At 40.8% G+C, this 288,358-nt stretch overlaps 1 protein-coding gene across 5 annotated transcripts; it reads right to left on the bottom strand.

Moving 5' to 3' along the window:
• Window positions 1-59,033: 59,033 nt before the first annotated feature.
• Window positions 59,034-274,879, bottom strand: PCDH17 (protocadherin 17). Of its 5 annotated transcripts, none has more exons than XM_063952901.1 (6): window positions 274,422-274,879; window positions 270,738-273,276; window positions 202,983-203,041; window positions 202,686-202,855; window positions 173,046-173,108; window positions 59,034-65,782 (listed from the first exon to the last, which is right to left on the bottom strand). In XM_063952901.1, the coding sequence occupies exons 2-6, from the start codon at window positions 273,213-273,215 to the stop codon at window positions 65,100-65,102; spliced, it is 3,453 nt and encodes a 1,150-aa protein (XP_063808971.1). In that variant the 5' UTR covers window positions 273,216-273,276; window positions 274,422-274,879; the 3' UTR covers window positions 59,034-65,099. The 5 variants fall into 5 exon arrangements, with proteins under 5 accessions (XP_063808971.1, XP_063808969.1, XP_063808966.1 ...); XM_063952899.1 differs by having other exon boundaries at window positions 202,686-202,858; window positions 274,422-274,878; XM_063952896.1 differs by lacking the exons at window positions 270,738-273,276; window positions 274,422-274,879 and adding exons at window positions 260,331-263,534; window positions 264,161-264,667 and having other exon boundaries at window positions 202,686-202,858.
• Window positions 274,880-288,358: the final 13,479 nt, after the last annotated feature.

Here is a 288,358-nt window from a genome sequence, read left to right as displayed (position 1 = left end):
ATGCACTCTGCGAACCTTGCGCATGCGTAGTAAGCGACTAATCGCAGTATAGCGAAAATCGGCAACGAGCGGACAACTCGGAATGACCACCAAGGAGTCACATCTTCCCAAAGTTGAGTTTGCATTGCACATGGCCTTACTGCCAATCCTGAAAAATATGCATTGGTCATACCAGAAGCAAAATACTGTGCCCGGTCTATGTAACTAGACGGTGGGAGAGGGTATACCCTACTGTGGACATTTCTTGGCTTGGTATGATCAGGGGCATAGGGAGGGCAGTTCCAGTGGAGCATGAGCTCCAGGTGCCGAAAATGTTAGTGGGCACTGCACTGTCAACATGCTGTGATCTGGAGCTACTTGCAGTCTCTTAGTTTGTAGAGGGAACCAGGAACTTCTCCTCAGCTAGAGACTACAGCTGCCAGTGCCCTCACTAACACAAACATTGGTGTGTGTGTTTGTTTGTGTGTGTGTGTGTGTGTGTGTGTGTGTGTGTGTGATCTGGGAGAGGGAAATGTGCATTTAATGTATGCTGCAGTCAAAGAGTGTGTGTGTGTGTGTGTGTGTATGTGTGTGTGTGTGTGTGTTTGACACTCTGCAGTCCCAGTATGTGTGTGTGGAGGGGTGGACAGTCTACAGTCCCTTTGTATATGTGTGTGCATTTGTGTCTGTGTGTGCGTATTCTGGGGGAGAACAGTCTGCAGTCCCATTGTGTGTGTCTGAGGGGGAGAAGGAGGCAGTCTGCAGTCCAATGCGTGTGTTTGTAATCTACAGTCCCAGTATGTGTGTGGGGCAGTATATAGTCCCAGGGGTTGTGTGTGTGCATTTGCAGTCTGAGTGGGAGCATGTGCATGTGTATGTAGAGTGGGGGCAGGGCAGTTTGCAGTCAGAGTGTGTGTGGTCTTGAGACAGTCCACGTGAGTATGCATATGTAGGGAAGGGAGAAGCCATAGTCCATTTTGGGAATACACCTAAATTGTCTAACACTATACATTGTAAAAATGTATGAGAGGTATGTGGGTAGTTTTGGGTAGCTGGAGAGACAGGAGACTGGAGTGACAGGTCTGCTAGCAGGAAAGAGGTGGCTGGAGTGATGGGGCAGGAGGCTGAAAATATAGGGAAGGATGGTGGAGAGGCATGGCTCAGAAGGCTGGAGGGGATACGGTGCAGGAAGTGACACAGTCTGGTTGGACCTCTGTTGTAAGATGATGAAATTGATTATATTCATACACAAACAGGCATTTTTCGGACCATGTGATCTACATGAATAATGTATACCGACTGAAGATACTGTCTGCTCAGGATGTATCACTTTCTTCAGAGGTTCCACATTGTAAAGAAACCACCACATGGGTAAGGTGTATTTTAACTTAGTACACACAAAACTGTGGATTTTATTTGTGAGATCACTTTAGCAAGTTGAAATATGCAATATCAAGCCCTCAATGCCCCAGTTGATACTGACCCTAATGTTTATTTTTATTTGCCTTCAATTTCATCTATATGCTGGCACACTTGGGATGGGGGAAGGTGGCCTATACACAAGCTCTAGGCACCATGGATACATGCTACACCTCTGGATAGGATACTACCACCGGTTTGTGGATAACTTTGCCACTCAGGTTAATCCACTCAAGGAGCTTTTAAAAAAGCCAGAGAAGACAAACTAAACTGCTTTATTTACAGCACCAGTGCTACAAGCACCTGATTTCAGTAAGAGTTTTTTCTCTCCAAACTGATGCCTTGGGAGCAGGCCTGGGCATAGTGCTTTCACAAAAGGTGGATGTGGAAAAGAAACCCATATTGTATCTCAGTCACAAGCTCTTGCCTGGAGAGAAATAGTATGTGACTGTTGAACAGCAGTGCCTCACCATCAAATGGGCTGTGGAAGACCTCCAATATTATCTCTTGGATAGGGAGTTTTCCCTGGTGACAGATCATGCACCATTAAAATGGATACAAGAGAACAAAGAGTTCAGTGTCAGAGTGACATGGCTCTTGGCATTGCAGCCTTTCAACTTCAGCATGGAAGACATGCCGGAAGCCATGCATAAGAATGTGGATGCTCTTTCCTGTAATAATGCACTCCCAGCAATATTCACTTCATCTATGTTCGTAAAACTAAGAGGAGAGGTACAGATGTAGCCACACTCATCGTGGCTACATTTTACTGTGATCGCGCTTGTTAGGCGCATCCATGGGTCTGCAGACTTTTGCTGTAGGCAGGGTTAATAAATTCCACAACCTTGCTGCCTTGACATGATACACAGTTTTTGTTCAGTATTTCCTGTAGTCTACCATGTTTAATAGGGCTGGCTCTAGGGCCATTCGACCAGCGCAGTTGAATGGGGAACCACACCATAAGGGCACAGGGAGGAGGAGCCGTCACAATGGATTGATTATTTTAGTGCCGCTACAGTGGCAGTAGGAGCAGCAGCATTTCATGCTTCCAAAATCCACAAGGTAGCAAGACAGCCAGGAAGAGGGGGTGGGTGGCATGATGAAGAGAGGAGGGAAGAGTGTACAGCATGGCCAGCGAGGTGGAATAAAGAATACTACAGAGCAGTGGCTGTCCTTTAGTCATTCCACACAGACCACCCTTTAAGGCAGGAATGCGACCACAGAGAGGTAATGGGAGACACTGTATGGCATACTGTATAATGTGTTTGGCAGGCACTGTTTGCATATAATATGTTTCGGCAACACTGTGTGGCATATAATGAATTTGGGAAGCACTGTGTGGCATATAACGGGTTTGGGGCACTGTGTTCCATATATTGTGAATTGGAGGTGCCTTGTGGCATATAATGTGCTTGGGGGACCTGTATGACATATAATGTGTTGGGGGCACTTTGTGACATATATTGTGAATTGGGGGCACCATGTGGCATACAATGTGTTTGAGGGGCACTGTAGCATACTTTGTGAATTGGCAGCACTGTATGGCATATATTGTGTAAGGGGCACTATTACTCACAGTCCAGCGGTAGGTGAACTGTTGCTTGCTGCAGCACAAGCTAAGTAGTACAAGCTGTTCTGTCCCCTATTGCAGGTGTTAGCAGGGCTTCTAGGACAGAGACAATTAACTCTGCAGCAGCAGTAATAGCAGGTGCACTGCAGAGCTCCGCTGGAAGAGCAGTTGTCACACCTTAATCCCACTTTAAACCAAACAGGTACTGCTGTACATGCAGGTGCCCCTTTAGGGTTTGGAGATTGGGGAAAGGCATCTGTCCCCATTGCCTCTGGGAGTTCTGCCCCTGCCTCCCATAAGGCTGCACTTTGAATTGTTGCAAAGCCAAAAAGCTACTATGAATTACAAAATCACCCACAATAGCAATTGCTGAATTCATAAATAATAATAAAATAATAATAATAATAATAATAATAATAAAAAATATAATAATAATAATACAAAAAACAGAGACATTTCTTTGGCAAATATTAGTTTTACAGATATAATAATAGTGATATCAACTATTGTTTCCTCCAGATTTTAAGATTGTCCAGGTGCATTTTTCTTTTAGATGCCAAGATACCTGTGCTAGAAACAATTGTTTGAAATATTACTATTAGCATATTTGGTAACAAGGACAAATGTCAAATACATATATTTATTTTTTAAAGCTAAAGCTTTTGTAGCAAGAGTTACTGACTCAATCCCAGTTCCTTTTTAATTAAACTCCAATTTAATTGGGGCCTGCAGCTTTGATGCATCATTTTAAGAGATTTAGTATGGAATCAGCTGTTTCACAGCTTTCAATGTTTGCTGATGTCCTGTTATTATTAGTTTTAGACACAGAATCTTATTTTAGGTATATTTGCAAACATTTTGAAATTATTTGTTTTCAGGAAAAAAAAAGAAACCACTCAATAATGGAGATTATGACAATTATGGTACTGTGTGTGTACGTTAAGAAAAACACCAAACTTCTTAAAGATGTAGTAATTCAGATTTTTTTTCCTGCCAATTTACTAAATACTTTTTTACCAGTGATTCATAAACTTGGTTCATACAGGTGGTAGTTAAGTACCCTACTCATTATTATCATGATGAGAAACCCTCTATTTAAATTGATTTTGTTTCTTCATCTTGCTTCTCCAGTTTATATACTGTATCTTATTCCAAACCTACCACTTTCATTTTAGTTAAAAACCATAAAACACCCACACACTCAGCTGTCTATATTTAACACCCTACAATTTACTTAACCAAGATGCAAACAGGGAACTCTGAAAGACTTGTAAGTTTCCCTCATTAGATAATCTCTCATAGAGCAATTCTATTACGTGCAATTTAATACATGCAGGGGGTGATTCTGTAGCTCAATGATGAAGTATTGCAGAGTGTATAAATAAATAGCCCAAAATTTTAAATTGGAAGCCCTAAAGCAAGTACATGACCAAATTACAATTGAGTCTTTTTCCAGTACAGAATCCCTTAATTTTACCCCATTTAGTATGTAGGTGTTATTTTTGTTCATGTTACAAAGTGACCTTACACCTGTCTGTATTGAAGCTCATTCTCCATTTTGCTGCCCATGCCTCCAGTATAACTAAGTCGTTCTGAAGAGACTCAGCATCTCTGTCCATATTTCTAACCTTACACAATTTGGTATCGTCTGCAAAAATTGACACCATGCTCTCTAGATCTACTGCTAGATTGTTAATGAAAATGTTGAACAATAGTGGTCCAAGTACAAACCCTTGTGGCACACCACTTAGTACTTCAGTCCAATTTGAAAAAGCTCAATTTACCACAATGTGCTGCTCCCTACTATCTAACCAATTTCTGACCCAAGTACATATTGTCCTCCCTAGCCCTAGTTCTTGTAACTTATAGATAAGTATCATGTGTGGTACTATGTCAAAAGCTTTAGCAAAGTCTAAAAAGACTACATCCACCTTCTTACCCTAATCAAGGTTTGCACTAACCATTTCATAAAACCCTAGTAAGTTTGTTTGGCATGATCTATCCTTCACAAATCCATATTGGTTCTTATTAATAACCTTATTGGCTTTAATTAACTTCTGTATACTATCCCTTAGAATACCATCCAGTAATTTGTCCACTATAGATGTAAGACTAACTGGTATATAATTACCTGGTTCAGCTTTACTTCCCTTTTTGAATATCGGCACTACTTCTGCTATACGCCAGTCTTTGGGAACCATGCCTGATGTAAGTGACATGTACTACTCATTCTGAAATTATAGATAAAAACATATAATATTTTGATTAACTTGAATGTAACTCGAATTCTGAATTCAGTAATCTTTTACGTTCCTTTAAAAAAATCATGGCATTGATTAAATACCACCTTATTAGTATATGTGCCTTGCTACAGAAATAAAAAATCTGGACTTCAAAGAATTTCCAATATATTGGCCTTATTAAAAAAGCAATGTTTTCATAGATATGAACAAATAAAAAAATGGACCCAACTTATATAACACCACCATAATCATGTAAAAGTGCTTTCAATTGACTGTAGCCACATTAACAAAGCAGCTCCTCACAGATCAGGTCACACACTGACACCTACACATGACATCAGCAATAGCTATGTCACGCCCATAGCAACTGCTGCCACATTGACTGCTTAGCAGGGAATCCATCTTAACCAGTGAATAACAGCAAAGTAATGGCCCTGGCAACTGCTGCTACTCTGGGTGGTGCTTTGGAGACCATGTCAATGCTAGGGATCCCTATACAGCAGGTGCACAACATACCGGTAACAAGATACACAATAGTAGTCACTGAGCACAGTTGCAGTGAGTAAATAAAAATAAGTACAGTATTTAGATGTTGCTAAAATCTCATCTAGTATTTTATCTCCCCTATTCTGTTTAATAATTTTAAGGCATTGCCATTCGCAGCAGTGTAATTCTATATATTGCTCCTAAAATGGCTGCCTTACCTGGTTCCGCCATGGGTTGGATGAAAAAAAACTTGCAACTGTCCACCCAAAATGGCAGCTATACCCTTTTTTATTATTTATTATCTCTATGGTCTCTGTATTTAATGCAAAGATAAATATTGTTATTGTTGTTATTGTTTTTGTATTTTATTATGCTACTTCTATCTGCAAAGTGCCTTGAGCCCTTTTAGAGAAAGAGAGCTACTGTATATAAATAAAAATAATTCTTCATCTTTTTCTTATGATTATTCTTTTTCCTTTTTCTTTTTCCTTAAGTAACGCTGTATAGTCAAATAAAACCCTACACCCAGTACACTGTGACTGCAGCAATATATTACTTATGTACTGTATATAGACAGAGTATTTTATATAAATAAATATATATGTATATATATACATAAGTATGTAGCCAAATGTCAGGTTAAAAGCTATAAATATGTAAATATAGATGTGGAGATTAAAAATTGGTATATATTCTGATAATATGTACATATAATAATGAAATGTATATAGGTGAAGTAGTTTGTATAATATTGCAGAATAGTATATGTTCTGGTAATATGTGTATATAATAATGAAATGTATATAGGTGAAGTAGTATGTATATTATTGTAGAACACTAGGAGGGCAACATGTGTAATTAATTATTTATGTATATATTATATATATATATATATATATATGAGAGCTGTGTATATAGATTAGAAGGGAGGACCTTGGAAGACTTTACTAGCGCTGCAGCTACTGCTGATGCAGGGGACCCATGTGCCAGTAAATTAGTGCTGAGTGCAGAGGAGGGGGTCCGCACGCTGGTAACAAGAGGGAACATATAAAAAGGGGCTCCCACTGGCAGAGGTCAGTATGCTGTTCCACCGGATAGGTGGCGCACTCGGTTCTCCAGCACCACAAAAGGAGCTGTATGCTGTAGACAGACTGGCTTGAAAATAGGGTGACAGTTAATATATACCCAATACAGCTATGCTAATCATTGCAGTAAAGGAGGAACTGTAGTCGTTATGCAATGTCCATAGAGTGCTTTGTGAAACTGTATAAGAGAGCCATCTTACAACAGCTTTACTGATTCAAGTTTAACCTAATAGTTCACACTGAAGAGACTATAAAATAAAGTGAGTGCACAGTAAAATAGACATTTGGAAGGCAGTTATCATACTGGTTTATAAATATATTGCTGGACAGCAATTTATACTAGTGGGACAAGTGTTATAACTGTACTACCTTTGCTGCGATATTGCAAGTTGGTAAAGGTATAAAGCACATAAGGCTATAAAGTAAAGGACTGTATTACCTTGGTCTTCATAAATTCAACCAATTCAACTGGAGGAAACATAGATATTGTAAAGCATCCTTTTTATATACCAGCATCACTAAAATTTAGTTGATTTACAAAGGAAGTTTACCAAGTCTAGAGGTTATACAGTGTCAACTAATTGAAACAGTTACAGAGTACAATTTAAATGTTGCCAGGTAAATTAGCCTGTCTGCATTGGAAAAGAAACAGATGTAGCAAAGTACTGAGTCTCATACAGATGCTGATATACAGAAAGGAAACTGCCTTTAGAACTGTATGCTCCAATATATTGTGAGAAAAACAACAATATCAGGACAGAGGATAATCCTTTCTTTGTAGAGACAGCTTGATAGTGACTAAACACGTGGAGCTGATATAGTCAGTTATTTGTAATATTAGACATAAAGGTGAGTTTCTTTTCCAATATTAAAGAGGACATAACAATAGGAGACTTTTCAGTCTGTTTTAAGTTTGGATGCAGGATAAAAACTAATTGCTATCAATACATACAATATTCTCATGGGCCCCAACATGCGCACTTCAGATTTAAGAGTACCCGAGTCACTCATTCTCATTTAAGAAAAGAAGAGTTTTTTTGTATTGCATGCAATAATTACATGTATAGGTATTAGGGGAAATATATTGAATGTATTGTATTTATTTGTTTGCCAGAGTATATTAGTATGTAACACTAAAGTAATATTGTGACATTAAAATATTATACTTGCCATTTACCTTGAGACGTGGAATTCGATCCTTGGAACCTGGAAAAAGAGAATAACAGGTATAATATAAATGGTGAATAAGTAAGAAAATTAAATAAGTACATACATATACAATTAGTGAAAGGCTTACCCAGGCAAGCCAATATTTAGCTTTGGTGGAGGCACATTTAAATATACATATACTGTAACTACTTCCTTAAAGTACATAGTAGGGGATAGGAAAGAAAGAGGGTTACATATACAATATATACTGTACATGTATAACTTTGAATGACCAGCGCTCCAAGAACTCAATAGAGTAAAATACCTGCGTGCCCTCCCAGAGGCATAAGCAGCTCCATATTAGTTGGCATATAGGGTGTGGCACTCCACAGAGTTTATAAGACAGCAGCAACAGCCACTAAGTCTTTCATCAATGTTTCTGATGTTTTAATAACATCCATGATAATATATACAAAAGAACCGTACTTATAGACCAGCCAATGCAGCTCAGCCAGCAGCCCCCGCTGTCTTCCGGATGCCAGTGTAGTTAGGTCATGCACAACATTAGTGGCCATGGGCAGACCAGGTTTCTCCATAAATAAGTGACAACCATCACCATAAGCACTAAAAAGGAGCTAAACATTGTGCAATACAATCAAGGAAATATAATTTAAGTATAAAGTTCCAAATTCAATAATGTGTACATATAAAAAAAAAACAATGCAGACAATGCCAGATTATAAAAAAACAGTATTCTAGACATCCAAATTGGTCTACTAGATTGGATCAATAAATAATACACTAGCAGACTACTGGTACAGTACATACATTAAGACTGTGGCTATGTGATACTTCAGCCTCCCTTGCATCTATGAGGCAATTCCCCTAGTTTCCCATCCCTGACAGAAAAACTGATCTGCCAACAGGATACACTGATTGGTGGTCAACGATGCTTGGCGATCTATCAGAGAATTGGGGAAATTAACCATGTTAAAAATTCCGATGTGTCGATTCCAACCATTTTCAATCAGGTTCGAGGAATCTGGATTTTTAAACATGTTTAAAAATCCTGATCCATCAATGTGATCATCAAGTGATCAGGCCATTGCCCCAATCCATCACTGATATATGGGGGCCTTTAGCCACTGCATTCTGAAATAGGAAAGCCCATGCTGCCATGCTATAAAGAAATTAGTTATGATGGATGTTATCTACATATCTATATTCCTTAGTGTTTCGCCACAGGATGTTTATACTCCTTGCCATTGATGGACAAACTGTATAAGGCCATCCTCTCTTTAAATTGTCTAGTAGTTTGGCTCACATACAATAAGACAGATAGGCAACATAAACCAAAATAAACAATAAAGTTGCTGGTACAAGACAGGACATATTAGATAGAGAATCTTTTTCGTAAATTAGGGTCTCAAATTAGTTCCCAGTCTCCCAGTACTGTATCTGCAGTTTTTTTCTTTAAAATTTTACCAAGTCCCTCCTCAATTTATGTCAATTTGTTATTGGAATTTTTCAATCCAATAAGTTACCTGGTCTGCTTACTCAAGGTACAGTGTCTCAAATGCAGATATTTTTTTACTTGACTGCATAAATTCCTGTGAGGACACTTCATTTACCCCCAGTATTAAATCAAAACTGCACTTGTTCAATACTGCTACTCATCTGTGACAGAAGACCTGGTTGTATCTACCAATAGTGGGGGTGCTTTTAATTCTAAACCCCCTATGGTATGTATTTTATCCCTAAAGAATGCAGATAGGGTAACCCTGTGTAAGAAAAGTCTGTTTCACTCTATTTCAATTTTAGAAACTGGGATATTCGACTGTTCTGATGATTTCTCACCTCCTTAAGTAAGTTCTCTTTATGTCTGAGAAAGTTAATGTGTCACCTAGTGGTAGGACAACATTGAGGAATCCATGATTGTCATACACGCAAATGGATACTAATATTACACAATACAAATGCAAGTAAATAGCAATTAACCCTGAAAAGTGACTGCTATTGTGTATTAATGCACCATAATGATACACCGCTGAGTCTCCAATGTGTGGGGATCACCATAGTGGTAATCACACCCATATTGTATTGGTGTAATATGTAATTTTATTTTTTACTTACAATTTTAATATTGTTGGATAAATCTACATTTCTTCCATGGATGAATGTTCTGGATCATTTTGAAGGCAATGTCCAATAAAATAGGCTCCTTTACCTCTTCAATAGGCATCCCAATCTGGATTATAATGTTAAGGAAAATAGCACACATAGGAATGATGTAGTAAATATTTTTTTTTGCATAAATGAGGCCAGACCAATTATGGCACTGAAAAACAGCTTTATGCAAACCAAAGTTTAATTTTGGTCATAGGCAAATGCCAGGAAACCCCCCTTCACTTGGCCAGAAGCTCATGTTTAAGTACAATAACTTTAGTATATAATACAGTTCCTAGAGCTGCCACCACTACATGCAGTGTTAGGGACAGAGCAGAGCTGATGTACATAACCAGTGTAGCGGCTTCTTCTACCAAGTTTAATGTGTGTGTGTGGATCTAAGTACTCAGTCAGTGCACTGGCCCAGAGAGTAGCTGTCAGGAAGAAGAGACAGGTAGCTTACAATCAGGCATGAGACTGGGGTATATTAATTAAGTCTCAGACAAAGATAAAACAGAAGGAGATAAAGTACCAGCCAATCAGCTCCTGCCATGACACAGGATTTGTTTGAAAAATGACAGTTAGGAGCTGGTTGGCTGGTACTTTATGTCCGTTCACTTTAAGCCCATCCAAAGTTCTGTCTCCCGCTGGTTCTCTAATGTTTGTGTATTTATTTTTTTAATTAATTATTATGTTATTTTTTAATCTATTATTATTATTATTATGATATTTAACCTTTTGCTGACCACTTTGGTTATGTATAATAGATTATTATGTATGCTACATCCTATATTATACATTATATATATATATATATATATATATATATATATATATATATATATATATATATATATATATATATATATGCACAGGTGCGGCACCCAAACTGAATAACTGACACTTCAGGCTTTGTGGAAAAGTAATCAACGTTCAATATTTTAAATATTGTCATCAGGATACAAAAGAAAATACAAGCATACCTTATATAAGAGAACACCACAAGTGAAAAGCTGGCGTCAGGGCCGGGACCGCTCACCCACCCCGCAGCCGCGCTGGAAAATGACGTCATCCACTAAGGGTCTGACACCTGTGTAAAACTTAACAATTCACCAACTAAACAAAACAACCGCAGCTGCATAGATACAGAATATCCATTAAAAATGTTTTAAGCCATACTGAGTAACGGAAAAATATGATACAAGTTATATTCCATATCAACATTCAGTTGATACAGATGCTATCCATCTAGCTTCCATCGCCTGAATGTTGTCCATCCGAAGGGGCTTAATGATTCTATATCATTTGCCTCTTTAAGATGATTCAGTCTCTCACTATTGCTGTCATAACATGTTTCCACAGTATGTTTTCACTAGGCATTCATAACCAGTATTTTATTATTAATTATCATCTGTATCAACTGAATGTTGATATGGAATATAACTTGTATCATATTTTTCAGTTACTCAGTATGGCTTAAAACATTTTTAATGGATATTCTGTATCTATGCAGCTGCGGTTGTTTTGTTTAGTTGGTGAATGGTTAAGTTTTACACAGGTGTCAGACCCTTAGTGGATGACATCATTTTCCAGCGCGGCGGCGGGGAGGGTGAGCGGTCCCGGCCCTGACGCCAGCATTTCACTTGTGGTGTTCTCTTATATAAGGTATGTTTGTATTTTCTTTTGTATCCTGATGACAATATTTAAAATATTGAAACGTTGATTACTTTTCCACAAAGCCTGAAGTGTCAGTTATTCAGTTTGAGTGCCGCACCTGTGCATCTATATCTTACACCTGTTTGTGAGGGCACCGACGCAGTTGCTATAGTACAAGGAGTGCCGGACCCAAGATGAATATATATATATATATATATATATATATATATATATATATATATAGTTAATTATTCAAAATTATTTCTTACACCATTCAGTATATGAAAAGACCAATGGGTAATATGTATGTTCAGGGTTGGTACTAGGTTATTCTACAGCTCCCCCAGACACCTGCACTTGCTCCAATGTTTCACAGAGCTGGAGATTGTGGGTTATATTTGGAAACCCCCCTCTAAAAATCTTGCATTTGCCACTGCTGGTGGAGGCATGGACCAACTTGTATGCATTTTAATCTCTGTGTCTAGGTGTAAGAGAGGAGAAAGTAGAAATTGCTTTGCATGGTAAGTGCTGTCTCCTGCAAGAAGATCAAAACCAGTTTTGGGCCAATGAGCAAGTTGTAAAAACTGTATCTCTGCAAGTGTCACACAATTTATTGGATCATTGTCTGGCAGATTTTGCAATTAGCCAAACAATAAGGGTTGACAAAATTCCATACATATCTATATTTTTAAGTTAGAAATCTTTAAATTGGTTAAATATAAAAAGACGTTTAAGAATAAATTCATAATATAAAAATGACCATATGTCCATGTGTCATCATCTTTGTTCCCTGATAAACTTTGCTATTTTCAGGATTTGCTCATTATGAATAAAAGCCTGTACATATTAGGCAATATAGTAAACAATATCACTAATTCTTACCCTCCTGAGCGATATAATTTACTATATTGCCCATTGTGTATGATGCTGACGATAGCCGATGCCCGGACCCGCAGCTCAATTTGGACCTACCGCCCAAATCTGTATGCGCAGCACAACATGGCCATTATATGGCGTCACTGTGCGATGTTGCTAGCAATATTGCACAGTGTGTATGCCCAAGTCAATCGGCCCGGAACAGGAGGAGGAAGCCAGGGCGGTAACTAGGTGAGTGCTGATGGTGCCTTGCCCACAGCACAACTGCACTGAAGGCACACCATCTGGCAGCACACCCTCATGGTGGGACGTTTTATTCATTGAGGAAGGAGTGAGATTTCCTCTGTCTGCCGACGCCTGTCTCCAGCCGCTGCCAGTTCCTCTATCAGGGATGGGGAGCAGTACCGCAGGTGCAATCTGACAATACACTGCCTGTCGTGTAGTAAACTGCCTGTGAGGTGAGCCAAGCTGCCGCCTCTGAAATGGAGAGGGAGTGGGAACGCTCCTTCAGCTGCTTGCACCCGTGAATGAGCAGCCGCTGCCTGTAATAATGCCACCAGTGAGACCCTCCTCAGCACTGGAGAGGGAGCGCTGCTTCAGCTGCCTGCAGCCGTGCATGAGCCGCTGCTGCCTGTAATGATGCCGCCAGTGAGACCTGCCTACTGGAGAGTGAGCGCCTGAAACGGAGTGTCTGCTCCTGGTTGGATGCTGCATCACCCCAACAGGTGACACACACACACTCCTAATGTGAAAAAAGGGGGACTCTGCTGCCTAATGTGTAAAAAAAAGAGGGGGACTCTGCCTGCCTTATGTGTAAAAAGGGACTCTATCTGCTCTACCTTGTAAAAGGGGGACTCTGCCTGCTGTAATGTGTAAAATGGGACTCTACCTACCATTCTGTATAAAAGGGAGACTCTACGTGCCATACTGTGTAAAATGGGACTCTATCTACCTAGTGTGTAAAAGGGGCCTCTACCTGCCGTACTGTGTAAAAGGGAGCTCTGCCTGTCGTACTGTGTAAAAGGGAGTCGTGTGGCCACACCCCTTCCCCATGATGTCACGCCCCTATATTTTTTGTGCGCACCTAAGGCACGCCATGGCCCTGTTCTATATTTTTCTTTTTTGGGGGGGTGGGGGGGCGGCGATGCTGTTTTTTGCACACAGCACTAAAATGTCTAGTTACGGCACTGGAGGAACCAATAGGCGATATAGCTCATTGAGCACATGGCCTAGTGTGTACGCATCTTAACTTAGGGGAGGAACTTGGAAGTCAGATAAGAAATACATTACATACCACCTGTACATTTGTAGAATGGTAACATTTTCTATTCCCATACCTTATTTCCCTTTATAGAGTGCAGATTCATGTGTTACATAAAGTGCCCCTAAGATATTTGGAAAATATTGGTATTAGAGGGGAAACAGGTCTATTTGCTAATAAAAAAATAAATAAAAAAAATTATCAATTTATTGTTTGGACTGTTGCTGAGGAAACATGCACATGCTGTTAATTTAATGTTGGGCTGCTTGAAGGGCTGTTCATATAATTAATTTCAGGCATATTGGGGGAAGAAGATATAATTGTTAAATATGAGTGCTGTTAAATTAACATCAGGGCTGGTTGGGTAAAGTAGGCATAACTATGAAATGTATTCTTTTATTGAATTATTAGTGTCAGGCTGCTTTTGGGAAGGAGGCTTTCAGTGTTAAGCTCCTGCTCGGTTCCTAAGATTTTGAACAGTACATATCTCTTTTCAAAACAAGGCCCAAACATTCCAGGAACCAGCCATGCTGCAAATGAGCTTAAATAACTACAAGAAGCACTAGGTAATCTTACAGAACTGTCCTAGAGGGTTCAGTATGGATTACCGGCAGGCGGGATGCCAGCTGTCAAAATCCCAACAGCGGCATCCCATCCGCCAGAATGCCAGCAGCGGGGTGAGAGCTGAGAGCCCCCGTGCAGGTGCGGGGGCTCACTGTGCTTGATAGAGGATCTATTCCCACTCTACGAGTGTTGTGGATACCCACGAGTGATAATAGCTCTGTAGTACCAGGATTCCGGCATCAGTAACGTGATTGCCGGGACGCCGACAGCCGGTAAATTAAATGCATGCGATCCTAGACTGTCAGAACTTTATGTACATTCATGCGTCCATGCTCAGGAATGTGGAGTTGTATTCTTGAAACAATGGTGTGCACTGCATTTATTTTGTGCTTGATAGAGATTGGTCTACCATAGATATAGCTATGGCCCTTAATGCTTACAAAGATCAATTCGAGGCCACAATGGAAGGGGATGGAAGCTAGCATGGCACTGTAAAAGGATGGCAAAACCACAAACTACAGTAGGTTTGCAACTTCTTCTTTATTAGTGCACTGAAATATAGAGACCGCATCTGTTATCGTTATCGTATAGTTGTGAGAAGGTACTAGTGTTCTCACTTGCCCAGAGCACTAACAATTTTTATATACTGCTGTAAACTATCTTTCTCTCTGATCAATGTCTATTTAATCTATCTTTTATATGTAATTTAACCTAAGAAATAAATGTTCCCCCACAGTGACTGTGCAATGTCTTACTGCCAATATTGCAAGTTCATAGTAGGAGATCAGATGTGTAAAATAGTTTCTTTATTGACTTTCATTATTAATTATCATAGTAATGCCAGAAACAGTAGTGATTTCATTTGTTGTTTTCTCCAGGATACATTTAAATGATCACTCGTGCCTACTGTACAGTACAAGCTTAACCTTTGAAATCTCTTTGCTTGTCCCTGCATGTCTAACCCAGATCTTGCTTTCTGATGTTTCTCCTTCCTTGATAATTACTTCCCACTCCTGTTCCAAAAACCTCTTCTGTGCCATCTGTGCTTTCATTCTTCACATTGACTAATTAGACTAAACCAGTGGTTCCCAAACTGTGCGCTGTTGCATCCTGGGGTGCCTCAGGGAAGTTGCAGGGGTGCCTTGGGTTTATGGTCCAGGACCAATTCAAGTTAATTATGGTCAATGTAATAGGCAAACTAGTGCTGGTGGCTTCTTATCATAAAATTTGTAGATAAGTAGAAGTTAATCCTGTCCCTTGCAACATACTGTAACTGAATCTAAGGATGGCATATAAACACAATTTACTTAATTTAATATTTTATTTCAGAATTTATCAATAAGAAACTTTTGGTTTTGGGGTGACAGGAAAAAAAATTCTGAGACTTTAGGGAGTATTAAAAAAATGATAACAAAAGGATTAGATTAAAAAATATTTTGGAACCACTGAAGTAATCTATTACAAAAATTGTAAGTTTCTATTCAACAAACACAGTCCCTATTTAAACAGGCACCTTTACTCATTTTCCAATTTAACATTTCAGAATCACATGGAGAATTACCAACAATATATTGTGAAAGAAAATACAGTAATACAAAAAAGAGAAGCTTTACAGTGTAAGTTATGAAACAATGGCAACTACAGTACTATCACCCAGTGTAATATCTTAAGTATACTAAGTCTGTAAATAGTTGTTCTAATGCAACACCCCTTCCCAATATACCCATTTCCTTCATGGCATGTGATGTCTTTCCCAAAAGAGAACCGTTGTACCAGTTAACCACAGACATCTGTGCTACACCTGTCTTTAAAATTCTACTCATACCCTATGGCTTTTCTCCTTACTGACAGATCATTGAATGTCCAGGTTTGGTTGTCATGTATCAGGTTTATTTATTTTTATTTACTTCTGTCCATCAGTTGGCTTCCTTCCTGAAAAATTAGATATGTCTTCCATGATGTGAATACTAATTTGTACTTGCTTTGTATGAGAGGAATACAGGTGGTTCTTATTTTTTCTTACTTAATTATTAGCTTCCTTTTCTTTTTTAGGAATTGTGCTCTCATCAATGGTGCCTGACCCTACACTGAACTCAATCATTTGTGCAGAAAATGAATTGGTAGCTATTTTGGATTTCTCCTCTTTAGCTGCTGTATTCTTGAGAGGCCATTGTACAGTATAATTCTTTAGTTCTACAACAAACATCATACTGTTACTGATAATCATTTTGTCTATTCTTGGATCTATGATTCTGTATGCTTAGGTATTGTAATTGTACACAAAAATCCTCACTTCCACTGCTCAGTTATTTACCTTACCATTTGTTCTTCAGAAACAAACAAAAAAAATTATCTCAATGTAAACACATGATTTGCACACTAAAACTGTGAAGTTTTTTATGCTATGTTCCTCACCATTTTAACATTCATATGGCATTTTCACCATTATTTTGAAGAATAATCTGATTTGAAAGTTAATATATTTGTTAGTGCTGCTTCACTGCAGCATTTTTCGGATGATCTGTTAGCATGCATCTGATTATTTTAATCAGGGTTCTATTTTTCCTTTCAGCTACCCCATTTTGCTTGTGAAATTGTTTTTTATCCTCTATGCCATGTTGTCTCAAAAAGTTTTTATGTCCTATAAATTTAACCCTACTTATACTTTGAAATATGTGACATGTGGCAGATATATGAAGCAGTAAAAGGAGTGGAGAAGTGTGCCAGTGGAGACGTTGCCCTTGGCAACCAATCAGCATTGAAGTAACATTTATCACGTACATTTCTATAAAATTATATGTAGCAGTTGATTGGTTGCCATGGGCAACTTCTCCACTAGTACACTGCTTTACTCTTCACTGCTTCATACATCTCATCTTCATCTTCATACAATGTCCCTGAAAACTGATTCTAGTTATTGTTACATACACTAGTCATAAAATTGTCTATTGATTCATCTATGTTCTTCATTAGATAAAGGACTGTCTATCTTAAATAGATTTCTGAAATAGTCACAATATACTTGTCACCTACTAATAAATTCATAGGTTAACAGACAGGCCTGTGTATAAGAAAGAGAGGTCTTGAGGCTCTGTTCTTTCTTATTTTAGGAATTGTTGCTGCAATGGCTTTAACTTTAATGCAGACATCACACCTCATATTTGCTGGACAAGCTGATAATATAAGATATTTTGTCAGGTCTCAATTTTCCTATATGCTTTCCATGTATCTGTGCCTTAAGCATCTGTGCCACATTTGAATGCAGGTGTGTGTGTGTGTGTGTGTGTGTGTGTGTGTGTGTGTGTGTGCTTAGTCTCACACGTTCCTTTACAATGTTGGGACAATATTCAGATGTTCAAGAACTTTATCTCTGGCTATCAACTTTCTTTTACGATAATCACATGGGGGGGTCATTCCGACCCGTTCGCATGCAGTGTTTTATTGCTGCGGTGCGAATGGGTCTGGAATGCACATGCACGGCTTCCACAATGCACGTGCGCAACGTTGCCCGGCGACAAGGGTTGTCGGGTTACGTCGCAACCTACGCAGGAAGTGGTCGCAGAGCAGACCGCAAAGAAGATTGACAGAAAGAAGGTGTACCTGGGCGGATGTGGAGCTTTGGAGACCATTTTCGGGGAGTGGAGTAGAAAATGCAGTCATGTCCATCAGAGTGGAGGGCGGATGTCTGACATCAAAGCCGGCCCCAGCATCGCACAGATCGTCGGACAAGGTACGTCCAGGGCTAGTCTAGTTTTGCTTGAAATTTTTTTAGCTTAGCAGGGCTGCACAAGCGATAGCAGCCCTTGCTAAGCTAAAATATACTGCCCCATAGGCGTGTACTAGTTGATCGCAGCAGCAAAAAGTTGCTGGCTGCGATCAACTCGGAATGACCACCATTGTCATCTAGGATTTTATAGTACTTTTGCCACCAGAAACCTTGCAGACAACAGTGTAACACAAGTCTGCCTTTTAAGCTATGTACATACAGCACATGATTTACTGCCAAGATGTTTTCATTTGTTTTTAAAAAAATAGGTAGACAATGTCCCATTCCTTCAGTGGTCATACTATGTCCATCTGCAGGAAAGAGTATCTCTTTGTGTTGCAGATCAAGTTATTCAGAACACTGTATTTGTCGGTTAAACATAATCAAACTACTACTATATGTGATTATGGGGGTAATTCCAAGTTGATCGCAGCAGGAATTTTGTTAGCAGTTGGGAAAACCATGTGCACTGCAGGGGAGGCAGATATAACATGGCAGAAAGAGTTAGATTTGGGTGGGTTATTTTATTTCTGTGCAGGGTAAATACTGGCTGCTTTATTTCTACACTGCAAATTAGATTGCAGATTGAACACACCACACCCAAATCTAACTCTCTCTGCACATGTTAAATCTGCCTCCCCTGCAGTGCACATGGGGGGTAATTCCAAGTTGATCGCAGCAGGATTTTTGATAGCAATTGGGCAAAACCATGTGCACTGCAGGGGTGGCAGATATAACATGTGCAGAGAGAGAGAGATAGATTTGGGTTTGGTGAGTTCAATCTGCAATCTAAATTGCAGTGTAAAAGTAAAGCAGCCAGTATTTACCCTGAACAGAAACAAAATAACCCACCCAAATCTAACTCTCTCTGCAAATGTTATATCTGCCTCCCCTGCAATGCACATGGTTTTGGCCAACTGCTAAAAAATTTCCTGCTGCGATCAACTTGGAATTACCCCCATGGTTTTGCCCAACTGCTAACAAAATTCCTGCTGCGATCAACTTGGAATTACCCCCTATATGTCCTCACCAACTGCCCATACATTAGTTGTGCTACTCAATGTGGCATCCATTTATTTGTTTTTATATGTCCTTTTCTTTGCAAAATTTTATTTATTATAGTTTCCCCATCAGAAATATCTTTCTGTTTATATTAGGATCATTCATTCAGTTTATGTAATGGAAAGCACATGACTTTGCGATAGTCTCATATGTTAAAGAAATGAGATGCTAATTATTCATCCTAATATATTTATAGTAGTTAGTCCCTGTTTGTCCTTCATATCCTATTCTTAAGTATTAGCCTCTGATTTGTATGACATAATAACAACCTCAATTAGTCTTCTCCGAATAGCAGCATATCAACCTTTACTTACCACATCTGATAATAATCCTTATTCAGTTTAGCCACTGCTAATTTCAGCTGTGAGTTGAAGCCATTTCATTATCTTTTAGTTTACTACCTCTGAAATACAGTGTTAAGTTCCTCGCACACTAGACATACTGTGTCTGGTTCACAAACATGTTACATCATATGCTTTTATGTTCAAGTACAAAACATTTAATGAATACAGTAAAATAAATTTTACTGTGACCAGTACCGATAACTTCATAACATAACATGGTGATTACCAAAAAGAGAGTATAGAAAGAGAGTATATTAACACAACAGAGAGAACGCACAACAATGATTATAAGGCTAATTAACTTTTTTCAAAAAGGAGAAAAAAATCTACTGTATTTTCTGTTTTTCCACATATGCACAGGTTGGAACATTAATTGATTCTGTCTTTCTTCGTAGCAGGTGGGCATGTTCATAACTACTGTAGCCTAATTTTTTTTCTTTTGGCTATGACTCCCAGCAATTAATCCTGCTTGGTTCAGTTATATAACACATTTCTTATCTGATGTCTCTCACTATATAATCTTATGCAGTCTTCTCATGAAAATCTTCTGAGTGAGGCATGGACTTTTTGCTTGACTCAACTCTCTGGGGTAAATTTACTAAGATGGGAGTTCTATTTAAGATGGGATGTTGCCGATAGCAACCAATCAGATTCTATTTCTCATTTATCTAGCACCTTCTATAAGACACTACCTGGAATCTGATCTGTTACTATGAGCAACATCTCATCTTAAATAGAACTCCCATCTTAGTAAACTTACTCTTTAGTATAGAGAAGATGTGCACATTTAAAGTTTCAAAAATAACTTTCAATAAAAATTAATGCTTACAGTATTTTCTCATAGCAATATGTGCTTTAAGAGCAGTTATTATACAGTACACAATTGAAATGTACTGTATGCGGTATATTCAATTAGGGTGGGATCCATTCCGACATGCATTTGTCGGAATGGATCCGACAACCCCTATTCAATCCCATCTGAATTCGACTTTAAAAAAAGTCGAATTGAGAGGAGACCTTTGAGAGGAGGAGAGGGAGGAGACCAGCGGAAAGAGCCGCGGGCAGATGGAGGAGATCAGTGCTACAGCAGCACTGCAGAAGGATGTCTCACAGCAGCCAGACCTCACGGCAATGTCCACCCAGTTCCTGCATGCTTGACCTCACTTGCTGGATCCGGGTGGACACTGCCGTGAGCAGCATGGCTGTGACACATCCTCCTGCAGCGCTGTGCTGCAGTGCTGCTCTCCCCTGTCTGCCCGCGGCTCTCTCCCGTCTCCTCGTGGCTCTCCCCCCTCTCCTCCTCTAAGGTCCCTCATCTCAGTCTGACTTTTTTTTATGTCAGACTGAGATGGTCGGAAACAGGGCCAAATCCTGTCGAATTTAGCCCCGTTTCCCTCAAAAGTACGTGAATCGGCAGCTATACCGCCGATTCACGTACTATTCGACAAGTCGAATTCCCCCTACTTGTCAAATAAAAATAGCTATGTCTTTTCATGATACACCTTGCTAATCGCGCCTTTCAGTGCAGCTGCCTGTAACAGAATGTTGTAAGGTAACGTACTGATGCGCAGGAACTTTGTTAGCAGTTGGGCAAAACCATGTGCACTGCAGGGGAGGCAGATATAACATGTGCAGAGAGAGTTAGATTTGGGTGTGGTGTGTTCAATCTGCAATCTAAATTGCAGTGTAAAAATAAAGCAGCCAATATTTACCCTGCACAGAAACAAAATAACCCACCCATATCTAACTCTCTCTGCACATGTTATATCTGCCTCCCCTGCATGCACATGGTTTTACCCATCTGCTAACAAAGTTCCTGCTGCGATCAACTCAGAATTACCCCCATAATGTTTGTCTACTGTAGGTGTAATTTATAGAAATAAATATTGAGGGGTTAATAGTAATAATAATAATAATAATAATAATAATATTAGAAGCATGAAGTGAGAATTCCATTATGTACATTTAATTTGAAAGTAGTTTATAGCTAGTACCCTAAATACAGATGTGTGTATGTAAGTAGAAGAATCTGCTCCCCAATTACCAAACAGTAGTTATCTATTCAAAACGATATACTCTGTTAGGTGCTGTAGAACTCTTAAGCCACATAAACAATAATAATACCGTAGTAGTAATAGTAGTAATAATAATAATAATAATAATAGTAATAATAATAATTAATAAAACAAAAGCAATCCCAAATTGTAGAATACAGATTTATTATTTATCCAATGGCTCCTATAATAATGGCGGTACCATATACAGAAGAGCTTCAGTCTCTGCCCTGATGGTAGTCATGCATTTTTTAATAACCAAAATGCCAGCCTGGTACACAAAACAGATTTAAAAATAAATAAAAATATTATTATGATAATGTATATCTGTTGTTTTTGTTTTATTTTTGACAATTGTAGATTTACCTCATATGCTAATGACACTTTTACTATATTTACATATTTAATTGATAGTGTTAAAGTTCAAATTAGGAAAGTAATAATAATAACAATAATAATTGAGAGTTCTCCGTTGTGATAATATTCAGCATATAGAATTTATTATAAAAGATGGAACTACACCCAATATTCTCTGCAGAGTAGTGTGGACCAGGACAGAATTCACCATGAGCCTGTGTCTTTAGAACACTGACTTTACATATTTATAACATTATACAATCATTCATAGCTTATTTACAAACAAGGCGTATATATAGATTAAATCATAGGAATACATTGGTCTATGAACTAGAAAGGGGAAATCCCAAATATGGTCAGATTAGCTTATTGTAGGTGGCAGACTTGTCCATAAATCTTGAATCTCCTATACATAACAATTAGGTTCTCTAATAGGCTTCGCAGTCGTAAAGGTCATTCTTGTTCATAACGTGTTATTGTCCAAAGTGAAGGTTCATCAGATTCCAGAACATGTCCTTCTTGTGATACCACCAAGTCTCGAACAATATCATTGAGCACTCGTTATCTACACAAAAGGCCTTGCTACTAGTCACATAAACATCTTAATTAAATGATGCACAAGTGTTGAAATAAGACACTGTTTAAAGGGAACGTAGTACAGTATTAAGAATCATAGCATAATTAATGAGACAATACAGATATATTTGATTTAACTTCAACAATAGCAAAGTTGTAACTACCAAAGTAGCAGGAGGTGCAGTGTCTGCAACGCCTTAAATGGAGTCAAAGATCTGTGTATTTTTTCATCCTTGGGTGAAACATGGGTTTCCAAACAAAATATTGCCATGGGGTCCACAGGAGCAAAGTTATGCCACGTGTAATATACATACAGTACTTTATCTACATGCTATTTAATAATGTGTGATGTGTTGGCCAAAAAATAAATAAATAAAAATAAAGCAACAATAACATATGGGTGCATTTATTTATTTTTTATGTTAATTAATATTCTCATTACCCTTGAGTTATACCCACCAGTAATAACATTTAAACCATTGACAGTTGAAATGAATAGCATTGACTATCTTGTTACAATACCATCTGTTAAGAGGTGGGATGTATTAGGCAGCAAGTGAACAGTCAGTTATTGAAGTTGATGTGTTGGAAGCAGGAAAAATGGAGTGTAGTAGGGTATGCCGGCGGCCGGCAACCAGCATACCGGTGCTGGAATCCCAACCGTCGTCACACCGACAGCTGGGCGAGCACAAATGAGCCCCTTGCAGGGTCGCTGTGCTCGCCACGCTGCGGGCATGGTGGTGCACTATGCACGCCATGCTATCTATTCTCCCTCCAGGGGGGTCGTGGACTCCCAAGAGGGAGAAAAGATGTCGGTACTCGGCGGTCGGGATTCCGGCGCCGGTATGCTGGTCTTTGGGAGCCCGGCCGCTGGCAAACAGAAGACCACCCGGAAAAATGGGCATGCATAAGGATCGGAGCGATTTTGACAAGGGCCAAACTGTGATGGATAGAGGACTGGATCAGAGTATCTCCATAATCGCAGGTCTTGTGTTCCCATTATTTAGTTGTCCAAGGAAAGAAAATCGGTGAACCCATGACTGGGTCATGGGCACCTAAGGCTCATTTAGGAGCAAAGGTTAACCCATCTGGTTTATCCACTGTAGAACTATTATAGCGCAAATTGATATAAAAATGAATGTTGGCTGTGATACAAAGGTGTCAGAGCACACAGTGCATCACCGTATAGAGAGTTGAGTGTGCATACTGACCCCTTTCCATGACCAAAAGTACCTATAATGAGCACATGAAAGTCATAACTGGCCCATAGAGCAATAGCCTGGTTAATCACTTTTTTTTAACTTCGTCTGAACAGCTGAATGCATGTTAATCATTGGCGTATCTATAATGCGTGCAGGGTGTGCAGTGCTCATGGGCCCCTGGGTCCAGGAGGACCCACACCACACACACTCCACCCATATAATTATACTTACTCCTCTGTATTCCCCTCGCTGGTGACATGAATCACTAGAAAAATGGCTCAGCATATGCAGTAGAGCAAGGTGCAGGCACAGTAGACTCTGTAGTAGACTCTGTCACAAAGTTCTGTGGCCACTGACAGAGAGGAGGGTGGCCACAAGGACCCTGCAAATGGGCCCCCTCCTCTCTTAATCCACCCCTGATGGCGTCATCATTTACCTGGGAAATAGATGACACCAGGATGCATTACAGCAGCCTGTCCCAGCCTTGGTCTTCAAGGTACATTAGCAGTCCAGGTTTTAAGGGTAGCCATAATGTACTTGAGCCCAGGTGTCTTAATTGGTGCCTCAGTTATTGTAATTTTACCATTTGTGATCAAGCATTGCTATCCTGAAAACCTGGACAGTTAGTGTGCCTTGAGTACATAGGTTGAGAAAAACTGCAATATGGGATGAAAGTAAGCCGGCCAAAGCAGTGTGATGCCATGGCCAATGTTCTGCGGGAAAACTTTGGGTCCTGCCATTCATGTGGATATTACTTTGACACGTAACACATACCTAAACATTGTTGCAGACTAAGGGGGCGACTCTGAGTTGTTCGCTGCCCTGCCAAGTTTTGCAGGGCTATGATCATGACCATAGACATGCGGGGGGACGCCCAGCACAGGGCTATCCCACCCCGTATGTCAGTGCCACTCCACCCCCCCCCCCCAAAAAAAAAAGCATCACACAGCAGCAATGCTTTTGCACTTTAAGAGTAGCTCCCGGCCAGCACAGCTTTAGCGTGCTGTCCGGGAGCTACTCATCGCTACCTGGCCCACAGTGGCTGCGTGTGACGTTATGCAGCCGCTGCGGCCCACCCCCCACACGGTCCAGCCACACCTGCGTTGGCCAGACCGCGCCCACAAAACGGCGGCCAAACAACGCCGTTCCACCCCCCCACCCAGCGACTGCCTCTGCCTGTCAATCAGGCAGAGGCGATCGTAGCACAGCAATGGCCTTAAGGCTGGCTAGCATGCGCCAGCACACTGTGGCACCAGCGCATGCGCAGTTCTGACCCGATCGCACCACTGTGATAAACTGCAGCGTGCGATCAGGCCAGAATGACCCCCTAAGTTCAGTGTACACCCCTTCATGGCAATGGTATTTTTTAATGGCAGAGGCCTCTCTCAGAAGTATAAACACTGAAAAAAATTGCTCAGGAAGGGTTTGAGGAACATAACATAGAATTCAAGGTTTGATTTGTCCTCCAAATTCCCTCATATCTCAATCCAGTTGAACATCTGTGGGATGTGTGAGCCACGGAAGCCCAGTTTTGCAATTTACAGAACTTAAAGGCTGCTGCTAATGTAGTGTGCCACATATCACAGGACACCTGCAGAGGTCTTGTGGAGTCCATTCCTCTATTGGTAAGAGCTGTTTTGGTGGCATTACATAATATTAGGTGGATGGTTTTAATGTTTCGGCTGAAGGGTGTATATTGATGTTATAAACATTGGTATAGTTCATTCCCACTCTTCAATTTTTTTACTACAAATATAATATTAACTCCTATATATGATAACATTTGTATAAAATCATGACAATGAAAATTGCTGCTGATTCAATGTAGACAAAATATGCCACTTTAAATACATTTTTTTTACTTTGCTTACGACACTGAATCTTATAAGCAGGTTACATTCTATATGTATATATTACAAAGGGGCAGGAAGATTCACTTCCTGGGCCATAATAGAATTTTGTTTTAGATGGCCTGCAGTTGGTGATTGTGAGACAGGTATTATCTTCCCAGTTGTTGAAGTTGTATATCCTCTACCTGCCTTACAGCTATATGCCACATCCATAAATTGTCTGGCCACATGGTTCCTGGTTATACTGTCATACTCAGTAGAAATCTTCTAGTAAGTTGATTGGCGGGAGGTGCTGGCTTTTCACCAAATTAGTTGTCTGACTGGAGTGGGTTGACACTGAAGAGCTTAAGATCTGAATTCAAAATTTGTCACCAATAATGCCAAAATAAGTCTTTATAGTAAAACAAACAAAAAACACACACAAATGCAGTGGGTGTATAACAAAGTCATTATAGATCTAAGGTTTTTATAGTTAAGCTACCATTGGACTGTGACCTATACAGTTAAACCTTTAGAGTTTGTGGATCGGTGCTTTTAAAATTCACTCACTCTAGGGGTCTATATAGTAATGCCAGCATATGATTGGGGACTTTATAGTAAGTCCACCAGTAATTTGGAGTCTTTGTTATAAAGCCATAAGAGATTTTAGAAGCATGCATTGCAAAGTAACCAGTGGTCTGGGGGCTTGCATTTTATAGTTTCCTCCAGAACAAGGTTTGAGTTAAAAGTATAAAATATATGTTTTCACTAATGGTCATAGAAATAATATAATTATTGTATAGAGGTCAATCCAATTCTTTTCCATTTCAATTTGTATTAGTTATTAGTTAATTTTAACAGTTTGTATTTTAGCATTAATTTATTTTTGTATGGCTTCACTATGATAAGATGAACTATGGATGTACACTTACTGTATCTGTATAGCTACATTGCTGCAATCCTCTGTTCAATTTTGTCTTTTAGAAAACACCATTGGTGCTCTCCATTGAGAACTTGCAATTTCAAAGGGGCATCAACAGTACTTCTGCCTGTTTTAGGCAAGTGGTAGAGATATGAATGTAGCATTCGATGACTGAAGCCTCCAAGAGATACCATCTTGATTTTAGTAATGCTAATAAGAACTGTGAGGGTTATTGAGAGTCCATAGCCGTTTTTGCTACAGTATTTTAGAAAAAACTGCTCTGCATAAAATTGCATGCTGGTGGCCGCCCAGCATGTATAGCACTGCCCAGTGACGCAATCACATTTCAATTGCAATCGTATTGCAGAATTAGAAATTAGAGGTAGAACCCCTGCATATGCAGCCAGCACCATTTTTCCTATTACAGGAAATGTAGGGGACATCATCAGGCAGCCCAGAAAACAGCCATGACATGCCTGCCTTTCTTGCTTCACTACACCCAATGCCGCAACCCTTTCCCCCACCGAAGCCCACCTCCTATTAATCATGATGCAATGGCATCCTTCCAGGATGTAATTGCACAGTGAAAGTCCACTTATGCGCACTGTGCCTACAATGCATGCGCAGACGGATCAAAATTTGCCACTTACGAAGTGATCAACACTGTGTCCACCACTGAATACCTTCTATATGCATTATTTTATCTTGCTGTACTCCATGGAAAACATTTTTTTTTCAAATACTTTATTGACAGGAGATAACAGCAAGGTATGCAATACACGTATATAGTACAGACATACAGAACAAATGCAGGGTGGACCTGGACTACATAACATTAGCAACAGAAATCATGGTGATCACATGAAAGAATAGAGCGCGTACAAGGTAATATGTAGTAAACGGAAAATACAGACACAATACACAAAATCACAGCTTGGGCAGGAAAGAATGTACCCCTCATTTGGGCTGGGATAAAACGGAGCACCAGAGTCTAACACTTCTAAATTGTACCATTTAGTAGATTGGAAGTATTTCCATAAGGCTCTCTAACCAATGGGGATAGAGTATGAACGTATGGGAGCCAAGTGTTTCCCAGTCAACTTTTCTCTTTCAAATGTGGTGTTGGTCCAATCTAAATAAAACAAATATGAAATTCTGGAGTGCAACAGTGAAATGGGAACAGGGTCCGAGGATATCCATTGGGAGAGTATAGTTTATTTGCGGCTGCAGACAGTTTAATAGGTAGTAAACTGAAAATACAGACACAATACACAAAAATCATAGCTTGGGCAGGAAAGAATGTACCCCTCATTTGGGCTGGGATAAAACGGAGCACCAGAGTCTAATACTTCTAAGTTGTACCATTTAGTAGATAAGAAGTATTTCCATAATGCTCTCTAACCAATGGGGATAAAGTATGAACGTATGGGAGATAAGTGTTTCCCCGTCAACTTTTCTCTTTCAAATGTGGTGTTGGTCCAATCTAAATAAAACAAATATGAAATTCTGGAGTGCAACAGTGAAATGGAAACAGGGTCCGAGGATATCCATTGGGAGAGTATAATTTTTTTGCGGCTGCAGCCTGTTTAACAAGTTCCTTTTAGACAATGTATTGGGGGCAGTTAGGATAAATTCCCCAAAATGCCCAGGTTTTATCAATAGTGAATTGAATTTTTAGGTCATTTGTAATATATATTTGAAGTGCTTGCCACAAGGCTTGCAACTTCGGGCAGGACCACAAGCAATTAACAATATCTGCTTCCAGAGAACCACATTTAAAACAGGCAGAGGTATTAGGAATTTCAGTTTAGGTGTAAAGTAGGCCCTATGTAGGATTTTTTGGTGCATCTCTGTATATGAGGTCAAGACCAGTATTTTATCTAAAGTCTTAGTAGCATCTAGAATGGACTTCAGTGTAAGGCCAGGAAACTCCAGTTCCCATTGTAACAAACTGACAGTACCAGATTCCGGTTGAGTAAGGGTCATGAATAGGTGTGTATGAAAGCGGAGGAGAAATGGCCACCCGGGTCATGGCGTAGTGCCCCATCTAAGGTATTGATCTTATACATTTCAGTCAGGGTGAACACAACTCTTTGTACATAACTACTCGCTTGCAAATAGGGGAATAGGGGAATCACCAAATATGGAAGTCTTTCCATTACCTGGGAATGCGTGAGCAGGACTAAATCTTCCTTGCATAACAATTGATAAACATATTTAAGGCCTCCCTTATGCCAAGTGTAAAATATCTGAGAAGTGTTGTGTGGTTCAAAGTTGTAATTACCCCATAGAGGTAAAAATAGATGGGAATGCCGTGACAATTTCAATTTAGAGTGTACCATCCTTCACACCATACAAGTAGACAATAATAAGACATTATCTTTTATAGTGTCAGGCATGGAGTGCTCTGCAGTGTGTTATAGAGATACTAGGTCCTAATTTGGTGTAAAGGTTTGTTCTAGGTGTCGACTAGTATAGACATTACGTCCTTTAATCCAATCCAAAACTATTCTATAGTGTGCTGCTAGTGTATAAGCGCGCAGACATGGTAAATTTAGACCCCCAGGGTTCTTGGTTTTTGCACTTTAGTTAGTGAAATCCTTGTCCATTTGCTTGCCCAAATAAATTTAGTCAATGCTTTATTTGGTAAAGGTACCTTTGGGTGGGATTAATGGGGCATTTACAACACACACAGTATAAGAAGCGAGGGAAGCTAATCATTTTGTATAAATGGCAACAGTCAGTGCACGTCAAAGGAAGATGAGCCCATTTAGAGAAGTCTGCATAGGTCCTGGTAAGAAGCAAAGAGATATTTGAGGTATATAGTTTTGAAGGATGATTAGGGATTTTTATACCTAGATAGGTGATACAATCACCAGTTGCCCAGTGGAATGGAAATGAGGTACCCCAGCAAGACTTGGCATAAGAGAAGAAGGCCAAGGCTTCAGTTTGTGAATGATTAATTTTAAACCCAGACATCAATTTGAATGAGTTCAAAATGGAGAGTAAGTATGGGGCTTACTAAAATAAAGCAGGATGTCATCTGCAAATGCTGTAAACTTAACTTCCAAATGGGCTAATTTAATTCCACACCATCTATCTTCTTTCAGAAAATGTCTAATAAGGGGGTGTAATGCCATGTTGAACAAAAGCAGGGATAGGTGGCATCCCTGTCTAGTGCCACGATGTATTGTTGGCATTAATTGTCAAAAAGCTAATGGTTGCTGATATAGGGTATAAAACACATGCAAACATTCAGGACCAAATTCTTGGTACAGTAGAATCCTATCTAGATGAGCCCAGGAGACCCTATCAAAGGCCTTCTCGGCATCGCAGCTAAGGACTATGTTTCCCATCTCCAGAGAGCTGTGTGCTTTGATCATGGCCACCAATAGTGAGCCAACATCGTGAACTGAATGTCTGTTACACAGAAAACCAATTTGAGCAGGGTGCAGCAGTTAAGGCAGAACTAACTGAAGATGAGAAGCAATCAATTTTGCAAAAATCTTGAAGTCCTGGTTCAACAGGGAAATTGGTCTATAACAGGAAACTAGGGTGGGGTCTTTATTTGGTTTGAGTAGGACAAATACTCTGGCAGTGTTAAAATGAAGTGGGGCCAGGTGACCAGTTAGAATTGAATTGTAGAATTTGGAGAGATGCTCTCTTATCTGTAGGAAAAGGAGTTTATAATACATGGCAGATATACCATCTGGACCTGGAGTTTTCCCATTGGATTAAGATTTAATTACAGTCTCTAGCTCGGCATCAGTGATGGGGGAACTGAGAATTTCTCTATCATCAGTAGTAAGGGTAGGAAGGCCTGCGTGAGTCAAAAATTCAAGACCCTTGGTGGGTTGGTCAGGGGGCGCAGTATAAAGAGTTTAAAAAAATTTGAGAAAGGCGTCACTAATTTTATCCTGAGCTAGTGTTAATATACCCTGACTAGTCCGAATGGAGGAGATATGTTTAGGATTAGATGAAGCTTTCACTAAGTTTGCTAATAATTTACTGGGACGATTACCACATTGAAAAAATTTATTAGATTGAAAGGATAGGAATAATTTAGTCTGCTCAGCGCAAAAGATGTCATGGACTGATTTGGCATCTTTTTATAGTAGTCTATTAGATTCAGAATGGTCAGCTAACAAATGAGAATATGACAAAGTCACTTTTTGGGAGTCATGGGATAGTCTCTCCTGATATTGTTTTTTCTTAGTAGTGACATAAGATAGTATGTGACCCTGGAGATCCAGTTTTGAAGCCTACCAAAAAAGATTTATATCTTCAGAATGTACACTATTGTCATGGGCATAATTAGAAAAGGACTGTGTTAAATGAAGTTTAAAATTTTCCGAGGAAGCTAGGTAATCTGGGAACCATGACTTATGGGAGTAAAGACGGGGTGCTGTCAAGGTGAGTGTAAGGGTGTTGGGGGCGTGGTCAGATAAGAGAATGTTAGCTATGGTTGAGTCTTCAACTATGTATTAGTGACCCTGAGATCAACCAATAGTCTAGGCGGGAGAGTATTTTATGTGGATGAGAAAAAGGAGTACTCTTTAGATTCAGGATGTAAGAATCGCCAGGGATTGCCATGCAGTATTGTGGTCTTTCAGTCACAAATGTGTCTCTTGTAGAAACACCACATCTGGATGAAACTTTTTAAGATGGCTTAGAATTTTTTTCCACTTAATGGGGGTGTTCAACCTTTCCACATTCCAAGAGACCAGTTTAAGAGAATTTTTAGTTTTGTCTGTAGAGACGTCAGTATCAGAAGCCCCCGACATTATCCAATACTTAGTCTGGTGGAACGCGGAAGGGGAAGCCATAATAACATTTCCATCCAACTGTCCCTGCGAGCAGGGGAGGGACTAAAGAAAATCACCAAAGCAAAATACATATAACAATCAAGAAAAACAAACTACCACAATATGTGTAGATGCTACAATAACATATAACAGTCACCGATTGTCTACATTTTAAAACATTTTGGGAACCCAGAATGACAGTCCTAAAATCTGTTGTAAGACAAGTAAACTATTAGCAAGCTCAGAAAAAGAAAAAAAATCAAGAAAAAACAGGAAAGATGGGTGAATGTTTCCTCTCCACCCTGGCATCCAGGGTAAAACAGGGGCAGCCCCCTGCAACAATAGCAACAGTGAAAACTGAAAAATCAAACATATCAAGTCACACACTAGAAAAAGAGAAGTGAGGCATATCTTGGCAATACTTATCAATCCACGGACAGTCAATTGGTGCCATCCATATGTGAGCAAGATAAGGGCAAAGACAAAGAGCTAAGAAAGTTCAGGGCAGCTCCAGGGGTCTCAAAGTGCGTTTTGCCAGAATGGAAAATCTGCAGCTTTGCGGGATAAAGGAGTGCAAATTGGATGTCCTTAGATAAAAGTTCCTTGAAAACCGGGGAGAACTTCTGTTGTCATGAAGAACCTGAAAGGAAAAGTCCTGGAAGAGGAGTACAGTAATTTGGAACCTTCAAAGCAAAGGTTGTTGGCCTTTTGGTAAGCCTACATAATTTTCACCTTGTCCAGATAATTCAGAATCTTGAAGATTACCAGACTAAGGCAGTGTTGAGAAGATTGTTTTTCAGGACCGATGCAATGTGCCCTTTCCACCGTGTAGGATGTGGGCGTCGAAGAGAGACCCAGAGTTTCAGGAAACCAGCAAGAAATCAGATTCAGAAGATCTTTGGGTCAAACCATCTCTGGAATGCCAATAAGGCGCAGATTATTGCGCTGGATTGCTATTTTCCAAGTCTTCAGTTTTATTGTTAGAGCTGCAAGATTGGCTTCATGTGTCTGCAGTTGTGATATAGCCTCAAGCTGGTCACCCTCCAGAGTGGAGATGCGGTCCTCCGCTTCCACGAGACATTTTGTGTGTTGTGTTATTTGAGCAGCAGTCGAGTTGATGGCCTACATTAATGGAGCCAGCTTTGTATCCAAAAGAGGCAAAATAATGTCCGAGATTTCTTTGGCTCTCTGAACAGATGAAGGACTGAATTTTTGAGCTATGGACAGGGTATCCATGGAGTCTCTCTGGTCAGGTAAGGCAGGGGAAAGTGAGTGATCCGAATAGGCATTTTTGTCTTTAGATGCTGTTTTATTTTTATTCTGAGAACGTTTAGTTGCCCTGGGCGTTTTAGCTACATACACTTTAGTATAGTAATAATGTGACATGAAGCAGGAGAAAAATGTTGGAAAGCGTTTTCACTGAAGAAGGAACCACTGCTGTTGCAAGGTGTGCAGATGGATTGTATAGAAGTGCTTCACTCGTAAAGAGAGGAGCAGAGCCAGGTAGGGACACACACACAGCTAATGTAATGCTGCACATAAAGACACAGAGGGTGCTGTGTGGAGTGCTTATTTAAATTTAAAAGGGGAGGCTGTGTGGAGCTGGGGAGGAAGACAGGAAGTCTTCAGACCCCTGAAACAGCTGCTGTGAGAAGTGGGTAGTGGCCAGCACTATACCCACTAAGGCAGAGTGATACACACCCCCACTGCTGGAACTCAGGTAAGGTCAGGATCCAAGATGTCCGCCACCTATTAATGTTCAGCAATATCTCCTGACCCGGCCAGTGGAAGCGCTGGGGTCCCGGTCCTGGTGCAGCCGGTGGTAAGGGGACTAATTGCACTGCCGGGATAGAAAGGTCAGGTAAGAAGCAGCCAGTCAGATCGGCCAGCCCACCCGAAGTCACAACATTTTATTTTAAGTCAGGATGATTCTTTAAACACAGGATACTATAACTAACACACATATCACATGTTGAGATGTATAGTTCTGTATTTGTCCAGAATCAGAAGCCATGAGTAAATCCAATACGTCAAGAGCATAAGCGGAAAACCATATAACAAGCAAAGTTCATTAAAGTCAGGTCAGATGGGACCAGGATTTCAGACAGTCAGGAACAGACAATGAGCAGGCAAGGAAAGTGAAAGGCTTGGTTTAAGTAAAAAAGTGACTGATTAGACTGGTTACAGTTATAACATTTGCCACCATGTATGATCTCTCACCTTAGCATTAAGCTGACCAATAGCAAGGAAGGGGAAAAATTAATTTGTGTCTAAAGTTTAACCGTTAAATGAATGAATCTCTATAGAATAGGTGTCTGAATCATAGCAGGTACCCAATAGGTGAAATTAGTAATGGAAAGGAATTTATTAGTATCATTTGGGGCTCTATCCTTTGTCTATTGAATGTGACATTTATTTATTTTTGCACCAAAAAAAGAAAATAATTTTATGGAGGAAAAACATAAATATAATTGATTTAATATAATACATTTTTAGGTTGTGGTCATAAACTGGTATCCAAGTGTGGTCATATGGGGTATCCAATTAGCTTCAATCATTTTTCAGCCAATAAAAACAGTACCCGCTATTGGCCCTCATTCCGAGTTGTTCGCTCGCAAGGCGAATGTAGCAGAGTTACACACGCTAAGCCGCCGCCTACTGGGAGTGAATCTTAGCTTCTTAAAATTGCGACCGACGTACGCGCAATATTGCGATTACAAACGAGTTAGCAGTTTCTGAGTAGCTTCAGACTTACTCTGCCTGTGCGATCAGTTCAGTGCTTTTCGTTCCTGGCTGACGTCATAAACACACCCAGCGTTCGCCCAGGCACTCCCACCGTTTCTCCGGCCACTCCTGCGTTTTTTCCGGAAACGGTAGCGTTTCCAGCCACACGCCCCTAAAACGCCATGCATCCGCCCAGTAACACCCATTTCCTGTCAATCACAATGCGAACGTCGGAGCGATGAAAATGCCGTGAGTAAACTTACTTTCATCATAGTAAAGTTACTTGGCGCAGTCGCAGTGCGAACATTGCGCATGCGCACTAAGAGAATTCTCACTGCGATGCGATGAAAATCTCCGAGCGAACAACTCGGAATGAGGGCCATTGTACGATAACACATGGGATCCGGGATAAATTCTCAATCCCATGTGCTATCATGGCTATGAGGACAGTTTATTGCAGATTATGCTTTGGGTGTCTGAGGCACCACAAAGCGTAATCCCCAATAAGTGTCAGTTATGGACTAAGGGCCTAATTCAGACTTGATTGCTCGCTAGGTTTTTTTTTGCACTGCTGCGAGCAGATAGTCGCCGCCGATAGGGGAGTGTATTTTTGCTTTGCAAGTGTGCGATCGCATGTGCAGCCGAGCGCTACAAAAAAGTTTTGTGCAGTTTCTGAGTTGCCCAGAACTTACTCAGCCACTGCGATCCCTTCAGCCTGTCCGGTTCCGGAATTGATGTCAGACACCCGCCCTGCAAAAGCTTGGACACGCCTGCGTTTTTCCAACCACTCCCTGAAAACAGTCAGTTGACACCCACAAATGCCTTATTCCTGTCAATCTGCTTGAGATCGCCAGTGCAAATGGATTCTTCATACAATCCATCGCACAGCAACGATCCGCTTTGTACCCGTGCAACGCACCTGTGCATAGCAGTGCATACACATGCGCAGTTCTGACCTGATTACAGCAAAGGGGAAAAAAATAGCATCCGATCAGGTCTGAATGACCTCCTAAATGGATAGCCCCCAGCAAACCGGTTAGCAGTTCCCATAGAATACTATATACAGCATACAGAGTGATATCACACTAGTACACTTATCAACCATTCAGAATTTCTTGAGGCCTTCTAGTTTTATATTTATATTTTATATTTACTTGATATTTTGCTTCCCACTACTGAGATATCTTCTTGTGCACTTGTGTTCTTGAACAAATATTTTATTATTATTATTATTATTATTATTATTATTATATCTCTAACAAATCAACAAAAAAAGTAAATGTTAGTCTATATTTAAATTTTACCACTTTCAAATATAGCTAACTCTGCAAAAAATATCTAAAAAGCATATGCTTAGTAAATAATTATGCATTAACCACTTTAAGTCTGGTCAATAGTATTTTCTTTTTGACTTTGAGCAGAAGTCATAGGCTGAGTACATGCTATGCTGACGGATCCGCCAACAATGAATATACTAACATAGCTGATTTGGTAAGCAAAAGCAATTACCAACCGGTAATTCCATATGTTTATGCAGACATCACAATATGCTGGTATTTGAATTTGAATGTAGAGTATCACATGTATTTCATAATAAACAATAAAGAACATTTTATATATATATATATATATATATAAATCCATATATTGCCGGCACTCACTTGACCTGAACAGCATGCCCTGGTGCAGCATAATCCAATTTACAGCTCCATGTAAGAAATGGCACTCAGAGTCGGCGTTATCAGCAAAGAACAAAACTGTATTGAAGTTGAGTACTTTCGGGGACAGCACCCCGTCCTCAGAACCTTACAGCAGATGAGACAGATACAAAAATGACACACTTACCCACAATTTAAACCCCCTGGCTCCAATCCGCTCCGTTCAAGCCTCCCGCGCTACAGCTGGCGTCCGCGGCTGGGACCCGGCAAGCGTGACGTCCACTCGGCGGAAGTGGTCACGTCGTCATGGACACCCACAGGCTTGCGTGCCACCCAGGGCAAGCAGCCTGCGTTCCAAAACGTCCGGCCTCTCTCGCGCCTGTCACTGCACAGCCGGTCACATTACTGCAGCAATCACAGCGCTGATCACGGGGGTTTCGGACAGGAGATAGATAGAGCACCGCACACACCTTGACAAAGGGGCTACGGGCCCTGAAACGTTGGCTTTTGTGATGTTTATTTGAAATACACCACTACTATTTTAAAGACCGGGAGTGACGCCGTCTTTTTTCTGTATATATACATATACACACACACACACACACACACACACACACACACACACACACACACACACACACACACACAGTATATACTGAATATATATATATATACAGGTTGAGTATCCTTTATCCAAAATTCTAAATCACACATTTTTGGTTCCCCTACTGAGATAATGACCCTTATATATACATATTATACTATATATTTATATAATACATTGCTCAAAAAAATAAAAGGAACACTTAAACAACACAATGTAACTCCAAGTCAATCACACTTCTGTGAAATTAAACTGTCCACTTAGGAAGCAACACTGATTGACAATCAATTTCACATGCTGTTGTGCAAATGGAATAGACAACAGGTGGAAATTATAGGCAAATAGCAAGACACCCCCAATTTTTCTGTTGTTGTTCTGCAGGTGGTGACAACAGACCACTTCTCAGCTCCTATGCTTTCTGGCTGATGTTTTGGTCACTTTTGAAAGCTGGCAGTGCTTTCACTCTTGTGGTAGCATGAGACGGAGTCTACAACCCACACAAGTGGCTTAGGTAGTGCAGCTCATCCAGGATGGCACATCAATGCGAGCTGTGGCAAGAAGGTTTGCTGCAGGGATGTGCAGTCAGGGGAGGCAGGGGAGGCAGTGCCTCCCCTGTGATTAATTATTAAAATAATAAAAAGAAGATACTTATGACACATATTCTGTGTCATAAGTATCTTCTTTATTGAATCCTAATCATTTTACTGCTTTAAAGCAGTTTGGGAGGCACTAACAGCAGGTGCCTCCCGTGGATAATGGGAACGGGACAGTGCGGGTGGCGGAGCCTAGCACTGGGCTATAAAAGCCCATGAAAAAGCGAAAGCGGCACTGTTCCAAGTGCCTCGCTGACAGGGACGCCACCCCCATGTCAGCAAGGCACCTGTCATTGGACAGCGGATCCAGGGCTGGATCCGCTTGTCCAATCACCCACATGCGGCGCTGGAGGCGGAGGGTCCCGGCGTTAATGATAGCCGGGAGTAGCGGTGGGTAGTGTGTCTGCGGCTCCCCCCCCCTTCCCGTCCTCCTGCTCCGGCTCCCGCTCACCTTACCAGTGGCGGCGGCGGCCCTGCGGAGTGTGCAGCTCTTCCCCCCCGCCCTCCCCCTCTGGCTCCATCCCCCCGGCTCCCGATCACCTGACAGGCAGCAGCGGTGGCTTGTGCGGCTGTCCTCCTCCCGCCGGCTCCAGCAGCAGCAGCAGCAGGTTAGTTCTGTGTCTCTCTTCTCTTCTGCTCCTTTCTCTCTTTTTCTTTTCTCTCTCTCTCTCTTCTTTCCCCCTCCTGTGGATCATATGTAAGTATAATGTTAATTTTTACAGGTACCCCTTTGGATTCTACTGGACAAGTGGACGTGATCGGCGTGGGATGTAGGTAAATAATCTCTCTCATTTTTACAGGTACCCTATTGGATTCTAGTGGACGTGACCGGCGTGGGATGTAGGTAAGCATGTGTGAGTGTGTCAGCGTGTTTTAATAAAATTTTACTGTCACGGTGTGTGTGTTTGTGTTTTTATTTGGGTATTTTTTGTTGTTGTAGAACTACAGGTACCAGCGAGCCCGTTATTTCCCCGCCTGCTGGTACTTGAGGTTCTCCAAGTACCAGCAAGCGGGGAGGCTTGCTGGGTCTTGTAGTTCCACAACAAAAAACAATATTCTTTTTTTACACACATGGCTATCAGCCCGGCACCCACCGCCCAGGGGTGCTGGGGACAGCCTCGGGCTTCACCCCTGGCCCTTGGGTGCCTGGAGGGGGAATACCTTGATTTAAGGGGTTCCCACTCCTCCAGGGTACCCCGGCCAGAGGTGACTAGTTGGGGGGGTAATGCCACGGCCGCAGGGACCAATATAAAAGTGTCCCCCGGCTGTGGCATTATCTCTCTGGCTAGTGGAGCCCGGTGCTGGTTGTAAAAATACGGGGGACCCCTACATCTTTTGTCCCCCATATTTTTTGGAACCAGGACCGGACTAAGAGCCTGGTGCTGGTTGTTAAAATACGGGGAACCCATGTCCAATTTTTTCCCCAGTATTTAAACAACCAGGACTGGCTCAAAGAGCCCGAGGCTGGTTATAATTAGGAGGGGGGACCCCACACATTTTTTTTAACCCATTCAGACCCTTCTCCATTAAGTTAATGGAAGCCCTGGACAACAAAATTGCATTCATGTCCTCCTCCCACTCCCTTCCCAGTCCCAAACACTAATTTATTTATTTTTCTATAAAAATTTACACTGTATCACAAGTATGATGAGCAGGCAGCGGGCATTGGCGGCATCGGACTGAGATAGAAATTAGTGGCGGAGGGCTAGGTCAGTTGATTGTGGGCGAGTTTGTAAGCCATTGGCGGTGGCAGCGGGTACCGGCTCAGAGGCAGTAGCGGGCATTGGCTCGGCGGTGGTAGGGGTCATCGGCAGGATTTGGCAGACATTACGGCTGCAGTGCCTCACTAGCCACTGACCTCACCGCACGCCACTGGTTTGCTGTGTCTGTCAGCATAGTGTCCAGAGCATGGAGGCGCTACCAGGAGACAGGCCAGTACATTAGGAGACATGGAGGAGGCTGTAGGAGGGCAACAACCCAGCAGCAGGACCGCTACCTCTGCCTTTGTGCAAGGAGGAACAGGAGGAGCACTGCCAGAGCCCTGCAAAATTACCTCCAGCAAGCCACAAATGTGCATGTGTCTACTCAAATGATCAGAAACAGACTCCATGAGGGTGGTATGAGGGCCTGACGTCCACAGGTGGGGGTTGTGCTTACAGCCCAACACCGTGCAGGACGTTTGGCATTTGCCAGAGAACACCAAGATTGGCAAATTCGCCACTGGCGCCCTGTGCTCTTCACAGATGAAAGCAGGTTCTCACAGAGCACATGTGACAGATGTGACAGAGTCTGGATATGCCAAGGAGAACGTTCTGCTGCCTGCAACATCCTCCAGCATGACCGGTTTGGTAGTGGGTCAGTAATGGTGTGGGGTGGCATTTCTTTGGGGGGCCACACAGCCCTCCATGTGCTCGTCAGAGGTAGCCTGACTGCCATTAGGTACTGAGATGAGGTCCTCAGACCCCTTGTGAGACCATATGCTGGTGCGGTTGGCCCTGGGTTCCTCCTAATGCAAGACAATGCTAGACCTCATCTGGCTGGAGTGTGTCAGCAGTTCCTGCAAGACGAAGGCATTGATGCTATGGACTGGCCCGCCTGTTCCCCAGACCTGAATCCATTTGAGCACATCTGGGACATCATGTCTCGCTCCATCCACCAACGCCACGTTGCACCACAGACTGTCCAGGAGTTGGCTGATGCTTTAGTCCAGGTCTGGGATGAGATCCCTCAGGAGACCATCCGCCACCTCATCAGGAGCATTCCCAGGCGTTGTAGGGAGGTCATACAGGCACGTGGAGGCCACACACACTACTGAGCCTCATTTTGACTTGTTTTAAGAACATTACATCAAAGTTGGATCAGCCTGTAGTGTGTTTTTCCCCTTTAATTTTGAGTGTGACTCCAAATCCAGACCTCCATGGGTTAATAAATTTGATTTCCATTGATAATTTTTGTGTGATTTTGTTGTCAGCACATTCAACTATGTAAAGAACAAAATATTTAATAAGAATATTTAATTCTTTCAGATCTAGGATGTGTTATTTTAGTGTTCCCTTTATTTTTTTGAGCATTGTGTATATATATATATATATATATATATATATATATATATATATAGTCCAAAATTAGTGCTGGATGCTCAAGTGAAGGCCTCCAGTATACTGTTGTATACACTTGCATATACCCGTTTTTGCTAGTAGGAAAATACCCCGGGATTCACCACTGGTATTATGGGTGTAGTATGTTATGCCGGCAGCCAGGCTCCCGGCGACCAGCATACCGGGGCCGGAATCCCGACCGCTGGCATACCGACAGCATGGTGAGTGCAAATGAGCCCCTTGCAGGCTCGCTGCGCTCACCATGTTGCGGGCATGGTGGTGCGCTATGCGCGCACGGTGGTGCTAAAGAATCACTGAAAGACCTAGTCCTGTCTAGGATCCTGTCTGCCTTAGCATCAGGTGCAGTGTGGATACTTCCACACAATATTTGTATATTTGTCTTGTCTATGTCTTTCCGGAAGCAGAAGACAAAAGCTGACGGCGCAGCATGGTAATGTCAACGTTTCATTTAATTACTTAAATTTCGTCAGGACAGTAATTAAATGAAACGTTGACATTACCATGCTGCGCCGTCAGCTTTTGTCTTCTGCTGCCTGAGGGTATGTTATACCAGTCTTGGAGTGCCGTATCTTTCTTTTTGGACTGTTTCATCATTTATTGGCACCTGGGCATCATATACCGGATGGATTATAGGAGTGCCAGTCCTTGCTTTGTTCTATATATATATATATATATATACACACAGAATATATTATATATATGTCATTATCTGAGTAGGGGACCCAAAAATGTGGGATTTTGAATTTTGGATGAGGGTTACTCAACCTGTGTGTGTGTGTATATATATATATATATATATATATATATATATATATATATATGTGTATAGTGTGTGTATGTGTGTGCGCGCGCGTGTGTGTGTGTATGTGTTTTAGAGTTGGCATATATTGTGCAATGATGAAATATGAGAGGTGTGCATTAAATTAGAAGATAAAAACCTGCATATTTTGGTGAGACAAGTGAGTAGGGGAGGCTTTGTTATCCTAGCCCTCTATATGATTGGAAAATGACAGCCATAGACATGGTTAGTGGCATGGTTAGCACAAATATTGGGGGTCCTATTACATATGGCATACTCTATAATTCTGGCTGTCGGGATCCCGGCGCACAGTATACCAGCACCGGAATCCCGACAGCTGGCATACCTACACTTTTTCTCTCTCTTGGGGGTCCACGACCCCCCTGGTGGGAGAATAATTAGCGTGGCGCGCATAGCGCACCACCGTGCGCGCATAGCGCACCACCATGCCCGCAACATGGTGAGCGCAGCGAGCCTGCAAGGGGCTCATTTGCACTCACCATGCTGTCGGTATGCCAGCGGTCGGGATTTCGGCGCCGGTATGCTGGTCGCCGGGAGCCTGGCTGCCGGCATAACATACTACACCCATAATACCAGTGGTGAATCCCGGGGTATTTTCCTACTAGCAAAAACGGGTATATGCAAGTGTATACAACAGTATACTGGAGGCCTTCACTTGAGCATCCAGCACTAATTTTGTAGAAAAATCATAACATTTTTAACATATCCTAAAGGGCATGTATAATCTGGTTTATAATTGTCATACTTTTCTTTGGGGGAACCACAATTTTTGAATCACAGGGCAAATACTATTTGTACTTTTTCTCTGTAGGAGACTACAAGACAATATGACAATTTGTTGGGGAAGTAACCCAGTACTATGTGGACTTGTCATAAGAGATATCATTTAGGATTGGTGTTACCAGAATGCATGCAACATTCATAAACTGATAAGGCACTGTTAGCAGATGTGATGTTGCTAAGGGAGGATGCAAGTCCCGTCCGTTGCCATGCGACCGGGATGCTGTCCCTCCTCCAGCTGCCAGAGCTTCCGGGTCCCGCAAGCACCCCCAATCCGCGGGGGTGCTTGGGAGCCATCAGGCGCTTGGCAACGGGGATGCCGGAGGCAGACAAGTAATTAGTTGTTTGTCTGTGGACGTGCAGCAGGGCAGCTGCATAGGGTTTTCTCCTTGGTGCAGGCACCTGTTATATTCCTTTCCTGTGCACTCCACAAATGCTGGTTATAGTTCTTGCATCTTGTGAGAAACTTCCAATCCTGTGAGCTCTCGTGCTAAAGAATCACTGAAAGACCTAGTCCTGTCTAGGATCCTGTCTGCCTTAGCATCAGGTGCAGTGTGGATACTTCCACACAATATTTGTTTATTTGTCTTGTCTATGTCTTTCCGCTTGCTATCCAATTCATTGTTATTTCCATAAAGCTTCTTCACATATAACCACCAAATTTGCCTCTATCACCACAGTCCCAATCCATTTCAGTCTCTCTTCCTTGCCTCTTTTAACCATTCACATTGTCACAGCCCTATTAGTCAGTCCTAATACCAGTTCCTGATCTCAGTCTTTCTCTTTCTGTCCTTGTCTTTTCTACCGACAGATAACTGTGGTCATCCCTTGGGTAAGCTCATACTGTCGCCAGTGGCGTAAGTCCTGATGGGTATCCCTGTACTAGTAGGTACATCTAGCCTTATGGGAAAAGCATCTCTTATAGCCGAGAAGACCTGCTGGCACACTCTACGAGGCTTACTGTCAGGTGCCCGGTATTATTGTCCAGAAGATCATCGTTCCAAGTTCATCCAACTCATCATTTCCAACCACTCAGGTCTCCACGCCAGTCTGCCCAGGTACATCTCTCAGGCCCTTACTATATAACCTGACCACAAAACTGTGGCTTCAGGAGTTGCTCTTGTCTAGATGGGTCTGACACAACAAAACACAGCCCAGATTCTGGCTAATCAGATCAAGGATATGACCCAGCAGCTACAGGATCTTTACTTTTGCATGGAAGAAAGGCAAAGGTCCCAGTCCTCCTTGCCATCAACCCCAAGGGATCCAAAACTCAATCTCTCTGACAGGTTCACTGGGGATTGCAAGCATTTTGTGAATTTCTGTGAGACCTGCAAGCTCTGCTTCCAGCTTAGGTCTCACTCAATGGGGTCAGAAAGCCAGCTGGTGGGTATTGTCATTTCCCTCCTGCAGGGTGATCCTCAATTCTGGGCTTTTGGTCTTCCAGCGTATCATCCTAGTTTGCATTCTGTGGATGCACTCTTCAAGGCCCGGAGGTGCTCTATGACGACCCTGATCGGGCAGCATCTGCAGAAGCAAATCTTCATTCTCTAAAGCAGGGGAGAAATTCAGCTGAAATATATTGCACTGAATATCGCCATTGGGCCAATAATTGCGACTGGAATGATATGGCCCTTTGGAGTCAGTTTCGCTTGTGCCTTATGGAGCAAAAAAAGGATTATCTGGTCCACTATCCAACACGGTCAACCCTTAATGCTCTCATGGAATTAGCTATCAAATTCTGGGAATGGAATGCAACTATGGTGGTACGGCGTACTGGTAAGAAATTCCAAGCTGGTACGCTGTACTGCCGGGCCGTCCACTGTACTGAATCCCGCTGGCTTTGTTCTGTGTGAGGGGAGACGAGAGCAGCGACTCTCCTGCCCCTCAATTCTTTGTGATGCCTGGTCTCACCGTCTCATTCTCCAGCGGTGTCGGCAGGGTCAATCTGAATAAGGCACCAGTTTGCTAGCCAATCAGAGCTTGCGGACCAGCAGCCGCGGTTCCTGATTGGCTGCCGGTCTGCAAGCTCTGATTGGCTAACGAACCAGCGCCTCATATGGGATACCCGCCGCCTGCGATCTCACCGGATTTCTAGAGCATTGAGGGGCAAGAGAGGTGCTGCACTCTCCTCCCCTCACATAGAAGACACAGAGCCAGCGGTGAGGAGGAGGCAATGTATATCTGGCACTGTGGTGGCAATGTATATCTGGCACTGTGGGGGCATTGTATACCTGGCACTGTGGGCGCATTGTATATCTGGCACTGTGGGGCAATGTATATCTGGCACTGTGGGAGCAATGTGTATCTGGCACTGTGGGGGCATTGTATATCTGGCACTGTGGGGCATTGTATATCTGGCACGGGGGGGCAATATATATCTGGCACTGTGGGGGCAATGTATATCTTGCACTGTGGGGGCAATGTATATCTGGCACTGTGGGGGCATTGTATATCTGGCACTGTGTGGCATTGTATATCTGGCACGGGGGGACAATATATATCTGGCACTGTGGGGGCAATGTATATCTGACACTCTGGGGGCATTGTATATCTGAATCTGTGAGGCAATGTGTATCTGGCACAGTGGGGTATTTGTGTATCTGGCACTTTGGGGACTTTTTTGTATCTGGCACAGTGGGGGCATTTGTGTATCTGGCACATTGGGGGCATTTGTGTATCTGGCACAGTGGATACATTTGTGTATCTGGCATGCTGGGGGCATTTGTGTAGCTGGCACTGTGGGAACATTTGTGTATCTAGCACTTTGGGGCAACGTGTATCTGGCACTATTGGGGTCATGTGTATCTGCCCCCCATATGTGTACAATGCCCTTATTTTAATTGGACACTCCCCATGTGGCATTTGGCCACACCCATTTTTTGGCATGCACCTTGGGCGCACGTACACAGCACCTATAAGAATTTTTTTTCTACTTGCACCACTGCACTGGAGGTTTCCGATGATACAGTGGAGCCCATGCAGATTGGAACTTTCTGCTTGACCCCCCCAGTGGAAAGGCTAGGCGACACTATCTTGGGTTGTGCCTGTATTGTGGGGCAAAGGAGCACTTGGCAACCGTCTGCCCTAAAAAGGTGGGAAACTAGTAGTCCCGAGTAAAAAATGGGAATTTTCTCAGGTCTTTCTTCCATCTCCCTGAATTTGCTCTTTCGAAGTTCTGTTCTCCTTGGATTCTGGGGCCACCAGAAATTTGATGGATTTGGAATTAGCTGGTGCTCGGAGTATTCCTATGGAAAACCTAAACTTATCCATATCAATCTGTAGCTTGGATGGGAATCCTTCCTCAATGGCCAGGTGAATGCCTGGACACCAGGGGGTTTATTTACTAATATTCGTGTTTTTGCCGTTTTTAAGGGTGTTTGAACTCGAATGGTATCGGGTGCATTTTACTGCAACTTTTTGAATCCTGATACGATCATTCACTAAACTGCCGAGTTTTGCACATTCGTTTTTTCAGATGTCGATGTGATTCGTAATGTCAGGCAGTGTTTTACGGGAGTGATGAGTAAAACACTGCCTGACAAAACACAAGGAATCCCGGCCGGATCTGTGAGATCCGTGCTGGGCTTCATTGTGTACCTTAAAAAGGTGTTTCAATTGTTTTTAATTCTGAAAAAAATTGCGTGGGGTCCCCCCTCCTAAACCAAACCAGCCTCGGGCTCTTTGAGCCGGTCCTGGTTGAAAAAATATGGGGGGGAAATTGACAGGGGTTCCCCCATATTTGACTAACCAGCACCGGGATCTGCGCCTGGTCCTGGTGCAAAAAATATTGGGGACAAAAAGCGTAGGGGTCCCCCGTATTTTTTGAACCAGTTTTGACCGAAAGTAACCTCACCGCTGACCGCAAAGTTCCCACCATTGGATACAATGGAGCGCATAGGCGCGACATTGTATCTCTGCCGTGTGCTGCCTGACAGACACTACAGGAGCACACAGCCAATCAGGAGAGTGCCACGACGTGGCGTTCCCTGATTGGCTGAAAGGACCCTCTTTGACAGGAGTCAGGAGGGGGTCCTGGCAGTCGGGGAAAGGGGTCCCATGTGTAAACATGGGACCCCTTTCAGTGCGTGGTTGGGTTTCCGTTTTATTATTTTGCCAAGTACGTGGATTATACAAAGGTCTGATTCTACACTGGATTATGTGAGTATAATTTTTTTCACAGGTACCCCAAGGATTCTACAGGGACAAGAGCACAGAGCCTTGTGTGAACATAGGTAAGTATGTATGTTTGGAGGTGTGCATGTATGTAATAAAATTATACTTTCACGGTGTGTGTGTCCTGTTTTTTGGGGGGTATTTTTTTAGTAGTAGTACTACAGGTACCAGCGGGCCCAGTTTTCCACCGCATGCTGGTACTTGTGGTTCTCCAAGTACCAGCTTGCGGGGGAGGCTTGCTGGGACTTGTAGTACTGCTACTAAAAACTAGTGATGAGCGGATTCAGTTTTACTCGGTTTTACTCGGTTCTCAAAACCGAATCTTATTGGCTATCCAAAACACGTGACATCAGTGAGCCAATAAGATTCGGTTTTGAGAACCGAGTAAAACCGAGTAAAACCGAATCCGCTCATCACTACTAAAAACAATATTCACATTTTTTTCACAAGGCTATCAGCCCCCCATCCGCCGCCCTTGGATGGGTGGACAGCCTCAGGCTTCACCCCAGGGCCTTGGGTGGCTGGAGGGGGGGACCCCTTGATTTAAGGGGTTCACACTCCTCCAGGGTACCCCGGCCAGGGGTGACTAGTTGGGTATGTAATGCCAGGGTCGCAGGGACCACTATAAAAGTGTCCCCCGCTGTGGCATTATGTACCTGGCTAGTGGAGCCCGGTGCTGGTTTAAAAAATACAGGGGACCCCTACGCTTTTTGTCCCCCGTATTTTTGGAACCAGGACCAGGCGCAGAGCCCGGTGCTGGTTGATTAAATATGGGGGAACCCCTGTCATTTCCCCCCCCATATTTTTTCAACCAGGACCGGCTCCAAGAGCCCGAGGCTGGTTATGCTTAGGAGGGGGGACCCCACGCAATTTTTTTAACAGTTTTTACACTAAACAGACACTTTCCCATAGATAACCATGCACAGATCTCACTGATCCGTGCATAGTTATCCAAACTTGACTGGAAAAAGCAGGTCTATTTTTTTGCAGCTTTTTTTAACGAATCGAAAAAAAATAGACCCGCACTTAAGCACTCGGAGACTAACACCCAAATACGAATGAATAGTGAATGCCCGTATTGTATGAAATAACAGCCGCGTTTGACCGATGGTCTATTCATTCGTATTTCGGAATGTTGTCATTCAAACCATTACGAATAGACCAGACACTGCCGAGATTGGTGCTTAGTGAATTCCCGGATTGGGACTTAGAAAAAAACACACAAATCGTCCAAACTCGGATTTTTAGTAAATACTGGCCCAGGTCTTCATTTTTCTGTTGCAGTCTTACATTCTGAGGAGTTATCCTTCTTCCTTTTCCATTGTCCTCTAACTCCCGTTGTACTGAGCCTGCTTTGGCTCAAAGCACATAACTCAGTGTTCAACTGAAGTACCACAGATCTTGTTTCTTGGGGCTCAGAATGTTCTGTAAAATGTTTGGCTGTACCAGTCCGGTCAGCACTTCCGGCTCCTGTGGGGTTGCCAACCCTATACCTGGCCTTCGCTGATGTCATCTCAAAGCAGCAAGCTGAGTCACTGCCTCACCATCGCTCCTTTACTGCGCTATCAATTTAAGGGTTCTATGCACAAATACTTTTGCCTGATAATCTTCCAGTCTGCAAGCTCTGATTGGCTAATGAATCGGTGCCTCATTTGGGATACCTGCCACATGAGACCTCACCAGATTTCTGGAGCATTGAGTGGCAGGAGAGGCGCTGCACTCTCCTCCCCTCACATAGAAGAAACAGAGCTAGCGGTGAGGAGGGGGCAATGTATATCTGGCACTGTGGCAGCAATGAGCACAAAGTGGGGCAATGTATATCTGGCACTGTTGGGGCATTGTATATCTGGCACATGGGGGCAATGTATATATGGCACTGTGGGGGCGTTGTATATCTGGCACTGTGGGGGGCATTGTAAATCTGGCACTGTGGGGCAATGTATATCTGGCACTGTGGGGGCAATGTGTATCTGGCACTGTGGGGGCATTGTTTATCTGACACTGTGGGGGCATTTTATATCTGGCACGGGGTGGGCAATGTATATCTGGCACTGTGGGGGCAATGTATATCTTGCACTGTGGGGGCATTGTATATCTGGCACTGTGGGGGCATTGTATATCTGGCACTGTGGGGGCAATGTATATCTGGCACTTTGGGGGCATTGTATATCTGGCACAGGGGGTATTGTATAGCTGGCACAGGGGGGCAATGTATATCTGACACTCTGGGGGGCATTGTATATCTGACACTGTGGGTCATTTGTGTATCTGGCACTGTGCGTGCATTTCTGTATCTGGCACTGTGGGGCAATGTGTATCTGGCACTATTGGGATCATATGTGTATCTGGCCTACATATGTGTACAACGCCCCTATTTCCTTCTTGGATTCTGGGGCCACCAGAAATTTGATGGATTTAGAATTTGCTGGTGCCTGGGGTATTCCTATGGAAAACCTAAACTTATCCATATCAATCTGTGGCTTGAATGGGAATCCCTCCTCAATGGCCGGGTGAGTGCCTGGATACCAAGTCATTATTTTTCTGTTGCAGTCTTACATTCTGAGGAGTTATCCTTCTTCCTTGTCTATTGTCCTCTAACTCCCGTTGTACTGAGCCTGCCTTGGCTCAAAGCACATAATTCAGTGTTCAACTGAAGTACCACAGATCTTGTTTTTTGGTTTCACAGAATGTTCTGTTAAATGTTTGGCTGTACCAGTCCGGTCCACACTTCCGGCTCCTGTGGTGTTGCCAACCCTATATCTGGCCTTCGCTGATGTCTTCTCAAAGCAGCAATCTGAGTCACTGCCTCCCCATCGCTCCTATACTGCACTATCAATTTAATGCCTGGAGCTAAGCTTTTTAAGGGTTCTATGCACAAATACTTGTGCCTGATAATCTCTAAAAAAGAGCGTATGATACTTAGGGGTTCAAACTTGCCAGGAAATTTCACAGAAAACTCTCAAAATCGACCATCCGGTAGAATTAACAATTTATCCCAGTATCACATGTATCATACGCTCTTTACGCTCTTAGTATCATACCCTCTTTTTTTAGAGTTTATTAGGCACACAGCACCTATAAGACATTTTTTTCTACTTGCACCACTGCACTGGAGGTTTCCAAAGATACAGTGGAGCCCATGCAGATTGGGACATTCTGCTTGAGCCCCCCAGTGGAAAGGCTAGGCGACGCAATCTTGGGTTGTGCCTGCATTGCGGGGCAAAGGAGCACTTGGCAACTATCTGCCCGCAAAAGGTGGGAAACTAGTAGTCCTGAGTAAAAAAGGGGGATTTTCTCAGGTCTTTCTTCCATCTCCCTGAATTTGCTCTTGCTTCCTGCTAAGATCCCCACCCCAACTGCCCAGATCGAAGTTCTGTCCTTCTTGGATTCTGGGGCCACCAGAAATTTGATGGATTTGGAATTTGCTGGTGCCCGGGGTATTCCTATGGAAAACCTAAACTTATCCATATCAATCTGTAGCTTGGATGGGAATCCTTCCTCAATGGCCGGGTGAATGCCTGTACACCAGGTCTTCATTTTGTTGTTGCAGTCTTACATTCTGAGGAGTTATCCTTCTTCCTTGTCCATTGTCCTCTAACTCCCGTTGTACTGAGCCTGCTTTGGCTCAAAGCACATAATTCAGTGTTCAACTGAAGTACCACAGATCTTGTTTCTTGGGGCTCAGAATGTTCTGTAAAATGTTTGGCTCTACCAGTCCGGTCAGCACTTCCGGCTCCTGTGGGGTTACCAACCCTATACCTGGCCTTCGCTGATGTCATCTCAAAGCAGCAAGCTGAGTCACTGCCTCACCATCGCTCCTATACTGCGCTATCAATTTAATGCCCAGAGCTAAGCTTCCTAAGGGTTCTATGCACAAATACTTGTGCCTGATAATCTGCCAGTCTGCAAGCTCTGATTGGCTAACGAATCGGTGCCTCATTTGGGATACCTGCCGCATGAGACCTCACCAGATTTCCGGAGCATTGAGTGGCAGGAGAGGCGCTGCACTCTCCTCCCCTCACATAGAAAAAACAGAGCCAGCGGTGAGGAGGGGGCAATGTATATCTGGCACTGTGGCAGCAATGAGCACACAGTGGGGCAATGTATATCTGGCACTGTTGGGGCATTGTATATCTAGCACAGGGGGGCAATGTATATCTGGCACTGTGGGGGCATTGCATATCTGGCACCACTGTGGGGGGCATTGTATATCTGGCACTGTGGGGCAATGTATATCTGGCACTGTGGGAGAAATGTGTATCTGGCACTGTGGGGGCATTGCATATATGACACTGTGGGGGCATTTTATATCTGGCACAGGGTGGGCAATGTATATCTGGCACTGTGGGGGCAATGTATATCTTGCACTGTGGGGGCATTGTATATCTGGCACTGTGGGGGCAATGTATATCTGACACTGTGGGGGCAATGTATATCTGGCACTGTGGGAGAAATGTGTATCTGGCACTGTGGGGGCATTGTATATATGACACTGTGGGGGCATTTTATATCTGGCACGGGGTGGGCAATGTATATCTGGCACTGTGGGGGCAATGTATATCTTGCACTGTGGGGGCATTGTATATCTGGCACTGTGGGGGCAATGTATATCTGACACTGTGGGGGCAATGTATATCTGGCACTTTGGGGGCATTGTATGGGCAATGTATATCTGACACTCTGGGGGCATTGTATATCTGGCACTGTGGGTCATTTGTGTATCTGGCACTGTGGGTGCATTTGTGTATCTGGCACTGTGTGGCAATGTGTATCTGGCACTATTGGGGTCATATGCGTATCTGGCCCCCAAATGTGTACAACGCCCCTATTTTCATTGGACACTCCCCATGTGGCATTTGGCTACACCCATTTTTTGGCATGCACCTTAGGCGCATGCACACAGCACCTATAAGACATTTTTTTCTACTTGCACCACTGCACTGGAGGTTTCCAAAGATACAGTGGAGCCCATGCAGATTGGGACATTCTGCTTGACCCCCCAAGTGGAAAGGCTAGGCGACGCAATCTTGGGTTGTGCCTGTATTGCGGGGCAAAGGAGCACTTGGCAACCATCTACCCACAAAAGGTGGGAAACTAGTAGTCCTGAGTAAAAAAGGGGGATTTTCTCAGGTCTTTCTTCTATCTCCCTGAATTTGCTCTTGCTTCCTGCTAAGATCTCCACCCCATCTGCCCAGATCGAAGTTCTGTCCTTCTTGGATTCTGGGGCCACCAGAAATTTGATGGATTTAGAATTTGCTGGTGGCCGGGGTGTTTCTCTGGAAAACCTAAACTTATCCATATCAATCTGTGGCTTGGATGGGAATCCCTCCTCAATGGCCGGGTGAATGCCTAGATACCAGGTCATTATTTTTTTGTTGCAGTCTTACATTCTGAGGAGTTATCCTTCTTCCTTGTCCATTATCCTCTAACTCCCGTTGTACTGAGCCTGCCTTGGCTCAAAGCACATAACTCAGTGTTCAATTGAAGTACCACAGATCTTGTTTTTTGGTTTCACAGTATGTTCTGTAAAATGTTTGGCTGTACCAGTCCGGTCCGCACTTCCGGCTCCTGTGGGGTTGCCAACCCTATACCTGGCCTTCGCTGATGTCTTCTCAAAGCAGCAAGCTGAGTTAGTGCCTCCCCATCGCTCCTATACTGCACTATCAATTTAATGCCTGGAGCTAAGCTTTCTAAGGGTTCTATGCACAAATACTTGTGCCTGATAATCTCTAAAAAAGAGCGTATGATACTTAGGGGTTCAAACTTGCCAGGAAACTTCACAGAAAACTCTCAAAATCGACCATCCGGTAGAATTAACAATTTATCCCAGTATCATATGTATCATATGCTCTTTATGCTCTTAGTATCATACGCTCTTTTTTTAGAGTTTATCAGGTACACAGCACCTATAAGACATTTTTTTCTACTTGCACCACTGTACTGGAGGTTTCCAAAGATACAGTGGAGCCCATGCAGATTGGGACATTCTGCTTGAACCCCCCAGTGGAAAGGCTAGGCGACGCAATCTTGGGTTGTGCCTGTATTGCGGGACAAAGGAGCACTTGGAAACCATCTGCCCGCAAAAGGTGGGAAACTAGTAGTCCTGAGTAAAAAAAGGGGATTTTCTCAGGTCTTTCTTCCATCTCCCTGAATTTGCTCTTTCTTCCTGCTAAGATCCCCACCCCAACTGCCCAGATCGAAGTTCTGTCCTTCTTGGATTCTGGGGCCACCAGAAATTTGATGGATTTGGAATTTGCTGGTGCCCGGGGTATTCCTATGGAAAACCTAAACTTATCCATATCAATCTGTGGCTTGGATGGGAATCCCTCCTCAATGGCTGGGTGAATGCCTGGACACCAGGTCATTATTTTTCTGTTGCAGTCTTACATTCTGAGGAGTTATCCTTCTTCCTTGTCCATTGTCCTCTAACTCCCATTGTACTGAGCCTGCCTTGGCTCAAAGCACATATTTCAGTGTTCAACTGAAGTACCACAGATCTTGTTTTTTTGTTTCACACAATGTTCTGTAAAATGTTTGGCTGTACCAGTCCGGTCAGCACTTCTGGCTCCTGTGGGGTTGCCAACCCTATACCTGGCCTTCGCTGATGTCTTCTCAAAGCAGCAAGATGAGTCACTGCCTCCCCATCGCTCCTATATTACACTATCAATTTAATGCCTGGAGCTAAGCTTTCTAAGGGTTCTATGCACAAATTCTTGTGCCTGATAATCTCTAAAAAAGAGCGTATGATACTTAGGGGTTCAAACTTGCCAGGAAATTTCACAGGAAACTCTCAAAATCAACCATCCGGTAGAATAAACAATGTATCCCAGTATCACATGTATCATACGCTCTTTACGCTCTTAGTATCATACAATCTTTTTTTTAGAGTTTATCAGGCACAAGTATTTACTTGTACAGCAGCTTGAAGCCTGTTTGGAGAGATAAAGTGTTTAAGAATACTGCCTAATGCTATAGTTTTTCAATGATACACTTCTGCATTGAGATACACCCCTGATGAAGTCTCCATGTGAGACGAAACACGTTGGGTATTCTATCTTGTTTTGATGTGACCTCCAATTTGCAATACTGAAAGGCGGAAATTACGAAAGAAGCTTTTTGTACCAATGTGAAGATAGACCCCCAATGTATGTTATAGGGGGCTACTATTATGTTTGTGAATATTGTTATTTGATAGATTTGAAATAAAATGTAAGTATTAGAACTTATCACTTATTTTATGATGCATGTTATGATATGCTGAATGACAATATTGATATCAGCTAAATAAGGCTTCAATTATAGTTTCTTAGGACACCAATTACACTATTGCATTATTTATATATATATATATATATATATATATATATATATATAAACAGTTGTGCTCATAAGTTTACATACCCTAGCAGAATTTGTGATTTTCTGGCCATTTGTCAGAGAATATGAATGATAACTCACAAACTTTTCTTTCACTCATGGTTAGTAGTTGGGTGAAGCCATTTATTGTCAAACAACTGTTTACTCTTTTTAAATCATAATGACAACAGAAACTACCCAAATGACCCTGATCCAAATTTGACATACCCCAGTTCTTAATACTGTGTATTTCCCCCTTTAACATCAATGACAGCTTGAAGTCTTTTGTGGTAGTTGTGGATGAGGCTCTTTATTTTCTCAGATGGTAAAGCTGCCCTTTCTTCTTGGCAAAAAGCCCCAGTTCCTGTAAATTCTTGGGCTGTCTTGCATGAACTGAACGTTTGAGATCTCACCAGAGTGGCTCAATGATATTGAGGTCAGGAGACTGAGATGTCCACTCCAGAGCCTTGGCTCAAACTGAAATCTAAATTGCAGTGTAAAAATAAAGCAGCCAGTATGTACCCTGCACAGAAACAAACTAACCCATCCACATTTAACTCTCTCTGCAAATGTTATATCTGCTACACCTGCAGTGCACATGGGCCCTCATTCCGAGTTGTTCGCTCGTTAGTGGTTTTCGCAACGGAGCGATTTGTCGCAAACTGCGCATGTGTAATGTTCGCAGTGCGTCTGCGCCAAGTAAATTTGCCAAAAAGTTAGGTATTTTACTCACGGCTTAACGAAGAAATTACTTCGTTCTGGTGATCGGAGTGTGATTGACAGGAAGTGGGTGTTTCTGGGCGGAAACTGTCCGTTTTATGGGTGTGTGCGGAAAAACGCTGCCGTTTCTGGGAAAAACGCGGGAGTGGCTGGAGAAACGGGGGAGTGTCTGGGCGAACGCTGGGTGTGTTTGTGACGTCAAACCAGGAATGAAACTGACTGAACTGATCGCAGTGGCAGAGTAAGTCCCGAGCTACTCAGAAACTGCAAAGAAATTTCTATTCGCAATTATGCGAATCTTTCGTTCGCAATTCTGCAAAGCTAAGATTCACTCCCAGTAGGCGGCGGCTTAGCGTGTGCAAAGCTGCTAAAAGCAGCTAGCGAGCGAACAACTCGGAATGAGGGCCATGGTTTTGCCCAACTGCTAACAAATCTGCTGCTGCGATCAAGTCTGAATTACCACCCTTGTGTAGTCTCTGAGTAGCCCAGGACTTACTCAGCCACTGCGAACACTTCAGCCTGTCCGGGACGGAATTAACATCAGAAACCCTCCCTGCAAAAACATGGACATGCCTACATTTTTCTAACCACTCCAAGAAAACAGTCAGTTACCACCCACAATGGCTTCTTCCTGTCAATCTCCTTACGAACGCCCATGCGAATGGATTCTTCACACAAACCCATCGCTAAGTGGTGATCCGCTTTGTACCGGTGTGACGTGCCTGCGCATTGTGATGCATACGCATGTGCAGCTCTGACCTGATCACAGTGCTGCAAAAACAGCTAGCGATCGATCAGGTCTGAATTACCCCCATTATTTAGTAAGTGTCGATCATCAATTTCTTCAGTGTGTTCACATGCCTTACAAATGAATGCTGGGCCCCATGATCACTGTATACAGTCATCACACACTGTATCTAAGATTGACAACACAGAGAAAGATCTGCTTGCATTGAATTGATTGTGCGTCTCCGACACACACAACCAGCAATATCTTATATGAATCACTATACTATTAGGGTGCACAAGCAGCTTCTACTGATTAAAATGATACTATACTGTATGTGGCATGCCTATGGGGGTCATTACGACCCGATCGCACTCTGCAGTTGTTCACAGCAGTGCAATTGAGTCTGAACTGCGTATGCACCGAGACCGCAATGCGCAGGCGCATTGTTGCCCGGCAACAGTTGTCTCCGGTCAGCGATGAGAATACCAAAGATCGTGTTTGCAGCAATGAACGCAAGAAAATTGACAGGAAGAGGCCATCTGGGGGTGTCAACTGACTGTTTTCTGGGAGTGCCGAAGAAAAAGCAGGCATGTTCTGATGTCAGCAAAGAGGGATCCTGGCGTCAGCTTCAAGACGATCCATCGCAGTGGCTGAGTAAGTTTTGAGCTGTGCAGAGACTGCACAAACTTTTTGTTTGTTCAGCTCTCTGCACAAGCGATTACTCCCTTGCACACCCTTGCACTCCCCTGTAGGCAGCGAATACCTGGTTGCAGCAGTGTTAAAATAGCCTGCATGCGACCAGGTCGGAATGACCCCCTATGTTCTGTGTGCAAGTGCGGCTTTATCTGCATACAAAATGCTATGTTACAGTGATTTTCAGGTAATCACTGTAACATGGCATTTCCTATGCAGATACATCCGCAGCCGTACACTGAATATAGGCATGCCACATTTTTTAATCAGCAGAGTCTGCGTGTGCATTCTATTTGCACAGTGTTGTGTATAATATGCATTTACGGCAAAACAAGAGATGTTAGCAGAGCTGCTCAAGAACTCACTCACTCACAAATGAACTTGCCTTCTGGTATCCCTTCCTTTAACCAAAGCCAGCATGAGCCATTCATTTTCATAGTGTACTGGCCCCTGCTGTGCTTCTAATTTACTAAGCAGTACACCCAGTGCATGAAATCAAAAGTCTCACAGGGCTGGGATTGGGAGTAAGGGACACTGCCTATTAAAGTAAAGCAAGTCTCATGGGTTGTGGGAGAGGCTGCCTATTATAGCAATGGATAGGCCAAGGAAGAAAAACAGTAAACACAGGAACCTGATGATAGTGATGATGGCAACATCTTGCCTATGCAGAGCCAGTTTGCGTAAATAGAGACCATTGGCAGCTTGTATTGTGGGGACCCAAACAACAAATTAATTTAGCCACAAGTGGCAGTCCCTGTTGCCGAAGTGATTGGTTTGTTAAACTGTGCATGTCTGTTTAATATATACAACATAAGGGTGGGAGGGATGGACAATTCCAACTGGCACCTCTTTTCTTTGCATTATACACTGCTTGGAGCATTGCTGACTGTCTTCTTGTGTAGACGACAAACATTTTCATTGTTTATTAAACTGCCACCCTGTCTGCTCCTGCAGTGCCACTCTGTTTCCTAAATGTTTCCTAGATGTTGGAAGTTTAAGTGCCACATGTTTGTGCCACCTACTGCTGTCACTTAGCTTAGTCATCCAGCTATTTTACCTTGGTGAAACCTTTTGACCCAAAGTGGAGGTAAGCAATATTGTAAGCTGTGAGACGGTCAAATTGACTGGAAATAAGGAGAAATGAATGTAATTGGAATTAATAACTCTAGGAACAAAAACAGGCTAAAATTCTGTGATTTTAGCTATTTATGATAAACTGTACCATGTGTAATAATTCCATCAGAGGCAGAACTACCATTGGTGTAGCAGGTAGCATTGCACCAGAGCCCCTAGGGACTAAGGGGCCCACTGCTGCCCAGACCATTATTTAGTTTTCCCCTAAGCCACCGCACAAGCATTTTAAACAGTCAGACATCTGGCTCAGTGAATGGAGCAGTGTGGGCCCCACTACCTGAGAAACCTGTCCCATACCTCACGGAGGCAGAGTTGACCTTGTGTGTGTGCAGTTGCATCAGTTTGCCATCTAAGTCAGACTTATAAGGGAGTCCTGCTGCCTGTCAGCATTGATATTCACAGGTGCGTACTGCCTCTAATTTGCAGAGCTGTGAATCCTTCCTGATTAAAGGTAGCCCATAGATGGTGTAATTGGTGTTGTCATAGCCTGCATGACTGAGCTCCAAACTGAGGAAAGAATAGGGAGTGTGGGCACAGACAGGGAAGTGGTCGCTGTGTTCCCACTGCTGGAAATGATGTGTGTGCAGGTGTTGATATTATATAGGCACACACCACTGGATGACTCAAGCTATGAACAACCCAATTACTTAACCAGTTGTGTTGGCTTAGTGATAGAAGGGACAGCTATAACCACTGTTACATGTACACTGGTGATGAAGCAGAGCTGGAGAGGATCATGATTTCATACAGTACAACAGCTTTATGGCAGTTGTTAAACAGGTCTCTTATAGGAGCTAACTAGGAGACTTTTGTGTCCCACCATGTCACTACACAGTCTTCCACAGTAAAGAAATAAGAAGGCCCTGGTACATTATCAATAATGATCTTGGTGGCCATCTTGGGATAGGGCATGAGGCTTCTCTGGAGGACAGAAAGACTAGAGTCTGGGCAGTATCACACTCTTCTTTCAACACCCACCATTAGTGGCGGTGAGAGGGGGAAAAGTGGGTACTCTTTATTCAGGCCTGATGGAGGAGCCTGGAGGGGGCCTGGGTCCCACTGCTTCCATCCCCCTTCCCCATTGCATAGAGCCAGCAGCAAGAGGGAGACATGACTGTTGCTGCAACAGCCGCTCTCCCCAGCTCAGCACATGCTGCTCAGTGCTGTGTGCTGAGCTGGGGAGAGAGGCAGCTGCAGCCTGTCCTCTCTCTCCCTGCATGGTCCACCCCACCACCCTGGACCATGGCTGTCTTTTCATATGGGCTCAATGGTCCCCAGGAGTCTAAGGGCCCTAGTCATTTAGCTGAGGGTTCCCTTTTTCCAGGGGTACCATATTTTTGAAAATCATCCCTGGGGAACCGGAGATACCTGACTTCAAAGCAGTGGTTCTCATCCAAGCCTGTGAATTGCTCTTCCCAGCCAGATACAGTATTTTGGGTTCTGTCTTAGCATTTTTCTGAGGATATAATCCAAAAACTTGGACACTCTCCTTTTGGTGGACACTGGCAGCTTATATCTACTATGCCCAGACCCAGAGATATCATCCTTCCAGCAGCTGGTCCCTGCTCTAGCTCCACACGCCAGGTATGGTTTTATAGTTTTGTCGTTGGATTGCTCTGGCTCCTGAACTCTGATCCCCAAGACCCAAGTACCTTCTGGGGCTCTCTATATTTTTACTCATTTAAAAGTTAATAAATCTATTTCTGGGAACTGGAGATATCTGCAGTCAAGCAAGCTGCCCTCCCACTGGAAAATTAATTCAGCCCAATGCCATTTTCTACAGTTTAGGTTTCTCCCTCTCATCCCATGTCCCACCCTCTGTACAGTAAAGGAGTAATTAGCAGAAATAACTGCTCCAGGTCCTACATGATAAGCAGAAGATAGAATACCCCATACTGCCTGCAGAACATCACAGCCCCCACCGATAGTAACCCCCACACCTACTGCTGGAGAATGGGTAGGGGCCTCAGTGAATTGCTTTGCCCAGGTGCCTAAACTATTATTAGAATGGCCCTGCCCTGGACACTAGTGTCCCCCGCACTTGACACAGCCCCCCTGGTCGGCACATGCGCCCACTTCATGGTGGCACAGAACACATAGTTATTATTTTTTTCAAGTTGGTGGTCTGGTGATGCCCCCTCCATTTGGCCACGCCCCCTACTTTGAACTGGGCCCACCAGATCTATCTGCGGCCCTGCCTACCATCACCAAGGTACTTGCTCCTTGGTCTCCACACAGCACTGGATTGTGTGCAGAACTGTGTAATTGTACTCTTGTCACCCACTGCCTCTCCCTGTTACCTCTCTCTACCTCCCTGTGCTTCTCACTGAACTTGGGGTGGGTCAGAGGAGGGGGCCCAAAGTATAGTTTTGTACCTGGGCCCACCACTGACATATTCCGCCACTGAACCACATATACAGTACAGTGAACCTTTGTGGTACTCTGAGCCACTGCTTCACATCTTGTTGTACAATGTTGTTGGTTATTGACAGCACCTTTAATAGTTTGGTAGTTCTTCAAATTTGTGTTTGGAATGACTGCACCAGACCCGGAAATACTTTATACAGTAGTCTCATGACCAAAAGCTTCATTGAAAAAATAAACATGGAACATTACATTTATACAAATTTTTATGAAGTGTCAGCAAGATGTAAATGTAACACTGGTAAGATACTTATATAAGATAAATATATAGTACAGTGTTTTCTATCTAGATTCATTGCCTTCCTTTTTTCCTTTATTTTTACACAAATTCTCTGTCCATTACCCGCCTTCTGATAATTGTAAAATAGTATAACCAGTATTATGTAAACTTCCTTTAAATGTTGTATTATTTTATAAATACCAAGAACAGGCTAATGGAAAGGATTTCAGGGAATCATTAAGATGTAAATTGTAAACCAGTCATTTGTTGCAAAAGAGCATATCATTGAAACTGATGTGCTTACACATAATTGTAACAAAGCAAAGATTTCATAATTATCATTTTATACAGAGTGCTCTCAAACAAATAAAACAAATGTATAATTACCTATACTATGAGGGTTACATGTGATACAAGGTACTGTATGTAAACAGATTTCCGGCTAACTGATATTCAAGGCTTTTTTCAAAATGTCTACAAGGGGGTATTGTCATATTTTATTGTTGCTTAAAAGTAGAAAGTCTTCCTGGAAGCCATTTACAATATATTCATAACACTTCTGTTTTTTTATTTAACATACTTGGGGGCGAATTCAATCAGGTGTGATTTACTCATGGCTGCGAGTAAGTGCAGGTATTATGCTGCGATTTACAGTATATATTTACAGTTCTGTAGGGGCAAAAATCCATGAGTCCAGGGAGAGATTGAGCTGAAAGGGGGATGAGCTCAGCTGCAGTTGCCGGTGTTTCTATACTGTTGCAATGGCAAATCGCCCTAATCGTGTCTAATGGAATTGACCCCTTAAACTAAAATTACTGTATCCTGCAGGTTTTATATTTTACAGTGTGAATAAAAGATAAATATGAACTCTACCCTCTCTGTCATTACTGGTTTCTATTGAGACATTATTACAGTACTTTGGCATTTCATTATTTGCTGCTGTGACATTGAGATACATAGCTTTGTTATACTCTCTTATCAATTGCTACTAGACAGGAAGGGGTGAGTTAATATGGAACTGCATTTTTTGATCAGGTATGAGGCAGTCGTGGATAAAATGCTTATTTTGGCCAAATAGGGAAGGTAGTAAGTTTAAAATGTTTAGTTTCTTTCAGTTTGAGAAGTGTTTTAGTTCCTAGCATTTAAGTCTGAACTAGATCATGTATAATATTACATAAAGGTAGCATGCAAAAGATTATGGCCTATCATTTTAAGACATGATGCCCAAGATTGGCGGCTGTGCAGATGCCGACCGAACTCAGATGTTTTTTAAAGAGGCAATAACTTACAAGGCAAAACCATGCCATGTAAGTGATTGTCCCTTTAAAAAAAGTTTGAGTTCGGCTGGCATCCCGCACGGCCACCGAACTTGGGCGTCATTACATCCGACATATGGCATAATGCAAAGGAATATGGCAGCCTGTTGTAAAGTAGTTGAATTAAATTGACAAAGTAATCACAATTTTAAAATGTTTGCAAATAAATACAAAGATTTAAAACAATATACCAGTCTAGATTTTCCATGAGATCAAAGAATATTATTAAAAAAAAATACTTTATTTAAGTGATAATATTGTAAAATATAAATATGTTTGAATCAAACTTTAAGCATAAACTAATGATATGTGTATTTTCACTGTTCTGTGTATATTGACTGCACAGCACACTGGAAACTGTGTTGCTCCTGGGGGATGAGGAGGGGGCGGCGATGGCCTCCATTTGTGAAAATGGAGGTGTGTTGCCATCATTTGGGGGGGAGGACAGGGATCTCTGTCGTAGGATAGAGATTTCCTGGCCTCTGCAACGGGCGGCTTGCTTGGCACCCACAGTGAAAGAGAAATCTGTTGGATGTGGGTTGGATCACTACTGTAGCAGGAGGCTTCTGCTTGTTATAGAAGCTTCCTGCTGCATTACCATACTGCGCTATAGTCACACCATCCACATCTGAATCAGGCCCATAATTAATTTGATTTAAACAATTTGTGCCATTTGTGTTTGGGCTGAGAAGCAGTTTTATTAATTCAGTAAAAAAATGAGCATACTGTACACAGAGGCTGATACAATAGCTGTCATCTTCCAAATCAAGATGTCATCAATTTGATCAGAATAATATTACGTATTGCACCCCTTTTGGGTTACATGTCTGGTAACATTAGGTCAGCTAGTCAACAAGAATTAAATAATTATAAGTGGTAGAACAAAAATCCCTTTTTTTAACTTTCCAAAACATTTTACCAATAAAGCCCATTTGTATGGGTTATTTAGCCTGGTGCCCCCCATTGTGCCAAAGATGCCTGTATCATGCCTCAATAGCTCCACCAAGAATATGCCTGTATGTTACTGCTGTATGATAATGGCTGAGTGTAAAAGCTAAGACTAACAGTGCTAATGCTACATTTATATATTATCACAATATAAAAACAAGTGAAATTCAATAGTTATATTCAGAAGTTTAGAGATTCCATTTCTGCAATGGGGTCTTCCGCAAGGGAGTCTTATTAGAAATGGACAGAGAATCCAAGAGGGTGAAAGTGGGTGCTAATTACCCTGGCTGGGCCTGTTGGAGGGTCCCAGTGAAGGCCCAGGCAGCTGTTGACCCCCATTAAATGCCGCCACCACATGTGACATTGTTCTTTAGGGGGGATGGGAGGCCTCATGCATTTGGTCATGCCTCCTTTGTACCCAGCCCCTATGGAAGCAATGGCGCTACAGGTGGAGTAGTATTATTGCAGCATTTGGCACACACTATTTAACAAGTAGATCAATATCTAATTTTCTACTGAAGTGAGTGAGTAATATGCACAATGGTGATATGTTTAACCTTGCTATTGTAATACAAATGTCAAAATTACCAAACCAACATAAATTAATAGTACTTTTAAAATAAAGTCATAATATATTAATATATATATATATATATATATATATATATATTAATATATTTAAACAAATGCCAGTGATGAACTGAATGTTAACAAAAAATCACTAACCTTTCAGGTAAACTTTGTTTTTAATAGATTGTTTATGTAAGACTCTGTTATTAGAATTATCTGATCCAATTTGCTTTAGCCATGTATAAGTAAAGCAGTGTTATACCCATTTGAAGCAAACCACAAACAATTTCCAAAATACCATTACATTTTAGTTTCCAGTCAGATAAAATATAAACATACAATGTCAAAAAATACAAATATGACTTGTAAACATGACATGTTCTTTCTTTAGTGTGTCTAACTGATCAGTGTAATTGTGTTGAAAAGCTAGACAACTGATTATTTTTATAGCTCAGTAGAGACACAGTTCAGCGTATGAAATCCATTGACTTTTATAATTTCTCAAATCAGCTTATTAAGCATTAAAAAAAATACTGTAGCTTATTCCATTAACTACTATTGCCTACTGAAAGAATTATGTAGAGGCAAGAAATGAATTTGATTTTACTGTGGAGTTTCAGCTATCAAACAAAATCAAGCTTTACCCTCCTAGCGCACAGGGACATTGCAGAACACAGAGACAAAACATTTAGGTACATAAATTGTCCAAAATATGTAGAGCAGTGCAGCATTTGTACACAGTCAGTTGTTTACGGCACTCTTTGTAGCACAAAAATGAGATACAATTAACAATGCGATGCAGCCTGTAGGCAACTGACAATGAACCGCTGTCACAAGACATTTCCTGGAGGAATGAAAAGACATGGTATTCTCAACCACAGACCCACAAGTACATGTTTTGACTTTTAATTAGTACAAAGAAATGGTTTGACATGAAATTGTGGTAATGCCAGGTTGAACCTGTCAGCAAGTTTGTATTGTCGTTGTGACATTTTCTTGTTCAAATTTCACATTCTGTTTTCCTGCAGTGGAGTGATGTTTTATACAGTGTAAATAAATCTATGCAGGGGACAACAATGTTTGCTGAGCTCAACATGTATCTGTGCATATCAAATGTATGCATTTTTCTATATTTTTATGCCGTGGTTTTTTATTATTTTATAAAGATGTATTAAAAAGACAAACATGCAATTAATAAAATAATACCTTTTAAAAATGTTTCTGGACACAAGCATATCAAGTTAGTTTAACAATATATCTTTGAAGAGCATCCAGTATTTGCTCAATGTGTTTTGTTACCATAAGGCAGCCCAAAATGCCAACGGAGTTTTATGGCAAGGACTTTTACAAGTTGCCATGTAGAATGTGCACTGCTTAATAAACATGACACCTTTAGAGTTTATTCACGATGTGTGTTTGTGACAAATATTGAGCAGCATTACAGATGCTGATGGTTTGCTTTAGTAAAGTATAAAAGATGGGGTACTTTCTAATTCAATGACTAGAAATGTAGGTGATTTAGAAGTCTTGTGACATCATATTAAGAAAAAAAACTATTTAACGCAAAATAGTTAAGCATTAATTTTGCATCAAAGACTCTTTATTAGATAAGACTTCGCTTTTTCATATGTGAACACAGTTGAAAACTTGTTATCTAGAATTTATTTGTATGTTTGTTAAAATTATTCAAAATTGATGCTATTAAATATGATCCACAATTGGTGCCGGTTTGAGAGGATACAATGATTACTAAGGCTTTAAATATTTTTGTTTATATATATATATATATATATATATATATATTGTTTTTTTTTTCTTTTTTGGTTTCCTCATATGGATTTACAGTATATGTAAATTTTTACAATGGCACTGTTAAAGAAGGCGGTTGTTTCTTGTCCTTTGCTCCGACAGTCCACTTGAATGCATTTTGAACAGATTATGTACTACTACAATTTTAAGACTATACATGTAACAAGAGACTGAGCTCTGAGCCGCTGATTCCCATACTCCACTAGAGAAGAGGGAACAAGAAAACAAAAACTCATAGAGTTCGACAACTACTGAGGCAACACTTGCCATTTACAATATAAGCCCAAATTATTATTCTTTTTTTCTTTTTCTTTTTTTGCAACACAACTATATATTAATTTAATAAAAAACACAATATAGCTCTTATACACTCAACAATTTGGCTCATATGCACTAAAAATTGCAAATAAATCATAAAAATATGTCATTTTGATGTAAACACATTTCAATTTTCTTACATTTGCACATTTAAATGGCGATGTGATATTTTCTTCAATGAGTAGGACATTTTACTTTCCTGAGCAAATTTTAGTGTCCACAAATTAATAAAAAAACTTTTCAATGGTGTTGTTAACTAAGTATTTTACCATTAATGGCAAATTATTCATTTTAAAACCTCTTAAATAGAGGTTTAAAAACATAATTATCTAGATATGTAAATATCTGTGTGTATATATTTTTTTGTAGGACACTAAAATTCTTATTTTTCAACACTTTTCATTTTACATAAAGTGAATTAAGTTATGCTAGTGCAGGACACAATAATTTGACTATATAATTTATGATATAATACTATGTGTGGTATGGAATACACTACATGACATTGACATGTTGTACTGAAAATGTTTTGGAATGTTGTTCATTTATATAGAAATGGTTACCACAAATGGGTGTTGATGTTTGGTGCAACTAGGACTACAGCAAAATTAGTTAGGACTTTAATTAGAAGCTAGTGATGGTTGTTTAAAATCCACAATTAGTTAACCCTGTTAATCAATGGGTTTTTTCCTCAGCAAATGAAAAGTCACATCAACTACAGTAGGAAGTTGCACAACTTCACAAGTAGTTCCAGTTCTGTCTCTTTATATAACAGATTGTCAAATTTCACTAAAACATTTTTTTCTTGAGTGTGTCCAAGATAATTTTTGTCAAAATAAATCCAGTGTAATCTGAGTAACATAAAAAGAAAAAAAATACAAGATTTTGGGGGCACTTTAAAAGTTCACTTATAGCCACAAAGCAACATCCATCTCATATTTCCCCTGCAAATGTGCTGTACCAAGGGAAAACTGTATTTTACTTTGAAAAAAGGCAAAATATAGCCTCTGTCCTTTTCACTTTCTTACAGCCACAGGTTCACTTCCTCGACAGTCTTGTAAAAGCTTATCAATTTCTCTCACAACTTCCTCAGCATCTACTGACTCTCGACCCATATCACGATTCGAATGCTCCAGGTGGTCTAAGACAGCGTCCATTTCACTTGAGTCTCGGCTAACTCTGGAGTGCACGTCGGCAAACACATGAGCCATTAGGTCTGATGCAATATACTGTGGGTCCTTTGTCTGCTTACTAGGTGATATGTACTGACTATCAGAGGACAGGTATTGATTGGTTGTTTCTGCCAACATTCCTGATTTTATTTCACAGCCATTCAATGGTCCCTTAGTTGAGGCACAAGGCTCAATGCATGTCTTGGTTGGACTGCTAGATGCAGAGGGACCCTCTTGCAGCAGAGGACTCAGGGCACGCTTGGCTTTTAAATATGGTTTAACATTGGCAATGAGAATGGTGTGCTCTCTTTTGTCTTTCCCAAATGTACAAAAAGTCTTTTTTCCAGTCGGGTTCACAGTTTCATAAGTCTCAGTTTCAACGTGAGCTTCAACAGTTGGAACAAAAAGATTTGTGCGATAATCAGCATTTTCAACTTGGTTTGCTGCAGTAAATTGTGGCATCCAACACCTGTCAGAATGACCAAGTACTCTGCATTCATCTGTACAATTAACACACTCCTCTTGCTCTGTAAAAGAAAACAAAAAATGTACATGTATTTAAAGTGTCAAGATATTTACCTGCACATTTCAAATTGAGGGAAAAAGCATTAAATAGACTAGAACAATATTTGAAATTAAAAGACATTAATAAATATTATCCAACTTAGTCCATTTTTATTAATTGTGTATGTTATTAAATATGTATAATAGACAGAATTTCTATTTTTCAAATATAACTAATTTTCTAGTTCAAACTTGATGGTGTTACAGTGGCGTAGGATTTTTAGAAGGACAGCATCATATTTAAATTAGATAAAGCAGAAAAGTCCTGCATACACTGCCCCCTCCCCCCCCCCCCAATAAAAAAAATCATTTATAATGTACTTGCAAAATTTATTCTTATAGAGTTTTTTTTTCCAAGTGAGAGATGGGTCTTTTCAAAGCAGTCTGCAAAGCGTTAAACAGAGCAGTGGTGAAATTATTCTATTAAATAATAAATAGTATCATTTAACACTGATTCTTGATCCTCAGTAAGGTTTAACATTACTTTTCTTAATTATATTATTTCATGTTAAAAAATGCTTAATGCTTTTAAACATAAATGTATGCCATTTTAAACACAACAGAATTAAATAAAGAGATTATTTTTATGGGTTTTAGAGAGATTGTAAATACTGTTGTTTAGTACCGAAATGCACGAGAAAAAAGTACCCACTAAATTCTCCCTCCAGTAAATGAAGCTTAATTTATAAAATATTTGTTAAATGGCCCCTCAACCATTTTTCTCACAGTCTTTGCTGAAATGTTTTAGAGAACGCTAATGATGTGGAATTAATAAATAAGTTCATGGATGGAAAGTTGAAAGGTAAAGAACATTTATTAAAACAATCTATAAAAACATAGCATAACTTTCAATCTTACTGGTCACCACCAATACAATCTGCAATAACATGTGCTGGCTGTTAAATGTTTGAAAATAAACTGTTTTGGGAACTAAGAACACAGATAATGGACAGATTTTTACCACATTTTCACCGCTGGAGGTATAGTTCCAATGAAAGATGTCCTTTTGTAGATTATTGAAAGTCCTCACCATTCATGCAGTGCCTTTAGATGGAAGTGGAGGTCCGCCCTAGTGTCAAGTTGTGAAGTCCCAAATGGTTTGATGATTTCTTTGGTCCAGACACAACAAGCCAGGTGAAGCAGTTGTTCGTGTTCATTTAGGTGACACAGCAGATCCCACCAATGCGTTTCACTGCTGAAAAAGCTGCTTATCAGCAGCGAAACATGTTGGTGGGATCTGCTGTGTCACCTAAATCAACACGAACAACTTCTTCACCTGGCTTGCTGTGTCCGGTCCAAAGAAGTCCTCAAAATGTTTGGGACTTTACAATGTGACACTAGGACGGAACTCAACTTCCATCTAAAGGCACCACATGAATGGTGAGGACTTCCAATAATCTATGAAAGGACATCTTTCATTTGGATCTATGCCTCCAGCAGTGAAAGTGTGGTAAAAATCTGCCCGTTATAAACTGTGTTCTTAGTTCCCAAAACAGATTATTTTCAAACATTTAATGGCAAACATATGTTGTTGCAGATTGTATTGGTGGTGACCAGTTAGATTGAAAGTTATGCTATGTTTTCAAAAATAGTTTTAATAAATGTTCTTTACCTTTCAACTTTCCATCCATTAACTTGTTTATTGATTCCACATCATTAGTGCTCCTACCTTTCACTATTGCATATATTGTCCAGTAGGTTTGACTAAACCTACATTTTAGCAGTAGCTTTAGAAAACCCCACTCATAAGCGCTTGGTTCTACCTTTTGGTAATTTCTACATTAGCTGAAATGTTGCCTATCCCAGGAAAAATGCCAAACTTATAGAAAATGCAAATTAATAAAAAAAATTACACAGGTTTCATATAAGCTTCTTTTAAAATATAATGTAAAATGTAAGGGATTTGAAAGAGGTTTTTTATATGCAATCTTTATTAGTACTTTCACAAGATCAGTCCAGTAGCCACTGATTTAGTGCATAAGCACATTAATGCGATGGTAGGCAGGGGTGTTGCATCTTGTGTTAGTTTTGTGATCCTGCATCCATCTATTCAGTTTTTGTTTTTTTAATTAGAGTTTGCACCCTGGGGTGCTTTCCCTGCCAGTGTGAGAGTTAGGCTGGTATTGTCTTAATGGGTCAGTGGCACCACTGGTCCAGGTGGACCTCTCTGCTCATTGTTTAGGGATGTTGGATACCTCAAGTTGATGATGGAAGGGTAAGCAATTGGCCACCATCCTGATGAATATTCCAAAAAAGTCTGGCAGCTGGCCCACCCTTTTGAGATGCTTTCTGAGGATAACCTGGCAGTTAGTCCCATCCTCATTTTGCTTTAGTTGTTGTTGGAAGGGCAGTTGGATCACAGTTAGTTTAGATTTTAATCTTTCTGTTGCTATTCATTCTTTTCCTTTGTCACCAAACAGTACCTCTGTTATTAGAAATAAAAGCTGACCATTTTCCTAGCAATACACGTGTCCGTGTCATTATTTTAGTTAAGAATTAATACCTATGTGTTTAGGTGTGAACAGATATCAGCTGATAAAGAGATTAATCAATTCATTTGTATAATCCTACTATAGAAGGCAACCTCAAAAAAGGATGCAACATTCATTAGCATTTTGTACATTATGATGTTTTTGTTGTAAACAGAAAGAAGGCCTTGCTGAGTCATACTGCAAGTGCTGGCATCTAGTTTGGCAACTCAATTATTTTATGTACAAAAAAATCTGTTCCCATGAAATTAGCCATCACAAATAATATGCAGTGTCTATTACAAATATGCAGTGTCTATTATGGCAGCTTTAGAATATAATAGATGTCAAGATATTGTTGAACAGTGTTGATCCTTAGCTATTTGTTTGACTATGTCTGGAATGTTTAGCTAATAATGAGGATTAGGTCAAACTAATGGAAAAAAAGTTTAATTTATAAAATAAAGGGAATTATACCTGTACATAACGTCATTTCAATATACATGCACTAGTTTACATAATGACAATAGTAGTGACTGCAGGGTTATGGAACACTAGGCTAAATACATTTCTTTAAAACTGAATTAAAATTGGACTATGACTCAGAAAACACTATTAATTTTTTACAATCTGTGCTGCATCAAACTACATTTTTCGTAATGTCACAGTTAAAACACATTTATTTCAATAGAAAAGGTGTAATAAAAAAGAAATGTCTAAATGGTGACAACTGATGAGCAGGTGAACTACATGTTTCAATAAAGACAGCTTTTTTTGTACAATGATTTAATGAATTTGGCACATTTAAATAAACAGTGTACTGTGACCTGGATTCCTTATCTCCATGAGCAAACAAGATTAGTCAATAATCCTTTTATAAATAAGTAAATAGTTTATTATATCCCCCATTCTGCAAATAGACAATAATAAACCTGTATTTATTTTATAAACAAAATAGAGGACTGTTTTACGCATATCGCAGGTTTATACAAAATAAACAATATATGAACAGTTGCATTTTTAATATAAACCTTAATAAATGATATACTGCTATATGCAGTACAGTAGGTTAATTTTTTCAATAATTTCTGTCTTCTATGTGAAAATGACTGTAGAATATACTGTACCATGTTTAGTAAAAAATAAATGAATAATATGTTATGGTCTAGATTCTTGAGCTTTAGGGGAATACTTGGTATGCTTTGCAGTTTCCCAATCTGCCTTGTTAACATTTTTTACAGTTTAAATCACATTGCACACTCTACGGAGTCACCATTTTTTTCACAATTAAATAAATAGCTGGAGTTAGCTTTTGTTAAAGCTCTCACGGAAAATCTAAGATTTGCTTCATTATGTATATGTGATAATCATTCAAGTCAAGATGTTCAACTCTTTTTTTCATTCATAATAATGTACTAGTAATTGTGAAGGTGTCCATAACCACACCTAGTGCCACATTATTAATTAGAACATATGTTTTGAAGAACATCATCGATAGCGCTAAAAGCTTTGCTCCATCTAAATTGGTTTTTGAAAGCCAGCTAGATATGCCATAAATCAAAAAACTAATTATGTTATCATTTGAAAAGCATTGTCCAAATCTATTTTACATTTACTGAAAGGTGAAACACCTAAATCATTAGAGGAGTCTGCGACTGTAAAATGCCCAGGCTTATAATTTGGACTATAAACTGTAAACTTTCCACAAAGGCAAGTAAAAGTCTTATTTAAAAAGCAATCCTTGCAAGTTTTGGGTAATTATTTACTTATGTTAGACATTTTCCTAGGGAATTTTATTTTTAAAAACTTTTACTCTATAGAAATACACAGTAAAAGACAGTTATATGATGTGCAAGAACACAGAAAATCTATAAACATCATCACCAGATTACTCTTTGTTGCCTTCAAACAAGGAAGATGTTTTCTTTATCAAGCTTATTGGATACCTGATATTTGTCCTTATCCTGATCGATGATGTGTTAATGTTGACAGGTATAGCAATTACATTCACTTTACAAATATCTTCCTCTCTTTAAAATAAAGTCAGTAAAATACAATATTTTATCTTATTGCATGTTTATTTATCTGTGTCTTGGAAGTAATGTTACAGTATACTGGCAGTAAAAATACTCCTGAAGTATGGAGAATAATATTTTTTGAAACATCACTGTGCTCTCCTTGGTTTTCCCTGACCTACATAAAACACTTGGACATATGTGTAAAAAGATGTGCAGCACTCCAACATTTGTAGAAAAACACTAATGTGTTAAAGAATAGCCAAATATATCTGCAACATTTCAGGAACAGCTCAGCTCATTTTCAAACATGTTGGGGTTTTTCCACAATCGTTGGAGTGCCATACATCTTCATAGCATACTCATACCTCCCAAAATTTCTGAGCAGGACTGTTGCATGCTGAAACGCATCAGATTTTGAAAAGGGGGCATGGTCTATTGAGAAATGGGTGTGGCTTTGTGGGAGCCTGCTGTAAGAAAGATATCTTCAAAAGCATTTTAATACCATATGTATGCCTATGTGATTGATATTTTTATATATATATTTTTGTGTGTGTTATATTTATATATGTATGATTGAATGTATCAAGTAAAAGGAATATTTTTATATAACAAGTCCCATGTTGTTTATATTGTGGAAAGATTAGAGCACCTGACTATAATTGGGAGTATTTAAGCGGAGTGAAATAATTTCTATTTGTGTGTACACATATACTGTGTATGTATGTATATATATATATATATATATATATATATATATACATACTGTACCAGTCAAAAGTTTGTACAAACATTTTTATATATGTATACATACATACATATATATACAGTATATATAAATATGGTTCGCTTGTGTGAGAAAAACTTCACAGTGACAAATTACAAGAAATGTTTTCTTTTTTTGCTCATTTGTATGTTAATTGATGAGAAATGTTCTAAAGAAAATCACTGTTGTATAGTAACTCCATGGGAACAGTAAACTATGCAAGTATAATGGAATTTATGCATAACAAGCATACAGGTTATCACTAGGTCACAGATGGCAGCAAAACTTGAAAATGAAAATGACACGTTAAGCATTACTGATTCATATTACACCTCCTGTCTACTTTGTTATTCCATCACAAATAACAGAACACACCTTAATTTTATAGAGGGCACATTTCATTAGTGTGGAGACATGCAGTGTTACTGGTGGAAGCCTTACACATGACCTTATTATGCATATAATGTCACCTTTTAACCCCTAAGCCACACAACCTAGTGGGTGATATAAGTAAACAAAAGGGATATGAGTTAGTTTCCTAAGAGGCTAAAGTAACCAACTGCTTCAGTGTATGAGTTTGTGAGTAACTCTTTTTGTCTACAATCCTCTTAATGCAAGTTAATTGTAATTGATTAAACTTTGCAGTTGAAATACTGTTTTTCAATACATAAGAAATTATCAAGATTATACAGTAGAATTCATTGTTAGAATTACATTCATCATCAGGAAAAAGTGAAGTTGGTAAATATTTAAAAATAGAGACATTTCCAAGGACAAATCTTGAAAACTTGAAACTGTCTTTGAAAGTTAACAGGTGAGCAGGGCGGAGAGTTCTATAGGTCAATCTTTGAGGGAAAAGATAGCATATAGGCTACATTGGCTAGCACCATCTAAAGATGATGCTAGCTATTGGGTGGCAACTTTGAAAATCTAAGATTTTGCCCACTTAGTTGTGCCTGGTCCAGAGTGAGCTTACTAACACTGAGCATCTTTTCATAGTGACTCATAACATACGGAGGCTAGTCCAGGGAGCACGTATCTTTAGTCCACTTTCACAGTCCCCAAAGAAAGTTCTAGGGACTGCTTATGCTCTTTAATATAGACATAACTAGTCTATTTCTGATATTGGAAGTGTTATTTAGTATCAGGACTATTTGATTTAAAGCTACCACTACAGATATTAGATGGTTTATATAACTGATGGTGTTAAACAAAAGGCACAAAACAATGCATATGACAAAATGTACCGATCTTTACACTTATCTTTACAATGTACATGTGACAAAAATATTTCAAAGGCTCTACATGGAAAATGTGTTGAAGATCTGATGAAGGCTGTTCACCTTTGAAGGGCAGGCAATCAAAAGACCGCCTATCGGGATCCCGGCAGTCACAATGCCGACTCCGGAATCCCGACAGGTGGTGAAATACCACCACTTGAATACCGGTGCCACAGGCTTTTCTCCCTCTGTGGGTATCCATGGCACCCATAGAGATAGAACATAACCTGTGATGAGCGCAGCGAGACACCATGCCCACAGCGAGGTGAGCACAGCGAGCCCACAAAGGGCTCTCTAGTGCTCACTCAGCTACCAGCATACTGGTGGATGGGATCCCGCTGTCGGGATCATGACAGCTGGGACCCCAGCCACCGGTAAAAAGTATGTATTACCTCTGAAGTATAGTAATGTTCCTTCATTGCCACAGCTAGTAGAATCTTCGTGCTGGGGCTGATTAAGGGTTCAGTACATTCTAAGTGAAAATATGCAATGTTTGCATTCAGATTTACAACAACAGAATGCATTTTAGGTATCCATATACAATACAAGGAACATCCCAGCAATTAATATACAATGCAGAGAACATACAATCTGGAGAGCATCTCAATAACTGATATACATTACTGAGAGCATCTTAGTGAACAACCACTAATGGTCGACATGCATTATATCAACATAGACATGTAAATAAAAGGTTGACAGTGCTTATTATCAACAGGTACAAAAGGTCAAGAGGTTTTAGAGACATCCTATATTTTAGTGTTCAGTGGCCTCAGAAGCACCACCCAAATCCCAGTGCCCTAGGCTACAATTTGATTAATCTATTGGTTGATCAGGCACAGGCAATGTAGCCTTCCCCCATTCCATTTTTAGCAGCTAGGTGATGACATCTTCTACACCCATCATACTGAATAAGTTGCACTGGGTAGTTTATGCACAAATATGTCAACATATTAAAATATTAAATAACAAATATTATCTAAAATATATACAATTGTAAACATATATAGATATAGTTATAGCATCTTACATGGTTGCTTAAGGAAAATAAAAGTACAGCTTTACATAGCCAAAATGCTATAAGTCTGTATATAGTGTTTTTGCTGATAGCAAACCTTTTATTAATATCTGATGTATGCTACAAAAACATATTACTATTTTGTCAGGATAACTTTACCAGGGTTGCCAATTAATTCATTTAATTATTGACACATGCAAAATATACAAGTTTTTTTTTATTAAATTTAAGCAGCATGTGGAGTGAATTAAATTACTTCAAGAACTTTCTGTGTCAGTAATAACTGACAGTGTTGGGACAATAATTTTTATTCCGACCAGGACACTAACTGGAGATGGTGCAGAGCTGGATTTATGTCTATTTGCCTAGTGTAAAATTACACAAATTTGTTCTACATCTGCCCAGAATATAGTCCCCAAACATATGAAAATTTGCTTGAATCTGATACTAGTGCCTAATTGCGACTGGAGTGATGGGGTGAGAGAGGACAGGCTTTCTAGCATAGGCCATGTACAATAAGGGTGTGTTCATATAATTACCATCAGATGTAGACCTATACACTGTAATAGTCAAACTGCAAACACTCAATATAAGAAAAACTGTATATGTAAAGGATAATAATAAGGATAATAATAATGTTAAGCAACTGTAGCATTTACTCTTAACACTTTGAATCAACTTCTCTAATCTGTTGCTATGCTTTCTCTATGCTTTTTCTATGCTATTGTGGTGGGATAAGTAGTACACATGCTAATTTTTTGACTGAACATATGGGTTTAAATATGCTTTCTTCATGTATGCATATTACTTAAAAGTGCAAAAATTAATATACCTACAGTCCAGTATTTATAATTTCTGACTATGGTATAACTTGAAAAATGTATTGCACCATTTCTGTCTATGACTAATTTAAAATGCATTGGCATATGTACATGATTGAGACCATAATCTACTTTTCAAACCCAAACCATTTAGCAGGATTTTTTAGTTGTCCCATATTATTATGCCGTAAACACAGAATGGATGGACTACTGGGGGTAATTTTACTAAAGCTACTAAAACAGAGGATTAAATATGTTGCCCAGAGCAACCAGTCACCAATCCATTATTGATGAACAGCTATAACATATATGGGGGGTAATTCCAAGTTGATCGCAACAGGATTTTTTTTAGCAGTTGGGCAAAACCATGTGCACTGCAGGGGAGGCAGATATAACATGTGCAGAGAGAGTTAGATTTGGGTGGGTTATTTTTTCTGTGCAGGGTAAATACTGGCTGCTTTATTTTTACACTGCAAATTAGATTGCAGATTGAACACACCCCACCCAAATCTAACTCTCGCTGCACATGTTAAATCTGCCTCCCCTGCAGTGCACATGGTTTTACCCAACTGCTAAAAAATTTCCTGCTGCGATCAACTTAGAACTACCCCCATTGTCTCTATGAAGGGAACACACTTAAATGCGCTATTGAATAGTGCACAGAATAAGTGATATACAATTAGCTGCATCATGTCTGGCATTTAAGTTGGAAGATGCTGGATACTGGGGGTAATTCTGAGTTGATCACAGCTGGAACTTTGTTAGCAGTTGGGCAAAACCATGTGCCCTGCAAAGGGGGCAGATATAACATGTGCAGAGAGAGTTAGATTTGGGTGGGTTATTTTGTTTCTGTGCAGGGTAAATACTGGCTGCTTTATTTTTACACTGCAATTTAGATTGCAAATTGAACACACCACACCCAAATCTAATTCTCTCTGCACATGTTATATCTGCCTCCCCTGCAGTGCACATGGTTTTGCCCAACTGCTAACAAAGTTCCTGCTGCGATCAACTCAGAATTACCCCCACTGTGCCAAAAGAATGCTGTTTGGTCACGGTAAAGAACATTCTACTACTTATATGCTGGGTGCAATGCTTTAAGCATGGCCGGTAAGCTTATAACTCACATAAGAGCACTATTTTTTTCAGATTTATTCGCACACCTCAGGAGGGTGCAATTAGAAATCGACGACTAATTGAATAGCTCTGGGCACTCATTCTGGAGCGATTCAAACGCACATTTAATTGAATTCCCTTGTTTATGTTGCTTTAGTAAAAACTATGATTATTTCTATTTTGATTACTTTTAGTACTGTCATCAAATCCTGTTATGTACTTCTCTGCCACAATATGTATTTTACCCAAGCCACCACACAAATCCATGTCTACAGTGTATCTGGAAAGTATTCACAGCTCTTCACTTTTCCACATTTTGTTATGATACAGCCTTATTCCAAAATGGAATAAATTCATATTTTCCCTTGAAATGCTACACACAATACCTCATAATGACAACATGAAAAAAGTGTTTTTGAAATTTTTGCTAATTTATTAAAAGTAAAAAACTAAGAAATCACATGTACATAAGTATTCACAGCCTTTGCACAATACTTCGTTTATGCACCTTTGGCAGCAATTACAGCCTCAAGTCTTTTTGAATATGATGCCACAAGCTTGGCACACCTATCTTTGGGCAGTTTTACCCATTCCTCTTTGCAGCACTCTCAAGCTCCATCAGGTTGGATTTGAAGTGTCAGTGCACAGCCATTTTCAAATGTTTCCAGAGATGTTCAATCGGATTTAAATCTGGGCTCTGGCTGGGCTACTTAAGGACAATGACACAGTTGTCCTGAAGCCACTCCTTTGATATCTTGGCTGTGTGCTTAGGGTCGTTGTCCTGCTGAAAGATGAACTGTCGCCCCAGTCTGAGGTCAAGAGCGCTCTGGAGCGGGTTTCCATCCAGGATGTCTCTTTCCAACTCTATCCTGACTATTCTCCCAGTTCCTGCCACTGAAAAACATCCCATCAGCATGATTCTGCCACCACCATGCTTCACTGTAGGGATAGTATTGGCCTTGTAATGAGCAGTGCCGGGTTTCCTCCAAACATAATGCCTGGCATTCACACCAAAGAGTTCAATATTTGTCTCATCAGACCAGATAATTTTGTTTCTCATGGTCTGAGAGTCCTTCAGGTGAATTTTGGCAAACTCTAGGCAGGCTGCCATGTGCTTTTTACTAAGGAGTGGCTTCTGTCTGGCCACTCTACCATACAGGCCTGATTCGTGGATTGCTGCAGAGATTGTTGTCCTTCTGGAAGGTTCACCTTTCTCCACAGAAGAATGCTGCAGCTCTGACAGAGTGACCATTGGGTTCTTGGTCACCTCCCTGACTAGGGCCCTTCTCCCCTGATCACTCAGTTTAAACGACCGGACAGCTATAGGAAAAGTCCTGGTGGTTCCGAACTTCTTCCAAATGATTACAAATTACAAATGATGGAGGCCACTGTGCTCATTGAGACCTTCAAAGCAGCAGATATTTTTCTTAACCCTTCCCGAGATTTGTGCCTCAAGACAATCCTGTCTTGGAGGGCTACATAACAATCCCTTTGACTTCATGCTTGGTTTAGGCTCAGACATGCACTGTCAAGTGTGGGACATTATATAGACAGGTGTGTGCCTTTCCAAATCATGTCCAATCAACTAAATTTACCACAGGTGGACACCAATTAAGCTGTAGGAACATCTCAACGATGATCAGAGGAAACAGGATGCACCTGAACTCAATTTTAAGCTTCATGGCAAAGGCTGTAAATACTTATGTACATGTGATTTCTTAGTTTTTTATTTTTAATAAATTTGCAAAAATCTCAAAAACTTTTTTCATGTTGTTATTATGGGGTATTGTGTTCAGAATTTGGAGGGAAAAACATGAGTTTATTCCATTTAGGAATAAGGCTGTAACATAACAAAATGTGGAAAAAGTGACGGGCTGTGAATACTTTCTGGATGCACTGTACTGTATGCCATCGTCATTTTGAAACCCTTCACTATAGCAATCTGTTCTGTTCTAGGTTCTCTACCACTAACCATGCTAATATTAAAGTACTTATCAGTGCCATTGAAGCAATCCATTTAGCTACACCATCCAGTGTCTCAGAACTCATGTTTTCAGAGGACCTATGGCACTTCCTTCTCTCCTCATACTTTCAATATTCCTCTCTAACTTATCTATAGCTCTACAATTCTGTTTCTACAATAAAATTCAACTTTTAACAACTGTCTCAAAGCTAAAGTGAAATGTTCACTATGTATTTCTAGCATTGTTACAGTGCCTACATCATGACGGCACACACTATACATTTACCTGATATCAGCAATTGTAAATGATCTGCAGCTTTATAAATCTGCTTTTAAGGTTATTTCTCCACCTACTTAATCAGAATGTAATCTTCTATTCAAGGATCAGAATTTTCTTTTATCAATATATTTTATATATGTTGTAGAACCTGTGCACATTTAGGGGTTAATCCTATTAAATATGATGTTCTCACCCTATTTTGGCCATATTACAGTATTGCTGTATTTGGAAATGTAAATTCACAGCCCAATAGGACTTCATACAAAAATCCACAAATCTGGGACAAAGATGGGGCTGCGAGGGGAAAGAGTACTGCTACCGTTGCCAGCGTTTGTATGCTGTTGCAACGACAACTCGCCCCCCTCACATGCGGGTGCGAGTTAATTTGATTGACACCTTTGAGTAGGGACATAAAAATAAACTTACAAATGTACTTGAATGATAACCAGATCAAGCTACAGAGTTTTCCTCTATGTAGGCCATTTCTCATTTACGTTGACTGTTTTTTATGTTTCTTTAATGTGAGTTGCAGAAGAATTCCTATTTCCTCCATCTGATGCATCCCTCTAAGCCTATACACTTTTCCATCAGAGATCTCTTAAACTAACTTAAACCACACATCAATGAACACAAATAAAAGATCATAGATCAGGCTCAACAGTACTGCATGATAAAATCCTAGCCTCTGTTCCCTCTAACCTTTTATGAGCTGAACAAGTAAGTTTTGCAAACAAATCCTTTTCTTCTTTACATCTATATATTATAGTATTTCTATAAACATCCTTTTGTATCAATCTAAAATATATGTTGCTTGATTTATTTGAATAAAATTCAATAACAGAAATAAAGTATAAAGAGATGACACCTTTTAACGTTTTTTTTATAATGCTACAACTGCCGTCTGTTAGATATGGCTAGTTTAACAAAGCATGTGGAGACTTCTTATGACTGGTATTGTAACGTAAAACATCAGCATACATCTAACAGTCACAGATGGTATGTGTAAAGAAAATAGTACAACTTTAAAATGTTTGTCACAACAATATCTTTTCATGTAGGCGAACAAAGTACAAATGCTTAATTGGGTTTTGATGACAGGATGTGAAGTCTTCCTGCAAAACAGATTTTTCTCCTATATCTTCTTACAGATTGTAAACAATATAGTAACTTTAGCTACGATACAGTAGAATGCAATTCTCAGGAGCTAAAATTGCAGCAACAATTGCTTTATCCAGATGGTATCACTGATAGAGCCATTATATTATTATGTCTCTTGCAGACTTGGGAAGTCACAATTTTCATAATGAATTACTGTACATCTTGTACATCCGTTTCCAGTTACAATTTAAGCGAGTTTATCTCTATACTGAATACATTACATTTTAGTTGATGCTGATATTATGTGTATTGATAGCTTTGCTGATTTTATTTTGTCTTAGTCATATACGGCTTATGCTATCTACCTCTGAATCCACATATCCCAAGTATACGGCAACATTTTAAGAGGAATTCTTTTTTGTCTGCATAAGGAGACATGTCTTACTACTGTATTCAAATGACATGCACAACTTGGTAATGCCTGTAAATTTTCATCTTACACAGATTTAAAGTAAAAAAAAAAATAACATATTTGGGTTTTTAGTTAAAATACTAACTAATGTGATTAAAGATAAATATTAATTGTGAAGAGGGGCTCTGCTGTATAGTTTTACAGGTTTTGCTGGGTGCTCGCATTATAACTACTTTCACTCCAGTCTGAAAATCATTACATTACTGTAAGTCAGAGATTCCCAAGCTTGGACCTCAAGCACCCCATTAGTCCAGGAAATCCATGCTTGTGCACAGATGGTATAATCAAACTGACTGAGGTACTACTTAAGTCACCTCTGCTTAAGGATGGGTATCCTTAAACTTTGGATTGTTAGAGTGCCTTGAGGAATGAGTTTGGGCATCACTCCATTGGGTTATTCACGCCATTCACCTCATAAAAACTCAGTGTAGGGAATATATAATTCCCTAATTCATACTGAACTCCTCAGACTACTCCAGAAAGAATTGCATTTATTTTACGGTTAATTTGAATAGGGTCTGAAAATGTTGATCTGTCACTTTCCCCAAGTTTGAAGTGGTTGGAAATCAAACAACCTGTACAGCAGTACAGAGTATTTAGTTCAGCTGGGCTGAATATGAGAAGATGCTGTAGGGACAGAAATAGTAGAAATAGTTGCTTCCCAAAAGGACAGAGTAAAGATATTTACCTGGGTACCCACTGGCAGATAAATTCTGCAGATTCAACAAACTCTCTGACCCAACAGAGCGATGATCAGATCAGTGTGCACCTGCACACACTGAATAGTTTTTAGCTCAGCGCGTGATGTCTTCAACAGGATCAGGGAATGAGTCTTGAATGAGGATCATGGAATGAGTCAAGCATGACATCATATCCCGACCTACCTATCCGTAAAATAAAGGCGCATTTGTAGCCATTTATCAGCTAATTCTCCTGCATACGCAGTATACAATTGTTGGGCTGATCATACAGGTGTCAGCTGATCAGCCCGATAACTATATAGTGTGAACCCAGCTTAAGACATAAAGTAACTATTTTAATTATTGTTAATAATGAAATATAAACAGTTAATAAATAATACATTTAACATTTAAGATTTTTTTTCTTTAAATCCATGATTATTAACATGATTATTAACATTTGTGTATTTTAAAGGAAATTAAATAATAGATCAAATATATAAAAGTAAAGATTTTACATTTCATGTAAAATGGCAAAAAATGGGAATTAGGCTTGCAATATTGCATATAATAATAAGTATAACTCATAATAAGTTAACAGCAGTACAAAAAAAAAACATTTTTCCTAAAAGCAGAAATAATAAAAAAGAAACCAGTTATTAACGTCTCCAGACAAGGAAGTGTGAAATGTGAATCAATGTAAAAATAAGTCTACACTCTGGGTGCAGAAAATGATAAGGTGATGGCAGGATATACTCTATTAGATTTTATGACTGCTCTGCCCAAAATTATCTTCCAGTTTAGCACTTACAACCAAACATCGAGATTCATAAGGCCAAATAAAAGATAGAACAGTGTTATTGACAATTACCCTTCAGCCTTTGGTATTGTATACCACTACAGTATCCCTGCATCTCCACAAGAAAAACAATTTCCATTAATTTTATAGTCAGCTTCAATATTTTACATAACAATGATCAAATTAGCAACTACAACATGATATTATTAGAGAAAAATAGCATCCGTCTGGTCTGACTACCACAATCCTCCACCTAAAACGTGTGTGTGTGTGTGTGTGTGTGTGTGTGTGTGTGTGTGTGTGTGTGTGTGTATATATATATATATACATATATATATATATATACATACATACAGATACTGTATGTGCATGTCGGCATCAGTACAAGTGATATGCATATTAATTATTTATTCTTTGTTTTTTAGTTATTATGAGAATACATGAAAGGATTTCCATATTATTCAAATTAATATGACCATCCTTCACCTCAATAGTTTGTTTTAAACACGTTTACTTAATTGTAAGAAGTTGCTTTTTTATTGGTCTTCTTTCATTTCTAACTTTTAGAAAATTAAACAGCACTGCTGAATAATAACCAACAGCCGCTACATCTCTTTGTAAATCATTGCTTGTTTTATCTGGGACATACCACTTTTACTGATCAATAGTTTGTCAGTTCAAGATGTAGTTTATGTTTCTGTTTGATTTGTTCCTTCTATTTTGTGACAAAGATCGGCTTTCCATTTCAGTCTTGAAACACTTGATTTACTGACTTCTACTGAGTCAACAATACCACATCATTAATTTGTGTTTCTAACCAGCTCCCACTTTTAAAAACCACAAAATGTACTTTTTACCCTAAGCATAGATTGCATAGGCCCAAGTTTTTAAACCCTTTCTTTTGTTGCAAATAACACATTCACTATTGGACCTCAGTGATCTGTCAAATGCTTATCTGATGTATCAATAACAACTCCCTGGGGTTTATATATGAAGCACTTCTGATCATATCAATACAAGATAATTTAAAAGACAATGCATCTTCCATACATGATGCTTTCATTTCCACATGCCTTCCATTTCCACACCCCAAAAAATGTTTCAAAGTTTGTTTGCCAATGTGAGTCTACAACATCCCCCCTGTCAGGCTCCGGAGCCTTACCTATGGTGAGTGCTCCCACTGGTTGCCATCCCGCTGGTTGGCGCGACTGCGGTGGCAGGGAGCTGCTGGCGGCAGGTCCTCCTGCATGGATGTGCGGCTGCCAAGGGCCGGAGGTTCTGGAAAGCTGGGCGCTGCGGGGGATCGCTGTGGTAAGGTCCTCTAGTGGTGACACAGTATAGTGTGTCAGAGACAGAAGCTGGCTAAAGCTGTGTGCTAACAGCTAAGTATGTCTCCTGTGCTTCATTGGTAATACCAGAGTATTACCAATGAAGTTCCCAATCTGTGTCCAGCCAATCCTGTGTGTTCTCCCTTTACAAAAGGGGGCTGGCTCAGAGGGAGAGTGCCAGTGCTCCAAGTTACCTCCTTGTGAAAGGTTCTCCAGCTCTGTGCTCCCAGGTTACTTCTGGTTCCCTGGTCCTGGTTGCACTCATCTATTGGTTACCTAAACGTTGCTGCAGTCCTGCTGTCTAAGTCCATTGCCACTCATGGAAGCACTCATGGGATCCAAGGTCGTAGAGGAGCTCCAGGTGCTAATGGCGGTTCCCGCCGACATCTTCATTTCTTTGACGTCCAAGTTCTTCAGCCTCATCTTTTAATCACAAACCACAGTCTTCATTTCTTCAGAGTCCAAGTTCTTCAGCCTCATCTTTCTATCACAAACCACAGTCGTCATTTCTTCAAAGTCCAAGTTCTTCAGCCTTGTCTTTTAATCATAAAACACAGTCTTCAGTTCTTTACTGGAGTTCTTCAGCTTCACTCTTCAAGTCATTTAACCATAGACTCTGATTCTTCCAGTTTCTTCTATTTCTCCAATATTTGTGTACAGCCTGATTATTCATTAAAACTAAAATTATCTTCCTACAGAGTCCTCCTTTTCTTTACGCCCTCCGGCCAATGTTAACACTTAGTTTGGCTTTGATCCCATGAGGAGGAATTACATTCAGCCACCTCATTTACTCTCCTCACAGGTAGCTGTCCCTTCAGCCAAAACTTGGTTGTCGGAACCCCAACTTACGCCGAGCGTGACACCCCCACCATTAATTAGCTTGCTGAACAAATTGTTCAAACACTCCCTCCCCCAGTATCAGCTGATCCAGTAATATTCTACACAAGTGCATCATCTGAAAGACCGGCACACACAGGCTTGACGTGCCATCTTGTGTTCCTGCTAGGAAGCAGGGAAGGCAGGGCACAGGGGTGAGTGGGTAGCATGTGCGCGCACTTGAAAAGGGTGCACAGATGGTCAGGGAGAGGGGCACGGCCTGCAGGTGAAAATATTGGGGATGGTGCGGCCCCCATCAGCGTAAAAAATGGCCATTGACGTCACTAATGAGGGTGTGCCCAGCACTTACAGAGTGCTGTGTTTCCTCCAACCTCTCCTCTAAATGTAAATAAATGTTGTGCTCATGTGGTTGCAGTGGCACTGCAATGGCAGGCTGTTTTAGCAGGGTGCCGGTAAAAGTGCAGGGTGCATTTTTCCCTTAAAAAATTGGGCAGGGTGCGGTGTCCTGCTAAAACAGCCTAGCGTGAAGAGTAGCCATTTAAAGCATAAATTAAAAACAGAATTTAAAAACCATTTCTCATTTCTTCTTAGGTACACTAATTCCATCTTCCATACCTGATGCTTTCATGTCTGACAGCATGCACTTTCCACACCTCAAGAAGAGTCTGTTTTTAAAGTTTGTTTGCAAATGTGAGCCTGCAACATCCCCCACCATTAAATATTTTGCTGAACAAATTGTTTAAATACTCATTCCTCTTATACCAGCTGATTCGGTATTCTCATACATACGTCATCTGAAAGGCATGCACACAAAGGCTTACCCAGCCATCTAAAGCATGGAATCCACCTTAACTTATATTAACCTTTTCTCAGTTATTTTCCCACTGCATGTTACACTTTTGTTAATTGCTCATTCTGCCCAATGTAACCTATGTAGTGCCACCTAGATAACTGCCTCACCTGGTACTGCCAATGGTATACTGAATTATTTAACCACTTGCCTGGCATGGTCGCATCAGATGCGACCATGTCTGCAAATGCTCTATCTGACCTGGTCACACAGGATGCGACCAGTCAGACAGAGAGTGAAGGCAGCGTCAGGGAAGATAAAATTCCCTCCGCTGCTGCTGTCAGAGAGACCGGAAGGTCCCTCTGCCTCCCTGCACTCTCCCCCTGGGTCTGCCATGCTGCCGATCACTGCTGATCGGTCAGCAAGGAGGATCCCCCCTCCAGCGGCTGCAGACAATGGCAGCAGCTGGGGAGAGTAAATGAACCCTCCCAAACCACCCTCAGACCCCCCCCTGTATACCTGCAGGCTGTCCCGGATTTCAAAATGAAAGCCACGATGGTCACAATGTTACCGATGGTCGCGATGTTCCCGGTTGATGTTTCGATGTTTGGGGGTATTGTTTCCCATTTTTTTAACTAAAATCATTTGGGATAGGGTTAAAGTCATGTTCTTCACCTAATTCACTCATAAAAAACCCTGACACTTTCGGAGCGGTTTTCAGCAATATAAATCGTCAGTTAAGTGGTTAAGAAGTGGGTATCCTGTTACTTCACTGTTTATTTTATCTTTATATATCTTTTCTTCATACAGTACTTATTTGCACATTATAACCAATATATTGCACCCAACATGGCTGCCTTACCTGGTGCTCTATGTAGAATAAAAAATACATAGCTCTGATGAACTTGCAAGGGCATCTCCTATTATTTCTTTCTCTATCCATAAGTGTCATCCGTTCCAAGCATTGCCAATCCTGCTCAGTGTAATTCCTTGTAGTGCACCTAAAATGGTTTACCTAAATACTTCATGGGTAGGTTGAATAATCCTTGCAATTGATGGCCCAAAATGGCTGCCACACCCATTGCATTATCTCCATGATCAATGTGCATCATGGAAAGCTAAACCTCTTTATTATGTCCCCAGTTTTCTTACTGTATTATGTTCACACTATCACTTAAAAGTGCCTTCCTTGAGCTCTATTGGAGATAATGTATAGTGTTATATAAATAAAATAGTAATAATAATAATAATAATAATAATAAATATCATGCATAAACACTATGCATAAACCTGATGCTTCAAAAGTAAAAAAAAAAACCTCCTACATACAAGGAAAAGCACCAGTCACCTTTAGCTGTACATGTACACGCAGCAAATCACAGTCAGTTAACACAGTCCTAGAGACCATCTTCTATATCATCATCATCATCATCATCATCATCATCATCATCATTTTCTCTTTACATCAGCCCTTGACCAACATGGTGTAATGGATAGCATTACTGCCTCACAGCAGTGAGGTCATGGGTTCAGTTTCCACCATGGCTGTGTGGAGTTTGTATATTCTCCCTGTACTTGAATGGGTTTCCACCGGGAACTCTGGTTTACTCCCACAATCAAAAAATATACTGGTAGGTTAATGGCTACAGATAAAAAATAATACTAGTGTGTAAGTATGTGCATGTATGTGGGCAAACTAGATGGGCCAAGTAGTTCTTATCTGCCAGCAAATTATGTTTCTATGTAACAGCAAATAATAAGGCTTCTATTGAATATGTTCTGTTCACTTTATTTTCTCTATTGCTTTCAAGTTTTTATTATAAATTAAAAAACGTATAAATGTTACACTTAATGTTGAAATCTGATTTAATTTCTGAAGGAATACAGGGCCTGATTCAAAGATGAACGTGGGTTCAATGCTGCATACAAGCTGCATTTAATTTCCATTGATCTCTAGGAGGGGCATACAGTAGAAGAGATGCCTCCTGCATGTAGCTGCGATCCCAGCACTGCAACCTACATTACATTGCAAGCTGGGAACCAACATTGGGACTATTCTTGCAGAAGGCCAGCTGAGTAAGCCTCCACTTGAGCAGCTGGACAACAGAGGCGGGGGCTGCAAGGTCAGGAAGTCTGTGTGGTGACATGTAGACCCTTGACTCTCTCCTCCTAGAAAATGGGGGCAAAATGCTCCCATTTCTAGGAATGCAGCCCTCCCTCCACCCCCTTCCTACAGTACCTCCTCAATGCCACTGCTTGTCAATCAGGAAGCAGAAGAGGGAAACTATGGGTGACAACACAAGGGCCATTCGCAAGATTGAGCAGCCACAAATTCCTAATAATCAGGAATCTGTATGCCTCACCTGCACGTAACTCCGTATCAGGCCCACAGTTTGCAGTAGTACATACAGCATTCTCGTATGATGTGGGAATATGCTTATGGATGCTAAAATATGATCTTTCTTATTGGGTTTACATTTGTTTTTTGTATAATTCCATGCCATGCACTACAAACATCTTGGTCAGTCACAAATGGCAATAAGAAATGCAAGTAAAGTTTTTAAGGCCAAATCAATATGTTAACCTTCACATTTATGTATTATTTTGAAATGAAACAAATTTTCCAATATTACAAATAAAAATCTGAAGTCAAGGTTATTATATACAACATACTTTCACAGCAGCGTGAAGTCAAACAGCCAGCAAATCTACTCTGAAAAATTATTTGGCAGATGGGGTTGGATAACGGACAAGGCTTTCTGTCATAATGAGCACACTTATGGCTAAATGCATTACAAATAAAATTAGATGGATATATCTAATTTATCAACCACACAAGAATAAAATTTAAATAAAACATTTACAATAGAGCAGATGCCCCTTAAAAATACATTTGCATTAATATTTTAGGAAATAAATAAATTCAAGTACATATAACAAGCATACAATATATATATAAATATGTTATATATATATATATATATATGGACCACAGGCGGTGCGGCACTCCAAGCGACAGGGACAAACGATCAGTCACTCCAAGTTAGATGTCATCTAACTTGAAATGACTGATCGTTTGTCCCCATCGCTTGGAGTGCTGCACCGCCTGTGGTCTGTATCTAGTTTCTGTGGAGGCACCCAGCGCAGCAATGTACTTCATGGGGAGCCGGTCTGCTTGTTGTGTATATATATATATATATATATATATATATATATTGACAAGATCACTCAAAAGTGGTAGAGGGTAGGTATATTGGCCCCTGGTTTTTTACCTATGTGTTTTAAACCCCAGGATTATTGTGTTGGTTCTGCTGAGAGCTTTTGGTAAGAACCGGATAAGGGGTCCGAGGGTTGGATGTGAGAAGAGAGGGCGGGTCTCCATCCAGGTGTGGTTCGAGTCTTTGGTCTAATCAGGGCTTTCAGTTGAGATGAGTGTTTTAAAAAGGCTGTCAGCCTAATCATCTCTCTACATGGGGAAAGAAGAGAGACTATAGAGTCTCTGAGAGAGAGAAACCTGCAGTTGAAAACCAATAAGCCTGGTAAACTTCTCCTTGTATCTTTGCTTAATGAGATAGAACTATATATACACATATATAGACATATATATATATAGACATATATATATACACATATATATACACACATATATATATATATATATATATATATATGCACACATTATATGTACAAAATGATACATTTATGTGACCACATTGCTCAAATAAAAAATACAGAGTTCAGCACTCACCAGAATAAACTCACCATAAAATAACAATGGGGCATTGGTTCAATACACTTAACATTTAAGCAGATCTTGTCAAGAGACCGCATTTTTCTGCAAGTTTATCACTCAGAATTAGAAAACTGGGTAAATGTTATCACATAAGAATTAAACTTAAGGTATACTAACTGTTTTAAATCTCACCTGCCAACTGATTTTTAAAAGGTGCCAACTGATTTTTAAAAGGTGAGACAGTCACCAAACATAAATGCTGAAAAACTATCAGAGAAATAGCTGACACAAAGTGTCATTAAATGAGTTTGCACCGGGGTGCATGAGAAGATGTGATCACAAACAGATTAATTCAAAAATGAATTAATCAAATAAACAAAAGGCATTAAAACACTGCACTCACCAGTCACCACTCCTAGGTTTGTGGTGCAAATCCACTGCACTTGCCACTCTCAGGTCTGTGGTGCAAAATGGTATTTGGTATTACCTAAATAAAAAACTACAGAGCACTCACCATAATAAACTCACTATAATAAACAATTAAACATTTAAGTTTGAGTGAGTTTATTATGGTGAGTGCTGAGCTCTGTACAGATGTGTCCTTATTAGGGTTGCCACCTCATCCCATTAATTTTGGACACATATTAATTACATGGGTTCTGTGGCTGATTAAAACCAAGTGAAATGGAGTCTTGAAGTCAGCCAGCCACAGAAACTGTGTAATTAATATGTATCCAGAATTAAAGGGATGAGGTGGCAACCCTAGTCCTTATACATCTAGTCTCAGTGAGCCATGCAGCGTAAGATGCCTGGAAGGCGTAAGACAGAGTGTCCCGAGCAACTCTGCTAGCATTGGGTGTCTTTTTTGCCTGTAAATTAGAGATGAGCGGGTTCGGTTTTACTCAGATTTACCCGAATCTCCTTTTTGGCTCACGGACGTCACGTGTTTTGGTTAGCCAATAAGAAAAATACAGAAAAAAAGAACTTGCAATAATTCTGGCGTTAAGAACCGAGTAAATCCGAACCCTCTCATCTCTATTGAAAATGCCTCTTAGTTGCAATGTGATGTGTCTAGGATGAACCAGGAGACTGTGCTGAATTATTTGATATGCATAACTTGCATACATGTGTGCGACTGAGTCTATAAATTAATCTCAATGGAACTTGGCATGGAAAAAAAGCCGTTGCATTGTAACACTTCATATACAAACTGAGAGACTCAGTTCACACATATATGCAAGTGTTGCATATAAAATTAATCAGTACACTCTCCTGAAGCACCCTAGTCGCATCTTCAGGTAAAAATAAGGATGCCAAATGCTAGTAGAGTCTCATAGAACATAGAGTACCGAGAAGTGTTATTTGGCACTACTGCAATAACAGTGTATGAGGACACACACACACACACGCATGCACACACATATGTATATATATATATATATATATATATATATATACACTGCTCAAAAAAATAAAGGGGACACTTAAACAACACATCCTAGAATGAATGAAATATTCTTATTAAATACTTTGTTCTTTACATAGTTGAATGTGCTGACAACAAAATCACACAAAAATTATCAATGGAAATCAAATGTATTAACCCATGGAGGTCTGGATTTGGAGTCACACTCAAAATTAAAGTGGAAAAACACACAACAGGCTGATCCAACTTTGATGTAATGTCCTTAAAACAAGTCAAAATGAGGCTCAGTATTGTGTGTGGCCTCCACGTGCCTGTATGACCTCCCTACAATGCTTGGGCATGCTCCTGATGAGGTGGCGGATGGTCTCCCGAGGGATCTTCTCCCAGACCTGGACTAAAACATCTGCCAACTCCTGGACAGTCTGTGGTGCAACGTGGCGTTGGTGGATGGAGCGAGACATGATGTCCCAGATGTGCTCAATTGGATTCAGGTCACGGGAACGGGCAGGCCAGTCCATAGCATCAATGCCTTCATCTTGCAGGAACTGCTGACACACTCCAGCCACATGAGGTCTAGCATTGTCTTGCATTAGGAGGAACCCAGGGCCAACCGCACCAGCATATGGTCTCACAAGGGGTCTGAGGATCTCATCTCGATACCTAATGGCAGTCAGGCTACCTCTGGTGAGCACATGCAGGGCTGTGCGGCCCCCCAAAGAAATGCCACCCCACACCATTACTGACCCACTGCCAAACCGGTTATGTTGGAGGATGTTGCAGGTAGAAGAATGTTCTCCTTGGCATCTCCAGACTCTGTCACGTCTGTCACATGTGCTCAGTGAGAACCTGCTTTCATCTGTGAAGAGCACAGGGCACCAGTGTCGAATTTGATAATCTAGGTGTTCTCTGGCAAATGCCAAACATCCTGCATGGTGTTGGGCTGTAAGCACAACCCCCACCTGTCGACGTTGGTCCCTCATACCACCCTCATGGAGTCTGTTTCTGATCATTTCAGTAGACACATGCACATTTGTGGCTTGCTGGAGGTCATTTTGCAGGGCTCTGGCAGTGCTCCTCCTGTTCCTCCTTGCACAAAGGTGGAGGTAGCGGTCCTGCTGCTAGGTTGTTGCCCTCCTACGGCCTCCTCCACGTCTCCTGATGTACTGGCCTGTCTCCTGGTAGCGCCTCCATGCTCTGGACACTACGCTGACAGACACAGCAAACCTTCTTGCCACAACTCGCATTGATGTGCCATCCTGGATGAGCTGCACTACCTGACCCACTTGTGTGGGTTGTAGACTCCGTCTCATGCTACCACTAGAGTGAAAGCACCGCCAGCTTTCATAAGTGACCAAAACATCAGCCAGAAAGCATAGGAGCTGAGAAGTGGTCTGTGGTCACCACCTGCAGAACAACTCCTTTATTGGGGGTGTCTTGCTAATTGCCTATAATTTCCACATGTTGTCTATTACATTTGCACAACAGCATGTGAAATTGATTGTCAATCAGTGTTGCTTCCTAAGTGGACAGTTTGATTTCACAGAAGTGTGATTGACTTGAAGTTACATTGTGTTGTGTTCCCTTTAATTTTTTGAGCAGTGTATATATATATATATATATATATATATAGTATATATATTTATACACATATATATATATATATACATATAGTAAGTTCGAAGGTGCGGCATTTAGACTTAAAAAACTGCAAGTGGAGCAAAATAGCTTTAAATCAACTTTCAATATTTTGTTTCATATTGTCATCAGGATCCTGATGACAATATGAAACAAGATATTGAAACGTTGATTTAAGGCTATTTGGCTCATCTTGAAGTTTTTGAGTCTGAGTGCTGCACCTTTGAACTTACCTTTTTATTCCATGCTGTGAGGGCACAGACGCAGTAGGGAGCTATAAGCAAGGAGTGCCAAACCCTGGATATGTTATGTATATATATATATATATATATATATATATATCAAATAAAAGTGTCTGTGTGGCAGTCCTCTGATATCAGATATTAGGTAGCTACTGTGTTGATGCAAACTAATCAGTAAATAGGTCCCATATATGTACCCCACAATGTACAGTATGAGGAGATGACCTTATATTTAATATTTGCTGAAGTTATCACACATATGATTCTTATATGGCTGCTAAACTTATTTTTGTAAAGTTAATAAATAGTCCATCATACGAGGGGTGTGCAATAAGTTTCCGGATGTGCAGTGCATAGGTAGAGTAGATACAATCTGACTGGTTGTGAACTGTAATCTCTGACTAAAGGTCTTGTGAAATATAAAGGCACAGGACCTTATACTGCCAGCATGTTTACTTCCTTCACAAACTCATTATGAAGCTCAATAGAGGCCATTGGAGAGCCATAATCTTCTACAACTACAAGAGTGGTCTGCACCTGTAGAATCGTTTTTGCCAACTGCAAGCTGTTTATAGGGAGGAAGCACCATCCTGAACCACTGTGTTTGAGTGGTTTGCAAAATATTGACACATGAGATGGTCCCTTGAAAACAATGAGCACTACAGCTGACCTGTGTCTGCCATCAATGAGAACAATGTTGTGGCTGTGTGGGCCAGTTAGAAAAGGAGATAGGCATCTCCCTGGGATCCATCCATGTGATACCCCATGAAAAAGTTGGTCTAAGTAAGGTTTCTGCATGCTGGGTGCCCCACCAGCTGAATCAAGAGCTAAAGAAGGCTAGGGTGACTTGGTACCGTAATATGCTGGCCAGGTTTGATGGTGATCACTCAAACTCTGAGTAAGAGATCATCAGCAGTGATGAATCCTGGATCTACAGTTTCAACCCTGAGACCAAACAAAAAAACAGTCAGCTCAGTAGACTCCAGGTGGAGGTGCACCGCCAGAGACGTTCCGGCATGAGCGCAGAGTGGCCAAGCAGATGGTAGCTGTTTCTGTGGCCAAGAATGGTCATGTAACTAGCAAACCACTTGTGCAGAAGCACATGTCACTGGGGACTGGGATGTCTACAAATGCCTGTTGCAAGTGCTGAAAGTCACTTCTAGGCACCATCTAAGCATTTGTACTCATGGTGTCCTTCTCCATCATGAAAATGCACCTGACTGCTAGTCCAATAAATTGGTGGCTTTATGGTCCATGAACACATCCAGCAGGTTGGTCATCAACCATACAGCCACACTTGGTTCCCTGTGAATTCTTTGTTGTCCTACTTATCAAGCACAAGATTTGTTTTGAGTACTGGAAGCTGCAGTGGAGACCTTCATCCAGCATGTAGAAAGGGTTGGGTACTGGATACTGGCAATCAGGATGCCAGTAGTCAGAGTACTGACACTGGCATTTGGACTACTATAAGCACAAACAGGTGTGAGCAATTAAACTAACACTATCCTCCCTTCCTGCAACTTAACCCTAGACTTCCCATCTTGCAGCCTAACCATAACTCTCTCCCCCCACAGACTCACCATAACCCTCCTCCTAGTGACCCCTTCTTGCAGCTTAACTAAAACAATCACTCTAGTGCTCAACCCTCCTCCCACAGCATAACCCTAACCCTCTCCAGCATCATTACATTTGAGATTCTGGATGCTGGGATTCTAGCATTGGCCTTCTGACTGGTGGCAGGACTCCAGTGCTGTTCTTCTGATCACCAGTATCCCATCCATCAGGATGCCAACTACATCCCCGTAGAAGACATATCTACATCCCCATAGAAGACTGGTCCAGCTGCTTCACCAAGTAGTTTGAGCACCTGTAACTTTGCATAGACTCCTCTGGTGAATACTCTGATGAAATGTATTATCACTTTGTTTGTAAATATATATTTGTGCATCCAGAAACTTATTGCATAACCCTATCCATTGTGATTTGCATTCCTTCTTGTAAGTTTAAGGCAAAAAACTAAATGTAAGCTGATCAATTATAAATTATTAATCTTGAGAAATTCAGAAACATATTTGTAAAATTGTTTATACTATTGGTGATGATATTGATATAATATTTACAATGCATATTCTGAGCAGGTAAGAGAACCTATTGTCCTCTATTATCAGCAATTTTACACACCGAGATTCTTCATGAGCTGTCTTTCAACAGACTATCCAGGAAGAAAGCCCAGTGGATACAGAAAAATAACTTCTGCCTAATTACAGATTTATCTATGATACTTTCATTTCAAATATGCTACATTTCAAATATGTACACTAATACTTATGTATTAGGATTTTAGTATGGATTGTGTAATGGTTAGCATTACTGCCTCATAGCACTGAGGTCATGCGTTTGATTTCCACCATGGCCTTAACTGTGTGGAATTTGTATAATATCCCCTTGTTTGTGTAGGTTTTATCTGAGAACTCTGGATTCCTCTAACAAAAATGTACTATTAGGTTATTTTACTTTCAACAAAAATTAATCCTAGTAAGTGTGTGCATGTACATGTGTTTAGAACAGAATACATGGCAAACTAGTTCTTTTCTGCCATCAAATTCTTTGATTCTATGTTTCATAGGGGACGCAGTTATGTGACCAGCAGTCAGGAAACCGCTAGTCACTGTACCGACACCGGAATCCCACCTGGTGGGAAACCCAAAAGTCAGCATGTCAACTGACAGGGACTATTCCCACTCGTTGTGCTCACCACCCCTGCTGGCAATCTAAATACAGGGATCCCAGTGTTGATATGGTGACAGGTTCCCAACCGCCGGTTACCCATACCTAACCCTTTCAAAGTTTATGAAACCTTTTGAGACCACCATGATTACTTTAGCAAAAGAAAGTGGAGGAAGTGGTGTGCCTGAAGAAATGTCACTGATTTCTAGTTAGTATTTTATTTCAGTATTACCAGCCTTGGGTATTAATTGGAAATAACAAATACCTTTAAGCTGATGTAATGTGTTAACCATTTAGTTACTGTATGCATTAAAAGGTGGAGACATAAACAAAGTAATTTGGACTCTTGTGCATTCATTGTTATGATTCATACAGAGTATGGTATATAATACCGCATTTATAATTGCTATGTGTAATTACTATTTACAGTACATACTATGCAATTACTAGTTATGGTATGGAGAGATAATAACTCTCACTTATACATGTTGATCTGCAGTGTACATTAGACAAAGCAAACATGTATGGAAACAGATACTGCCATACATAAAAGCAAATAATAATATAGTGGAATTAAATGAAGCATGATCAGTGAAAATGTGGTGGAGAATTACAATAAAAAATGTCCACCATTATCAAATTTAGATTCTTAATTTTCAGAAATAATAGTATGAAAACAATTATTATCATCCTCTTAACTCCACTAAATTTGCCCTCACAAAAGTCTGCAATGACCTCAATGCTGCCAAATACAAGGGCAACTACTCTCTGATTATTCTCCTTGACATCAGTGCTGCATTTGACAGTGGACCACCCTCTCCTTCTCCTGCAAATCCTTCACTCCATTGGATTGTGAGATACTTCCATTTCCTGTCTGTCCTCCTTCCTCTCTAACTACTCCTTTTCTGTCTGCTATCATGACTCTACCTCTCTTGCACTTCCCATAACAGTAGGTGTTACCTAAGGTTCTGTTATTGGACCTCTCGTTTTCTCTCTATACGTCCTCTTTAGGTGAGCCCATTAGCTCTTTCAACTTACAATATCACCTCTATGCTGATGATACTCAAATCTACCTTTCCCCCCTGACCTTGCCACCTCTCTCCTCACTTACATCTTCAACTGTCTCAATGCTATCTCTTCTTAGATGTCTAAGACTAAGCTCATCTTATTCCCATCCTCCCACATAACCTTACCTCCCACAATTTCATTATCTATTGATGGCACAACTATCGCCTCTAGCCCCTAAGTATGCTATCTTGTAGTTATCCTTGATTCCTCCCTCTTTTTCAAACCATACATTCAGTACCTTTGGCAGTCCTGCCACTTTCATCTCAAATTTTTTTGTAGGAGCAGACCCTTTCTCACCCTTGATGATACTAAGAGCCTCATCCTCTCACTATAGATTGGACTACTACTATACTACTATAGATTGGACTACTATAATCTTCTCTTATCTACCCTACCTGACAAATGCCTCTCTCCACTCCAATCTATCCTCAATGTTGCTGCCCAGGTTATCTTCTTCAAGCATACTATGTCTGCCTTCCTTCTCTTACAAGCACTAGACTGGCTCCCCTTCCAAGTCAAATGCAAGCTTCTTACACTTTCAAAGCCCTCAAACATTCCTCTCCCATTTATATCTTCACTCCACAAATGTATGCCATAACTCCTGCCAATGATTACTTTCTCCCATTCCTGCCTCCACGTTTCTGGCTGTGGTGCTACCTATCTCTGGAATTCTCTACCTCTCCCTGTCAGACTGATCTCTCTATCAAACTCTCCACCTCTCAGGCTCTAAAGACCCACTTTTTCTTCAAACCCAACAATCTCTCATCCTAACCCTATGTACATGCTCACTAACGAACCCATCTGTGTCACCCATGTCTGTCTGCTCCTCCCCTTTAAAGTGTAAGCTCTCACAAGCATGGCCCTGTCCCTCATGTGCTTTTCTTTCCCTTACTTCATATTTCCTACAGTGGCATCTAACCCTCTGTTTCTGCCACTCTGATGCTTATTTTAATGTCATGTCTCCTGATGCTTCAAACTTTATATTCCATGAACTTGTCATACATTATCTTGTACTGTAAGTCATTGGTTTCTTATTTTGCTCATTTGTTGATGTACTTTGTTAGGCACTGCGAAACCTCTGTGACCCCATATATTGTAAATAAACAAGAATAATGATATTTAAAAATAGACTTGTAGTTTTATTAATAAAGAGCCTACAGATTAATTGGGACAAAGGGGGTCATTCCGAGTTGATCGCACGGTAGCAGTTTTGTAGCCGTGCAATCAGATAGTCGCCGCCTATGGGGGAGTCTATTTTAGCATAGCAAGTGTGCGTTCGCTTGTTCAGGGGAGCTGTGCAAAAAGTTTTTGTGGAGTTTCTGAGTAGCTCTGAACTTACTCAGCCACTGCGATCACTTCAGCCTGTCAGGTCCCGGAATTGACATCAGACACCCGCCCTGCAAACACCTGGACACACCTACGTTTTCCACGGCACTCCCAGAAAACGGTCAGTTGCCACCCAGAAACGCCTTCTTGCTGTCAATCACCTTGCGATCGCCGCTGTGATCGCTTTCTTCATAAGGTCCCAAACTGCCCAGCATTTCCCGTCGCCAGGCAACGACACACCTGCACATTGTGGTCGTGACGCATGCACAATTCAGACCCGATCGCACTGCTGCGAGAAACTGCAGCATGCGATCGGGTCGGAATGACCCTCAAAGTACAGTAAGCTCTTGTATTGTTTTTGCTTATTATCTTATAACTAGATATTATAAGATAATTCAAAGACTGTAGAGTACATGAGGGATACTAAAGTACTAAGACAGTACAACTGCCTCTCTGACTGTACAATAAGAATCTAAATAAATAGCATAAAAGGTGACAAAGAGTTAGTAAGCAAGAATCTGCCATTACACAATATACAGGTCTCAGTAATAGTAATAATAAAAATGATAACTTGTGGCTTTGGCCAATACTCCAGCACTATTAGATGAAAGAGTACTTTACAGCTTTTCTATCATACTGCAAGACAATTGCAAGTCATTTGTGATTCTTAGCAACAGCATATTGGAACTGTACAATCTGCCCTTTGTCATCGATCAATATTTGTCAGTGGGTAGTTCATCTGGTATCTTGTCAGTGTATATAATGTGTATAATGCCCCTGCAATCCCACACTCCCTCTCCCCCACCTATAAATAGACTGTATAAACATTTATTTGAAGGTGTTCTGTTTCTGATGTGAACAAGAAAATTGTCTCATTGAAAAATGTTCAGGAGTGAACAGCGCATTTATCAGTGGATTTCTAAAACAGATGAAACTAATGGCTTTTCTACCTTGTTGTAAACATTAGGGGTTATGTGACACTTCTGATGGGAACAATAAACTAGAGCAGTGCTTCTGATTGCAGGTACCTATTTAATTACTATTGATTCGACATAAATAAATCGAGAGTAAATAAATAGTTCTCGGCACTTGTTTGCAGTTATTACACTGAGACATCTGAAATATGCACAGTATTGGCTTGTCTATTTATTGTATTTAATTCCGTTTGTCAACACTTTAAATTGCTTGCATTAGCATACTGATTGGCAGTAAAACAAAATGAACGTCTGCACGTTAAGACTTAATATAGGATACATTTCATGTTTGCCTGCCATTGTCATAAAATAAACATACCTACAAAATCTTCTCTCAGATAAAATCATTCTAAATAATTTTCTGCTCCAAAAGTCTGCACTGAATTTAGTCATTACACTGACCTGGCAGCAACACAGGTTCAAGGTTACACAAACTGTTGTTCTTTTTTTTCTCATTTATTTTCTTTGTATATCATCTGTTTTAATATAATAAAATCTCATGGACATTAAATAGAAGTACAAGTTGAGTATCCCATATCCAAATATTCCGAAATACGGAATATTCCGAAATATGGACTTTTTTGAGTGAGAGTGAGATAGTGAAACCTTTGTTTTTTGATGGCTCAATGTACACAAACTTTGTTTAATACACAAAGTTATTAAAAAATATTGTATTAAATGACCTTCAGGCTGTGTGTATAAGGTGTATATGAAACATAAATGAATTGTGTGAATGTACACACACTTTGTTTAATGCACAAAGTTATAACAAATATTGGCAAAAATGACCTTCAAGCTGTGTGAATAAGGTGTATATGTAACATAAATGTATTTTGTGCTTATATTTAGGTCCCATCACCATGATATCTCATTAGGGTATGCAATTATTCCAAAATACGGAAAAATCCCATATCCAAAATACCTCTGGTCCCGAGCATTTTGGATAAGGGAGACTCAACCTGTAATATCACTTTATCTTGGTAAATTTCTATGCATACTCCCATAGTGGGTGGAGTAACTACTACTGATGTTATAACCTTAAGCATAATGAATATATAAACACAGAAAAAGGTTATCATAAGCTCCTAGGAGATATACTTCACTGAATGATTGAAATGTTCTAAAAAATAAAACATTAAGCTAAATAGAGAAATCCAGTAATTTAAGACAGCGCAGTCATGATAATTTAATACATTTTTTTGCAGTTACAAGGCTGTTCCATTATTTTACAATCATTTTCTAACTACCCTGTTAAACTGTTGCACTTGATTCTTTCTATTCAAAATACTGTATCCAATTTGAAAAAAGGATATTCAATAGTCCTCACCACGAGGCTCCAGCAGGGGCTATAGTGAAGTAGGACCAGCACACCATTTAACAGCAATGTCAAGCTGCATTTATTTTCTTATATCCAGTCATGTACAAGCAGTATATAAGCAAAGGAATGACCAATACTTAACTACATGGAGACTCAGTAGAACCTGGGGAACAATTTCCTTCCAGGGATAACTGCCAACGGCCGTTTCGTGCATTACCGTCATCAGGGGAGAATCCTCTCAATAATGTCACATATACAGCTTTATATAACATGCCTAATATGAAACACATTGTGCTCACCTGTCATCCGGCACCCGCGGTTTCCCGCCACGAGCAAACCATTGGTGTCTCCTGGCCGCCTGCAGCAGCGGGGTGCATCATTGTGATGTCACCCAGAAGTGGCGCGCACGATGCTAATCCCCATGCTGCTTGGCAACCAGAGATGAGTCCCCAGCCACCAGCAGCAGCGTAGTGACATCTTGCGCTATCACCTGGAAGTGACGTTGGTGCAGTCAGCACCCACGTCACTAGGCAACTAGCAACCCCATCACACAATGTTGTGTTACACATAGTGTTGACGCAGAGGGTCACGTCCCACCATTGCATAGCAACTGAGAACTGCTTCCCCCCTGCCTATGTTACAAGAAACTATTAGAGCAATTGGATCACATAATGTTACACAACACCAACACACACACATATAATAAAAAACATCACTGTACGCCTCACAACAAAATGGATTACAAACTCCTTTTGCCCCATATGGGTGTTTATAAATATATTATCACTTAAACCATCCATATGGTGGTCTACAGTGTTGTACATACACTATCTGAGTGCACACCGGCTTAAATTTTGTCTCTATTTATAATATCCTACTTTGTTAAATTAATCTGCAGTGCTTACAACTATGTCGCACCTTCACTACACCACTCTAATAAACCACTCAGATAGTGTATTAAAACACAAACCATAACAAATAAATTGTACCACAGTAACATGATGGAATCATGGCTCCTCTAAAGGTAAGGAAACTCACTTGGTCATGATTACAATGGGATACACTAATCACACTAATCACATTAAAAACATTATACTAGGACCGGGTCAACCAAGTCACTCATCAAAATAGAATACTATAAATATGGTGACAACAATAATTCCTCATTAAGTCCATCTGGGGCTAATGAGTTCAAGCGATAAATCCACATCCTCTCTTATCTCAGAAACATCTTGCCTCTATCGCCTCCTCTTCTCAGTGGTGGGACATGATCGAGCGGTATACATTTAAAGTCATTCATGGTATGTCCACTCAAAGCAAAATGTTTTGCTACTGGGGGTGTGCTTGGTTCTATTGATTGTATTGCTTTCTTGATCGAGGACTGGTGCATGGATATTCTCTCTTTCAGCATGCGTATCGTCTTACCGACGTACAATATTTTACAAGGGCACGTGATTGCATATGTGACAAATTTAATCTCACAGGTCATTCTATGCCATAATAGGTATAGATCACCTGTAAGAGGATGAATAAAGTTCTTTCCATCAGCATAAAACAGCAATTTGCACAACTGCCATACTTGTATGCTCTTGCTTGTAGATTTAGCCAACCCATGATAGTTGCTACTCTCGGACTGATGTCAGAGTATGATACTCGTTCTTTAATATTTTTGCTCCACTTGTAGCTGAATAATGGAGTCCTCTCACACAGTCCGCTCAATGTGGGATCATTTTGAAAAATGTGCCAGTGCTTCAATATGGACTTTTTAACCATCCCAGACGTGATGGCATACGTACTGGCAAAGACCAGTAGTTCTGTCTCATCTTCCCTCTTGCGAGGTACAAAAGTTTCTTCCCATTTCAATTCAAGGCATCTCGACATTGCACGATGTACCTCTTGCTGATCATATCCTCGATCAATGAAATTTTGCCCCATTTTAGCTAGAGCCTCAGGTAAATTGGTGACATCAGATGTGATGCATACCACTCTCATTAATAGGGAGTATGGTAACCCCTTTTTGAGAGGTTGTGGATGGAAGCTAGATGCTAAAAAAAGTGTGTTTTTGAGCGATGTTTTTCTAAACACATCTGTGGTGAATTTATCATTGTCCAAATCTATTAGAACATCATTAGAACATTCAATATGCGTACCACTGCATTTGTGAGTGAACTTGATTGACCCAGGTCCAGCATTCAGCTTATCAACAAAATCATTAAGAAAAATTTTCACCACCAGTCCACAACATAAACAGGTCATCTATGAATATAACATAAAAATGTGTGTGTTTGGAAAAAACAGAATCCTGCATAATCCTTCACTGTTCAAAATCATGCATAAAAAGATTAGCGTATGATGGGGCCATGTTCGACCTCATTGCTGTCCCATTTAATTGCAAAAAAATGAATTGTTAAACAAAAAATTATTTTTATGTAAAATTATCTCAATCAACAAAATAAAAAAATCAACAGGTGGACCCATATATTGTGGACTGGTGGTGATTACCTTCCTGACTGCCTCAACACCTTCGCAATGTTTGATGCTTGTATATAAACTGGTGACATCAAGGGTCACCAGTAAGCATCCCACTGGTGGTGGTTCACACATGTTTAATTTGGTAATAAAGTCTGATGTATCCTTTATGAAATTAGGAGTACTTTGTACTACTGGCTGAAGGTAATAATCTACAAATTGGGACAATGGTTGTCCCAGAGACTCAATTGAAGAAATAATAGGTCTACCCAGAGGATCAACTAAACTCTTGTGCACCTTGGGGAGGATATATAAGAGTGGGATCCTCGTGTAGTCCTGAGTCAAGAACTTTACAGTGTGGTCATTGATCCAACCATTGTTGAAGTCCAAATTTATAACAGCATCAATTTCCCTCTTAAATTTATCCGTGGGGTCAAAAGTATGTTTCTTATAAACTGTATCCAATTTGAAAAAAGGGATAAGAATGAACAGCTTTTATTTAAACAATATATTTTTTTTCTTTGCTGCTCGGTAGTAAGATAGATCCAAGACAGTTAATTTGTTGTTTCACAAAGAAAATGTGAAACATAAAAAGATTCACTCCCCAAAGCTTTACATTTTCTACCACCAAGGGAACTAGATGTATTTGTAAAACTAATGCCTTGGGTATGTTTCCAGAGTTACTACTGAATAAATATCTGCCTCGGTTAAACACCCGTAATTGTTCTGGTGCAGTGTTGAATCTCTGTGGTGTGTATATTAAAAACATATTGGGCCAAATGTAATAGAGTGATAGTTTCAGAAAGTGAGAGATTTGGTAAGGTTTTTCATTTTTTTTTAAAGTGGCAATCATTTACACTGCAAAATCAGGTTGATCTTGCTGTGTAAATGATTGCCACTTAAAAAAAACCTGCAAAATCTTACCAAATCTTTCACTTTCTGAAACTCTCACTCTATTACATTTGGCCCAAGATTTTTTTTTATTTAAAAGAAATAATATTCTAAATATGTCAATGGATAATAAAGTTTTATGTAAGTATATTTATTGTTAATATACGTCATGCTCAATAATGTTTGTAAGGCTATCTACAGATGGACAATCATTTTAAGCACTTAACATGCAGTCATTTCTAAAATAAATGTAAGCATATGATACTGCATATCCTTGACAAAGGCACCAGGAGAGTGCAGAATCGCATAGGTGATGACTTCATGAGCTGCATCCACTGTGCTACCAGCATTGCAGTGACTCTCGCTTCCCCAATTCCACTAAAAACCTCTGTAAAGCTTATGTCAGTGCTGCACTGTGCTTAATGCTCTCTCATATACTAACTTAGAGACTTTTCCCGGACACCACTAACACCAGCCATTTCGGAACTAATAGGCAGCGTCTCTGTAGCAGCTGTTACGCACCCAATGGAAGGTAGAGCTGAGACGCTTGACATCCATAGTATTCGGCATACAGTGTGTGCAAGCTGTGAAACATACAGCATGGATAATACTGAATCTCTCCACAGTGCAGGTACTTTGATTCAGTGCCAATATAATTGTGATTATATTCCCCTAACAAGTAGAGAGGATGTCAGCATATACTGTACAACCTTTCTTAAATATATGTGGAATTTTGAATTATATTAAACCAAAAGCATGACTGTGCACATGTTTATTTAGATTTAGTACATTATCTGTACTTATTAATTTGTGCTTTTTGTCCTTGATGAGGACATATACTGAAAAAGTGGATGCTTTCTATTGTCTTTTTAAGTACTACAGGTATTTGTTTTATGATCATGTGATTACTGCATTGGTTGTGTGAGCTGTGGTCATTGCCATTGGTTATGGTGATTCCTCAAAGTCACGAGTCATGACTGTATGCTTTCTGTGAGCCCTAGGTAAACTGTGCTCATGGTACCATGAGTAATAACAAGACCATGACCATGATGTGAATCATTATAGTTCTCTCAAAATGTGTATTTCATGAATTTCTTATAGTATGAGTTGCTAGTTTAAAATTGTATCTACATTGTGTAAGATCCTTGCTGAACCAAGTGGTGAGGTGTTAACTAAGAATCTTTTGAAGGTTAAACTTCCTTGAAAATAGTGTTTGCTTTTAACAGTAGGGGCCCTTGTTCCAGCCATTGGACACAGACAAGCAGGCTGTTAGAGTGTCAGCTTATCAGTCTCTTATGTTCAGCTTTTGTGCCATAAAATACAGTACACATTGGAGATCAAATCCTACAAAAAGGTGTCCCTTTGAGGTCCCATATATTCAACTTCCTGAATAGCCAAATTACATTTCTTAAGCAAGAGATATATATGATGATTAGTGTCCCTGGTGACAACTTAATTTGCATCCTCACAAATCTTGTGAGAACAAAAAAAGCAGGTGGGGGCTGCTGGAAGAAGCTTTGTGCTAGGAGTGATCCAATTTTCTGCCTCATTTGGTCTACCCCACACAGATCACCCAAACCTCAGAGTAAGATAATTTACGGTTCAGACTGTTTATTCCTTTTTATTTGCTTGAAGTCATTCTGGGCATTTCATAACTCTATGTCAGTGGTGGCCAACCCCTGGATCTTTCTTTATTGTGATGTGTCTCCCGCTCCCAACACTGAACATGCGGCTCCCATTACAATATTGACAGCTTGCCTCCTGTGACAGGCGCGTTGCTGTTCAGAGGAGGCTTGGTTGCACATTGCACTGTCCCACTCCTTGGGCAACATGATGTCACACTACATGAGAAGCAGAGGCAAAGCTAAAGCCATGAGGAGGGCATGGACACCAGAAGTCCCCTTCCCTGTATGCCACAGCATTCATTGTTAGAGCTGTTTTGAAAAATGTGGCATCTTGGGTGGCTGTGGCTGTCTTTGTGGGAGTGGGGGTTCCCATCACTGTTTAGCCCAAAATCTGAGAGGTTTTTATGGTGCTGAACACATGAGGGGCTGCTGATATTTTTGTTGTTAGTGCACTGACCCATGAAAGTGGGTTGGAATGACACATGAGGAAGCTGAAGTGTATTATGGGGATCTGGCAAATTTAGATATTTTTATGTGGATCTGGCATGGCCTATCAGGTACAAGTACATGTGCATGCATGATTTCAGCTCTTTGACATACCTAAAAATATTTTTTGGCTCTTTGTCTCTAACTGGTAGGCCACCCCTGCTCTATATCTTGTTTATTTACCTGTTTTACTTTGTAACTTAATTTATCAGCATTATCTGTGTGATCTACTGAATGAATTTCCATGCATGCGGAGGCCCATGCTACATACAGTATGTAATAACCATGGATTGTAAGTGTGCTGTAAGTGTCTGTATTTAACAAGAGCGCTATTTCAATACTCTTCTTGGTGGCAGCTTGAGTGAAACCCATGTCACAACTATCTATCTGCATCAGGTTGGCACATCCAAGCGCAGGCTGGGACATAGTTCTGTAACCTGGTTTTGCCTTATAAATGATTGCTGCTTTAAAAAAAATGGGCAGGCTCACACAAAAGTCCTGCACCTCAAGAAATCAGAGGCTATTACATTTAGCCATAGGTATTTTAGAGGATGTGCTAGGTATTTATAAAAAAATATTAGTTGCAAATTTTGTCATCACCTGATTTAAAATAAATAAATAAACAACACATCCAAAACGCTCATTGTCCAGTAATCATGGAGGCCAAGATGCCTGATTATGAAAGCTGATGTCTCAGTTTCAGACACCTTGGTCACTAGAGCTTAATCCAATTTTTGGATGTGGATTTTTTGAAGAACCAGGTGTCAGATCTGAAAGATAGCATTAGACATTGTGTATCTCTCTCATTTTATAAATATCAACTGTATGTTTTTACCATTAAATTATAATGCTGCAAAGTATGACAAGTAGCTGGACGTTATCTGCTGCTGGGTGTTTTACAGAGTAATTCTAATGTACATCCATTGTGACCTGTCCAAGTAGCTACAAATTGGCATAACAGACCTTCATGCCACAAGTGCTCTGTATCATTTCCGTATTGGGCTCAGGATTACTACAGAGCTCTCTTGCACTTTAATAAGGTATTGGATATAGCCACATTCATCAACTACTTTTCACATTGTTAGAGAAAGCTGTATCAGTGTTAAAAGCAGGCATACAATAAACACATAATTTCACACATTAAAAAAAATAAATATACTTCAATTTCAAATGTAGACATGATATAGTAAGTTTTAACTATGCCTAATTTAATTAATGTAACTTGTGCTGAAGTGATAATTGTCCTTTAACATTGCTACTTTTAAAGTTGTTGGTAGCTGCACATACTCTCCTGGGAATCCCCATTTATATGTTAGATAAGATTCTGCCTGGAGGCTTCTCTGTCAAACTCCATCTCTGCACTGGAGCAGAATATTAACATCTCTAAGTAAAGCATATCAACATTTGTATTATATACTTTTAGAAATAAAAAAAGTTGTTGAGCAGAATACAATGGTTTAGGACAAAAATACAAATAATAACTTAGTGGGAGTGGGAAAAAAATAGCAATTTTGGCATTACCCATATTGGCAATAGAATCTTAGCATAAATATCAGATATATAATATAAACATCATTATATATAATTTAATATACAGCGGCATGCTATTTCAAGCCTTTGGGAGGTATTGATTCTAAAGTGGTATATAACTTTAATTGATCCGTTTGCATTTGAAAAAGCATTCAGACATAATTGGTTAAATATTAAATCTCACTGACCTCCTGATCACACTTGATATCCCTCTAGATAAAAATTACCATCAAACATTAAAGGACCTTAAAATATGAAGCAAAATTGCTATATACTGCAAACCAAGGTTACCAACTATTGATTGTTGTAGAATGTATGCAAAAGATACACTATTTTAAAAGCAATCTAGCTGGTAACTCTTTTGTATGAGGAAACACATTATGGTTATTACTTTACATCTTGTTTACGGTATGTATGGTGTATGATATACTGCAATGTTTATGACAAAAGCAATATTAAAGTAGAACATAAGTGAGCCTACTGATACTGCAAAATTACATACTTTATGACCTTTAAATGCCAGCACATAGTCATGTTTATGTTCATTTATGTTGATAGAATTTATTTTTTTAAGATTTTTGGCACTTAAGGATGGCGTTTTCTATTTTTATGTGTTCAGTCATAACATAATGTTGATATATATGAACCAACAAAAATAGATGCAGTACATGAAATGCGCAGACTTTATGACATAATTTAGAAAGGTCTACATTAAAAGTAAAAGACAGGGTAAACAGACCAGCATAATATAACTGTACATTAGAACATAATAAAACCATACCAATGCTTAATATTAATGGTAATGGGTAATCCGAATGAGTCATTACAACAGTTAGGTACTGTAGTTTGTTCACAGACTGGTTAGAATGATAATTCCTTGCTACATATTTTGTTATTTGTAAAGGATAAAAAAATGAAAACAACTGAAATTACAGTAATTTGTAAAATTATAGTACATGTTGATAAATAAATGCACATAAACTAAAACACTGCTTGTTAGAAGTAGGACTTGCCAGGCAGAAGTAAAAGCTAAAATAACTGGATTATGATATGATCCAGGCAGTAGAATAGTGAAATTAGAATAAATGAGATTACAAGCAGAGTTTGAAGGTCAGACAAAATACAGTAATTATGTAGGCACATACTGAACAGCAGAGGAAAAAGGTGAAGTGGAATTCTCACATCGAGTGTCTTAGTCAAGAAGTAAAGTAAGTAAAGTAAGAGAATTGGAACAACAAGCACTAATGAGCCATAATGTCATAAGCCCATGGAAAATACCCCAAAAAATCTCACTGCAAGCATCGCAATAACAAAACATAAGAATGGACAGCAGTGATTAAGGCCGGTATTCAATCAGCCCTGAAGAGACATAAGGAGTAAAACCCCCCGATGTATCTACGGGTTTTGCAGTCAGGCTATTCAATTTGATCGACCGTTAAAAAGTGCATTTTCACCCAAAAACACACCGGTTCATTGAAACCCGTGTGTTTTCGGGTGAAATAGCCCTGTTTTCAGATAAAAACAGGAATGTTATTGGGGATTTTGCTTAACCTGCTGGAAGCAGGTGAAACAAAATCGCCGATAAGCAGCAACATGTGCCGGCTTATTTGAGAAATTAGATAGCCCCCACCAGGGATACTTTTCTCCTGACAGTATGTGTGGGTAGTTGAATATCCCAGTAAGGATGCCTTGCATGAGGGTGTGGTATGACTTCTCAACAATGACCATGTTGACATTTGTCATATCTTCCTGGATGATATGTCAACATGATGAACTGACATCAAACTCTCCTTGCAGTCTAGTGGTCTCTTGCCTTCTCCCAGAAGTGGCTTCTCCCAGAAACATCTTCTTCTGGGTCCCTACATCATGTGAGTATCATGTTACTGACCATGTGTGTATCAGTTCTGATATAGGCTTCTGATGATTGGTGAACTATGAGTATTTTTACCCCTAACCATAATACCTAGTCTTTACCCTCCCCCTAGTGCCTAACCCTAACCTCCGTCTGAGCTCAATCCCTAACCTCCCCCTAAACCTATTCATTGGCATTCTCAGAATTAGAAATTTGACATGGCAACATTTCAGATGTTGACAATTTGAACCTGTCAACAATGTGAGGATATTAACCTGATGCCTGTGGAAAGTTTGAATAATGTCAACATTCAGGTATTGACATTGTGGTGTCAACATTATTAATGTTGACATTTGACTGGATATCCTTGGCAGAAATGTGGGTGTCTATTATGCTGTATCAAAAAGATCAAAGACTGCAATGATCCCTATGGAAGACCGCATGGTGAGAAATTGCTTCTGGCAGTGGGGCTATTGGGAGAACAAGGAAAAACCCTATGCAGATGAGATTTCATTGCTTTCAGGGATCTTGAATTATTTTCCTATGGAAGACACTGCTCTGAAGGACATGCTTTTACAGGAGTTGTTCTTGAGAAGAAGTAGCCTGACCTACTTGTGCAGGATCCATGTGTGGCAAGAGCAAAATACATTGTTCATCATTACAGAGAGGAGTAGGGCCTGCCAGACACAGGTGGTGAATAAATAAAACAACCTAGAACGGTTTGATGAACAAAGTAGATATTGACTGTAAATTTGTGAATATACTGTACTACCCAAAGTCAGGACAAGAGCATTCAGTAATTGGCATAGATCTCCCCTGTGACACATGATAAATACCTTGCTCAGGCAAGGAGTACTAATAACAGGTGTCTTAAAAACAGTAAGAGAAGTGAGTTATGATAAAATAAACCATGTCAAATCCAAATCTCAGTGTGACTGTTACAACTATAAACATATAAAGCAATAGTGGTGAAACTTTTTTCCGCCAAGGGCCATTTGTATTTTTTTAACATCATTTGCGGGCCATTTCTGAAGCGCTCCCCGCCCACAATGTGCATGCTCACCTGGAAAAGTAGGCGTGGCCTTACATATAATGCCCACATTAGTGCTCCTTACACATAATGGCCATAGTAATAGCTGATTACATATACTGCACCCAATAATGACCACAGTAGTGCCAGTTACTCATAAGGCCCCAGAAGATTGTCAGTTACACATAATGTCCCTAGTAGTTCCAGATACACATTTTCCCCAGTACAGTGCTAGCTACACATAATGTCCCCAGTAGTGATATATACACATACAGTAATGCTCCAGTTTAGTGCCAAGTACATGTAGTGTAGCCAGTACAGACAGATACACATAATGCCCCAGTAAAGTGGCAGTTACACAAAATGTCCCAAATATAGTGCCAGCAGGGCACTCACAACCACTGCAGGACAGGTCCCATCTAGACTCCTGCACACCACCATTCCAGGTCCGAGGTCTGCTCTGCACCACAGCACTGCCATTATTCCCACCTGCAGCAGGCAGAGCATACCTCTGCCGATATCAATCTCCAAAGCTGCCTCACATCACTGCCCAGAGTCGCCTGCCACACGCTGCATCATAGGAGATGTAGTTTTCTCACACTGTACAGTGTATACAGTGCACGTTGCAAGAAAACTACATCTCCCATGATGACGTGCATGGCAGATGGCTTTGTACACTAAGCAGCATCCTTAGCAGGGCCCCAAGCTGAGCCAATTGCTTTTCTGGGCCAGGACACAGAAACAATGGTACTGCTGTAATGAAGATGGTGGCAAACTACCCATAACAAACACTGGAGATTTAGATATTGCTATATAAAGTTTTTTTTTATGGGTACACAAAAAAAAGCATACCCTACTGTGATAGATGCTTTATTTACTACAAGGACTGGTATATTTAAATTTCAATAGCAATTCTGTATTGTCTTCCATGTTCCTTCCTGAAAGAGATTATTAAGACCAAAAGCATGACATTTCAGACACTTAGGAGTCTAATATAATAAAGTCCCTTTATTTATTAATGTCACTCGTCATCTAATGCATTTCAGTTGTTGTTTCTGTATTGCCACTTTTACTTGCTATAATTGTAATCTAAAATCTGTATTTCACATTTCATTTTCACCATCTGTCAATTGACTTTATTTTTGACAATAGACATGACAAGGAAATTGACCATTAATGGCTCATGCACTTAAAGAGAAAAAAAACAAAACAAAAAAACAGTCATTTTAGCTGTGTTAATTCTAAAATTAGACATCAGCAGCAGTTACTTAAACTACTGGAGCAATTTAACATTTTGGATTTGAGGTGCATTCAGTGCAGATATAAATCCAGTACATGACTTTATCACATAGACAATTATCTGTATAAAAATAAAAAAAATTATATGTATTTAATCATGTAGTGTATATAGATAAGGGCACTGCAGAAAAAAAGGCATGACATATATGAGCAATTTGATTTGAAATAATTTTATTTATGAATGTTTAGACCTGGGGTTCCCAACTCTCAAGTACGTACCACCAACCAGTGACAGCACAGGGGTCTGTGACACTCGGTAAGGTAAATAACCCCTTACGGATAGGGGCATGGACTCGTGGGTTACCCCCCATTCACATCAATATGGGGGCTTAGCCTCTTGGGAAGGGGGCATGGCCTCATGGGAAGTCTACATTTACATCACTGCGAGGGCATTCCCAGCATTCCCAGAAAATATAAACTGTCCCCTGAGACTCTGCCTGCACTGCCGACCCCTCTCAGTGACAGTGCAGCACCTGGCTTCCAGTAAGTGCAGAGGGGTCAGCATTTTTGTTTTAACTCCTGGGGGTGGTCTGAACCCACCAAGTGATGCCTCACCAACAACATCTGATCATGTTTTGTGAATTTCTTTAATCATGCACAGGTGAGTTATTCCCACCTGCTCCCATAGACAGAAAGTCTCAAATCAAGACCTGTTTGGAAAATCTGAGAGTTGAGGTTGAGAACCACTGATCTAGACCAACGTCAAAGTTATGGTTGCTTTCAAGTCCACCCAAGTCCACCGCTCGGTTATATCACATGTTGTATAACATCTTTGGGTATCATTTTTAAATCTATATATGTCTGTGAACACCATGGGCAGGGCCAGATAAAATAGGCAGATGAGACTATTGCTTCATGCCTCCACATACATATAGGCTCATTTTCTGGATACCATGGTGGTGACCAGCTGCCCAGTCATCTTTTCTATTTTCCTCACAAAGTGATGCCATTTTTATATTTTTACAGATTTAGGAAGACATTGGGGCTCATGGTGTATTTAGTACACTACCACAAGACACTGCCCACACCCTCACAGCACTGGTCACATTCCCTCAACTCCTTAAAATATGCCCTTTATTATTTTCATCCCCAGCCCTATGTAGTTTGTTTTAATCCAACCTTGCAGGTCGGTTCATTGTTCATCCATGTTGTGCTCCATCATTGAAGTTCTACAGTGTAACATGCTATGAAAACCATAAAGTATAGTATTGACCTTTCCCCATAACTGATTAAAACTGTTCTCACAATCTATTCTGCATGTTTGACCATCATATGTCATAGAGTAACTGTTCAAAAGAAAACAAATATTAGTACTACCCTTATTACATATGACAAATATTTTACTTTCCTTCCGCAAATACATTAAACTCAAATATATTTCTGCACTTTGCCAACTTTTATGGCAAAGAACATCCCTGGAGCAACTTTGAAAGATAGGAATGCCTTCAAGTATGCACAATATTCTCCCCTCTGATCACATATATTTCCTGCCCCCAAAATAAAATCTAATTTTTGCCTATTCCATAGGAACACCAATAGGTCCTAGCTGGTGTAAAATACTCTCAGTTCCCAAAGGACACAATTTGACAAATAAATTCATGAGTTATATAATTGAAGAAGGCACACAGTCAGGAAATATAATTTACATCACAACTGCATTTGTATTTTGATTTGGCAGTGTTACAATAATAATGATTACATAGGAAACAAAAATACAATATACCATGATTCGGCTAGAAAGAATTTTCCCACAATAAGTGAAAATGTCATGTATTAGCTACTAGTGGTTTCAAGCATGTTAAAATCAAATTTGTAATAATGCCTAGAAAGAAAGTTGTACACTTTGCAAGGTGCATTTAAGCTTTTACACTAGTGTATATAGATTTAGAACTTGATTCAGAGTTGAATGCAAAGCAAACTTGCTAACCTTTAGGCTGTCCCCTCCGGGCTGGCACAAAAGAGGGCAGTGCTGGGGTAGTGGCAATACGATTGAGTCATCAGCCCAGAAATGCCAACAATGATTCTATAAGCTTTTATTACACCACACAGGGGCATAAATTCAGGCATCAATGTAAGGAAGTTGCCTCTGGATGCAGCCCTTAAAGGGGCATACGGACCTCCTCCATTGCTCCAGGTTCTGCTTTATGCTCCCCAGAGAAGGAATAAGCAGTGAGCCCAGGGGGCATGTGTCATGGTCCTCCCTCTCTCTGTCTGGGTGCTGCTGGGGTGGTGGAAGTGAATGTGGAGAGTAAATGAGAATGTGATATGCAGGAGGCAGTACCCCTCCCACAGCAGCCGGCATCTATATGAAGAGACTTTCTTTTGAGTGCACACTCCCCCCACCCTAATGTCGCCACCTGCTCACAGATGTACAAGGGGCATAGGCAGCAGGGGGACCTTGTCCTCCTTAGTAGATGACCCACACTCCTCTAACAAAGCCTGGGCACTGGTACTTAGTATAACCCCCTCCATCTCAGTGCCCCTGGAGAGAGTGTGGATCTAGGTGCTCCAGTCCTGGACAAGGTGTGTATGAGAGGGGGGTCACCAATAACTATCTTTCCTCAGGGCTCATAGTATGAACTTATGCTGCTGACACAAAACAGCAGTAAAGTCACTAGAGTAACTCATATTGGGGTCATTCCGAGTTGATCGCTCTCTGCCGATTTTCGCAGCACAGCGATCAGGTAAAAAAATCGGTATTTCTGCGTATGCGTATGGGCCGCAATGTGCACGCATGTCATATGGGTACAAAGCCCATTATGTTTGTGCACAGGTTGTAAGAAAAGTTTTCAGTCGCACTGACGACCGCAAGAAGATTGACAGGAAGGGAGCGTTTCTGGGTGTCAACTGACCATTTTCAGGGAGTGTTTGCAAAAATGCAGGCATGTCTGAAAAAACGCAGGCATGGTTGGACGTTCGCTGGGCGGGTGTATGACGTCAAATCCAGACACGAATAGGCTGAAGTGATCGCAAGCGCTGAGTAGGTTCAGAGCTACTCTGAAACTGCACAAACTGTTTTTGCTGAGCTCGGTTGCACAAGCATTCGCACTTCTGCTAAGCTAAAATACACTCCCCAGTGGGTGGCGGCATAGCGTTTGCATGGCTGCTAAAACTAGCTAGCGAGCTATCAACTCGGAATGACCCCCATTATGCTAAGGAAGCCATGCTAATAAAAACATTGTTTTTCATCTTTGGGACACATCACTATCAAGAACAAAACATGACAGATCATAAAAGGAAAAGTAGCAAGTGCTAAGTGCACCTTGTCAATATGATCATGAAATTATGCAAAATAAAGTTATGATTCATCTTGCTGAAAATCAGATCTGGGTAATATATTATACATTCAAACTGATCTGTAAATGTGTACATAGAAGTGGTGGGAAGTGCAGAATAAAATGTTATATAACACCAGACTACTGTATTACTGCAGCAACTATATGATCAATAAAATAATCACTTATAAATAAACAGATGTGTAATTTTCTACCGTGACTTCATCCGTGCCAAACAGCTCCTCTCAGCGCGCCAGGGCACATTCAACTCGACCGCGCAGCAAGTCTACTTAATTCAAAATGTGCATCTTATTTGCATAAATTAAACTGGAATCATCAGAACTGTATAGCTAACATATATATACTATAATATATATATATATATATATATATATATATATAATATTTGTACATCTGTGTGCAACTGATTCAGAATCTGTGTAAAAAAGGCTCCACAGTGAGTGGCTGTTTCTTACATCAAGTTCCGTTATGCTTCATCTGTGGCTTTGTACATGTGGAAAACCAAATCCTGTGTGGTTAAAGTCTCAGTCTAGCATCTCTAGTACACTCTAAGTGGCTTTTTGCTGCATCTGTGATATGACTAACAAACAGATACTAGATGAGAATAACTTGCGCCCCCTTAGCTGCCACTTAGTTCAGTTTCCAAGAACACCAACTCTTGATCAGCAAATATACAAATAATAGAAGAACGGTCCTCAAGCGCTGCTAGACCTCACAACAATCTTCTGGTCGTGGCAACCTGTATGATACTCGTATACGTAGAAGAATAGTAAGAACAACAGTTAAGTTATAGCATACAACAATCTTGTTGTTGCTATCCCCGGAACTTCTCGACTCACCGTATTTCAGTGAGATGCATTCACATAAAGGTTTCTTTTTAATTGATTGCTGTTCCACTCACAAACATTCAGCAACTCTCATATAGAAAGACACTCACCTAGACTCTAGGCCCTATGTGCAGACAAAGGTTTCTTTAATCTAACTCTCCAATGGCTCTCTCCGGTGGATGTAATAAGTAATTCATGCAATATCTAAGGGTATCTTAAAATAATTTTCCTTTATTCTCCCATAAAAATCATATGGATACCCCGACAGTTAGAAACAAACTGTTAAAAAATATCCTGATCTCATAGAAAGTTGGTTTATTCCACTTTGAGCCCCAGGACTTTGATGGAAAGCTCATAAGGAAAAAGGCTTCTCACCACTCTGCTCCCGGGAAAAACAGTTTGGGACAAAACCATTTGCCAAGATGTTACCAAAAATGATCCATCAAAAAGCCCGAATCCATCAAAAAGCCAATGGGGATAGCAGTGGGTAAAACACCAACCATCAGGAATCCTTGACCACCAACGCATTTCAGAATGTCACTCTGAGGAAGGAAGGCACCTTGAGGAAGGAAGAAATTTTGAAACGCGTTGGTGGTCAAGGATTTATTTTTTAAGGACACTACATCCAGCAATTATATACATCCCTGAAATATTAAACGTAAACATAGATGCAAAGATAATCATTTGAAGTCAATCTCCATGGAAGTGCCTACTTTGTTGTTATACAACTGGTTTTGAGACATGTTGAAAAAAAAAATTAAAACCTGTCATGAGAGGATGCGGTTAAAATCCTGGCAGTTGGAATCACGTTACTCAGAAGACCGGCAGCGGGATCCCAATGGTCAGAATCCCGACACTTCCCATCATGAAGTTCAAACTCATCATGGGTTCTGTGGTCTTTTTCTGTTTGCCAGTTTGCAGAGGCACGTGGCTCTTTCCAGCAACCCATGTAGTGACAGGGGGCTGAGATATAGCATAGATATATGTAAAACCTGACATCCAAAAAAACTGGAACCTCAGTGCACACCTCCAGTACATACTAACAGTATTTCATTGATGCTATTAACATGTGCAGAGTAATATTGTTCGTCATAGCCTATCATACTTTTTATTTTTAGTAAACTGTAAGAGTTGATGTTGTCATGCAATGTGCCATGAGAGCTGCAATGAGAGGCAATTTGTGATAATGACATATACTACTATTTAATAGAAGTGCACATCAAATGGCTTTTGTATAGTCAAAACAATGCAATGGATGTGGTTGTGATGGTAATGTCTTAATTTATATTATCAGATGAATAGGGGATGTGTGGTGAGTATTAAAAATTAAATTCATAAATACAAAATTAGCAAACATTTTACCGACCTGATTAGTCTCTTATCCTATTTAATCAAGGCACATAATGTGTTTGCTGTTGACACATAACAGAGTAAATGACAAAACAATTGGAAAGAAGAACAAAACAGATCCCAGTATGCTTCTCTGTCTACCATCAAATACTGAGCAGTGAAGTCTATGGTTTCATGCATTGTACTGTGCTGTACTTACTCTTTTCTAGGATGAGCAGGGTTAGATAGCTATGTTGTATTTTCTGCTAAATGAAAATAAGACCTGTTTACTTATTTATTTAGCAAGATGCATTTGAATATATTGTTTGCCTGGGATAACCTCTTTTCTGAATAACGACTATAACTACCCTGTAGCCAATCAAATCCTAAAACTGTCCACAAGAAACAAGACTATTTCACAATATTCCACTTATTTATTTAAAATATACAAAATGGATTTTTAATTGCCACTTATTGCAGTAACAGAAATTTTTTTCAATAACATATTTCAGAGTCAGCTAAGCAAAACATAGATACCTCGACAATATGGGTCAGGAGCTGTACATCTTGTCTTAAGCTGGGTGTTCACTATTGTCCAAGATATAGTTCTGGCGCATCGTCCCAGTAGATGTGCTGCACATCACATGGGATAAATACATGGACAACACGGTGTTGTTACATGCAGCATGTAATGATACATTTGCCACCGTACAGCGGATCATTTAATGTGTATGGCAGATGCGATGTATCATTAAATCGCATCACCGTGACACTAGACTGCAACATTGACCGTGACACTAGACTGCAATTTAAATGCTTCAGTGTGACAGTCTTGGGTCATATGCACATGCATTACCTAGCTAGCTGTTTCATGCAACCTATACTTGGGATTTAATTTCCACTATTAAAAAATAAAATAAAATAATAATAATAATAATAATAATTATTATTATTATTATTTCTATAGCAAATTACTAAAAATATATAGATTTTTAAATAACTTCACAATAAAAATAATATTTATTCAAATAATACATCATTTTTTAAAATAATTGTATTATGTTATTGCCATTAACCCCTTTATAGTATTATTTCTATAGCAAATTACTAAAAATATATAGATTTTTAAATAACTTCACAATAAAAATAATATTTATTCAAATAATACATCATTTTTTAAAATAATTGTATTATGTTATTGCCATTAACCCCTTTATAGATAGTGTAAAAAAAATCAATTTGCTAAATACACCCCTACTGTATGTGATGGCCCTGTGAGAGGAAGTGACTTGTCCACTCGGGACTATGCTAGTTTGGACATCGATAGTGTCATGATGTGAGGAGGGAAATAGAGCAAATAGGGAACCAGAGAAGGACAGTTAGGTAGTAGAAGAAGCAGGGTCCCTCAATAATGGTGAGCAGTATTATGAGTATGATTTCATATAGAGGCAGGTAGAGTTTCATTTCAAGCCACCTCTATATACAATATCTTAATATAGAAAAGTGTATACATCTTGCATGTTCATTTATTTAAGCTATTAACTGTAGTTTCTTTGTCATTTGTTAAACCTACCATTATTATGGAAGCGTCTGTTAAAATATAATTTTCATGTGTATTGCATAAAAGGATACAATTATAGCTTTAGCTAAAAGGATCAAAATCACTGACACTGAAAAATAGTTTAGAGCATAGGTATAACCTTGTTCTTTGTCCTCACTTTTAACAGAGCATGCAAAGAGTATTCTTAAAGCCTACTTGCAGAATAGAGTCCTGTGTACTTTACAAAGTACACTCACATTCCTCCCAACTGTCCCAATTTAGACCGGAGAGCAGGGGCAGATTTAGGGGTGAGGGCAAAAGTAATTTTTTTATTTTTAATTATGTATGCATATTTACTAAGTAGGACAGCTTATAGTGACAGTATGTTCATGTCCTACCTGTTTACACGCAATTCAAGATGGCATATGGTACAGTACAGTGGAAATGTTTTGCAGTTACTGGTACTTTTTGTTCTTCTGTTGCCAACACAAGGTTCCAAGTGCCACCACCAAACAAGTGTCATCTACAAAAATGCCCCCTAGGCACGTGCCTCACGTGCCTAATGGGAAATTCACCGCATCAGGAAAGTACTGATAATGAGGGATTGTCCCACCATCACGATTATCAGATCTATCTCCAGACTCCAGAACCACACACAGTTGAGGGTTATGTCCCAGTGGGGCAGATGTATTAACCTGGAGAAGGCATAAGGAAGTGATAAACCAGTGATATGTGCAAGGTGATAAAGGCCCCAGCCAATCAGCTCCATTATGTAAAGTAACAGTTAGGATCTGATTGGCTGGTGCCTTTATCACCTTGCACATATCACTGGTTTATCACTTCCTTATGCATTCTCCAGGTTAAAACATCTGCCCCAGTGTTTGAAATCTTTCAATGTAAAAGTTTTTTTGTATGAGAGAGAAGAGGTTGTTGGGGAACCTTGCAGTTTAGAATTGGTTGTGCCCACTACAATATGGACATGCCCCTGAACATCTATAGCTCTGGACATTTTTCCCCATTCTGGCCATGTCCCAATTAAGAAGTTTCTGATGTTGGGAGGTATGCACCCATAAAATCATTATACGTGCAAAGCTTTACTGTTTGGGAATGCTGAAACCAACATTTAAATGTGTGTGTTTACTGGTCCATTAACTTTATGACTTTTTTTTTTACTACCAGCATTAAATCTAATTTACCAAGTTTTTATGAATACATGCTGAATCTGTAATATTAATAGTATGTTTCAGTGCTTGTATAATGAGAAAGGTTACAAAGCATGATTCTATCTTATTTTTGGGGCCATAGTTAATGGTCTGTGCATGAATACTTAGAATTGTTATTTGGTTTTAAAAATAAATAAACAGTGATAAATTATAAGGTCTAATTAGATGTCAGAATTCACTACAGGGAAGGACTGCATTGCTCAATACCTTCAAACAGTGATTACAGATTTAAGAAAATGACAATTCTTAATTTTTAAATCAAGTTAATATTAATTAAGAAGGTGGAAAATAAACTGAAACTCTCATCTATTATATCTGGATTGAATATGATACAGCTGCATGCAGGCAATAGATCTGACTGGTTTACACCAAATCAAATAAATTCAGAGGCAGCTGGGTGCTTGCATCCTCTTCCAGCAATTCCAGCTATTTAATGCACCTGCACACCTTCAGGGAATGTTTCAGTACCCAGCTGACTCACTGGATAGAATGCTAAGACTAATATTAACAGCATGGTGTGAGGAAAGTATTGGCAGCCAGTAGAATACCCTGTGGGTGAAAAAAACCTAAAGGGAAATTGGACAGAAAACTATAGAAATAGAATTCACTGAAGCAAAATAACAAAGGCAAAATGGAATTATGCTTGGAAAAGACATTAAAATACCAAATAAAACAGTGGCTTATTAAATCACTAGGAGCTCTTTTCAAACAGAATCACATTTTTATCTTTTTAAAACAACTATTAAAAAGCACACATGGGGAATGTTTAAAAAAAAGGCCTAAATGTGATTGACACAGTCATCCACAAATATAGTGAAGCAGCCACTTTGTGTATTTAATAGCAGAAATGTAGAAAAAGTATGTGCTGCAGATGGGTGGTATTACAGCTATACGCACATACGTAAGGGTATCTACTAACATACGAGCTAGACTGAAAGCACTCATGAGCAGGGCAATCTTCCTTATGTACTCTTAATGTAATTACAGTATGTAATCTCAGCACTGCAACTATGTAATTATGTATATATGTAAAGTTATGTTACTGTCTGTACAATTTTGTACTTATACACTATGGGGGTAATTCAGAGTTGATCGCAGCAGCAAATTTGTTAGCAGTTGCAAAACCATGTGCACTGCAGGGGGGGAAGATATAACATGTGCAGAGAGAGTTAGATTTGGTTGGGGTGTGTTCAATCTGAAATCTAAATTGCAATGTAAAAATAAAGCAGACAGTATTTACCCTGTACAGAAACAATATAACCCCCACAAATCTAATTCTCTCTGCAAATGTTATATCTGCCACACATGCAGAGCACATGGTTTTTCCCAACTGCTAACAAATTTGCTGCTTCGATCAACTCTGAATTACCCCCTATGTTGTATGTTTATGCCTTTGTATGATGCTGCATAGTCTGTGTCACACCATATAAATAAATGATGATGATAATTATTATTATTATCATCATCATAATCATCATCATCATCAGATACAAATCATACCTGACTTTGCAAGTTAAGACAAGCAAATATCTGTTAATGGCCATGGCTTAATTGCAAATTTGCACATTTCAGCAACACGCGCAGTTTCTTCGCACCCATATATCTTTGTCAACAATTATTACCTACTGTAGTCTAAATAGTGATGTAGAATATCCGGCATACATTTGTAAACATACATACTGTAATAACATTTCTATGCCTCATATAATATGCAAACAAACCAATGAAATCTATACTTTATAATCCAAAAGAATTCAATTGAAGGGACATTTTAGTCACTTTTTAATGGACATATATATATATATATATATATATATACATATATATATTACTGCATATCTCTATTTAGTACTGTGCTAAATAATGCAGTAATCTACATACTGTAAAAGCTAAATATGAGATATCCATAGAACAACAAAATTCTAAAAATGTCACCAACTATAGTTTAACTATAAAAATAAAGGGGGGTGTGGCCTGACTGGGATAGGGAATAGCTGTTCCTCCAGTGAGCTCTCCACTAAGCAACCTTCTAAAAGCCCCATTTACCTGCTCCACCTACCTCAATCACCCTATTTCCCACCTCAGTAGAGACATTTTAACTTTTCACTGTTATCACCTATAGTGTTTTTTCCCGTTATTCTTTTGCTCTTGTTGCTGCTTATATGGAAAAATACCTTACGCCTTTTGCATCCACGCAACCTCTTCAACCACGCCATGAAAAGAAACGGGCGGATCCCAACATGTCTTCTGATTCTGCTATCGTGGCGCTATCTCCTGCTGCCAAAAATCGGTGGCTCCTCAGGACTCTTATGTTACTTATAACGATGCGGTGGATGCTATTAAGGCGACCATGGGTCCGCTACTCTCACAAGCAGTTTTGGATATAACTTCTCAATTACAGCACCTCACTCACCGTATTGCTGAAACTGAACATAGGGTCGGCACCCTGTTTCAAGACGTCTCGCATCTTACGCAAGTAGTTCCCAAATTGGAAAAGGACAACTACCATCTTTGGAACAAAGTAGACGACCTCGAAAATCGGTCCAGGAGAAATAACATCCTCCTAGTGGGGCTCCCGGAATCGGTCAAGGGCCCAGCTCTGGCCCACTTTGTTCGTAACACTCTCCCGACTCTCTTAGGAATTGAATCTGAATGCCATGATCTCATCATTGAGAGAGTTCACAGAGTGGGTTAACATTCCTCAACTACTTCTACCCGCCCTCGAGTTTCGATGTCTTAATTACTTGCATAAACAGTTACTTTGGTCAGCGTCCCGAAACAAGAAATTAATTCCGTGGGAGTCATCGAAATTATATCTTTTTCAAGATTTCTCAGTGGAGTTGTCTCGAGCCCGCAAGGCTTTTTCTCCAGTGTGCTCCCGCTTAGTTGCGGACCAGTGTAAATTTGCCCTGATCTACCCGGCAAGGCTCAGGCGGTTTGATGGTTCATCTTACAAAGATTTCAACACTCCTGCTGATGCAGAGGCTTTCTTAGCAGAAGAGAGACGCTCTGCACCCCTTGGAGATATTGCGGATCCTCCCCCATCTACTCGCTAACTTCCGCAACATTCATGAGGACACTAATTTGTTCTAATTTGTTGAGGTATTTTCCCAATGATGAAGTCCGCTCTTCGTCAAAATTTCATTACTAAATGTTATGCAACTATGTCATATTTCATGATATTACTGATATACTACTGATAATATGTTTAATGCCTTAGTTCGAGGCCTAGTTATTATTCTTTCTCAATGTTCTGTTTATAGAGGCTTATCTTGCCCATTGTGTTTCGCTGTTAGATTCATTGAATATTTGCCATGCTTTCAATGGCAATGAATTTAACATTGCAGATCTGTATTTGTTTTCGTTATTGTCGTCCTATGTATGTGTTTGTCCCTCTCCTTTTGTCTCCTCTCCCTCCCCTTCTCCCATTTTTTATTTACTTGACAGGTCAAGTTGGGATGTTCGTAACTGATTTCTACACTACTCACCCATCACTTAAATGTCCATTCGCATAGGCACGTGGAATGTAGGAGGAATTAATTCCCCAGCCAAAAGACGTAAGATTCTTACTTATATTTCTAAACTAAAATTAGATATCATATGTCTCCAAGAAACTCATTTGACTCACAGCAAATCTCTGAAACTACAAATACTGGGTTGTAAATTATTGGCTGCCGTACCTTATAACTCTAAATCCCGAGGTATAGTTATCTTAACCAGAAAATCCCTATCCGTTTCTATTTCTAATTCAGTGGCTGACCCGGAAGGGCGTTATCTGATTACTGATATTCTAATAAATAATTCCCCATATATCCTATGCGCGATTTATGCTCCAAATATTTATAAAAGATCCTTCTTCACAGCCTTACTGGCCAAGTTATTACAGTATAGCTCAAAGTCCCTGATTTTATTGGGAGATTTTAATCTTATTTCCTCCCCGATTCTCGATAGGTCCTCCACCTCAAAGACTCCCATTTCCCCCCTAAATTGGGTATACCAGCGCTTTCTAAACAACTTAGCTTAATTGATGTTTGGCGAGCTATGAATCCAACTGAAAAAGAATTCACTTGCCTCTCGGCAGCTCACCAAACCCTTTCCCGCATAGATTTTATTTTACTATCTTGTTCCCCAGAGTGCAAGATGTTGTCATTGAACCCATAGGTTTATCTGACCACGCGTTAGAATGGCTGTCTCTTCAAACTACAGTAAACAAGGGCCATATAGATTATGGAAATTCCCAAATTACTTGTCCCAGTCCGTATCATTTCGTCAAAAACTTGATTCCGCCTGGATGGAATTTAAACATGCTAATTTAGATTGTGAAACTTCGGATCCACTATTGTTCTGGCAAACAGGCAAGGCGGTCCTCCGCGGTGTCATAATCTCCTACCTAGCGGCTGAGAATAAATGCTTAGCTACCATTTATCTTGATTTACAGTCTAAATTGACTGAATCCTATCAATCTTTCAAATCTGCCCCCACCCCTTCTAATAGGTCGGCTTATTGCACTGCAAAGATTCATTTTGATGAATATTTTAAAATGAAAAGTGATCGTTCCCTTTTCTCCACTAATTATAAATTTCATAGATTCGGAAACAAGACTGGACGTCTTCTTTCCAATCTATTGAAAGGTTCACAACCACCTATGTTAGTTCACCCTTTACACCGAGATGATGGTTCTGTGGCGGACTCGAGCGACCAATCCCTGATGTTATGAAAAACTTCTATGAGTCCATCTATTCTGACCCTCAGGGCACTGATTCTCTTTTTAATGATGATGATCTCCCCAGTTCTTGGACGTTTCCTCCCCTTCCCCAATTTCCAGAAGAATTCTCCCAACTACTGGAGGCCCCTGTCTCCATCAAAGAAGTCACAAGGGTTATTCAGCAATCAAACCCATTGAAAGCCCCGGGTCCAGGTGGTCTGTCGGCAGAATTTTACAAGATTTTATTGCCTAGGTTTGGTGAGAACTTGGTTGCATTTTATAATGGTATTATATCTACCAGTTCTGTTCCACTTTATTTTAATTCAGTGATTATTAAGTTACTCCCTAAGCCAGGCAAAGATTTATCTTTACCTGGATCCTATAGACCTATTTCTTTATTAAACTTTGATTATAAATTGTTTACTAAAATTCTTGCTGACAGACTAAAATTATATCTACCCCAGATTATTCATCCGGATCAGACCGGTTTCATTTTAGGTAGACATTCAGTCGTTAATGTTCGGAAAATCTTGGCAGCAATTCACAACTCGAGCTCTTCTACTCCTCCTAGTTTGATAGTTTCTTTTGATGCCAAAAAGGCTTTTGATTTAACAAGTTGGAAATACCTCTTCACTTATTTACGCCGGTTTGGTTCCCCCCCCCTGCTTTTATTTCTACATTACAAACACTGTATCACTCCCCCCTGTCACAAATTTCCTGTAATGGTTCCATATCGTCTGCCTTTTCTATATCACGCGGGACACGCCAGGGTTGCCCCTTGTCCCCCCTTCTATATGCCATTGCCATAGAGCCATTGGTGATTGATATACGGCTTTCGGTTTTGATTGAAGGTATTGCTATTCGTTCCAAATTACTCAAAATTTCCCTATATGCAGATGATATGGTACTTTTTCTCTCCAACCCGGCATCCTCTCTTCCAGCTGTCCTGAAACTTATCTCCTCTTTTGGCTCCATTTCAGGCTACAAAGTTAACTTAGACAAATCAGCGATTCTCCCCATTAGTGGCTCACCCTCTTATTTCCAATCACTGCCTATTCTCCGTGCTTTCCACATTTCCCATTCTTCCATTAAATACTTAGGTATTCATGTATCGACTAAACTATTGGACCTTTATGCTCTTAACTTTATCCCTATTATTGCCAAGCTGAAATCGTACCTAGACAATTGGAAATCCCTACCTATATCCCTCTTAGGCAGAATAGCAGCTATAAAAAGCGTACTGTTTCCCAAAAATTTTTACGTTATGCAAATGCTCACAATTCGGCTTCTCTCTGAAGATATCAAACATCTAAACACTCTCTTTTCCCGGTTTCTATGGTTAGGGAAACGTCCACGAATTGCATATGCTAAACTAAGATTACCCCGTAAGGAAGGAGGTCTGGGTTTCCCTGATCTAGCCTTATATTCGGATGCAATATTTTTTCGGTATGTCAGTGATTGGTTGCTCGAAACTAGCTCTTACACAAATAATCAGTTGGACTCTGCTCTATTTGCCCCTTATTCCCCCAATGCGCTGTTACACTCCAAATTGTCGGATATTCCACCGTTTATTAAAGAAAATCCTTTATTCATGGATACTTATCGTTCTTTGGTTAATATAAATAAAAAAATTCAGGGTAACTCTAGCTATTCTCCGTATGTTTCATTATGGGGTAATCCGGCTTTTCCCCCTTCGCTATCTAATGTGAGTTTTCTTCAGTGGAAGGAAAAGGGTTTAGCCTTGATAGCAAAAGTCTTCGACCCTGGTGGCCGTTTATATTCATTTGCTGATCTTCGATCCCAATATTCTATTCCAGCTCATCATTTCTACATGTTCCTTCAAACACGTCACTATATCCAATCCCTAGGCATTCCATCATCTACAGATAATAGAACGAAAACGTTTCTTTCTTTGCTTACACTCATTTCTTCTGTGCCTTACAAAATCAGTTTATTATATATCCCATTGGCTTCCTTGTCAGCCTCGGCTCATTGGGAACCCACTTTGAGGAAATGGTCTTTAGATGTCCCTAGTATCAAACTATTGCCGGACCTAATATCTCCATATGATAACACGCTTAAATTCCTACACTCTTCATATTTACAGGAAGTTCACATCAGGATGTTACACAGAGCATATATAGCACTGGCACAGCGGAAATATATGATGCCCCTTGAATCTGGTGCATGCGTTAAATGCAAAATGTCTCATGCAACATTCATTCATTGTGTTTGGGAATGTGGCAAAATTAAGAAGTTTTGGAATAAATTAATTCAGTTCATCAATTTCATGTTTTCTTCTCATGTAAGCCCTGACCCTTTGGCATGTCTTTGTGGGAATTTCAAGGCCTGGGACTTAGGACCCAATAAGAAATTTAATTACTAACCAATTACTAACTTTAATTATTACAATTGCCAAAAAAATTATTCTCACTCATTGGATTCGTCCTTCTACTCCCTCACTATCGGAAGTCAAACAAAAATTGTTGCAAATACTGTATTATGAGAGAAGGGCTACTATTCCTGACATTAATGATGGTGTTGAGAAATTTTACCGTAAATGGGAATTTTTTATTAACACTTTAGAAATACAGTCGCAAAATGATATTCTCAAGCTATTTGAAAATACTTCCTGAAATTTGCTTAGGACACTTTCTGCTGATACTTGACTATGTTTCTCCTGTATAATTACTATAGATGTTCTATCTAACACGGTAACGAACCCCTGATTTCCGATGATGTCTTCTTGTCCCCTTCCCCCCTCCGTTCCCTACCCCTCTTCCCTTAAATGTTATATGTTGTGTTTTTTCTTGTTTGTCTTTCCCCCCCACTTATTTGTATCCAATTATTGCTATACTGTACCACTCTGATTGTTATTATGCTCTTGTTTTATTCTAAGGTTCGTTTTCTAATAGGTTTGCAGGATATATCATTAATTATCCCCCTAGCTTCAAAGCTATTGTACTACGATATGTATCTGTGTCTCCATTCTCTATGCAATCTTCTAGCATAATTGTACTTATTCTATTTTGTTTGGTACTGTAATTTAACATCCTCATTTCTATTGGAAAACCAATAAAATCTATTCACAAAAAAAAAACTATAAAAATAAGACATTAAGGGTCGGATTCAGAGTAGAGTACATTCTGTGATGAATGTACTTTGTGTGTCACTCCAGAAAAAAACTTATGCAAGTTTCAGTCATGCAGAGCCACACACATTTCATTCACATGCTTACTTATGACTGAGGTTGTGTAACCTGGCTGTAACTGGGCATTCACACACAAGTTCAATTAGGGTACATAAAAGTAACTTTGGGCCATAAAGAGTTATATGTTATGTGAAATATGCATGTTTTCAGACATATTGTTTGCATCAAGTATAGGCTGGTGCAAATGCACCCTGACCAGTATCAAACTAAGTGTACCCCTAAGATGTGTTCATGTTAGCATACAAGTGAATATGCATTTATTTCCCTGCATGGAAAGCAGTGTATCTGAGGTCAAATTTCATACAATTCACAAATAGGCCATAAAATGACCATATTGTTTTAATTGAGTCAATGGATTCTAAGAGCTACTGTACATATGTGTTATATAAATGAATATGGATTAACAGTTACATATTGATGGAATATAGATAATCATCACTAAATATGCTGCAATAAACTGTCAGCATAAAAATCCTGATACTATGTGTCCTAATAATCATATGAACTAATTAGAGTAATAGATGAAAATATAATTAAATAAATAACAACTATAATTGATATAAAAATTAACATGAGTGAAAAATGTCATATATTAATCATACAATCATCTCCATTTTCCCCCCCAAAATTAAGGAAATGTACTTCAAGGAATGACAATTTACCAGCTTGGTACTGTATGTCCACTAAAGAAAGAAAAAAAATACACCAATACTCATCTAAATCTACAAGTTCATTCAAGAACTATAATAGCTTCCATATACTGGACACTTATTTTATTCATTTGTGATAATATTATGTAATTGAGTTAGTTCTTTTTTTGGAACTACTGTAGTTCTAAGAATTACATTTTATATATATATATACAGTGCTGGCACTGCACTTTCATCAAGAAAAGCATTGTTTGCAATAACACTTATATTTAAATTATTTATCTATCAATGAATGTATATCACTCCCATTAAGAAAGGTACACAACCTGAATTGGCAATTGTGCATAAATAATTATATATTTCAGTTGCCAGTTCAGTTGTCATAATGACCTCGTACATGTCTGATGTTACTTGTGTAGTAAACGTAAATATGTATATGGATCATATGACAGTTTATTTCCAGGTAGAACTCTTACATTTGAAATGAGAATTAAATAAATATTCTGAATTATTTAGCCAAGATTCTCATAATTAGTGTACACCAGTAGTTCTCAAACTGTGTGTCACGGCACCCTGGAGTGCCTCGGGATACTTGCAGGGGTGCCTTGGATTGGTGGTCCAGGACCAATTAAAATTATTTATGGCCAATGTAATGGGAAAAATTAGTGCTGGTGGCTGTCATTCATAAACTATTTGGACAAACAGAAGCAAATCCTGTCCCTCACCACATAACTGAACCTAATAATGACATATAAACACTATTTACTTAATTTCATATATCTTTCTAAACTTCTCAAAAAGAAAGTTTTGGCCTACAAGTGCTGTGAAAAAAAATGCTGATACTCTAGGGCGTTGTGATTCAAAAAAGTTTGGAAACTGCTACTGTACACAATAAAGATATAATGTATATAGTTATATCAATCCCTTCATATTCCTAGAATATCTGTATGCATCAGTTTAATAAGTAACAAAATGTTGCCATTGCACTGGGTAGCTGCATGTGCAGTCCAGCAGCTTGAAGGGTCCTCAAAAACCTTTGCCTAGCCACCCAGGGGAAAAGGGAACATTTCAAATATTCCAGGAGCCTCCTGGACAGTCCACTAGGGTGAACAAATATGAAGGAATCATAGGAAAAGAATTCCCACCTACTTAATTTGAAAAAGTATAAAAGTAAAGATCCCAATGGGTAAATTATAGTATTGTCTATATAGTATTGTAGGGAGTTTTTTCTGTATATTAACAGCAATAACCCATTAAAGTAAAAAAAAAACTCTATTCAGATAATGTTCAACTTCTTTAGATAAATACATGTATACAAACTTAAGCATAAAAGTAAACATTAAAATAATATAGTAACGCTATAAACCAAGTTCATAGGTCATTAGATGGGAGGATAGTGCGCTTGTACTGTATATTTATTTCAACGTAACATGTACAGACGTGGGATTGGCCAGAGCAAGAGTATAATTAGAAAATTTAACTAAAGTAATGCAGTGCTTTACTGTACATAGTCTTTAGTGAGTATGTCCCAAGGTCTCTAATCCTTCCCCCAATAATCTGCCTCTTCCTTCTCCTCCCTGTGTTCTGGCCCCTTTCTCTCTTCACACCATATACCTAACCTTCTCCTTCCTGACTCTCCATCCCTTTCTCTCCTATACGCTTTCACTATGCTTCTCCTCCCTAGTTCCTTTTCCTCTCCTCTTTCTAAAGCTCTCTCTCTATATCTGTCCTCCAATGAGACTCTGCACACAGTGTGCATGGTAGAGACCAGAAAGCCTTTTTTTGGGATTAGGTATGTATCTGAGTAGGGGTGGAGCAGTATTTTCTGTTGGGATCTACTCACTACATTATGTGCCAACATGTGACTGTGGTTGCTATATTAGTCACATGACACTAGAAACTATGCAGAACTTTAATTCAATAAAAGCAGGAAATAAAACCAATGAAAAATGTTTAGCATCCTTATGGCGTTCTACAGTGATTTATGTATAAAAAAACCTACTGTATCATGGAATTTGTGATTTAAATAGCATTTGTGACATATACTGTGTCAATGAAGTATTGGCTAAAATTAGCAGCTTCCAGCTCTTCCTACTAGACTTCATGCTTCAATATTTAACTTTTTTATTTTACTACTACCAATGATATAAGTAAAATACAAGGTTTTTATATACAAGGTTAATGAAATGTTGTTACTCAGTCTGAGACACCTTGAATAGATTCGGCCTCACAGACCCTGAAATATTAATCAGGGCCAGCAAACCAGAATACAAATTCTGTTATCAAGCTCAAACCAGTGGATCACAACTTCTCACTGCATGAGGTGCAAATTGAAGCTGTATGTCATAATGATTGGTAATCACAAGGAAACGTTCCCTGCCAGATTTAAGCTTCTTATAATTATGAAAAATTGTATTACCTTATAAAATAATTCCTCTTTCATTTAAACATGAGTGCATCTTAAAGTTATTTTTACAGGCACAAAAATGTTCTACGTTCCATGACTCATGAATAACAAGAAAATAATGAATGCACTACTAAAGCCTTTCAGAATGTTTTCATGAACAAAATATGAGATCCTGAGAATTCCTGCCTATGTACAGTGTTAGTCACCTTTCCACAATATCAAAGATATTATTCTCTACATTAACTACAGATGTTTGCTCCTTAGAATTCTTATGAAAATGTGTTAATTGTTAAATGAAAGATTTGTTACAGACAGTAACACAATTTTTTCCACTCGATTAAACCGTACACAGTAAGGACAGCCATTCTCTGGACTGATCTAATATACAGCTTGGTCACTAGGAAGTGGTGAATGACAGACTCAATAATATTGCAAGAGTTTGCCCTACAAAGTGGTTGCATACTTCTTTAAAAAAAAAAAGACAATGTATGGGCTAACTTTTAAATAAAACATGTTAAAAAATATGTAATTATTTGTTGAAACCAAAATTGTTACTTGATTACCATACACTCTTTTTAATGGAAAATGGCTATTTTAGTAATTTTCAAGCACACAAAAGAGAAAAATAAATGACACGAGGTACTTTTTGTTCTGAGAATAGAAAATTGGAATAAGTGAATGTACTCTTTCCGTTACCTTGACGCATCGATCTTTCAAACAGAAAAGAAAGCAGGAGGCAATCATTTATGTTTGATCATGCAATGATCATTTGTGCTTCTTTGCATAAGATTTCATCTTTCATGTCTTTTTTCATGTATAAAATAGCTCGGAAGCTGCTCTACTCTCCATGAAGCAACATCAAGCATGGCATTAAATCAATCTCCGCATGTCAAACAGAAAAACACAGAAATAGTTTCTAGCCCAATGCATTTAAAAAAAATAAAATTAATAATATAAAAACAAGGAGATAAAGTATAGAGTAAATAAAGTAGTAACTGCAAGATGCAATTTTTTTTATATTTCTTTTTAATAATATTCAGAAAAAATAATGGTGTATATAATATTATGCAAAACATTAGCTTTTATTTGCCTAACTTCAAGAATATTGAGCACATTTTGTATTAGCACAGTATTAATAAATAGGCACATAGAAATCTAATAAATAAGGCTAAAAAGACAAGAACTGCATGATGGTAAGCAGTCTGTAGTTTAAGCAATGCACGGGAATAGCCTGGCTGAAATAAATATTTCATGCAGGATTACACAATTTGAGACTGTTCACAGTATAGTGCAAGTTGAATTTGAAGACAGGAATGTGCAGGTTGGAGACTGCATGCAGGGATATGCAAGCTGAGGTATTTGCAGAAAGATATGCAACAGAAAAGAAAAAAAAATATAATGAAATACTGAGCACCAAACTGAATGCAGGAAGCTTGGAGAAAGATATTGATGCTGAGTAGCTTAGGGTAAATAGCAAGTAGGGTGGCCAATCCCGAGCCATTTTTTCAATCCCGGGTATCGGGATTGAAAAATGGTCAAACCCAGGATATCCAGGATTGGTTTGTTAACAGTGTCAATGCCCTCCCACCCCCTCCCCGCACCGCCCACACACATAACTCACCACCACGGTAGCTCGACTTCCTCGGGTTCGGTGAGGTCTGTGACCTCTGACTTCATGCTGCGCAAGGGTAGCTGGGAGGCGGAATCTGGGCAGCATCTGAGTCTCCTGAGGATGCTCAATGCTGCCCTGCATTAAAAAAACCAAGGACCGCCTGATCCCAAAATCCCTGGGATTGGAGCATCCAAACCTGGGATTGAATCCCTGCTGATTTTTTACCTAAATCCTGGGATCCCGACGATCCCGGGATTGGCCACCCTAATAGCAAGTAATGTAATAGGATCACTCTGAAGATCACTGTAGACCAGTTCTCAAACTCGGTGCTCAGAAACCCACACAATTCAAGTTTTCCTGGTCACCCGGCAGGTGCACTGTGTACTGCCAACTGTCATATTTTAAAAATCTACAAGTGACCTGGAAAACATGAACTATGTGTAGTCCTGAGGACAGATTTTGAAAAACAAAGCAGTAGACAAACTGGTACAAAGTTGTTTAAAGTAACCAATAGTAGTTTGAAGACAAGTTGAACTGGCATACCACAGGTGCCTGTGTATGTCTTATATAGGGCACTCTGCACCAGGATTGGATACTGGAGTCATATGAGAAATAAGTCTCTGTGAATGGCTGCAATAGTGTCAGCTGATCTCAGGAAAGATGGCAGCAACAATGCAGCTGTAGAAACAGTGTATTGAAGTTGAAACAATAGGAATATCCTGAGATGACTGGCCAGCAGAGATATGTATGGCAGCGAAATGGCAGTGCCGAGTGAAGTATGAAGGTCTTAGAACACGCAATGTGACATATTGGTGTTCTAAAGGTACAGCAGAAGACATGTTGCCAGGTATGTCATGTGCTCCAGACCTCTCTTAAGGTGCTTTCAGTAGTAAAACCTCCAAAATTTGTCACGTGGAGTATATGGTCCTGATTAAACTTCATAGCATTTAGGATGCTTCATCCAAGAGGGAAAACTATGGTGGGAAGTGAGGAGGACATGACACAAACATTGTGTAATCATGGCACTGTCCCACTTTAAAGGCTGAAATTCACAGAATTGTAAAGTGTGGCCATAATAACAGAATTCAGTGTTAATCACATCATGAAGCCACCTAGAAAGCCCACTGTTTGCTTGTTGTTCCCAAAGAGATTTGCCAACTCTTTTCAGAGTCTGGGAGAATTACACGAAATTTATGAGTCTGGGAGAGAAAATATGTATGGGCTGAATATTTACAGAGTGGGCCTGTGAAAATCTATAACGTATTGGTACCTTTATCTGCAGCACATGCTGTATCTTCCTCCCATCTGGTCAACATTATGAAAAATAATACAACCATTGACTCCCTAGATATAATCATTATAAGTATCTTATATTGTTCATTGGTTTGGTATGAGAGTTGGTTCTGAATTAGATCATGTAGATTCTGTACATTACTCATCCATTGTACAGTATAAAAACGAATCATGACAGATAAAAATCTGATAACTTGAATTTGACCTAAAATATGTCAATCTATTCCCTCTGTAGAGTGTTTGAGATCATGATTTGAACTGCAACTGCTCTTGTCTAGTTTTCAAAGGTACATTAACACCTGGATCAGTGTAACAGTATATATATAAATATATATATATATATATATATATATACACTGCTCAAAAAAATAAAGGGAACACTAAAATAACACATCCTAATTCTGATTGAATGAAATATTCTTATTAAATACTTTGTTCTTTAAATGGTTGAATGTGCTGACAACAAAATCACACAAAAATTATCAATGGAAATCAAATTTATTAACCCACGGAGGTCTGGATTTGGAGTCACACTCAAAATTAAAGCGGAAAAACACACTACAAGCTGATCCAACTTTGATGTAATTTCCTTAAAACAAGTCAAAATGAGGCTCGGTAGTGTGTGTGGCCTCCACATGCCTGTATGACCTCCCTACAACACCTGGGCATGCTCCTGATGAGGTGGTGGATGGTCTCCTGAGGGATCTCCTCCCAGACCTGGACTAAAGCATCTGCCAACTCCTGGACAGTCTGTGGTGCAACGTGGCATTGGTGGATGGAGTGAGACATGATGTCCCAGATGTGCTCAATTGGATTCAGGTCTGGGGAATGGGCAGGCCAGTCCATAGCATCAATGCCTTTGTCTTGCAGGAACTGCTGACAAACTCCAGCCACATGAGGTCTAGCATTGTCTTGCATTAGGAGGAACCCAGGGCCAACCGCACCAGCATATGGTCTCACAAGGAGTTTGAGGATATCATCTCGGTAGCTAATGGCAGTCAGGCTACCATGGAGGGCTGTGCGGCCCCCCAAAGAAATACCACCCCACACCATTACTGACCCACTGCAAAACCGGTCATGCTGGAGGATGTTGCAGGCAGCAGAACGTTCTCCTTGGTGTCTCCAGACTCTGTCACGTCTGTCACATGTGCTCAGTGAGAACCTGCTTTCATCTGTGAAGAGCACAAGGCACCAGTGGCGAATTTGCCAATCTTGGTGTTCTCTGGCAAATGCCAAACGTCCTGCACGGTGTTGGGCTGTAAGCACAACCCCCACCTGTGGACGTTGGGCCCTCATACCACTCTCATGGAGTCTGTTTCTGATCATTTGAGTAGACACATGCACTTTTGTGGCTTGCTGGAGGTCATTTTGCAGGGCTCTGGCAGTGCTCCTCCTGTTCCTCCTTGCACAAAGGCGGAGGTAGCGGTCCTGCTGCTGGGTTGTTGCCCTCCTACGGCCTCCTCCACATCTCCTGATGTACTGGCCTGTCTCCTGGTAGCGCCTCCATGCTCTGGACACTACGCTGACAGACACAGCAAACCTTCTTGCCACAGCTCACATTGATGTGCCATCCTGGATGAGCTGCACTACCTGAGCCACTTGTGTGGGTTGTAGACTCTGTCTCATGCTACCACTAGAGTGAAAGCATCACCAGCTTTCAAAAGTGACCAAAGCCAGAAAGCATAGGTGCTGAGAAGTGGTCTGTGGTCACCACCTGCAGAACAACTCCTTTATTGGGGGTGTCTTGCTAATTGCCTATAATTTCCACCTGTTGTCTATTCCATTTGCACAACAGCATGTGAAATTGATTGTCAATCAGTGTTGCTTCCTAAGTGGACAGTTTGATTTCACAGAAGTGTGATTGACTTGGAGTTACATTGTGTTGTTTAAGTGTTCCCTTTATTTTTTTTTTGAGCTATATATATATATAGTAACAGAAAAAAAGCATTTGAAAACATAACTAGGATAAAAAAAGAACCCTGCCACCTTGATTGCCTAGAAATATATACGCATATACTGTAAGTCATGATAACATGAAGGTGGAGAACAGGTCTTAATAAAAAGGAATGCATTGATTCTGTCAACAATGTTACCATCAGCAGCACTATGCAGGCACCACATTGTGGACAAGGTTAAAGCACTATTACTGGATGCTTAACAAAAGAAAAACCACTGAAGTATGCCTAAAAAATACACTTTTTTGTACAGGTTGAATTTTCCCTATCCAATGCTTGGAACCAGAAAAATTGGGAATTTTTCCGTATTTTGGAATATTTGCATTAATGCTTCTTATATAGTGCACCTTATACACACAGCCTGAGAGTAACTTAATACAATATTTGTAATAATTTTGTACATGAAACAAAGTTTGTGTGCACTGAACCATTTTGTGTGAAAAGGGGGACTCTGCTGCTGTTATGTGTAATAAGGGGAACTCTGCTGCCACAATGTGTAAAAAGGGGAACTTTGCCTGCAGTAGTGTGTGAATAGGGACTCTGCCTGCTTAATGTGTAAAAAGGGGGACTCTGCCTGCCATAATGTGTGAAAGGGGACTTTGTCTGCCATAATGTGTGATAGGGGCTCTACCTGTCGTAATGTGTATAAGGGGCTTTACCTGGCACCATATCCTGGTCTATATAAGGGGTACTAATGTGTGATATAATGTGACTGATGGACACTACTGTGTGGTGTAATGTGAATTGGTACTATTCTGTGGCCTCGCCCCTTCCCATGGTTCTTTGGGGGATCAATATCATTGTGCCTCTGGTATTTTGGAAATTTTGGATGTGGGAGACTCAACCAGTACTAAAATTAGTTAAAATACAAAATAAGTATAAGTCCAAATATGTTTCTTATTAATACAATTTTATCTAGTGAGATCAAAAGTATATTTAAAAAAGTAAAGTTTTTATATTCTCTAAAATTGAATTTTACCTACTGTGAATTTAACTGCATCTGCTGGACGGTGTGTGCAGTAAGAATGCAGTAAGATTTTTTAAAGATAGAGGCAAGAGTTCATCCTGAACTCACCATATAGTTAATGTTGCTGACTGTATTGCTAGTAATATGCTATTGGTTTACATTTTCATATTTACCTAAAGTATTTGACCTTAGAACAAATATGGTTGTGATTCAATTATATATTATGTTGGGACAATGCAGACAATGTACTTTTGGTTTTGCATATAAATACTGGAAATGACACCCTACATCATGCATTTTACATTGCATCCCCATTGTGCACATTGTATGTTCACTCAGCATGGAGCCCCTCCTTTGTGTTAGAACATGCGATTGTAACTGAATTCCCACTGTAATGTAGACCTACAAATTACAGCACTTTCACCATTACTACACATATCAATAACATCTACAACCCCTCGCCATAAAAAACTTTCACAAACCTCTGGCACCCACATTTATCTCTCTCTTCTGCTTCTGATAGCTGGGGACATTTCACCAGATCCAGGACCCAGCCTCTTGCATCGCTCACATTGACCTGATTCACAGCAACATAGAAATCCAGCTAACCTCATAAACATCACATGTCTTCCATCACCCTCCAGATCACTAAAATGTGCCTTAAGGAATGCATGCTCTGTTTGTAACAAATGAATATCCATCCATGACCACTTCATATCTAACAACTTCAATCTGCTGGCTATAACAGTAACCTGGCTCACACAATCAGACACAGCATCCCCTGCAGCATTGGCACATAATGGTCTCCATTTTACACATACCTCCAGGCCTGGTAACCATAAAGGAGAAGGAGTTGGACTTTTACTTTCCCAATCGTTTGCATACACTGTTCTACCACAGGTTCCATCACTTACATTTACATAATTTGAATTACATTCCATTAGGGTTTACTCTCCTTTCTCTCTGCGTGTTGCAGCTATCTACCACCCACCTGGGCATCCCAAACAATTTCTGGAATATTTTTCTGCCTGGCTCACTCACTTCCTATCCTCTGACATCTCCACCATTATCATGGGTGATTTCAATATTGCTATTGATTGTCCAAAATCTGCTGCTCACGCCTCCAAACTACTCTCTCTAACCTCCTCTCTTGGCCTCTCCCAATGGACTGACTCCTCTAATCATCAGGAGGGCCACTGCCTTGATCTAGTATTCACCAGACTGTGCTCCATCTCTGAACTCACTAACACTCCTTTCCCCCTCTCAGGTCACAACCTTATCACCTGCATGCTCTCCTCCATTAATTCAAACTCTGTGATGCTGAAGTCATCCAAGCCTCCTCAAACCCGCAGAAATATTAACACAATTAATCTTAAAGAACATTTCACTTCACTCCAACAACTGCTTTCACCTATGTCTGCATTCACCTCTCCTGAGATGGCTGTATCACACCTGAACAACGAGACTCTAGAACTAGCCCTTGATGAAGAGGCTCCAGCTACCCATCACACTCCACGTAGTCCTAGATGTCAACCATGGCACTCCAAATTAACAAGACAACTGCAAAAACTCACGCGAAAACTTGAACGTCAGTGGCGTAAATCTCGTATTTCCAGTGACTTCCTCACATAAAAGACTGTCTACCACTCTTATAGAAATGCCCTGGACACTGCCAAACAAACATATTTCAAAACTCTTATCTCTGCTCAAGCCTCTAACCCCAAACGACTCTTTAATACATTTAAATCACTTCTGAATCCTCTCTCACCTACCCCACCAGCCACTATCAAGGCACATGATCTTGATTCCTACTTCAAGGAGAAGATTGATAAGATCCGAGATGAAATGGTATGCTCTTTAGCAGCCAGTGACCTGCTCCGTTCTTTACCTGAACCCTCTGGCACCCTCTCTTCATTTGATCCCACAAAAGAAGATGAAGTATCATCACTCTTCTCATCCTGCTTCTCTACTACCTCTCCTCTTGATCCTTTACCCTCACAAATAAGTAAAGCTCTGTCTCTGGTGCTCATCCCTACCTTAACTAACATCTGCAATCTCTCTCTCTCTACTGGTATTTTTCCTTTACTCTTCAAGCATGCAGTGATTAGTCCCATTTAAAAAAAACAAAGCTCTGACCCTAACGCTCTCTCAAACTACCACCCTATCTCTCAGCTCCCTTGTCTCTCTAAGCTACTTGAGAGGCTTGCCTACACTCGACTCACACACTTTCTTAACTCACACACTTTATTGGACCCACTTCAGTCAGGCTTCCATTCCTAACACTCCACAGAGACAGCACTGACTAAAGTGGTTAATGATTTGGTCACTACGAAGTATAAAGGCCATTACTCACTACTTATTCTTCTAGATCTATCTGCTGCATTTTACACTGTTGACCACTCTCTTCTCATACAAACACTACAATCCCTAGGTCTTAAAGACACAGCCCTTTCTTGGTTCCTAGCCTACGTATCTAATCACTCCTTCAGTGTTCGCTTCTCTGAATCTACCTCCTCTTCGCTACCTCTTTCAGTTGAGTACCGCAAGGCTCAATCTTGGGTCCTCTGCTTTTATCTATCTATACCTTATCTATTGGTAAACTAATCAGCTCTTTTGGATTTCAGTATCATCTGTACGCAGATGATACTCAAATCTACCTATCCTTCCCTGACTTGTCCCTATCTGTACTGGACCGTGTCACTGAATTCCTTTCTGCCATTTCATCCTGGATGACATCTCGCCACCTCAAACTTAATATTTCAAAGACAGAGTTAATTATATTTCCAAAGGCCAGTAGTAGGTACCAACCTGATATCTCTATCACTGTTGAAATCTCGACTATCTACCCTACTCCACAAGCTTGCTGCCTAGGTGTCATCCTTGACTCTGATCTGTCCTTTGTTCCCCACATTCAATCTGTCTCAAGATCATGGTACATGCATCTAAAAAATATATCCAAAATACGACCATACCTTACACAAGACACTGCTAAAACTCTAATCCACGCTCTCATTATCTCCCGCATTGATTATTGCAATAATCTCCTAACTGGTCTTCCCAAAATGAGACTCTCACCACTACAATCCATTCTGAATGCAGCGGCGAGGCTAATCTTCCTCGCTAGACATTCACTGTCTGCAGATCCACTCTGTCAGTCCCTCCATTGGTTACCTGTACTCTACCGTATTCAATATAAAATATTTTTACTCACACACAAGGCCATTAACCAAACTACACCAACGTACATCACTTCACTTATCTCAAAATATCTCCCAATCCGACCTCTTGGCTCTTCACAAGACCTGCATCTCTCATCCACACTCATTACTCGCTCCCACTCACAATTGCAGGACTTTCATCGGGCTGCACCCACTCTGTGAAATGCCCTACCACACACAATAAGACTCTGCTCTAGTCTTTAAACCTTCAAGCATTCCCTGATAGCTCACCTCTTTAGGCAAGCATATTAAATTCCAGAACCACCCACATAACTTTCATAAACCTTCCTATCAAATTGCATCCACTCTGCACAGTCCACACATATTCCCACATGTCTTCTCATTCTTCACTTTCCCTTCCTCTCGAACCCAGTTTATCATTGCTGTATTTCCATATCATACAGCCCACCAAGAACCTTTGCAATCTGGCGGACAACTATGCAATAAACAGCACCTTTCCTTGTATATACATGCCTATTTCCCTATAGATTGTAAGCTTGCGAGCAGGGCCTTCCTACCTCTATGACTGTTTGTTATTATTACCCAGTTTTTTTATATCATTATTTCCAATTGTAAAGCACAACGGAATTTGCTGTGCTATATAAGAAACTGTTAATAAATAATAAATAAATCAATGCTAGGGCTCTCTGTTTAATAACTGCAATCTAGGTTGTGTAGGGGTTCTGGTAGGACTGGAGAACACACAGCCAGGACTGAGTTACTGTACAAACACACTGAAAGTAACACAAGCTGGTAGACAGAAATACATTGCAAATACACAAACAGTGCTAGAAGACAGCACTGACACTGTCCGTGCTATTTACAGGTGATACAAAAACACTGACAGGACAGAGAAACACTGACAGAATAGATACACACAATGATAGTGCTGGGAGACAGACCTACAGGTCAGACAGACAGATTTCCATCATTCATTCATCAGGGTACCTACTACTTGACATAGTCGAAAACTCTCCACAAGCTTAGCGGATTCTGCTTCTTCCTGAATAAGTCCCACCCCTCTCCTCTGCTTACAGCAGCAGAGCGCTAGAAGCACCTTCATGACAGCAAAGGTATGTGGTTTCTAGAACTTGGGGATGGGAGTTCTGGACAACAGGAAACTAATCCTAAGGGCACCCCTGCTACATGCAACAGTCGTGTTTGTATTGAGCTTTTCATTCTCTTGATTGGAATGTGCCAGAAATGTACATCTAATATAAAGAGAAATATGAAGGCACAAAGCAAGTCTCATTAAAAGTGTTCAACAAGACGAACAGACCTAACCTGCTGTTCTTTTAAGGAATGGAAATGGAAAACGCTAGTTCTGCAAATGACAATGTTGTTTCTGCACTGTTCCACATAATGCTCGCCATGATTCGCTCACCACAGGTTCTATTCCCACTCGGTTGGTGGCATGGACCCACCAACCGAGAGGGTATACTGGGCGTAGGTCAGGATATTGTGTCGGTATTTCATCAGGATTTTGTATCAGTATTTCACAGGCTGTCGAAATTTCGGCATTGGTCTCCTGAATGCTGGGATGCTGACAGCCAGCATTTTGACTTGATCCCCAAGTCTCATCTGCATTCTTGCCAAGGTATATTGCAGCTCTTCCTCAGACATAACTATCTAGGTCTGTAAATCTATGTGCCTAGGTGGAAATCTGGGCCTACTTGCGCAATATAAGGAGCACGGCAGGTCAAACTCTGCATTTGTGCTCTGTGAATGTCTTTATTGTTTATTACTATACAATGCTTTAGTTATCAAGTGTTTGGGAAGTGGTTATATTTCTAGAACCAGAAAAAATTACTTACAAACTGCAGATATGGACTCCTTCCATTTTACAGAGAGTATATCAGTACATTACGCTACAAGGCAATTAAAGAAAACACATTTTTTACTATTATGATTTTTAAATAAATATCTACTTTCAAACTAAAAGTGAAAATATAACAAAAAATTATTTTATGAAACTGACTGAATTATTCTAAAATATACAAGAAGAATTTTATGACACATTCTCACAATATGACCCACTGACTTCTGGAGTATGCCGTGTTATCTCGAATATATCTGCAATCACAACTAGAAACACTTGAGTAACACCTCAGATAAGTGATTTGCATTACATTATAGCATACAATGAGGTAATTTAGTTTGATTAGTGCACAATGATGAAAAGGTAATTGAATTTTAAAATGGCTTCCTTTCATTGATATATTTCACGTAAGTTAATGCTTTACATATGAACAACTCAGACAACTGATTTTTGTGTATATTTGCTCTATAATAAGTTTAAACAACCAAAGCATTAGAAAGTAAAATTATATATCTGTGCAACTGAACATACAGTAAGACTACGGCCACACATTGCGGGACCTGCTAGGCCGGGAGGGGGGTTTTGTGTGCACATGGAACTTGTTCTGCAGGATGCCGCGGAACAGGATCCGGCCACTGCCACATGGGATTTCAATGTTCACACAGTGCACAGCCGCACTGTTTGAACACATACATTGAAATGTATGTATTCACATTGAAATCCCGCTGTCCTGCTGTACGGCCCAACCGCAGCATGCTGCGGTCGGACCCGGCGGCATCATGACTGCTGCACATGTGTGGGTGCCTGCATAGGCACCCATGTGCACTCTCCTTCTGCCCAAGCTTGGTGGCTATGTGTGACCCCAGCCTATGACACACATTTGCAATCATCATAGGAAGAGAGGGTGAACAAGAAAACAAAACTTAAGAGCTGCCACTTAAGTTCACAAATAGATTGTTGAATTGTAATTATTTTGCTCAATAAACTATAAACACATATGCACAATACTGTATACCCGGCAATAACCCGGATTGTTTTGGCGATGTGGAAGAGGTGTTACTTACCATAACACATTCTTGGTTAAGAGCAGCTACTCATATATATATATATATATATACACACAGTATATATATATAGATATATTCTTATAGTTTCGCATTTTATATGATTTGCAAGGTGACTACCTCTACCTGTGCGCCAGTAGGTTCTTTTCTGCACAATTATATTTATAATAGAGAATGTAAGCCTTTATTTTTCTGTCTCTGGGATTGATATATGAAAACTCGGAGAGAGAGATAAAGTAGAGAGAAAGTACCAATCAACCAGCTTCTGCGATTTTACAGGCTTTACAGGATTGATTGGTACTTTATCCACTTCATCTTACTCTAAAGTTTGCTACAATGCCCCTTTCTCTATTCTGTGTTCTTATATATGAAAGAAGTGCATGGAAAGCAGGTAGATATTTGCATGTTTAGGATCAGCATGGAGAGACTGTCATTGGTGCCTACTGTGGCAGCTGGGAGTTTGCAGAGTGAGTGTTTAGAAAGCTAGGATGGCGAAAGTGGCAGATGAGTATGTGGCAACTGGGAGGGTGAGTGTGGTAGGTGGGGTAACTGGAATAAGAAAAGGGGACACCAGACCCCATAGCACATTAGTCCTTTACACCACCAGAATTACAGTATAATAAACCTTTACACTAACACACATTGATTCCAACAGAATATGAATCCTTTACATACCCCAGCCGCTAATGTATATTGACCCTTTCCATTTCCCATCCCTACAGTATTTTTTCCTGTACACACAACAGTCACTACAGTATATTAACCCTTAACAGAAACACATATTAGTCCCTGCAGTATATGAATCTTTTATACACCAGTCCTTCCAGCAGCCATTCAAGTATTCACTGGAGCCACTTTAGACACCATTGGGTAAATTTACTAAAGCTTCTAAAACATAGAATTGGTGATGTTGCCCATAGCAACCAATCAGATGCTGTCTATTATTTCTTTATTGCCTTTTTACAAAATGATAAACAGCATCTGATTGGTTGCTGTGGGCAACATTACCAATTCTCTGTTGTAGAAGCTTTAGTAAATTTACCCCCATGAGAGTCCGGTCTCTAAACATTCACAGTGTTTACACATAATTTCCACTTGAACTTATAGCTGGATTCTTATATAGCACAATAAACTTATTAGAAAATGGTTCTTAAAAGATGAATGTGTCCGACAAGCAGAATGCACTGTTCTTCACTAATAGTCAGGCTGTGGTTAAAAAATGTGCATAGATTTGCTAACATGGCCTACTGTATTTTTAGCAACACATATAGGCCCTCATTCCGAGTTGTTCGCTCGCAAGCTGCTTTTAGCAGCTTTGCACACGCTAAGCCGCCGCCTACTGGGAGTGAATCTTAGCTTATCAAAATTGCGAACGAAAGATTAGCAAAATTGCGAATAGACACTTCTTAGCAGTTTCTGAGTAGCTCCACACTTACTCGGCAACTGCGATCAGTTCAGTCAGTTTCGTTCCTGGTTTGATGTCACAAACACTCCCAGCGTTCGGCCAGACACTCCTCCGTTTCTCCAGCCACTCCCGCGTTTTTCTCAGAAACGGTAGCGTTTTTTCGCACACACCCATAAAATGGCCAGTTTCCGCCCAGAAACACCCACTTCCTGTCAATCACATTACGATCACCAGAACGAAGAAAAAACCTCGTAATGCCATGAGTAAAATACCTAACTGCATAGCAAATTTACTTGGCGCAGCCGCACTGCGGACATTGCGCATGCGCATTAGCGACTAATCGCTCCGTTGCGAGAAAAATATAACGAGCGAACAACTCGGAATGACCCCCATAGATTCAACAAATATTTTTTTTAGTAATACAAGGTTAGAAGAAATGGTTGCAAGATTAATTGCCATACCATGTTATCAGTGATAATGCAATAGATGACTGTTTACTGTGTTTACTTTATACTACATAGAGATGGTAATTTTTTGTATACATTTTACAGACCTACTTACATGAGGCTTTGGAAGCAAGAGAATAGGATTGTATCTGCACACACTTAATTATTTGATACAAAATTTGGAGCATAAAGCTCCAAAAATGACCCCAATTTATTTCATAGGTATTTACCTTTAATGATGGGGGTGCTATCAACTACAGCTAAAATGAATACATATAGGGAGAGAGAAAAAGGCTGTATTGTTGATGCACAAAGAAGGGAGTAACCTGGTTGTCACACCCGTCTGAAATTTTTCTTAAAATGTAACTTTTATTAGTGTTTATTTTAAAAAAGTGTGACAATAACTAACACACAAACTATGAGTATGGACGAAACATAGAGGTTAAAATCAAGACATATACAACATATACCACAAGTGCAAATAAAGATAAAGAATGTGATTAAAGATTAAAAGTGTGTCCGCATATTTGTTCCTATATCCTGATATCTATCATTGCTCTAAATTGTAAACCAGTCTGATAATTAATGTCAAAATTTAGTCTATATATATGTGACTAGTTGTTAGTATATGCAGTATCAAAGTTATCTCACTCTTATATTTGTGTTTATAGCTGCTGATCGAATAACACCAATATGTATATTATGTTGTACAGATATCTACGTTATGCCAATCATGAATTGAGGACAAGAAGATCAATCTGTTTCTTCCTATCTCAATAATTTTCTCTGATGTCAAATATGTAGATCTTGTTCGATCATATTCATTCTCATATCAGGTTATACTATCTGTTATAGTTCATCAATAATGCATAGTGTACATGAAGCATGCAGATATTATTCTTCTGCCTGAAAATTGGCACTCAATATACTAGTTGGTGCTTATGTGCTTGTTGTACTCATGGGCAGTACTTAGTAGAGTGTAGTACAGAGGTGTGCTTGTAGCTTTAATAAGATTCAAATGAGGCTCCCTGTAGTCACATGAGGCATCTGTGTTTTAGAATCATATTTTATTCACTTAATGAGAGTGGATATTTGCCTCATTATTAAACTTGTGGAAAATACTTAATAGAATGCAGTACAGGGGTGCATGTATAGCTTAAATAAGATTCAAATGAGGCTCCCTGTAGTCACATGAGGCATCTGTGTTTCAGAATCATATTTTATTCACTTAATGAAGGTGGATATTTGCCTCATTATTAGACTTGTAGAAAATACTTAATAGAATGCAGTACAGGGGTGCGCTTATAGCTTTAATAGGACTTTAATGAGATTCCCTATAGTCACATACGGCATCCATATTTAAACTTCTTTCTTATTCAGTTAGTGAGGGCAGATATCTTCCTTAATCATTAATGTCTATATATTGAGTATTCATCAATTATATAGGATGCTAATACTCCACTTAGGGGTGCCCCCTTTAATCATGAAGAAATAAGTATATCTAAATCAAGGAGGGGAATGTTTTCATTTTATACATACATCCCTCTTTAAATTCACAGATCACAGGACATTAGTGCACTATGCCTTGCACACTGCTGGATTCCTTACTGCCCCTAGAGATATAAGCATGCCCCTTTAACTGTTTCAGCCCTGACGAAGCTGTCAGAGTAACGGCGGAACACGCGTGTGGGCAGCGTGTGTCCGCTTTTTGTCTGCCCTCACTAACTGAATAAGATAGAAGTTTAAATATGGATGCCGTATGTGACTATAGGGAATCTCATTAAAGTCCTATTAAAGCTATAAGCGCACCCCTGTACTGCATTCTATTAAGTATTTTCTACAAGTCTAATAATGAGGCAAATATCCACCTTCATTAAGTGAATAAAATATGATTCTGAAACACAGATGCCTCATGTGACTACAGGGAGCCTCATTTGAATCTTATTTAAGCTATACATGCACCCCTGTACTGCATTCTATTAAGTATTTTCCACAAGTTTAATAATGAGGCAAATATCCACTCTCATTAAGTGAATAAAATATGATTCTAAAACACAGATGCCTCATGTGACTACAGGGAGCCTCATTTGAATCTTATTAAAGCTACAAGCACACCTCTGTACTACACTCTACTAAGTACTGCCCATGAGTACAACAAGCACATAAGCACCAACTAGTATATTGAGTGCCAATTTTCAGGCAGAAGAATAATATCTGCATGCTTCATGTACACTATGCATTATTGGTGAACTATAACAGATAGTATAACCTGATATGAGAATGAATATGATCGAACAAGATCTACATATTTGACATCAGAGAAAATTATTGAGATAGGAAGAAACAGATTGATCTTCTTGTCCTCAATTCATGATTGGCATAACGTAGATATCTGTACAACATAATATACATATTGGTGTTATTCGATCAGCAGCTATAAACACAAATATAAGAGTGAGATAACTTTGATACTGCATATACTAACAACTAGTCACATATATATAGACTAAATTTTGACATTAATTATCAGACTGGTTTACAATTTAGAGCAATGATAGATATCAGGACATAGGAACAAATATGCGGACACACTTTTAATCTTTAATCACATTCTTTATCTTTATTTGCACTTGTGGTATATGTTGTATATGTCTTGATTTTAACCTCTATGTTTCGTCCATACTCATAGTTTGTGTGTTAGTTATTGTCACACTTTTTTAAAATAAACACTAATAAAAGTTACATTTTAAGAAAAATTTCAGACAGGTGTGACAACCAGGTTACTCCCTTCTTTGTGCATCAACAATACAGGCTTTGGAAGCAATAAAGATATGTGACAACAAAATATTGCTTAAATATAAACACAAATGCAAATAGGCTATTACCCTAAAGTGGGTTAGGAGAACTAACGTCTCGGAGGTTAACGGAAACACAGACCAAATATCAAACATTCATAAAATCTATTCAGGAAGGAGGGCATCACCCAAGTCAAAAGTGATTAAAAATCACAGCTATAAAAGGGATACAATACAATCAGTAAAATCACTCAATACTAGCTCTAAAGTAAATATATTTTGCAATATTACTGGCTTTAAAAATATATATCACAGTTTACATCACAATTTTCACATGAAGATCAGTAGCCAACAAGCCCAGATGTCCTAAACTACAATAATTGAATCCCTTAAGAAAAGTACATCAATTGTAAGACAATAAAAATTAACACATCAGACGTGTAAAGCTAAGAATCAAAAGACTGAAAATTCTGTGAGAAAACTGTGCGTGCTCTTTTTTTCAGACTGCGACATCTGTTTTTTGCTTTTTCCTTCCCAACAATTATTAAAAGCTAAACTTGTCTCAGCATTGATACCCCACAGTTGTTCTTTCATTTTTTATTTTTTTGTTTTGTTTTATGTGAAATGTTTTGAGCGGTACTTTTTAAGCAGTGTCTGGAACTGACACCTGCTGAAAATTTTCAAATATAAACAATGATCGCTCTTATCTTACATGTTGACGATATTGCTATCTGCTGGGATAATGTCCTTTTATAGCATTCTCCTAGTAATAAAAATTTGCTGTTAGCAAAATTAATTAACATACTGTACTAAGGGATCATATATGACAAGTTAATAGTTGCCTGGAAAACTCCAAACATTACGGCAACACAACACTAGTATGATTTGCATTTTCCTTGTACAGTACTTTATTGAAAAGAAGAAAAAAAACTTCTTGCAGACATATAGAATATGAGACAGACATTACTATTACTAAACATTTACATAAGAGAGGGATACTTTATTAAATACCTCTGTAAAATGAAGGATTACAAGATTCACAATTCAGCACCAGCTATAGATGGATTATGGTTAGATTAGGGTTGCCCATCAACAATTGTTGTTTACAAACCATCAACGGATGTTCACTGATGGTTGATGGTTTTGCCATTGATAGCAGAGATCCAGATGGTTTCCTACCATCAATGGTAGTCATGGGCACAATGGTTCTCTTGTCACTTTTGCACTGCAGACAGAGGTCCTCTTTCAGATGTGGACGGAGTAGTGCCTCATACAGCAAAGTACCAATGTTTGATACTTTGCGAATGTGCCGGACCCATACCATGCATGTGCAGTACGGGTCTGCTATGTCAATTGCATTATGACATCAGACTGTCAGTCTGATGCCATTTTGGGTGACGGAGGGGTAGCAATGGCCTCCATTTCTCCAAATGGAAGCATGTAGCCACTGTTACTGGTTAGGGACGAGATTTCCTGGCCTCTATTTAGGACTTGTGGTGGCCCATGGGTCATGCAGTCGGCCAATGGTGCGGGGAATATCCGATGCTGCTTCTTTGGACACAGTTCGGATCAATAATGCAGCAGGAGGCGTGCTGCCTCCTGCTGCATTATCATATTAGTGCTATTGCTACACCTGACAGAATACTGGCAGAATACCGACAGTGAAAGCCCAAAGGTCAGAATCTTTGAATCCATGAAAGCTGCTAACTCTTGGAAGGTTGATTCTGGATAAAGCTTATGGAGATGCAAGCAGACTTGGCCTACTTTAAACACTTACCTGGCACTGCTGCATGGTATGCTACAGCAGTCAGCTGGGCTTTAGTTGATACTCTCAAAATCCCATACGTCTGTGCCATCCTGCTATGCCCCCCTCTTTTATGACGGAAATCCATTGTGCACAGATGCAGAACAAATCTCCTCCTCCTGCTCTGGACCCCAGGAGTGAAGAAGAATTCTGTGATCGCTAACCTCACTCCTGAAATCACGTTCACCAGAATGCCGTGTGACTGGCACTCTGTGGAGAATGCACAGTAACAAAAGTGTGAAGATGAGAATTGCATGTGCTAAAATCAGCTGCAGCAGGGGGGACTGATGGTCCGTCCCACCTACCCCATGCTCATTTGCACTCTGCAATAAGGTGGGAGGTGCAGCTATGGCACAGGGCGAGGAGAGGTAATAAGGATATATTTTTGCACTGTGGTGGGGGGTAGGTGGATGGGTTATGCCCCAGAAAAAAAGATTTTTAGCTGGGGTGGTATATTAAAAATATACCCAGGCATGTAATGTGACACATGGGGAGGGAGGTTACCATTACATGAGGGCTGACACTGGGGTTGGGGAACAACCACTATTACCATTTGGTGGTGGGTGCAGTACTGCTGAAGATCTTTTACCATGGGGAAGACTATACATTCTAAACTTTATTAAATTAAAAATGGGGTGGGAGGAATTAATGTGTCAGTTAAGTGGTTAACTGGCATAAAAATGCATTGTCTGCTCATCTGTAATGTTATCTGTCCCTAATTACTTTCACTAGTAACTCTGGTTACTCAAAAAAAACAAAACAACAACAAAAACACAAACTGTAAAAGTTGATTATTGCTATGATACTTCATTATATATCAGTACTCATTAACTTAATTGTAATATACGGATAACAGGGAAGTTAACTGCAAGGAATGGGGCTAATTCAGAACCCAAAGGATTTGCGTCCTGATGTGCAAGGTACCAATGTTTGGTACATTGTGCATGCCCAGGATCAGTTCTGCACGTGTTCGGCATCAGACTGCCAGTGATTGACAGTCTGATGTTGTTTGTGGGCTGGGAAGAGGTGGTGACAGCCTCCATTTGTGAAAACAGAGGCAAGTCACCGCTCTTTAGGGGAAGGGGAAGAGGCCATGATCTCCGTTGCTGGATGGAGATTTCCTTGCCTCTTACAAGGATGTGCAACAGGCATAACCCCATGGGTGCTGCAAGCCGATTTATGGTGTTGCAGGTATTCGATGCGGCATCCTAGGACCCAGCTCGGTTCACTACTGCAACAGGAGGCATCTACTTACAAGTAAGCAACAGCAATACAGCAATAACTCCAACTACATCTGAATTAGCCCTACTAGTAGATCTAGTCTCTTGTACCATACAATCGGTGAAGTACACATTTGTGAGCTTTATAAAAAATATTTGGTAAGGCCCCCTATGTGCTTGAAGTAGACAGGTTATACACTTCTCTTGTTTACTGAAGCTCCCTCCACTGCAATAACTAATAGGAATCAGTATACATGTTTAATCAATCACAGTCTTCCTTTTGGTTACTATGACAACAGGTACACCTGTATCACCAGAGGAGGTGAGAAACTGCTGATTTGCTGCAGGCGTGTGACAGCTGCATCCCCTGCTGCCACAGCAGTTCTGCCCGTGTCTGTATACTGTAACAGTTGAGAAGCAGTGCCGTTTCAGCTACATAAAAACCAAACATAATCAGGAAGCTTTACGTGATTAACATGTTGCTTTTGAAAAACTGTCGCAAAGGAAAATTTTGCCTCTAGTCTGTCTCAGGCTCCACCATTAAGTAGTATATATACACCACAATGGTTTATTTCTTCAGTAATATTTAGTGCCCTATTTTAATAAATATATACTTCCACCAAAACATATTTATTGACAAAAAAGATAACTCTCTGCAAGTATAGGAAAATAAAATGCAGTGCCACTACCTGGGAAAGTTATGATGGACCCTTTTTACAGCTGACACAGATCAGGGTGTTGTTAGCTCTGCAGCTTTTGATATATGTCTGGAAAATTGGTTGCCTTGAAAGTAATCCTGCTATCTTGTAAATTACTGCTAGGATTCTGAAGCAAACAGGGTGTAAAATGACAGTAGCTTCAATTCAAAAACAGGTTATTTAATCACAAACCAGTATGAATTCAGTATAGTGACACGCGGGTTGAATATACCTGACACATATGTGCAGAATCCTTGAACAAGTAGCTACTGCATTCTGTGTGTGATGCTGTGAGCTGTCCCCTGTGCATTATGCTTTAAATAACCTCTTCTGTGCAGCATCTAAACATCTCAAGGTTCTGTATTTCCATTTGGGAATAATCTAAAGCTAAACAGACTCATCTTCTGGGACTAAACACACTTTTAATTTAATTCTCTCCTGACATTTGACCAATTATTTATTATGTTGATCTGAAGAGTTATGTAAAATTAGACCATATTTTCACGCCTCTTAATTCAATACAGAAACGTTAGGTTAAGACTAGAGTACTGTAGTTCAATACATATAATCGGAACAATATCTAAAACAGCTAAAGAAAGTCTTCTGTAGTACCACAATGAAATTTAACAAATATAAAAAAAAGAGTGAAAGATGCTAAAATAAAACTGGAACATAAATAATAAAACCAGTTTAAACAAATATTATAATGTGTGAACAATATGTGAATGCATTTTTATAAATCTTACTTGGAATATCCTGGATCCAACCTGTAATTTCTTTATGGTTTAAATGGGAGTCACTAGCTGATTGGTCACTAGCTGATGGTTTAAATGGGAGTTACTATGGGCCTAATTCAGACTGGATCACTGCAGCGGCAGCGATCGCAGTCTGAAGCCCTTTGCGGGAGCCCAGCCTAAAAGCATCTTAGAGCTGTGATCGCCTCTGCCTGATTGACAGTTGGCGGGACACGGGGTGCGGTCTGGACAAAGCAGGCGTGTCCGGACCGGTCGCTGTGGAGGCCGCGCAGCTGCGTGACGTCACATGCAGCCCCTGCATCCCGGGAAACAGCAGGTAGCCACCTGCCAGCACGCAGGGGCTGCGCAGGCATGGAGCTACTTGCCGAGTGCAAAAGCATCGCCGCCATGCAATGCTTTAGCACCCGTGCGAGGGGGGGGGCAGAGCCAGACATGTGGGGCAGACTAGCCCTGTGCTGGGCGTCCCTCGACATGTCTGATAAACTGATCGTAGATGTGCTAAATTTAGCACATCTACAATCAGATCTGAATTACTCCCTATACCGGCTACTGCTAAATGTTGCTATTAAAATGCTTGTTGTATAAGACATAGGGCCTTATTAAGACCTGGACACAGCGGCAAAATCTTTCTCTAATGGGCAAAACCATGTACACTGCAGGTGGGGAAGATATAACATGTGCAGAGAGTTAGATTTGGGCGGGTTACTTATTTTGTTTCTGTGCATGGTAAATACTGGTTGCTCTATTTTTACACTGCAATTTATATTTTAAGTTTAAACACACCCCACCAAAATATAACTCTCTCTGCACATGTTATATCAGCCCCACCTGTGATGCACATGCTTTTGTCCATTAAAGAAAAATGTTGCTGCTACGTGTAGGTCTGAATTAGGTCCATAGCACCCTTTTGTTTGAGTGATCACACAAATGAGTCTTTATTCAGCCTTCAACAGGGTCGGACTGGCCCACAGCGGTACAGGGGAAACCACCGGAGGGCCCCACTGCCTAGGGCCCACCCCCTCCCCTAAGGATCATGTTCCAGACTGAGCACTTGAGTTATACACTATACATAGGCTACCTTATACTGCACAGGACTATGGTGTACTCACTACAGTACATTGCTGTTATTAATCTGGTACACTATCATGTATTCACTAGCAGTATTTACTGTATATATTTATCAAGGGGCCCAGACCATACACTAATGGTTTGCCAAAACTCTAAGTATGGTCCCCTACCACTGCATTTCCCCGGTGGGCCCTTCATGTCCCAGTCTGACACTTGCCTTCTATAACATGTTCCCTTGTGACAGCAAAGTACAGTACCTACAGATTTTTAACTCATAAAATCGTAATTACTATACCGTCGAAGTAAAGGGTCCTAGAGCTCATGAGTGACAAAGCTTTGAATAATATTCTAAAAATTAGATATGTGCGATTCGCTTCTTTAGACATTGAAACACATCAAAATTTTGCAGTTTGAAACAGAATCGAGTAGCGGTTCAGTTCCCCTGAGGAGATCCAATCTGAACTGATTTGGATCTTCCTGTGGTTCAGAATTTTGATTTTAAAACATGAACCAAGTCCCGATTTGGATCTTCCCATGGTTCTGAATTCAGATTTTGAAACCAAAAATAGGATTTTTTATTGCAAAACATTGCATGATTTTTCAAGAAATCCAATACACTGACCAATCCGAATTAAACACTTGAGGTTGGTTTTGCGAAACTAAAACTAAAACACGTCAATGAAATTAGAACTAAAACTAAAACACGAGACTCAGCACACATCTGTAATAAAAATGTATATGACATTATATAAAGCATCTAGGGGTCTACTTATTTAAAACAAAAAGGTATAATCATGGCTACAACATATTGCCTATGCAGCTGAGCCACATTGAGATGCCCTAGTTTGGATTAATTTACCACTTTCTCTACCATTTTAGTAACTCACTTGTTAATACATAATGGAGGTTCTTATTTATTTAGTCCTGTTATAGCCGTCTACCAGAAATAAAAATAAAACTTTGTGTTTTTTCTAATACTAAAGATTAAGATGAAAATAGATTTTCACACTAAAAAAAATCAATAGAAACCTCTATTGATTCACTGCTATCATGTTCTACAGTACTCCTACTTTTCGTCACACTCATAATGAAATATGAGTTACATATGTTACTGATGTCTTCCTTCTTTGTGTTTAGAGATGAAGCAGACATTGATTGATCTGTTACTGTAAAAATAGGTTTGTTTCATATTACTCAGGTCATATGACTGCATCAAGTGAAATGAAGCTCTAGAATAGGAATATCATTCATAAAAGGCAATATCCATTATCTGTATTCTTTCAATAATGGTGGGGGTCTCTTCCCAATGAACTGCACTTGTATATGCTACGTAGAAGTCAGCAGGCAACATGAAATCAGAATCAGCTTTATTGGCCAGGTATACTTGCATATACTAGGAATTTGTCTTTGGTTTGCTATACAACAGCCAAGTAGGTAACAGATAAGCAGGTGTGTGTGTGTGGGGAAGGGGTAAGTAAAGTCATACAGTTAGGAATACCGTAGGGACACAAGTGAATTACATGTACGTCTAGCCAGTCAATGTTCAGGAATTCAGCAGGCGGACCGCTTGGGGAGAGAAACTTTTGAGGCTTCTGGTGGACCTGGCGGGGATGCTCCTGTAACACCTGCCTGAAGGAAGAAAGTTAAACATGTGGTGGCCGCGGTGTAGCTGGTCCTTTACTATCTCATAAATTGAGTTTAACAACTGATTGTAATGTCAAACATCACCATAAAGTCAGTGTGTCCACTTCTCCAGATATGGGAGTGGATTTATCTGCTTTGCCATATAAAAAGTGTGTTCTTGCCAGCCATAATGCTGTTCTTTGTCTCACATGCATATAATGGCAAAAACTTGGCCAACAAAGAAGTACTGTAAATTAACCATTTTTAGTATCACGGAGCTACTTTGAGTATTGCTAACATTTAGTAATTTATTTATTTTTTATAAATTGCAGTTATATAAGGCAGTGATAGTGCAGCTGCTTTTGAATTTGTTATGGAGAGTTAACCACCAATGTTTGAGTCAGTATGCATGATTTCTTTCCATTTGTCATCCATTCTTTTGGTCTGTCGCCACACTATTGTAACACTTATCAATTTAATTATTAGGGAGTATTCAATTAGCGGTGAAAAAGCACCAGGCACGAAAAACTGAAACTTTTTGCAATTTTTCCTATATTTGATTACAGGCTATCCTATTAGGCTGCCCGTACAAAAATCCCCTTTCTCGCAGAAACACACAGGTTCAGTGAAACCTGTGTATTTTCATGTTCCCACCCCCAAAGAGCAATTCCTTATTGGGGATTTTGTTTAGCCTGCCTGAGGCAGGTGAAACAATATCCCAGATCAGACATGGACAGCTTTTCAGTGACAATACAATAGCCCCTGGCGATACAGTTACCTGCAGGAAATGACCACGGGTAATTGGATACCGGCCCTAATGTTAAAAAAAAAATTGGATCTAATTTAAAAGCCAGCTCCATTTGTTCTGTATTGAATTTATTAGATGTTATTATATTGTTAACATGTAAAGTGGTACCTGTGAAAACTTCAATCGACAGGGAGTTTCTAGTGATATGATGTTGCCTATCATTTGTGTGTATATGTGATGACTAAAGCTTGTATTAATGTGTATGCGACCGACATGCGTGTGATATAAACAGGGCCATAGAGAGTGGGGCCAGGCCAGGGTATTGAGGTGACCGCATCTCGTTACAAAAAATGAAAAAAAAAAAAAAAACAGTATGTTCGCCACCGCTAAGAGATAATGCATGCTCCATCCCCCCCTTCCCCCATACTCAGACAGAGGATTCTCCATGCACCTACTGCACCCTAGCTAACAGTAGCATATGCTGGGATGGGGAGATGGCCAGAAGCACACTAACAGGTTAAGTCTAGACGAGCGGTGGGAAATTAATACGTGCTCCCACTCCCATATCTCAGCCCCCACTGTGTGTGTATATATATATATATATATATATGCACTTTGCTCATGTGTGGCTATTATAGGCCGCGGCAGATGGATTCTGCTGTGGTTCGTATCATGACTAAAAATGTTCATGAAACAACAATCATGGTGCTTTAGTTATACAACACAAATAAAAAAATCTATTTTCTAATACAAGTAAACTACCTACCCAGCACAGATAATGCTTTAATCTCTAAGATAACATTTCCAACACTGTACAGAACATTAAAAATAATCTGAAATCCTGATATGATCCCGTTTTGGAGAGATAATCATTGGTTTTCAATGGCCTACATGCGTAACAGCAAGACTCTTATTAATATACACTACAGGCAGCAGTCACTGGTCAGATTTACAGTGCAGAAGAACAAATATAGATTCATATTTACCAGTTTAATCAGCTGGTAAACAATTTGTTTTGATAATTAGGATTCTACTGTGATATCTGCTAAATTCTGTATTATTCAGTGTTCTGTAAACAGAGCTACAATTTTATAATGGCTCACATAGCTTTAGGCACAGATTTAAAGCATTAAAGGATAATGCAAGACTTATTAGATTAGCCTACACCATGATCATTTAGTGTCCTAGAAAATTATTAGTAGTGATAGCATTTTGCTTTGACTGACTATGCAGATTTCTATTAGGCCATAGCCTCCTGATTAATATTTTTTATTCAATAAAAAATGCCATCTGAAGCACGGGGGGATTGAACTCACAGCATGACATGATTTTTGTCGGAAAATAGAGCTATTTATAATGTACGGGCATGATTCAGGTTTGTAAATAAAGCAAATAATACCAAGTAAGTAACTTTGTTTCTGGAACAAAACATGTTGTCATGCAAGGAGAGCAAATACAATTATATTTTCATACTACCCAACTTTTTCAAATAGTGACCTGGGACTTTGGCGAGTGCTCAAAAGGCGGGGTGACTTTGGGACCATGGGGCCACATCCCTGGTGCATGTTATGACCATGTGTCATGCCCCCGTTTTTTATCATGCAGGGAGCTTGCCCAGAGCTATACGAGCACCCAGCCTCTTCCTGTAGTGTATGGGTGACGCAAGCACATGCGCATCATCCATTCACTGGCAGAGCAGTGGTGACAGAGTGGTTCTCCCCATCCCTCGGCCCCCTGAAGACTTTGGCCCATGGGTGGGACAGCAGAACAGTGACCTGAAAACCGGGACTGTCCCACTGAATTCGGGGTGGATGAGAGGTATTTTTTTTTCTGTGCAGAGTAAATACTAGATGCTTTTGCATGTAGCCCATGAAATGTTTGACAGCTTTATTTTTACATTACAATTTACATTTCCTTTTCAACACACTCCACCCAAATTTAAATCTCTCTGCACATGTTACATCTGCACAATCTGCAGTGCAGCATGGATTTGCCTCCATGCCTGCTTTTTTGCTTTGCTTGAAAGTCAGAATCAGATCATTTCTTCAGGTTTCCTCAATAAGAGAGCCTCAGTACTGTGGCGGTTGTCAAAACCATATGGAGACACAACCTCCAGACCATAAAGGCCACATGAGCACCCTCAATACAAAACATAACAAGAAAGAAACATTGCAAAAAAGGTGCAATTTAAGCAAACCAAATATAATGAAAAAAATAGTGTCTGGAGTTTGGCTAGAATTGCTAGCTGTAGTATGCCTGGTGAATGGCCACAATGTTGACATACAGTATCCATGATGTCATCACTCACCATGCCGGTATTCTGCATGTTGACGCTGATGTTATGTCACCATTGTTAGCATATAAACATGGTAATTTAGCTCGACTTCTGTCCATAACCCTAATGGCAACCCTAACCCTAATGCCAACGTTAGTCCTAGCCCTAGTGGCAACTTTACACTAGCACTATCCCTAAGTCCCCTGGAATTTAAAAATTATCACAATGTTATCATTAAGCCTAATGCTGCTTCAACTTTGAACCGGTACTCAGATAAAGGGAGATATCCAATTATTCAGTAATGATATCGCACTGAGCTATCCTATTAGCCCCGATAAGCCAACACAAGCTGCAGCTTGTCAGAGTTTTTGTGTTACTGCACCGGATGCCGGCTCCTGACAGCTCCTGGTGCAGACATGGTAGTGCTGCACCTCTGGCTCCCTGTTCACATGACCGCTTCCCCATCATGTGACCACCGCCGGGGGCAGGGGAAGAGGGTGGTGCTCCAGTTTGCCTGCCAGGGGTCACAGCGCTGAGTCCTGGCTCCCGGGCACCCTCACTGCAGTCCCAGCCTGCTGTTGCGGTGGCATGGGATACTAATGGGTCACCGTGGCTTAATGGGATTTTGTTTCACCTGCCTTGGGCAGGTGAAACCAAATCCCTGGAAACAGTCCCGTTTTCAAGTGAAAACAGGGCTATTTTTCACAAAAACACACAGGTTTCACTGAACCTGTGTGTTTTCAGTAGGAAAGCTGTTTTTTTTATGGGTGATCCTATTTGGATAGCCTGTAAACAAACACTGGTGAAACATCAGACAACAAGTGTGAAAAAAGGACATTTTTCACACCGAAAGTTTTGAATGTGAGCTGGACTGAGCAATGGGTAAAATTCCCACTTTAATTATCTCTGCACTGTGCAGATCCACTGCCTGGTCCGCGCACTCCCCTATCACTGCAACATTGATCAGAGTCGGTCCAACATGGGGGGTCGTTCCGAGTTGTTCGCTCGTTATTTTTTTTTCGCAACAGAGCGATTAGTCGCCAATGCGCATGCGCAATGTCCGCAGTGCGACTGCGCCAAGTAAATTTGCTATGCAGTTAGGAATTTTACTCACGGCATTACGAGGTTTTTTCTTCGTTCTGGTGATCGTAATGTGATTGACAGGAAGTGGGTGTTTCTGGGCGGAAACTGGCCGTTTTATGGGTGTGTGTGAAAAAATGCTACCGTTTCTGGGAAAAACGCGGGAGTGGCTGGAGAAACGGAGGAGTGTCTGGGCGAACGCTGGGTGTGTTTGTGACATCAAACCAGGAACGACAAGCACTGAACTGATCGCAGATGCCGAGTAAGTCTGGAGCTACTCAGAAACTGCTAAGAAGTGTCTATTCGCAATTCTGCTAATCTTTCGTTCGCAATTTTAATATGCTAAGATTCACTCCCAGTAGGCGGCGGCTTAGCGTGTGCAAAGCTGCTAAAAGCAGCTTGCGAGCGAACAACTCGGAATGACCCCCATTGGCTGGTCGATTAAGTTCTGGGTTGTGCAGATTGAACTGTGTAACTTTCACTAAATATAGCCACTGTGACAGCATTAATGTGATAGAGAGCACTGCATGCAGAAGCCCATGAAACTTGCATTACTCGCATTACACACTAACAACACACCATATCTTTTAGTTTCATTTAGGTTACCTTCCAGTCTCCACCCAGATTTTCAAGCTCTTTACATTGGTCATCTCATATAGTTGTGAATTAGTAAACAACTGTGTGCACAATCACAAATGTTGTTCGCATATGTGCAGTAAGGGTTTCTGAGGATATTTGCGCGTGTGCAGAAGAAAAACAAAGGCCATTTGTGAAAACATAGGCATTGTGTAACAGCTCTGAATCAGGTCCATTATGACAATGTCAACATTTCCTACAGTATGTCAACATTCTGTCAATGTCCACATTAATGATGTAGACATTTTAGCCTCGTCGACTTTATCAACGTTGCCCTCTGCTGCTGACATTGGGCCTGATTCAGATGTGGCTGATGTTGTGATTTATGTTGCAATATTTTGCTGTTTGCAATTGCAAGTATCTGTTAATATGCCCAGAAGCTTGCATGAATAAAGAGACACCTACTGCTGCCTCCTCATATCCGTCCGATGGCGCACAAACATCAGTGCTATCGACACAGATCATCACACAGATTCTGAGGGCCTCTGAGGATCTCCTGGGATGCAGAGGCCTCTCTAGTAATTTAATTTATGCAAGCCCACAAAATGCTGTTGAAATGGCCATGACATACCTGTGTTCACCTGGCCAGTCCCTGTTATCACCCTCAAACACTGGCTACCTGTCACTCACTTTGCGAATAATTCCTCCTTGCGAGCGCCATCACATTTCAATCATTACTCCAGTCCTGCTTAGAAGCATGCGCAGTAAAAAAAAAGACTTGCATACTTCTGGTGCTTTGCGTCCATATATGAGGCTCATTGTGCAAGTCGATATTCTGAACACCTACATTCAATTGTCACTTCATGCTATCCAAGCAGAGGAAGAATACAGTCTGTCCATGATCAGAAGGGTTCCCAGTCCCTCTGAGGGCAGTCCTACACAATCTTAGCCAAGGTTTGCTTTAGAGTGCACAAAGTGACAACCTATAGTCTTCAAGCATACAGCATTTAAATAATGTATATGCTATGCTTTTTTCTTTATCTCTCATATGTACTACACTTGAAGTCTGCCTAGCATGCGATTGCTAACCTACTTCATATTGCTATTGAATTTGAGCCATGCTACATGTGTGAACACAGTATTTACCTGTTTTTATGGTGTGCAAGTAGATAAGCTGCAGTGCAGTTTTTTGATGGAGAAGTTAAATGTTTTATAAATAACTCCAGGTTCCAATCCCATTTAGTTCTAAGCTGTAGCAGTAAAGATATTTCAAATATCACTGCTCATGGCATTTACTTTTTAATATCTGTCCATATTCTGAAGACAATTGTGTACGAGCAACCATATATACAAAATTGTTGTTCATTTTTAAGGTTGCCATGGAAACAAGAGATTCCTGGAGCTTTGCACTAAAGTTCTCTTGTTACTACTGCATCCTCCTAAACCAACCACTGTTTTATGTATGGTTATACTGTACATTACACTTACACATTCCCTTCAATATTTCCATACATGATTTTCTATACATTGTACAGAGTCAATATTATTAAGAGATAAACCTATGATATTTAATTTTTTTGCAGAATTTAATACTATTTATTTTGCATAAAATGTCCTTGAGTATCAATGGTTTTCAAAGGACTCTAATGAAATCCTGAGCAGCCATATGGTGTGATTCTAGACCTATACACTTATATTTCCAGAGAGTATTTTGCAATTCTTATGTTTCTAAATACTGTATGAACAATTAAGATAAAAAAAACTGTTAGAATCATATATAATGAGATATTATATATAGGGCCGATTTATCACCATCCACATCTGAGGATTCGGATGTGCTGTGATAAAATCGACCCAATTCGCATCGCGATTATTGATTACATTGCACGGATGTATCAATTAATGCATGCAGGTACTGAGCTTGCGAGAAAGCTTTGTCCCTGCGATGCCACTCTGCAGCATTATAGGGTAATTTCCGTAAAAAATACCCCGATGTCCTGCTGCACATGCGCCACTACTGCCGACATCACTGCTCCTGCCATCGCCGTGTTGACACCCCCATTGTCACTATAGTGGGTGCACTGTGTGCAATGCACACGGGCCCTTGGGTCCAACAGGTGCCCATGCTTTACACACTGCACCCATGTTGTAATTCTTACATTTCCAGTGTTCCGCATCAGGTGCTGCAGCCGCGGCAAAAATCCCCTCCAAAATGGCCACTGCACATGCACAGTAGTAATTGTGCGCAGCACAATGCAGGAGCCTACTGCATCGTGGAGAGGAAGAGGCCCACCCAGAGTCTGCACACTGGCCCCCTATTCTGCTAAATTGCCCCTGTTACAAACCACAGGATACTCATGACTACATAGGTGCACACAGACTTCCTGGTTTTGTAATGGTCCTATGTAAACATGCTGTCAATCTATTTTCTGTATGTGGAAAATACACATAAGGAAAATTTTATGAACATACCTGTTAACATACCTGTTAACATACCTGTTAAAGTCCTATAACTTTCTGAGGCTAGCCTTAATTCATTTGAATCTTTATATTTTTCTCTATATGACTATACCTGCCTACTCTCCCAGAATGTCAGGACGACTCCCAAAACTCCTTAGCAAACTACCGGGAAAGCAGGCCTCCCTCGCTAATCCCACTTTTCCTTGTATTACAATGGACAAGACTTTAATGATGTGACACACATCATCAGGACCTGTCTCATCTGTGTGTGTGCAGGTTATTCACACTTGCTCCTTGCACCAGGATCGGTATGAAATACCTCCAATCAAAATCAAGACAACAATTGACCGGCGTTCAAAATCCCGACAAGGTCAAAATCCCGACATGGACAAAATATCAACATTTAAAATACCGACAAGGTCAAAATACCGACATGTAAAACACCGACAGGTCAAAATACCGACATGCATTTTCTGTTTTGTTTTTTTTTGCATGTCGACATAGGTTGACATGGACACCATATAAGTGTACCATGTCCCCTCGCATGGCTCGCTGCCCCCGCCATGCTTCGGGCACGGGCACACTATTATATTCCCCCTCCAGGTCCACTAGGATGGTAAAGTATGCACAAGTCGGTTTCATTGAAAAACTCATGTTGGCATTTTGACCTGTCGGTATTTTGACCATGTCTGTATTTTAAATGTCGGTATTGTGTCCTTGTCGGGTATTTTGTCCATGTTGGGATTTTGACCTTGTCGGGATTGTGACCGTCGGCCAATTGCTGTCGGGATTTCGACTGAAAGTAAATTGACTGCATCCCCTTGCACCAACCATCTAGTCTAAAACATAGGTACGCACTGTTCATTTTAATATCATAAAGAGTGGACAACAGTAAAACAATGATTACATATACCACTGTTGTAACTTTAAAACAGTTTTATGGTATTTGTGCATATAAAAATGTATTTCCCTGAACAAAGTGCAAATGAAATGTATGAAACTATAAGTATATTTATCTATACTGTTTATAACACCCAATATCAGCCATCTACGAACACGCACTTTTTCTAATGACCTAATAGGACATCTCACAACATTTTACCACTAATTGTGGCGCAAAATGAGGCACTTTCTTGCTCGTAGCCCACATTAAGCAAAAACACCCAAATCCTTTAAATCTTCCGATTAAAAAGCGCAAAATATTGTCACCGTACGATCTTAGAATACTAAGCTGTGTACAGGGGAGCTTTAAGAGTGGAGGAGGCCCGTGTGCTGCCTCCTCCATTCAGCCCCCTCTTCTCTGCCGGCAGCTCTGCAGAGTCTGAGCACTAGAGGGCTCAGACTCTACTGTGCATGTGCAAATCACCGGGAAATGGCGTGGTGGACATTTTCCCTGTGATTTCTCTACTGCGCACGCGCAGAACACCATGATAATGGCTGCCGTGCCATTTTCACTGTGATTCCAGAGCGCTGCTGACATCGGCATGGGACTCTGGAGGGGCAAGTATTTACAAAATGGGTGCAGTGTGTGTAGTGGGGGCCACCTCTAGACTCAGGGGATGGTGTGCACTGCACACACTGCACTCATTATAGATATGCCAGTGGCTATGTATGAACCAGTGTAATCAGGCACAATCAAATATAGTTAGTCACAAAATGGCTTATTGTGTACAGCTTGTATCAATATGATAAAAGTAGATAGAAACTACTGTTGTAAGGAAGCATATTGTTGTAAGACTTCCCTGAAGGGAAATTAGCATTAAGTAAACTTGAGTATAGAGTTGGTGCACAGCGCACAACTATCTTCTCAGCAGATGTAATCTCTTGCAGGGAGAAATATCAAGCAGTGAAAAGAGTGGAAGAGTTGACACATGGAGAAGTTGCCCATAGCAACCAATAAGCTTATATTTATAACTTTATAGAATATACTTGATGAATACTACCTCAGAGCTGAATGGGTACTATGGGCAATTTCTCCATGGTCAACTTCTTCACTCTTTTCACTTCTTGATACGTACCCCCTTGACCTCTTGTTCTTGCCAGTACAGTACAATAGTAGCAATAAAAATTAGGGCGATACAGTCTTTTTAGTGAAACGGAGAAGGGTTCATCCGTTTTAACTCCACGTGTTTACCACTGAATTTTTACCTAGAGCTCTGTAACCATGAACAACATACTCAATTTAGAGATGGCACTTTTTGTGTTTTGGTTCTAATTCCCCGCTCGTGTTTTGGTTTTGGCTTGGTTTTGCCAAAACCACCCTTTCGTGTTTTGATTTTGGATCTGGATGATTTTTTAAAATAACATAAAAACAGCTAAAATCACAGAATTTGGGGGTAATTTTGCTCCTACGGTATTATTATTCTCAACAACATTAATTTCCACTCATTTCCAGTCTATTCTGAACACCTGACAGCTCAAAATATTGTTTTTAGGCCAAAAAGTTGCACGAGGTGGCTGTATGACTAAGCTAAGCGACACAAGTGTGCGACACCAACACCTGGCCCATGTAGGAGTGGCACTGCAGTGGCAGACAGGATGGCAGATTTAAAAACTAGTCCCCAAACAGAACATGATGCAAAGAAGAAAAAGAGGTGCAACGAGGTAGCTGGATGACAAAGCTAAGCGACACAAGTGTGCAGCACAAACACCTGGCCCATCTAGGTGTGGCACTGCTGTTGCAAACAGGATGGCACTTAAAAAACTAGGCCCCATGCAGCACATCATGCAAAGAAGTAAAAGAGGTGCATTGAGGTAGCTGTATGACTAAGCTAAGTGACACAAGTGTGCAGCACAAACAACATGGGATGTGCTGGAATTTGCCCAGATGTAATACACGCACAATATTGGTGGCACAGGATAGCGTACCCCTAAACCAAACACACACACGGCAAAGCCTGTAAAATTAATTTGGAAAATAATAACCCTTCTAGTTGAAGCTATTATAATAATATGCAGCACAGGCATACAAAGTGTTGAACACCAATTATGAAATGGTTACACATTGATACAGGCATGCTTTTCCTATAACTGAAAAGCACATAGTATCTATCTATATGCTAAGTCAGTTATTTGACTATAGTTTTAATTGTTACAAAAGGCAAATGTTATGCATATGGTTATAAAGAGTTTACACTCATTTTTAATAAAGTAACTTATAACATATACTTTTTTGGACTCTTTTGGCTGTTATTCTCTGGGGCAAAATATATATGGTTCTATGAGTGCTTCTATTGTTTGCTTTTTGTTCTGCACTATATGTGTAGCATAAAATGACTTAAATAAGGAATGCCACATGCTCATATATTACTTGAATGGAAGAAAAAAAATCAACCACACCAAGCAGACAATATAATAAGTGCATAGCTGTCATACCCAATAAGTACTGAATATAACCCTTTTATTTGGAGTAAATAATATACAGCACAGGACACCACCACTGTACTTATGGCAGCACAAGACACCACTGGACTGATTCAGCACAAGACAGCACCACTGCACAGGACTTATACGGCAGTACTCCTGGACTTATACGGCAGTACCCATGGAGTTGTATGGCAGTGTCAGACAGGATGGCACTTTAAAAAACTAGTCCTCAAACAGCACATGATGCAAAGAAGAAAGAGAGGTGCAAGATGGAATTATCCTTGGGCCCTCCCACCCATCCTTATGTTGTATAAACAGGACATGCACACTTTAAGAAACCAATCATTTCAGCAACAGGGTCTGCCACATGACTGTGGCTGAAATGACAGGTTTGTTTAGGCCCCCACCAAAAAAGAAGCAATCAATCTCTCCTTGCACAAACTGGCTCTACAGAGGCAAGATTTCAACCTCATCCTCATCCTCTGATTACTCACCCCTTTCACTGTGTACATCCTCTTCCTTACAGAGTAATAGTTTGTCCCCACTGGAATCCACCATCGCAGGTCCCTGTGTACTTTCTGGAGGCAATTGCTGGTAAAGGTCTTCCCAGAGGAATTTATAATTCATTTTGATGAACATAATCTTCTCCACATTTTGAGGAAGTAACCTCGTACGCCGATCACTGACAAGGTTACCGACTGCACTAAACACTCTTTGGGAGTACACACAGGAGTGGGGGCAACTTAGGTAAAATAAAGTCAGTTTGTGCAAGGGCATCCAATTTGCCTCTATTTCCTGCCAGTATATGTACGGACAGTCTGACATGCTTACTTGGATGCTGTCACTCATATAATCCTCCACCTATCTTCCAATGGTGTCAGAATCATATGCAGTGACAGTAAACATGTCAGTAATCGTTGGCAGGTCCTTCAGTCCGTACAAGGTGTCAGCACTCACTCCTGACTGCCCTGCATCACCACCAGAGAGTGGGCCTGGAAATCTTATCTTTTTCCTTGCAGCCCCAGTTGTGGGAGAAAATGAAGGAGGAGCTGTTGATGGGTCACGTTCCGCTTGAGTTGACAATTTTCTCACCAGCAGGACTTTGAACCTCTGCAGACTTTTGTCTGCCGGAAAGTCTGATACAACGTAGGCTTTAAAGCTAGGATCGAGTACGGTGGCCAAAATGTAGTGCTCTGATTTCAACAGATTGACCACCCTTAAATCCTGGCAAATCAAATGAAGGGCTCCATCCACAAGTCCCACATACTTTGCGGAATCGATCCATTTTAGCTCCTCCTTCAATTTCTCCAGCTGCTTCTGCAAAAGCCTGATGAGGGGAACTGACCTGACTCAAACTGGCAGTGTCTAAACTGACTTCACGTGTGGAGAGTTTGAAGGGTTGGAGAACCTTGCACAAAATGGAAATCATTCTTTACTGAGTCAGGTGCATTCACCCTCCTTTGCCTATATAGTAGGTGGATGTATAGGCTTGAATGACCTTTTGCTGCTTTTCCATCCTCTGAAGCATATAGAGTGTTGAATTCCACCTCATTACCATCTCTTGCTTCAGGTGATGGCAGGGCAGGTTAAGGCGTGTTTGATGGCTTCCAGTCTTTGGCACATGGTGGCTGAATGCCAAAAGAGTCCCGCAATTTTTCGGGCCACTGACAGCATCTCCTGCATGCCCCTGCCATTTTTAAAAAAAAACTGCACCACCAAATTAATTGTATGTGCAAAACATGGGACTTGCTGGAATTTGCCAGATGTAATGCACACACAATGGGGGTCATTCCGAGTTGTTCGCTCGTTATTTTTTTTCGCTACAGAGCGATTAGTCGCAAACTGCGCATGCGCAATGTTCGCAGTGCGCCTGTGCCAAGTAAATTACCACAAAAGTTTGGTATTTTACTCACGGCCTAACAAAGACTTTTCATCGTTCTGGTGATCGGAGTGTGATTGACAGGAAGTGGGTGTTTCTGGGAGGATACTTGCCGTTTTATGGGAGTGTGCGGAAAAATGCTGGCGTTTCTGGGAAAAATGCGGGAGTGTCTGAAGAAACGGGGGAGTGTCTGGGCGAACGCTGGGTGTGTTTGTGACATCAAACCAGGAACAAAACTGACTGAACTGATCGCAGTGTAGGAGTAAGTCTCGAGCTACTCAGAAACTGCTAAGAAATTTGTATTCGCAATTCTGCTAATCTTTCGTTCGCAATTCTGCTAAGCTAAGATACATTCCCAGGGGGCGGCGGCTTAGCGTGTGCAATGCTGCTAAAAGCAGCTAGTGAGCGAACAACTCAGAATGAGGGCCAATATTGGTGGCGTTGTCCGATATCACAAATCCCCAGGCGAGTCTAATAGGGGTAAGCCATTGTGCAATGATGTCACTAAGTTTCTGTAAGAGGTTGTCAGCAGTGTGCCTCTTACGGAAAGTGGTGATGAATAGCGTAGCCTGCCTAGGAACGAGTTGGCGTTTGCGAGATGCCGGTACTGGTGCCGCTGCTGTTGTTGCTGCGGGAGACCTTACATCTACCCAGTGGGCTTTCACAGTCATATAGTCCTTAGTCTGTCCTGTTCCACTTGTCCACATGCCCGTGCTTAAGTGGACAGTGTGTACAACTGTATTTTGTAGGACACTGAGAACACTTTTTCTGATGTCTCTGTACATTCTCGGTATCGCCTGCCTAGTGATGGGATTTGATACCGGGGACACAGTACCACAAACAATTCTCTAAGTCCCACTGAACTAATGGTGGATACCGGACACATGTCTAACACCAACAAAGCTGTCAAGGCCTCAGTTATCCGCTTTGCAAAAGGATGACTGCTGTCATATTTCATCTTCCTCACAAAGGACTGATGGACAGTCATTTGCTTACTGGAAGTAGTACAAGTGGTTTTCCGACTTCCCCTCTGGTATGACGATCGACTCCAAGCAGGAACAACAGCAGCGGCAGCAACAGCAGGCGTACTACTCAAGGATCCTCCGGAGGAATCCCGGTTAGGAGAAGTGACAGTGACATGGCCTGTAGGACTACTGATGTTCCTGACTGAGGAGGAAGTTGATGTTCAGGGAGTTGGTGGTGTGGCTTGCAGGAGCTTGGGTACAAGAGGAAGAAGGGATTTAGGTGTCAGTGGACTGCTTACGCTCTTACCCAAAGTTTCACAACTTGACACTGACTTCTGATGAATGCGCTGCAAGTGACGTATAAGGAAGGATGTTCCTAGGTGGTTAACATCCTTACCCCTACTTATTACAGATTAACAGAGGCAACACACGGGTTGACACCTGTTGTCCGAATTTGTGGAGAAATAATTTCACACTGAAGAGGTGCATTTTTTGGTATTTTGCCCAGGCATAACAATGGGCTTCTTCATCCCACAGACAACAGGTGTCTTCCGTGGTGCCTCATTTAAACAAACCACATCACCATCAGAATCCTCCTCGTCAACTTCCTCCTCAGCGCCAGCAACACCCATATCCTCATCCTGGTGTACTTCAACAGTGACATCTTCAATTTTAATATCAGAAACTGGACTGTGGATGCTCTTTCCAGCACCTGCAGGTGGCGTGCAAATGGTGGAAGGCGCCACCTCTTCCCATCCAGTGTTGGGAAGGTCAGGCATCGCAACCGCTGACACACTTGGACTCTCCTTGAGGATTTGTGATGCCATCTCAGAACGCACAGTTCTTTTCTGTGTTTTTTCCATCTTAACACTTTTCATTTTCTAGCGGGAGGATGAGCGCTTCCATCGTCATGTGTAGCTGAACCACTAGTCGTGAACATAGGCTAGGGCCTTAGCCGCTCCTTGCCAGTCCGTGTCATAAATGGCATATTGGCAAGTTTACGTTTTTCCTCAGACCATTTAAATTTCTTTTTTTTGGGTCATTTTACTGAACTTTTGGCTTTTTGGATTTTACATGCCCTCTCTATCACATTGGGCATCGGCCTTGGCAGACGACGTTGATGGAATTTCATTGTCTATGTCATGACTAGTGGCTCAGCTTCAGCACTAGGAGGAAGTGGTTTTTGATCTTTCCCTATTCTATCCTCCAAATTTTTGTTCTCCCTTATTTTTCTGGAGTTATATAACACAATATGCGGCACAGGAGAGTGTACCCCTACACCTCACAGGGCAAACCCTGTACAAATTATTTGGATTAAATATTAATAACCCCTTTATTTAGAGTAAATAATATACAGCACAGGACAGCACCACTGAATTTATATGGCAGCACCACTGGACTGGATTTATACGGAATTATATGGATTTATATGGAATTATACGGCAGGATCACTGGAATTATATGGCAGGATTACTGGAATTATACGGCACGATTACTGTAATTATACGGCAGGATTACTGGAATTATACGGCAGGATCACTGGAATTATACAGAAGAATTACTGGAATTATACGGCAGGATTACTGGAATTATATGGCAGGATCACTGGAATTATACGGCAGGATTTCTGGGATTTTATGGCAGGATTACTGGAATTATACGTCAGGATCACTGGAATTATACAGAAGAATTACTGGAATTATACGGCAGGATTACTGGAATTATATGGCAGGATCACTGGAATTATACGGCAGGATTTCTGGGATTATATGGCAGGATTACTGGAATTATATGGCATGATTACTGGAATTATATGGCAGGATTACTATAATGATATGGCAGGATTACTGTAATGATATGCAGTATCACTGTAATTATTTGGCAGGATTACTGTAATTATACGGCAGGATCACAGTAATTATACGACAGGATTACTGGAATTATACGGCAAGATCACTGTAATTATACGGCAGGGTTACTGTAATTATTCGGCAGGATTACTGTAATTATACGGCAGGATCACTGTAATTATATGACAGGATTACTGGAATTATATGACACGATTACTGGAATTATACGTCAGGATCACTGGATTTATACGGCAGTACCGCTGGACATATACGGCAGTACCGCTGGACATATACGGCATGATCACTGGACATATATGGCAGTACCACTGGACGGGAGCACACAGCCACCACCACTGGACTGATGCAGGACAACACAGCACCACTGCAATGGACTGAATTTATACAGCAGCACTGGACACAGCAGAGGACACCACTGTGACTGGTCACTGGACTGACTGATGCACAGGATACTACCACTGGTCTGATGCAGGACAGCACAGCAACACTGTAAGGGACTTATTATACAGCAGCACTGGAGATGTGGCAGCAGAGGACACCACCACTGTCACTGGACTGATATAGCACAAGACACTGAGGACACTGAGAGAATGGAGACACGTCCTCTCTCTACACTCTCCAATGCCGGAGTGAAAAAGGCGGCGACGCGTGGGTCCTTATATGGCATCCAAACCCTGCGAGAATCCGACAGCGGGATGATGACGTTTTGCCTCGTTCTGGTTTCCGAGTCAGGCGGAAAAACCCGGTAGGGTTTGGTTCTCTGAGAACCGAACCCGATCATCTCTACTCAATATAATCGGTAACTAATGTGTGGGCACATATACAAACCATGGGTAAAAGCTAAACACAAACTGTATAATCTCATCTATTGTGTTGCCAAGTAGCAGATCTCACATAACTTAAAAAATATATACAGCTGTTACCTATAGGAGGATCTTACTATTGTTTTTTGTTTTTTTAATAAGCAATTTATCATTAGTCTCCACAAAAACAGTACTTGCACAAGATGTGGGAAGATGTGGTACTACTGCTACCCAGTGTTAGTGCCAGGAATTATTAACCATGTATGTTAAACAGGGCCAGTTCTAGACTTCGTGGCTGCCAGGGCAAAAGTTTCCTTTGCCCCTCCCCCCCGACAGGTAAAACAGGGTTAGTGTCTGCTTACGGTGCATGGCAAAACAATAGGGGTGTGGCTTCATGGGGAAGGGGTGTGGTCACAGTTATGCCCCCTGTAGCTGTGCCACCAATACTGTGCACCCTTTAGCTGTGCCCTCTGTAGCTGTGTCACTGTAGCTGTGCCCCTGTAACTGTGCCCCCTTTGCTGTGCCCAGGCACAGGTGCCCCCAGTACTGTGCTCCCAGTAGCACCAATTACCCCAATAAATAAAAAAAATACATAAATAATAATATACTCACCATCCCCGCTCCTGCTTCTCGACCGCTGCTGCCCTCCGTCTCCGGCCGCCGGTGCCGCTCCTCGGATCTATGGAAGAGACGTCATGACATCTTTTCCATAGCACCGCACATAAACTAGAGGTCAATTATGACCTCTAGTGTCTACAGACGCTCCCACAATGCCGTGTGGTGCACGATGACATCATCATCGCGCACCGCACGACACCAGCAGCAGATCTTGCCACGGTGGCGGCTCTCTCGGGACAGCAGTGCCCCGGGAAAAATCCTGCTTGCCAGTGGCAAGATCCACTGCTGATGTTAAACGTATTAATGTTCAATCTGACTTATCACGGTCCTGTTCAAAATAAAGCGGTAAGAAAAGGGAAAAAAAATGATTTAGAAGGAAACTGATCTACTTTTCTGTGATAAAGCAGGTGTGGGCGCAGGGTTCAGTCGATCAACTCCTGTCTGGAACAGCACGGCAGCTGGATGAGCTGGAAAGTAACTGTGTGGATGTCATTATGATGATGGAGGGGCTAATGGAGAATGATGTTAATAATTGGATGACGAGGGGTTGATGATGGATGTTGGGGTAATGATTGAAGGATTGATTGATTGATTGATTGATAGATAGAAAGATAAATATTTACCTTTAAGAAAGAAAAAATTCTTTGAGTGCTTACTGTAATGAAATGTGATGCACATACCAGTGCATGGGACAATAAAGTATGTATTTTACAGCCTTTGAAAATTGTCACGATTATAAAAACATACAGTGTGATGGTCTATGAACTTATTGACTAAGCAGTATAATCAATATTCTGCAACCACTCAACAGAGCATAGCTTTTGCCTAAGTGCATAACTGAGTGGCGAGACAGGTCTGTGAGGACACAGCGGGAAACATCAGACCTGTGAAAGGGCAGTCATTTTCTTCCTCTGTATGTGTTTTACAAATAATATACAAACTGGATTTAAATCAAATCTAATCTCTTTATAATAATACATTTCACCCCTGCAAAATGTTTGCATGGTTTTGCAGTTAATGTAAAATTAACTACATTTTAATTTTCCTCCAGGCCTACTTATTTTCAATGTTATTTGATAATTATTGTTCTTTCCCTTTTAATCTCTTTAGATGTATTATATAGCCATCATTAGTCAAACGCTAAATATACATTAGACAAACAGCCCACTTGGATTTGTTCTTATTTAATAATCATAATAAGGACTATTTTTCTTCTGATACATCAGCAAGTAAAGTACATGTGTAGGCTGCACTGTGTGAACTCTGACTGATCAGAAGAATTACTCACCCTTTACACAAAGAACTGAATTTACAGTTTAGCATGCTATCCTACACTATATAAGCCAGAAGCATGTGAAGAGAGATTTATCAACCATGTGTTCACCTCATGACAACAACACTCTTTAAAGAAATCAACATTGAAAGTTATTTACTATCATTATGAAAATGTACAAACTCCATTTCCTTAATGATGTAACTTGTACTAGATCTATCAAAGCTTATTGCTAATTGCTTGCTAAAACATAATGTGCTGTTATCATTTTTTTCATTAGTCATAGGTCTATTTATGACCCCTTGAATGGACATGTTTGTTTTGCCAGAGAAGAAGCATGGAGGCTGCCAGGGAGGGTACAGAGTATCACCCTGCAGTGATGCTCTCCCTATAGGGACAAAACAGATCATGGTATCTATAGTAGCTTTATATGTTGGCACAGACTGCAATCTCCCGTGGGAATACCTGGGTCTCTGGTCTCTTGTGTTACTTATCTCTTATACTACTGTAACTCTGATAGCTCCTGTGTTCAGCTGACAGTAAAATTGCCTTGACACTAAAAAGTGATTTAGCAACATGGAAACAACTGTTTATGTGTGACTTTGGCTTGATAAATAGTCCTCCTAGATAACAGAATATTTGCTATGCAATTCAAGTTTCAAAGATGACCTGTATGTTCACGCAATCAAAATGTAATCTATCTCAATTTTATGGAAGGAGCTACAAAATGATTGCTATATTCACTAAATGAATTTGCCATTATGACAAAGTTAAAGTACAGTTAATTTAGGAGAACTTAAATGTATTATAAGTTTCGTAACTGCATACCGATGAATGTGAATTTTAAAATGTGTAACTCTGTCAGTGTTGGCTTGAATTATTAGATTAAAAATAGATTAGTCGTAATGTATTCAATTTTGAAGCGTGACAGTAGTCTTACTTAAAGAGGACCTGTCGCATCTGTAAAGGAGGGTACACATGGAGAGATCCGTGCTTAAATTCTAAGCAATCTGACTAGATTGCTTAGAAGTTAAGCAAGGATCTCTCCTTGTGTATGTCCTACAGCGACAATGACGCGTGGCCCCGTGCATCGCTATCGCTGGTGCTAGATTGGCCTGCATGCAGGCACAATCTAGTACATCGCTCATTTCACCGCTGGGTGAAATGAGTGCCCTCCTTCACCGCCCCCACCCACCCTCGCTCAGTACACATTGCGAGTTCGCTCAGCACACATCTCTCCCCATGTGTACGGGGCTTTAGAGATCATTTTTAGTCTAGCACAGTTTAGTCAAAGCTAGCACTGCAAACATGTCTCACACTCCTCTTGATTCAGTCAGGATAGATAGGGGTCTATTTACTAAGCCTTGGATGGCAATAAAGTGGATGGAGATAAAGTACTAACCAACCAGCTCCTTACTGCCATTTTTCAAATCCAGCCTGTAACATGGCAGTTAGGAGCTGATTGGCTGGTAATTTATCTCCGCCCACTTTATTTCTTTTCAAAGCTTAGTAAATAGACCCCATAGAGTCTAATCAGGTCATTAACAGTACATCAAGTTTCCTGGTATCTATCTTGATATATATTTGCTGCATGTAAGTGCCTTAAAATACTAGCCAGCCAGCTCAATTATCATGACGGAGTAGAATGCTACTGACTGTAAACTGGACATCGGAGTTGACAGGTCTTACCCCAATAACTTTGAAGTCTGGTGATCTAAATGAATCACATTTATTTGATACATATACCAAAAGAGTCAGTGTTTGTTAAAATTCTAATACTGATGAGCCCTTGGTAATGTGCACTGCATATACGGCTGCACCTACATATTTAACTATTTTCATGCCATGGAACTGTTCCAAAACTATACCTGGGGAAGTTCAAGGATTCTGCAAATGCATTGTTTATATTTATATGTTTAGGGTTGGGGATAGAATCCCAGGAGCCGGGACCCCAGATGTCAGAATACCGACACCGGGATCCCAGCCATCAGAATGCTGGCAGCAAGGGAAGCGCTAGAAAGTCCCTTGGACACCCATGAGTGTGAATAGCCCTGGTGCAGCTGTTGGCATTCTCGACGGTCGGTATCCCGGCATCAGTATTCTGACCACCGGGATCCCGACCAGCAGGATATTAACTACAACCCGTTTATATTGGGGAGAGGAAACTATGTTAGGAGAGCATACAGTATGCTTCATTTGATTTGTAGTTGTCCAGAACAACTTTTATTTGTAAAGCATATCTGTATTTCTATGCACTAACATTACACTGGTAATCTTTTCTCTGCTTGTGATCATTTGAACAATAAATAAGATATGCTTTCCCTAAATGAGTCATGCATCAAAGCGAAGGCTTGTGTAAGTGATCCAAAAGATGGAATTTCACTTTTCTCATTAGGATAGTCCACTCTTAGTTATATATAGAGAAGTATGAATGATAGTGATTTACCAAATGTAATACTGGAAGTCATCAATCAGGAATCATCAATAAACATAAGAAATCCCACTGATACTACTACTTTGAAAGGCTTACAAACCTTATACTCATTATTCCAGTGACTTCTGTTTATAAAAATGGGGGAAGGGTGTGTAATACTGTATATACCAAACAGTAACGGTATCACCATGTAAATAGAACCGAAAAGGGAGTCATTGAAAAGAAAATTCTAGTTTGAATATTAATTCCCATGTTTAAGGTTACACTTGTGATCTATTCTTTGGTTTTTATCCTTTTGGTTGAACACAGCAAAAATATAATCTTTCTATGGAAATATATACTGCTATAAATATAACTGAAACACATGTCCAGCTCTCTAGAGGTAAAAGTAAGGGAGAAATGTAAGGGTTAGCACTTCGCAAAGGAGTTCAAAAGGGATTTTAGGGGTATGAGTAAAAAACAAACATGTAAACTAGATTACAAAAATGTATATACCCACATGGTGACTGTATCTTAAAATAAGGGTGTGTGAGTCAGTGGAACAAAACATACATAAGAAGCATTATAAAATATTTGAAAAGAATCTTACCTGTGCATGCAGTCTTGCATACAGACTTTGCATTACACCGATCCAGAGTTTTGCAGCAAGGATCTGAAAGTGCAAAAACAGAGTGCTTACCCTCTGCACAGTCTATTCATTCCACATCTTCATTACTCCTATTAAATTAAAGTAGCGTCATCATTTATATATTTATACAGTATTAGTATGGCTATGAAAGGAAACCAAACCTGTTTATACCATTTCAATATTTACATTTTAACAACAAATGTAGTGATTATTTATAACTGAACAAAGGTAAAAGGCACAGCAAAAGTTTTCACAACCCTTGAGATGGCCCAATGCTAACTTTGTGCCAGCTTGTACAAGGAAACCCTTTTTTGGTGTATTCACAGCATATTATAGATGCTACAGGTTTATTCATCATCTTTTAATTTCTACTATTGTAGAAATGACGTTTCAGGGCCATTAATTATAATAGTAATGCATTAGAGATCAAAGATATTTCCTGCTTACCTTTCAGTCCCAATCTGGTATGGGGACCTAAATTCATCAAGTCGCACATGCGCGAAGCCGAGCTTACGCACTAGCACAATCAGACTCGGATCAATTGTCTCTGCAATGGAGCAATGTTGAATGGCACCAGTTATTTCTATTATCCAGTGATGCTACTGTACTCACAGTGAGTTGGATACTTAATTATTTGGGGCCACCCGGTCTCCTATACTTAACATAATGAATAGGCCCCTAAGAGGTTTGAGGTGAGCCTTAGGCAAAATCATATAGGAGAATTTTCTGGTCATATAGTAGGGCCTGACTATGCAAGTTTGGAGGCAAGCCTTTTCCTGGGTACACACTGGTAGATACATCTGCAGATCAATTTACATGTGCCCGCCCAGTTCAGCTGTCAGTCACCACTGGTGTCTGCAGCAAGTGTACGGGCTTTATATACATATCGTTAGATTTATTGGTCATTGGCTGTGCTGCGGGGCTGCCGCGATATGTCTGTGAAGGAAGGCATTCACAAACATATCGCTCATACACAATGGCCGACGGACCCGCGATATATCGCCCGTTCACTAGAACAGCCGATATATCAGCCAGTGTGTACGCACCTTTTCTTTTACATATTTTTAAATTTGTCCAGCTGCAGACAATGTAATCTCTTTTTCTATTAAGACCCTGTGGGCAGCTATTTACAACAAGTTCACCAAACAGTCACAAAGCAGAAAAATAGACGCAAAAATAAAAAGTAAATGTTTTGCGTAGTGATGAGCGGATTCGGTTTTACTCGGTTTTACTCGGTTCTCAAAACTGAATCTTATTGGCTCACTGATGTCACGTGTTTTGGATAGCCAATAAGATTCGGTTTTGAGAACCGAGTAAAACCGAATCCGCTCATCACAAGAACTTTTGCGCTACTCAGGATGTGATCATTGCACTTAAAAAATCATTTAAAATCTTATTTATGTTTTTCTCTAAAATAATGTATAATGATTATGATGATCTTAATTAGTTTTTTCATTATTACTATTTTAGTGTTGTTTCATAAGAATCATTGCTAAAAGTTGCATTTGCTGTATAATTATCAGTAAATATAGTAAAATAGGTGATACCTTTCTCAACTGTAGTACATTTCATCATCACTGACAGATAAGTACGTAAGTGGGATCAATAAAGAACAAAACAGGTGCTTTTTGCAATTTCTCTAAGATTGCAGTCATTAGAAGATTACACCATGTTAGTTCCATTGCCAAAATACCCCGCAGTCAGAATACATGCTAGGCAAATGCATTTTTCACTTATTATGTACGTACATTTCACAAGGCTTTGTTTAGTATATTTAGGAGTCTAGTATTTTACAACAGCTAAAAGCAAAAAAAGAGAAAAGAAAATGTGAGGCCTTCTTTTATTTCAGATCATATATAGTACAGATATGCTTGTTCTTCTGTTTCCAAAATTTCTTTTCATAAACCCCTTAAGGCCTACTTAAATCTGCTAAATTTCACATAGCTCTGATGACAAGGCTCCTTAAGCCTTTTCCGAAATATGTCTCATCAGAGATACTGGCTTATTATTTGTTATACTATACTTTACAATGCACTTCTTTGGAGTCAGTTGTATCATGTGCCTAGTCTGTCTACTGTACAGTGGTTATCATACTTTTTTGAATCACAGTGCCCTAGAGTATCAGACATTTTTTTCACAGCACCCCTAGGCCAAAACTTTCTTATTGGGAAATTCAGAAAAAAAATATAAATTAAGTAAACTGTGTTTACATGTCATCCTTAGGTTCAATTATGTGGTGAGGGACAGGATTTACTTCTACTTGTCCACATATTTTATGATTGGAAGCCACAAATATTGGTTTTACCTATTACATTGACCATTAATAATATGAATTGATCCTGGACCACCAACCCTGGGCACCCCTGAAATGCACTGAGTCACCCCAGGGTGCTACAGCACCCAGTTTGGGAACCACTGATCTATGCTATTGTTTTATCTGTCCTAGATTGTGGGCTTTCATGTATAGAGGGCTTCATTAGAATACCTGTGACCCCAGTTTAGTAATTTTACCGTGTGGTTTAATAACTTTTACATTTTTTTGCACAAATAAAATGTAATTGTTAAAGTATGAATCATTTCCTATTTGACAATTACTTCAGTGGCCCCCTGTCCACCTCAATAAAATGTCCAGAATTACTCCATTGCTCCCCACTTCTCCAACTTCTGCTCACACTCCCTCTTATCTTCTCTGCTCCTCCACTGATCACCTGTCTCACCTCAGCTCTGGCCACCTCATTCATACCCATATTCCAAGATTACTCCTGTGCTGCCCCACTTCTCTGGAACTAACAATTATACTCTTCCAGACTACCTTCCAGTGGACACACATTCAATAGAGACCTTAAGATTCATCTCTTCAGAAAAGTTTATTAGAGTTACTAAAAACTCATTACTTTACCTCTCTGACCTCACACCTACTCTCTTTCCCGGTTCACCCTACTGGTTACATCAGCCATTTTTGGGCTGTAAACCCTCATGGGCAAGACCCTCTTCCCTCATTCCTTCTTGCTAGCACTAACCATGTTATCAGTGCACCTATGTTTCTCTATCTCCTATCACCCACCAGCAACTCTGATCTGGCGTGTCTACTGATTTACTTCCTACTCCTCCTCTATTGCAAATTTTAATTTATTGCTTATTTAGCCAGAAATGGGTGACTACACCCTCACCTCACATAATCATTCTCTCCACCCTGCATTTGCCTGTATCCTTTACTTATAGTGCTTTTTTGTTATCCTATATATTGAAGTATAATTGTATTGTTAAACCCTACATGCACGGATATACCATGTATAATAAATATTAATAACAATGTATTAGTTCTAATATGTGAAACACTTCGGACGAAAAAAACAGGGGCATTATAGGGAAAGAAATTACTAATTTCCAAATGCAATTTAGTATATACTTATCTAAAAAGTCTCAAGACTTCATATAGTAGATCTCATATTCATAAAACATATTAAATATACAAAGTTTTGTGTATTACTATGTATTTGACCAGGAAACTTAAGATAGCCACTTAAAACATAACAGACAAACAAACAAGAGCAAATACATGATGATTATTTATCTTGTTTGGACCTTTCATTGTAAAATAAGAATGATTTCATAACTTGTACAAGGGAACATCTTGAACTGCTCAAGCAACAGTTCTTATAAACCATGCCAATTCTCTTCAAAATTAATTAGTAAATGGGAAAAAAAAGTACCATTCATTTTGTAATTCCTCTATACACAGGTGGCAATCTCAATTGTTAGATGAACTCTTAAAGCTGCAATACCACCTAAGTTGGCAAACATTTAATTTTAAAGTGTGTGTGGAGTGGGTGTGCCAACTATACCAACCAGAATGGGCAAGATCAGAGATACCTTTGCAGCATGACACACAGTAGCACTAGTTTTAAACCATAAATGAAAATGGAAAATGTCTTTACAGAATAGTTCTTGAGGGAGGGGGAGGGCCAGGTCACTCCTAAGTGATAATGTAACCTTAAATATTATTTTTTAATAAATATTTTTATATGCAACTTCCTTAATTTAATTTTGCATATTTTGCAACAAAGTTGTTTTCTGTTCTTACAGTGTACAGGCAATGCATCCTTCCCACTATATTCACAAGTTCCATCTAGGGAGGGAACCTTCCTATTCATTTTATGGTAACATTATTCATTCCACAGAAAAATAACAATAGCTATACAACTCTTTATGTACAAGTGCTGTATTCAAACATTCTTTTTTCATTTTCATGCCTGACAGATGAATACATGTGTATTGTCACAGTGAGAGATTCCTGTACTATATTGTTTTTTATTCACTGTAGAAAAACTATTTAAGCTAACAGAGCAATCAAAACATAAGGAAGACAATTTAACCCAGTGCTTACATATTTCTGAGCACCTTTGCATGGGCTTCTTTGAAAGTATTCTTTGATAACCATACTGTAGCCTTGAATATCTTACAAGTTGAATACTGATAAGTCACAAATATATTTTACATTTCACATTTACATTTGATGTACAATAACATACATGCACAGTGCTCCCTTTTTCAAACATTAGCAATCAATTGGAGTAACTCTGTTTTTTACAGACGATTGTGTAAATAAAAATGCTGATTCTGACCAAAAAATAATTGAAATTGGTAAATTAGGCTGACCAACATGTTGGAATTCACCGACCAATTAAATTGCTATTGTATGGTAAATTTGCAGGCTGTTACTAGTATTTTACTATTAAATGGGCACTTTCAATATTTGCAGATCTGATTTTGGATAAAAATGATCTGTGAATCATTCTAAAATATTAGCAATTTTTGGACGAATACTTAGAGAATAATTAGAGAATCATTAAATTGGGGTAAAAAAACCGCAGAATCTGTTAATCTTTTTTTTTGTGATTGCTGATGTATGGGCCCCATAAGAGGTTTTCACCAACAATAAAAAAAAATTACTACATTCTACCAGTGCCGTAACTAGACATTTTAGCACTGTGTGCAAGAAACAGCATCGGCGCCCCCCCCCCCTTCATATTTAAAACAGGGCCAGTGCACATGTGACCAAAATGTAGGAGCATGGCTTCATGGGGTAGAGGCTTGGCCACAAAATAATACCAATTCATATTACGCTGCACAGTAGTCTCCATTAGTCAAATTATGCCACACAGTAGTGCCATTTACACAAATTACAGCAGGCAGAGCTCCCTTTTACACATTATGGCAGGCAGAGCTCCTTTTTACACAGTACGGCAGGCAGAGCTCCCTTTTACACATTATGGGGGTAATTCCAAGTTGATCGCAGCAGGATTTTTGTTAGCAGTTGGGCAAAACCATGTGCACTGCAGGGGAGGCAGATATAACATGTGCAGAAAGAGTTAGATTTGGGTGGGTTATTTTATTTCTGTGCAGGGTAAATACTGGCTGCTTTATTTTTACACTGCAAATTAGATTGCAGATTGAACACACCACACCCAAATCTAACTCTCTCTGCACATGTTATATCTGCCTCCCCTGCAGTGCACATGGTTTTGCCCAACTGCTAACAAAAATCCTGCTCTGATCAACTTGTAATTACCCCCATGTCAGGCAGAGCTCTCTTTTGCACATTACGGCAGGTAGTGCACCCTTTTACACATTACGGCATGTACAGCCCCATATTACACATTACAGCAGGTAGAGGCCCCCTTTCACACATTACGGCAGGTAGAGATCCCTTTTCTCACATTATGGCAGGTACAGCCCCCTTTTACACATTATGGCAGATGAAGTCCCCTTTTACACATTATGGCACTTAGGGTGTATTGTAGTGTACTGTAGTGTAGTATAGTGTAGTGTAGTGTAGTGTAGTGTAGTGTAATGTAGTGTACTGTAGTGTAGTTTAGTGTAATGTAGTATAGTGTAATGTAGTGTAGTGTGTAGGCAGACACTTACATGATTTATTCTGCCGGCACTGCTGCAGGCTCCTGACCCGGCGCTCCCTCAGTCTGTACACTGCACTGCAGGCCAAGAGAATTGGGGGGGCAGCGGGAGTGCAGCATGGGGGACAGGAGAGGAGGCAGGCCGTGGGAGCACAGCTGAGCACAGGGGGGACAAAGAGAGCAGGGGGCCAAGGCAGCGCAGCTGAGCACATGGGGGCTAAGAGAGCAGGGGGGGGGCACAGGAGCCCAGCTGAGAATGCAGGGGCTAAGATAGGGGGCTGCGGGAGCACAGCTGAGCACGCAGGGGCTAAGAGAGTGGGGGGCGAGACAGCGCAGCACACGGGGGATTTACTGGTAGCAGAGGCTCCCGCTGGTTGGAGCTTGGGGCTGCGGGCACCACGTCTTGCAAGAGCGCATAAGGGATCGGGAATGGGAGGAGCGGCTGTCAACAAGGGAGATATGCGGCCACTTGGAGTGTATGTAGAAGGTACGCCCACAGGGCAAATGCGTTGTGGGCAATGCACCTTCTGCACACACCTAGTTATGGCCCTGCATTCTTTGCAACAATGGTGAAAATCCATATCAAAATGCAAAGATTTAGATTTGGGTGGGGTGTGTTCAAACTGAAATCTAAATTGCAGTGTAAAAATAAAGCAGCCAGTATTTACCATGCACAGAAACAATATAACCCTACGTCTCTCTGCACATGTTACATCTGTCCCACCCGCAGTGCAACATGGTTTTGCCTATTAGTGTGCTCTTTTGGTTTGCTAACATACTTCAATAACCTCCATAGTCCACACCTTCAGCAATTGCTGTGGTCTGTGCACTACTTCACTGTTAAATTACATATTTTATGTATATGTGTTTTGGTTTTTAACATGCTGATTCTTCTCTTGCTGTTGATCCCCCAGTGCGTGCAGCTGTAATGTGCCACTGGGGTCCCTGGCTGTGGAATGCAAGCCTGATGGGTGCTTAGCAATAGTCGGCTTTGACTACCCGGAAGTACCTCAACCGCAGACATCTGGCTGTTGGAACGCAAGTGGATGGCAGCAACAAGCAAAACACACTGACAGGGGCATTTTATTATAGGAGGGGGCCCACCCAAAATCTGCACAGGGGACCAAGTCTACGGCACATACATAGGGCTCCAGAAACATGGTAACTGCCAATTTTACTACTGCTGCAGCACCCAATGTGGAACTACAGATACTGTTAGTAAATATTAATATGGGTGCTGTGTGTGTGGTGTGGCCCCCCCAGGGGCCCGTGTGCACCGTACTCATTACATCCATAAAACGGGGAATTGATGCAAGGGACGAGAGTATTATACTCCCATTATATAAATCACTAGTGAGGCCACATCTTGAATAAAGCGTGCAATTTTGGGCACCATATTACAAAAAGGATATCCTGGAGCTAGAAAAGGTTCAGAGGCGGGCGACCAAACTAATCAAGGGCATGGAGACGCTGGAATACGAGAAAAGGCTTGCAAGGCTAGGCATGTTTACATTGGAAAAGAGGAGACTAAGAGGGGACATGATCAACATCTACAAATATATAAGGGGTCAATACACAGAGCTTGGGAGGGACCTGTTTTCTATAAGATCAGCACAGAGAACACGTGGTCACTCGCTTAGGTTAGAGAAGAGGAGTTTCCGCACATTGAGGCGAAAAGGTTTTTTCACAGTTAGGACAATACGTGTTTGGAATTCCCTGCCTGAGAGAGTAGTAACTGCGGACTCAGTCAACACCTTTAAGAATGGGTTAGATAAATTCCTATTGGATAAAGATATTCAGGGTTATGGTGCGTAGGCATGCATTATAGTTAATTTAACTAGTCCTAACATAAAAATAACTAGTCCTATAATAAGACTGCATAGGAGACCACAAATAGGTTGAACTCGATGGACAATTGTCTTTTTTCAACCTTAGTTACTATGTTACTATGTTACTATTATAGAAACACCTATGCACGCTGAACAGGGGGTAATTAATGGGGTAAGTGCACTGTATTGTTATTATGCTGCTGGTGTGTCTTGATGAAGGGACTTAGGACCTAAAAACGTAGACCTGAAAATATACACATTATTGTTATGTATACCATGTCCCTTGAGTGCCATTTATTCCTGTTAGAGTATATATATATATATATATATATATATGAGCGAGAGAGAGAGAGAGAGACTAGAGTATATAGATATAATATCTTCAAGAGGTAATTGGTGCCACCAAAGGTGTTTCAAATTTAGGAGTCATTTAAACTCCATCGTAAAATTGTGTAAATCTCAGCTCGTATTAGGACAGTTTATGTCAAAACAATGCCAGCAAACAAAAGATAAATGAAAAAATGTTGTTTTTTTTTGTAATTCCCATGGGTCTAGCAAAATTGTGTATTTCACTTTAGAAGATATTCTGCATCTTAAGGAAATTATCGCTTAATGCCCTTTTTGTCATTACAATTTAAAAGTACTATTTAACGCAAAAACTATTAGCCTTAGATAACGATTCCGACAGAAAATGCACTTTGACTTATTGAATAGTCTTTCTGCTGGTTTTATTACCACATCGCAGTACAAAAGCATTGTAAAGCTAAACAACTGCCTTACTGGATTTTGTAGCCTTAACAAAGCATAGTCGATGAAACTTGTGTTAAAAATGAGATGTGACTTCCAGTAAACCTTTTAAATGATACCTCGGTGTTCTCAATTATTGGTTGCTTCTTTTTTAGCCAATAAATTGAGAAACACTTGAAAAGGATGAACCAATCTTTATTCTTTCAAACTTATTTCCAGTGGGATTCTGTGGGATGCTATATAAATTGTTTTTATGTACACTCAATAGATATAATTAAATGAGGTTTCTCAGTGGTTTAAAGGTCATGTGGGAAAGGACACAGCAGAATTATTACCTGAATTGTCTGCTATCATTAGCATTTTTAGACACAGTATTGTTATTGAAATGTTTGTGCTTTAATTTAAAACTTTTATATTGCAGCATTTTATTTTGAAATGTCAAACATTTAAATATGAAAGGTTATATTTAAGTACAAAGCAATTCTTCTCCACATATGCTACTAAAGCCAAACTATTTGATTTCCAATTCACAGCTGCATGTAGATATGTGACTAGATAGATATTAGGCAGAACACTGTTGTTTTCCCAGAGTGGCAGAAAGAACTCTCACTGTGAGTGGTGATGAGTCATCAATTATAGTTTCTTCTTAGTTTTGCTTGATATATCAGCTCCTTGAACTGCATAGCATGACAAGATAACACCTCATGTAAGATATTGATGCCTCAGATTAAGAATTTATGCAGCATCTCAGTGAAAGAAAGTGTCACGCTTATGGTTCAATGTGTTACAGTAAATCAGGAGATTTGCGTTTTGTAGAACATTTGCAGAGAGAAATTTACTGCAATGAGTGATTTCAGACAAGCCGCAGATACACGTTATCAGTCATTATTATATGTCATTAAAAGCAATCTTGATTTAAGACATCTACTCTATCATTCTGTATACTTTCTTCTAATTACTATCATTTACCCATTCTCACTTCTAAGGTGAACAAATTAGAAATTATAGTGTTAAACATTTATATATCAATCCTGCAGAAGTAAATGGAAAAGAACATTATCAATGATGGTGGAGTTTCAATAGATATTTTTTACTGTTGTATTTGCAGAACTCTCATCTTAGAGGGGAAATGAACTGCTACTGTATGTTACCCCAAGCAATTGATTACTAGTGAGAATTGATATACTGTTTTTAAAAAAAAGTTTGTATTGAACCATGTGAGATGAATGTAAAGACTGGTACTTTGTTTCTTAAGTTAAGTTGTAGGCTTACGTGGGTGTGCTCATCTTGCATTGGGGTATGAAATATTAGTATATTGTGGAACTCTATGAGGATCAAATATGCTCATATTCACAGCGTAAGATATTGAACGGGAACTTTTTTTAAAGACATGAGCTTCACATACAGATGTATCCACACTCATTGTGGCTGCGCCTAGATTGCCATGATGTGCATACACCCCGGCATGTGCGTGCATATATTGCACCCTCGATGCATACACTTATCTAGTTGTGGCCATGAATAGGTGCATCCAGACGCAGCTAGTTGTTACCACAATGCGTATGCAGTGCACCTGGGTACACATCACGGCAATGATGAGTCTGGCTACATCCTTATGTATGTTTATCATCACACTCTAGTGAGCCATTAATGTCTCTTGAATAAATTGGTTATTGCCAGATTGGAATATTACGTTTGATTTATTTGTTCTGTTTTGGGGGGGGGTGGCGAAAACCTCTATTATTTCAATATGCTGCTGCCCATATTACTGTTGTGCACATTTCCAGGTCAAAATGTTTTAACTGATTTGAGAGTAAAGCAAAATAGAGCAAGTAACTGTACACACTGGAAAAATCATGTTGCACTGCAGGTGGGGCAGATGTAAAATGTGTAAAGATCTTTTGATATGAGAGAGGCATGTCCAATGCAAATCTACATCCCAGTGTAAAAACAAAGTTGTGCCGTATTTGTGGGCTGCATGCAAAACCAGCCAGAATGTACACTGCATCTAAAAGAATAAATGTATTTCCACTCCCAGTTTTGCAACATCGTTTGTCCACAAGAACAGTTACTTGCTCTTGTTACTTTACTCCCAGCTTAGTATCAGGCCCTAGGACTCACTGATTTAAGCAATTACATCAGAAATAAATGTTTTTTTACTAGAGATATGCGGTTCTGTTTTTTTCAGAAATCCGAATTCACACAAATTTGTGGATCAAACCTGAACCAAGACATGGGGGTAAATTTACTAAAATGGGAGTTCTATTTAAGATGGGATGTTGCCCATAGCAACCAATCAGTTCTACTTCTCCTTTATCTAGCACCTTCTAGAAGATAATACCTGGAATCTGATTGGTTGCTATGGGCAACATCCCATCTTAAATAGAACTCCCATCTTAGTAAATTTACCCCACGGTCTGGATCTCCGAAGGCGATCCAATCCGAACCAAGTTCCGGATTGAATCTTGCCGCAGTTTGGAATTTCTGATTTTAAATCCAAATTTTGGGTTTTGATTTGCACACATGTCATGACTTTAGCTGTTTTTATCCATTTTTATTGATTCTTATAAATTATTATCAAATTTTTTTATTGATTTTAAACCGTAACACAAATTCAACCCAAAACACTGTGATTTTCTCAAAACCAAAATAAAATGATGAATTATAACCAAAGCCAAAACATGGGGGTCCGTGCACATCTCCAAATTTCACAGATACTGTCTTAGAAGAATCAGGTACCATTTTAATTTATATTGGGTTTTTTTTGCACATTTTTAGTACTTTGTTTTATACAAAAAAAAAAAAAGTGAAATAACTTGAAAGAACTAGAGGTTGTCTGGCTTTTTCCTACAGTATATTGTTTCTGTGTTTGTCCTTGTATCGAGCACTAAAAGGTGAGCTGTGCTGGATGACAGTTATAGTCTGGCAGATAATTTATTGTTTCTTGCAAGTAAGGAGCCAGTGGCTCAGATTTACTTGGCATACCATTTACCAGATATGATCCCGTCTCTGCAGATCCGGAAGTCCTATTAATATGAAAACACAGAGGTTACAATGCCAGCATAAGATGATGGAGGTATTTGTCTGTGTTTTAAAGTGTCCAAATGCATTAAAATCAGACCTAATTCCCTTTAATTAAACTATCAGATGCTTTGCTTTTAAATTTGAACTGACTGGCACTACATGATTATGGTGAAAATGTACTCTTTCTGGTACACAGTAGGAAAATCATGATTAAGGGGGGTATTTATCAAAGCTCTGAGAAAAGATTGTGGGTGACAAAGTACTAGCCAATAAGCTTCTACTTCTTGACATTGTACAGGCTATCTTTGAAAAATGAGTAAGAAGCTGTTTGGTTAGTACTTTATTTATCACAATTTTATCTCTCTCCAAGCTTTGATAAATCCCCCCCAAAGAGGTTTATTTAGTTTGTGTGGCCCAGTAAACGCTATAATGTTTTCCAATCCATTTCAGTAATGATTTTCATTTTTTTCCCCTTTCTTACAATTTTCCAATTTCTCCTTTCTTCTTTCATTTGCAAAAAATAGAATAAGCTACTGCTTAAAATTAAAGAGTGTTATTCTACTACAAAATGCCTTCTATAAAAAGGCCACAACATATTTATACAGATCAATGTCCAATTATAAACAGAGAACCACTATGATAAAAGGTCAGAAAATAATAATCTTTCTGGCATTTATTACTTGCAAAGCAAGGTCTTCTGCAAGGTCAACCCTCCAAACATACAGTACAATATAAATTACATTGCTGTATTTTAAGCATTCCACACATCACAATTCTGCACTTTCCAAACTAAAAAAAGAAAAAAAACACCAGTACCAAGGAATCTGAGATATGCTGATAGATGAGCTTTTTTTCTGAATTACTAACTCAACATTCGGAAATGTGTTGTGCATTTTCCAGTATCTTTAAATGACCCAATTTGTTTTACCAGAGCCAGTGCAGCACATGCTTGTTTAATGCTTCAATGCATATTAAACTGCATTTGTCAAAAATGCATCTTAGTCGCACCGCGATGTGACTAGGTCGCCAAAGGAGACTGTGTAGATTAATTTTATATGACATTGTATATCTGTGTGCGACTGAGTCTTTGAATCTGTACAGGAAGTTCTAAAATGATGCAGGTGCAGATTTATTCCAATGCAAGTTCTGCTCCATATACAGACTCTGTCACACACAATATACTGCACAAGTGTCATATATCTAATTAATAAGCACAGTCTCCATTTGTGTCCTAGTTGCATAGAATTGCAGAGTTGCAGGGGACTTGATGGCTCGCTCATGCCAGGCATCTCATGTTCCATGGTGTATTGAGGCTTGATGTACGAGGATGCTTCAAGTGAGGATGAGGATGCTTCAGTAAACTGACAGGTCCCATGCAACCATGTTTTTTTGGCAAAAATGATTCTTATTTAAATCATATGTGGAATGCCTATATTCTGTGGGTGTAGTATGTTATGCCAGCGGTCGGGGTCCCGACGACCAGCATACCGGTGCCACAATCCCGACCGCCGGCATATTGACAGCAGGGCGAGCGCAAATGAGCCCCTTGCAGGCTCGCTGCGTGCATGGTGGCTATGCGCGCCACGTTATCTATTCTCCCTCCGGGGGGGTCGTGGACCCCCAAGAGGGAGAAAAGATGTCGGTATGTGGGCGGTCAGGATTCCGGCGCCAGTATGGTGGTCGCCGGTAGCCTGGCCGCCGGCAACCTGAAGACCACCCATATTCTGTGTGTGACCACGGCTGTATCTGCATATGAAATGCTATGTTACAGTGTTTTCTAGGAAAACACTGTAGTGTAGCATTTCATATGCAAATACAGGCGCAGTCGCACATAGAATATAGGCATGTCACATATCATTTTAATCTGCAATTGCTGCTTGTGTGTTTTAGTCACATCATTTTACAAATACGATACATTTTAATGAAAAAGGATGCTCGAAAAGACGCTCTGCGCTATTAAGTCACACCGTTACTAGAAGGGCTGTTTAACATGCAAGGAGTCTAGCTTTAAATATTTATATATTTGTATTTTTTCACTGTATTTATTGTGTATTTCTTGTATTGTTGATGTTGGTTACCAAGCCTACACTCTGGTCACTAGCTGATCACATGATTGGGATCTCTTAGGATGCACAGAGTGATGTCATTGTTTAAACAACATTTGTCTTGGTGCCATGACTGTCTACTGGATGTGCCAAGGGCTTCCACACTGCACAAGTGTTTTGAATTGAATAAGTGAACTCAATGCCAGGATCATCACCAGTATACAGTACACCATTTGTTACTGAGTTTACAAACTCGGAGTGCTGCCTTCCTTCCTCTCTCGCTCTCTCTCTCTCTCTCTCACTCTCTCTCCAGAGAGAGAGAGAGAGAGTAAATGAGAGAAAGAGTAAATACATAGACGTATGTGGATGATAGATAGATAGATAGATAGATAGATAGATAGATTACAATTGTATCATTTTTGGCTAAAACGGATCAAAAAGGATGCCCCGACATTAGAAGATTCCCGCGCGACCTGGTGTGTTAAGAGAGGCTGTTTAGTGAGACTGCAACAAAGGTGCATGAGGACTGTATGTAGATAGATAAATAGATACATACTGTACATAGGGTCAAATGTAATAGGATCCGAGGTCTATATGCAGGACAAACTCGCACCTTCTCGGGCATTTGAAGAGGAGAGCTTGTCACAAACTCTGCAAATGTATAGCAGCCTGTGAATTTGCAAGTTCGTGGCCATTACACTATGCGGTAGTGGATGCTGATTGTATCCAACTGTGAGAAGTTACAGAAACCATGAGGGGGACATTTCAGTCAGCGTGGAAGCAATATATATATATATATATATATATATATATAAAAACTGTATATATACTTAGCAACAAATGCCGGCACTCCAATGCTAAAAATTGTTGCTTGCCCTGGTGCCCTCCTGGGTCTGTTGAGCCCCAATACACACAATGTTTTGAAAGGTGGCACTCACGGGTCTTGATGCAGAAGAATAAATGACTAGCAGAGTCAGTTCAGTTAGCTCCATGGAGTTCTTGATAAAGGTGACGAACACCGAAACGTTGAACTAACGGAACTGACTCTGCTAGTCATTTATTCTTCTGCATCAAGACCCGTGAGTGCCACCCTTCAAAACATTATATATATATATATATAGAGAGAGAGAGAACAACAATTACCCTACTGCGCTTAAATCAAGAATCAGCAGCACCTCTAGAAAAGACCTCTGCTAGTAAGGGCTCAAAAATTTAACACAGAACACAATTTCTGTGGGCACTAATATTTTTTTCGGAAAAGGACATTTTTAAAAACAGTGTGATAAATATATATGTATACAGTATATAAAAATGTATTTAAATTTCCAGACAAAAGACACATACAGTATATAGAAACTAATAATCACATAGGAAATAATTATGATTGAATTATGCAGAATGTTCTTGCCAAATAGTTGTTCAAATGGTGATATAAGTATCAAGAAGACACAGAACCCAACGAGTTTCAGCCCAAAGGACTTCTTCAGGGGTACGTTTCATATTTGTTTTTCCATATGTAAAAAACGAATACACACTTCTTTCATAAAATAATCCTTTGTGAGGATTTTTAAATATGCTAACCACCGATTATGTTGGACCAAGTTGCAAAAAAGCATAAGGAACACTACTGAACTTTTAATGGTCCCCATTGGATGACAGCATCCAGTGGGACCATTATAAGTTCAGTAGTGTTCCTTATGCTTTTTTGCACCTTGGTCCAACATAGGGGGTCATTCCGACCCTATCGCTCGCTGCAGTTTCTTGCAGCGCAGCGATCGGGTCGGAACTGCGCATGCGCCAGCACCACAGTGCGCTGGCGCATGGCAGCCGTCATTGCCTAGCGATCACCTCTGAGGCAGAGGTGATCGCTGGGTGGGAGGGGGCTGGATGGCGGCATTAAGCCGCCGTTTAGGAGGCGTGGTCCGTCCAACGCAGGTGTGGCCGGACCATTAGGGGGGCGGTCCGCGGCAGCTGCATGACATCACACACAGCCACTGCGGGCCGGGGAGCGACGAGTAGCACCCGGTCAGCACGCTAAAGCTGCGCTGGTCAGGAGCTACTCTTGAAGTGTAAAGGCATCGCCACTGTGCGGTGACTTTGCACTTCTGCTGGGGGGGCGGAATTTACATGCGGGGCAGACTAGCCCTGTGATGGGCGTCCCCCCCGCATGTCAGTGTGAATGATCGTAGCTGTGCTTAATTTAGCACAGCTACAATCAACTCGGAATGACCCCTCTTATCATTTGCATTCACATTGCTGCCAGGTATTTGCATGATGGGCATCCTTCCCTGTGCTGGGGCCCCCAGCATGTGTTCGCAAGCAGCTGCAGTTTTGCTAAAATAGCAAAAATGCAACTGAAGCTGAATACGGTTTCATTTCATGTTCCGAGTTTGGTCATTGTTTTTAAGAATCCTTTTCTTAGTAAATTTCTGTGTTGTATTCTTTTCTATTGACAGTACTGTACTTGCAAGTTAGTTCAATGTTTCCAGATTTGGACATGTTTTGCAGTTCAAATCCTGATTTTACTCCCGTGTTTAGCTTTGGTTTAAAAAAAAGATTCCCTGTCTACCACTACATAAGCATTTTCCAGGAAGTGGGGGTGTAGTAATATTATAATGCTATGTTTTTATGTAACTTTTTGGGACAAAAATAAAAATAATGGCCACCTATTGAATAGTGAGCTCTGCAGTAAGCTTTCATAATTTCTCCTCATAAAATGTTATAAGCACATTATTCAGTCATCTGTAATTATCTCTATTCAAAAACCGCAGAGGACAACATGATTAGAGAGCCTTTAAATTATACATTTATCTTTTCTGTTGCATGTGCAAAAGAGGTCCAAATGGTTTATTTGGAACTTTATTTGGACATCATGACTGCATATGCATGACCCTTGCTGCTGTATCACATATGGGGCGAGATGGATCCCTGGAGGTGCGGGATGCCGGCCGATCTCAGATATTTTTTTAAAGGGGCAATTATTTTCAAAGCAAAACCATGCCTTGAAAGTGATTACCCCTTTCAAAAACCATCCAAGATCGGCCAGAATCCCACACCTCCAGCGAACTCAGACCCTATTAAATCTCGACTACTATATAATTGAATTTGGAATGATTACTTCAAAATTAGCACTCATCATTTCAAACTTAATGACACAGAATTCGGAACATACTGATGGGGGCCATACTGTACACATGTAGAAAAATGCACATGCTTTTCCTCTCCCCCCTCCCCTCAAAGATGTAGGTGAGGTAACTGTTCAATAACCTCTTCTAGAGTGGCTATCTAATGAACGTGAATGAAGTCACATATACTGTATAGTTATTTCTCCATATAGACCATGAAGATGGCCTTAGCCTTTCGGACAAGAGTACTGTATGTGTGAGGTTAGAATGGCTTTAATAAAATAATATTTTAGACAACCAGAATAGCTGCTCTCCATTAATTTCCCCCAGAGATTTTATTATTGACTATGCAAATGTAGAATCCATGAATTATTAAAGATGGAAACATAAGAAATAAAACAATAAGTATGACATGCTCTCGCACAGTGTGAGTCACTGAAATAAAACACTTGTGGAATCAATACATTCACATATTCACCTCATATGCAGATAAGATATTGTTCTAATGCCGCTCAAGCAATGAGCCATAATACTATGCAGTAAACCAAAACCCACACTTTAGAGTCAATACTTTAAAGTTTGTGCATTGCTTATCTAATTAAGTTTAAAGGACTGATGATTAACATGTCATCCTACAGGTTTCGCACACATGCGGATCTAATGTAGCAAGGAAAAAAAAGCTTTACACATGTATGATATTCTGTTAGGGTTAATAAAGATCTCACAATCACATGGATCCATGTTGTATACACAAGTTTGTTACAGCAAATAACAAGATTCCTAGGACTAGGCAACATTTAGCTAATGTTCATCTGTCCAGGTTTGTGGAGCCTATAGCCACTGTATCCCCAAATTCCTGTTCTTAGCTGATAGGAGTGGAACTCAGTGTAGTTTCCTGGTCTATCCACCTCAATGTCCTATGAGCATTAAGAGATGTTCCTCGGATACCACTGTTAAATAATTTGGTTATTTGAGTAATTGTCACCTGTCAACTTGAAACAGTCTGGCCATTCATCTCTTATCCCTCTCAGTACAAGGCAGTTTTGGCCACAGATCTGCCACTCAAGGGTCTAAAACAAAGAGAAAAGTGACACAAAAAAATGCCTTTTTTCACTTTGTTTTTATCTCAAAATTGAGATTTAAGTGACAGGACATCCCTTGTGATAAAGATGTTTGCATGGTCTGCGCATGTGCTGAGCAATGCAGTTGACATCAGACTGATGCTAATCGTAAAAGCAGCCAGGGAATAAAGAGAAGAATAAGTTGGCTTAAAGGAGTGGGAGTCACCGGGTGAGAAGAGATTATGGAGCCTGCTGAGGCAGGTAAGGTACATCTCACATCTCTCATCAATATAAACACAAATCCTATACCACCCCATAATATCCTCTGTGGGCTACTGGAATGTGTAAGTAGAAATGAATCATCTAAGTAGTTCATTGCAGTTAGATCCCTGGAAAATAGGTCCCTCTGAGATTTATTGTATAGTGGCAAACAGAATAAATCTAAAAACAATCCCTATAACTGCCAACCCCTCCACCTAGAAAGATGGGTGCAAGCTCGTTTGAAAGAGAGAAGTCCCCTTTTATAAATGGTGTGCCCACATAAAAGTTAATTTCTCGTAATTATAATGATCACCAGACAATAAACCCCTGCACTACAGAAAATCAATGTAGTCCAGGCATGAGGGAAGATCTTCCAACCTGGCTACAAATAATTGACAGGCATACATTTGAGGCCTCATCGCCTCATTCAACTGTTTGAACTGCTTAGTACATATTGCACAAGTGAAAACCAGCCAATTTTACAGCATGCCAGGCCCACTGTCAGAAATCGTCTGAAAAAATAAGTAGCCCCCCCCCACACACACACACACACAGCCACAATGTAGGACGGGATGTAATAAAGTCCAAATCTGGTGGCCGTGCAGGTTGCTGGCTGAACTTGGACATTATTTTAAATTGGCAATCATGTACAAGGCATGGTTTAGTCTTGTACATGAATGCCCCTTTAAAAAAATGTCAGAGTTCAGCCGACATCCCTCACGGCCGTTGAACTAAGACTTCATTAAATCCTGGCTATAGTATCTCACATGCATACAATGACCCATAGCCAAATTTCTCTCTGTCTCTCAGTGACACCCCCACACATTCTCCTCTGTCTTAGTGACCCCCACACAAACACATTCCCCTCTGTTTCTCAGTGACTCACACACACACACACACACACACACACACACACACACACATTTTCCTCGCACATTAATAGTGATCCCCCCACATGCCCCTAGTGACCCACCTCCTCTGTCTTAGTGAACACCCCATAATTTATATGTCTCTCAGTGATGCCCCCTAACCACATTACCCTCAGTCTCTCAGTGACCCCCAAATATTGCCATCTGTCTTAGTGACTCCCCACACACACACCCACACATTTCCATCTGTTTCTCAGTGACCCCTCACCACCCACTGACACATACAAATTTCCCACTCAGTGGTAACATTAATACAAAGGTCCTCACCAGTAAAGAATGGTGTTTCCTGCCCCATATTGGAGGTTTCCACAGCTTCTCTGACCTCAGTAAGCGCCTAAGATCTAGCCATGGGGCTCAGGAGCAGGGGCTGCATAGGATGGCGCAAAAATTGGGTTATATGAATGCCAGCCACCAGCTGCTTTCCTGGCCCAGGGATGTCTCAGGCATCTACTCTTTCACATGGTGGGCCAAAGGGCTGGCAGGGAGCAGAAAAGAGGGTGCTCCTGGGTGGCATCTGTGCTAGAAGATGAGCTCAGTGTGCCTGGCCGAGTCAGTGGTTAAGTGCAGTGTCTGTCCCTACTGTAGGAGCCAGGGGTGGGCCCCTTCTATATCTGGCCGGTACTTCTGTTCTGGCAGCCCCCACCCAATAGTAGCCCTGCCACATGCCACAGAAAATGCAGAGTCTTCATATATGGGTGAGAGGGCACTACACACTGGCATATTTATAATGGGTGCAGTGTGTGTGGTGTGAAGGGGGGCCCACATCGGACACCCTGCACCCATTATTTTTTATATTTACCCTCCGGTGTCCCACGGTACAGCAACAGAGCTGCAGAAATCACTGGGCAAAAGGTGGGACATGATTTTCCCGGTGTTTCACGAATGCACAGTCAAAAAATCACTGGGAAAAAGGCCGCTGCACCATTTTTCTGGAGATGTGCTCATGCACTGTAGACTCTGGGACAGCACAAGAGTAACCTAGGGGACCCTAAGCGCTGCTGGCTAGAGAGGAGTGGGCCCAGATGGAGCCTGCACATGGGCCTCCTCCTCTCTAGAAATGTCCCTGGCACTACATCTCCTATTATGCCCATAATCAAGTTGTACATGTGGGGTCACCCACATATAAAAGAGGAGAGCTCCCTCTTTTAAATTATGTGGCCAACTTAGCAGCTATGATCTGGTAACCCTGTGATCACCAGACAATGGGCCTAATTCAAATCTGATTGCAGCAGCAAATTTGTTAGCAGTTGGACAAAACCATTGAGTTGATCGCAGCAGGAAATTTTTTAGCAGTTGGGCAAAACCATGTGCACTGCAGGGGGGCAGATATAACATTTGCAGAGAGAGTTAGATTTGGGTGGGTTATTTTGTTTCTGTGCAGGGTAAATACTGGCTGCTTTATTTTTACACTGCAATTTAGATTGCAGATTGAACTCACCACACCCAAATCTAACTCTCTCTGCAAATGTTATATCTGCCCCCCCTGCAGTGCACATGGTTTTGCCCAACTGCTAAAAAATTTCCTGCTGCGATCAACTTGAAATTACCCCATGTGCACTGCAGGGGGGGGGGGAGATATAACATGTGCAGAGAGAGTTAGATTTGGGTGGGGTGTGTTCAATCTCAAATCTAAATTGCAGTGTAAAACTAAAACACAGTGTTTACCCTGCACAGAAAAAAATAACCCACGCAAATCTAACTCTCTCTGTAAATGTTATATCTGCCACACCTGAAGTGCACATGGTTTTGCCCAACTGCTAACAAATTTGCTGCTGCAATCAACTCTGAATTACCCCCAAAATCACCAAGCACTAAGGAAAAATAGTTTTCAATATTTGGGCAAAGGGCACATTGTGCTCTATCTCCTATAGACTTGCCCATACAAACATGGAACCACCCTATCTTGAAAGAGGGGAGTATCCTCTTTCAAACAATGTTCCCCATTAGTAGCTATTGCCTGGTACTACCAGATAATAACTGAAAATGTAAACAAAAACTAAAATTTTTGACAGGGGTGGAGCTATATATTTCCCATCTTGTGACAAATAAAAAAAGTGTCCTCATTTAATGAGGTAGGTTTGGTATGTCTTGTTGGGCTACTATGTTCTTCCTACATATGTAAAGTGTGTAACTCGAGACAGTGAAAATTAAAAAAGAAAAAATTAAAGTGCATTTTTTATTGTCAAAACCTACACATGGGGGAGCAAGGTGGGGAATTTAATTGCCGGCAGCAAATTAAAAACAAACCCTGTGGCAACTTGTTTTTCTTGCAGCTGCTGGGTATTGCTATTCAATTAGAGTACATGGTGATTTTTTCTCGCACATCCAGAGCAAGTCTGATTTTTTTTCTAATATTGTTCATTTTAGGAAAAATCACCGGGACTTGGTCTGGAACCCCAGCACCACCCCCCTGAGAACTATTGTAATTAAGCAATTTGAAGTTTCCAATTAGTTTAATTAGCCTGTAATTACTCCAAAACGGTGTCTTCTCCAGCATCGGGATCTGGTCCTTTGCAACAGCGGTGAGTATAATGAGTATCTGTGAGTGTTTGTGAGTATCTGTGAGTGTATTTAAGTATGTCTGATTCTGTGTGTATGTGTGTGTGTGTGTGTGTGTGTGTTTGTGTGTGTGTGTGACCCCCATAGAGGCAGAAACTGGAAGAACTACATCTCCCAGCGGACTTTGAGCCTCCCAGCAGCTCCCAGCATATAACATATATGCTCATATAATGAGACTGTTTTGCAACATGTTAAAACCTATTTATGTTGTATACTGTATGGGGTCAATGCAGTTAGGTGGGAGTTTTTGCGAAAGCGAGTTTGTATCATGAAACTAGCACACATTGTGAGAATGTGCGCACTGGTGAAATGCGAGATCCAATTAGAAATGCCAATTTGCGGTACCCACGTGAGGTTGCATGAATTTCTACATAAAAAGAGAAGTGCATCAAAAAAATGGGGAAACCTTACTGGACCCCCAAAAATTGATGAGATAGCAGGGTCATAGAGAAGGCTATTAGTGGACATAAGGACGGCACTAGAGGCTTTTTAGAGGTTTCAAATGACTGATTTTTGTACTTATTATAAAAGTGTGGAAAATTGATAGCTAATAGCCAGCAAGTGCTTTTCATCAAATTAAAGTCTTTCTAGCATTTTGGGGTACAAAAAATGCATGTATAATACATTTTCAGTGTTCTAATACTATTTTATTAAAAGTTAGACTTAACTCTTTTAGCTTCCATGTGAATGTTGAAAAAAAAAACCTCTCCCATCAATACACCTCTACATACCTATCCCACATCATTTAACCCATTATTGAACTTACTAGATACATTCTCCTGAAACTGATATGTTTTTATTGGCCAAATTATGATATTAAAACCCATCCCAGTACGTGACTATTTATTGGGAGAGGTGTGCCAGAGGTTCTGCACTGTGTTCCAACATGTTTTCTTTACAATAAAGATGTTCCATACATTTTCCATAACCATTAATTTCCTCTAAAAAAAACAATGTGAGTTTGGAATTGTAATTCACAGTCTGAATTCACCATGAGACTGGTATGCCGGCTCGCAGGACCCAACTCACACGTAAATGCATTGACCCCCTATGTCTCTCAGTTCATGTGTAATGGGAATTTGCCTTTAAACCAGAATCTTCTTGTTGATGTTCCTCAGAAAATTTGTATTATAAAAAAAACCAATGAAATATAGAAAACACTATAGTGCATTATCCTACATATCCCAGACTGGACATTGGATTACAATGATTATCAGTAAGACGTGCAAATGTGTTGGGAGGTAGTATCTCCCATTAGGTGTACACTTACAGTACCAGATAGTGAACAGCCCATGATTGTATAAGTGTGCTTGCAGTACAGAATCAGATGCAGGAGTGTTAGCCGGTAAATGGCTTATAATGCTCCTGCAATAGTCGGGATCATATGTCGCATTTTATGTGCTGCACAGCCGACCTCCCGACCCCATAAAGGTTCTGTGTGAGCCAGTATCACTTTCATTCCCAGCTCTGCTGATGCTACCACCTCTCACAAGGTGTCACGCTAGGTACATGGCTTGGTTGATCGGGAGTATTTAATCCAATCAGCCGAGGATTGGAAATGTGTGTACCCAGCTTTAGAGATTTGGAGGATCACATTATTTATGGCTTCATTTAAGGTCTAATGGGCAGCTAAGTGTTTAAAGTCTTAAAAAAACTAATAATGAATAAAATGTAAGGCTGCCTAATCTTTTGAACTTGCCCTAATTATTTTTTTTATGTATTCTAAATTACCTTTGTTATCATTCTTTAAGTGTGCCAGATACTATTGCAAGATAAGTAAAGTTATTTAGTGTTCTAGTATATTATATCAGTCTATTTGGTACATTCATATTCATTCAATACATATTTTCTGAATGCATTGCAAATTTAAATATTTAGGCTATGTATTGTAGACTGTCATATGAAATGTAATCTTTATATGCACATGTTTCGCTAAAGACAACCTTAACGAAGATGATTATTGACGTGACTGCTCAATAAATACTTATGCCTAAAAACATTGATCTGGTTTATAAAATAAGCAATTAGCGTTTCTGCTGAATATAGATTATGACATAAAATTATTTAATCTATAAACACATATCAAGTGTTACTGCAGCTATAAACTTAAAGAGTATTCATTTGTAAAATAGAAAACAGAAATATTAAACATACAGTACAAGTCTTTTTATGCATAATGTAGTAGTCATACAGTATAAGATACTCTTCCTTCCCGCAGTTAACACCACATACAGTACAAAGGGAGATGTCTCAGAATAGAATATAAAGGATAGACATGTAAGTCTAGTAATTTTGGGTCTATAAATATCTACAAACACACTTTGGGCTATTTAATACCCATGAGGTACAATCATGGCCAACTGTTTACTCGTGTATTGATTTTGATTAATTATTTTTTTTTCTGCGTTTTATTACCTACACAAGGGTACTGACGTTCCATTTGAAATTTCTGCTGAAAGGATACTGAGCACTGCATGCTGCTGGTGGCCTGAGTTGTGTGTTCTCTTCATAAACATTATTTGCTAAAACAAACACTGCAATGGAGAAAATCTCATCCACCGGATTATTGTAAGAACACTAATTCATATCTGAATTAGAGAAATAATATGTTTGCTATTGTCATTTAACAGAGGGGATAACAACAATATCATATTGACCTAATCTATTATAAAGGTTGTCACCTAAAAATATAATACAATCATTTTGTTGAACCTCGGACAAAATTTTCAGTCTGACATTTGGTGCATAGGCTTTGTACAATGAATTCACTTGCTCATAATGTCATGCAGTTCCCTACCGGGGCTGGTTCTAGACCTTGTGGCGCCCAGGGCGAAGGTTTCCTGTGCACCCCCCCCCCCCCGGTAAAATAGTGCTGGTGTGCCCAAAAATAGGGGCGTGGCCACAGTTGTCCCCCTGTACTTGTGACCCCCTGTAGCTGTGCCCCCTGTAGTTGTGACCCCAGTAGTTGTGCCCCCTGTAGCTGTGCTCCCAGTAGTTGTACCCCCCTGTAGCTATGCCCCAGTAGATTTGCCCCTTGTAGCTGTGCCCCCAGTAGTTTTGCCCCCTGTAGTAGTGCCCCCTAGCTGTGCCCCCAGAAGTTGTGCCCCCTGAAGCTGTGCTCCCAGTAGTTGTGCCCCCCTGTAGCTGTGCTACCAGTAGATTTTCCCCTTGTATCTGTGTCCCCAGTAGCTGTGTCCACAGTAGCTGTGACCCCTGTATCAGTGGCCCCTAGTTGTGTCCCCAGTAGTTGTGCCCCCAGTAGATTTCCCCCCAGTAGTTGTGCCCCAGCAGTTGTGCCCCTGTAGCTGTGTCCCCCATAGTTGTGACCCAATAGTAGAGCCCCTAGTAGTTAATCCCCCAGTAGCTGTGCCCCATGTAGTTCTGCACCCAGTAGCTGTGTCCCCAGTAGTTGTGACCCCTCTAGCTGTGACCCCTGTAGCTGTGCCCCCAGTAGTGCCGCTTACAAACACACACAATAAATGAATAAAAACTACACAATACTTACAAGCTCCGCTCCTGCTTCTGGACTGCTGCTGCACTTCCCAACGTCTCCGGCCGCCGGCTCCTCTCTATGGGAGAGACGTCATGACGTCTCTCCCATAGTAGCAACTCACTGACACTAGAGGTCTATTATGACCTCTAGTGTCTGTCAGTGGAGCAGGCTGCAGAGGGCACCCACACAGCCCACGGCGCCCGCTCCAGCCGGGGTGAGGGGAACGGGGATCAGTAGCTGCTCTTGCCACGGCGGCAGCGTCCTGGGGACAGCAGCGCCCTGGGCAAAAAGCCTGCTTGCCCGTGGTAGAACTGCTACTGTTCCCTACACAAGTGTTATATGCTCTATTTAAGCAATCACTCCAAAAGCTGCTCCCACTCCAGCAGATTCTGTCATTTTGATTGAGTCACTAAATGCACTGGTCAATATGGATACAGTATATGGTCGTATAGTGCTCATGCTGAGCAAGTACATAAGATGTGAACCTAATTAATCTGTTCAGCCAAAGGCAGTCATCAGACAGCTGGGATTTCTGACATTCTGTATCCTATAGAAATCTGATTGATTCCAAACATATTTTTATTAAGATTGCATGTTATTTTTTGCCCCACACCTTCAGACCAGTTTCATTTAAATGGATTGATTTGCAGATAAAATAAATAATTGTGTGTCCTTATGGGGTACTACTAAGCAGTTATATATTTATAACAAATTAGCCTTACATACTGTACAGTAACTTGATAAATGACTTAAAATGAAAATGGCCACTGCCATTGTTAAAAGTCAACATGCCCCCTAAACTCCTAAACTAAAAAAATAAAATAAATTGGGGCAATTGTGCCAGTTATCCTCACCTTATTATTCTACACCCTTTTCTACCAGACTGATCATGTGTTAGCTGGGGTGGATTGGGCCACTGGGACAGATCACCAGTTGGCCTTTCCCAATTCTACCTCTATCTGGCCAGCCCGCCTGAACAATCATAAGTCAATACGGCCACCTGAAGTGCTTTCTGGATTTGCGTTCCACTGGACCGCATCTCGGAAGCTGTTAAGTGCCCAGCCAGCGGACAGTTCCAAGTGCCAAGAGCCGGGAGATGCAGCACTTGTACTGTACTCTGCTCCTCCTGGCAGTAATGCAGTAGGCGATGCTGTCACGCTGCTGCTTGTCAGAGCTGAGCAGGATGAAGGGAGAGTGGCAGTTTGCTTTGCAGTATCCCTGCACAGCAGTGACGTCCCTGCCACACAATGGGTCTCTTTCTCAGCTACAATATTGACAAGTGCATGCAGGGGAGTCCTAGAAACCCCCATGCTCACATACCAACAGCCAGAAGAGTTCCTCCATCCACACTGACTTCTGCTATTCAGGGATAGCAGAAACAGAAAGTAATGCGCTCTCTCTCTCTCTCTCTCTCTCTCTGCACTCGGGTTTCTCCCTCCCCCTCTACAGGATGCTGCAGGGAGCTCACCTGTGCTCAGGGCTTGGTGAGTTAACTCTCTGAAACCCATGTTGTTTTATAAAGCAATTGCCCATGTGTCCTGTCAATATATATATTTCCAATGTGTTATTTTACCAGAGCTATATATATATATATATATATATATAGTGCCCGAAGTATGCAAAGATAAGTCAGTGGCGGATTTAGCGGGGGGCGATTAGGGCGAACGCCCCCCCTAGATATACCGCCACCGGGATGGAGGCCGGGTCCCGCCGCGGTATTGGGAACTGGTGGAGAGCGGTGCAGCGCGGCGGGGGACGAGGAGAGAGAGAGCGTCCTCACGCGCGTACAGCAGCTTCTGTTCTGACCACGCCCCCTCCTCCCTGTACGCGCGTTAGGACACTCTCTCTCTCCTCGTCACCCGCCGCGCTGTCCCCGATTTCCCATGTGTCCCCTGTGTCCCATTTCTCCCCCCTCTTCTCCCTGCATTATGTCCCTGCATTATTTTGCCTAATTCAGTGTGCTATATTGTGAATTTTGGCTCATTCTGCTTGCTATATTGTGAATTTTGGCTCATTCAGCATTCTATAATGTGAATTTTGGCTCATTCTGCTTGCTATATTGTGAATTTTGGCTCATTCAGCGTTCTATAATGTGAACTTTGGCTCATTCTGCTTGCTATATTGTGAATTTTGGCTCATTCAGCGTTCTATAATGTGAATTTTGGCTCATTCTGCTTGCTATATTGTGAATTTTGGCTCATTCAGCGTTCTATAATGTGAATTTTGGCTCATTCTGCTTGCTATATTGTGAATTTTGGCTCATTCAGCGTTCTATAATGTGAATTTTGGCTCATTCTGCTTGCTATATTGTGAATTTTGGCTCATTCAGCGTTCTATAATGTGAATTTTGGCTCATTCTGCTTGCTATAATGTGAATTTCGGCTCATTCAGCGTGCTATAATGTGAATTTTGGCTCATTCTGCTTGCTATATTGTGAATTTTGGCTCATTGAGCGTGCTATAATGTGAATTTTGGCTCATTCTGTGTGCTATAATGTGAATTTTGGCTCATTCAGTGTGCTATAATGTGAATTTCGGCTCATTTAGCGTGCTATAATGTGAATTTTGGCTCATTTAGTGTGCTACGATGTGAATTTTGGCTCATTCAGTGTGCTACAATGTGAATTTCAGCTCATTCAGTGTGCAACGATGTGAATTTCGGCTCATTCAGTGTGCTATGATGTGAATTTCGGCTCATTCACTGCTATAATGTGAATTTCGGCTCATTCAGTGTGCTATAATGTGAACTACGGCTTATTCAGTGTGCTATAATGTGAATTACGGCTCATTCAGTGTGCTATAATGTGAATTTCGGCTCAATCTGTGTGCTGTTGAAACAGTATTTGTCGGCAGATAAGAACCACTTGGCCCATCTAGTCTGCCCCTTTTTTTTTTTTACATTATTTTTATCTCTAACCTTATGTGATCCTTATTTCTTTGTAAGAATATCCTTATGTCTATCCCATGCATATTTAAATTGCCCTAGTGTCTTAGCCTCTACCACCTCTGATCGAAGGAATGGCGATTTGCCAGTCTGTATCACCAGTGCGCAGGGTTCTCTCCACTAACTGGCAACATTTTATTAGTAATGGCAACAATAGGAAATTTTAGAAGCGAACGGGAAGGGTATTACTAAGTGGGAGGGGCTATGATTAGGGGGAGGGGTTATAATTCTTAAACCGCCCCCCCCTAAAAGTTAAGTCTAGATCCGCCACTGAGATAAGTCATACCAGCATTTCAAGCACTGTTTTTTTTTCTTCCCCACAAATCAATCACTGTGGGCTGCTGCACCCATCCCCCTTCTATCCGGTGGCTGTGGCTTGCACTGTCTCCTTCCCAGAGCCCCACCTCTCTATCACCTGGCAGCTGTGTCTTGTACTGTGTCCCCCCCACCCCACTCTCCCACCAGGAGGCTGTGTCTTACACTGTGCCCCCCCCCCATGCCGCTCTCCCACCCATAGATGTGTCTTGCACTGTGTCCCCGCACTCCCACCCAGTGACTGCACTGTGTCTCACCCCAACCTGACAAGGCGCAGACACCTGGGTGTGCAGGACAGGAACTGAAGGTTTCACATAAACAGCAGCATGTGTGTACAGCATGCAGGGAGGTAAGGGACATATATCATGGGAAGGTGAACAACTGTGTGTCAGCATCTGTGTTCTAGTGTCTATCCATGTCTCAGCATATGTGTGTCAACATCTGTCTGTGTCAATGTCATTGTGTCAGCGACTGTGTGTCAATATCTGTATGTGTCAGCATCTGTCTGTGTGTCAATGTCTGCAGGAAAAGATGTCTGACTCAAAATCAGGCTGTATGCAGAGGTAGTATTCAGCCCCCCTCCACAAACCCCACCCCCATTAAGGCTGCTTCCTGAAATTTCCTGGGCTGGTTTTCCATCCCAATCCGCCCCTGTGTGTTAGCCCCTTATAGCCATGGCCACTATAAAATATACAAGGTCACTTTTTTTTCTAACGGAATACAGGGTAGCTGAAGGGTAGCATTTGGAGAGCCATAAAAGATAATAGCATTTTCTGTAATGAACATAAATGTTTGTCATTACTGTGAGTATCACCCTTCAGAGGTTATCACAGTTTATATTTTTTTTTATTTTTATTTTTTATTTTAAACATATATTTTTTTAATGATGTGTACGGTAACCCAACGGTTTATAGTATAGCATATTGCAAAATGGACAACTGACAGCTGAAAGGTGTTAATTACATTTTTTTTTAAATGGCAATCTTTTTATTGTGAAGGTCTAAACAGTTAGTAGATGTAATCGTGTTTATCTATTATATTTCTATTTATAAAGCATGCTTATAGTAGTTTGCTTAAATAATGCGAGGGCAGCATCACAGTTGCTTCATCAGGCAACAGAATGGCTAGGCAAACCCTTGCTTTGCTATTAAAATGATGTACTGACCTTGCTCCAGCTGTCACAATTTAGTTGTAATAAGATATGCTGCAGAACAGATGGGTTAACCCCTTAGTATTACAATGGAGAGGTTAGTCACCTTGCTCTAGTAGTTGACATTTAGTTAGAAACAGATATACTGTATGTGTAGGAGGATATTTAACCCTTTTCTTAGCATTACAATACATAAGTTACTCACCTTGCTCCAGGGGCTGACATTTAGCTGAAGTGGTTTTCATCTTAAGGGCCTCTCTAACAGACATGTCACAGCAGGAACCTTTGTTAGTGTCTTGATCACTGTCAGCTTGATCACTGTCTCCATGACCACTGTCTCTTAGGCTTGCTCTTTCTGGGTCTTTGAAGGTTGAGCTACTGATTTATTATAAAAAAAAAATAAGTAAAATCATTTTAAGTGTCCCACATTGAGTAAACGTGATCGGCTATGGTAGAATGGAAATGGTAATACATAGAGTTAAGAGTATTTTAAACATCTTACCTTTGAACAAACTGTTGTCTGCTTCCAATGTAATTGGACTCTGCAGGGAAATTGTCTGTCTGTGAAAAGAATAAAGCAAATATATAAACAAATATACACATATATACGATTACAGGCTAGGCAAACAGTCTCCCAAGTAATTGGGCTTTATGGCACATAGATTATTAACAATTCAGATAGTCTCTTAATTGATACATTGTTCATTTTAATTAAATACTGGAACAAAATCAAGCACTCTGGAAATCTAAATTAAATACTGTACATCCAATCACTACCTCTTAAAATAAACATTAACACTTGTCCCACTGTTCCCATAGAGTATAGCGTAGTATGTTCATTAGTTGGCTATGAAGATTAAATATTTGTGGGAATAGAAAAACAAAAACATGATTTTTCTATAAAAAGAAGTTAATAATTTACTGCTATTCATCTTTATTGATAACAGGACATAATTATCAGATATTTTGGCACAAACATTTGTGTAATATGAATTTAGGAAACCAACCAAATTATATAAAAATGAAAAGATAGACTTTAACCACAATCTCTTGTGGGCATTTTCTTTGCTCAAAAATGAGAACTGCATGTATGGATAAATTAATCTACATAATTAAATCTCATCCATATTAATAGTTGTTGCTGTGTAACGCCATGGCATGCAAACAATAATATTAATGATTACAGTTGCCAAGTGATAAAAAAAAAGTAATTTAATGGTTCTATTAACTATCTAATGTTATTCACTGGATACAAAATATATGGGCTTCTGCCAATTACAATCGGAGTTCTCTTTGTATAAATCATTCCAGCTTCAAAAGGCACAAACAATGGAATACTGACAAACAATACAAGATGATGGGGAAAGAGGAAAAGCATCAACACTGTACATGAACACAGTCTGTATCTCTGGCAGCTGACATATTGACATTCTTGACTGCTCTGTATATTATATCATGCCGAGATGCACCATCAACAGTTTTTTTTTTTAAAGAAAACACTTAAGTACTACTGAGAAAGCACTTAATTAATGAAGCATAAAGCCTAAGGTAATGTTTAATGTTGCACAGCAAGTGTTTACATAAATGGCTGATCTTAAAAATTACCCTCTTTTTCTAGGAGTAAATTCTCTTTAATCTTGCTGGTGGCCTTGTGTTACTAAAACGGTTTTCAATAAACAAAGATCTAATGATGTCATTTGTAAGACTGTAGAATTTGTTAGAAGTATGGTACTGTATACAGGAATCCTTTATGTTATATTTTCCCACTCAGAGGCGTATCTAGGGTAGGGCGAGTGGGGCACGTGCCCTGGGCGCCTTGGCAGGCCCAGGAGAGGGGGGCGCTGCCGGCGGCCAGGGCATCCTGCCCCACTCGCCCCCATCACGCCGAAATGTGAGGGGAGGAGAGCGCAGCGTCTCTCCCTCCCCTCACCGCCACCAGAGCACTAGCAGCGCTGCCAGCAGCGCTGCGTGTGTCCGGTCTCCGGCGTTAGCCAATCAGAGCTTGCTGACTGGCTCCTGATTGGCTGCTGGTCCGTGAGCTCTGATTGGCTGGCGAACCGGCACCACACAGCCGCCGGAGACCGGGAGCGGTGAGGGGAAGGAGAGGCGCAGCGCTGCGCTCTCCTCCCCTCACAGACACAACAACAGGCGGTGAGTGACCGGAGAGGGAGGGGAGGGAGGGGGGGGGCCGCACCGCACAGTGCGGCATGTATCTGGCACAGTGGGGCATGTATCTGGCACAGTGGGGCATGTATCTGGCACAGTGGGGCACAGTGGGGCATGTATCTGGCACAGTGGGGCGCAGTGAGGCATGTATCGGGCACAGTGGGGCATGTATCTGGCACAGTGGAGCATGTATCTGGCACAGTGGGGCACAGTGGGGCATGTATCTGGCACAGTGGGGCATGTATCTGGCACAGTGGGGCAAGTATCTGGCACAGTGGGGCACAGTGGGGCATGTATCTGGCACAGTGGGGCACAGTGGGGCATGTATCTGGCACAGTGGGGCACAGTGGGGCATGTATCTGGCACAGTGGGGCATGTATCTGGCACAGTGGGGCAATGTATCTGGCACTGTGGGGCAATGTAACTGGCACTGTGGGGCATGTATCTGGCACAGTGGGGCATGTATCTGGCACTGTGGGGCAATGTATCTGGCATAGTGGGCAATGTATCTGGCACTGTAGGGCAATGTAACTGGCACTGTGGGGCAATGTATCTGGCACAGTGGGGCATGTATCTGGCACTGTAGGGCATGTATCTGGCACAGTGGGGCATGTATCTGGCACAGTGGGGCATGTATCTGGCACAGTGGGGGCATGTATCTGGCACAGTGGGGCACAGTGGGGCATGTATCTGGCACAGTGGGGCATGTATCTGGCACAGTGGGGCACAGTGGGGCATGTATCTGGCACAGTGGGGCATGTATCTGGCAAAGTGAGGCATGTATCTGGCACAGTGGGGCACAGTGGGCATGTATCTGGCACAGTGGGGCATGTATCTGGCACAGTGGGGCACAGTGGGGCATGTATCTGGCACAGTGGGGCACAGTGGGGCATGTATCTGGCACAGTGGGGCATGTATCTGGCACAGTGGGGCAATGTATCTGGCATTGTGCTGCAATGTAACTGGCACTGTGGGGCAATGTATCTGGCACTGTGGGGCAATGTATCTGGCACTGTGGGGCAATGTATCTGGCACAGTGGGGCAATGTATCTGGCACAGTGGGGCATGTATCTGGCACTGCGGGGCAATGTAACTGGCACTGTGGGGCAATGTAACTGGCACTGTGGGGCAATGTATCTGGCAATGTAACTGGCACTGTGGGGAAATGTATCTGGCAATGTAACTGGCACTGTGGGGCAATGTATCTGGCACTGTGGGGCATTTATCTGGCACTGTGGGGCAATGTATCTGGCACTGTGGGGCAATGTATCTGGCACTGTGGGGCATGTATCTGACACTGTGGGGCAATGTATCTGGCACTGTGGGGCAATGTATCTGGCACAGTGGGGCATGTATCTGGCACTGTGGGGCATGTATCTGGCACAGTGGGGCATGTATCTGGCACAGTGGGGCAATGTATCTGGCACTGTGGGGCAATGTATCTGGCACAGTGGGGCATGTATCTGGCACTGTGGGACATGTATCTGGCACAGTGGGGCATGTATCTGGCACAGTGGGGCATGTATCTGGCACAGTAGGGCATGTATCTGGCACAGTGGGGCAATGTATCTGGCACTGTTGGGCAATGTAACTGGCACTGTGGGGCAATGTATCTGGCAATGTAACTGGCACTGTGGGGAAATGTATCTGGCAATGTAACTGGCACTGTGGGGCAATGTATCTGGCACTGTGGGGCATGTATCTGGCACTGTGGGGCAATGTAACTGGCACTGTGGGCCATTTTCAGTGGCCACACCCCTTCTTGTGCGTGGCCACACCCCTTATGGTGTGTTACCACGCCCATTTTTTCGGCGCGCACATGCTTCTTTTGCTGGGGGTTTTTTTTTGGGGGGGGGGGGGCGCGCCATTTTCCACCTTGCCCTGGGCTCCAAAAACCCTAGCTACGCCTCTGTTCCAACTTGATTATGGTCACTTTAATAATTTTGTTTTCCATATCTTTTCTAGAAATGTTTATGTCCCCACATTTTCAATTGAACCCACATATTTTTTTGGGATGCATTCAATATCCCGGCTGTCAGGATCCCTGCGCTCAGCAAACCAGCGACGGGATACCGACCGCCAAGATACTGACACCTATTCTCCCTCTTGGAGGGAGAATAAATAGCCCACCATGCCCGCAGCGAGGCAAGCAAAGTGAGCCCGCAAGGGGCTCTTTTGCACTCACCCTGCTGCCGGCATTCCGGCACCTGGCATCCCACGGTCGGGATTCTGACCGCTGGGATGACAGGCGCCAGTATATCGATACCAACTCATATTTTTGTCTTTATTTCATCTGCTATGTGAATCTCACCTAACTACAGTATAAATTTAATAGAAAAATGGTTTTGGAAAGAAAGAATTACATATCAGTATACACAACGGGGCTGATGCTGTGTTGAATCTATGCCAGATTGTGAAGGCATAAACATGTTTACGCTGGAATATTTGTTTGCAACTGAAATTTGTGCCTGCTCATGGCTGGGAAGGTGGGATGGGGAACGGAAAGCACTGTATACCATAGTCCGAGTACAGGTGACTTAAGTGATACAGAACCGCACATAGACGCATATTCTCCTATCAAAGCTATGCCAATTGCGGAAGCCTGAGGGCAGGTGTGAATACACACTGATGATAACAGTTTCCATCACTAGTTTACGGAATATGATTGGCTGAATATGGATTAACTGCTGAAACTAATGTTCTGTTTTCATCAAGCCTACATGTATGATTTTGTCAGCGCATTTGTGCCAAAATATTGTCATACTTGATGTATTCATAAAGCGTTTTCCATATTTTATTAAAACATAATAGCAACTGCTAATTTTTATCAAAAGTATGAAAAACTAGGTGTAATGATGTACAGCAGGGCTGGCCAAACCGGTCCTCGAGATCTACCAACAGTTCACATTTTCCAGACCACCTATCAGGTGCACAGGTGTAGTCATTACTAATTAAGATGTGCTGCATTCATTCCTAACTGACAATTCTACAGATCTCCAGGAGGCCTGGAAAACATGAACTGTTGGTAGATCTCGAGTATCGGTTTGGCCAGCCCTGATGTACAGTATATGATGTATGATTGATGTATACCTGGCATACATGCTCCTGGTGAACAGTTGCAAGCATCTTGTCATATTTCTAACACATTTCTATAGTTAAATGACTATATATTCGGTCTTTGACGCAAATGCCTTCAAATTCCACATGAGCCTCAATGTGTTCATACCTTACAATGATCACAACTGGCACTCCATAATTCATACATGTTAGTGCAGTGTACCATTTCTTGACTTTACACCATTTGTGACCCAATAGAAATCTTTACAGTCCCACAAAATTTGGGAGGGGTACTGGTGTTTTTTTTTTAGCTGCTATAGTGGGTGTTCTTCAGTATGCCGGCTGTCAGGATCCCGGCGCACAGTATACCGGTGCCTGAATCCCGACAGCCGGCATACTGTCACTTTTCCTCCCTCTTGGGGGTCCACGACCCCCCTGGAGGGAGAATAAATAGCATGGTGCGCGTAGCGTGCCACTGTGCCCGCAGCGTGGCGAGCTCAGCAAACCTGCAAGGGGCGCATTTGCGCTCGCCACGCTGTCGGTATGCCAGCAGTCGGGATCCCGGCGCTGGTATGCTGGTCGCCGGGAGCCCGGCCACCGGCATACACTACTACACCCGCTATAGCAGTATGTAACATGCATAAAAAGAATGACAATTTAAAAAAGAAAATTTATTGTATTAGATATACAGGCATTGTTGTCAGTTTATCTTGTATAAATGTTTAATAAATCATGAAGGTATAATTTTTGCATAATACATTTTAAACAATAATAAATAAGTATCTTAACCTTCAAACTGCTCTCTGGGACTTGCACAGCTGTAAGCAACGTATTACTTATTGATTTCTTTAGCACATTTCTCTGATACACATAGACCCTGGGTTTTCCTTGATGTACACATATGCAAAAGTGTTGACTAATATTTACATTAATGGTATTTCATGGAATGACTACAATATTTGCTCTATGTTGTATAGCAGTGGAAGAGGGATGTATCATTTCACACTTGCAAGTAAAACTTTCTAGAGCTTATCAGAACAAGAGATGAGTGAACTTTTCAAAAGTGTTTTGCCTAATATGCGCCACATTCCATATTTGGATGCGGAATTTAACATGGTACTTCATTGGAAATACTATCCCTTGTACCTAAAAATTCAACAGAAATTATGGTCTGATTATTAGTGAACCGTGAAGCTCTTGTTCATAATGGCAGTAACATTGTAATTTATTGCTAAATACAAAATGGGAGTTTCCCCACAAATGTATGTGGCACACTAAGTCAAACTATTGCCTTGAATCTTGTTATGACCGAATCAGATTGTGCTGAAACTAAAAATGAAAGTTGCACCTAAAGGTGATTTCCTGAAATAGCCCTTTAAAGGACAAAAATGTATGCAATGGACAAGAAGAACAAAACTTATCTCAAGACGCTTGCTGAAATGCCTGTTATAGTCTTATCTGTTGCCAGTAGTGTTCTCATCTATATAGGACAAGCATGATTCAGATTCACTATTTCTTAAATATTTGGAACAAATCTCACATTCCAACTTCTAAAAAGTGAAATCTGGAATAATGTCATTATTAGGGAGAGGGGAGACCTTAGAGACCACATGGAACAATGCTCATCATAATACAGTACAATGTGAACTCATCAACATATACTGAGTACCATAACAAATTATATGGTAATGTACTGATTATTAGAGATGAGCTGTTCGGTTTTCTTGAAATACAAGCACACCCAAAATTTGGGGCTCTGAGTACAACTGATTCTTGAATCAGATCAATTTTGGGGATTCAAATGGGCCATGTCCCAAGTCATGTCTTCCCTCTTGTTTGAGACTCAGATTTAAAAACTTGAATCTTTGGTTTTAGACTGCATGTAAGACCCTCCCTTGTGATTTCAAGTGCCATTTCACTTAGAAAAGTGTATGGTGAGGTGGGCAAAATTGATTGGTAGTTAATGTTATTGATGTTAATTATATTATAGGAACAAAAACAGGCTCGATTTTTATAGACTTTTAAAGAAACCCAGATATTAAGCCAAACCCAAAACAGAACCTAAAACACTTGAAGATGATTTTCCAAAATCAAAACACAACGATTTAGAACAAAATCCAAAATATGGTTGTCTGCACATCTCTACTGAATATACATCATCTGTAATAAATATAAAAACAATTCTTCAGTTTATTAAAAAAGAGAATTATATAAAAAATATCTGTTATATTACATTAAATTTTAAATAGTTCAATATTATGTTTACAAAATATCACATTAAATGCTATTTATATTTATCTATTCCGCTAATTAAAATATACTATATTATTCAAGAATTGTCTTTTAAATGAGCAATTTCCATGCAATGCAGAATTCATTACATGATTCTTTGCCCTTTATATTTTCATAAATACTTTAAGCATGCGCAACATACATAGCAAAGATATGGAATGAATTACAATAGACTTTTTATATTTTCCTAATATTGGAGTTTAAACACAGATATGAAATTACAGAACCCAATTTCTGAAAGCACACTGACAAATACTGTATATGACTCACAATAATGAATAAGAGTGAACATGTATAAATTGTACTGTGCATTACAGAAGTTGGTTGCAGATTTGGCTATTGTAGCAAAATCTGCGACCACTGAAATCATATGCATGTGTGGTGCTGCCATGTGATATGATCACAATTCGCTGCCACATTTCCTATCACAGGAAACGCATAGCACTCAGCTCTGAATATGGCCCTATATTATGATTAAAGGGGATTTCCGCCATTGCATTAATGTATTGGCTTGTGCATGCTATCTTGCAATGTAATTGAATACAATTTTTATAGTTCTAGATTTGTTTCTGTCATTTTTATCAAGGTTTTTGCAGCATCAGTAAGAAACCACAAAAGAGCTTTACCATACACCACTGGAATAAAATAACTCTGATGATATAAGTATACGGGAAAATGGAAAGATAAGCATTTTCTTGCAGAAATTGCACAAACAGATATAGCTAATTGATACTTGGTTTTAGTGCAAATTTATAATCTGTATAAATAACCCTCAGACTGAGTCATATATATTGTCAAATAGAGATTAAGGCAGTGGTTCCCAAATGCGGTTCTCAAGGCACCCGACAGTCCAAGTTTTAAGGATAGCCATGCTTAGGCACAAGTGACTTCATTACTACCTCAGTCACTTTGATTATTCCACCTGTGCACAAGCATAATCCCTAAAACCTGGACTGTTGAATTGGTGAAGTGCACTGAGGACCACATTTGGGAACCACTGGATTAAGCAGTCGGATTGCAAAGTGTTTCTGTAAAACCTGATGTTTCTGATCATGTTTATATTCTAAATTTAAAAAAGCAATGATTTTACTAGCAGTGAATAAAAATTGTAACCATGCAATACATGTGACATTTTGTAATGTTGTGCCTATTTTTGTACCAAAGACTTTTTATTGGATGCTCAAAGATCTGCCTCCCAAGATAGTTAGTGTCTGTAGCAGGTTATAAACCCTCCAATAGGATGAGCTAAATGGATTATGCAACAAGAGATTACCTAGTTTAAGTAGTGCGCCCTACATGGCTGCCTCAGCTGGTACTTTCAAAGGGGAAGGATGGGCAACCGTATAAGTGTTTATATGTAGGTATTGTTCATTGATCATTTTACAATTGTATGTCCATCCTTATTGCTTATTCGCACACAGTGACCATTGTAGTGTGCCCAACATGGCTGCCTCACCTGGTCCTCTGTATAACATGAAAAAAATGAATAGTTTTGATTCTCTTGCCATTGCATTTTATCTTGCCCATTGCTGGACATCAGTTTTGGGAACTTCCCTACCCTGCCCTGTGTAATCGTATGTAGGGCACCTAAAATGGCTGCCTCATCTGGATCCTTCATGTGGAGGATTAATAATCCCTGCAACTGCTTACCTAAATTGGCTGCCTCATCCTTTTTAGTATGTCCATGAGGCCTAATTCAGACCTGAATTTAGCACATCTACGATCAGCTTCCCTGACATATGGGGGGATGCCCAGCACATGGCTATTCTTCCCTGTATGTTAGGCCCTACCCTGCCGCACAAGTACAAAAGCATTGCACAGCGGTGATGCTTTTGTACTTGAAGAGTAGCTCCCTACCAGTGCAGCACCTGTGCGCTAGCAGGGAGCTACTCGTTGCTGTCTGGGTCACAGCTGCTGTGTGTGATGTCATGCAGCCACCGCGGCCCGCCCCCAGCACGGTGTGGGTATGCCTGTGTTGCCCAGACCATGCCCCTAAAACCCGCCCACTCCTGCCCAGCGATCTCCTCTGCCTGTCAATCAGGTAGAGGCAATCACAGGGCTGAAACAGCCGCCGGCTGTCTGGCATGCGCCGGCGCAGTGATCAGGTCTGAATTAGGCCCACGGTCTCTGTAATTCCTAAATAGTTAAACCCTTTTATTGAGTTCATTGGTTCAGTATTGTGTTTTGTAATTTGATATGTTTTCCAACTGTTTCATCTCTTAAGCACCTTGAGTCCTAAGGGAGAAACAGTGTCAGCACAGTGAGGGTACAGTATGTCAACATCAAAACAAACCCCCGTAGTGGGCATGTTTAGCACTTCTGTAGTGATAAACCACCTCCAACCACTTCACAATATCAATAAATTTCATATCAGAATGAATCTATCTATCTATCTATCTATCTATCTATCTATCTATCTATCTGTGGAAGTTTGTCAAAAACGTGGAGGCATGTGTGGGTAACATTCCCCAGGGATGTGTTAAGAGCTGAATAATGCCCCCAAAATGTTTGTAATTGTGATGTCCTCACATATGTGTTTTTGCTGCCATTTTTATGAAAACAGGGCATTTACAGTGGATATTTTTTCAAGACCTTGTGAGGACTACAGGATGTTGATGGGAGTGGGGCCAATCACTTTACATCATCAGGCCCACCCCGTGGCATTTTGCCATGATTCGCGGGCCTGTTAGGAGGTGTCAATTTTATGCAATTCTCATAGAAATGCACTCAATTGACTCCACCCCTCTCTACAGAGGCCCATGAATTTTGGCAAAATTCCGCAGGGGCAAGGCTACAATTGCGGACCATAGGACCATGTATATTAATAAAAAACATACAGTATGTGGTTCCTCAGGGGTGTTTCTCGGTACTCAGACCCCCCCTCCCTCCACCCAACTGCATGTGCCACTGAATACTTATGTAATAAAAATGTTCACACCAGTTGCAGAGTTCATCCAGGAGTAGCCTATGCAATCCCTAGAAGCTGGCCGGTTTGTTAATATGTGCGCATGCATAGGAGAGCGATCCTGGGCAATCACACAATTAAAGACGCTCCCAGCATGTAGTAAAGAAAGCTCCAATACTCTTGTACTCTTATTATTAATTTAAGGAACACAATTAAGCTGGAACAAGCAATATCTTATTACAAATAATATGAGTTAAATACAATATCATGAATGGGGGGCTAAAGTTATAGTGGGCACAATTTGAAGTGGTTTTTACACTTTCTAAATGCACCTTTGCATTTGAATTGATGCACTAATATTCCAGAGAGAGATCAAAAAAATGCTTTGAGGGTGTGCATCTCATATCTCACAGATAATAGGAGCCTAATTATTACTGTACCAAACCGCATAATTCTCTGTATTGGTCCCAATCCAAATACAAGTGGCAAATCATTTACAAAAGGGTGTGATCAAATCATGTGGACATACTGTATACACAGAAACCTGAATTATTTTTAGGGTTGTCAAATTTGGTGAGTCTGGCCAATACAGTACCTTTGTGCTGACAGTTTGAACGTTGAGCAGTATGACCTATTCACTGCTGCTCTGCACAGCACTAGTTGTGGTGGTGAACTTGGCAATTCAAGGAAGTTTTTTAAAGGTAGGAATGCATTTAGGGATTGCTGAAACTAGGAACACTGCTTCAAGTGTGCTCAAGCCCCATAGTCACACTCACTTTGTATCTCACATCCTAATCAATGGTTTCCTATGAAATAGGTAGAGTATGTGATCATGAATACTGATTCAGCCTACAAAATATCAGCTTTTACTATGCATAGATGCAGGTTCCAATGCATTTATTCTGTGGCCTGACATTCTCTACTTATTGAATATCAATGTAATGTATACAGTATATCCACAACTACTCTAGTGGTGCACAGTGCCATAATAAGCCCAGTAACAAGTCTTGCAGAAGTACAGAAACAAAGAAACATAGAAAAGTATATGTACTGTATAAATGGCCCCTTGACTTACCAGGGGTGTGGATCATTGGGTCGACCTGGAAAAGGTTGACAGTGTGTAGGTCGACCCCAAAAGGTTGACATGCACAAGGTTGACATGGCAAAAAGGTTGACACGAAAAATGTCAACATAGAAAAGGGTCGACATGTTTGGGGTTTTGGGTGTTTTTTTGTGTTTTCGCCGTCACAGCACAGGGAACCTCTATTAGTGCATCGCATCCCCTTGTATGGCTCGGACAAGGTGCCTCACTCCGCTACCGCTGTGCTTTGCACAAGTTACTATTCCCAATTGTAGTCCATGTGGATGGTAAAAGTATGAAAAAGGTGGAAATTAAAAAACAAACTCATGTTGACCATATGGTGCTTTGACCATTGTCATCTCTACCTTTTGACCATGTCGACCTTTTGACCAGGTTGACCTAATGCATGTCGACCAATTGTGGTTGACCTATTGACTGTCGACCTTATTACTTTCGACCTAACATCCGAATACCCTTACCAGTGTAGCAGTTATTTAAAAAGTATGTATAACTTGTCAATGTAACTAGAAGATTAAGAAAATGCCTCATTAATTAAAAATGAAACACAAATTTAAGATGAATATTGGAATGACTCTTGCACCAAGCTATGTATACATTTTTTTTTTGCCAATTCAGCATTACTAGGAGGTACGGAAGCTGCAATAATTGGCATGACATATCACACACACAATTACATGTGTAATACTTTTCCATAAATTTTCTTTAGATCAGCCCTCATTCCACTGATATACTGCCAATGAAATGCATTAAGAGCTGTTTCAAAGAGTCACCCTGTTCCAGTTTCCTTTTTAAGTTAATACATTGGATCATATCTGCAGTGGTTACTTTTCAATAACACAGATCAAAAAATCTGTTGATGGAGTTCTGCTGCCAATACAGTGCTCTATTCTTGGATTACCCTCACAATGTGATCAAAATGGAATCAGACGGTATCCGGCTGATTGATCGACAATGTACAGTTTGACAGTCAATAGGCTGACACCCTATGGTTGACATGCATTAGGTCGACAGGTACAATAGGTCGATAGGAAAATTATCAACATAAAAATGGTTGACAGGTGTTTTAAATGATTGACACATGTTTTTTCAACATAAGTTTGTTTTACTATCCACGTAAATTTCAATTGGGAATAGTAAACTGTGGTGAGCGAAGCATGCCGCCAAGCTCAATGCGTGGCAAGTGAGGCGTGAGCATGGGAGGGTCCAAGTTACTACTGATGGTGGTCAGACAACAGAATGAATCCAAGATTTGCCACAAAAAATCCCCCAAAATATGTGTTGACCATTTGTGTGTCAACATTTTGAACCTGTCGACCTTTTAAACCTGTTGACCTCTCATCTATCGCCCTTTGGTACTTGTCGACCTAATGCATGATGACCAGTCACTGTTGATCTAAACACTGTCGATTACTACACACCCTAATCAGATATAGGGCCCGATGCAGACCTGGATGCAGCCATGCGGTCGCTTGCAGAGGCCGCATCCAGGTAGTCTACACGTGTACAGTGGCCGTTGTGCACCTGCCCAACCTTACACATTGCGCTTGCATCCCTGAAAGATGGGCATTGCGGGGGGTGGCGCCAGCAAAATGGGGGGTGGGCCGTGACCATTTTTGGGGTGGATGCATGACGTCACATGCAGCCAATGCGAATAAAAATGGGCTGCTGACCGCCTGACAGCACAGCCGTGCTGCGCTGCCAGGGGATAACCTTAGATCCGATACCTCCACAATCTAATTTGGGACGCATTGGGGGGTGACCTCACACATGCTGGGCGGCCTTGTCCTGTGTTGGGCGGCCCCAGCATGTGCGGAGTTGAATGCAGATCTGGCCGCGAATGCAGCGATTTGCATTCATCTTTGAATAACCACCCTATTGTCTTATTCTTTGGACCACTGGTATTTTAGGAATTTCTGATCAAACGTGCTTAAATAATATTTGTCAAACTAATTAATTTCTGTTGTATGCACGCAACATGATAAAACAGCATTCCAACAGTATGGCAGCATTCAATCACACTCACTTATCACAATACTTTGTTCATTTAATAAGAGTAACTTGCAATTTAAAATGTCAATTTACCTGTATACAACACAGTGGCAAAACACAGAGGGATGTGTAAGAAGTGTTCCACCTGTGTGATACAGCTTCTGTGCCAAGGAAAACATGGCTGGCTGCTTGTCAAAATTCTAATACAGTGGAACTGTTTAAAATAAAAAGCTCTAATGTGTGTCCCAAAAAGTGTATAATTCTTCATCATCATTTAATTATTATGTTTTATATTATATGATGTTTTGCTCCATTGTAGTCTGTTCTCGATATAAGAGAAACCATATGAGAGACTCTTTAAGCGGAATAAAAAATATATATAATGCAGTCTTTAATGTTGCCCTAGTAAAAATCAGCATTGAATCTCTTCCCCCACCTAGCCAGTGCCCTGGGGCTGTTAAATACAACATATTTCTCAGGGCAACTCTGCATATCTTACAGGTATAACCGTGGCAAGTTGGTAAACAAAATAGAGCCCCAGGAATAATAGTTGCATTTACGTAGCAGCTCCAGATTCACAAAATCAATAATAAAGATAGAACAGCATGTAAGGGGACTACAAGGGCGCCTTAACAATGAATTTATTATTTAATTTGGATGTACATTACATACTGTATTACGCAAAACAAAAGTTCTTTAAACATGCTAGAATATTATCTCTTCTAACTTTAACATTATTCAGCAGAAAAGTAAGAGTTTTAAACAAAACAGAATAAAATGACACCTAAAGGTCAACGAATTGAATTCTCAATTATATTTCCTGTGAGCAGATGGGTGCACTGAAACTTAATGATTGAATTTGAAACGCTTTAGTGCACCTTTTATCTACATCCCCCACCCTGCTGGCAACACCTTAAAACTACTAATCAGTGATCATGTTTACAAGATTTAGCCAACTGGAATGATATGTAATATCCTATTATGTGAGGCTTATTAAATCACAGGCTGAAAAGAAAGCAGTTTAGGGAAGAAGCGATGAACTGATAGTCCCTCATATTTTCTTAAACTAAAATATGATCATTTTGTCATGATACATGATACGTCTGCAAATATTTATGTATACTATTGTGTACTGCTCATACATACATACATACATACATACATACATGCATAGAGCACGTACGTACAGTACGTACGTACGTACGTACGTACATACAGTACACCTTGTAATTTGATATAATTTTTTATTGGCATAGTGTAATTACACTGTCCTTTCTTTGCATCAGAATTTTTAGCATTGTGTAATAATTTATGTTTCATCATTTTGCATTGCCTTTATAAAACAATATAACAACAATATCAATAAAATGCTTGATAATAATGTGTTTAATTTTACAAAGTCCTGCAAAGGTACTGATTACATGAAAGGCTGAGACAGATGAGAGCACATATCAAATCCAGGTTATGGACTGTCAAAAAGGCAAAAAGAGGTGTTATTAGACAAGTCAGGATGCATAGTATGAACTAGCCTGCAGCTGGTGTTTGGCCCTAGAGAAGATGGAGCAACAGCCCAGGGCAAAAAGACTAGAAACTAGATATACTGTAGAGCTACTGTATTTCAAAGAGTCTTCATTACAGATGGATCAACACATGGACCGGTGTCGAAAACAAAGGTCTGGAAAACCTGGCATTCTATCTTAGCTGCTAAATTTTACTACAGTGCAAATACATTACACACTGTGACTAAACTTGCATGTACACAAGGGTTCAAACTTTCCAAACCCTTAATTTACAGAAGTGGCCACAGATATCTATTTCCAAATTGCGCATAATAGCCCTTTACTTTGTACTTACCACAGACTTTGCAACTTAGACGAGCCAAAACTCTCTTCCTAAACTTCTAGTATACTATGGCGAACTAAGATGCAAAACTGAGAAAAAAGTAGCATAAAAGTAAGAATATTATTTATTTTTTCTTTAATAAACTTGAATGGTATAGACATAATTATATGTTCATAATAGAAAAAGTGATGCCAGGATGACAGTTCTATCACCAAGAATCAAATTAAAAAAATGTCTCTTTACTATGTTGCAGTGGGACTCTAATGCACTTATTGCAACAATAGAAAACCTCCTAGCACCATGATTTACTGCAAAACTGGGCAGTAACTAGTGGTAAGAGAAGGATAAAGAGTTAGGCTTTCAATTCCTCTTCTAGGAAAATAAATAAATAAATAAATAAATCTAAACTGTTATTAACTATCACCATCATTATTTCTTCCCCACTTACTCATTGGATAACTGATCCTCACTCTGACTACTAACATGCCACCATGAAGCGCACTTAGCCAGAGAGCTAATGATCTGTGATACTTCCCCACTACGCAGGTGTAGCTTTAGCCTTAAGAGTTAACAGATCATGCTTTTTGCATTCTGAGACATTAGTTAGAAGTCTATATTGGCATGCCATGTACATCCAGCCCTTTCCTACTAGGGCAGCGTGACAGAGCAGCTACTAGGTGAGAAGGCAAACATCCAGATTTATGCACAAGATGATCTGCTGCTTGCAAGAGCATGTCTTGGACACAAACTTTTGACAATTGATTTGAAGTCCCATGGATCAAAATTGCAACTTCATAGTACAGGACATTAGTTTGTTGACATCTGACTTAGGTCTGCTTTGAAACCAAGGACGAAATTTCCTTTGACACCCACCCATACAAAAAATTAACATCCAACTGGATGTAATGCTGCCCAACTCCGGCGGCCATGCAGGATTGCTGGCCGAACTCTGACTTTTTTTTAAGGCAAAACCATGCCTTGTAAGTGATTGTCCCTTTAAAAAATGCCCAAGTTCGTCAAGCACCCCGCAAGGCTGCTGGACTCGGGCGGCATTACATCCCACCACATATCTCAGTTTAAGCATAATGACACATGGTGCAAGGCATAGTGCAGGTCATTCATACCATACTTCTGACTGGTGCCTTTTTTTTTACCAGATTGAGGGCTTTTACCTATACACTCTATAGTACATTACTGACCTCTCTATATACTACACTACAGTACTTACGCTAAACTACAGTACTGATCCTTTTATACCCCACACTATATTACTGACCCCTTTATACCTGCAAAACATTACTGACTATACTATATTCTATAGTACCTACCCCTCTATACCCTACACTATATTCCTGAACTATCTATAACCTACATTACATTAATGACCCATACTGTATATACCTTACAATAAAGTATTGACCCCTTTATAAGCTACACTACACTGTAAAACATCACTATACTAACTGTCTGCACTACATCACAGAGAAACACTGGAAAAAATAAGACAAAGGGTAAAATGGTCAATAAACAAAGACGCACTATATGAAGGAGAAAGTTTGAAAAAAGTAAAGCACCAGGGTGAAGTTAGGGCAACAGATACACCATGGAGAGAGGGAGGATAGCAAGAAACACTAGAAAGATCAAAAACAAAGAAGAAAGTGGGGAAAGGAAAGATACACAAACATGGGGGAGTAGGGAGTGAGTGGTGGGCTAGGAAAAAATGCAAATCTAAACCATCTACAATTGCTTACATAGCAATCTGCATCATCTACATGACTGCTGTCTAGGTTGCACAGCTCCTGTACTCACCTCTCAGATACAAAAGGAGAAATATACATCGGATTGGCTTGCGAGCCACACCCATCTATGTCTTTTATAGTCTTAACTGGATGCTAAGTTTTACTCATTTTATACATGGTACCAGCTGTGTGACAATATTAATGTTACAGTATATATACAAAACAGAAAGACACTACTATCGGAGCGAACAATAATATACTACAAATATGTGTGTATGTAGTTAAAAGAAAATATTTTCCTAGCTTAAATGATTTGATCAAAATATGACAAAATCCCCTATATTTTATATGCTACACAAACACAGATTTCCTGTACTGTATATTATTGTTAGTGCAGATAGAAAAAGTCTTTCTGTTTCAATACATACTATATGGCATTAATATTGCCACGCAGCTAGAACCATGTATAATATAGGTAAAACCAAGCATGGGCATATTTCTTTACTATTTTGTTTTTAAAAAAAGTTATCAATTATTTTCATGGCAGCTTTCAATTAACGCTTTTAAAGGCCTAGTTAAGTGTGACAAAAAAGACTGTCACCATTGCTCTCAAAAAATACAACCCATACTGAAAGTGTACAAGATGGAATAGTCCTTGTGCCCTCCCATTCACCTATATGTTGTATATTAAAAGAACATGCAGTTTAACAAACGAAGCACTTCAGCGACAGAGACTGCCACTTTTGTGGCTGAAGTGCTTAGTTTGCTTGGCCCACACAAAACAAGCTACAGATGTGTCCTTTGTGAGCCAACAGGTCCTGTGCAACTCTGTTAGCATTGCCTGTCTTTTTTTGCCAAAAATGCACCTAATTCGCATCACTATGCAAATAAGATGCATAAGCGGACTCTGCTATTTAAAATTAAAAGTGGCATGCCTATATTCTGTGGGCTACCATGGCTGTATCTGCATATGAAATGCTACGTTTAGTGTTTTCTAGGAAAACACTGTAGCATAGCATTTTGTATGCTTATACAGCCATAGTCGCACAAAGAATATAGGCATGCTGCATATAATTTTAATCAATAAAGATGCTTGTGCATCCTAATTGTGTTATTTTGCAAATAAGACACATTTCAATGGAAAAAGTTGCAAATGAAGACACTCGCTACTGAGTCACACCATGGCATGATGTGACTAGAAGGGCTATTTAATGTGCAGGGAGGCTAGATGTAAGTGGACACATCTGTACCAATGGGCTTAATGCAGCAAACAGTTGTTAATCCACTCTACAGTTGGAAGATGTCATTCTCCTTATCTGGTTCCTCACCCTCATCAGTGTTAATATTATCATACACAATATTAGTTCATCCCTACTGTAATACACTATTAAAGTCACTGTACTTTGATGTAATTGGTGTGACAGGTCTTCCTCATGGAATGTGTAGCTTGTTTTTTTTTTTAAACATAATTTTTCAACATTTTTAAGTAGTAGCCTCCTATGGCAATCACTCACAAGGCTCCCCAATGTGCTTTTAAACACTCCTTCCTAGAACACACTGGAGGGTGGGCGGCTTTACGAAAGCCATACATGGTTAGATAAAATGCCTGTCAGACCAACAGACATTTTATCTGACCTTGCTGATATCTGTGACATACACTGTGAGATCTTTTACAGTTCATGTCCCCTGATATTGGCACTCCACTACTGGGAGGGGACATTTCTCGGAACATTTCTCTGATCCTTCTCATGTAAAGGAACAGGGGACTTTCCATCAGTTGGCCGTGGCAGGGCATACACTGCCTGATCTGCTAACCAAACACTTTGAAAATATCTAATCAGAGGGACATTATGGATGATCCAGCATGCCCGACCGATTGATATTTTTGGATCAGTCGCCCACATACATACTGCAATTATCTGAATGATCCGCTGATATCGGGCAGATAATTGTAGTGTGTATGCCCAGCATTAGTAAAGCAAAGCTACTTTGTACAAGGGGCTCCAAATTGCTTTTTCCCTCCCAGTAGTCAAAGGGACTGTTTGACATGCTAACTTTCACATTATTGTTAAAATATTCCTCTACCATTCTACTGGTGGTTACTGTAATAGATGGAGTCATGGTAGTGGTGTTAATAGTTTGGGGCATTTATTGTGTCATGTAGGCCTGACTAGATGTCATAAAGTTTTTTTTAACTCTGGTGCACTTAGTGGACTTATACTCAGTGGGTCTCTGGGAAAAGGTTATTTCTTTTCCTGGCAGCAACCACAGCACTAGTACTGGGTTGCTGCTCCTGCTCTTCTATCAACTGATCCAAATTGACTCACAGCACTTCTAATAATGGACGGTGGCATGCCACCTTCTGAACATTATTTTTTATCACAGTGACTGAACCTGAACACACACAAGTTTTATAAAAACTTTTTACAACAACACAATGCTCCTAATGATGTTTTTTTTAAATGACACACTGCCCAGTGTCCACACAGTGCCCCTTTAAGAAGAACACAATGCTCCTAATGGCATTTTTAAATGACACAGCGCCCTGCCTTTACTATTTTAGCTTGACGTTACACAAACTCACAAGAACAACAACACAGTGCTCCAGCACAAGTCTGACTAGACACAGTGCCCCTAAAATAGTACTCCTTCCTCCTACGTTCCAACATGTTGCCCACACACCCACTTCCACAGATTTCCTGTGTGAAATGGCAAATGAACACAAGGGAAATAATTTTATATGCAATTCAAAACATGCGAGATCCAGCACCAGGAAGATGACGTATTGCCTCGTTTTGAAATCCTAACCTTGCAGGAAGAACAGAGCACCGGTTTGTTATGACTCTGTATCCCAAGTTCAGGTGGATTCAGTTTCTAGGAAACCAAACCCATTCATCTCTAGTTCAAATGTGTCAGTCAGGACTGTTTTTTAACCGGCACACTAGAGACACATCAAAAAATAATCAGTGACAAGGACTGTTCTTTGTAACTTAACATAAAGACTGGACTAGACATCTCTCAGTGCTTACACATCTCTACATGGACCATCCTCCTGACAATGCAGTTGCATAGAAGCATACTATTTAGCAGAACATGTACACAGAATTATCAGCTACATACTATAGGGCAGTTGCATTTTGTATGGAACAGAAATGGAGAGGAAGGAGTAGACTGTGTATTCCCAGACAGTGGCTCTAAAGCCCCGTACACACTAGACGATATGAAATGATTACAATCTTTTCTGCAAGATCTATCATTCATATCGTACAGTGTGTATGGATGAACGTTTAACAATGCACGTACCCGCGGGTCATTCTCGTTCATCCATCATCTACTGAACATGCAGCTCAATGTTATCAATATCTTTGAGCTGCTTGTTTGAGGAGTGACTGGGGATGACGTCACTGAACGATATCGTACATTGATATTGTTCAGTGTGTATGCACTGACGATATCCCCTAATATAGTGCTGATTGCTAACTAGCTGAAGTTGCCCATTGTGTATCTGGCTTTACTCATCAGGAATTTGTTGGACAATTATAAAAACTACTGTATAATTTTTGGACATTCTGTATTTATTATTCAATTTAACTTAAGTTCCAGGTGACTTATATATTGCTTTTCAAGGACATCTTTTAGATTTCGATTTCTTTAAGTTATTATATTGTTCTGTAGCCTTTGCTTTCCTAGAGTTGTCATTTACTCCAAGGCTATTAACCAACCTGCACCATCATACATCTCCTCACTCATCTCAAAATATCTCCCTACCAGACCTCTCCGCTCTGCACAAGATCTGCGTCTCTCATCCACATGTATTACCTGTTCCCACTCAAAATTACAGGACTTTAACCGGGCTTCACCCACTCTGTGGAATGCCCTCCCACGCACAATAAGACTCTCCTCTAGTCTCCAAATCTTTAAACGTTCCCTGAAAACTTATCTCTTCAGACAAGCCTACCAAATTCCAGACCCACACACATAACCTTCAATGCTTATCTATCCAGTTACATCCTCTCTGTACAGTCCACATAACCTCACATTTTGTCTTCCAACATTGCTGGGTGATCATATCATACAACCCATTAAGAACCTAGCAATCTGGGGGACCATTATGTTACAGGCAGCATCTATCCTTGTGTATCAATGCCCATTTCCCTATAGATTGTATATAGATTGTAAGCTTGTGAGCAGGGCCTTCCTACCTCTATGTCTGTCTGTCTTTGCCTAGTTTTGTTCTGTAACTGTTGTTCTAATTGTAAAGTGCAACAGAATATGCTGCACTGTATAAGAAACTGCTAATAAATAAATAAATAAATGAGTAATCTCTGGGAATTCAGCAAAGAACATATACAGTCCTCTGATATTTGATCTATTTAATCTTCTTCATGATTACCAAAGCACAATTGCTATTATAATTTTCCCATCTGCATACGGTATCATGTTTTTAACTATTAGGATTATCTAAATAGAATGGTATCCACAACCCACATTCAGCTCTGTCCTCTGAAACCCATTATTCACACAATGAACTCACTGATGTAAAATAAATTGTGATAATTGAGTGCTTTAACACAGTACTTGTGTATTCAGATGCAGAGTTGAAACAGCTTGCTGTGCAATTTATAAAAAGCCCATGTAACACATTTAAATTCCATAAAAATCAACATACTTATATAGAAAGTTGTCACAAACGTAAATAAACTACTCTGCCATTATTATTATTTTTTAAATCCACTTATGACACATTGTAATACACTTTGGCATAATTTAATTCAATGTTATTGAATAGTTCTTGCAGAAATTCTATTCATAAGTAGTTGCTAAGCAATCAGCAACGATCTGGGTGAAAATATTTTATGGAAAGACATTGATCAGAACTGTGTTTCAATAACAATGTCTACTTAAAATAAACACGCAGTATTAGGCAACAGAAGTAAAATGTCAGTTACAAGCATATTTTAAATGTATCTAACCTCAAAAAAGCTAAAAATAGCCCTATTATTAAAAATACATCAGCGCTGTACAATGAAGCAATATGTATATACCTAAAAAAAATTAGCATGCTTGTAACTGGTTTTATTACGCATTCTGTCAAGCACTCTGAAAGCTGCTTTCAGCTGATAAACACAGAAATCAGGAAACTTTACATTTTGCCTTTAATAATTGTTTCCATTTTAATTAAACTATCTAATTTAGACACAATGGCACATTTAATTACAAATATTTGTGGTTTTAATTTTTCCTTCATTATCCTGCTTCTTATTATTGGGTTGTTGATTATAAACATAATTCTAAATTTACAAGTAAATTTTTTGTATGTAGGAAACTACAAATATACTAGTGTTTTAATATTATAGTGTGAACCTGCTACATATGATGCTAGTGATACCCCAATACCATTTTTTGTGGTGTGTGTGTGTGTGTGTGTGTGTGTGTGTGTGTGTGTGTGTGTGTGTGTGTGTATTTTTCTTTATAATATTAAATTCCCAGAAACCTCCAGAAATACAGTAAATAAGGCATCGCTAAACACTGTAACTGTGTGAGCATTTTGTTCAGCCCTTTTGTACTTTGTATCTTGATTCGAGATTGCTGCATTATTGTTATTACCAATTTCCTACAGTAGTTTTATTTTTTTTCTATGCATGTGCATTGTGCTTACTGCATTCCTTTCTTACAGTGTGCCTGTATCATGCTGTTGTAAATGCTACCTTCCCTTGTCTTTATGGGGGAGGTGAATCAAGTAGAGAAAGATTGGAGAAAAGTAGAGAAGTTGCCCATAGCAACCAGCTTCTAGGTAGCATTTCTAAAGTACATTCTATTAAATGATAGGTAGAAGTTGATTGGTTACTATGGTAAACTTCTTCACTCATTTCACTGCTTGATACATCTGCCCCTAAGTCTTGTTCCCTGTTGTAACCAAGTCCTGGTGACACCTGGGGGCAGTACTCTGTTTTCCAGTAGAGGTTTTCATTTCACCATATGTATTTGTGTTAGTGTGGGTACACACTAGAACGACAGCCAATCGTCCTGACGATGGGCCCAAATTCCATTTGGCCCGGACCATGCAAGATTGTCTGTAAACACTACACGATGCAATAACTACGGAATGATACATCGTTCTGTCCTTCATTATACTGCACAGCCCCACATATAATATTGTCTGATTCATCTCATTCGCATTTCGCATGCATTCCATAGGAGCATGTAATTGTGCTTACACACTTGGATGTAGGTGATTTGTTGATCCAATATGGCAGATCGTTCCGATATCATTCTAGTATGTACCCTCACTTAGTCCTACATCAGGTTGTCTCATAGATTTGTTGTATCTGTGTCGGGTTTAAGTTTTCATTTGACCCCTGCAGGGCAGACTACAAGTTTTGGATATGACTCACTCTGGCCCTTGTCTGTCTGCCAGCAAATTATATTTCCTGTGACTGTATAGATATATATGGAGAGCAGAGCAGAGTTCTTGGGATGAACATGAACTTGTAGCAGGGGAGGTAGGGGGGTGACACAGCATTGCTGACCATCTCCCTCCCAACACCCTAAAGTTCTGCCACTTAGGGTAATCAACAACGATTCTCTTCATAGGTATGGAATTAGAACTTCGCTAAGTAAGATAGTATTGATTTCACAATTTGTATTTGTATTTGTAATGTATGTTTAAATTATTAATTTATTATTGAATTATTAATTTTTTGTTAATTTATAACATCGACTCCTTACTACTGTGACCTCTTCCAATATTTCCTTCATCATTTCTCTCCAAAAAAAACACTAAAAAAAATAAATGGAGTTTTGTTCTGATTGGGTTTTTTGCCACTTTCAGTGACATTCCTTTTTTGAAGATAATACCAGGGCAGCAACCAAAGACCACTGACCGAATAGAACTTTTGGGACATTACATATTGTATGCTCAGATACAGGGAGCCGGGAAATAAAGTAATTAAAAAATCTATTGGGTCACTTTAAGTACAATACTTTTTATGAAATTTGCTAACAATTATATTAATATATTAAGTTGCTATTATTATAGCATGGCTTATAAATTCATGTTTATTTTTAGAATGTAAACTTTTCAGCACAAAGCTGGTTAACATAAATGGTTCTTTATTGTACTGCCTGCTCTCACAGAATGTCTGAGAAATTCTGGAATTTTGGGGAGTACTCCCAGAATAGCAAGCCTCCCTCCTGCATCCCACACACTTCCCTACTTCATATTGTCATTCCTCCTACAACTGCTCCTGGGACCTCCCCTACATGGTGAAAAATGTATCAGATATATACTGGTGAACATCAGCATAATATTAAAAAGAAATGTTCAGATCCTAGTCAAACATAACTAAAAAAAGTACTAAAATCTTCATCAAACATGTCTTAGCTTGTTCGTATTTAGCAAGATGCGTCTACAGATCTCAAAGCGGTGCACTAATTATTCCATTACTATACAATTTGGTTATGTAGCCTGGCAACAAAATGGCCAGATCTGTAGCTTTGGTATACACGCTATTGGTTAAATTATTTCCTTATGTGGTCTGTAATTGGGGCTATTAATCACATCCATTGTATATGTATGCAATATAAGTGCTAAAATAGTTCTAGCAATCATAAGCATCAATTCATTGGAACACATTTTATAAGAGAGCGGTTACGAAGACAAATCGTATTTTAAATGTTATTCATTTATTTTAACAGATAACACATTTCCATAAATGTGACAGTGTAAGCAGGCACTGTGCTAGACAGTCATATTGTAAAATACATCAATTCTTCTAATAGCTCTGGCACTGTATACAGTATATGAAGAAGAAACAATGGTACTGTATTTATAGGTGCCACATTTCTACAAGACTTTTACACCTAAGAGGGAAATAATAAGAGATGAGGAAGGAGATAGTATTTATTAAACGTTATCATCAAGGGACAAATTCACATATGAATGGCAGCTATATTAAAATGCTGAGAGGCATTTACTCTGTTTTATGGACTGTAATATCCTGATCTGACCCAAATAATAGCAACTGAACATTGCAAAATCTTTTTTAGTGCTGTTGTAAATGTTAGCAGATTTAGCACTTTTAAAAGCACTATAAGGAGTGAAGTGGTGACATCATTGCAGCTAGATATAGAGAGAAAGCATCTAGCTAGATTCTAGATAAAGAATGGAAGTGGATTTTAATGCTGGCAATTATTTTTACGCTTGTTTTCACATACTATTACACATTTCAATTAGAATTATGCATTTGGTAATGTCTGGTGAATAAATTAGGATTTCTCAATAAAATGTCATTAACCAGTATGGAGTTATAGGACAATGTTTATACGAGTATCTCTTCCTAGCTCAGGGCCTGTTTAAAATTTGCATGTAAATCCCATGGTTTGGGTACAAATACAATGTTTGGGGGTCTACTCAGGCACAACACCCATTGGTCGTGATGGTGATCCAAGGCTGCATCTTCAGACGCAGAGGGCATGTACAGTATCTCCTTCAGACGCCTCCTGTTGCATTTTAATTTTAATGACAAGGAATTGCACAGCCACTTTCTTTGCCACTGCCTCTGGTGTTTAGAGCACAATTTTCAATAATATTATTATTACTTTTAACAATTACTTATATCGCGCCAGCATATTCCATTGCACTTTACAGTTAGGAACCAACCATTAATAAAACAGGACTGAGCAGTCAGAGACAGACAGAGAGTTAAGATGGTCCTGCCTGCAAGCCTATAAGCTATAGGGAAATAGCCATTGTTACTGAAAGATATGTTCTACATTTTGCATATCAGTTTAGCAAGATGGCAGATGTTATTTGTGGCCTATATGATCCAGTTCAGTGGCAAATTTTACATAGGGGCTGCAGGACTGCAGACTCCCCCAGTAAAAATTGCCAGCCACAGGGACTGCCTAGCAGTGGCATTGACTTCCCATTGGAAGCACTCCCTGCTAAGCACAGCCAGACAGACAGTCCCAGGGAAAGCCATTTCCCTGCTATTACAGTAGCCCTGTCTGGCTTCTAGGGGCTGCAGCCTAAGTTGTGTAACAGACTTAAATCCCACTTCTAAATTTAGACTAAGGGGGACAAGTACTAAGCAGTGATAAATGTGGAGAAGTGAGCCAATGGATAAGTTGCCAATGGCAACCAATCAGCTGCTCTGTATATTTTTATAGTATGCAAATTCTAAATGTTATGTCAATGCTGATTGGTTGCCATGGGCAACTTCTCCACTGGCTCATTTCTCCATTTTTATCACTGTTTAGTACATGTCCCCCTAAGTCTCCTGCTGCCGCCGGACTTAAACCACATCTCCTAAATATGTCCGCTATCAATCACCAGGGTTGGGATGGGGGGTGGGGGCAGCGTTGAGAGGGCTGCATAGACAGTCAGCCAGACACAATGCAGACCCCCTAGCCAGAAAGGCAAGAAACCAACTTTAATCCAGTTACACAGCAATGCTGAACTAGGGACAGTAAGATGTGAGAGTGTATAAGAAAGAATACTGTATAAAAAGTAATGTGTGGACTGTATAGAGGGGATACATTTTATAGGATAGCTTCTGAAGGTTACTGTATGTAGGTGATTCAGGAATTTGATAAGCTTGCCTGAAGGTGAGTATTTACAGGATATTTGAAGGTTTAGAGACTAGAGGAAAGTCTTGTGAGTGGGAGGGCATTACACAGGGAGGGTGCAGCATGTAACTGTGAACGGGAGCCAGTATTGAGTGTACATGAGAGAAGCAGAAACGTGGAAGGTTCAAGCTGGGAGATGAGATAATCAAAGAAAGGTATGCTGGTGAACAGATGTGTCCTCTCTCATCGTTGCTGCAGTCACGTTATACTGCCAGACATCTTTTTGTGCATGGTTTCACTGCATCAAATTGGCATCACTGTGTGAATAAGATGCACAAGCAGACTCTGCTGATTAAAGTGATATGCAGCATGACTATATTCTGTATGCGACTGCGGATCTATCTGCATACAAAATGCTACGTTACAGTGTGTTCATGCGAATAAGACCCATTTTCAGATAAACAGATGCCCATTAGCAGAGCTGCATGGGACCTAGTGGCTCACTAACACCAGGCATTTCACAGTGCATGGTGTATTGAGGCTAGATATATGAGGACACATGTAATTTGGTTAATAGCCTTACGTGTAAGATACAGGTAACTTTATTCACATACGGTTACAGTAGGTGCCTATTAAACATTTACTTTTCAGTAATTAAAATTATTCATGTGCTCACAATTTAAAATTCTATTGCAGTAGCTGCTCTGTGATACTCAGCTGCTGCAAACTACCCACAGTAATAAGAGTTACCCCTGTTATGCTCTAATGAGCATGCTTAGGGCCACAGCATTTATGGAACTAGAAGTCATGTTTAATATTTTAATTCCACTGCTATAACAAAATAAATAAAAAATATACTGAAGGTTTGATATATTCTATATACTGTATGCTATCGTCCTTCACCCTCAAATATAATATTTGCTGCCCTTTCTGGGTGGTGAGGCAACAGCTAATTTAAAAAAAACCCTGCTGAATAAAATAAATTATTACTTTTATCAGTTTATTCTGTTTGTTAAAGCCATCCTGAGATCAGTGGCGGGGGGTGGGTACAAATTACCCGGCCTTATGTCTCGGCACCACTTCTTACCTGTCAGCCAGCAGCAGCCTCTCTCCCCAGACTAGCACATGCTGATCACACTCCCCTCCCCCAAACCTGACCCTAGGTGAGGGACGCAAGGCGCTCCTTGAGCTGGTCAAGCTGTCACTCTGTGGTGCATAAACTATAGTTTATTCTTGTTTTTTTTTTAGGGGTGTGGCCACCCCTAAATGATTAGGCCCTGCCCCCTGCACTAACAGGCCTGGATAACCTTTCTGCTCCCTGCCTGAGATGGTTGTACAAGTACTGTACATGGAAAAACCTTCACTGACATTATCTGGTGATATTTATCCTCCGTTAAGCAACCTTGACAGAGTTTTCCTTACATGTTTAGGGCATGGTAAAAAAACAACAACATTATCATCATAATTTTTTCACTTTCTATTGGATATATCATCCATTGGGACTTTTTTTTACAGTACATTGGATATATCATCCATAGTTAAGTGTCAAAGACTGTTGGCTAGGAAATAAAGGGTAGGCATTATTGGTGAAAAGCACATTATTAAAAAACACAAAGAGAACAATTGTTTATGTAACTGCAGCATTGAACACGTGTGACATCAATCTTTCTAAAATAAGATTCCGTAATTAAAAACATTATCTGCAACATTACTTTAATTAGACTAATTTGACCATAAAGTGAGTCGACTATAATGTGCAAATACAGTAATTACAGGTATAGTTGCCATCTTTACTAGAGAAAATTGCTTTCTTATGTCTGTGTTTCTAAACTACTAATGACATTGCACAAAGTCCAATTTTTACTAGCCATATCTCTAACTTTTGTTATGCCGCAGAGCAGGTAATGCAGGGGTCAGAGCCACAAATGGGTAATGGGGGTGGATTGGGGGTGGATGTTGGGGGGCAGAGGCACACATTGGTTATGGGGCACGTAAAAATAGGACACCCCTTGTCATTTAGGAACATTTTTTTTTTCAAGTGCAGCAACAGTGTGAAAAGGCATCTGATGGTACGGGGGAGGGGGTGCCAGACAGCGTCATGGGGTGCAGTGCACTGAGGAAACTAATACAGTTTGGCAGAAAACAGAAAATTTGGTACATATACAGTAGTACAGTACAACCCATGTTTTCAGCTATGTATTTCTGTGTGTTCAGATTAGCAAATAAATACTTTATGTTGTATTCAATGTGCCTTAAACATTGAAACATGACCCGTAATCACTTAACTCAACATTATCTGTGCACACTCACAGCATGTAAGAGGATCACATATTACGTTAGCATAACTACTTAGTTTTGGAGCCATATGGCATGGGCTTTAGAGAGATACATGCAAGTAATAGCATGCCTCAGAAACTAAGCTTTTAAAATGATTTTGCTGAAATTTTGTAAAGATTGTTAAGATCAGTAAAAATGAATATTTATGTTGCAGTAACATGTTTTAGTACATCTATTTGTAAGTTCACAGGAAACTTTCAAATTAAAATAGTTGGATTTATTGGTATAGCAAAATAAAGATGTTTGCTTACAATTAATGATTCTATATCATCAGAATTTATAGGTGCAATTGTAGGGGCTGATTCTGAGATCCGCATCCGCATGTCCATCTGGTCTATGCACGGGCACTGGCTGCAGTTTGTGACCTTACACATTGCGGCAGTGTAATTGACAGCGGCGGGCATTTGTGGGGCAGGTACAGGCGATGGGCAGGCTGAATGAGGGTGGTACGGGACCATTTTCGGGGCAGCTGTGTGACGTCGCATGCAGCTGCTCCAATAAAAAAAAAACTTAGGACGACCGCCTGACAGCGCAGCCAGGCTGCGCTACCAGGGGTAAACCTTAGTTCCTGTATGCAATACTAAGACCATGACACCCTTTCTCAAGTGTGAGATTGGGAGTTCCTCACTAGGCTACCCATGGTCAATTACAGTATGAGTTCCTTAACTGTCCCACCTAAGTGTAATCTGGAGTTCCTTATACTCTACAACCTGTGTGCACATGAGTTCTGACACTCTTCTCTCATATCCTCCCCCCCCACAAAAAAAAACTTTTGGTGCAGGGGATGCGGGACTTGCAGCATTGCAGCCGGAAAAGGAGCGTGGCCTCAGAATGAGTGGGTGTGGAGTTGACGGAGGGGCATGGCCTAGTGCCGAGACCCCCTTCTTCGTCATTTTGGGGGCATGCCCAGCGCTTCCTAGCCAGCTGGGAAGCCCCCGGCTAACCCTCCCTGCACTGATAGATGCCGTACGCCTGCATCTATTCAGTGGTCACCGGCTGCTTTGCAGAGCAGAGCAGCGGTGGTCACTGACTTTGCCAAACTGCCCCACCTCCCCCCATGGGACACTGCAACCCGCGGGAGGAACAGTGGGACAGTGTCCAATTAGCGGGACTGTCACAATGTATTCGGGACAGTTAGGAGGTACACTATCTGTATGCTTTGTACACTTTTCCTATCTATTTGCAATCTTGATTTCCTGGCACTCTGCTACAAATGTGCTATGCAGAGATCATGATATGTTGCCACCCATCTTTAATCTGGAATTTCTGTCTCTGTTGCACTCAGGTGGAGCAAGTGCAGAGCAAAAACACGTAAGATCTTCCACAAAACTGACTTGCAATAAACTGTCTCAACCTCATTGTGTCTATAAAAGTCATTGCTGCTACTTAGTAATATGCAGACACGAGTAACTACTCCTAGGGGGAAATTTGCTAAAGGTAAATTTTAATTGAGTTTAACCAGTTTAGAATCAATGAAAATCAATCAAAAACAATGTTGTACTTCCAGACCAAAACACACATTTATTGATATTTAAAATGTATATAAAAAAGCACCTGTTAGCAAATGTGTGTTTCAGCCCCTGAAACCCAACATCAACTGAGATCAATTTTAATCAGTTTTAAATATATAAAAATCAATAAAAATTGACCTTTAGTTAATTTTTCCCCTACACTGCACATGGGAGTACTACCAAACACTTTAACGATGATCATTTGGACAGCACGGACGGTATAATGGTTAGCATTACTGCCTCACAGCAGTGAGGTCATGGGTTTAATTCCCACCATGGCCCTAACTGTGTGGAGTTTGTATATGCTCCCGTGCTTGCGTAGGTTTCCTACGGGTACTCCGGTTTCCTCCACCAATCGAAAAATATACTGGTAAGTCAATTCTAAACCCTAGCATGAAGTGTGTGTGTGTGTGTGTGTGTGTGTGTGTGTGTGTGTGTGAACATGTGGTAGGGAACATAGGGGCAGATGTATTATCCTTGAGAAGGCATAAGTAAGTGATAAACCAGTGATAAGTGCAAGGTGATAAACACACCAGCCAATCAGCTCCAATATGTAAATTAACAGTTAGGAGCTGATTGGCTGGTACCTTGCACTTATCACTGGTTTATCACTTCCTTATGCCTTCTCCAGGTAAATACATAGATTGTAAACTCCACTGGGGCATGGACTGATGTGAATGGCCAAATATTGGGGCAGATGTATTAAGCCTGGAGATGGCATAAGGAAGTGATAAACCAGTGCAAGGTGATAAACTCCCCAGCCAGTCAGCTCCTGTCAATTTGCATATTGGAGCTGATTGGCTTGTGCGTTATCTCATTGCACTTATCACTGGTTTATCACTTCCTTATGCCTTCTCCAGGTTAATACATCTGCCCCATTCTCTGTAAAGTGCTGCGGAATATGTGTGCGCTATATAAATACTGTAACTGGTAATAATAATAATAACAACAATAATAATAATAATCAGAATTCTAGGTGCAGGACAGTGCATCTTCAGGCCTCAAGCATAACCTGAGTAGTGTCCAGCAATGCTGCCCTAACCTCTTCGGCTCCTACTTGCTATCTCTGCATGTACTATACCAGCACCTGAGGTCCTAATAACAATGAAATGTTCACCCTTCACTGGAGTCTCTTTCATTAATCTCATGAATCAAGCACTTTTTTTTTCTATAGATTGTACAATTATGAGAAAAGCCCTTTTATCTTTTATATTCGATAGACATTGCATTATTATTTTGTATTTTTCCCTATTAGTAAGTTTGCTGTGGCATAAGTTTGCATATTTTTAATAATAATAATAATAATAATAATAATAATAAAACGCATGCAATATTTAAACACTCAGTGAACCAATTATGTTTAAGCTATTAGACATTCCTAGCTCACTAAAACTTAGGCACAAGTAGTACTACAGAGAGAAATTGCTCGGTCTACATAAAATAAATATGATCCCTTGATTCCAACACTGCCCCAGTGACCCTGAAAAACTGAAGCTTGACTTTACTAATCAATAACTGTTGAATAAAGCATCTTTAGGCTTGGGATTACCCATGTTTTATTCATCAAGATGGTTGAGCTTTTCAGAAAATATATGGTTTTTAAAACAAGTACTGATTTAGTATGATTTAGTATAACGGATCTCTAATAACACACATTACATTTACAGTAATTAGTAACATTGAGGTTTATGATAATTTGTATATCATTTGAAGCTCATTGGTTACAGTTCGAATTTTCAACCAACTAGAATTAAGTCAAAAAATTCAGAAGTTACGTGTTTCTACTGTTCTGTCATGAACACAGTCAAAATGTTGAAATGAACACAAAATGGTCACTAGTTATCATTTCAAATTACTTTCTTTAGAAATATTTGTTCGCCCTGAAAACACCCATTTTCAGGAGGGTACCAGCAAATATTAAGTACCACTTGGATATACAGTATGTAGGTGAAATTGCAGTAGATATTGGAGACACAGTATCGCTTGTGAATCCCTTTTATGACTGCAAAAGCAGACCTCATAAGTTTCTATAGGGGCTGCGTAATTGACAGTTTTACCAAACTCTTGGCCGCAGTAGCTCACACCATTGTAGCTTATAGGCAACACTCTGCAATAGATCCCGGGACTCTCCACTTACACATGCATGGTCAGCTGACTGTACATGCACAATAGTGGTTGGGCTCCTGTGCTTGCCTGTATATTGTTACATTCAGGCAAAACATAACTTAGGAGAAATTATAAGACATTATAATTATCGAATCTAAAACTCGATTTACAATAAATATGCCCAATGTACTCAGGAAACAGACAAGAAAACAATGCTTGCAATATAAAACAGATTATTGCTTTATTGCACTCCTCTTCCCCCCAACTTCTGTATCCAAGGCCGTAACTAGGTGTGTGAGGAGTGTGCCAATGCACTTAGCACTGCTGGGGGTAGGGGGTGCTGTTGGCAGCACTGTTAATTATCTGTTTTCATGACTTTCACTTACAGCTTCCCCCTTTTTAAAACATAGCATCTCCTGACCACTCCTGTCTCCTACGCCTACACCTTCCGTCGCTAATACCTATACAGCATTCATGGACTTGACTGATAGCTCTTTGTTGTTCAGTTGCACTGTCCTTTATTACAATATTTTGCCTATGACATTGCAGTTGGACACTCTATCCATTGCGCTATCTGTCCCTGCACAGAAAGCTAGAGAATCCCAACCAGGAGAGTTTTAACTATCTGAAACTTACCTTGTACTTTGTGAAGGCTGGGCAGATCTATGTCATGTGCGGCAGCAAGGAATTGGATGTGTGGCTGCACACTGCATGGATCTGCCCAGTTATGGTGTATTTTTTATGGTACAGGTAGCTTTATACAGTTAGCAATCTCATATTTTTTATGCGGGATCAAGTGGCTTGGTGGGTGGGTTGTTTGGCTGGGATTCAGCAGGTTGTGGGCGTGAGCAGGGCCGCCATCAAGGGGGTGCCCTGTGCACACTTGTCCCGGGCCCGGCCAGTTCAGTAGTAGTGTACCTCCCTAAACAGCCCTATCCCGCCTGCCGGCCGCTGCCATTGAGACTATAGACTGCCCCTGAAGCCGCTGCCGCTTCCCTTCTGCAGTGCTAAGGGCTGAGGATGACATTGCTGGTAGCTCCACTCCGCCCACCTGCTGCCGCCGGTGCCGCCCACCCGCTGCCGCCCCCTCCCAGGTCCCCCTCTCTGGCTGCAGCTATCTTGTCCCCGTGAGCGGGCATCCGAAGCCCCGCCTACTCACTCCTCCTGCACTGCAACCATGCCTGTGGTATGGAGATAGGGAGCGCTCTCTCCTTAGTCCCCCTCTCTGGCTGCAGCTACAGTATCTTGTCCCCATGAGTGGGCAGTTGAAGCCCCGCCCACTCACTCATCCTGCACCTGCAACCATGACTGTAGCATGGATATAGTGTGTGCCCTCTCCCTAGTTCACTCTTTGGCTGCAGCTACCTTGTCCCTGTGAGTGGGCAGCAGAAGTCCCGCCCACTCACTTCTCCTGCCCAGCATCCATGCCTGTAGCAGGGAGAGAATGTGCTTCCCGTGCCCCCTTCCCCTTCCCCAGCGCATCCAGTAGTGTGTGGACTGGAGAGGGACACTTGCAGGAAACAGAAGCCAGCAGCTGAGTGTCAGTACAGATGAGACAAGCTATGTATATATAAGTAGTGCAATAGTTCATTTCTGAGTAGGGGAATGGGGACGCAACACACACTCTCACTCTCTTTACACACACACACACACACACACACACACACACACACACACACACATACTCTCCACCTGACGGAATGTGTGTAAGGGGGAATACTGTGTGGTGTAATGTGACTGACGGTCGCTACTGTGTCGTGTAATGTGACTAACAGTCGCAACTGTGTCATGTAATGTGGCTGGCGGTCGCTGCTGTGTTGTGTAATGTGATTGATTGTCGCTACTGTGTCATGTAATGTGACTGGCGGTCACCACTGTGTCATGTAGTGTGACTGACTGTCGCTGCTGTGTCGTGTAATGTGATTGACTGTCGCTACTGTGTCATGTAATGTGACTGGCGGTCACCACTGTGTCATGTAGTGTGACCGACGATCGCTACTGTGTCATGTAATGTGACTGACGGTCGCTACTGTGTCATGTAATGTGACTGACGGTCGCTACTGTTTCGTGTAATGTGACTGACGGTCACTAATGTGTCGTGAAATGTGACTAATGGACACTACTGTGTTTGGTAATGTGAATGACGGATGCTACTGTGTGGTGTAATGTGACTGACGGACGCTACTGAGACTATAGACTGCCCCTGAAGCGGCTGTCATGTAGCCAATCCCATAGTTTTGTGTGACCACACCCCCTAATGGCACATGACCACACCGCCTCGTGACATGCGATCACGCCCATTTTTGCTATCAGTACTACTGATAAAAAATATCTACTTGCACCACTGGCCGCATGTGACATCACATGGCCACCCTGAACCCGTTTTCCATGGCACGCATGCCCAATACTGAGTCGACTGACCTACAACGCCACATTGCTGCCCCATTGCACCCAGCAACTGCCTCTGCCTTTCAATCTGGCAGAGGCATTCGTGGAAATGCGATGCAATCGCATTCTCCGGCTGTGCACATGCAGTGGTCTCGAAAATGTGAGAATGCAATTGACCTGAATAATGTCTATTCTGTTTACAGTGTTTATTTTTGTGGATGTATATGTATTGTATAAGTGCTGATATAGATTTTATTTTATATATATATATATACATACATACATATATAAAAATAATAAGGTTACATGTAAATATATGTATAACAACATATAGCTTAAAACGTTATTTCTATGTGTGCCATATAATGTGTCTATATATATATATATATATATATGTGTGTGCGTATATATATATATATATATATATATATATGTATATATACAGGGCCGGACTAGACCTTGTGGTGCCAGGGTGAAACATTGGGGCGTGGCTTCACGGAGAAGGGGCGTGGTCAGTTATGCCCCCTGTAGCTGTGCCCTCAGTAGTTGAGCCCCCAGTACTGTGTCCCCTGTAGCTGTGCCCACAGTAGTATTGCCCCCAGTACTGTGCCCCTGTAGAGTTGTGCCCCCAGTAGTATTGCCCCCAGTACTGTGCCCCCTGTAGAGTTGTGCCCCCTAGTTGCGCCGCTTACAAAAAATATAAAAAAATAAATACAAATAAATTAATACTCACAATCCCTGCTCCTGCTTCCCGACCGCTGCTGCCCTCCGTCTCCAGCCACCAGCGCTGCTCCTCGGATCTATGGGAGACGTCTTGACGTCTCTTCCATAGCACCGCATAGACACTATAGGTCAATTATGACCTCTAGCGTCTATGTGCCTCTCCCACAATGCAGTGCGGTGCACATCACGCACCGCACAGCACCGCATCTACACAGCTCCGGACGCACCAGTAGCGGATCTTGCCACGGCGGCGATGCCCTCTGGATGTAACATAAATACGTCTATGTCAATTATCTCAAGGCATTTCTATTCTAGAGTCATGTCTTGATGATAAATTTACCTGAAACTTGCAATCATTTACAAAGAAAGGATCAAAGTTTATATTCAAACACATAAATATTTAGCCTAATGTATCAGCTTCATATTTTTGTACGTATAAAGAAGACCTGAATCCTATTTTACATCTGCATTTAAAAATATAAATAAATGTATAGGAAAAGCTTTTATAATAGAAGCTACTGTTAATGTAAAATTAATAAGCAAGCTATTCTTATCAAATGTATTTTTTCAACTGCTCTTCATATTTCATTGTCTAGGTAATATCATATGTTATTCAAGTTAAAAATATTTAAACAAGGTTAATAAATGTGCATAATGTACTATTTTTATCTAGATATATGTGTTACCTTCAAGTATGCCATCTTTGGAAAATAACAATTTTTGTAAATTTAAAGCTGAGTTCCATATTTTAGAAATGGTGATTATGTTTAAAATTTTATAGAATCTAAAGCTTGGTTATCCATCATGCCCTTTGCCTGGGGGTGGTCATGGCATGGTGCTGTGAAGCTCCTGTCAATCATAGAGGTTAGGGGCGAGCAGTGCATGTGCAGAGAACCATCCTTTGGTACTTCACTGTGCATGTGTGGATAAGGCTTCACTGAGAATGTGGCGGAAGATGGAACAAAACCCACTGACCTACTTGAGTCAAAATAAAAAATATTTATTTGGTTTTCAAACCACCATACATTGCCAGTGGATTTCAACCACAAACTGCAAGATTCACTGCCCTGGGACATGGTGGCAGATTGAAGACCCCTAAATTGCCTCCAAGGCTGCCAATTATGAAAACTGTGTCATAAAGATGAAATAGATGGAATACATCCAGTTTTACCCTCTACATAGGTTTTTTATTTTATTTTATTTTATTTTATTCCACATATAGATTATACCTGATCAGGAACAGAGGAGAATTGCAGATACAGTATTTCTTAGGGAAACATCTTACATTATACATTTTTTTATGTAGTCATCAATAATAATTTGTTTCTTTATTAAAGAGGTACTGAAATGAATTATATAAAAGTGGGGCAACATTATTATTTAAAAAGGAGGCCAATAGTTTAAGTGTACACTTTTGAGGCATTATAAGTACTGCTGCCACAAGAAATAAACGGGGAAATTCAGTATGGTAAATCTTGCCAAGAGAGAAAGATGACCATAGTGAGGAAATTGTCACCCTGGGCTCCACTTTGTCTAGAACCTTCCCTGAACTGTCCCTATATATACAGAAGTGAAACAGCATTACCTGCACTAACAGCACCAAGAACCAACTGACTCTATGTGTGGTTACCTCTGTGTAACTAGGGACACTACAGCGGAAACATATCAAACCTTCAAGAGAGATAAAGTTGAGAAGTTACCCATAGCGAGCTCTATAACAGGGCTTAGTGGTACCCTTTTCTGGCCACACCCCCTGGGCATGACATCATGATGTCATGCTAAAGGGGCAGGGCCACTGGTTATGTACCAATGAGTCGACTTTAAAAAGGTTGACAGTGTCTAGGTCAACTGCTTAAGGTCAACAGGCATAAGGTCGACATAGGAAAAATGTTGACATTGACAAAAGGTTGACAAGGTAAAGGTTGACACAGGAAAATGTCAAAATGTTTTTTTATATTTTTTAGATGTTGTAAAATTACTAAGAATCCCAATTAGTGTACCGTGTCCCCTTGCATGCTGTGGGCGAGGTGCTTCGCTCACAGGTTACTATTCCCAGTCGTAGTCCACATGGATGGTGAAGTATGAAAAAGTTGAAAATTTTAAAAAAATTGTAAAAAAGCCATGTCCACCTTTTCCTGTGTCAACTATTGCCATGTTTACCTTTTGTGAGTGTCAACCTTTTGTCCACGTCGATCTAATGCATGTCAATTAATAGTGGTCAACCTATTGACCTATTGACTGTTGTGATGATCTATCATAGGAATACTGGGCCACCAGCTGCTGGGAAGGACAACACTGCCTGGGGCATCCTCAAGATGTTCTGGCGAGCTGTACAGGCTGCAGTGTGCATGTCTGCAGTGTCTAAATGATGCTTCGGTGGAACTGCAGCACCAATTCTGGCTGCAGGTTGCCATTCCAAGTACCCTGCTAGCCAGATGCAGGAACCATGAGGCAGAGGCAGTGCTGCCTCTGGAGCCCTGCGCTCTGTGCAACGGCACCACTCATACACCCCTAGTTAAGGCCTTGCCTGTAGCAATCAATCATCTTCTAGCTATGATTTATCTAGCACAGTCTATTGAATGAAAGAAGCTCATTGGTTGCTAGGGGCAACTCCTCCCTTAGAACTTCCTATTGTGACTGAATTTCACCACTGTGGTCATTACAAACTTACAGTTTGTTTCCTCAAGCAAGATCTCATTATTGATAGAAACAAAATACCAGAAGCCTGCCTATTTATCATTCTGAGGAGAAATGTTTGCCTGAAATTAGATAGGCCTACAAAAGTAAAAACTGGTTCAATGAGCATCTGTCTCTCCATACACTCTATAGGACCCCCCTATCTTTTGAAATGCTTCCAATATAGAATACACATTGATTTTTGCTAAATCAAAATGATTATTCCACATTTGCCAACATTTGGGGCAGAGCAAGAACCAGGACAGCAGCATTACACAACAAGAGACATGGCCACATACTGCATACACATACAATTAGAGATGAGTGGTTTGGTTTTGTTGAAAACCAAACACACCTGAACTTTGGGGTTTCAAGTCAAACCAAGTCCTGGCTCAGGTCTCTTTGGGGTCAGATCATTGATCTAAAAATCGAATCTTGCTTGTTTGTGACGGCATGTAAGTCCCTCCCCTGTGATTTCAGGTGCCATTTCACGCTGGAAGTGACTGGAGATGAATACTATTGATGTTAATAATACTGTAGAAACAACAACAGGCCCAAAACTTACATGGTTTTAGCTGTTTTTATAAATTTTAAAGAAATTCAAAACCAAACCGAATCCTTACCAAAACACTCCAGGGTGGTTTTACCCAGGGCCGTAACTACGTGTGTGCCAGGTGGGCCTGGCACACAGCGCAGTTGTCCTGAGGGCGCACGGCCAGCTGCATGTAATGAGTCAAATTGACTGATTACATGCCGCCTCTGCTGTGTGCGCCGCCACCGCGCTGTGTAGGAGAGAGCAGCGCCGGGCAGCGGAGAAGGAGGAGGAGGGAGGGGGACTGGAGCCGCAGCAGTGCTATTTCATTGGTAGTAAGCGCCGCTGCAGCTGTCCCCTCTCCTTCTGGGTGGTTTTACCCAGGGCCGTAACTACGTGTGTGCCAGGTGGGCCTGGCACACAGCGCAGTTGCCCTGAGGGCGCACGGGCAGCGGCATGTAATGAGTCAAATTGACTCATTACATGCCGCCTCTGCTGTGTGCGCCGTGTGCCGCCACCGCGCTGTGGAGGAGAGAGCAGCGCCGGGCAGCAGAGAAGGAGGAGGAGGGAGGGGAACTGGAGCCGCAGCAGTGCTATTTCATTAGTAGTAAGCGCCGCTGCAGCTGTCCCCTCTCCTTCCGTATTGGCTGCCCGGCGCAGCTGTGGATGCTGGGATGTGGTTCCTCCATCCCAGCATCCACAGCAGCGCCGGGCAGCCAATACAGAAGGAGAGGGGACAGCTGCAGCAGTGCTTACTACCAACGAAATAGCGCTGCTGCGGCTCCAGTCCCACTCCCTCCTCCTCCTTGTCCGATGCCTGCACCAAGGGAGCTGCCAGCACGAGGAGCCTGTCAGCGGGGAGATGGTAAGTATATCTCTCTCTCTCTTTCTCTCTCTCTCGGGGACACCGTCTGCCATAATGTGTAAAAAGGGGGACTGGCTGCCAAATGTGTAAAAAGGGGGACACCATCTGCCGTAATATGTCAAATGTGGGCCTGGCTGCCGCAATGTGTAGAAAGGGGGACTGGCTGCCGTAATGTGTAAAAAGGGGGACACCGTCTGCCGTAATATGTAGAAAGGGGGACACCGTCTGCCGTAATATGTAAAAAGGGGGTCTGGCTGCCGTAATGTGTAAAAAGGGGGATGGCTGCCGCAATGTGTAAAAAGGGGGACGCTAGCTGCTGCAATGTGTATAAAGGGGGACACCGTCTGCCGTAATGTGTAAAAACAGGGATGCTGTCTGCTGTAATGTGTAAAAAGGGGACGCTGTCTGCCGTAATGTGTAAAAAGGGGGACGCTGTCTGCCGTAATGTGTAAAAAGGAGACGCTGTCTGCCGTACTGTGTAAAAATGGGGACACTGTCTGCCGTAATGTGTAAATAGGGGACACTGTCTTCTGTAATGTGTAAAAAAGGGGGACACTGTTTGCCGTAATGTGTAAAAAAGAGGACGCTGTCTGCTGTAATTTGTAAAAAAGGGGACGCTGTCTGCCGTAATGTGTAAAAAGGGGACGCTGTCTGCCGTAATGTGTAAAAAGGGGAACTGTCTGCTGTATTGTGTAAAAAGGGGGACGCTGTCTGCTGTAATGTATAAAAGGGCTCTACCTGGTGTAGTGGCGCTACTGTGCAGCATAATTTGAATAATGGAGACTACTGTGCACCGTAGTATGAATTGTTATTATTTTGTGGCCACGCCCCATCCCCATGAAGCCACGCCCCTATATATTTTTGCGCGCCTACGGCATGCACTGCCCCTATTTTACATGATGGGGGTGGTGCGCCAATGTTGTTTCTTGCACACTGCGCTAAAATGCCTAGTTACGGCACTGGTTTTACCAAGACCAAAACACAGAGGGGGTAATTCCAAGTTGATCGCAGCAGGAATTTTGTTAGCAGTTGGGCAAAACCATGTGCACTGCAGGGAAGGCAGATTTAACATGTGCAGAGAGAGTTAGATTTGGGTGGGGTGTGTTCAATCTGCAATCTAATTTGCAGTGTAAAAATAAAGCAGCCAGTATTTACCCTGCACAGAAATAAAATAACCCACCCAAATCTAACTCTTTATGCACATGTTATATCTGCCTCCCCTGCAGTGCACATGGTTTTGCTGCGATCAACTTGGAATTACCCCCATGGTTTTGCCCAACTGCTAAAAAATTTCCTGCTGCGATCAACTCGGAATTACCCCTAGAGTTCGGGCACATCTCTAATGCAAATACACAAATAGAGAGATTCAGCTCAGAATAATAATGCTGTTATAGGCATTACATTCTTTATAGAGGTCTTTAAAACATGACATGAGTGTTTACTACAGTGTATGAAAAACAGAATGAAATGTTTTCTTCTTAAGAGGTACGTCTGGTACTCACCTGACACATTTCCACCACCATCACCAGTCATCACAAGAGCAGCTTTAAGATATTAGTGGGCCCAAAGCAAACAGCATATCTGAAACCCTTCTGCAAAACTTGATAAGTATACAATTGTGTACTATACTGTATATACTAGGTGTAGAGAGATTCTTTAAGAACAAAAATGTTTCAACTGTAACAGATTAGGCTGTTTATGGGGTTATTGTATGTTTAGAATGTAAGGAGTATCATAGAGATGTCAGGATAATATTACTGCATTCAGTCACCATGTCGGCATCCACAGAGCCGCCATTCTTAATGTTGACACCAGTATGTTGAATGTTATGATGTCACCATGGTTGAAATATCAACATCTAATATGTTGATATCCAGCACTATATTGCTGGAAAAGTAGGTTCAGGAACTACGGGTCTGTGGGGTCAGATCCGGCCTTAGGCATAGGCAAACTAGGCAAATGCCTATGGCATTTGGTATGCTTAGGGGTACCAGCAGCTTCTGATGATTAAAATGATATGCGGCATGCCTATATTCTGTATGTGACTGCGGCTGTATCTGCATACGAAATGCTATGTTGCAGTGTATTCCTGGAAATCACTGTAATGTAGCATTTCATATGCAGATACAGCCACAGTCGCACACAGAATATAAGCATACTGCATATCATTTTAATCAGCAGAAACTGCTTGTGCATCCTAGCCACATAGTAATGCAAATAAGATGCATTTTCATAAACAAAAGGCGCCCGACGTTAGCAGAGCTGCCAGCTGACTCATGCCAGGCATCTCCTGCAGAACTAGCGGCGGTGCTAGGGGGCACCAGCCAAAATCTTGCCTAGGGCATCATATTGGTTAGGGCCAGCTCTGCTGGGGGTAGTGCTATTAAAAAAAGTGATGATATACAGAAAGATAGATAGATAGATAGATAGATAGATAGATAGATAGATAGATAGATAGATAGATAGATAGGGTGATATCCTATTAGCCATGGTAAATTACTGCAGCTAATTGTCTTGCTGGGAGCTATTCTATTAGCCATGATAAGGCGTCATGAGCAGCAGCTTATTTGGGATTTTGTGCCCGATTCAGAATTTACTGCTGTTGTGTGAAATTGCACAGCAGCTGATTATCGAATGACTGTGCATGCATATATGCACCACAATGTGTAGGCGTGACACCAGACAGTGACAGGATGGTGTGAAATTTTTATCGCAAGGTGATTGACAGGAAGAGGACATTTGTGGGTATTAACTGGCTGTTTTCAGGGAGTGTCAGGAATAAATGTAGGCGTTCCCAAGCATTTTCAGGGAGGGTGTGTGACATCAGCTCCGGCCCCGATCCGCCTGTTTGTATCGTACTGACTGCACAGACTGAAAATAATTCAGTGGTGAGTGAGTTGTGAACGGATTTGCAGATGTACGCTGTCTGGCAAAGTTTTCGCTTGGCATGCACATGCATTCGCACACTTCACCCTCTATGGACGGTGACTATCTGATCGCAGGCCTCTGTAAATTTGCTGAGGAGCGACCAAGTCTAAATTAGGCCCTTTGTTTCACCTGCCTCAGGCAGGCGAAACCAAATCCCCAGAAGCAGACCTGTTTTCAAGCGAAAACACACAGGTTTTTATTAAACCTGTGTGTTTTCAGGAAGAAAATGCTTTTTTTTATGGGCAATCTAATTGGATAGCCTGTAAAATAAAATTTGATGAAACATTGCGGAAAAACTGGGAAAAATTTCAACGTTTTACCGTGGCTAATAAGTTACTACACATAGGGGGTCATTCCGAGTTGATCGTAGCTGTGCTAAATTTACCACAGCTACGATCGTAAACTCAGACATGTGGGGGGACGCCCAGCACAGGGCTAGTCCGCCCCTCATGTCAGTGCAGGCCCCCCCCTGCACAAATACAAAAGCATCGCACAGAGGCGATGCCTTTGTATCTGTGGAGTAACTCCCGGCCAGCGCAGCTCCTGCAGCTGGCCGGGAGTTGTGTGTTGCTGCCGCTGAACGCAGCGGCTGCGTGAGACGTCACGCAGCCGCTGCACCACGCCCCCCCAACAGTCCGGCCACGTTTGCGTTGGCCGGACGGCGCCTACTAAACGGCGGCTTAACGCCGCCGTTCAGCCCCCTCCTGCCCAGCGACAGCCTCTGTCATGGAGGCGATCGCTGGGTACCGACGACTGCCATGCGCCGGTGCACTGCGGCGCCGGCACATGTGCAGTTCCGATCCGATCACTGCGCTGCGGCACACTGCAGCGAGCGATCTGGTCGGAATGACCCCCATAGTTTTTAGAAAAGAAGGCACTCAAAATGTACTTTAAAATAAAACTTATCTGGAAAATACATTTTGGCCCAGGACAAGTGTCATATTCAATGAGAGGGTCAGGAACTGAGTTCCTGCTTGTTCCTACTGAAAAATAGCAGTGTTGATATCTGAAAAATGCTGACATAGTGAAATTTCGACATTACACATATTAGTGTTTGGGTTAAAGTTACTGTAGCATTAGGGTTAGCTTAAAATTTGCTTGTCAATAATAACACCATTCTAACATTTTGTCACTATGGACATGCTGCAACTCGACCTGCTGAATAGTTACATGCTGAGCATGTTGACATGTTGTCTGTCAACATATTCACTAGTTTAACATTAGGAATGTTGACATTGTTACTGTCCACAAAATACACCTAACTCAATTTTAGATATGATTCAGGACTCCTCTGTGCGCCGAAGCCTCGCCCGCCCGAAAAAGGACTGTGGCTTCGGCAAAAGGGCGTGGCTTTGTGGGAAAGCAGTGACCACCTGTCACACCTCCCATTTACCTCACTGAGGGGGCATGCCCAGCGCTCTATGAGCTGCTGGCATGCCTCCAGTCCCTCTGTATCCTGTGGATATATGCTGTGCACATGTGCACATGTGCACAGTGTCTATTCACAGCTGTTCTGCTATGCAGAGCAGTGAATGACAGGGGTTCTCCCAACTGACCACCGCCCAACCCCCCCGCCGCGAGACACTGCGACCCGCGGGTGGGACAGTTGGAAGGTATGTTATGGTGAGACCTAAATTAGGCTTTAGACCTTAGTATTTGGACTAATATTATAATCAGTATTTAGATAATAAAGTCAAGCATAGTACTAAAGTGTTCATATGTATTATTACTTAAAATTGTATAACTTTATATTTTACATTAAAAGTGAGCCTCTTCTCTCCACTGGACACCAAAAGACTTTGGTCTTGATTAACCAGCAGATGGATTATCAAAGTCGCACACAAAGGAGCAGGGGCGGATCCAGAAGGAAAAAACATGGGGGGCACCATGTTAGGGGATGATAGGGGAAGAGAGACTAGTTAGCCCAATCCCACAAAAGGTATGTGACCTCACTACAAGGGGCGTGGCTTAACAGGATATGCCGTCCTCGCGCTGCACTGATGTTCCATTTAGAAACAGAGCAGCGCAACTTATTGACTGTGTCACAGTGCTGGGTGACAGGAGAACTTTACTGGGCACACTGCCTGAGAGATAAAGTGTGGTCACCTGGGGTTTGCAATGATCAAATTGGTAGCAAATAGATCCGCTTCACCCGAAGCACATTGTTGCATCAGGCCCTGGGCAACATCATCATCTACTGGGAATAGTTACCTGGCATCGCAAGGGTACAAGTTAGTACTGTTGGAGGTGAAATAACAGGAAAAAATATGGATTTGGGACAAAATAACAGTGCTTTAAGGGCAAGGAAATACTACTGTCATCACGTGCAGTGCCTTATGGCAAAGGGAAAATAGACTTAACACTGCCAAATAGCCCAGCAAGCTAAACTCACTATGAGGTCCAAGAATTGCATACTAGAGGAAAAAAATATTACATAATAATGCAGTTTTGGCTGGCTGCTGCTGCTGCTGACTCCGCTCTTTGCATTCTCTCTGTCTTACGGGTCACGCTGATAGTAAGGGACAGTCTGCAAACTACTCACCACTATACACTACAAGTGTAATCAATAGAGTTTGAATTAACTTGTAAAGAGGAAAATAGTGTCTGTTACTCACGGAAGACTGAAAAATACAGCTGGAGCTCAGCTGCATGCAGTTCTCTGGTAAAAAAATAAATAAATGCCAGAATTGATAGGGGGCATGAGCTCACAGATCTCCCCCCCCCCACACACACACAATCTCTGGATCTGCTACTGAGTGGGCATAACTGTGAATGGAAGCGGATAATGGGATCTGCAGTCACTTAGTTTGTGTTTAATAGATGAGAAGAAAGTAGGTAGACATACATGCAGAAATTTTGTCTGCCTCCTCCCAGGATGGCAAAGTGGAGGGCGTGACCCTCGGCAAGAGGGGGCATGGCATGGGACAGTGATGCCAAATCGAGGCGGGTCCAGGCCATGGCAGCAGAATTACATTATCGCGGCCCTGTCCCGACTACACAATGCCAAGATTACCAGCATTGTGAGTGAGGGGGTGGGGCCGTGATCCCATCGGTCCCCAGCCAGTCAGTGTCAACTGCAGGGGACTGCAGGCGACTTGGGTAGCCCCTCTAGTCCAGTTGGGAGACTTGCCTACTTTTCCGGAAGGCCGGGAGAACCACCCAATTTTTGGGAACCTCCTGGCCATCCCGGGAGAGTAGGCACGTATGTAGCTAGGATGTTTTAGGGTAAAGGAGATTATGGTCGTTTATTGTCTTGATCGCCAGTATAGTAAATCTCTATTATATTAGCAAAGGTAGATAGTTAATCCATCTGGTTAGGTATTTTAGTGTTTTTTTGTGGAGGGAAAGCTAGTATAATTGTTGAGGGGAGTATAAAGTGTCAGAGCCTCTCCTGTCATACTCTGTTAAAGTCCAGAGATTTAACTATAAAAATTGTATCAAAAATACCAAGAAGATATTATAGATGTCTTCTTTTTTATTGTAATCATTTTAATAGTCAAAACTCTGGAGTATACTGGTGCCTCCCCTGTTTACCTTATCTGCAAATCTCAGATTAAAACTCACCAAAAGTTCCATCAGTATATACTGCTACACCTTTGTATAATGACTGCATGAACCCTCTGGTTCATATATGTGTGTATGAATCAGGTTCTGATACTAGCCAGTACCTCCCCAGCCATTTATATCACTGCACGTCCCTGTCTGTACGATTCTATTTCGGAGAGTGTATTAAGTGTTATTACAGAGATTTTACAGGTATTGAAGTTAGGTAGATACTTCAGACTCCTATACTGTATTTACTACAAATTTCACTTCTAATATGTGTCTCTATGCCTGTGTCTGTATGTTCATTTATTGTGTAAGGTTAGGGACTAGGTTTATCATACCTCATGGTGAACCTCTATCCTCATAAGAAAGAAGACGCATGGGAGGAGGCACTGCCAGAAGAGACATAACCCTTCAGCATACATAGTTCATACCTACAGTGGGAAGCATCTAAAATACCAGCTGTCGGAATCCCAGCATTCAGGAGATTGATGTCAGAACCCCAACAGCCGGCGAAATACTGCCGGAAGAAATCCCGACCTCCACAGGGTATTCCCACTTGGTTAGTGGGTCCATACAACCAAACGAGTAGTAATATAACCTGAAGCGTACCCACTTGGCATGGCCAGAGCAACGAGCCCGTGAGGGGACTCGCTGCCTTACTGCTGGGATTCCAACAAATGGAATTCTGCTGTTGGTATACGGACAGCCGGCATCTCGTCTGTTGGTAAAACATACAGATTCCCCTACAGTATGTAGCGCTAGCACACTACCAGTGAAGGAATATATCAGGTGAGCTACTTCTAGTAACCTGTTGAAAAACAGTGGAGTGAACAAAGGTCCTAATTCAGACCTGATCGTAGATGTGCTAAATTTAGCACATCTGCGATCAGTCACACAGACATGCAGGGGGACTCCCAGCACAGGGCTAGTCCACCTCACATGTCAGGCCCGACCCCCCACCGCACAAGTACAAAAGCATCGCACAACAGCGATGCTTTTGTACTTGAAGGGCAGCTCCCTTCCTGCGCAGCTCCTGCGCGTTGGCAGGGAGCTACCTGTCACTGTCTGGATCGCAGCCGCCCCCCGCACGGTCCAGGCACGCCTGCATTGCCCAGACCGCGCTCATAAAATGTCGGGCATACGCCGCCGGAGCACCCCCTCCCCCCCAGCGAACGCCTCTGCCTGTCAATCAGGGATCACAGGGCTGAAACGGCCGTCGGCTGTCTGGCACACTGAGGCACCGGCACATGCGCAGTTCAGACCTGATCGGCTGCTGTGTGAAAACACACAATACCGATCAGGGGGTATATTTACTAATATTCGTGTTTTTGCTGTTTTTAAGGGTGTTTGAACTCGAATGGTATCGGGTGCATTTTACTGCAACTTTTTGAATCCTGATACGGTCATTTACTAATCTGCCGAGTTTGCAACATTCTTCTTTTCCGATGTCGATGTGATTCGTAATGTCAGGCAGTGTTTTACGGGAGTGATGAGTAAAACACTGCCTGACAAAACACAAGGAATCCCGGCCGGATCTGTGAGATCCGTGCAGGGCTTCATTGTGCACCTTTAAAAAAAAAATTAAAGTGTTAAAATTCAAAACAAAAATTGCGTGGGGTCCCCCCTCCTAAGCAAAACCAGCCTCGGGCTCTTTGAGCCGGTCCTGGTTGCAAAATTATGGGGAAAAAATTGACAGGGGTTCCCCCATATTTTAACAACCAGCACCGGGCTCTGCACCTTGTCCTGGTGCCAAAAATACGGGGGGACAAAAAGGTTAGGGGTCCCTCGTATTTTTAACACCAGCAGCGGGCTCCACTAGTCAGAGAGATAATGCCACAGCCGGGGGACACTTTTATATACGTCCCTGCGGCCCTGGCATTAAATCACTAACTAGTCACCCCTGGCCGGGGTACCCTGGAGGAGTGGGGACCCCTTAAATCAAGGGGTCCCCCCCTCCAGCCACCCAAGGGCCAGGGGTGAAGCCCGAGGCTGTCCCCCCATCCAAGGGCTGCGGATGGGGGGCTGATAGCCATGTGTTAAAAAAAAGAATATTGTTTTTTGTCGCAGTACTACAAGTCCCAGCAAGCCTCCCCCGCAAGCTGGTACTTGGAGAACCACAAGTACCATTATGCGGGGGGGGGGGAAATGGGCCCACTGGTACCTGTAGTACTACTACAAAAAAAAATACCCAAATAAAAACAGAACTCACACACCTTGAAAGTAAAACTTTATTACATACATGCACACCTACATTCACACATACTTACCTATGTTCACACGAGGGTCGGTCCACTTCTCCAAGTAGAATCCATGGGGTACCTGTGAATAAAATTATACTCACAAAAATCCAGTGTAGATCGGTCCTCTTCTGAGCTTGTAATCCACGTACTTGGCAAAAAAACAAACCGAAAAACCTGAACCACGCACTGAAAGGGGTCCCATGTTTACACATTGGAGCCCTTTCCCTGACTGCCGAGACTTCCCGTGACTCCTGTCACAGGGGGTCCCTTCAGCCAATCAGGGAGCGCCACGTCGTGGCACTCTCCTGATTGCCTGTGCGCTCCTGAGCTGTCAGTCAGGCTGCGCACGGCAGAGATACAATGTAGCGCATAGGCGCTACATTGTATCCAATGGTGGGAACTTTGCGGTCAGCGGTGAGGTTACTCGCGGTCAACCGCTGACCGCAAAGTTCCCACCATTGGATACAATGTAGCGCCTATGCGCTACATTGTATCTCTGCCGTGCGCAGCCTGACTGACAGCTCAGGAGCGCACAGGCAATCAGGAGAGTGCCACGACGTGGCGCTCCCTGATTGGCTGAAGGGACCCTGTGACAGGAGTCACGGGGGGTCTCGGCAGTCGGGGAAAGGGGTCACATGTGTAAACATGGGACCCCTTTCAGTGCGTGGTTCGGGTTTTTCGGTTTGTTTTTTTGCCAAGTACGTGGATTACAAGCTCAGAAGAGGACCGATCTACTGGCCGTCCCCAGTATTTGAAGAAAAAGAAATCTCAAAGAATTCATACTTTCTTCTATCACATTTATTTTAAAACACAATTATTTTTTATTTGAGGGTGAGTATTTTCTTCAAATACTGGGGACGGCCATGGGTACTAGGTTCACGCCGAGCTTTGCCAACTTATATATGGGCATGTTTGAGGATCAGTATATATGGGGAGGCCCATATGGCGCGAATCTAGTATTCTATGGCCGTTACATAGATTATTTGTTTTTCATTTGGGATGGGGATGAGAATTCTGCACTTAATTTTGTCACTTATCTTAACAATAATGATTATAATTTAAAATTTACACATTCATACAGTAGAGACACCGTTAATTATTTGGACCTCACTATCTCCTCTGAGGGCGGACAGATTACTACTAAAAATTATAAAAAAACTGTTGATACAAACAATTTTTTACATTATTCTAACAATCACTATAAACCGTGGTTAAAAAATGTGCCGTTCAGTCAATTCAGTCGACTCCGTAGGAATTGTTCTTCCCTAGGTGATTATAAAAATCAGGCGGATACTATGGCCAAGGATTTTATTGATAGAGGATATCCTAAAGCCCTAGTGAAGATAGCTCATAAAAAAGTAGAGACCATTGATAGGAAACAATTAATGAAAATAAAAAAGAAACCACAAATGTTCAATACTGATAAAAATGGGGATTTGTGTTTCCAAGTATAATAGTCAATCACATGAAATTAAGAAAATAATATAAAGTAATTTCAAAATTTTACAACAGGATGCTATATTACAATCAGCAATCACTTTGACTCCTAGAATTATTTTCAAGAAAAATAAGAATTAAAAAAATATACTAGCACCAAGTTTTTTGAAGAAAAGAAAAGAAAATAATCCAGTAGCCCCCTCTAGTAATTTATGGCTGGCAACCCCCACATTAGGATGCTTTAAATGCGGCAAAAGTCGTTGTATTACATGTGGGTTTATAGATAACAGGGCTCTGAGTATCGAATCCAATACTACAAAAGAGAAATTCGAGATATGTGAATTTATCAATTGTGACACCACATACTGCGTCTACGTACTGCAGTGCCCTTGTGGCCTGCAGTACGTGGGTCGCACTACTCGTTTGCTCAAAACTAGATTCAGGGAGCATAGACTAAACATCCTCAAACAGTTTTCCCACCACAGTGTGTCCCAATACTTCTCTAATGTCCATCAAGGTAAGATTGATGGATTGCGTGTGATAGGGGTCCACCATGTTAAGACTACCATTCGAGGGGGTGACATGTATCGCAAGTTGTGTGAGAAGGAAGCCTTGTGGATTTTTCAGTTAAGAACGTTGGCTCCTGCAGGATTGAATGAATGTATAGACTTTGAATCATTCGCCAATTAAGGAATGTTGGGTCCTCCTTGATATGTGGGGGGGAATGGTGGTCCAGCAGATACTGGCCATTTCCAGGTCCCGCGTTCATGGGGGGGTATCAACAAAGTGTAAAATCATCACTACTTAATTTAGTTAGTAGTCTAAATTTGGGGGCAGCTTTCTACGATGTTTTATTAGAAATAGAATGATCATCCTATAATAGTAGAGATCAACAGAGCTTTAGTTTTTAGTTATGGTTATATAGAGCAGAGGTGCATGTGTGTGGCTATAGATTTGAGGTCGCAGGATTGAGTCCCTGTTGCTTTAAAATAAAATAAAATAAATTTAAAGTAAAATAAATTAATTAATGAATAGAAGGAATATAGGGATGAGCACTCTTATGGTGCTTACTTTTTTATATATATACTCTATCTATCTGAATTTATGGAGTATTATTTGTATATAACAATAGGATGTGATGGTGATTGTTTATGTTGAAGTTTTGAACAAAATAACTATGGGTCTAATGTATGATGTTTCTATATATAAAAAATGCTGCGTTGAACTAGGGACGAGGGTGGCTTTGAGGTAGAGTGTTGGTTTACCATAGCAAGTGATATGAGTTCGATCCCCAGAGGGTCTATCCTCTAATGTGAAACGATCATTTATTTCATTATTTATTATTTATTCATTATCATTCATTATTTTTATTTTTTATTTATCATTTTTTATTTTTATTTTTAATTATTATTATTATTATTATTATTACTATTAGGATTATTGTTTATGATTGTGATTAATTACTGAAAAAAGGATGTTTTATCACCAGCAGATATATTTCTATTTATATATGTGTATATATACTGCTAACACATTTTTTATAAATAGGTGTTTGTAAATAGACAGGCGGGCATATGAGAAGTTAACAGAAATATTTAATTAAGGAATAGGTGAGCAAGGAGGTGGATCAGGAGGTGGATCTAAGACAGGTGCTATATATCTAGGTGGATGATTGCACCAATCCAATACGAGGCTGTTATTTAAAAAGGGCTACATTGTTATAAAGTTTTTCACTCTATGAGGAAGCTTCAATTAGAAGCGAAACGTGTCAGAGAAAGTGCCCTATTTGTGACCCGGTGGACATTGGCTGTTTGTCCGCATTGATGTGCAGTGGTGTCCGAGACTGACGAGCAGGAGACGGGAGGACGCTATATGCGGCGGCTTGAAGACGGGAGCTGAATCAACCTCTAGCGCCTGCAGCGCGCAGAGCTCCGGGAGCCGGACTGACAGCTCTCTCTCCAAATCAGTTAAGGTGTGTGCACGAGAGCCAGTTTCAGTGGGAGACGGAGGACGCCATTCGTGGTAATTGAAACGGGAGCTATATTCTACAGGTGCTTGCGATACACTAAAGTCCCGGGTGTTATATCAATTCCTCCATGACTTTTGAACGGTTATCCCATAAGTAAAGAACCATCTGTTTATGTGAGCAATTGGATAAGTTTATTCATCGAGATATATATAAACAAAGGCTTCAAATATATCACACCATATGATATCTAATCATGAATTATTCATGAGCACATCTGATGGGACTGTCCTATTTGAGAATTAAAAACAAGGACATTGTCAATGTTTAGCCCACTGTGATCACTACTAGTTATATGATCCACCTCTTATGCTCAATAGTAGTTTTATTATTATTATTTAAGTAATGTTATAGTTTTATTTATATGCGCATATTACAGTTGTTAATTAACTATTTATGTGTTCATATTTGATTGATTTTATAGATAATAAAATTATCTTGTAATTATAACTATTTTATTGAGTTTATTCATGTCCTGTTGCCTCTAGTTGAGTCTAAATAGCGCAAGGGTTTTTTTTAGTTTGTTCCAATGTACATTATTATAACTGAACTCAGCTTTCACACAAATATGTAATATTGATGAACTGTACTGAACAGAAACATTTTAGCTCCAAGTAAGAGGAACTTATACATACACATCTGTGCTTGTTATAGAATGCCACTGCTTTAGCTAATTAGATATTATGTTAGATTTAATGACCCTTTACAAAAAATAAAAAATAAAAGAATTCAGTACTTTGTATATTTCGTTTTTTTCTGTAGTTTGTAGAACGGCTTAAAGAAAAGTTTTTCATTTATATTTTGTGAATGTCTGAAACCTTAGTTTTACAAATGAATAACAATTAGACATTAGAATAAAGTATATTATTAATACAATGGAAGTGTCTTTGTCATGACTGATATCTGCTTTTACCCTATGTTTAAAGCATACATCTTTAAGTATATATTTAGGAGAGGGATACATCTTGATTTACCATTACTCGGAAGCAGTACAATTACATTCTTAGCATTGTGCTATTTAAAGATTAATTGAAAAAGACCACAGATGTCACAGCTGGCATTACTATCATATCAACTAGTAGTATCTGTTTTCATTGTTGGCTTCGCTTCCGCCCATTGTTTTCATGATTACTTGGGATCAGTGTATCTTTAACAGAGCCAAAGATTGTGACAAACATCTATCCTTAATATGCACCAAAAAATTATAAACATAAATGATAATATTAATAATAAACAGCCCAGTTTAGCACACCGCAGACTTTGCTCCTTACAGTAACTGCATCAAAATACTACTCTTAAGTACCTAGGGGTAGATGTATGAAGGGGTGTTATGGGGTTTACCGGTAACTGCGCACATTGTTGATCATTCCGAGTTGTTTGCTCGTTGCCGATTTTCGCTATGCTGCAATTTGTTGCTAAATGCGCATGCGCATGGAATGCAGCGCGCATGCGCTTAGTTATTTAACTAAAAACTTAGCAGTTTTGCTGTTGATCCTGCGGCGCTTTTCAGTCGCACTGCTGATCGGTGAGTGATTGACAGGAAAGGAGCGTTTCTGGGTGGTAACTGAGCGTTTTCCGGGAGTGTGCTAAAAAACGCAGGCGTGTCAGGGAAAAACGTGGGAGTGTCTGGAGAAACGGGGGAGTGGCTGGCCGAACGCAGGCCGTGTTTGTGACGTCAAACCAGGAACTAAATGGACCGAGCTGATCGCAATCTAGGAGTAGGTCTGGAGCTACTCAGAAACTGCAAGAAAATACTTAGTAGCAATTCTGCTGCTCTTTTGCTCGCTATTCTGCTAAGCTAAGATACACTCCCAGAGGACGGCGGCCTAGCGTTTGCAATGCTGCTAAAAGCAGCTAGCGAGCGAACAACTCGGAATGACCACCCTTATGTGCTGAAGTTACCGATTCACCCCATGTAATAATGTAGTGTCGCCTTCCGTCATTATCGGCACTCCTATCTTCAAGATAGGGCATTGGTATGCCAGTAAATGTATGAACAGTCAGTGGCACCGACCGGTCCCACAACTGAAACAATCGATTTCTAAAGCAGCAGTAGCCGTTGCCCTATACATAGCACTGTCCCTGTCTGTCAGTTCCGATAATAACCTTTTTGTTTCCTTTGTCTCAATAACGCGCCAAGTGCCGCTAGGAGAAATTGACTGACACATGTGCAGAACATATGCAATTGCTACAGCCAGAAGAGGGAAATCTCAATTTGCCGGACTGGTGAATTAACGCTCTCATTCTTCGATAAATCAAATTATAATGCATGTGGGTGTTGTCTGGACCTGCTTCACCTCAATAATGGGTGAAGCAGGTCCAGACAAATACCATTATCACACATCTCCAACTAGTCCACTATGGGCCTGATTCTGAGTCACCCGCTGCTGCAAACACTTTAGCATTCTTTTCTGATATCGTGTCTGTGACTACAGTATATGCTAATGCTAGTTATCAGCCATAACCCTGGCGAACAAGCATGCATCTGAGTGTGCAGGGACTGAGACATCCACATTCAGCTACGCTGCTCACATTTAGGGGGTCAATCCGAGTTGTTCGCTAGCTGCCGTTGTTCGCAGCGCAGCGATCAGGCTAAAAAACTGCATTTCTGCGCATGCATATGCACCGCAATGCGCAGGCATGATGTACGGGTACAAAGACCTTTGTGATTTTGCACAGGTTCTAGTGAAGCTTTAAGTCGCATGGCACAATGCAAGAAGATTGACAGGAAGGGGGTGTTTCTGGGTGGCAACTGACCATTTTCAGGGAGTCTTTGGAAAAACACAGGCGTGTCGGGCAAAAGGCAGGCGTGGCTGGATTAACGCTGGGCGGGTGTGTGACATCAAAAGCCAACCCTCCAATGTTAGAATCAATGCACACAAAGAATAAGTCCAGGGCTGGTCTTGTTTTGCCCAAAATGTTTTTGCAGGCGCTCTGCTGCACAGGCGTTCACACTTCTGCAAAGCGAAAATACACTCCCCGGTGGGTGGCAACTATGTGTTTGCACGGCTGCAAAAAACTGCTAGCGAGCGATCAACTCGGAATGACTCCGTTACCCCTATAGTGCATGTTATCCTTAAGGGTATGTCCTCCAATGTGAATGATTAAGTGTATGTACGCAACACACATCAGCAACATGCTCGCGACACTCCCACAATAGGATGATCCACCTCCATGCATTTGAACAGCCACCTCCCAGTTACAGCCCAGAAGACACCATGCACAAAAATGCTTTATTTGCAATGTTATAACAATTTCCTTACACCAACTAAAAAATGAATCCTTAATACCTAGCACTAAATGCAAAGCATAGTTACTGACATCCTGGCTGCTCTCTGCGGGAGAGAGCAGCCAGGTCTGTTTAGCAGGGGGGTGAGGCGGAGCTATGACACAGCGAGGGGCGGAGGAGGAGGCAGAACAGGGCATGAATACCATGATTGCGTCATTGTAGCCACGCCCCCTGCTCTATAATGTCGATATTACTGGCATTATACTGCAGGGGGCGTGGCTATGATGACGCGATTCAGCGAGAATCGCACCATCGACTGACCAGACTGCCCACTTTACTCACTAAGTGGGCAGTAGGGCAGGGGGGGGGGCATACAAAACCAGGAGACTTGCCTATTCTTCCGGCGGGTTCGGGATTTTCAGAGCCTCCCAGCCATTCCAGGAGAGTAGGCAAGTATGATGCAAAGTAAAATGCTAAACTGTGGAAACGTTAGCACTTTTCTAAAATGTGAAAAGGAGCAAAATTCAAGCTAGCAATGTATACGAGATGTGGTCAAAATACTGCAGTCAGAAGACCTAGAGAGGGATCCAAACAGCTAGAATCATGACACATCCCGAGGTAGGGGTTAGGCACTAGGGGAAAGTTCAGTCTATCGGGATGGGGGAGGTTAGGGTTAGTCTGCGGGAGGGGAGGTTAGACTGTGTTTGGGGAGGTCAGGGTTCAACTGCAGGAGGGGTGGGTTATGGGTAACATTATGGGTAGGGAGAAAATATGTACCGGGTGTGGGGGGAATTCTGGCTTTCAGGATCCTGCTATCATCCTCCTGGCTATCAGGATCCTGACTGCCGGGATTTCGTACCCAACCCAAGTATACTAGTATTTTCATTGCATTAACCATACATATATCTCTTATCACTAATTTTGGCTCAGGCAGCAATCACCATTTGGGAATGAATTGCAAAGACATATACTATAGCTGATGCAGTAGCAAAGGAAACTGCTGTATTTTTGAGAGGAGGAATCAGAAAATGTCAGTAATAGTTGGATTTTTAACTGATGTGAGTTAAGGACACAGAGAAAGGAACATCAACAATATCATGTATTTTACCTAATGCTACAATATACATGCATACATTCACATACAGTAAGATGCTTGCTTGAACTTAAAAATGTGAAGTGCATTTTCCCCTGTGAATTAGACATTTCTACATGAAAACTACACAAGCAAAACCCTACTATAAAATATGTTAGTCATCACATTCAGAAAAGATTTTACTCCACTCACTCCTTTTGGCTTTTCCATTAATGGCCTATGGGCCTAATTCAGCTTGAATCGCTATTGAGACAGAAATTGCAATTTTCTCAATCCTGCTTTTGCTAAAAATCGCATTTGAAGAGACGCCCAAAAAAGTAAGACGCTTACTGTTGCAATAGCAAAATTGCATATGCAATCGCAGAATTGTGTATGCAATCGCAGAAATCGAATACCATCAACAATTGCAGCTGACCCAGGGCTACTCAGAATAATGAGAATGCAGTCACACCAGAGCAATGTTTTTAGTCGCAATCCATTGCAACTGATACACTGACCAAAAACGGCTATGATCCGCCTGCATTTTTCCAACCACTCCGCACAAAGGGAGCCATTGCGAGATGATCGTAGCTATGCTAAATTTAGCACAGCTATAATCATTCACACTGACATGCAGGGGGATGCCCAGAACAGGGCTATCCCACCCCGCATGTCAGTGCCGCCCCCCCGCAGAAGTGCAATGGCATCGCACAGCCGCAATGCCTTTGCACTTCAAGAGTAGCTCCCGACCAGTGCAGCTTTAGCGTGCTGGCCGGGAGCTACTCATTGCTCCCCAGCCTGCAGCGACTGCGTGTGACGTCACGCAGCTGCTGTGGCCCACCCCCCGTTCGTTCCGGCTATGCCTGCGTTGGCCGGACCATGCCCACAAAACGGTGGCCAAACACCGCCGTTCCACACACCCCCGCCCAGAGACCGTCTCTGCCTGTCAATCAGGCAGAGGCAATCGTAGCGGCCCGACGGCCTTTGGCCATCTGGCGGTGCCGGTGCATGCGCAGTTCTGACCCGATCGCACAGCTGCGATAAACTGCAGCGTGCTATTGGATCAGAATGACCCCCAAACTCCACTACCTGTCAATCAAGTTGCAATTCCAATTTTGCCTTTGCGCATGCGCAATGCATTTGCGGCACATGCGTAGTTTGACAATAATTGCCCTATTTGCGATTTTGCAACTGAAGCTGAATAAGGCCCTATATGTAATAGGGACGTGTGGTGAGGTACATGGCTCAGGAGGCACTGGCTAGCACCAGAGCCAGATTTACACACAGTATATGAGCCAAAGGGTGCATCTGGGCATTATACTCAGGTGCAGCAGTACAGTATGAAAGGAAAGGCTCTCCCTCACCTGCCTCACCCCACCGCATGTCACTGATATGTACAGTATGTCTACCAAGGTAAATAACACATAGTAGAGCATGCCTTCTAGGAGATCATAAGAATGATGGCAACCCCCATAGTAGTTGAGTGAAATGACAGGTGAGCCTAAAGACAAATTATCAGCCATATTAGTAGTGATAGTTAACTAAATACCATTATTATTATTTTATTACCTTAGTTAATGGTATCCAAGTAGAGGTATTCTCAGCTGTTGTTCTTACTTGTCCTGTATCATTATTGTGACTGGGACATCCTACGTTCTCTTGAGGCTCAGTCTTAGTATTGGAAGCAGGAGTAAGATACATCACTTCCGAATGAGAAGAACTGAGAGGAAGTCTGGATTGACAATCAAAATACATTGGAGATGTGACTAGTAATGGGCAGCTCACAACATTCATTGCATTTTTCTCCTCCAGTTCACTCTGAACCAACATAATATCATTTTTGTTTATCTTCTTCTTTTTCATTTTCCCTAGTTTACACTGAGTAGTATATGCAGTCCTATTATTGTAAGGTCCAACTTCTTTGTTCTCCTTTTTACACTTAACAACTATTGTGACCATTGCAGCAAAAAGAATGATGGAAATTGCACTTAGAGCAACCAGTACAGGTAAATAAATGTCCCAGTCTCGTTGTTCTCCAACAACATTACCTTCATCTTCATAACAACCTAAACAGTCTGCATTTGCCTTTATAATAAGCTTTGCTACAGTTGAAAGTGATGGTTTTCCATTATCTGTTACTTTAATTATAAGTTCTACCACTGGAGCAACATCTTCCCAATGTGGATTGAGCAGTTTGATTTCTCCATTCACTGGATCTATTTCAAAAAGATGCTCCTTACTTTCTTGAATGATTTCATATGTCATCCGCCCGCTTTCTCCAAAATCAATGTCCATAGCTCTTACAGTACTGATAATGTATCCCATTCCCACATTTCTGGGCACATAGATTTCTGCAGTGTCATTCTGCAAGCTTGGTAAAATAATGACTGGTGCATTGTTATTAACATCCAATACAGACACCCTTACTGTAGTGTTGCTTTCTAAATGTGGAGAGCCTAAATCTTTTGCTATCACTTTAAATTCAAAATATTTTGTCAATTCATAATAGAAAGTCCTTAGGGCATAAATTGCTCCATTACGAGGGTTGATGGAGACATAAGTGTAGATTGATACACCCTCAATGTATGTTGGGAAGATTGAGTAAGATACAGTGCCATTTTGACCTAAATCTGGATCTTGTGCTAGAACTGAACCCAGGTACTCCCCTGGAATATTATTTGCGGATACCTGCAATGCATACATGGCCTTGGAGAAACTTGGAGGATTGTCATTTTCATCCAAAATCTTCACAGAGAAGGAATTTGTGGAATCAAGAGAGGGGTTGCCATTGTCTCTAGCAATAATAGTTATGTTGTATTCATCTTGTATTTCACGATCAAGAGGTCTACTTGTTACAACAGTGAAAAAGTTGTCATAATTATCCTCCAGCTTGAATGGAACATTACCCAAAACCCAACACTGGAATTGCCCATTTTTTCCAGAGTCCTTATCTGTAACTCGAACTAAGGCAATAACGGTACCAGGAGGAGAGGCCTCGCTAATTGCTCCTTGCCTTACTGATACAAAGCTAATTGATGGAAAGTTGTCATTTATGTCAGCAACTAGAACCGTCACTTTGCAATGCACAGGTATTGGATTAGGGCCTTGATCTTCTGCTTGCACATCAATTTCAAGCATTTCAATCTCTTCATAATCAATATTACCCTTTACTTGTATCAAACCAGTTTCAGAATCAATTGAAAAGAGCTCCCATACATGATCAGATGCATAGCCACTGAATGAATACAAAATATCGGCATTAGAGCCTTCATCTGCATCTGTAGCATTGAGATCAATTATCATTTTGCCTATAGGTGAATTCTCAGCTATTTCAACTGTGTAAGCTTTGGCTTCAAAAACAGGACTATTGTCATTGGCATCAATAACTTTAATGTTTATTTGCAGAGTTGCCGACCTTGGAGGGATACCTCCGTCAAAGGCAGTTAAAATGAGTGTGTGATGGGATTGCTCTTCCCTGTCCAAACCTTTCTGGATAACTAACTCAGGAACTTTTGTACCATCACCTCTGGATTTTATATCCAAGGAAAATAAACCATAATCACCCCTCATTTTATAAGTCTTCAAGCCATTATTTCCCAAATCAGGATCTTGTGCTGTTGTTAACGGAAATCTAGTTCCTGGGTAGGCATTTTCTGAAATTTCAATATCAAGCTGTTCAGACGGAAACTTAGGGGAGTTGTCATTTATGTCAAGAATTTCCACCTTGATCATACAAATTTCTTTGTCGTTTGCAAAGACTTCAAGTGAAAGTACACATTTAGGACTATTCTTGCACAGAGTCTCCCGGTCAATTCGTTGCTTAGTGTACAAAAGACCACTATTCGGATCAACATCCAGTAAGTGGGGAGCAGAATTTTCCAACACTCTAAAATTAGCTTTTTTTCCTCTTTCTGGCAATTCCAGCTGTGCATCATTAATATTGCCAATTGCATTTCTTGACCCCCCTTCTTCTGAAATTGAATAATTTAAAGTTTTTAGAGCCTGAACAGAAACCCAATAGAAAAAGTAAAAAAAGACAAAGCGGAACATCCCAAAGAGTGGCTGTTTATCTGTTCACTAATTGTTTTGTCACTAAAGTCCCAGCTGAATGATAAACCAATACAGAAGATAAGCTCCCAGCGAGCTGACACATGAGGGCAGTTATGACAGTATTAGGAGATTGATTTCAATTTTCAAGAATCTTGGATAGTTTAAATCTGATAACTATCACTACAAAAGAAGATTAGACAGATGCAATCTACACATTCATTTCTGAGGCGTTGTGAGTACAGAGAGAAAAATTGCTCGTCTTGTAGCATTGGACATAAACAGGTTACTTGCAAACAATATCGAAAATATAAGGAGGTTTGTAAAATAGTTTCAAAGTATCCAAAAAAGTGATAAAACCAGGCTTGCTATTTCAGAACGTGCTTAAAAATTTAATGTCAGTTGGTTGCCAGCTGTCCTTTTATATAAAAAAGTCAATTTTTATTATGCTTCACATTATCTCTATTTGCAAGCAGAAATTCATGAATATTAAATAGCGTTGGGATTTGCAGACTATCTGGTAAAAATCCAAAATGCAAGGACCCATCAAAGTTGATCATCAGTTGCACAGTATTACAATCACAGCTTGGTTTCAGTCATTTCACACTTGGGCTTTTTTTGGTTCTGCAAGGCCAGTAGCCACATCAGCTTACAACTGACAATTGTATTCAGTTAAATTCCAGTTTTCATTCTGCAGTCTGGAACAAATCAACAGGCAAAGCATGGCTGGATGCACAGATTATAAAACGAAAAAAAAAAGAAAAAAAAATCACAGTTGTATAGAGAACAGTAACTGAATTCATAGCTAGATTTTCCGTAACTCTTCCTCTTTTGTTTTTGTTTTTTTGTTTTTTTCTAATGGTTGCTATCTCATCACTTCCTCCCTGCAGCCTTTAACACACAATTAATTAAGCTAAAAAAGCCAAATGAAAATAAAATCATCATTTTGACATTTAGGAATATTCTGCAGTTGATATTTTGAATGAAGGGCATTAGCAACCGCTAGCTGTAAATTCCCAATTGCCTCCACATTAAAGCAAGAGCCGCAGTGACTAGTGCTTACTCTGGATGAAGAACACTAAACGTCTCATAAATAACAGAAAAATAATAGATGCTATTATAATAATAGCACTGCAAATACGTTATAATGTGGAGATACTATGCATAATAGCAGATTGGCTGCCAATAACATATTCTATATTACGCTTTCAGTACAATTAGTTCATAGTTTTAGACATTTTAGCTAAGATACTGCCTTTTTTGCTACACAAAACATTAACTGCAAAGATTTAAAAAGCATATGTCTAATTTTGCTGTTTAGATAGTAAAAAGCTTGAATTGGTTTTACTTACTCCAGCGTCCTTGCAAGAGCGATGCAGTGAATATACAAAACACTGTTATCCAACCAGTCCCACGTATTAATTATTCTCTTCAGCTGTTATGCATGCAAATGCCACTGATCTTGTAAGTACAATAATGCATCAGATTTTGAGCAGGAAAAGCACTGAAAATTCTTCCCAAAGGCATGAATATGTGTTGGGGTTTTTTCCCATCTGCTATTTCTCCCTAAATCCTACAGAAATAGCTGCTATTTCTGCAATCTGCAGCAGCCTTTGTATGTGCCTCTGCTGGTACTTCAATCGCTCATTCACAGCATTCAGAAAAATCAGCACTACGATACATTAGGCTTTTTGGAAGGAAATACACCAAAAGCTAAGCAACATATTGTACGTTGCTAAAATTCAACAGTTTAGAGGTGTCTTAAATCCTCTGATTCTCCATTTGCCATACGCCAACCTTCACTCTCAGTCCTTCTCTTTGACTGACTTAATTTCTCGGCTCTCTTTCTTGTCTCCCTCTCTTTCTCCCTCTCTGTGTTTTTTTTTCCATTTTTGAAAAAAATCCTGAGTAAAAATCAGCTTATTACTGCCACCTACTGACTTCTCCATAACAATGCAGTTACTTAATATTTCTACAGTTACACAGTCATACAGTAGACTTGCTAGTTGCACTCATGTTGCCATAAGGCATTGTATTCTACTAGGTATCTAGGTGAAATAATTTTATATTTCTAGTATCTTGCAGACATTACTAGAAATTTTCACTCTGTGTCACAACACAATTGATACACTAGGAAGCACACAGTGTTGCAAATTAAGCCCATGTAATACAATGCTTCAGTACAACTCAAGCTGAATGACTGTCAATACAAAAATATGATACATGACATATGATTTATTGGACTGTGGATAACAGTGTGAACTACTAGAGTTTATCTGTTTCTCTACACTTACAAATATTTTTTTGCTTCCCTTGAATGTTTATATTTATTACATTTCTGTATGAGAAATAACCATTATTCCGGTATGATAAATTATTCATATGCTTATTAAAAAAAATATTAAAAAAATAAACCTACAATATATTTTCCCTTTGGCTTTAGCTACCTTTTAAATCTTAATCTGCCTTTCATCGAAAGCAATTGCACATGTGCCCTTAGCAGGGTTAGATCAATTTCAATTCCAAGGTGCATTAACTGTTTAACCTTTTGAAATCTTAAGGGGCCTGTGATGCACTGCAGATGAATACTTTACAAAGCCCATCTGACAATGAGATTCATATATGTTTGTAATCAAACCTAGTTTCATGCTGGAAGGTTTGGGATTCTAGGGTTATAAGAGTAAGCAATTAATTTACCTCTTAAAGACTAATGTACCATGACCAAATCTGACTCTCATTCTAACCACTGTTATTGATGCAGTGATTGTTTTAAGCAGCATTCTTCTTGTTTCATAACACAAGTTGCTGAAGGATATACTAGGTTGATTGAGAATCTCTTTAAATTCAATGGGGTATAATTGAATATCTAGCATATTGCTACAATGGTAAAAAAATAAGATAATAATAATAATAATAATAATAATAATAATAATAATAATAATAATAATAATAGTAAAATAATAATAATAATAATTACACATTTTGTATTTCACTAGAATTGTAACTAGCACCATTTGTCTGCACAGGGAATTATAAATTATATAAAAGAAAGCTACTGCAAGATGCCTGTTTTACTTTGTTGGCAAGAAGAATTTAGACATATTTGCATTTTGAAATGCTGAAGAAATAAAGGGGCAGATTTATTAAGCTCGGTGAAGTGATAAAGTGGAAGGTGATAAAGCACCAGCCAGTCAGCTCCTCACTGTCATTTTTCAAACCCAGCCTGTAACAAGGAAGTTAGGAGCTGATTGGCTGGTACTTTATCACCGTGTAATTTATCACTTCACCGGGCTTAATAAATCTGCCCCAAAGTGTATAAGATATCTTCCCATCCACATTCTGTATCCTAAATACCTTAATTTTTTAATGTGTATAACATTTCTAATAGAGGTATTCTCAATTTGTTTTAACATATGTTAGACATAACTTCCATCAAAAGGTGTTTAATGTTACATCTCACTGTAAACTATACAATTTTAATCACAGTTATATCTTTAATAGTATAAGGCTCCAGTTCAACTTCATACAGTATATTGTAGCTTTGTGTCACAATGTTAGAAGACCAAATAGACATTGGAAGTGATTGTACAAAAACAGTGTGACATACAGTAAGGGCAAATGTACTAAGCCTTAAGGTGGGTACACACTAAGACAACTCACAAACGATGTCGCCAGCAACGGGACCCGGTGGTGGTCCCGGCATCGGCAAGTGCATACACACTTGCCGATGCCAGCAGAGATGAGCGATAGTGGAGGGAGGGGTCGGGGCTTAGCAGTAGCCGTGATGGCGATGTTCCCTATCGGATGCTGGTGATGCAGGTCTGGTGGAGGAAGTACAAGTGCACACATCAGCAGCGACATAGTGTATGCACACTGGACGATATCAGGAACGATGTGTCCGGAACAGGCAAATCATGCCGATATTGTCCTAGTGTGTACACAACTTTAGAGAGTGATAAAGTTGAAGAGAGGTAAACTACCAACTAATCAGCTCCTAACTGTCAAGATTATAATAGTTTATGTCCATGATAGGAGTTTATGTACAGTATAGAAATAGTGACAAACCTACATAAATGCTGAGCTTTGAACAAGAAAGCACTCTTCACCCTATACTGAGGTAGTAGGATACGATAGTACTAAGCTAGTAGGGTAAGATAGTGTTAAAACATGTAACGTGAAACTCCGAACAACAGATTATCCATTAAACTCATTGGGTGGAGTTTTTATTGGATTACACAAAGTCTATTCTAGTCACAAGTATACGAAACAAAGAACTAGTGATGTTTTTTCTTACTGAAACTATAAGGAATACATTAACATTTATGTCTATGAAAGAAAATAAGAATAAGTGGTATACAGTACAAGGTTGCTCACAGAAATGTTGGTATGTGTTGTAAGCAGCTATATTGAGAAACAGAGACAAAGTTGAAACATTGGAATACAATAAGAAAAGTGATGGAAGAAAAAAGGCGGCATTGCATGCACCAGCCAATCAGATGTTTGACTTTTTTACGTTCTAAACAGTACTAAAAAAATGAATCCTATTGGCCACTTCATGCTAGAAAAATTACAGCTAGAATCCTATTGGTCACTTCATGCCAGACCACAATTTTCTTTTAAGCTACTTTTCACCAAATGTGCTACCGAATGTTTATCTAATGTGTATGTATAGACATATAAAACACATAGAGCACATAAAATAATGTTGCATGAAAGAGATCTTGTTTAATGTTACCTAACTACTGCAAATGGCATTTTTCATTTGGAATTTTTCAGTTTTAAAAAACTGTACATGCACTATGCATCAAAACAGATGTTGCAATGGCTAGATATTGACCAATCAGTTTCTTGAGATCTAAATGTATGTTGTGACATTATATTTATTTAGTTTTACGACTATAAACTGAAAACTGTTGCTTAAACTGAAACACAGTACCAACAGCACAAGAAATACACATCACTTTATAAAAAACACATTGTGTAGCAAAAACCTAGGAAAGATGAACATATAGATACTATATGCAATATAGCATATATAGTTTGAATAGCACAAAATGTATTAAATTCTTAGAAAACGTTGAAATAATATGGGTGTTTGAATCCAGTCAAACATGTATTAGAGAAGAGGCAGTGATAGGAGGAATTACTGAGGGCTATACAAAGTACAATACCATTCTAGGACCCAACACTAAATTCTATGCATTCTAGGTCTGTAGTGTGAATTTGTGTAAGTTATAGAATCAGAATCAGCTTTATTGGCCAGGTGTACTCAGGCACACTAGGATTTTTATGCGGTACAGTGTAGAGCAGCTTTAAAGATGACTCCTCTTAACAAGTCCTTTTTTTTTCATTGCTAATCAATGAATACACAGTCCATGTTGGACCCTAAGTTATTCTCGTTGATTTCTCTTTCACAAGTAATGGGTTAGGAAAAAGAATATAAAAATTCAGAACATCATGTTCAGGCAACAGATATTGGTGAAATGAAGTACATGTGAAAAAAATAATGCATATAATACACCAAATTATGTTATAATGAAAATGACATAAATGTGTTTTTTTTAAAAATAGATGTATTGGTATCCATTAAGATTGGCTTTATTTATGGGTGCAAAATGTGTCTGCATCAAGACTGCAAATCAGCCACAGAGTCAAAGAACTACTGTACAGTATATCCATCTTCTCTGGTGTATGACACAAAAGACTTTAGTTAAGTAAACTTTTATTCCAGATCCTAAAGCAAGTATAGGTGCTTCTTTAGAATACAGTGGCTACAGTAACTCTGTTGTAGTGTTTTTGTCCCTTAAATACAAAATTTCCTATACATGTTATTTGTTTATACTTATTTTTATAATTAGAGCTTTCAGAAAATAAATTATATAGTTACATTACATTCATCTAACTAAAAGTATTACATATCTGTTGTATTAGTGTCAACGGTACCACAATGCATGTAAAAATGTGACAGGACAAAAAGAAAATTTTAAAAATATATATGTATTTGTTACTATATATATATATATATATATATATATATATATATATATGCTAAATAAACATATAAACAAATCATGTACCTTTGTTTTCCTCTTTTGTCTAACTATTTAAAAATTCTAACATGTTTTTTAATATATAAATAAGCAAAACAACATCCTCAATAATAAAGGGCATTTTGAATGGTATATAACAACCATTTGCATTGACTACCAGATCTGAAATGCTATTTGGACTGAGAACAAGCTAAATACAGCAAAATACTGAATAAGAGTTACAATGTTTGCACATAGAGTAGAGGGAAGTTCATCAAAGTAATGCATTACCAAGTTGTAACTCTTCAGATTCAGATCAATACCAACAATATGTCACAAATCCAATATCAAGAATCAAATGAATGCATATCCAACATTTTGCCACCAGTAGCACAATTAATGCCAGAACCCTAATCTGATTGTATTTTAAAAGGAACTCAGATCTGATACACACATGTGCACCATGTGATGCTGTATATTTTTGTCCTAACAGAAAATGGACCCATTACTGTAATATTTCCTAGAAAAAAAACCCAATGTATTCCCTATTCTAGCTTAAGAGATACATACTCACATATATCTATTTTGTATACACTATTTTTTATGTGTTTGTTACAATAATAGTGGTGGACAATATGCTATATATTGTCACAATATGCTACAAAATGCTATATATGCTATATTTCTGTAAGTCAATAATTAAGACATTCAAGTTGATTTTTTTAAAGTTGTGTTACTGGTCGGAAGAAGCTACCTGTTACAGCAAGTACCTTTTCTCAAGCAGTCAGATTATATCTTTTCTATGTACAGATGTATGCAGAAATATGTAGTGATTAAACTGGCATAGCAACAAAACCAGAAAACACGCACATGTCACTACAAAACATTCACACATGTTGCATATTTAAATCATGCTATCCTACTAGACAAAAGAGTGATTTCTGTCATAAATTATTCCTTGCATTTACACCAAATCTCAAATGCACTACAATTTAAAGTGGATATTTAGAGGTTAATATAGTATTGTGTTGCATGATGTAGCAATACAACCTCACATTGACATGTTATCTTACACTGCAGTATGACATAAAAGCTTTTTACGGTGCATTCAAGCAATACATACTATATATAACTGGTTCCTTTTTAATATCTTTCTGATTAATTTTTTTTATATATGTCCTGAATGTTACTGCCCCCTTATTAAAGGGGGCAGTAACATTCAGGACACATATAAAAAAAAATTCAGCAGAAAGATATTTATATATAATACTTGTGATTTTCAAGTATGTCAATGGTAGAGTAGGAGGCATTGTGAATGTATGAATGCTCAAAGAACCTGCAAGACACTGCTCAACCAAGCCCTAATCATGCTTACAATACAAGAGATATCCATCTTCTGTCAGACATGTATTTTTAGTACTAAAGAATCACAATGCATATATCGCCTGTTCCAGTGAGAGAAACACTATATACATGAACAAATTGGACCAGGCTCATTATAGACTGGAACTTCCTAAAAAATACAGTATACTGCTAAAGCTGTTAATTGTTCACTACTTTAAAATCTTGTAACTTAAAATGCTTACCACAAACCAAACTTTAAATGTATAGTGTATGCAAAGATAATAATAATAATATATATATATATATATATATATATATATATATATATATTACAGTATATGTCTATGTTGTATTTAAATTTTTTTTTCCAGGATTCAGTAACTGGCTGCAAGGATTAAACAACCAAGCTAACCTTGTCACAAAAAGATAAATAAGAAAAAGCCAGCATAAACTAAGCATATCCTGTACTATTAACTTAAAACAATAGCAATGTGTATAGAAAGGAAAATCATGACATTTAAATTCCCCTGGTTATGTACATGTGTGGTGACCCTACCTGAATTATAGACATCCGATTAGATGTAGTCTCAGTTGTGTTGCTTACTGGTCCAGTAAAACTGTTGTGGCAGCCAACATGGCCTTGAGGAACAGTCAGATTGTTAGACGTAGGCTTGAGGTACATTACTTCTGAACGAGGGGAACTAAGAGGGAGCCTGGTCTGGTAATCAAAATACATTGGTGATGTGGCAAGTGAAGGACTGCTTACCACGTTCATGACATTCATAGCATTTCTTTCTTCCACTTCACTCTGAACTAACATAATGTCATTCTTGTTTATCTTTTTCTTCTTACTTTTACCGAGCTGGGGATGACTGTACTCTGCAATTCTACAGTTATAAGTTCTGATTTCCTTGTTTTCCCTTTTACACTTAACAGCAATTGTGATCATGGCAGCCAGCAGTATTATGGATATTGTGCTTAATGTAACAATAAGAGGCAAGGACATATCCCATTGGTGTTGTTTTCCATTGACTCTAGGTTCTCCCTCTGGTAGAGATCCAGTAGAAGATTTAATAATGAGTTTAGCAACAGCTGAAAGTGCTGGTTTTCCATTATCAGTCACCTTAATCACAAGTTCTACAACTGGTGACACTTCTTCCCAATATGGATTGAGGGTTTTTATTTCCCCGGTCACAGGATCAATCTCAAAGAGGTGATCTTCATTTCCATATGCGATTTCATAGGTCAGTCGCCCACTTTCTCCAAAATCATTGTCCATTGCTCTAACTGTGCTCACTACATACCCCACACCTACATTTCGGGGAACATGGATTTCTGCAGTGTCATTTTGCAAAATAGGTAGAGAAATGACAGGTGCATTGTCATTAACATCCAGGACAGTCACTCTCACAGTAACATTGCCTTCCAGATGAGGAGATCCTGAATCTTTTGCAAGGAGCTTAAATTCAAAATATTTTGTTTGCTCATAATTAAAAGACCTAAGAGCATAAACTGCACCATTAGTGGGATTAACAGACACAAAGGTGTAAATTGACACATCCCCAACATAGGATGGTAGTATTGAATAAGACACAGTGCCATTGTGTCCAAGATCTGGGTCATGTGCTACGACAGAACCTAAATATTCTCCAGGAATGTTATTCTCAGATACTTGCAATATATGCATTCCTTTGTTAAAAGTGGGGGGATTGTCATTTTCATCCAAAATTTTAACAGTGAACGATTTTGAGGAGTTTAAAGATGGGCTCCCATTATCTCTGGCAATTATAGTAACATTGTATTCATCCTGTGTTTCACGGTCAAGGGGTCTGTCTGTTACAACAGTGTAGAAATTGTCATAGTTCTCTTCTAGTTTGAAAGGCACATTGCCCAGAACCCGGCACTGCAACTGTCCATTTTTCCCAGAGTCCTTATCGGTGACCCTAACTAATGCAATGACAGTGCCAGGGAGTGCTGCCTCACTAATTGCTCCCTGGCGAACTGATACAAAGCCAATAGACGGGGCATTGTCATTTTTGTCTATAACTTTAACTGTAACTTTGCAATGCGCAGGTATTGGGTTTGGGCCTTGGTCACGTGCTTGCACATCAATTTCAATCAGGTTGTTTTCCTCATAGTCCAGGTTACCCTTAACTTGGATAACACCTGTGTTGGGGTCAATTGAGAAAAGTTCCCGAACTCTGTCTGGTGCATAGCCACTGAAAGAGTAGATGACTTCACCATTAGAGCCTTCATCTGCATCTGTAGCATTTAGATCAATTACAACTCTACCCAGTGGTGAGTTTTCTGGGATTTCCACCATATATGAAGGTGCCTCAAAAACTGGACTGTTGTCATTGGAATCAATAACTTTAACATTTATTTGCACTGTGGCAGATCTGGGAGGGTTTCCACCATCCAGAGCAGTCAATATTAAGTTATGATGGCTTTGTTCTTCTCTGTCCAGTGGTTTTTCTATAACTAGTTCTGGGAATTTTGTTCCATCACCTCTGGACTTTACATCTAAGGAAAACAAGCCATTATGATTTATAACATAGGTCTTTAAGCCATACTCCCCAGAATCTGGATCATGGGCACTGGTGAGTGGAAATCTTGTCCCAGGGAAGGCATTTTCTGAAATATCAATGTCAATTTGCTCTGATGGAAAAAATGGTGAATTGTCATTAATGTCTGTGATATCCACTTTTATCATATATATTTCTTTATCATTTGCAAACACCTCCAAGGACACTTGACATTTTAAATTTCTCCGGCATAAAGTTTCCCGGTCAATCCGTTGCTTAGTAAATACCAGCCCACTTTCTTGTTCTACATCAATCAAGTTTGGTGCAGAATTCTCTAATACTCTGAAGTTCGATTTCTTACCCCTCTCTGCGATGCCAAGCTTTACATCGTTACTTAGATTACCAACAATGGTTCCAGCAATTGCCTCCTCTGGTACAGAAAAATTTAAGTTTTTTAAAGTCAGGGCAGGAGCCCACAAAAAAAATAACAATAAAACTGAAAGGTACATCCCCAAACGTGTGTGCGAAGGATCTTCTTTGCTTCACTCTCCTCTTCTCAGTTCCTTGAACCTGTTGATTTAAAAACACCTACAGTTAGATAAGCAGCAAATGGACCATGGCAGAAGAGGCTGGCAGGGTTAAATCATTGATTGTGTTTTGCTGTAAAGACAGTTCTTCACAATCTCACCTAAACTATCCATTTCTTTTGAAATATTAATTGGAAAGGACAATTAAAATACTATATCCCTATAGCCCAATAAATAACAGCATGAATGGAACATATGCTTATTTTCTTAACGTTATCACACAGTTATGATTACAACCCACTTTAAATCTTTATGCAATGTAATAATGCACAACTCACGTCACGTGCGATAAATATTATTTGTTTGAAAATGTATTCTAGGCTCATTGCAGCGACTGTAAGCTGAGATTAAACTCTGTAGTGTGCACAGACAGCAACATGTTGAATCTAGAATGAAAACGCATTTATCACGTAGCACAAGGCAATTAGTCTATATACAAAAAAAAAAAAACAACACAGACAATAGTAGGATCTAGTTCACATGTATTATCTTCACCTTTTGCATTCAGTCTTTTAACAGTACTGGGTTTATTTCCACGAAACCATGTAACTGCACTGGCTTACAAGCAGTAGTATTCAGTTAATGTTCAGTTCTCATTCCCTACAGTAGATCAAATCAACAGGCAAAGCATGGCTGGATGCACAAATGGAAAACGGGAAAAACACACTTTATAGGAAGAGGCAGTTGCTACGTTCACAGGGATGGTAAAAAAAAAAAAATCACTAAATGCAAACTGAAATATGAACAGGATAACAGCAATGCATATACCATCAACTCCACTGAAATCAACTGTTACAAATAACACATATACAACAATCATGTTTGTTGCTGCATTTGGGGTCTGCTGATTCTCTTTTCCTTAAAAGCCTGATCATAAGTCGTCAATTTACAGAAAGTAATTGCTTAGAAGATTGCATACATACAAGGAATTGTTGTCCCTTAATATCTGAATGACACATGCAGAATGCAGATGTTTAATAACTGCATGAGTCAGATTCTGAAATAAGCTCACTAATTATTAGAAAAACAGCACATCCGTTCCACTGTTCTCTATTAGGTTTTAGACAGTCAATGCTGACAATCACAGTTTGTTTTTATTAAATGAAAATAATGATAAATTGGACTTACCTTTCAGAGAGCAGTGTCCCTGGACCTAAAGCACACAGATATACATGGGCTGTACACTGCTGCTGCTCTTATCCACAGCCTGTGCACCCAACAGCAATTGTAGCAGCCAAATACAATATATTTCCCAAAGCACAAATGCACCATGGATAGCTCCCAATCAGTTCCAAACTGCCCAGTTCATCCTTATACTAAGAAAGCAGCAGAGATCTGAGTAAGATGGGTAAAAGCCTTTGCCTTTTCCTGTGCTGGCTCATCGCAGCTGGAACACAACAGATTCTCTCCGCAGACAGTCCTCAGGCAGCAACAATACAGTAACAATACATCCATTCGAAACAAAGTAGAGTTTGTGCAATGCAACAGCTGATTAGTAGCTTTAACCCTTTATATCCTGCATTGCCTGGCACACAGGATCAGCTCCCAGTGCCTCCTTACTGACTGACTCTATTCACCTCACGCTGCTGCTTAAACATTGACACTGTTCTCTTGCCAGCCAATCAGTGTTCGCATCATCAACCCGCCCATATGCTGTCTTCCCCAATAGTAGGGGAAGGGACGGCTGGATGGGCGTCTTTAGAATGTCAATGCTTTGTGTCATTGATTAGATCAGTTAGGTCTGAGACAGTAACAATGTGAGAAGGGATGCTGCTTGTAAAATGCTGCCTCTCATTTCCACAGTGTGTCTTGTAGCACACTGACTGACTGGGAGTAGCAACCCCATGACACTGTCTTTGAGTCTGAGGAAAATCAATGCATCAACTTCTCTACAGAACAAAAAACAAAGTGTATATTTATAAGAACTGAATTAAACTCAGATAAACGTGGGTTAAGGCAGATAAATACAGTAAATACACACAGAAGATACATGGGAAGCAGGCTTACAAAAGGTCATATAGCTTTTCACACATTACATTTACCACATACTGTAGCTTTCATGTAGTTTAATTATGTAAGTGTAGGTTGCAAGGAAACTGCCACATATTAGTAAATACACTTAATTCTATTTGTGGATGGTACTGAGTAGTGCACAATAAAATGAATAGTAAAATTATCTATCTATCTATCTATCTATCTATCTATCTATCTATCTATCTATCTATCTATCTATCCTTGTATCTACTATGGGACCCTGTATTAAGGGGCACACCTGGCACCCATTCACCTTATTTACCTCTCCATTGTCACTGAGAAAATGGTGCGGAAGTCACTGGGAAAATGGTGTGGGAGCCATGTTCCCAGAGATTGGCGCATTTGCAGTAGACTCTGGCACAATGCTGGTAAGAAATGAGGGGAGATCATCCTCATCTGTTAAGCCACCCCTTTATAATGCATGATAGATAGATAGATAGATAGATAGATAGATAGATAGATAGATAGATAGATAGATAGAACCTAAAAAAAAAAAAATCTTTATTAATATTAAATGTCACAGAAAGCCTGTAACTGCCAGCAGACTTTCCCTATTTTATGCAGCCTCCAAGTATACTCATAAGAAAGGGCAGAGTGCAAGGATGATGTTTGCAAGAGAAAATGTCCCTTATCAACTGTTGCTGTTCAGGAAAAGCTCACGTAAGTCATGGTTTAGGCATACCTCCCAACATGACCCTCTCCAGGAGGGACAGAATGCTCTGTTCCTGCACTTCCCTCTTAATATATGATTGCCATCACCTGTGTTGAACTAGTTGTTTGATAAGAAAGGTGTTTCACCAAAGGTGATGGCAATAATTAATTAAGAAGGAAGTCCAGGAGCAGAGCATTCTGTCCCTCCTGGAGAGGGTCATGTTGGGAGGTATGGTTTAGGCTATTTTGAAGGTGAGATACTTTGCATTGTCAATAAGTATTTCCTGTGAGGACAGGCATTTCGAACAAGGCAAAGTTCTGTAGACCTCTAGAGGACACAGAAAACATAGAAATTGATTACATTATATATATATATATATATATATATATATATATACCGTATATAATAATGTTTACTAAAAAAATGCTTTCAGTAATGTATAGCTTTATGTGTCAAGGTTGAAAGAGAGAGGAGAGAAAATTGGAGTACTTACTGTATATTTTTCGCCTATTCATGCCTATTAATTTCTGATAAAGGAGATAATAAAATAACCTTCAACTACATAACTTGCACAACTGCATAATTTCATTTATCATCTTTCTTGACAATGCCTGGGAGACAATAGCACTTGTATTCTCTAGTATCCGTAGCCAATGGAGAGTAAATGTCAAAGGTCTGGACTCCAGGTAAAAAAAAAAGTGTGCATTTTATTATTAGTTAAAAACTTACTCACAGAGTATAAAATGTATTTTTGTCCACAGTAATACCCCTATTCACTGTGGATAACATGTGAACGATAGTGTACATCTAAAACCCTCTGCATACCTTTTTTCAAAATGTCAACAGATATGAAGAGGGGATATAAAACCTAGATCTCCCTATCTTACGTCATTTCTATTACGTCAAATAGAAATGTGTCCGCTCATTTAATGGTACTTTTTTAGTTTAAAAAGGATATGCCTGGCTGTGCTACCATATCATCATGCTTTCTAAATGTCCCACTTTTGTGGTATAGTACTACTTTTTGGGGTAAGGGGGGAGCACGCTGATTGCTGCTCGAGATACAGAGCAGAACAATGGGCCAATAGTTGCCAAGTGCATGCACATGGCATCTTTTCACAACATGGGCAGAGACTTAGGGCAACTCAGCATCTCCAAGAATGATGGGCACACCTCAACAGTGATGAAAATGTGGGTCGTAAAGTAAAGCCATGCACCCTTCATGAGGCCATGACTCCTTTTTGGGCCCTAACCAGTTTAGTGACCTTGTCAAGATTTTGTTTGGTGCCTCCAGCAGATAATCCCAGGCTCTCCCCTCACAGCACACTTGTAATTAAATAAAAAAAGGACAGGTTTTAGGGGAAAATCTCCTATATCCCCACCTCAGATGGCATTCTATAGGGCACATTCTCCCCCCACAGCATAGGACTCCAGGCTCTCCCCTTACAGCATACCTCTCCCCTCACTGCACAGCAATCCCTTTCCAAGCACAATACCCAACATCCCTCATCCAGCACCCCTCACCCAGTACAGCACTGCTCTTCTAACACAGCATCCCTGACCCAGCACAGCACCCATCACAGTCAGCATCCCACACCTATCACAGCAGCGCTCATAGCCAAGTTAGCACCCCTCATCCATTACAAACAGTACAGGCTGACAGTTAAGATGACTTATTTAAGATTCTTAAGTGAAGAAGTACAGGCTACTGAGGCTGACCCTACTTTTCCCAGCTCCTTGCCAGGCATAGATGAACTTAGTGGCCGCAGTGCAGCCTGCTGGAGGCAGAGACATGAGGTTTTGCTCCCCACTCACTCTCTCCTGGTGTCCAACATCAGCACTAGTAAAGGCACTGCATCCCTTCTTACTAATGTGGATGAAGGAGTCTACCTGTGCTCATAGCAGTGTCATATCTCCCTGTGCCTCCCCTATATGTCTCCCCCATAGCAGTGTCATCAGCCCCTGAGCCCCCCACTCCCTATATGTTTCTCCCTCCTCCTTATCCAGCTCTTACCCTTATCTTGTGTTGCTGGGACAGGGTCCTGCAGCTCCACACACAGTGCCTGGCTTACAGAATGACAAGAAGATGAGACTTTTGGGCAACAAATACAGAAAATTATTTGAACTTAGTGGTTGCTTGTGTCAGATTGGATATTATGAGGTGAGCGGGAGATGCCAGCAGGGCAGGTGAGAGGTGGGTGAGTTGACTGACACTGATGGTGCCTAGTAATATGGCCCCTATGTTCCAGCCCTGCAGTACAGGGACCTTATGAGCAATTAGAGTGGAAGAACAGTTGCTTGGGACATTAGAACAAATGTATGTGTATTATTGACATGTCCACTACATCACTGCTGTGTGGCCGGGGCACAAGGAGGAAATTGGATTTCCGCTTTTACTGCTGGGTATGGACATGGATGTCATGGTTGCATTCATTTCATGTGATGTCACGGTATCAGCAAAAACCAAGCTGGTTGCAGTCGCATTCCATGTGAGCGTCCAGGCAAAGGGTTAAGCCACATCTCTACACAACCTCTGCAATATAAGGATGTAAAAGTATACACACAAGCAACTTGTGATATACACATATAGCAAATGCTAGTGATGTATAACAATATGCATCATGAGTGCATAATTTAACATTTTCATGTATGAGGCATTTGCAGTGTAAGTTTAGGGAGCAGATCTATATTAACCCAACTGTGTGAACTATATTTCTTTCTTCATTTCTCATAAGTTTGGGGAACTGAAGGTAGTTAACAAAAAGCAGAAACAGTGTTATTTTAGCTTCTGTATTTATAATATTAAACTGGTTACACTATATTTTCACTTATTTTCATTTCATTTCATTTGGATTTCATCAGTATTGGAGAATTCTACAATGTTAAGATGCTTCATCCTTTTTGACCAGAGAGAAAGGGGAAGTGAGGGAAAGAGAGAAAGGGGGGAAGAGGGTAATAAGAATGAAAGAGAGAGCATCAAGGAGAAAGAGAGAGAGGAGTGAGAAAAAGAGGGAGAGAAGTTGTCAGGAAGAGAGAGAAAGGGGAGTCAGGAAAGAGAGAGAGAGCGTAAGGGAAAAAGGGAATGATATAAAGAGAGTAGAGAACAAGAGAGAGAGAGGATTTCAGGGGGAGAGAGAGGGGGAGTAAGAGAAAGAGAGAGAGGTAGCATGTCAGGGAAAGAGAGGAAATGAGATAGAGAGGGGAGATCAAAAGAGACCGAGAGAATGTCAGGAAGATAGAGAGGGGGAGTAAGAGAGAGAGAGAGAGGATGTCAAGAAAAGGAAATGCGAGAAAGAGAGAGGGTAGAGCAATAGCGAGAATGTCAGGGAGATAGGGCAGAGGAAGAGTGAGTGAAAGAGAGGGGAGGCAGAGAAAGAGAGAGAGGAGCAAATGATAAAGAGGGGGTGTCAGAGAGAAATAGACAGAGGGGTTTGAAGAGAGAAATAGACAGAGGGGTTTGAAAAATGAGAGAGATAGAGTGTGTCAGGGAGAGAGATAGAGACAGGGAGACAGAGAGAGGGGAGCAAGAAAGAATGCATGTCAGGGAGGGGGGAGTGACATAGATAGGGAGGGAGCAAGAGAGGGTGTCAGGGAGAGAAAGAATGGGAGAGAGACAGAGAGAGGGACAGCAAGAGGGAGAAGGAGAGACAGTGTCAGGGAGAGAGATGGAAGAGGGAGAGAGCAGGAGAGATGTAGGGTGTCAGGAAGGGAGGGAGACAGAGAGAAGGGAGAAAGAGAGAGAGAGTGTCAGTGAGAGAAAGAGGGAGAGCCAAAGAGAGACAAAGAGAGAGAGGGGAGCTAGAGAGTGAGAGCGGGTGTCATTGAGAAAGGGGAGGGAGGGAGGTAGCGAGCAGGAAAGAGAGAGAGAGGGTATCAGGGAGGGAGAGAGAGACACAGAAAGAAGGAGAGAGAGAGGAGCAAGAGTGAGGGAATGAGTGTTGGAGAGAGAGAGAGAGAGAGAGAGAGAGATAGAGAGAGAGAGAGTGTCAAGCAGAGAAAGAGAGGGAGAGAGTGTCTGGGTGAGAGGGGGAGGTGGTGTAAGCGGGAGAGACACTACCTGGTACTTGCTACAGCACAGGTCTCTAAGGGGGGCAGGAACATCACAGCATTTGGCCACACCTCCTTCCCCATACACCTGCAAATCTCAGCACTGCACTGCTGCTGGGAGCTGGACACGTAGGGTGCAGAGTGAGCTGGCTGGTGCAATGTTTTCTGCAGTGGGACCACCCCATCCACCCTGCCTGTCATCCAACCCCGATTCCCTTATATATAATGTTCTCTATAACACAAACTTCTTTATAGCACCAATTTTGAACTAAAGGGTCCAGGGCGGGATGTACTACAGGGAAAATGTGGCAAAACATGCGTTTTGGGGGTTTTACCGCATGTTCATATGTACTAACCCCGGCCACCTCATTTTCGCCCATGAGGGTATCGCCATCTTTTGGTGGCAATACCCTATAGAAGCCTATGGGCTTCTTACCGCTGGCCACCGCAACCTGCCGCCTCGCGACGCTGACCCCCCTCACCCCAGCATACCGCCATTAAGGCAGCCCTGGTCCCGGAAGCTAAACTCCTCCTCCCCCTAGCAACACAGCCGGAGGTCCTTCTGGCTGCAGGGAGGAGACGCCCGGGTCAGCCTGCTGCCTGCATGACATGCAGGGAGGAGATGGTGACCCCACGGAAGTGACAGAGACCCTAACACACCACCTCACAGGTATTGCAGGTGGCCATCCGTCACTGCATTGGGATGCATTCACTAAATGGAAATAAGGGGGATAAATGAAAAAGGAAGATAAATCCCTATACATATCTCTTCTCAATATGTACTAAAGGGATTATCACTGTCTGCAGTCTGCTAGCAGTAAGTACAGGCTAGGATATCTTGTTGACATAGCTCAAGGCTGGAGAGGCGCTTTCCCTGCTTTGCATCCCCCACTGCTGCGCTGCACTGGCCCCTCTGCTGCTGTGTGTGTGTGTGTGTGTGTGTGTATGTGTGTGTGTTGGCAGGGGCGTCAGAATGTTTTTAAATTGGGGGGTATAATCTGAGTTTGGTGCCCCTATATTCCCAACACACTGTGACAATGGGGGACTTCACTTCCGGTGGAGGGCACTGGGCTGCAAGCGGCTATGGTAGCAATACACACTTAGACTCCAGGGTCTCATTGACAGTGCTGACACATTGAAGTATTGCTGTTCCCCCCCACCTATTCTGTTACTGTGTCACCCCCCAGTATTCTGTCACTGTGTCACCCCCTCTGTGTTTTGTCACTGTGTCACTCCCCCTCTGTGTTCTGTAACTGTGTCACCCCCCGTGTTCTGTCACTTTGTCACCATTCCATGTTCTGTCACTGTGTCACCCCCCCCCCCCATGTTCTGTCACTGTGTCACCACCCGGTGTTCTGTCAATGTGTCACACAACCCCCCCCATGCTCTGCCACTGTGTTAACCCCTGTGTTCTGTCCCAATGCATCAAACCCCCTCTGTGTTCTGTCACAATCACTGTGTCACCCCCCTCTGTGTTCTGTAGCAGTCACTGTGTCACCCAGTTATTGTGCAACCCCACCCCTGTGTTCTCTCCCAGCCACTGTGCCCCCCTCCCCTGCGAAACCCTGTACAGGACCAAATTAGTGCTGTGCCAGCGCTGTGTCAATGGTGCTTGGTGCACAGCACATAAGTACTGTGGGCACAGAAATGCTGGCAGCAGCCTCATGGCAGTACCACCACCACACTATGGTGGTGATTCAGCATGAATCGCAAAGTTGCTGAAATCGCTGTTGAGCGAGTTCAGCGTAATATGTAAAGGGGACTCTACCTAGCATAATGTGGAAAAGGGGACACAACCTCGAGCAATGTGTAAAAGGGACTCTACCTGGAGTAATGTGTAAAAGGGATCTCTTCCTTGCCTAATGTGTAAAAGAGGTCTCTTCCTTGCCTAATGTGTAAAAGAGGTCTCTTCCTTGTGTAATGTGTAAAAGAGGTATTTACCTTGAGTAATGCGTAAAAGGGACTCTACTTGGAGTAATGTGTAAAAGGGGTCTCTTCCTTGCCTAATGTGTAAAAGAGGTCTCTTCCTTGTGTAATGTGTAAAAGAGGTCTTTACCTTGAGTAATGCGTAAAATGGACTCTATTTGGTATAATGTGTATCAATGGGACTACTGTGCAGTGTAATATGAATTGGTGTTGTATTGTGGCCATATGGGGTCATTCAGATCTGAATGCTTGCTAGCTATTTTTTGTAGCGCTGCGATCAGATAGTCGCCGCCTATAGGGGAGTGTATGTTTGCTTTGCAAGTGTGCGATTGCATGTGCAGCCGAGCACTACAAAATAATTTTGTGCAGTTTCTGAGTAGCTCAGAATTTACTCAGCCGCTGCAATCCCAGAAAATGGTCAGTTGACACCCACAAACGCCGTCTTCCTGTCAATCTCCTTGTGATCGGCTGTGCGAATAGATTCTATCCATCGCTCAGCAACGATCTGCTTTGCACCCGTACGACGCACCTGCGCATCGTGGTGCATATGCATGCGCAGTTCGGACCTGATCGCAGCACAGTGAAAAATCCTAGCGTGCGATCAGGTCTGAATGACCCCCCCCCCCATATCTCTTCCCCATGAAGCCATGTCCCTATAATTTTGCCAAACACTTTCGGCTCGCACTGTCCCTGTTTTGAATATGGGGGGGAGGTGGGCACCCATTCTTTTTCTGGCACAGGGCGCAAAAATGTCTTGCTCTGACCCTGCAGCCTGTTGAATGCAGCTTCCCCATAAATCTGCTCTGCTTACATGATACAGTAGACCAGCAGCAGCTGCAGGTGTGGTGTGTTAAGGTCTCCTACTACCAGTCTCCTGCTGGTCACTGATGATTAGTGCGGGTACAGGTGACTCACCCTTCCCCCTCCGTGCCGCTTGGTTCAACCTGCCACTCAGACACTGGCACCGCACAGAAGCGATTCCTGTCAAGTGCTGTTCCTTCAGCACGCGCTGTCCTTTGTGAAATATGGGAGGATGCAAATTTATAGTTTGCCTGGCGGCACCGAACACCCTGGCACTGGCCCTGTATACACTGTCTAGAGTCCATGCACTCCAGTGCTGCTGATGTATCTGTCCCCTGTACATACTCTCCAATGCTACTGACATATCTGTCCAGTGTACTTACACTCCAGTGCTGCTCATGTATCTGTCCAGTGTCCATACACTGCAGTGCTGCTGACGTTTCTGTCCAGTGTTCATTCATACACTCCAGTGCTGTTGATATATCTGTCCAGTGTTCATACAGTCCAGTGCTGCTGAAGTATCTGTCCAGTGTTCATACACTCCAGTGCTGCTGATGTATCTGTCCAGTGTTCATACACTCCAGTGCTGCTGATATATCTGTCCAGTGTTCATACAGTCCAGAGCTGCTGATGTATCTGTCCAGTGTCCATACACTCCAGCGCTGCTGACGTATCTGTCCAGGGTTCATACACTCCCAGTGCTGCTAACGTATCTGTCCAGTGTCCATACACTCCAGTGCTGCTGACGTTTCTGTCCAGTGTTCATACACTCCAGTGCTGCTGACGTATATATGTCCAGTGTCCATACACTACAGTGCTGATGACATATCTGTCCAGTGTCCATACACTACAATGCTGTTGACATATCTTTCCAGTGTACATACACTTCAGTGCTGCTGACATATCTGTCCAGTAGGGTGTCCAATCCCGGGTCATTTTTTCAATCCCGGGTATCGGGATTGAAAAATGGTCAATCCCGGGATTCCCTGGATACCCAGGATTGGCTTTTTTACTGTGTGTACACTCGTCCCCACTGCCCTGCCCCACCCTGCAAACATAATTTACCAAACTGCAGGGACGGGAGTGTGAGAAATTAATTCAGACCCGGCAGTGGAATTCATTCAGACATGGCGGCGGGTGACGGGCCGGTGACTGCAGGGGAAGCCGGGAGGAAACGGCGGGTGGCGGCCACCTTTCCATGGGTCTCAGCAACAAGTGATGGGCTGGTGACTGGTGCAGCATGACCTCAGTGTCAGAGGTCAATCGCACAGGGGGAGCCGGGAGGAAGGAGCGGGGCAGAGTTGAGCATCCTGTGGATGCTCAATGATGCCCACTATTAAAGTGATGCCTGATCCCACAATTCCCAGGATTGGAGCTTCCAATCCCAGGATTGAATCCCGGACGATTTTTGCTGTAAATCCCGGGATCCCGCCGATCCCGATCCTGGGATTGGCCACCCTACTGGCCAGTGTTCATACACTACAGTGCTGTTGATGTACCTGTCCAGGTCCATACACTCCAGTGCTAATGACGTTTCTGTCCCGTGCCCATACACTCCAGTGCTGCTGACGTATCTGTCCAGTGTCCATACTCTCTAATCCTGATGACCTATAAGTCCACTTGACCTAATTCAGACCTGTACGTAAATGTGCTAAATTTAGCACATCTACGATCAGCTTCCCTGACATGCGGGGGGACACCCAGCACAGGGCTAGTCCACTCTGCAAGTCAGGCCCTGCGCTGTCACTCGACTACAAAAGCATCGCACGCCAGCGATGCTTTTGTACTTGAAGAGTTGCTCCCCACCAGCGCAGCTCCCGTGCACTGGCAGGGAGCTACTCGTCACTGTGAGGGTTGCAGCGGCGGTGTGTGATGTCACGCAGCCGCCGCGGCCCGCCCCCCGCACGGTCCGGGCACGCCTGAATTGCCTGGGCCGCGCCCCTAAAATGGCAGTCAAATGCCGCCGGCCGCCCCCTCCCGCCCAGCGAACGCCTCTGCCTGTCAATCAGGCAGAGGCGATCGAGGGCTGAGACGGCCGCCGGATGTTTGGCATGCGCCGATGCACTGCAGCGCCGGCGCATGCCCGGTTCAGAACTGATCGGCAGCTGTGAGAAAATGCACAGCACTGATCAGGTCTGAATTAGGCCCATTGTCCATACACTCGAGCTGCTGATGTATCTGTACAGTGTCCATACACTCCAGTACTGCTGATGTATCTGTCCAGTGTCCATACACTCCAGAACTGCTGATGTATCTGTCCAGTGTCCATACACTCCAGAATTGCTGATGTATCTGTCCAGTGTCCATACACTCCAGAACTGCTGATGTATATGTCCAGTGTCCATACACTCCAGTGCTGCTGATGTATCTGTCCAGTGTCCATACACTCCAGTGCTGCTGATGTATCTGTACAGTGTCCATACACTCCTGAACTGCTGATGAATATGTCCAGTGTCCATACACTCCAGAACTGCTGATGTATCTGTCCAGTGTCCATACACTCCAGTGCTGCTGATGTATCTGTCCAGTGTCCATACACTCCAGAACTGCTGATGTATATGTCCAGTGTCCATACACTCCAGTGCTGCTGATGTATCTGTCCAGTGTCCATACACTCCAGAACTGCTGATGTATCTGTCCAGTGTTCATACACACCAGAACTGCTGATGTATCTGTCCAGTGTCCATACACTCCAGAACTGCTGATGTATATGTCCAGTGTCCATACACTCCAGTGCTGTTGAAGTATCTGTACAGTGTCCATACACTCCAGAACTGCTGATGTATCTGTCCAGTGTCCATACACTCCAGAACTGCTGATGTATCTGTCCAGTGTTCATACACTCCAGAACTGCTGATGTATCTGTCCAGTGTCCATACACTCCAGAACTGCTGATGTATATGTCCAGTGTCCATACACTCCAGTGCTGCTGATTTATCTGTCCAGTGTCCATACACTACAGAACTGCTGATGTATCTGTCCAGTGTCCATACATTCCAGTGCTGCTGATGTATCTGTCCAGTGTCCATACACTCCAGAGCTGCTGATGTATCTGTCCAGTGTCCATACACTCCAGAACTGCTGATGTATATGTCCAGTGTCCATGCACTCCAGTGCTGCTGATGTTTCTGTACAGTGTCCATACACTCCAGAACTGCTGTTGTATCTGTCCAGGATCCATACACTCCAGTGCTGCTGATGTATCTGTACAGTTTCCATACACTCCAGAACTGCTGATGTATATGTCCAGTGTCCATACACTCCAGTGCTGCTGATGTATCTGTACAGTGTCCATACACTCAGTGGAGTAAGTTTGTCCCAGTTGCCCGGAGGCAAGAAATATATTGGTGCCCCCCATATATATAATACAGTACACATATTCGCTCCTGCATAGCAAGCCTGCAGATTCTAACTATATGAAGCTACTAAAAAACCATTGCAACTAGGCAGATCTATATAGGGGTCCAGCCACACACTACATAGATCTGCTCAGTCAATCACAATGCTGATTATTTCTCTGACAATTAATTTGCAAGTGTCATATCCAGGATTAGAACGCAAAACCTATTACACTGGAAACATGCACCTTACTGATGGAGATATCTGCTCTTGCATAGGAAGTAGAGATGAGCGCCGGAAATTTTTCGGGTTTTGTGTTTTGGTTTTGGGTTCGGTTCCGCGGCCGTGTTTTGGGTTCGACCGCGTTTTGGCAAAAGCACATGACGCAAAGAAAAAAAGAGGCGCAATGAGGTAGCTGTGTGAGTAAGATAAGCGACCCTAGTGGCCGACACAAACACCGGGCCCATCTAGGAGTGGCACTGCAGTGTCACGCAGGATGTCCCTTCCAAAAAACCCTCCCCAAACAGCACATGACGCAAAGAAAAAAAGAGGCGCAATGAGGTAGCTGTGTGAGTAAGATAAGCGACCCTAGTGGCCGACACAAACACCGGGCCCATCTAGGAGTGGCACTGCAGTGTCACGCAGGATGTCCCTTCCAAAAAACCCTCCCCAAACAGCACATGACGCAAAGAAAAAAAGAGGCGCAATGAGGTAGCTGTGTGAGTAAGATAAGCGACCCTAGTGGCCGACACAAACACCGGGCCCATCTAGGAGTGGCACTGCAGTGTCACGCAGGATGTCCCTTCCAAAAAACCCTCCCCAAACAGCACATGACGCAAAGAAAAAAAGAGGCGCAATGAGGTAGCTGTGTGAGTAAGATAAGCGACCCTAGTGGCCGACACAAACACCGGGCCCATCTAGGAGTGGCACTGCAGTGTCACGCAGGATGTCCCTTCCAAAAAACCCTCCCCAAACAGCACATGACGCAAAGAAAAAAAGAGGCGCAATGAGGTAGCTGTGTGAGTAAGATAAGCGACCCTAGTGGCCGACACAAACACCGGGCCCATCTAGGAGTGGCACTGCAGTGTCACGCAGGATGTCCCTTCCAAAAAACCCTCCCCAAACAGCACATGACGCAAAGAAAAAAAGAGGCGCAATGAGGTAGCTGTGTGAGTAAGATAAGCGACCCTAGTGGCCGACACAAACACCGGGCCCATCTAGGAGTGGCACTGCAGTGTCACGCAGGATGTCCCTTCCAAAAAACCCTCCCCAAACAGCACATGACGCAAAGAAAAAAAGAGGCGCAATGAGGTAGCTGTGTGAGTAAGATAAGCGACCCTAGTGGCCGACACAAACACCGGGCCCATCTAGGAGTGGCACTGCAGTGTCACGCAGGATGGCCCTTCCAAAAAACACTCCCCAAACAGCACATGACGCAAAGAAAAATTAAAGAAAAAAGAGGTGCAAGATGGAATTGTCCTTGGGCCCTCCCACCCACCCTTATGTTGTATAAACAGGACATGCACACTTTAACCAACCCATCATTTCAGTGACAGGGTCTGCCACACGACTGTGACTGATATGACGGGTTGGTTTGGACCCCCACCAAAAAAGAAGCAATTAATCTCTCCTTGCACAAACTGGCTCTACAGAGGCAAGATGTCCACCTCATCATCATCCTCCGATATATCACCGTGTACATCCCCCTCCTCACAGATTATCAATTCGTCCCCACTGGAATCCACCATCTCAGCTCCCTGTGTACTTTGTGGAGGCAATTGCTGCTGGTCAATGTCTCCGCGGAGGAATTGATTATAATTCATTTTAATGAACATCATCTTCTCCACATTTTCTGGATGTAACCTCGTACGCCGATTGCTGACAAGGTGAGCGGCGGCACTAAACACTGTTTCGGAGTACACACTTGTGGGAGGGCAACTTAGGTAGAATAAAGCCAGTTTGTGCAAGGGCCTCCAAATTGCCTCTTTTTCCTGCCAGTATAAGTACGGACTGTCTGACGTGCCTACTTGGATGCGGTCACTCATATAATCCTCCACCATTCTTTCAATGGGGAGAGAATCATATGCAGTGCCAGTAGACGACATGTCCGTAATCGTTGGCAGGTCCTTCAGTCCGGACCAGATGTCAGCATCAGCAGTCGCTCCAGACTGCCCTGCATCACCGCCAGCGGGTGGGCTCGGAATTCTGAGCCTTTTCCTCGCACCCCCAGTTGCGGGAGAATGTGAAGGAGGAGATGTTGACAGGT

The sequence above is a fragment of the Pseudophryne corroboree genome, chromosome 2, assembly GCF_028390025.1.
Source record: "Pseudophryne corroboree isolate aPseCor3 chromosome 2, aPseCor3.hap2, whole genome shotgun sequence".
In the NCBI taxonomy this organism is placed as follows: Eukaryota; Metazoa; Chordata; class Amphibia; order Anura; family Myobatrachidae; genus Pseudophryne; species Pseudophryne corroboree.
This window is presented reverse-complemented; position numbering and strand designations above follow the sequence as displayed.

What these genes read in the sequence shown, in the direction of transcription:
- PCDH17 (XM_063952896.1), bottom strand. Translation starts at nt 262,811, where the DNA reads ATGTTCCGCTTTGTCTTTTTTTACTTTTTCTATTGGGTTTCTGTTCAG. An exon ending in AGACAACAGTTTGTTCAAAG is followed by an intron (nt 202,859 to 202,982) that starts GTAAGATGTTTA and finishes ATAATAAATCAG; the next exon opens with TAGCTCAACCTTCAAAGACC. An exon ending in ATGCAAGACTGCATGCACAG is followed by an intron (nt 65,783 to 173,045) that starts GTAAGATTCTTT and finishes TTTCTTTTACAG; the next exon opens with AGCAAGAGGAGTGTGTTAAT.